This window comes from Cygnus atratus, chromosome 2 (genome assembly GCF_013377495.2).
Source record: "Cygnus atratus isolate AKBS03 ecotype Queensland, Australia chromosome 2, CAtr_DNAZoo_HiC_assembly, whole genome shotgun sequence".
Lineage (NCBI taxonomy): Eukaryota > Metazoa > Chordata > Aves > Anseriformes > Anatidae > Cygnus > Cygnus atratus.
In genome coordinates, this window is record NC_066363.1 from 147328859 (window position 1) to 147617216 (window position 288358).

At 41.8% G+C, this 288358-nt stretch overlaps 3 protein-coding genes across 4 annotated transcripts; 1 reads left to right on the plus strand and 2 right to left on the minus strand.

Annotated features, from left to right (window-relative positions):
* Positions 1-2155: 2155 nt before the first annotated feature.
* On the minus strand, positions 2156-36854 carry MRPL13 (mitochondrial ribosomal protein L13). Its single transcript, XM_035556249.2, has 7 exons — positions 36721-36854; positions 34328-34451; positions 30430-30523; positions 29139-29199; positions 19998-20084; positions 19552-19673; positions 2156-2450 (listed from the first exon to the last, which is right to left on the minus strand). Exons 1-7 carry the CDS (start codon positions 36745-36747, stop codon positions 2426-2428), a joined length of 540 nt encoding a protein of 179 aa, XP_035412142.1. The 5' UTR covers positions 36748-36854; the 3' UTR covers positions 2156-2425.
* Positions 36813-67925, plus strand: MTBP (MDM2 binding protein). 2 transcript variants are annotated; one of them, XM_035556248.2, is made up of 22 exons: positions 36813-36989; positions 38355-38435; positions 39386-39459; positions 39553-39698; positions 40180-40238; positions 41136-41280; positions 42718-42832; positions 43382-43516; positions 44271-44365; positions 45149-45221; positions 46075-46192; positions 48579-48752; positions 49902-50015; positions 51356-51520; positions 52161-52254; positions 53479-53634; positions 56195-56290; positions 60708-60974; positions 62293-62539; positions 63473-63586; positions 66212-66277; positions 67552-67925. In XM_035556248.2, exons 1-22 carry the CDS (start codon positions 36920-36922, stop codon positions 67585-67587), a joined length of 2640 nt encoding a protein of 879 aa, XP_035412141.1. In that variant the 5' UTR covers positions 36813-36919; the 3' UTR covers positions 67588-67925. The 2 variants fall into 2 exon arrangements, with proteins under 2 accessions (XP_035412141.1, XP_050564869.1); XM_050708912.1 differs by lacking the exon at positions 36813-36989 and adding an exon at positions 37434-37719.
* Positions 67926-75252: 7327 nt separating this feature from the next.
* On the minus strand, positions 75253-187929 carry SNTB1 (syntrophin beta 1). Its single transcript, XM_035556246.1, has 7 exons — positions 187404-187929; positions 128894-129110; positions 113052-113259; positions 86162-86301; positions 78310-78506; positions 76688-76878; positions 75253-75345 (listed from the first exon to the last, which is right to left on the minus strand). Exons 1-7 carry the CDS (start codon positions 187927-187929, stop codon positions 75253-75255), a joined length of 1572 nt encoding a protein of 523 aa, XP_035412139.1.
* Between the last annotated feature and the right edge of the window lie 100429 nt (positions 187930-288358).

Genomic DNA, 288358 nt, shown 5'->3' on the forward strand with positions numbered 1-288358 from the left:
ATTCTATCCTGCTTCTTTTTTTTCCCCATTAGTTCGCTCACCAGTATCTCCTGTCACTTTCTTGTACAAGGTGAAGTATGAGATAACTTGGTGATGACCCCACTGTACAGAATATTGCGGCATCGAGGAAGTGGGTATAGCTACAGGTACACATGTGCATTTAGCAGAGGCTGTCCTGGCACCCAAGTACAAAACTGTCATTGCATTATACACAGCAGTCAGAGTACGTTGCATGGTTTTGATAAGCTCAAACTCTGTCTGGGTACAAATGTAAATATTTGTGTATGGATATAAAACAATCTAGTTCCTTTCTTCTGAGTTTAATACCACGAAGCAGGTGTTCCTTCCACTGCACTCCCCGCATCCACCCCCTGTCACCTGGGCTGGGAATTGGGGCACCTCCCGCCCAGGGATGCCCGCTCCACGGACACACACCCGACCAGGGCAGGCACAACCAACCTCTATCCCTGCCTACGGGCGGTACATGCAGTGAATTAAGCAAATGAAGGGGTTGCTTGGGAGTTACCAGAACCCTCCCTGTAGCATTGGGCCTGTGTTAACTTGTTGCATATGTATTGGTAATAAAATGTAACTGTTCAGTGGGTACTACCAAGATATAAAAATATTATTCAGGATTTGTATATTTGCCAAAAAAAGTAAGAGGCACACATATGGGCAAGATTTTCTCCAGAATTCAGTCACTGTATAATCAGAAGCGTCTCATATTTTTCCAGACAGGCGAAGAAAAGTAAGTTGCTGACTGTGAAGTTTGTAACGCACAGATAGTTGATGCCACCCGGATCTTAACTACAAAATATGTACTATGTCCTTACACAAAAAAAAGTGTTTATTTTAATCTTTTACTTTTAAAAATGCTTTTAGTATTTAACTGAGTTTGGTTACTGAACTGGAAATCAAGTAGGGCAAGTTCACTGGGTAGAAGTATTTCCCAGGATAAGCCCATTCGAATGCTAAAGAAATGCCTATATGAAAAATAGATCATAAATAAAGCAGTAGTTTTCTTTCTATACAATGCTTGCACAAAACGGATATAGTAAACACAAATTTTCCTCACCAAACATTGTAAAATTTGGAAGATAACATATCAGCATCTTCTACTACAGAAGTAGTAGAAAAATAAGTGATTCATTTATTTACACAATGACTTTGGTGCAAGAGTTACCTGCAGAAAAGCAGCCATGATCTTCTGGTCACATCTGGAAGAGAGAAACTTGTTCTCGTGTAGCAGACAGTGTCACCTGTGAAATTCATGCTGGTCTTGCTGCGCTGCAGTACTCCAGCAACATGTTCTGCTGGTACTGAAACGTCAATCTTCCGACATCTGAGAAACTCCTGACATTGTAAAGTGCTGCAACTGCTTTCCCTAGAGCAAACAGGTCTCCTGGAAGCACAAACTGATTTCCCGTTGGCTTTATTTCCAGCGCTGTAAGCACACCGTATGGCACACCTTATCAAGAGATGGCCAGAGCTTCTGGATGAGAAATTATGGTCAGTGACCAATACCTGTTTTTGATCGTAAGGAAGAGGCTAAGCTATAGGCATGTTGTGCAGAAAAACTCTTTCTAAAACACTGCTCAAGACTGAAAAACTCCTACAGAACCTAAAAAATGACCACAAATCACACCACCCCCTCATTCCAAGATGCATATTTAAATATATTTCTTACATCTAACAGGACTACAATGTGCACGCACACATATTCGGATATGTGCACTGCTTTCTTTGAAGACTAGTAGTTTTGTTGTTGTGTTTTTTTTTTTCCATGTAGTTTGGCTCCAGAAGAAGTTTGATTATGCTCACCACCACCACAATATTTTCAGTGGGCATATTTACCTAAAAAGATATGGAAACTGCAGGCCTGCACAGATGCACATTCAGCAAAATCTCACCTTTAATTTCATACTACGTGTACACTCCAGGATCTAGAAAAAGCGTTCAGAAAAACTGTGCAAGATCGCTTCTACAGCAATAATAGGTTAAACAGGTCAAGCCACTGGTTTTCAATCCGTAATTATTCACTATCCTTACTGGGCAAAAATCAAGTTTTGCAACTTCTAGAGTGAGTAACCTCATTTCAAGAAACAAGGTGGTGTTTCCCCTGAGATACAAATACTAAAAAAAAAAAAAAGAGCAATTCTTTAACAACAGTAATAAAACCCATTTAATTAACAAATAACAGATCATACAACACAAAGTACAGGTGCTATTAATAGTGTAATATCCATTCTTAGCTGTTTCAAATACAATCATCTTTATAAGCTTTCATAATAAATTTTGCTAGTACCTGCCAAAAATATTCTGTGTAGAAGGGATAACTGGGATGCACAGATGCGTCTTCTTCCATGTTAGAAGATTTCTTTTTCAAGGAGGAGACACATTCCTGATAGCAACTGTTCTCCTTTTATTACTTTCTTCGAAAATCTTTAGGTCTGGAAAAAAAAAGTGCTTTGTTAAGAAAATATACGGAAACTACAGTGGCTTTGTTTTAGAGATGCAGTAATAGCCATATCTATTTTTACCTCCTTATTCTTGTGCTCGAAGTTTTAGTGCTACTGAGTATTTTCTGGATTACATCAAGAAAGACTGAACAGATCAAGAAGTGAGACCTCTGTGAATGTACAGATGACATGGCCAAGGTCAAGGAGTTTCTTACAACCCACTGCTACTTCCCTATGCAAAGCAAAGGGCGTCGTGGGCTGAATGCAGTCTCAAAATAACTTTAAACACTTAATAATAATTTGTCTCCACTTGTATATATATATATAATATATACATATATTATATATATTATATATACTGTATGTATATTATATTATACACACACACACACACATATATGTATATATATATAGTATATATAATCTGTGCACAAGGTTTCAAGTTTTAAGGTAACAGCCCAACCACAACACTAGCAGAATAATTAAAATTGATGACAAAGAAAAATCTACTTTGGATCTTAAAGGTTCTGCAAGCCCTTCTTGAATGAGAAATGTGGAAAACATTTGAGCAACGGACTGCTGCTTGTAATCCTCTGCAATTTCCTCTCCAAGTGTGTGTCCCTCACTCTGCCTGCCATACATCCACTGGCCGTAGAAACCACGTTGTGCCTACAAGGCATAGGATCAGGCCAGATTATGATTTTTGTAAGAATATTGAGTTTTAGGGCAGGCTGGGAGTCCCTACCCCTCACAGATCCTGGAGAAAAGCTGGGGCTCTGCCCTAACTCAGTAGCTTCCAACAGAGACCTGTGCAGGCTGATGGCCTCTGACGTGCCCTGGATGCACACCGCGGGTGCACAGCATCAACGAGCTGCTTGTCGCAGCACACACACAGCCTGCAGCGATACAATCAGCTGTAATATGGCAGCTGTGTGCTCTTGGCTCTTCGAATCGCTCCTCTCGGATACAAATTAAAAAAGGCAGATGTGAGCAGAGCCTCGCTAGAGCTACATGAGATGCAATAGCAAGTTTTGTAGACATGTAATGGGATACTGCATTGGTGGCTTTTCTGTGAAGTTGAATGAAAACTAAGTCTGGGCTACAGGAGAAACTGCCATCCGCATCAGTGAACCAAACTAACTTTACACTGGTGATAAATTTTATTACTAATTCTGTTGATCAATGCAAATTAAAACCAGATAGCAATGGAATTTGGGAGCTTCTTTTGGAGACAGAATTTAGACTGCTGCTGAGAAGCCATACAAAAATCTCCTAATACTTAATGAGTCATTAAAATCCTGTGCTGCAGATCTAGCATTTTTCAAACAATAGAATGATAGAATATCCCGAGTTGGAGGGGACCCACAGGGATCATCGAATCCAGCTCCTGGCTCCACACAGGGCTACCTATGAAATCAGACCCTGTGTCTGAGAGCACTGTCAAATCACTTCTTGAACTCCGGCAGGCTGGGTGCTGTGACCACTGCCCTGGGGAGCCTGTCCCAGTGCCCAACCACCCTCTGGGGGCAGAACCTTTCCCTAACCCCCAGCCTGACCCTCCCCTGTCCCAGCTCCATGCCGTTCCCTTGGGTCCTGTCGCTGTCCCCAGAGAGCAGAGCTCAGTGCCTGCCCTTCCGCTCAGGCCGCCATGAGGCCTCCCCTCAGCCTCCTGCATTCTAATACCCTCTGCTGCTCCTCATAAGGCATTCCCTCTGGTCCTTTCACCATGTTTGGTGACCTCCTTTGGAGACATTCTGATTTTTTTTTATCCTTTTTATCTTGTGGAGCCCCAAACTACACATGCTACAATACAAAACTACACATTCACAGCCTGCAACAATGCTGAGCATAGCGGAACAAGCACTCCTGTCAGCTGGCTAGCAATGCCGTGTTTAACGCACCCCATAGAATCATTCAGACTGCAAAAGACCTTTAAGATCATCAAGTCCAACCACCACCTAGCACTACAAGTCCACCACCAAACCATGTCCCTAAGTGCCACATCCACACGTCTCTCAGATACCTCCACGGACGGCAACTCCACAACCTCCCCGGGCAGCCCGCTGCAATCCTTGGCCACCCTCTGCATGAAGAAATTCTTCCCAATATCCAACCAAAACCCCTCCTGCTGCAACTTGGGGCTGTTGTCTCATGTCCTATCATTCGTCTTTTCTTTGAGAGAAGATACCAACACTCTCCTTGCTACAACCTTCCTTCAGGTAGCCATAGGATGAGGTCTGCCCTCAGCCTGCTTTTCTCCAGATGAAACAACCCCAGTTCCCTCAGCCACTCCTCATATATCTTGTTTTCTGGTCCTTCACCAGCTTTGCTGCTCTCCTCTGAACGCATTCAGCAGCTCAATGTCTTTCTTGTAGTGAGGGCCCCAAACTGAAGGCAGCGTTCAAGGTGAGGTCCCACCAGAGCCAAGCACAGAGGGACAATCCCGTCCCTAGCCCTGCTGGCTGCGCTGTTTCTGGTGCAGGCCAGGATGCCACTGGAATTCACACCGGAATTCAGTTTGTGCTATTTCACGTGCATCACAGGAAATCTGCTGATCATATGAATTTTAAAGAGAAAAAATAGAACGACTTTGCAATATGGAAACCACCTTGTCTTTAAAGAATCACAGAACTCCAGTATTTCCTAGAATCCTGGATGTCAGTCCACAAAAACACTCCGCCTTTTGTTAATCCCTGCATGCCAGAATATACATTTCACTACATAACACACAAGTTAGCGGTGTATTAGGAGAGTGGGAATTTGAAAAATTCTCAGCAGTGACTTAAAAGTTTTATCACTGCATCCATCCTAGACAGGTGAACAAATACTGAAGGATTTTAGAGATCCTGCATGGTAAAGACATCGTTGTCTTGCAGCTTATATTTATTACTCTGTTTTAGAGTCCTCCTATTTGTAATTTTTCTTTGACTGGCACATCTAAAACTTTAATCTGGAGTTACACTGGAGTGCTGCTGAGCTAGGGATCTCACAGTACTTTTTTTCTGGGGTGAAAATCCTTTTTATTTTTTCTTGCTTGCAATCTGTATTTCAACCCTAATGCTTGCCTTAAAGTTAAATGCATAAAACACTGGCCTCAGTTTGCAGCCTTACGAAGTTAATGAAGCTTAAAGGCTGAATCCTCTACACTGAAACACTTGTGTGAACAAATATAAGAGTTTTTAAACCCTTTTCTAATGTCACAGTAGGCTTTTATGCCGACTGGTACTTGACATTTGGAGGCCACAATCTCTGTTTTTAAAGAGTCCTTGGCACTAGGAAAGCTATGCCTTGAAAAACACTGTGTTTGCTCAAGTGTTATAAATACTGTCAGAGGAAGAATATGAACCCACAAAAACCTTGTCCACTCAGAGAGAATTATGAACCACTCGTGAAAAACAACGGGTAACTGCTCATTGATAAAGTGCATAAATCTATGCAAGCGTTGCTCTTGGATGGCCATGCTCTCTCTCATGCTTCCTCAGCAAAGCACTGAAGTCATGCATCTGGGACAAAGGAAATGGCGTCTCCTTGAAGAGATGGCTCGGAAATTCACCCATACTCGAGCTTTCACTTTTTTCTTGGAAAAAATTGCTTGCTGTACATTGACAGCAGACTCCAAAGAAAGGGGGATAACAGGAGGCACCGTGTGTGAAGTAGCATCTCTGAAATCAATGCTGAAAGACAAAGTATTATGGGTTCACCGAAAATATGCAACACTAGGCTGTGCAGTGGATGCCTGCCAGTGAAACATCAGAAAAAATTGTCTCACTAACATCTTATACTGCACATAAACATCCAGACAGTCCAAAAAACTCTAGGCAAAATAGCAACTAATGTCCAATAATGCCATGCATCTCAGTGCTCCTCTCTCCACAAATACTTTGCAGTTTAGAAAATGAAAACCTGTCCCCAAGGTCTGATTACAGATTTTAAATATCTTACACTATCCAATCATTTTTCCATTCTCACAGCTAACAGAAGAGGCATACAGTTGATGTAAAACTCTGACTATCCACTCACTGAGCCTTATAAAATAGGTAAACCTGCCTACTTGTGTAATTCAGAGGCTCAAATTTTGCTACAGAAAACAGAAGGTTCCCAGGGGTCCCCACTGTAACAGATAGCACTTGATTCTTCCCCAAACTCTTCAGAGTTGAGGTAAGCCACATAAACCTTGTCTTTTCATATGCATGTCAGCCCTACGCTCTTGAACACTGAAGAAATCAAATATACCAAGAAAGGTTTCCCATTTATAAGGAAACTCTTTTGTTCGGTAACCCAGTTCAAGTAGTAAGTCAAGCTAAACCCTAGATCACAGGCTAAGGTTTTCATGGGAGGTGCCTGGCCTGGTTCAGTCTATTCTATAATCTGATTTCTCTTACACACATATACCATACATCTTTGTAAACCAACAGCCTACAAAGCTTCTCAACCCTAATAAGTCAATTTTTAGAGTCTTACATTCACCTTTATTTTGACAAAGACTTGCTATTCTTATTTTTTACGCAATGATAGCTGTTAATGATAATAGCTTCAGCAAGTGTTAATCCACTCTACAATATACAGAGACACAGTGCAACATCAAGAGTCAGTGTCCAGGAATTAAAAAAAAAATCTGAAAATAAGTCCATTATTTACCAAAACAAGCCAAATGTCTCCTTAAAACATCAAAATCACAGCTACATGCACCTACAATTTGTGTCTTTTCAGCCTCCACCATAGCTCTTGCATCAGAGAAGCTCTATCACTGATAGCAGTATGCAGCTGTTGTATATGCTACATAAATCACCTAAGTTAAAAAAAAAAAAAAAGGCACAACGCCATGTCACATTTCTTTAATTCATCCACTAGACTGTGGTCTTATAACACTGCAAGTTCATGATTCTGTAGGAAGCAGACTAAAACGTAGTGCAGTATTCACTCAAAAAAGAGGTTATTATTAAGAGGTATGGAAGAGAAGACAACTGATGGTGGATTAACAGGGTAGTATAGTATTGCTTTCAAAATGGAAAGTCGTAAAATAAAGGAAAAATCCTTTAAAATATTACATCATTCTCTCAAAAAGAACTTGAGATTACAAAATGGAAGTTCTCAACTTCCTGATCTGCCTGCTTATAACTTATTCAAGGTATCTACAGATTCTGAATAAAATATTAATAGGAAAATGGCAGGAAGTCAATTACACCCCAGCTAGAAACTATTTTCACTATGCCAGTTAGCTGTCTCCAAGAGAAGGATATCAAATCTGGTTTTTCTTTTTCTGAATTAAATGGAATCCATGGGCTAACTGTGAACTGTGCATAAAGGATAACAAGTCCTTGCGTGAGCAAATTGTTAAAGGTTGGATCTACAACACTCAGGACAGAATGTTCAAAGTCGGTGGAATTAAGAAAAAATATTTAACCTTACATTATTTAAGAATTTAATTACTTTAAACTTTCAGAAATAGTGCGCTATACAAAAGGGATTTCAAAGACACCTCATACATCAAGGTTACTTTTAGTGATAAAAACCAACAATAGCGCAATTAGAAAAATCTCACAAACACAAAACTGAGTTACTCTCTCTCAAAAGATGAATTGGAAGAGGTAATTCAGGTGTGCAAATGCTTCAGATACCATTCGCCTATACATAGCTTTAATCTGGTCTGCCCTAATACAGTAAGAATCGCTTTTCAGACAAAAACCTAACAGTGTGTGAAATCTGCCTGGACACCGAAGAGAGAATTCCCGATGGCAAGCTTTAGCCTAAGGAGGTAAGCCACTTCAAGTCACCTTTAAAGTACGTGAAGTGAGGCAGGGCTTCCCCAAAGTTCTTTAAGTAAAGATCCATTTATTTTTCCCAAAGGGTACCCTAAGAACTCCCATGAACCCCAGCGCAGGCCTGTTCATGGGCTGCACAAAACAAAGTTAGCGTTATCAAGGCCAGTTCCCTGGTGCTCTTTATACCATTTAGGTATAAAGAGCATTCTTCATTTTAGGAAGGCAAAAGTAATAGATGATACTCAACAGTCTTTTTGCCCAAAGAAATGCCCACGAAGCTATAAGCCCAGTCTCTTACTATGGCAAGCTAACCAGCAGTACAAAGAAACCTGTTTGTTGCAACTCTGATGAGACACCCCCCCCCCCCCCGCAACAACAACCAAAAATTCAATATTCTTCAATAAGACGTGGTATTTTTCTTGTCAAAAGGGACAAAACAAAGACCCTTTCCAAAAGTTAGATGTGTTCAACTTCCAACTCCCGTAGCGAACATTTATTTCCATCGAGCCCGAGCAGACTGGTCACACAGTTCCATCTTTATTAAATCCTTGTCAGCACATTCCAGGAAAGAGGTTTCCCTTTGCCTAGCAATGTTTTGAGGAGCTAAAACATCCCCAGGAAAAAAAATAAAGGGGGGGGGGGGTACTGCTCTGTTTGTGAAAGCCAGATCTAAGTACTCACCGGTCTGTGTTATAGTGGAACTGTCTCAATTTCAAAAATACACAGGCAGCCAATTTCATAGTCCCATACCTAGCTGAAAACTTTGTAAGACAGTCCTCACAGCAGACAGATGAAAAATAGCATTACTCACCTTAGAGAAATAAGGTTAAGACTCTACTGTAATACAAGACGTTACCTGCTTTATATGTAAACTAATTATTTTGCAATCCTTTACAGTATTTTGATTTTCAGAAAATCTTTTTAAAAATATTTAATCTCCATTTTTAATCATTTAGAATATTTCTTCAAAACTATGTATTTCAACCCAAATTATTATGTTTCTTTGAGCTTTTTAAATGCATTAATAACAATTTATAATAGATGTTGCTTGTCCTTTTGGGAGAGGAAGTAGTTACGTGTTTTTTCAACCACATGCTGATGATAAAATACCTTCTGACAACGTAACATGATTTTCTTTCAATCTCAAAAAAAAAAAAAGGATGATCGCCTCTCCGTAAACAATCTCAATTCCAAAATAGTTTTATGTTGTATTTCAAAAAAAATTTACAAAGTCAAATTTCACAGAGTCTTTACAGTCATTCATGCAATTGCAAGCATGTATTTGTGATTCCTAATTAGTATTTTCAAGGCAGCCTCTGCTAAGGAATAAGGTTGTCAATACTGCAGGAGTGACCTGCCAATAACTGCTCTTGACTCAGCAACAACGCACACCTGGTTGGGAAGCTTTGAAGATCTCAAATTGCATTTTTCTCTTCACCTGCAGGCGATTATCTCAACACTGGGGAATGTGACCCAGAGAGACGGTGCTCCCTGCGCTTTCTGCAATCTCACCGACAATGACTGTTCAGAAAGGACTGAACCTTGCTTCAACCCTGTAAAAGGTCAGTGCCTCACAGCTTCCTAATGCTGCACGCTAATCAACTGCCACTAAGATGAAAGCAGTGGTACGAGAGCAGAGGTTGAAAAGGTTAGTTGTATGTTCGAATTTTGGTAAGACTTCATTGCTTCTGTGGATGAGAAAAAGCACTCCAGATGTACTGAAAAACAACATAAAAACTAATAACCATCCTGTACTAAAGGCACCTCCATCTCTGCCATTTACAGTCTAGGCAATGCTAAGTAACTTGAAAAATCTCATGTCTGGTAGGATTCCCCATTTAAACCGGTTATCTATCAGAAAATAAAGAATCAGTTGTAACTCAAAGTTATCAAAATGTGTTAAGATTAACTGTTGCCAGAGGATTTTAGGTCTCTGGCTTCTATGATAGGTTTTTCCACTGGCTTGTTTCCTCTCTCTCTCTCTCTCTCTCTTTTTTTTTTTTTTTTTGTCGTTACTAAAATCTGTCTGCTTCCTGCAAAAAAGTGGAAAGCTCCCCAGCCAGCTAAGCGAGCTACCCTTCAGGATGGCTGCAGTTTTACAGCAGCTCTGCACGATTTCCCTATGCAGATTACAAGAATTATCAGAATAGGGATAAAATCTCTCCAAACCTGTGAGTTTTACAGTTTTTCAGGCAAACAAATGTAATTTACTTAGTGTTGAAGTACTTCAAAATTTGTTAGGTAGTTAACCAAAAATGGCTCATGCACACAGGGTCTCTGAGTTTATAAGCAGCAGGTTTTCTAACAGCTAGGAAGACCAATTAGTGAAAAGATCTGGTGGGTAGATCATGCCACTTAGTGTCTAGTCTTCAGCCAGCCTTTGATCCACTCACTCTGAGACAGCAGACACACCAGGCCTGTCAAGTCCTCCATATTTAGGGAAATCAGTCACAGGAACGTGGCATTAGTGCTAGCTGATGACAAACAGCTGCCCACCCAAGAGAATTTCTGCCTTACCTCTCGTGACCCTTAATAATGACAATACTGTATAGGTGTTTCTTTAGCCTCCTCTGGTGCTAAAAGGCTATAATCGATTTGGTTTTGAATAAAACTGTTGTTTCACAGTAAAAACAGAAGAAAATTGGTGGCCTATCTTTTAAATATCTTAAGTTTTTTTTTTTTTTTTTTTAATAGAAAACCTTAAAGGACAGACCTCAACACAGAGCCAAAATTTACTCGAAAACGAGAGGAATATGTAGTTTGCAGGTACACTTAGCAAGTTGTGCCAAAGTAAATAGCTATAAGGTAAGTGCACAACTGCTAAAGGGAATTTCTGCACACATTTCATCTGTTTGACTAATCACACGAGTAAATCAAACCCCACGGATTAGATGTGGCTATCATTCTCTCTCAAAATAAATTATGTAGTTACACTCAAACATCAACTGAGTGTGCAGCTGGGGGGGAATGGAATTGTTTGCCTGCTCAAGATGTACCCACTAGCCTGGAGTTGCTCTATGCCTCTGGTAAAATAATCAGAGAAACTACCAATGGTATTTGAAATATCATTAAATTCCCAATACGCACTTTGACCTATTCTAAACCGTGAACTTCATGCTCTGTTTGGGGTCAGAATAACCTTTTCCATATTGGCTTAGTCCTCACACAGACTATGAGCTGAGTTAATAAGCATTTTTACAAATATACAATCTTGGAGATCTGGTAATCAGCTACAGTAACAGAGGCTGCACTTGATAACAGAGTAAGTAAAGGTGGCTTTTTTGGTACTGTTACGTCAACTATAGCGACTAACCCCTCCGTGCATATACAAAATTTAAGATAAATCCTTCGTGCTCCTCAACTTCAGCTCAGTGTTTTTCTACGTAGAACTTGCATTTGTTTTGATTTTTAAGAAGTATACGTAAATCGAGTTATTTGACCCAGTGCTAATATGTATTTAGGTAATCTTAGCGAGATTAGGAACGGTTTAATTAAAATTTAAAATAAACTGGTTACAATCCCAGTTTCCCTAAAAACCAATTAAGCAAAACTGAACTAAGCTACCTAAATGCCACTGATCCCAGATTTTGACCTGGATTATAAGAATTCTGTTTGCAAGATGATATAAATTAAATCCATGCAATGTACACGTAAACTTCATCTTAGCAAGATGATGCTTTTTGCGAGTGAAAGTGTTTTCTTTAAAAATATATTCTGCTTAAAACTGTAGGGCTGTAGAAGGAACAGCACTGTACACTTGGCTTTGTCCAGAGAATTACGTTATTCTTCAAATAAACAGAGAAGTGGGTAAAGGAACGATGAAATGCTTTCCAGACTTTCTGTCACCACCAGAAGTGAAAAAAGCAAATACATTTAGACATCTATAAAAGAGTAATTAAAAAAATTCTAATTCCATTTTCATCTGGGCAAGTAGTTCAACAGTATCATATACAACTGTTCTCATACTGCTTGTCAAATTTCCATTAATTTAGTTTCTACTTTTTTTCATATATGAGATCAACAGATTTTAGGGGGAAGGGGAAAGTAGCTTTAGAACTTTATTTTTGAAAGCCTCTTCAGACAGCTGAAGTGAAACTTCAGTTACCCGTTTATTAAATCTCTTACCTTCAGCTCTACTTTTAGCCATGATGTAAGCTGCCCTCAAGTAAAGGGTAAGAGAATCAGTAGCATCAGCTATTTTATCCATGTTAGAGAAAAGCCAGTAATTAATTTTAACAGGCTGAACACTCTAAATATGGATTTGTCAGATTTGTAGGATGATTAAGCTACTGACCCTTCTCAATCAGTATCCAGTTGCCATCTGCAGTTAAAACCTAATGTAGAGGGGAGCAATTTTCTTCCCAGTTTTCTAAGTGTGTGGCTTTTTGTCCACGGGAATTTAGATCCTGCTCTGGTAGCCTGAAATATGAGATGTGGTTACCTTCAGCCTTCTGCTAAGCAACAAAAAATTGTGGGATATTTTTATGCCCTTACTATAAAAAAAATAAAGTTACCAGTGATAATTCTCAAATTTTAATGGGGTTTAATGATTTACAGCTAGTTACTGGAATTCCTACCGAGAACCAAAAAAGCCACAGAAAATGCACTTCCAGAGGGATACCTCACAGAGTACATTGGAACAGGACTGGGCTATATTGGCAGGATAGCTTTTTCCTCATCTATCCAGTTTCTGTTTTTAGGAAAAACTAAGCCTGGCTCAAGTCTTTCACAGAAGTTTGTGTTGGCCATCCCAGCTCTGATCACTGAAACTTGCCAACCCTGCTCTTTGAGAGATGAGCACTCAAGCCGAAGGGGCAGTACTTGTTCCTGTTACACAAACACCCAAGGTGAGAAGAAAAGCACTAGCACGCGAGGCACTGCACACACCAACTGCAGGCACAGCAGTTTGGATGAACTATGAAAATGGCTGGAAGAACACGTTTATAAGCCTGAGAGGGTCCTTACTAAAGCAGCTCAAGACCTCACCATCTTTGGTGGAGGTCTTCACTGAGCTTCTTCAGACACTTGGAGTAACAACCCCCCCATTTTTTTCATATACCATACCTTATATTTATTTCACTGTAGAAAAAAAATATTTTACAGACTTGGTATTAAATGCAAGTTACAATGTTTGTGACATAGCACACCACTGGAGATACTCCAAATATCATTTGTGTATCTAAAATAATGCAAGGTGTCTTGTGGTCTTGGCTTCCTGCAAAGTTATCTGAGGAAATTGACAAAGAACTCCACAAATTAAAACTGCAAGCACCATATAACCTTCATAACATCATTTCAGCCACATAGCTACGATATCTCTGGCTTCCTCTTCAGATCTTACTACCCAAATTATTTCTTGGGTGTAATGACTACGAATAGGAACTTACACCAGAAACTGTGCAACTGGGCAAGGTAACTATTGTTGCAGTTACCTTGTAAGACAGCAAACAGAAGGGGCAACCGTGGCTGAGAAGATCTCTTAATGTGAGAGCCTTTCTGCCTACCAATGCCTACAGATCTACTCGCTAGGAACATCAGCAGTAGACTTCAGTTGCCCAGGGTTGGCAAGGCTGGCTTTGAGGAAGACAAAGCCAGGGAAGAACTGCAGATGGAAGTTATGACCACCATATCATTGGCACAGAACGTGTAATAGGGTTCTCAGAGACATCTGCCATTCCTAGGTGTCCCAATAGGCTTGTGTTTCATCATCTACAAACATTTCTTCCCCAGAACATGACATTTTTCTGCTTTCAAAGCCACGGAGTGCTGCTAGTGAATGAACAAGAACCTGTGTGCCATGCCACACTGATCAGCATATGGGTGACATTCAGTGTCAAAACTGGGACTGTGCCCAGCCCACACTGCTCTGATGAAACGAATTTATGGCTTCACATCAGGCTCTGCAACCCCCTGCCTAGAAGCAGGCTGTACAGAAGGGGGCCAGGAATCAGGCAAGTTACTCAAAAATAAACATTAAGAAGGTGTTTGGTTTTCTTAAACCAAGTTTCAGAGTTTACAATACCTCAAGTTTTAAAAATGTCAAAAGCCTTCAAGGACTTCTTTTCCAGAAAGACAAGTGAGAGGCTGTCTGGCCCGGAGCGAGGTCCACGGAGAGCTCCTATAAAGCCTGGCAGTAGAACAGGCACTCAGTATGCACACCAGCAACAGCCTGAGAGCTCTCCTCGAAGTCAGAATGCTCCGCTTCCTTAAGGGAAACTCTTAGGAGTGTATCCATCTAGCTAGAACAACACAGAGGTCTTCTATATATTTGGTAACATTTTTGTCCAAGTGATTTTAAAAGACTTCTTCAAAAATAAATTTCCTGCCTTTAGAAGTTTACTGTCTGAAAACTTATCTATACAGTCGGGTAAACAACTTTTAGATGGCATTTAACGGGAAAATTTACACATAAATCTGATGTATTCCTGCCTTTACAAGACAGGTATGAAACGTAACTGTTTGTTTAGTCATACACGATTGGTGAATTTTGTGATGATTTCTGTTTAAAGCTCATTAAAAACTATCTGATCTGAAACCTCAAACACCCTTGCAATAATGGTTCATTCACGGTAAGAACCTGCAAAAAAAATAATAAATCAGACTCAGTCAAAGGAACCGGTTTTTGATCTTTCTCCCCTTTAAATCTGTCTGGAAAGACACAGTTTCACTTCCCTGTATCTACAAGGTTTTTCACCACTGTTATTTCAGACCTCTCTCCATCAAAGATCTAAGACAGCAGCTCTGCACAATTTGGGAAGCCAATTGGTTCAGGTTAAGGCTAAAAGGAAAGAATGCTCAAATAAAATCCCTCTCACTGGAAACATTCAGAAATTTAATTCCCTGTTTTCATGGAGCAGAAGCCAGCCTGTTGTCCCATCATGAACTGTGTGGTGGTTGAAGGAGGGGCGATGGGAAGGCTGTCCACTCTGAAAAACGCAAACTGTTGGCTACGTTTCCACACTGGACCCGTGCTTTCCTTAAAAGCCATTTCTCCATTTTAGTGCTGAACTTGGATATTGTATATTTGTCTACAGTGTCAGTCTCCAATTACAGAAAAATACCTTTAAAAACCATCTGTAGCAAGACATTTTAATAAAAATGCAGGTAGAAAGTCCAATGAAACCATGAGCAATACTGAGCATGTTCTCTTCCCATTCAGAACGAAAATTATTTACATTTCACTTCAGATTAAATACAAAAAGGCTCCTTTCTTCCTAACACTAGCAACTTCTTCCTACGCACTGAATTTGTATTTGTTTCCTATTATCTGTCTTCCCACTTTTATATTCAGTAAGGTATATTTTGGGGGAATAAATTTTAACATAAAACCTTAAACATTTATTTTCTTGTCATAATTGTACTTTCCTTTATATTCTTAAATACTTTTCATCTAGCTATGGTTTTAATTTGATCTCTTCCACTAAAGGATACAACTATTTTTAAAAGGATAATACCAACTAAATCTTTTTCTTCTAGGAAAAAAAAAAAGGCGTGACACAAAGAATCTCCCTCTCCTTATTTTTAATCACTCTCCTAGGGATTTCATTCTCTTGAACCTCTGCCCTTTGTCAAACAGTGGCTGGATCAGAACTTCATGAAGGATAGGAAGAAAAATCACATAAGGCAGGGAGACTTATTAAAACCATCTGAAAAAAAAGTACAGTTTTTATGAATCCTTGATATTCTGGTTAATCTCAGGTACTGCTCTTACTGATTGGAAGCTACCAGTGAGCTCTGCAGAAGCTCATGACCGAAGCACACAGCAGTAAACGTAAAGCCCCTACGTATCCCAAATGCAGTTCAAGTACAGGACACAGAGAACAAGAGAAGGCTATTTATTCATCTTTGTGCTGTGTGCTCACACCCACACTTCTAAGACTCTGTTAGAGAGTAACAAATGAAAAGCTGAATAGGCCTAACACTCCTGGTAACCCATACTTCGGGTTTTTTAACCACAGATTATTAAAATATTAATCTACCATCTATGTATACTTTCATAAAAGATAGAGAACCATATAACAATTTGCATCAGAAGGGACCACAAGTCCCCCACTCAAAGCAAGGCTAACTTCAGCATTGTAGCAGGTTGCTCAGAACTTGACTGTGCTCAGAACTTGACTGTGAATCTCAAGGCTGGAGATTCCCCGTTCTCTCTGGGCAGCCTGTCAGCTAGGAAAGAATAAAATCACTCAGAACCTGAAGAGAAAGTCAGTTGTGCAGTCTAAGATACAGGTGTGTTACTGCAACATTTGGATTTCAAGGCCTGTCAGTGTTTGAGAACAGCTGTTTAAAAGAAAACAAAAACAAAAAAACCCAAACCAATGTTCCCTTTTAAAACCCTTCTGAAACAATTTTGACGTTGTTTCTCAGTACATCACAAACTGTAGAGTACCCCATTTATACAATCTTATTCAATCTCTTCTCTTTCATTTGTTGTACAAAGCTGCCTACAGTATTTTGTCTGTTTTTTGACTCATTTTAAATGCACTCTCTTTGCTATATGCCTCTAAAAAAGCTGACACCATTAAAAACATGTAAATACTTCTATCTTTGTTGCTTCTACAGGCTTTGAAAGGAATAATGGCACACTACTTCTTCCATGGGCTCCCACTGGGAAAGTTCAGAGCAGAGTTCCTTACAGCTGGATATTTATACAGCCTTCCTTGTAGTGCCTTCAGTGTAAAGCTGTCTATTGTAAGATACTCCAGCTGGCACTTTAACGAGAGAACAGTGACTGCTACAATTCACAGTAAGTCCCCCTTTACAGACTTCTGCGTTTTACTTACCAAATCAGAAAGTTATTTCACCAAATTTGCTCAATTCTCTTGTTTCACAACGAGAGTCGGATCCCCACAGCACTGTCAGTGCTGCAGAATTACCATGATACTTCTGCTTCCTCAGTCAGGAAGAAAAACATTATTGTTTTTCTCATTAGCTCAGATTGGAAACTCTGCCCAATATCAAAGTGAGCTGAAAGTTAAATTTGAGCTCATCTGTTTGACAGTAGTATCCGACATCTATTATGGTCTGGTTGCAGGCCAGGACAAGAAGCCAGAATTGCAGCAGGGGCAACACTGATGCACCCTGAAGCTAGCGGAGAGATGGGAGATAACCACTTTCATTCTTCATCTCCTTGCTTGGACTTAGGAGTTCCTTAGAGCAGAAGAGAAGGTACGAGGAGCACAAAAGCCACACAGAGCGAAGGAACAGCAGCAGGGTTAGGTACGTCCTCTTGCCTTCAAAACAGGCCCTAGCTAGTGCAGCTGGCTGAAGGGGAACCTAGTGCTCTCCGACATATTCTTGTTCCAGAGCTCTCTATTCCCGCCCTAGGTCCACCTATTCCCTGGTTCTTCTCCCCACGAACGCCCACTGAAGTCTCCCACTCATCCCACAGAAGCAGCACTACAATCGCAGTCGAAAGCCGCCAAACCTGCGGCAGTTGCAGGGCTTCTGTGGCACCAGCACTCCCCAACCTAACTGGCATGGAGAAAAAGACTGTCTACAGACAGCAATTCCCCAAAACTGATCAGGATGAGACCGCAAAGCAAAGAAAATGGGGGAGAGGGAAGCCTTCTCAATGCTGACGTGAAATTATTAGGAGACTTAGTTTGACAGCAATTACTAAACTAGAAGGCACCAGGTTCTCGGCTGCGTACAGCTATAAATCAGGGTGGCCCAGCGCTGAGAAGATGAACTCATGCAGATTACAGCAGTGTGTGGGAACAAAGAAAAGCATTTCCAATGCTCTGGTAGTGTGTTTTCTCTGATGGAAGGGACACTCCCAATTAGCTAGTTCAATTTAAGTGCCAAATTCTTATTCACTGCTAAGTTATCATGTAATAATCTGTGTCAGCGTAAGTACAAAAGACTGTTACATGAGAGTAAAATACACCACACTGCATGAGCAGCTCATCAGCTTCGCTCTAATGCAGTGCAGAATTCTGCTCATTTGAGCAGAGCTGGAATTTCTTCACGGTGGATCCAGTGAGATCTCACAGGAACCATGAGACAGATCTCTGTGTTTTCAACTGCATCTAGTCATTGTGATTAAAAAAAACCAAAAAACAACACAGCAATGTGCATGCTGACATAATTGGAAAGAAAGTCAAGATCAGTCTACCTATGTCCACCCAGAAGAGGGCTTAAAGCATGACTGGACTTCGCTCCATTGCAGCAGAGGCTGCAATACTGAGGTGCCTCAGACTGAACCGATGCACAGGCTTTATTTTAGCATCTTCCAGAACTAATAGCCTAATTACAATGTGTTTTTTTTTTTGTTTATTTTAATTACATTTTTGAAAGTATTACCCACATTTGCAATAACACAGGAGAAGCACCACAAGATGTAACTAATTTCCAAAATCATCTTCAGCTGTCAATGTCCTTCCTCTATTTTAAAAGACCTAAACCAACCCACGTTAAGCAAACACTGTCACAAATGAATGCCTAGAGACATGCAGACCACACTTATTTTAGGTGTCTTCCATACAACAGGCACCAGGTGTTTAAACTTGCCTTACTAAAAATCTTATCAAATTCTACATGCTGAAAACAAGCCAAAGAGCACAAGTCGGTCCTGCTTGTTTGGAAGACAACTCTAGTCCACTTGCTTCATTCCCACTCTCTGGCTTTGACATTTCAAGGAAGCCCAGGATTAGGGCTCTCAAACTGACCACAAGAAAAAAAAAATCACACTAGTACTAAGCAGAAAATGTCCCAGCTACAATGCATTATTTTCACTAGTAGGTTGACTCAATGCTGCGCGTGATGGTATAAAAAAAAATAAACAAACACAAACACTCGATATGCCACACATCTACTGTGGAACTGATTTTGTGCACTGAAAAGAAATTATTTATCAAAATAAACATGTGGTATGATCCCTGCCAAGGACCCATTCTCCAAGGTCTAGTTTAGCAGAATTCTTCCCTTCTTCTAGAGAAAATCTGAAGATTCTTTTATACTTTATTTATTTATTTATTAATTAAAATGAATCATTCTCTCACAGAACTGCACAGTGTTTCCTTTGGCTACGACTACCAGTTGACAACTCAAGTAGGATAACTGAGTGAGCATTTACTCAACTATATTTTCATGAAGATCAGAAAAGCTTTACTTAAAATGATCTTTTTATATTTTAAAAAAGGCAAGAAATATGAAAAAATTGGCACCGCCCCCCGATATGAACATTCTTTGCTTGAATTATCTCCTCCCACCTAAAAAAGTGACATGAAGAAAAAAAATAAATTCCTTTTTTTGTTACTCAGTGTAAGAGCCAACACAGTATTTACTCAGTCCAAGTATCCATTTTAAAAATCTAAGATACTTACGGAGTCCAAACCCTTGGAAAGGCAGCAATTTCTTCGGGTGTATATTCATCTAACCTCCTGGGGACTGCACGTGGCTGAGGAATCTCTTGCAGAAGATTCTTCTCTATATCTTCTGGGATAACCTGTGGTGAGCGAGAACAGTCTTAGCTACATGATTGTTTAGAAAACACCTCGCTCCTTCCCAAATCCAGACCAAAATTTATCGACCCTACTGCATTCTTCACGTTACACGAAGCCTAAACACACAAGACTATCTCATGCATGTCTTAGATCTCACAATTTTGTGAAATAAAGAGCACCAACATATAAAAGTATACTTCGATACATAACTAAAAAGTGGCTTGATTTTTCTTAATTTACCTTATGAATGAAGTTTTGCTGTTGATAATGATCCCTCTTTATCTTCAAAGGAAAAAGGAATGAAAATGTAACTGTGGACTACTTACATCTTCTGGGAACAGGTGCAACCTCTGCATCATAGTTCTTCTCTGAAGGTTTTTTGGAAGCATTCTATAAACAGCTAATTTGACGATCTGAGGAAAGATAACATGGTAACAAAAAAATCAGACCACCTACAAACAATGTGAAAAAGGCAAGTTGTGTTTCCCTCTGCCCATTCTACCAGTCTCTCAACCTCTTTTCAGTCAACTTCTTCCATACTGAAGAACTCTGACCACATTAAGAAAGCATTACAGGCTTACTGTTCTGGACGAAGGAACACTTACTCTCAGTTGTATAAACACTTACTCTAACAGTCATATTGAAAATTCCTGCTTAGAAATTAGAACTATATTTTGCATTGTGGATGACCGCACATAATCGTGCAACTCGAAAAGAATTAAGAGGCTTGAATTAACTCCTTAACTTAGTATTGGATTATACATTTATATAAAAATCTGTCCTGGTTCTGTCTGGGATTGAGTTAATTTTCTTCCTAGTAGCTGGTATGGTGCTGTGTTTTGGATTTAGGATGAGAACAATGCTGGTAACACACCGCTGTTTCAGTTGTTGCAGAGCAGCGCTCACCCAGAGCCAAGGACTCCCCCAGCTCCTCATGCTACCCTGCCAGCGAGGGGCTGGGGGTGCCCCAGGAGCTGGAGGGGACACAGCCAGGACAGCTGGCCCCAAGTGACCACAGGGACATCCCACACCACGGGGCGTCGTGTTCAGCAGTGACAGCTGGGGGGACTGGCTGGGGTGGGGGTGCCAAAGTCTGGCTGCGCATCGGTCAGCGGGTGGTGAGCAACTGCATTGTGCATCACTTGCTTTGTACACTGCTTTATCATAATGATTATTTTCCCTTCTTTTTCTGTCCTATTAAATTGTCTTTATCTCAACCCACAAGCTTTACCCGCCCCCCCCCCCGCCCCGATTCTCTCCTCTATCCCACTGTGGGGAAGGAGAGATGGAGCAAGCAGCTCTGTGGTGCTTAGCCACCTGACGGGCTAAACCACAACACCATTGTTGAAAAAAAAGAATTAGGCTCTAACAAATTTACCAAGTGGCCTCAGCATTTAGTTTACACACTGTAATTTGCTGTGTTAGACGTTTCTGTAAGAGATGATATAACAAGATGCAGCATCATGATCGCACTGTACATACGCATAATTTATTCCCTTGCTATTAGTTCCAGATGAACAAACCCACTTTTGAGCATCAGGAAAGAACAGAATTTGTGCATCTATGCTAGATGATGCTTGTAGAAAAGTAACATAATTTTTTACAGTTTCTCTTGGACTCTAATATAGATGGCTGTAATTTAAACACAAAACACAGTGCTTAGGACTTCAGCCAGAAGGGGAATATTTTTGTATGTAAAACAAGGCACGCAAAGGTAGGAGACAGAAGGGGCTTTAGGAAGGGTAGCAAGTCATTTGGGAGTAGACCAATATGCAATTTTTCAAGCAGAAGTAAACCCACTCTGCCTGTTTTGGATTCCAAAATTAGCGAACACTCAGTTTGGCCCCAATATTTTTTTCATTTTGCTATTTGTAGGTTACAGAACTTAAGAGACAATAATGTTGTCTCAAGATCCTCATAAACATATACTATACGCCTTGAGAAACTCTGAAGTCTCAACATCATGAAGATTTTTGGATGTTACACAGCCAGTACCACAGATCTGTAGACAAGCAGAATGAACTGAGATAACAGAAGCAATACATCAGGTCACGCAGGGTAATCTATAGCGTTGATACCTTCTCTAATAAAAACTAATAGCAACTATTAAGAAATGAAAGATGAAAGCTGATGTTTTAAGGATAGAAACCATTCATGTTTTCACAGCAAACCACGGTTTGTTTAGGTCAGCACATCACGTGCTCAGACAAAGGCAAGATAGAAAATAAACCTTCACTGCATACTGAAATATCAGGTGAGACACAGTAACACTGCGAGAATACATGTGGATATTAACAACAGCTCATTTTGAACAGCCCTCTTGCCACAGTAATTCTCATTTTGTACACTTATTTGGCCAAAAAGAACACACAAAAAATAGAAAGCAAAATTCAAAATATATTAGATCTCAAACAATGGGTGCGGAAGCTTCATAACAAGTTGCCTAACCATAGTGATTTTTTTCTTTATCTAAAAATTACTTGAGATTGTGACAGAACCAGTGTTAGTTCATTAAATAACTATCTCCACGTATCTGCAAGTCATATATCGCATGTTTGACCCTGTGCATGATTTCACTCCAGTAAAGAGACCTTAAAATACTTCACTGAACGTTGTTAAATATTTAACTTCTTCTAGCAAACAACGTTTGTGCCAGATTTTTCATCTTTCTCTGCAGCACGCGGCACAGACACCTGCTGGAACAAGTCACTGAACTAGATGAGCTGCTGGTCTATTCTGGTTGTAGACACTCCTGCCTGATGAATCTCATCCGACTGCTTTTCTGTTAAGAAACATTGTAAAGAGAACAATCCAGTTGTAGAAAGGTGCCTATTAAAAAGTCACTCTGGAAAAGAATAACTGATTTATATTTTTAAGTTAAACAACAAAGAAGTATTTTTTCTTCGTGTACTGTTGCTGCAGAACTGACAACCTCAGGGGACAGCAGACTAACATGGAAGTATTTTCACTTTTTTTTCCACTGCTAGGCAGATGATACCAGCTTGCCTGATACACAGCAGGGAACTAGACTTCACTGGCATAGTCTCTCCCACTTCCCAACTTACATTTATCTGAGCTGAATTATTGTCAGAGGAAACAAACTTACAACTTATTAACTACACATTTTGAAGAGCTTTTTTTTTTTAAATTGCATCTTTTATGGTAGTCTTTAGTATCTGAGCGACTTGAAAATATTGCCATTTGTATGTTACATCAACGAAAAAAACAAGAGAGGGACAATGTGGTGGTTTTACCTAGCTGGGCAGCCAAGCTCCAGCAGAACCGCTCTCTCACTCCCCCTCCTCAAAGGAAAAGGGGGAGAAAATATGATGGAAAGGGTTCAGGGTTGAGATAAGGACAGGGAGAGCACTCAACAATTATCATCACAGGCAAAACAGACTCAGCATAAGGAGATTAAATAAATTTATTACCTATTATTAACAGCCTAGAGCACTGAGAAACTAAAAGCAAACTAAAAACGCCTTCCCCCATCCACTCTCTTCCACCTCCTCCCCAGAGCACCGCAGGGGAACGGGAATGGGGGCTGCGGTCAGTCCCTGACGCTTCGTCTCCGCTGCTCCCTCACGGTCCCTCTCTGCCTCTGCTCCACGTGAGGTCCCTCCCACGGGATGCCGTCCTTCCCGAACGGATCCTGCGGGGGTTTTATACATCCCACCCTCAAAAACCAGTTGATTTCAGTGTGATTTCAAATTGGCAAAGAGGCCTATTCACAGTTCTCACTACAACCTTGATGTTAGTTTAAAACTAATGCGTAAAGTTTTGCAGTTTGTTCAGTTCTTTATGGATTCCTGCTCCCTTCTCTCCCCACTCCTTTATCTTCAGTACTTGTAACCTGCAATACAGCATGTCTTCCTAAATATTCACTCCTACAGGCCACAACGCATTCTCCATCAGGTAAAGGCATCCACCAGTTGGCAGATATCTTTATCCACCATCCAGCAGATGTGTAACTCCTTAACAAACACCAGAGCTTTAAGATTTGGGGGTTTTTCAAGTACTGGAATGCTGTCTGCCCTAACTTATTTTGAATTACAAAATTTCTACTGGTTTTGTACTTCAAATTGTCTTGTTGAATATCACAATACCTTTTTTTCCCCCAAGTTGAATAATTTATATCCACAGCACAGACATGCTTTTAATCACACACCACAATGCCACGTAATATTTAGTTTCCAATCTAAAGGGTAATATAGTAGGAAAAGAATGTGGTGTCACCTCTGGTAAAGCTCTTGTACTTTCAGCCCCTTCTTTACTATGCTCTTTAACATTATATGATTATGAACAAAACAAAGAACACATTTATCTGAAACACTGAATGAGGCTCCAACGTTCAATTTCTGTGCTAGGCTTTAGCTCCCAAGCAAACTGCAGACTATACTTGGTGGAGACCAACTTCTGGGAAAGGTTCTTTGCCAGATAAAACATACTTTAAAGAATGAAATCAATAGAGCTAGATTGCTCCTGGTCCTAAGAAGTACAAAATAATTGGCCAAAGTACCAGAATAAAATCTGCCCTAACACCTGAAGTACAGTAACCACCAGAAAGCATCTCTAGAACATGGAAAGGACACAGCCACTCCAGAGAATGATACAGCGTGACTAACGACAGGCCCTACCGAAAAAAACACTAGAACAATCTCAGGTTTGAAGTTCTCCAGAGATGCAGCTTGACACTGTATCTTCCTCCTACCACTTCTTTGTCTTCTGTTCTGTACACGATATTGTTCTTTTTCACTACATGTATTATAAAAGGATAAGGAGAACTTCACCTATCCACTTTTACAGAGTTACACGAGTAGTATGGCAAAAGTCATCGCCCTCAATACTGCCACAGGAATAATTCGGTCATAGGTGAATTGAACTTCCACTGCATGTCATTCTGTCTTCCACTTTCAGCACCTACAAACACAGAAGTTTCATTTGTTCTTTAAATTAATATCTATACCTTACAAATTCATGTAAGAAATGGATTAAGATAATTTTTTTTTTTAAACAAGGAAGTATTTATATTTGAAGCCAAAGGCCCACCCAGCTGTAAGTCTCACTGAGATATTTTAAGATACCAGGTTCCATAACAACAGCTCACCTCTGTGCCATATTAACTTCAAAGTCTGGATTAGTAAGCACACAGAAGTTTGCTCTACTTAATTAAAAATAAACATATCCCATAGTAGGAGAAGAAAATGCACTACACAGTGTTCCAGTAACAGGTTTTATGTATGTACGTACCATTGTATCAATGATGTTTTACTTTCCTCTGTGGAAAGAAAACAGGCTTTCAAACAGCAGCAGCAAGATTTAAACATATTTTCTGTCCAAGTTTTTCTTCAGAAGATCATTATTATGCAGATACAACGGCAAGTCTATACATGTAAGCGGTTGCTAAAGAGCACTCAAGAGGAGAATGGGAATGTTTTAAGCCCCTTCAGACCAGGGCCAGCAGCTGAACAAACCCGAACCCTGACACCCCCGGAAGCTTCCTCACAGCGTGCGTCTGCAGAGCGACCCTGCCTGGCTTCATAATCTGCCTTAGCAGGTGCCGCTCCTCCTGAATAATTATTGCTCATTATTTCTTTGTCAGAGGCAACACAACCTCTGAATGCTGCCAAAGTCAGTCCTCTCACCACGTATTTGGTATTAGCCAAACACGATTTTTCTTTTTTGAGGGAGTTTCTGGCGCAACCAAATAAGAAAAAAAAACCCACAAAAACTAAAGCCAATTTTTGATTATTTTTAAAACTTGAAAAAGAATAAAAATTGGTTGGAAATTTTATCCTGACTGGACTATTAACTGGTTCTGCATATTACATCTGTCAACATATTCTGCAGGCATTTTAATTAAAAGTCACATGATTTTTCCACAAAGCTTTTTCCAAGTATTTTGTTTCTTCTCATATCTGTGACAGTTAAAGTGCAGGTGCATCTCTTATCTTCCCATACAACCATTTTGGAGCCTGATTTTGAAAATTTTGGGTCTTGTACCCATCAGCATTTTCAAAACTTCTGCAAGTTCTATTAAAAGCAACAATGAAAACACAGAACTTCTATGTATTCTATACACCCATGCCTCAAATAAAACAGTTTTGCTGTTTCCTTTATTTTTGAGACTCCTCCTTGGAAGAGGAACACTAAACCTTTCAGACAAGACTTTTCTCAGCAACCTACAATGGAAATGAATGCTGTACCTACCATGTATCCTAAAGGAGTAGCTGTACCATAGAGATATTAGCATTGTATTAACTTGACGAACAGAGGGACTGTTTTGTACAGCAACAAGCTGCTCTGCTGCACTTAGAGAACACGTTTAATACCTTAGTCTACGGGTCGTCTGAGAATTCACACTGTATCTAAGAAAGAGAAGGAAAATGCTGCAACTTGAAGCTATTTTTTCTTCATTAAACACTTCCTAGAGCAGCCTGGCCAAGTCTAAGAGAGGAGAGCTCTTCTCTGGTATTCTCCAGAAGAGCAGACAACTGAAACCAATGGAAATTTTATATTATTCACAGACATCCCCCTCCCCACACCTCCTAAAGGGACTCAAAGGTGTGAAAGGCAAAAATGTGCTAGAATATTTGCTTTTGATATCTTTTTGGCAAGAATCGTAACTTCTACCTTTCCATAAAAACAGAAGTTTCCAAATTGCAGAAAAAATTGGCACAATCCACACGGAACGGTAAGTCCTGCATGGAACATCAACTACACAGACCTCTTTTTGTATGCACTGTCCCATATTAGCATAAAAGATGCTTAGAAGTAGAAAAATTAGTAACATCTTGTCAAACGTGAGCACAAAATTACGTATCTGCGACTAGACACTGAAAATATACTTTTTTTTTTTTTTTTTAAATTCTTTTCAACTTAAAAGTCAAGTAATTGGAGAAGTCTGCCCAGAGAGGCTGTCCTTGGAGGCTTTCAAGACCAGTCTGGGTAAGGTCCCACCAGCCTTACCTGACCTAAGAGGTGATAGTGCAGCAGGTTGGACTAGGGACTCTCCAGAGGTTCCTCTCCTGAGGAACCGCTCCTGAGGTTCCTCCTATCCTGAATCACCCTATGATCATATTTCAAAAACCAACATGTACGCACACATTCAAAATTCCGTACAAATCCTTCTCAAGCACTGACTACCATGTATCAGTATGAGCTCACAGGAGATAATAGGACCAAGGGCAGAAAAAAAGTACTTGCCTCCAAGAAGAAAACAATGCTCTAAAGAACGAAGACCGATTCTAGAAACAGATGCATTCAACTTCCTACAACCTATATAGTCCTGCTGGCCTCTCAGCAATTGGATCTAACACAATTAAAAAAAAAGTATCTTTTTTTTTAATTCAAAAAAGTGAAACAATGTAGTTTATATAAGTCTCCATGGTATTTTGAGGAGCCAAATGATGCTTCAGCTAGACATTGGCCTTCTGCATGGTAATCATTTTTCAGTACTGACTTATACAGATAGGTCTTTAAAAGGGAGTGCAGTGATAGGACAAGGAGTAATGGCTTTAATCTAAGAGGGGAGATTTAGATCAGATATAAGGCAGAAATTCCTCACTCTGAGGGCGGTGAGGCACTGGCACAGGCTGCCCAGAGAAGCTGTGGATGCCCCATCCCTGGAGGTGTTCAAGGCCAGGCTGGATGGGGCTTTGGGCAGCCTCGTCTGGTGGGAGGTGTCCCTGCCCATGGCAGGGGAGTGGAACTGGGTGGGCTTTAAGGTCTTTTCCTTCTATTTCCAAACTATTCCGTGATTCTAAAAATAAAACATGTTAATAAATCACCATCCTAATTTCCATCTTTATCATATCCCAGTAGATTTCACACCAAACCAGTAAACAAATGTTTCTAGCCATAAAAACCTTTGCTATTCAAAAACTGTGACCACTGCACATATAGAACATATCCTGCCAAATTACCACCCACTACTTTATGAGAGGGACATCCAAGCACTTCAACAGAATTAAAGAGTTAATTGCTGAGAGCTATACAGAATTGCCTTTTTTCTAAAAAAAAAAAAAAAAAAAAGTTTCTCTTGCTAAATTAGACCAAGTCTTGAGCCACATCACCATTTGCCGAATCTCTGTCCAACATGTTTTAGTTATTGGCAATGCATTTAATCCTCCTCTGTTTGCACAGAAATTCATCTAGGAGTCTGGCAAGGAAAGAGGTATTTCAGAACGAATGCCAGTAGGTAATTTATAGAACATCTAATTCTCAGGCCCTAACAAACAAGTTGTGTTACACTGCCTCCCAGTGCATAGCTTCTGTCTGAAGCTCAAATGAAAAAAGTTGAAGAATTATTTCAGACGTGGAACTACCCAAAGGAATTACAACTGTGTTAGAGCCATTTCTTAAAAGCATTTAAGCTCTTTGTAAAAATTCTAGGTAGAAAGTATTATTGAACTGTGGGATTTAATTATTTCACCATTTCATTTTAAATAAAGAAAACAACATACGCAAAAGTAGATAAATTCTTACGGCAGAGTTTTTTTTTTTGAGTACTTGTACAATTGTCTTGTATGGAAGTCTTGGGATAAATGAGGATTACTGAATCATGGATAAAAAACATCAGCGACAAAACCTAATAATTTTGCAGCAAGTTTCACTAGGAAAAGGAAGAAGTATTTTAATATTTTACATACAAGGTGACTCAAGGCAAACTACTTGAAGTAAGAAAAAAACAAAAACCAACCACCACCACACATAGCTTAGTCTCAGTGGGCCTCACATCACATTTTGAAACACAATAATTAGAGAATTCAGTCCTGAAATATTGAGCATTCAAAGCCCTAGTAAAAGCAGCAATTTCCTAACCCTAAGTCAACATCCCAAACTGTTCAAATCTGCCACAATTTTTTAAATTAGTAACAAACACACAGCAGAATTAATAATGGTCCAATACAAACTAAAGAGGCTGAAGTTCAATGTAGTCATCACTTCAAACTCTCTCACAGACCACGAATACACAGCAATGCAGACAAAATCTCAGTGAATAAATAAATCGTTTAACAAAACCTACAGTTGAATTCTAATGGGACACAGAGGCAGGTGTACTTTCTAACACTTTTTAAGATTACCCTTATTCTCGCTGGCTCTTAATCTGCTAGGGTTGTTAAACTGAAGCACTGCTTAGCTAAGTCTAACCTGAGTCACTTTGACAATGACAAAGGTCAGACCTTTGAAACTAAAAGTAAGTGAATCGGTCAAAAATGAGCAAAGCAAATGAATCCGATTTGCTCATTTGGACAGCACGGATGAAACACAAAAATTCACAACCTACAATCTGACCCTCAAAACACGCTGTGTACAAGAACAATGTCAACAAGCCAAGCTCTGTTAGTAAAATGTTCACAATCGTGTTTCACACAGTTAAGTGTAACCCATTCTGCTTAGGGGAACAAATTAAATGAAAACACATCTACTTTACAAATGAAAAAGACAAAACACAAAACACTTACAGCAGTTGGATCTTTCAAATGGAGCTGAGTTGCTGTCACCTGTTTGAAACCACCAGGATACCTAGAGAAACAGAAGAAACATACAAGCTTAGTGCTATATGCTCAAGCATGATGTTAACACAAATATCACAGTACCTTAGCATCACAGAATCATCTGGGTTGGAAGATCAAGATCTTCAAGATCAATACTTCAAGATCATCAAGTCCACCATCAACCTGACCTACTTAGTGATATGGTGTAGTTGCACTAATTTACGTTTAAGTATATACTTTAAATGGTGCAAGAAATCAAACAGATGTCAGGCAAAACAGATTCCTTTTGATTTAATTACATTATTGGGAATCAGCCTGACTGAAATGAAAATAAGCCCAACATCATTAGAACTGTCCACTTAGGGAGCTGTACAGATTTAAGTATATCTTTAATTGCACAATTGCTTTCACTTTCTTATTGAAAAATGTAAAGAAGTCATTAAGAGCAGGAGAGAAAAAAAACCTTAATTTCCATTAACTCTGACAAGAACTTCTCAGCAAAAAACGGAACTTCAAAGGAACTTCAGGACTGAAACATCAATACTAGCAAAATTAGCTTTCTCAACTTGATTTAATAATCTCCCAACTGGATACATTTTAACACTTAGGGAATAATTATCTAGTGTTGCCACAGCATAAAATAGGAGCGACTGTTTTTATTTGACTGAACTGATCCGTGCTATAATTGTTTATTGTACTTCCATCTGTAAAGAAGCTGTATCTGCCAGAATAATATACTATACACTTATACTATACACCATTGTATACATCAGTACATCTCAATTTTTCCAGTTATTTTGGAGAAATTTAAATCTGATATCCAACACGAAGCACATTTTCTTTTTTCTTTGACTCAAGAACGTATCAATCTTGGTATCAGCTGGTAAGTAGGATAATGTAATTGAAGTTGGAATCTGTATAAGTCTTAAATGTGCAGTGCCAATAGGAAAGTCTTCTACTGCTTAGTAGATACAGTAGTCATGATCTCTGCGTTAATCTCCAAGCAAAATAATCTGGTCTCTCCAATCTGGTAATTTACTCCATTGTCATGGCTAAAACGGACTAAATCTGATTATTTCCCTAACAACATACACTTCAAAAAAAAGTCTTGCATAGTTTTAAATGTTGTAGCAGATGCAAGCACAAAACAAAACAGCTAAACTGCAATTCCCTTATGAACCAACATGCTAAAAAGACTGCAACTCTTAAGAAAGTGACATTAAATTTACCACCAGCTCATCATTATAAAGTGACTTACCCGGTATGTGAAGAGTATACTTTTTGCTCCCATTTGTTACCAGAAAAAGCAATATGTCTTGTATTTATTATGACAACGTGATCTCCGCAGTCACCTACAAGGTAGAAAGCAGTAGAAAATATTAAGAGAACCCCAGGAATAACCAATCAAAATAGCAGCTACAAAGAGTGTATATATATTCACCTAAGATCCAGTTGCCTGGCCTGGAAGCAAGTATTTTATTTTAGTCAACACAACACATGCTGCATATGAACCTGTTTTAAATAGCCAGGAAAAAAGGTAAGCTCTAAACAACAATCCTAAATGTTTTAGTTTTCTTATAAAACACTACCAATGTTTACCAGAGGACTGAAAATTTTGGTAAATAAAATAATTTTACCAAAGAATTACAGCCTAGGGCTCAATGTATCTATGATGCAAAGAGATTTCAAATAAAAATCAACTCTGTTGGGAAAAAAAAAAACAAAACATTCTCATCAGTCAAGCAAAAGTGAATGTTACAGCTGACATGTATTTATTGGTTCCTGTAGTAACAGCAACTTCCATATCAACTGTTTTTGTTTGTTTGTTTGTTTTTAATTCCAAAGCCTTACGTTCTGTCAGCAACACCTTGCCAGGAATAGTTACTTTACTAACCTTATTTACTAGTAAAGTACTATTACAACCCTTACTATCTAAAAAATATGATGAAAACATGAAAAAATGGAGTTTCTCATTTTAGAAGTAATTGTGATCAGCTGTACAAGCTATAACCACCCACTAAATCAACTGAAAAATGATTGGACCAAAGTTCACCTTCTTATGCATCACGATATTAGAACAAAAGCATTTGAATACTCCTTTGATTACAGCTTTCCTTAGTAGGTAACAAAGCAGCTACACTAAGAAGGAACTGAATAGAACATGCATTTTTCACTAGAGCATATAATAAATAAGATGTGAAACTTCGATTGGTCAAAGTTTTCTACCATTTTTTAATCTTCTCTTCCTCTACAGCTCTATTTTCAACTACAGCTGAAGTGCAAACACAGTTTCAATATCTTCTCTGATATTTGTCATCTTTCACCACTGACAGATCTATTCTAAAAACACTGTGTCTAAATGCATTTGCCAGGAAGCTGACATTGGATTTTGTGCCTTTTTTTGTTGCTGTTGTTGTTATTGCTGTTTTTGTTTTGTTTTGTTTTTAAATTGGGAAGAGAAAAGAATAAGTTCATCTATGGAAATTTTTGCCCAAAGTTCTCCACTTGAATAAATACTGAATTAACAATTCCCCACGCTGACAAATCCATTGCAAACAACATGAAGCCAAGTAAAAACTAACCTTTCCAAATAATGACTAACCTGTTCTTTTAAAGTAGATCCAATTTATGAATAGAATTCAGAATTTCGAATGAATACATTAGTCTCCACTTGTCTTTTAACAGTGTTGCTCCCATCACATCAGGGACACTCACTCTCAATAGGAAGAAAGGAAAAATACTTAGCAGCTGCACAAACACAGTTCAATTGCATCCTACTTTTGAAAAAGATTATGCCAGAGAACTCTTCTTTCAGGTTATTGTCATGATGTAATATCCAAAATTACTCTTTTATAGTTTTCTCCAGAAATGCGCAAAGCCAAGGCCATAGTATTCTATCACACTATAGCACATGCTACTTGTTACATACAACGTAAATGTTACACCTCTTCAGATGAAGCTAACCTGCTCAGTGATTCCATTCTGCATCACTGAATGTTTGTAACTTTTCAGCAATTCCTATCTCACAATAAAAACGCGGGCTTCAGATGGGTGCATTTTTCTTCCTACATTTCAATTATGGACTCAATGATGTTTGAAGGTAGGCACCATCAACTGTTAGCGCACAAGACTGACAACCTACTTGCCAAGTCTTTCATTACAAGACAAGTTTGAGGTGCTGCTTCGAGCCATTTGAAGCTAACACTGTAAGCAAGAGTAATACCTGCCTGATCTGGCTTGTGGGGCGCTTCCATCTAGCCTAGTCTTCTCCTCTGAGGATGCAGAGAACAGCTGCTCGAGTGGAAAATCCTGCCCAAATAACACAAGTGGTTTGCCTACATTTGCTCATGATTCAATACAAAGAATCAGATTACACAATTTTTGAAAAACCTAGCCTGCTATTTTTGGTTCCTTACTGTGAAGCTGTTTGCAAAGATAGGATGCGAGGGAAAGAGAATAGAGGGGAGGGAAGGTGCAGAAGAAAGCAAAAAAATCCAGATTCAAACCTTGCTAACAAGACTTGTATCACCTTTTAATATGGTCTGATAGCACCCAAAAAGTCTAATGCTTTAAGAAAGACTATCCCTAAAACAGAAAATAAATGTACGTAAAATCAAATGTATTCCTTTTCCCTACCCACAGCTTAATTTCAGCTCCAGATATTTTCAAAACAATAAATAAATAATGATGTTATGGAAAGGTGTCTGTCAACCCAGAAAACCAAAATGCCTCACAATCTTATTCTGCCTAAGGAACTATTATCTCACAGATGCTAAAATATTTCTTGTTATTTTAGGAAAAAAGAAAGACATGCTGAGCACACCAACCATAAATTTATTCATACTTTGCTTTCTTAAAGAGTATCAAATGTCTCCCACTGGTAGTAATCTGTCAATCTCAGGTGTAATGCATTTGGTACAGATTTATAGAATACTTTAGACTGAATGAAGTTATCCTTGAAATGGCTTTCCAGGATTTTATTACTTCATGAACATAAAACCATCAAAGATCTTTCCCATAGGACAGCCAAAAGAACTTCCCCTCCATCTGCTTCATTTTTTTTTTTAGATATCCTTAGACTCCAGTGACATCTTGTGGATAAGGCACGTTTTGCAATAGCAGAACTTGGGTATTTTAAATATCTTCCGAAAACTACAAATACTACCTTTTATTATGACAATCAGATCAAGTATAATTTTAGTCTTTACATTAGATATGTATGAGTAACACTTAATGCTTCTTTATGCTCCAGTAAAGTCTCTTGAATAGGGATCATATTTTTATTGCCTACAAAATGCTCATCACAGTGAGACAAGCACTATGGTATTAGCAATCATGAGCAAGATCACAGATATCTTTAGTGCTGAATCTTCTAAACTGTAGATAAGCAAGGTATTTTTTTCATTTGATCAAGAAAATATCTTTCATCAATAATTGTGTCTCCTATTTCAAAATCAGACAGGTTCTAGTCCCATCGTCACAAAGTGGCTGAGGTCAGAAGCCATCTGGTCCAACCGCTGCTCCAGCAGGGACACCTACAGCCAGCTGCCCAAGACCATGTCCAGATGGATTTTGAGTATCTCCAAGGAGGGAGACCCCAAAACCTTTCTGGGCAACCTGTGCCAGTGCTCTGTCACCTGCGCAGCAGAAAGGTGCTTCCCGATGTTCAGAGGGAGCCTCCTTTGTGCCAGTTTGTGCCTCCTGCCTCATGCAGACAGGACTTCTTTGCACATTGCCCAGAATGAAGAACTCCTCCAAGACGCTGTGGTGCTGTACAACTACTGAAGAGTAGCATTCAGAAAAATCTAATCAAGAATCATACCAGTGTTTCATTACATGCACTGTGAATTAAATTTTTGTTTAAAATCAGTACCAAAAAAACCACATTTCAAACTTAAAAAAAAAAAAAAGAAACAACTAAACCCCAATATAATTCTGCTACCAAAAATGAATAATGAATTAATAACAAGCTTTATATGGATTGGTAAAGACAATGACCTAAGACTGTGTGGAGTAATATAAAGGCAAAACACAGGAAGGGAAATCAAACCTTTTATAATTTACAAACAACTGAAAAATGCAACTTTGTAAAAAGCCCTGTTTTTTAAAAATGAAATCAACAGAAAAAAAATGCTTCCATGTACTGCAATACTCACTTAGTGCATGATAAATAGGTTTATGTTTGCCTTCAAGTCTGATTACAGTTGCAGCTGCGATTTTTCCTGGTGGTTGCATCTTCGCATCTAAGAGATACCAAGCTCTGGCAAAAGTAGCCCATTGCTAAAGAGAAAGAGAAGTGATACTTAATACAGGAAACGAACGCACTACCATAAATGAATCTAGCTGCTCTAATTTGATCGATGCGTTTTTTACATTTCAAGCACCATAAGAAATACTAATATTCAAAAACACCCCCCACCAAGTAAGCATTAAATGAATAGAAAACAGTTCTAGACATTGTATCATAGAATCATCAGGGTTGTAAAAGACCTCCAAGATCATCTGGTCCAACTATCCCCCTACGACCAATGTCACACACTAAACCATGTCCCTAAGCACCACATCCAGCCTTGCCTTAAGCAACCCCAGGGATGGTGACGCTACCACTTCCCTGGGCAACCCGTCCCAATGCCTGACTGCTCTTTCTGAGAAGAAATGTCTCCTCGTTTCCAACCTGAACCTCCCCTGGTGCAACTTGAGGCCATTACCTCTAGTCCTATAATTGTAGCATTGCATAGGGTTGTTGTAACCAAAGTGCAGGACCCAGCACTTAGCCATGCTGAACCTCATCCCATTGGCCTCTGCCCAACGACCCATCCTGTCCAGGTCCCTCTGCAGGGCCTTCCTACCCTCCGGCAGGTCAACACTTCCCCCCAGCTTGGTGTCACCTGCAGACTTACTGAGGGTGCACTCAATCTCCTCATCCAAATCATTAATAAAAATATTAAAGAGGATGGCCCCCAACACTGACCCCGGGGGAACGCCACTGGTGACCAGTTGCCAGCTGGATTTCACTCCGTTTACCACCACTCTCTGGGCCCAGCCATCCGGCCAGTTTTTAACCCAGCAAAGCATGTACTTGTCCAAGCCATGGGCTGCCAGCTTCTCTAGGAGAATACTACGGGAGACTGTGTCAAAGACCTTGCTGAAGTCTCTGTAGACTACGTCAACAGCCCTCCCACATCCACCAGGCGGGTCACCCGGTCATAGAAGGAGATGAGGTTGGTCAGGCGGGACTTGCCTTTCAGGAATCCATGCTGACTGAGCCTGATCCCCAATTTGTCCCGCATACATTGCATGATTGCACTCAAGGTGACCTGTTCCATCACCTTTCCTGGCACCGAGGTCAGGCTGACAAGCCTGTCGTTCCCCGGGCTCTCCTTACAACCCTTCTTATAGATGGGTGTCACATTAGCACATCTCCAGTCATACGGAACCTCTCTGAATGACCATGACCGATGATAGATGATGGAAAGCGGCCCAGCAATCACATCCGCCAGCTCCCTCAGCACCCTCGGGTGGATCCCATCTGGCCCTATGGACTTGTGACAGTCCAGGTGGAGCAGCAGGTCTCTAACTGCTTCCACGTGAACTGGGGGGAATCAGCGGGGAAGATCTGCTCTCCATCTCAGACTTCCAGGTCGGGAGGCTGAATACCCTGAGGGTAAGTGCTCTGGCTAGTAAAGACAGATGCAAAGAAGGCATTGAGAACCTCAGCCTTTTCCTTATCCTCAGTAGTCATGTTCCCCCCTGCGTTCAGTAAAGGATGGAGATTCTCCTTGGCCCTCCTCTTGCCATTAATATATTTATAAAAGCATTTTTTGTTACCCTTGACGATAGTGGCCAGGTTGAGCTTGTGCTAGGCTTTGGACTTCCTGATTTTTTTCTCTGCATATGCTGGCAACTGCCTTGTACTCTCCCTGAGTCACCTGCCCCTTCTTCCACCAGACATAAACTCTTTTTTTTTCTCCCAGACACTCAGTAAAAGTTCCCTGTTCAGCTATGCCGGTCTTCTTCCCCACCGGATCATCATACGGGGACAGACTGTTCCTGAGTCTTTAAGACCTCCTGTGCTGCACTTGCTTCTTGAAGTGGTTCAATTGAATGGTGTGGGACTGAAGGGACCTTAAAGCCCACCCAATTCCAACCCCACTGCCATGGGCAGGGACACCTCCCATCCGACCAGGCTGCCCAAAGCCCCATCCAGCCTGGTCTTGAACACCTCCAGGGATGGGGCACCCACAGCGTCTCTGGGCTGCCTGAGAAACACCTAAATACGCTTCTGTGCCTACTAACAACCCTAGCCGCCTTCAGCGGGCAGCCTTTTCCCTCTCAGCCCCCTTTCCTTCCCCAGCAGTCCCAGAGTGGGCACTGCCTGTTCCTTCCAGCATCAACCACGACGAGGGGCCGGCCGCGGGGCAGCAGAGCAGTGCCCGGCCATGGCACCCACTCACCCTCACAAAATGGCGGCCGCCAGCAGCCCGCCGTGACACGGAGGACAGCGGCCACCGCGGTGTCCCCTCGCCTGAAGGGCCAGCCCCCCACTCACCTGGGCAGCCTTGGTGTAACTGGCCATGGCCGCTGCGGCTCAAGGGGAAGGGAAGCCGGAGCCCATCGGCGGCGGCCGCCCCGGGAAGCGGAAACATCGCCCTGCGAGGGGTGGTGCAGGGGCGGGCAGCGCGGGCTGCTCGGAGCCTTGATGGTGGTGGCGGCTCCGTCTCCCTCTCCCCGCCCGTCCTCGGCCGGCCATGGACCGCTACGTGCTGCTCCTCAGCTGGGGGGAGCGCAGGGCTGAGGGCGGTGCGGAGCCCGGAGCAGGTATCGATGCGTCGTGGGGGCGATGCTGAACAGGGGCTGCCGCTGAGGAGGGGGGGACGCGGGGCAAGGCACGAAGCGGGAGCCGCCGCCGTGAGGGCTGGAGACCGGGAATTACCCGCGGTGTGGCTTTCCTAGGGCACGTAGGTGGACTGTGTCTCCTAGAGATATGATCCTTGAGTTCTTGTGCTTTCACCCGGTTAATCGATGCCCCTGCCTCAAACGCCTCTGGGGTTGTTCTCGAAGACTTTTTCTTTATGCTTTTTGGTCTGGGGTCTGTGCGCAGGTGGGTTTTCAGGATTATTACCTTGATGAAAATCTTTTTCTTTCAGAACAGAAGACTTTAATGAATTAAACCTTCAGAAACTTAGATTATTTGAGTTTTGTTACAACGCTGATGTTAGCTAACTAGAAGATTTCAGAGATATCACAGGAGGGTTGAGGCTGGCGGTGCCCTCTGGGGTCCATCTGGTCCCACCCCAGCTCAAGCAGGGACACCCAGAGCAGGGTGCCCAGGTCCATGTCCAGGTGGCTTTTGAAGATCTCCAAGGAGGAGACTCCACAGCCTCTCTGGGCAACCTGTGTCAGTGCTTGGCCACCTGCACAGCACAGAAGTGCTTCCTGATGTTCAGAGGAACCTCTGGTGTTCCAGTTTGTGCCCATTGCCTCTTGTCCTGGCACCGGGCACCACTGAAAAGAGCCGGACTCTGTCCTCTTTGCACCCTCCCTTCAGGTACTGATATATGGTGATAAGATCTTCCCATAGCCTTTTCTTCTCTAGGTTGAATGGTCCCAGCTGTCTCAGCCTTTCCTTGTAGAAGAGGTGCTCTAGTCCCCTGATCATCTTTGTACCCCTTCACTGGGTTTTTCCCAGTATGTCCAGGTCTCTATTCTACTGGGGAGCGCTGATCTGGTCACAGCAGTCCTGGTGCAACCTCACCAATGCCAATCACCTCCCTTGACCTGCTGATGATACTTGCCTAGCGCAACCAAGAATACCGTTAGCGTTCTTAGCTGCAAGGGCACGCTGCTGGCTCATGGTCAACACAGTGTCCACCAAGACCCTCAGGTTCTTTTCTGCCCCCAGCATGTACAGATGTCCGGGGTTGTTCCTCCCTGGGTGTAGGACTTCGCACTTCTTGCTGAACCTCATGAGGTGCTTGTCAGCCCATTTCTCTAGCCTGTAAATCTATATACCCAGTAGTTTAACTAGAACTTTATAAAATAATCTTTTTAAACTCCTGTAAATCTGTACTTGACACCTTTTTTAAAACTAAACTTTTAATGTTAAACTGAACTTTAAACTGCATTTGTAATAAGCAAGACTTCCGAAAGTCAGCAAATTTAAGAAAAACTTTTTTTTTCTAGCTGTGACTGCTGCAAATGTTTATAAACTTCTGAAAGAAAACTGTAATTCATCTATAAATGCAGATGCAAGGACTTTTCCAGGTAAGTATAGTAATATATTCCAAATGTTATCAAGGAATTAGCATAGGCAAATTTATTGTCTACATGAAACAAATCAGAAACGTGAGGAAATCCAGTTTCTCCTGCTCTTGCTGCTACCGTTTCTATGGAGAACTGATTTTACTTCAGTAGCTCAGTTGTTAGCAGATGATTAAATATACTGGGCACTGGAAATGAAAGACAAGTGTTTTGAAAGGCTGACAAATTTCAATCTATTTTAAGAGCGACTGAGAGCAGAAAAGGGCTTGTTTCTCATGTCAGTGGGAAGCTTGATATTTTCATGCCTACGATTTTTGTTACTCCTGTTATCTCTTCTAATTTTTTCAGTGGAAGCAGTATATATCTGTTGACTAGCAATTCAGAACCATAAACCATGAGTATTTATTAAATCATTTAATCATCTTAAAATAGATTTCTGAAGATATGCTTTAGTACTTTTAGTTTAGCTTCTTTAATAATACTGATGCTTTTGTAGTTCTTTACTTGGTTTGTATATCTGGCTGTTAAAGCTGACCTCATTGTCACAACTATCATCTAATTATTCTTCATGTGAACCAACATAAGCTGTCAAAATCCATTTAGGTGTGAATGTTAAGCTGTTTTCAACTTTTGTAATTTTTATTGCATAGAAATGTAGAGAGAGCATCTCATTTTACGAACTGCATTAATGACATTTATGAAAGTCATTAAGAGGTCAAAAACTTTGTTACTTATTAATAATGGAAAGATCATTAATAGTTAGACACTTAGTCACATACCTACACTTCAGTATGTTTAGGTCTTCAATATAATGCCAAAGGAAAGTAGAGCTTAGGCCACTGTGGCACCTTAAATTACTTATGTAGAGTCTTTCAACGTAAATGCTCATTATAGTAGGAAGAATAGATTGTAGTGGATTGATTATTTTAAATCCTTGTTGTGTCTCTTTTCAGCATGTTCACTGGCTGGCATTCCAGGCATAAGGAAATGGTATTTTGCAAGTCATGTTATATGTGGTTATTATCAGGTAAGAAATATTTTTTTCATAATATAAGTTCCACAATTCTCTGCCTAGTGCATGTTAAAACTGTAGTGTTCCAAATTCTTCTTGCTTTATTAGTTCTGCAGTTCTGACTGGGAGGAAATAAATTCCGACACACAGAATAATGAAGACTCTCTCCAAACAAGTATTGATGAATGTCTGGGAGCCATACAGAATTTTGAGGAAGAAGACAATAACAGTAGGGAGTCACTGTCTATGACTGAGTATGCATATTGTTATCTTTATTGGAAGTATAGTGAGCTGACATTTAACAGTAATAACCCAAGGGAATCAAGAAAATTCAACAAGTGCAAGTTATTACCAAACATATAGTCAACTATGAACAATCCCCTCCTACTATGGAAGATATTTCTTTGTTTAACATAGCTGTAATTGTTTTTTTTTTTTTTAGCTACAGATGGTTTTTATAGAATAACAGAACAATTATTCTAACATCTGACAGTTTTCTCTTGCTAAGAGAAAGCAGGCTATCTGAAATCCTGCTTCAAGTTTTACTGCAGATTGTTTTGATTTTACTTCTGCCTCAGTAAAAGGGGAGATAAGTATAGCTCATTGCCTAGGTATTAAGTCTGTGCTGAATTTTAAATATGTTATTTACATCATTTAGCATTCATTGCTTGTAACTTTTTCTTTCTAAATGACTGTTTATATTTAGTTTCCAACCATGTTGCTCTTCATTTTCAGCATTTATGATGAAGCTGCAGAAAGCCTGCATCAGTTAGCTGACAAACTGCCTGCCCCAGGTAACCTTTTAAAAGAGCAATCTAATTTGGAATTTATCTTGTTAGCTATTTGTCTAAAAATTCAGCTGGTAAAGTCATAGTCAAATGAAACAAACAAACAAAAAACAACATGGGATATTTGTTTGACTTAACTTGTTTGCAGGTCTTACAAGCAGTTCAAGGAACCTGAGCACGATTGGCCTTACAGATCAGCTTAGGGAGTAGTTTGCTAATTCTTTTTTTTTGGAAGACTGTGTTTCAGCAGTGATTCAGGTAGTTATTTATATAATACTTTTTTCCATATGAAATGGCACTAAAGTAGTAATAGACAGTAAGCAAAATTCAACATGCAACCATCATAAGCTTTTATCTAAAGAAATAAAATAAAATTGAAAGTGTTGATGTTAAAGCTGATTGTTAGCAGGTGGGAGCCAAGAAGTTGTGAAGGAACATGGATGAGAAACATTGGATTCATATTTTGTAAACTGGAGATAGGTATCACCTTTTGTGTTTGGGTTAAATAATGTTGCAGTAGTTGAGTTAGAATAGCAAAGAAACTGAATGTGGAAAGAATGAGAAGTAAGCTATTTAGAAGTGTTGAAAGGAGGTAAACATAGCACAACTGTACTGGAGACAGGGATGCAGGACTCTAATCAGTACAGTTTTCAGTAAGAAAGGAAAGAAGGAACTGCTGCGAGTGAGTGAATGGCAAAATATTGAATTTTATTTTGTGTTAATTCAAGAGGAACAAACAGTTGAGCTAAAAATGTGTGAAAAGTGTTTTAAATCTTGCCAGAAGTATTTGGTCTTTAAACCCATTTCATTTCAGTCAATGATAATCAGTACTTTTCTATCTTTAACTGACTGAATCACTTACTGAATAACAGTACTTTGAGTCATATATAACTGTTTTTACAGGAAGAGCAATGGTTGATGTAATACTACAGGCAGTAGAACGAGATGCACCCAAGTTAAAAGACTGCTTACCTGCTATTGGTGCCCTGAAACACCTGAAAGAATGGCACTCAGCGCAAATCACCATTGCAGCAAATGACTCTAGAGGGTATGCTGTTCATTTTAGGTCTACAAACAAGGTCACTCGTTTTGTGTTTGGATATTTTAAAAGAAAACACTCAAATGTATTTAGTACTTCACATATATTCTTTGCAAATACATAGATTTGTTTTCTGTTATTGTTTGAGGAGAGGAACTGCTCACGCTGATTTATCATAAACGCATGGCCTAACAGCAGAGTCAGGCAAAAATCCCAAGCCTTCTGAAGTACCTGTTCTGATGAGAGCAGAAAATAAAATAAGTCTTTCACTTTCATTTAAATCACTAATATCTTCAGTGTGTGTGCTCTGTTTCGAAGCTTTGATGTACTGTGCTATGCATGAACTTGCATTGGTTGTAGTTTTCCAGTTTTTGTAAAAACAAATGTATAAATCCGCTGGTCTGACTTTAAATTGGTAACCTTCATTATTACATTTAATGGAGGAAGAAAAAAAAAGGTGCCTGGCATGTCTCTTCTTGAAAAATGATATATAAATGCTCAATTACTTCCCGTATGCTTCTGAAGAGCTTTAACCCCGAAACTATTCAACTTGAAATTAAGTCAAATAAAAGTTAATCTCTTACTGTCCTCTCCTGATTGATAGAAGTAGGCCATGATGTGTCTGATGTAAACCATGGTTGTTTTTTCTTTCTCCTGTGCAGTAAAGCATTGTGTGGGTGTTTAATAACTTGGCAAGGCCTCTTCCACCTTTTTTTCTTCCACCCAAAAGATTCAAGTCTGCTTCACAGATTACGTGGTTGAGTTTAATCTTAAATTAACAAAACTGATTTAATGAAGCAATTGAATGCTTGGTCCTTGGTAAGAATCAGTAGTATACCTCCCATATAGTACTTCCTAATGTGTATGGAGGAAGATAAACTGAATTCAGTGACTTCCATAAGTGCTTCATCTCAGTGCTCACAGATGTCTTCCTGTGCAGCCAGGTTTTGACTGAACATTTTTTTCTGCTGCCTTTTATATAAAATGAGGCTATTTGAGCATTCAGTTTCTCTAATGAAAATTTTTACTTTCTTTTCCTGTTACGTTGCTGGTGCTGATTTCTCTCACAAAAGATACAGCTAAGGGGACTCATGAATGCTGGTTATTTTCTCTCCTTCCTCCCCTCCCTCCCCCTCTCGGCATTTCAGTAATAATTATGCTGCAGGTACCTCTTTACTTACAAGGCTAATTTAAAGCCATCTAGATGGACCAGTGATGGCTACCTAACTCTGCTTCAGCTTCTGGCAGCCAGCCTTACTCTGCCATGCCTACAGCTTGTCATTGCAAGAGGTTTTTGTTGTCTGGCAAACTTCTTAGCTGCCGCATTCATGGAGGATATGAACAATTCAGTTACAGAGTCTGAACCAGGATTCAATCAAATTACACTGCATGATAATATGTAATACTAAATTCAGAAAGATTAATTCCTTTTTATTTCTCCAATAGCTGGCAAAAGATTGCAGACTACCTATCGGCAGACTTTGTATCTACAGATAATGTCATGAATATTATTGATTTCAAAGAACTCTGGAGGGGAAAGATTCAGATATGGGAAAGAAAGGTAAAATAGCTTTTTTTTAAGCATCTGTGTACATCCTTTAAAGCATGTGTAGTACACCGCATTTTATGTGTTAATCTAAATTTGGTTTCAAAAACTTAATTCAAATAGATAATGTTTTTTAATATTTGGTGCAATGTATCTGAGTAGTGGGAGGAAAAATGTGCTTTTTTGCTTGATAAAAGGAGAAACGATATCAAGGCATCTAAATGTGAACTTCAGACATTCAGGCATTCTCCTCTGAAATATTTGCCTTAGAACTTCTTGTTCAAAATTAGATTTTATTTTTTATTTTTTGTTTCTACCACAAATAATTATCATATAGCTCTGTAAGTCATTGTTGCAAGAACATATCTAGTGTTTCTGCAAAGAGATAAAGGCTTGTGATTTTGAAAGACATTGTTTACACTTTTAGTGTTAAGGTTTTGGATATAGTAGTTGGTTACCTAAATCATTTTTTTTACCTAATTTTGCAGTTATGGTGGAAAGAAATCTAATAATAATTGTTTAATAATATATGTAACTGGCTACATTTCATCATCTCTTTTTCAGTTTGCATCAGAAGTCAGGTTTCCAGAATTTTGTATGAAGAGCACTTCAGTAAAACCATTCAGCACTTCACATTTAAATTCTTGCTTTGCTCTTGAAAAAGAGCAACAGTATAGGAATACTGATGCTTTGCCAGAGGTATGTCTTATTCTTGATGTTTCTTTGAGCCACCAGCATTCATCTGATTTACCTTCCTGAGAAAATTAGTAACTGAAAATTAAACATGAAAGTAAGGATTGCATAAGGTTGAGGAATACTTCTTTTGCTCATGAGTGCTCATGAAACGGGTCCTTCAGGATTTCATCTGTTTGCTCTTAAGTATGTGATACCAAAATTACTTTAAAGTAGAAATTTAAACTTTGTTCAATCTTAATGCTTAAAATATGCGATTAATATTTGAATTCTGTATTTATTTAACCTTTTGAATTTTGTTTTAGAAGTACGTGTTTTTTGAAAATTACTGTTACTTTTTATGTTTTCCCCTGGAAGTAGATATGCAATGGGAATTCTGTTGATGAAAACAAAGATCATTGTTTATGGAAACTGACATCAGTTAACAAACTATTATTTTCACTGTTAAAATATGTACATTTGGGATTGCATTTAACTGGTCCTGCTAGATTTTGTTTTTCTTTGAATTTGGGTAAAAGTAACAACCTGTATGAAGGACAGGATTGGCATTCTAAGAAGCAAGTCATATTAAACAGAATTAAATACCTTCCCTGTTTTTATATAATTATTTAACATGGTGAACTATTTCTCTCTTTTTATTCCCTTATGGTTTTTTCAGATGTACCTGTAAGGCAAATGTCTCCAGCAAAACATATGAGGAAGTTCTACTGAGATCATGTCATGTATACTGTTACAGATTCTGTATTTGATCTCTTTTCAGGTTTTTCATTACTATGGTCCTGCGTTAGAATTTTTACAGATGGTTGTCCTCTCTGATCTACCATCCTTTTTTGTATCAGATCTGGAATTTGAGCTGTATCCTTTTTTTAAGGTTCTAACCTGGTAATGGTTTATAGCAAAAAAAGAATACGATCAGTATCTAACTATGTAAGCAACATGTGAGGAGTAGCAAGGACTCATTCCATACCAGCCTGCTGAAATAGACGTATATTGTGTATTCACAAGTGGATTTTTTTTATGTTGAAATTTAAATTACACAAACAATAACCAGCTTTTGTTTTTATATTATTGCACGTATTTTTCTACTGATGGATACGCTTTTTGTGGGGAAAGAATAGAGAAATATTTACTGGTGTGTAAATTTAGAAAATCTTAAGCCTTACTCATCAATGTAAATAGTATGCTTCACAGTATAGCAACATTTTTCCATGAATTGTGTTTTTATTGTGTAGGTGCAGAATCTGAGGCAAGGTATGGCAGAGGAATTTTGTTTTGAGTTGTCTATGTTGCAGGGATTTCAAACTGTACTCATATTGGTTTAAATCTATGCACTTCGGGTACTAGAGTTGATGTTATAATAGCAGCTTAGGTTGTATGACCCTGCCGATATTTTGGATATATAGTTATTTGTTAACGTCTGCTTATATGAGAGGTGTCACTAGTATATTTCATCATGTTTTTCAAGCATTTCCAAGCGTACTGCTTTGTCTGGAAGGGTGAGCTTAATATATTTTGTGGTTCTGAGTATTAAATATTAGACTTTAACAGTCCTTACTTTAAATAAGATGGTAACATGGTTTATAAAATACAAATGCATGCAGTGAAGGTAAGCTTCCTTCCTTAACCTATTCTATTCAGGAGCCTGTCAAGAAAGAATATCAAGAAGACATCCGCACTGCTTTTAGATCAGATTTCTTCTCTATCTGGGAAGGTAAGGTTTTGTTTTATGTAAGTTTAGCAGAAAAACAAAGACCTATAAATTACTCATTAAAAAAATACCAAAATAATATATTAATACCTCATCTCTGAATGGACTCTTTCAATATTCTAAAAGCAAATGGCTTTTAAAAGTGCATGCTGTACAGGTCCTGACAATTTGTAAGTCCATTGAATGGTTTCTCTTTACCTCATCTAAGTTTCAGTCTTCTAAAATATTTTGTTACTTTTAATCATATTATGACAGATATTTCCATATTGTAATAATTCAACTACTTTTTAGCAAAAGACACTTCTGTATGAAGCTTATAAAATGTATCTCACCAGTCTGAAATTTAAGATTTCTCATTTTGTATGTATGTGTTCTGTATTCCGCATTTCCACTCTGATTTTCTATAAGAACTCTTGAAATATTTGCAAGCCTACCTTTTTTTCCATATATTACAGTATTATTCATAGCTACAGTATTAGTTTTAAAATGTTTTTCCTGAATGCTTATAACAATGTAATGAAAAATTTGTAAGGTTTATAAAATCTGTACTAATCAAAACAGCTTGCAATGTGAAAATACTGATACAAATGTAATAAATAATGTTTTTATGTATGAAATAGGAGATTCAGCAGTTAATTATCTCTCAATTGGAGCAAAAACAAGCACGGTTTTTACAGCTTACGTGTCAGATGATATTCCATCTTGTTGATTGATGTGAATAAAAAAAGTGTTGAATAAACATGTTTGTCTTATAATTGAAGTACAATTGACGTAGTGCCAAATTAGTGGCTCAAAAATGAAATATCAAGTAGGCTTCGGTCATATTGCTTGTCTTATAGTTGCTCCTGTTATTTAGGTGGGAGCTTTATTTGCATTGCCGTGTAATGTAAGCAGTATAGTGATCCCATCCCCTGCCCAGCTGAGTACAAAGAAATGGAAGGAATATATGGCTAGGAAACCTAAGATCATTACTGGTGAGTAAGACAAAGATGGCTACAAGTATATTTTATGTTTATGTGTTTAATATGTATATATTCTATAAATTTGAGTTTCCCTTTTTTCTCCAGTGAAATTAAGTCAGTGGTTGTAATCTTGGCACAAAATATTTTGGTGAATGTGTGTTGGCCTATGCAGTCCACTTGCAGAGGAAAATTGAAAATAACATCATGGTGAGCTGTAGGGAAGCAATGCATTTCCTTTAAACCATCTCTGTGTCTTATCCATCAGCTAAGATCCTGCTTCCACACGCTTTTCTGAGGTGATTGTACAACCTGTGGGCACAGATGGTGCTTCTGCAGGTGCAAATCTAATGTGCTTCACTTAAGTACTTCCCATTTCAGTTCCAGAGGTTCTTAAGCGCACCTGCATTTAATTTCATTCTCTTCCAGGGAAAATACAGAACATCAGGAAATGCTGGATGTTTCCGTTCACCTGAGACCCAATGTGTTTAACATAGTGATTTGAGAATCTTGAGTCTGCTTCTTCCTCAGCAGGGTGTAATGAGGGTAGCCAACTCCTATCACACAGCATGCTAGCGGTTAGAATTTTCATTCAGGAAGTGAGAGAACAGAATCACTGCAGATCAAGGTTGGATGGAGTTTCTTAATCATCCAGTATTTTAGGCGAGAGTATACCGCATACTGCCATGCAAGTGGAGACACTGTACAAGTAGTGACTTAGGTTCATCAGGCTAAAAAGAAGCTTGGTGATAGCCTAGTGCTTGAAGTACATATCTAAGATGGGATAAGTTGTAGCATTCTGCCTTCTTATGTTTTTTTTTGGCCTTCTTAATACATAATTCACATCTTCCAAGCAGCTGTGACCTCTTCTATTGGCAACCAAAGGTAGCATTTGCAACAAATAGATGTGGATGGCTGGCAAAGGCTGATGTTCTTGGAGGTTTGGGGATAGGAAACAGATTAAGAGGAATTAGGGAGAGCTGAATAATAAGGCAAGGAGTTAAATTCCATGGACTGGGTGCTGGTAGTTTATAGATCGAACTAATCTCTGTATGTTAAGCTTCTTGAGCAAAACTTTAAGTAGGAGAAAAAACATGGACATTTAAACATCCGTTCAGTAAGTTGAAAACTCTTTTCTAGTGGCTGCCACTAATCTGACTATATTAAGGATTTGTGAACAGTAATCGTTCCCATCTGTGGGAGGTGTAATTCTTCGTGTTTGTAGTTCTCAGATACCCATTAAGATTAAAATGAGGAATAAAAAACTTTCCCATGAGGAATCAGCTTTTCAGATGCCAAGACAAACTGGAAAGGGAAATATTTAAATGACTAAGGGAGTGAAGAACAGTACTATAGTGAAGTTCGGTTTTTGTTTTTCTTCTTTTCTTCCCTTGATTTATATATTCTGGTAGAGGGACTTCTCTCTTCCATTCCCTCTCCAGCATACATAGTGGAAAGTTTTCTGTTTGTTACTAACAGAAATATATAATAATAATAATAAACTTCAACCTCTTCTTGAGTTATTTGTTGAGATAGTACTGCAGATATTTTAGGAAATTGTTTTGAACTTTAAAACTTAGTACATCACGAAGTATTCATTCTCTCAATCCCTACATTACTAATGTGCCATATTTTTTTTCATCAAAAGATCACAAAAACATCCTTTTAATGTTGTCAAGCCCTACATTAATTTATTTTAAAAAACAATTAGTGTATGCCTGTGTTTAAAAATAAAATGTATGTATTTCTCATCCAGTCTATGCACAAATGTAAAGCAGGGGGTGAAACTTACAAATGAATAACGTTCTTCGGAAGAAGGCGTACATTATGTCCTTTCTTCTATAGATGTATGCTCTTCCAGAGAGCACTTACCGTTTCAGTCTGCATATACAGAAATGCACATTTTTACATACCCTGCTCTATCATTGCATACATGGCACACTGTTTGCCCAACACCACATTGTTTTGTAGTAGAAATACATCTTTGCAGGGGGAGTTGCCTCTTACTAAGCTCTGTTAAAAGCCTTATTTTGGTTGATGGTTACAGTCGCCAGATGTAGCCTGGAGTAGGAAGCTGGCCTATGTTGCATTTGAAGAATTCCATGCAGGTAATGCGCTAAAAGCCAGCAGCGTAGTCTAACTCATCTCTGCTTCAGTAGCTTGTTTAATTTGCATTCTGTCCGTTGTGTTTGTTTTTTTTTTTTTAAGGTAAATATCATCTATGCGTAGTGTATCTTCTAAAAAGCTTAGAGAGATTTAGTTAGTGAGATTTCTCACAAAAGAGTGAAAGAATTTTGATGAGGTATTATGGCTTGTTTTATACTGGAACACACATAAGAAGACATCTTACGTCCTGGTTGTGTTTCTTTTTCTTTTAATTTAATTTCAATTCTTTTTTAAGTTCCAGAAATTGAACTGAAAGGAGAATCTTGCCGATATTATTTCTTGCTACAAGGCAATGGCTCAGGGGGATGTAAAGCAACCTTGATTCATTCTGCTATCCAAATCAATGGTATGGCCACTCTTGCTGCAGTAAATGGAAAGCTAAAGACAAACACAGAAGAAACAGAGCCAAGTAGGTATTTATTTATTTATTTAAGAGAGCCTGAAGACAGGCAAATGCTACTAAAATATATATGTTCCCTTTATTCATTCCAATCTGTCTTAAAAGGAAGAAAACATTACATTTTGATGAATATACCTGTATTCTTTCAGAAATATTTTTTTCAAATTGATTCAAAAAAAATAGTAAGATCCATTTATTCACGGAACTTACTATTACTGTATTTTGTAAATCAACTGCTTAAAGTTGTAGTCAGTCATTTCTCATAACTGTCAGTGGTTGCGGCAGTGTAAATGTTTATTATACAGGGAAGTCAAGGTAATATGAATGCCAATCAAATATACAAAACCTTTAAGTTTAAAAAGTATATGTTGTTGGTGTAAAGACTGACCAGCCCATGCCTAAAATCTAATCGATTATCTATTGACAAGCCTATTGCATTGATTTAAAATAAAAACCACAAGGCAGGCAGACAAACTGAGTTTCATGAGCGTGTCTTCAGATAATTGGCAAATATTACCACAGAGTGGTTAGGATATGAGCTAGCAGATGATAAGAAGCTCCACTAGATAAGAGCAAGTATAACAGGACAGCTACTCTAAGATAACTGTTCACATGACTATATGTGTAAGAAAGCTCTGCAAAGTCCTGTGTTTGCTCTCAATAACTGACAAAGAAAAGAACACAATAACCTGTATCCTCTTATTTCCTTATTATTGAAATAAATCTGTATGGGATATGACTGACTGCTTACTATTTGTCCTAATTAAAATCTCATCAGTAGCATGTCAGAAGACTGAAAGTCCTTGGCTATATGTTGGGAGAAAACTTTTCTTTCCTAATATCAAGCTGATGATCTTTTTAACATGACTGACATTTTAAAGGAAGGTAACTGCATTATTATTACATTGGTTTTGTACAGAAATTAGAAACTAATGGTCCGTTATATATTCCAAGTTATCTTCTTAGTGTCTTAATGGAATTTCCTACTTTTTCTTTAAAATGTGAGGTATTTGAAAATCCAGTTATTTCTCTGGATTATGAAATGTGTATAGCTGGTGTGTTTGTGTCCTCCTGCAAACTATTTTAAGAGGTAATGACCTGGTGTCTCCAAAGTCTTATGAGACACTCTTAATAATAGATTTCTCCTAATTTGCACAGGCTTTCCTATTGCTGAATTTATTGAGTCTCTGCCACATTTTTGTGGAAAGCAGATTGTACAGAGGGAAAAGAAACTGTCTTGTTTCCAAGCATCTGCCTTGAAGGAGTATCTAAGTAAGTAATGAAGAGCGCACCCTAAGTTCTCATACAAGTATTAAGAAACTCTCTTTAAAACTGAATGTGATAGCTCACCTTAAAAAACCAAGGTGAGCTGGGCAGTTTGTGAAGAAAAAAAATGAAGCTTTAAAGAAGAAATTTTTTTTCAGCATATCCATGATTGTGTGTCAGATAATGACTTCTAAATATTGGGGAAAAGAGAAAGCTGAACTTTATTTTAATTTAGTGGGTCGTTGTTACACAAATACTCCAAAAGTTTGAGCATAGTTTCAGAATAATTCTGTGGTTTTCTATGCTTTTTTTTATGCTTTCTCTTCCACAAAAAAAAAAAAAAAAAACAACAACAACAAAAAACTTACTGCTGGATGTGCCTTGTTACAAAAATGATTATTATGGGTTTTGTTGTTGTTGATTTATTCTTTCTTGCAAAAGTCTTGCCTAACAGAGGGGAAGAATGCATTGGGGATTTGTTATTATTGTGAATGACGGGTCGTGATAAACCCGACCAAAAGGTCATCTTCTGTAGATTTTCATGACTCTGCAGAGAAGTAATTTAAATGTCCTGACTTTTTCCATCTAAGTCCGTTGCTCAGAGACTAAATTAAAACAAAAAAATCTTCTGAGAGATTTTCTAGATAGTTTATCTTCATAACATGCCATTTTCAACAAAGCGTGTTATCATCAACAAAACACCAGCTTAAGGAAAATAAGATTTCTGCTCATTGTCTGCCTCCCACCATGTCCCTCCCCCTCAGTCATTCTAGGTTTCCTTTATACTTTAACCCTGAACTTGGGGCTGCCTTAGAGCTTGTGTTTTAGTTTGTAATGGGTGGGTCACCCGTTTCCACTAGGATGAAGACAGAATAGCAGCAGCTGGCATTTGCTAGTAATCCTAAATCATATCAGAATGACGTGACTCTTAATATTCTGACCAAAGAGCCTGGAAAAAGCAATCAGTTACATAGAAGCCACATTCCTGCAATGGCAGTACAAATAGCTATAGGGTGGGTGTGAGCCTCCTGTAGGAAGCTCTGCAGACTGGAGCTTTTCGTATTTAAGATCAGCAAGTCCAGATGTTAATCTCTGGAGGATTCAGAACTGGGTACTGAGAAATACGCATATACAGAAGTTAAGACCTTAAAAAGGTGATTCACGTGTAGTTTCAGCAATTCTACTTGTCTATGGAATAAACCATCTGCACCTTGCTAAAGGAAACGATGTTGTTAATGTCAAGTAAACTTTTTTTCATTTGTTTATTTGTTTTAAGCAGGCTCCAGTTACTCTTTGTTACTGAGCAGATGCAGTAGCTTTCCTTTTCTTCTTTTTTCTTTTTATAGAGAGAAAGGAATTGACCAAGCAACCTCCAGTTATTTCAGCTGGTGAGCTCAAAAACTTGTTAGAACTTTCAAGAAAATGTTTTTTGGACCTGTGCAACACTAGTCTTCCTAAACCTGTTCGACAGAAGGTTGCCAATAAAACTAAGTCATGTACTGTGACTTCTGGTACGTATCATTCTTTAGAAAGATCTCTGTGTTTTCAAACCTGCTTTCATTTTTTTTTTTTTTTACCAGAAGAATGAAAGTCTTTTAACAGAAGGGGGGGGGGGAAAGGGAATGAAAACTAAAATCACTTTCTAGGCTTTTTTTGCAAATCGAGCTTACCCTTGTGTTAACTATTTCCTTTCTTTTTCTTGACTAAAAAAAAAAATATTCAGAAAATACTTCTGACCACAGCACGAAACAGACTCTCTTTATGCCATTATTATTTATTCCTGCTACGGGTTATCCACCTTCTGTTGCAGGTGTATAAAGCTTAAGAAAATATGTTTTCTTTCTTTCTTGACTCTCCTGTATTTCAAGGAAAATGGTGGTATTCTCTCTTTTTTGTGTTCTCTTTTCTGTATGTCTAGTTCCTCTTTGTCTCATTTTTGTTGAGTTAGATCCTGTGAAGTTCATGTGCATATTTGTAGGATCACAGTTGGCAACAAGGCTGCTGGGCAGAAAAAAACAGTCTTGAGAGCCACAAATCTAGTATTTCTGTGGTTGATAGTATAAATTACCTTGCATTTGGAGACAAATTGCATCCTGATTCTTATGAGTAAACGGTAATGGTTTTGCTTTCATGGTGGGTGTTTTCTTGCAGAATCTGATTTAATGGAGTTGGATCCTTTGGACTGGCCAGAAAGACATGTTCTTCAGAATTTGGAAAACTTCGAAAAAATCAAGCAGAAAATGAGGTAATAATTAAATACTAGAGACTTCCTCTGTAGTGTCTGTTGAATATCACTCTAAATGAGCTGTGTCTGTTGATGGCCATTTTGTAAACTGTTTTCAAATATATTGAGAATCTTTCAGAGGAAACTTTGCTTAAGGATAAAACTAAGTTTCTTTACACTGTCAGTTTCCAAGTTTGTTTTGGAGTAATTTCTTGGTATTTGTAGTAGTATTGTTTTTTATTTTCATTGACAAAACACAGCTGAAAGTGAGTTACAAGTAGCTTAGTTCCAAAGCTGAATTATCAAAATGATACCTGTAGGTTTCAGCCATACAAGAAAAACATACAAAGGCTTTTTTTTCTCCCAACAAACACAGCAGCATAAATCATAAAGATTGTAAAGCAGTTTTTGTCAGCATGTACGACGTGGTTGTAATCTCCTCATATTTCCTAAATAGTCAAGAGTAATATCAGGTCTCATATAAGTTTAAAGTAGAAGATCGTGTTGTGAAATTTATATTTAGTTTTGTTTTTTCCTTGGCTCTGTAAGTGAAACCTGTAGACTTTTGTGTCACTTAATGCAGCATAATGAGCTTTAGAGTCAGGTATCCAACTGCATTTTTTCAGTCATTTCCACCCCATTCCTGTCTTTTAAACAGATGTCCATTGCCTTCATTGGAGTTCTGTATATCACAAATGCTGACATTAAATCTGTGATTTCTCATAGTTTTTATTGTTGTTGTTATTAAATTTTGGCTTTTGTTTCTCAAACAAGTAAGTTTCTTCCTTCTCACTAACTTATCTTGAACATGTGGTTTAGCAGTAGAAAAGAGAGAACTTTCCTATACTTTGCTGAGGACGTGGAGAGTTGTATGCAGTAGTGGCTTTATGATTCCTTTGGTGCATATTGTAATATCTTTTTTATGGGAACTCATTTTTTATCTTAAAATCCATAAATGGAAAAGGGGGATGAATAATGTGCTTCCCATGTTGTACTTCATAACTAAGTTATAAAACCTTAAAGAAATTACCTTTTTTTTCAGAGAATTTCCATCAAATATATCTTATTGTGAAGGTTTGTGCAAATGTTCTCAAGAAACAACCTTGTTTATTTTACTTTAGGAATAAGCTATGTTTAATTGCTTCAGACTGGCAGTGTTTTTCTTTTTTAAAAAAGGACAAACTAACTGGGAAAAAAAATATTTTCTTAGATTAGTATTTACTTTTTTTTTTTCTCTTCCCCCAGGGCTTCTGTGTTTGCACATTCATCTGAACAACTGCTGGGACATAAAGATAGCCAGCGGGAGTCACTGACATTGCTCGACGCTAAAGAATTACTGAAATACTTCACACCAGAAGGGCTGCCAGTTGGTGATCTTCAGCCACTACAGATTCCCAAACGGTATGATATCAGCATATTAAAACCAGTGAAGACCATATTCAGAAGTGATGTAAGATAATGTGAGTAATGACCAGATGATAGAATCAAAGTTTGAGTTTGTAACTTGCAACATCTTGCATCGCGTGCCTGCCGGTGCAATCAACTGCTACAGTTAGTCTTGCTATTTATTTGAGTCTGAAGAGGCCAGAGATGATGGTGTTGGTTGTATGCATTTAAATAAAAAAAAAATAAATGCCTGATGTGCAAAAGTGTGGCAATGGACTTTGCCGTGGCTATGCTACAAACTACTGCCACCACACATAACCTGTTTCCAAAAAAGTATTTCTAGCACAGCAGGACCTCAGTTTCATTGGTGTGATTTCCTTCATTTAGTGAGAAGGAGATTAAGTAGGAAGAATATTAATTAAAATTTTAAAAGGACAATAGCTAAACCTATTTAACCATGTGTGTCTCTTGTCATGCTGGCCCAGCATTCCTAGCAATATTCTTAAGTGCTGAGGTGCTTCTTAAAGGAAGCTTTTCTACTCTGTCTGCTTTGTGAGCATTCATTCTTAGTGTGTCTGCTGGTATTACTGCATTGACCGTGACCTTTCCAGCTGTGAGATTGTTATTAGTTAAAGGAATAATTTTCAGAGTTTGAACATCTGTTAGAGTAAGGCCAACCCACACAACAGTCAGTTGGTGTCTGTAGAGTCAGAGCCTATATTGTTCATAGTGTGTGTCAAAAACTGCTAGATAAGCAAGAAGATGTTTGCAGTCACTGGAGTTATTTGTTGACCTTCTTAACGTTAAATAGTAGAATGTCTAATGGAATTATTGTACAGCCCCTGATTCTTTTATAAAATGCATTATATGTAATAAATTAAGAGGGCTAGGGAGAAGGGCAAGTCCTGTAGGACTTAGGAGACTTCTGTTAAAGTACTTACTGAAGTTTTGAAACTAACTAAAAGATGTTCTGAGCAGATAACTCAAGTAAGGTAGAAAATATGCAGTGAAGGTTGAGTCTCCTACAGAGCTGTTAGTTAATGAGTGCAAATGAGTTAGGATTTTGTCTATAATATTAAGTATTTTCATTCCATTTAGCTGTGTGGGAAAGAAGTTAATAATTTGTTCACTACAAAAATGCTTTTTAAGCCTTGATTTTTCAAAAACCCTCAGAGAAGATTTACTGTGTAGAATATTTTGATTATTTTGAATGACTTGCTTTGAGCCATAGCTAAGTGAAGTCTGAATTTGAGAGGCTTGGACCCAATTTGCTTGGATTTCTGTCAGTTATTAGAAGAAAGGATGATTAGAAAAACTTTGCTTTGAAGTCTTTTACTGCAACACAAATCGCTCGCTTAATAGTTCAAGAGATCTTGGAGATCTGAGGGAAGTAAAAAGCCAAAATCAAGATATTAGATAAAAAATAAACTACGTTTTTACATGAAGGCTATAGGGTCTGCCAGTGACTTATACTCTGTGTATGTATTTTTCTCGGTTCAAAAAACCAACCAACCAACAACAAAAAAAACAGAAAACCTATGAAAATCCATAACAAGATTGTTGGCTGGAAGATAGTGGACAGTTCCCTTTGACATACCACGTTGCCATTACTGTTGTGTCCAGCAGAACTCTACTTCTAGCTGCCGAGCCTCCTAGCAGTCTCTCTGGCTAGATTCTCTGGAGTAACCAGCAGCTTTACAATAGTAGATGTTTGAGCACAGTGTCTCAAACAGACCCAAAGATCTTACTGACAAACACAAGGTTTTTTGTTTTTTTTTTTTGGAGAGAGAGAGACTGTTGAATTAAAGTTTACATTTGTTTTCCATATCTGAGCTTAAAATACAGGTTGGAGTTCTGGCTGATAGTCTTTTTAAATAGTCGTCTTTTTAGATTCACCAACCTGTGTTTCATGGATGTTTTTCCCAGATAACTTTTCCAGTGGTAATTGTGCAGAGACAATCTATGAGAATGACAAAACCTGAATCAATATATAGGTTCCAGATACTGCTGCATCTTTTGTCTTCATTTCTTCCCTAATTCAGAGTTAATTGGGATGTGACTTTTCAGCATGTGCTAGGATCTGGTAGTGAGTTCTCTCCATTTTGTTACAGCTTGTTCCATTGAAATACTTTCAAACATTCATATGAAGCATGGGAAAGGTGACTGTTAGGAGAGACAACAGCTTGAAGCTCAAATGAAGGAATTTGCTGATTATAGCACTGGATTGAGAAATGGGAGTTACTGGTTCCTCTGTTTGTTCAGGTGCCCTGTTGTGAAATGTGATAGTTGCCTGGTTTTATTGATAAATTATTTGGAGCAGGGACCTCTAAACTGGTTGAAACATCAAAGAGGTTCTGTAATAATAATAGCTCAGTAGATAATAGTTAGTTGAGCAGAAATTCTTACTTCGATAAAGATTTAATTTCCCAACGATGCTCTGTCTCAGGGCCTTCATGAGCTACAGGACATGCTGTTTTGGTCTTCCTATGTGAAGGCATTTGTTTTTGACCTCTGTAAAGAATACTTTATCCTGACTGCAACTATTTAAAATAAATCTATACTTCTTTCCTTTCAGTGAAAATGCATTCCTTTTGACGCCAGAGCTTACTCCTCGGAAACTTAGAGGCTTGTCTTTTGAAAAAGCAGCTGGGTGCCATTATCATGGACTTGAGTAAGTTTTCTCACGTCTTTTTCCCAAAACTATTTTTCAGCTTTCTGTCAAGGTATAAGTAAAAACATTTCAAGCAATGCGAATATCAATTATGGAAAACTTTGGTTCGCTGGTTTAATTGCAACACTCTACCTTGATATTAATGTAGAGAGGTGATTTTTTTTTTTTTCCCTAAGTTGTACTGCTGTATATTATCAATGCCTCTGAAAACCTGAGTTCAGAATTGGAAATGGCAAGAGGATTCATTAGTACGTATCAAGTCACTGGAGTGGTACATGAGGAAAACTACATGTTGTTTCTACTTCAGTATTAAATTGTAGATCCTCTCAGACTAATAGTCATGAGGTATATGAGACTTACTGTAGAGCTACCTATATGTACAGGTAACCTGAACACAATACCAGTGTGCAAGTGTCACCCGTAAGAATCAGCAAAAGGATCAATACGGTTAGGACTGTATTAAGTCCTAGACAATCAGCATTAGTTATTTACTCAAGCTTCAGGTGGACATACGTCATAAGATGTAGCTGTGTAAAAAATTGTTTAGAAAACTGTACATATCCTTATTGAGCAGAAGAGAAAAAGGAGACACAAACATGACAGAAAATATTTCACTGTAACTCTTCTGTGGACAGACTCTTAGTCGTAACACAATACTAAATGTCCCTTCCAACCCAGACCATTCTATGATTCTGTGATAGTGTATCCACTAAGAAATGCGTTGGGTACAAAGTGTATGCAGTCTGGTCTTCGTGCAAATCTCTGCCTTCTTCTAAAACCGCATTTTGAAATTATTAGCATGTGGCTAATGATACTACTGGTATTTTTTCCTGTCATCTTCACACACAGTTGAGTTAAGCCTATGTTAAATATGTGGTAATTTCAGCCATGTTCTCTGGAGAAATGAAGCAGTCGTTCTCTGTTCAGCTATCTGTTTCTTCTCTTTTTCTAAGTGGTAACTCATGAGCCTTTTAGCCTTCCTAAATTAAATTTAACAAAAAACACAAGGAGGCAACTGGGTAGATAGGAGAAATTCATCCTCCCAGCTGTAGGAGAAAAAGCATTTGGCCGTTGGCTTGGAATATGGTAGCTTGATGACCTGTCTGACCTCAGCAGGGAGTGCGTGTGAGAATTCAAATTAGGCACAGGGCAGCTTGTACTACCTCTGGTCATAGCAAAAAAGTGACAGGTAGAGACTGCAATGAGAGCTGGATGTGGTGGAAAGGTGGGAGACCCTGGCATATTAAGGTGTGATGAGGGGTATGTGCTAGAAATAAGGGAGGGAAGCAGTAGAATGAGGTGGTGGAAACTTGTGTAAAAGGGAAGAATCTTGAGTTGTATGACTGGAATATATATCCTTGTAGGAGTATCAGAGGGAGCACATAGTCTTTTGGAAGCAGTTGCTTTTCAGACCATGCAGCTGTGATTTGTTTCCATCTGCATAGTTGCTGTATTTATACGTGGAAGTAGAGTTTTGTCAACAAAACCAGGAGTAGCAGTTATTTAATAAAATTTCTGGTGTAATGAACCTGTGCCAAACACTCAGATCCTGTGCTGCAAAGAGAAAGTAATTGCAGGTAAAGAAGAGTGTAAAATGGGAATTTAACTACTAAAGATAAAAACATTTTTATCCTTGTAGGGGATGTGATTACTCAAGGGACTGAGAATATAAATAAGGAAAATTAAATACCTTGAAATTTGTAAGTTAACAGAACTTACTCTTATCAGATAATGAATTTATTTCCAGTGGAAAGTCTTAATCAGCTGTAGAAATGGATTCAGTGGTATGTTATTAGAAAAGTGAATTTCTGAATATGAAAACACTGGGGGGAAAAAAAAAGAGGAGAAATCAGATCTAGTAATTTAATGAAACCCTCTGTGAGGAGATAAAAGTAAAGAATGTGTCTACGGTTTCCAAGAATAGAAAACAGGTAAGTAGTTTGTAGGGTGGGTTGAGAGAGAGATCGCTTTTCTCAGAATGCTTGTTTGAGTAATGGATGATAATGTTTTTTTCTGCAGTAGAGAGGTAATGTAAGTTACTACTTAAAATGAAATTTTGGGCTCTTGCAAGGAATCCTGGAAATCATTTATACAAGAAAAAAGTTAAGATGCATTTTCTATTGTAATTTCATGAGTATGTTTCACTGAATTAGCGCTGTTCTTTTGTTCTCTTTCAAATTCAAATGTGAAATTATATAAAACTGTGGGTTTGCTTTTTAAAAAATGTTGCAGTTATGGATCTGTTTACAGTTCCACCAGTCTTAATACAGTTTCTGCTTTTCACTTGATTGATTAAACCACTTACTCTTCCTAATCAATAGAAAGCTGAAAAGCTGGGGTAGCTTGTGCTTGTTCAGTGATGCTTTTGTAGTTAGCACTTTAAAAATGTGTATCTCTCATAGTGGTGCTTATCTTGGACAAAGCTAAATGTGCATTTCCAAAGAGTGCAGTTAGCAAAGAATCTGTACTAAATAGCACTTAAAACACTTGCTGTGCCCAATTTTCCTCATACTTACACTCACTTAGTGAAATCTCACAGCAATCTAGTTTTTGGCAGAACCTGGCTCTTCCTAAAATTATGTCAGTGTCACTCCATTTTGGGATTCATGAAGTACTTAAATCCTGCAAATTACATATGTTTTACTTTAGGATGTTTTCTTCAGCCATTTCCTATACAATTCTCTTATGATATATGCACTAAAGAAATCATGTTGTTGTGGTTTTTGTTTGTTTTGAATAGGAAAGTTGCATTTTTCCTCTTACAGAGGATAGAATAAACGAGGAGAAATGATCTAAGTTTCAATATTTGTTTCAAGTATCTTGGACGTCACTGCGAAAAACTGAGGCATATTGAATGATCATGCAATTATGTCAGAGTGTATCATTTTATATAAATTACGCTGTTTTTATCTGGGTCTCAAAGTGTCGATGAATGCTTGCAAGGCCTGAGGTCTGGAAGATACTATATCCATTATGGTGTGCTGGGTTCTTCACAGATTCGGTTTTAGATCTTTCCTCTTCAGTGTTTTATTGGAGTGTCACACTGTTTAGTATATTAATAGAGGTAACATCTGTTAAGTACAGACTGAATATGAAAGGCAGTAAAATCTGAATTAAAGAGGTTGGTAATCCAGATGTAACACAAGGCTGATTATAAGGAGGAAAAAAATCCATTGTCAGCATCCTAATCCATCATTTACTGTTCAAGGAAAAAAAAGCTGTTGATGTTCATGGAAATCTTACTTGTAAGAGCATAGGGTAAATCACAGAGAATTGTAGAATATCCGGAGTTGGAAGGGACCTACAAGGATCATTGAGTTCAACTCCTGGCTCCACACAGGACCACCCAAAAATCAGACTGTGTGTCTGAGAGTGGTGTCCAAATGCTTCTTGAACTCCGGCAGGCTCACTGCCATGACCACTGCCCTGGGGAGCCTGTCCCAGTGCCTGACCACCTCTGGGTGCAGAACCTTTCCCTAACACCCAGCCTGACCCTCCCCTGTCCCAGCTCCATGCCGTTCCCTCGGGTCCTGTCGCTGTCCCCAGAGAGCAGAGCTCAGTGCCTGCCCCTCCGCTCCCCTCGTGAGGGAGCTGCAGGCCGCCATGAGGCCTCCCCTCAGCCTGCTCTGCTTGGGGCTGAGCAAACCAAGGGACCTCAGCTGCTCCTCATACATCTTGCCCTCTAGGCCCCTCACCATTTTTGTTGCCTTGCTTTGGACTTTCTCTAATAGTTTTGTGTCCTTGCTATATTGTGGCATAATAATTACTATTGCCCTTTGAGTCCAACCTTTCAACCAGTTGTTCACCCATCATATTATGTACTTATCTAGCTGCATGCTGGACATTTTGTTCAGAAGGATAATGTGAGAAACAGTATCAAAAACTTTGCTGAAATCCAAAAGGATTAATTACATCTACTAGCTTCCCTTGGTCAACTAAATGGATAACCTTGTCATAAAGGAAATTAAGTTCATTAAACAGGACTTTCCACTCATGAACCCCTGTTGGCTGTGACCAATGACTGCATTGTCTTTCAGGTGTTGTTCAATAACTCCCAGAATAATCTTCTCTGTAATTTTTTCAGGCACTGAAGTGAGACTGACAGGCCTATTATTACTAGGGTCTTCTTTCTTGCCCTTCTTGAAAATTGGAACATTTGCCAGCTTCCAGTCAAGGAAAAGACTTACAAATAGTTAGTACAAAATTTAAATTATATGTCACAGTTCGACTTAACATACACCTGATGGATTTAGCTATATTTAATTTGTGGGGCTGTTTTAAGGTATCTTTCAGAACAATATATCAAACAAAGAACTGCTGGAGATTATATTATAGTCAAAAGTAAATTTTTCTTTTTTTTCTTTGGACTGTAATAAAGCAGAGATTCTCACAGATTTCTCTCAAATTTCAATTTTAGATACTGTCTAGATAACAGAAAAGCCCTAGAGAGAGATGTGGGGTATGCTGAACTTCAAACTCGTCTTATTCGCTATGAAACTCAGACGACTTGCACCAAAGAGTGCTGCCCTGTGCCGGTTGTCTTGAGCCCTCTCCCATCTCCTGCAGTCTTGTCAGAGCCTGGAAGCGTCCCCGATGGAGAGTCTTTACAAAGTGAATTCAGAACAGAGGCATCAAGGCTCAAACGCAGATCAAAAGACTTGGAGTGCTTTTATCCCAAGAAGAGGTAATGTACTGAATAAAATAAATCTTTGGTGTGAAATATGCGTTTCACATGAAACTACTGAAATCTTTTCTTTCATCTTCAAATGCTTTTAGTGAGGCTATCTAGACAAATGTTTTAGTTGTTTAATCCCCTTCTGTTAGTTCAGTTTTTCTCAAGTGTGTCCTCTCATTGACAGCATTAGATTAATTAAAACCATGCAGCACAGGCACCTATTATTTAAGAGATTTGTGAGTCCATCTTGCAAAGTCTAAAGTGCTTCTGTAAAGGTGACAGCCTCGTTTAGGACTGAAATAACTAAAGGTTTAGAAAGTCAAGCACTGTACAAACAGAATGATTGAATTCCCAATCCAAAGGACTTTTAGTATAAGATGACCCACAAAAATCTAAACTTGTTGACAGCCTTGTTTATTAAAATATTTTCTGAAAATCTGCTTTTTAAGACTTCCATTTGTACCTTGACCTCACTCTGAAAATGCAAAGGCTTTGCATCAATTAAAAAACAAAACAAAACAAAAACCAACAAAGCTGCCATTTAATGCGATTTCTGAATTCACTTTATACCTTTATACTGTAATGCTTCACTTTCCCTTCACTCCAGTTTAATATCCCCTTGCAATCTGGTCACAGGTGTGCTACCTACATTTTTAACAGAGGTATGGTTTTGGGAATTTCTGCATCTTTTACAACTTACTGAGTAGTTAGATGTGATTATGCTTAGCGTGTCATATAATTGGTGTTTCAGAATTACTAGCACTCTTACTCTTGGAAGGATCAAACATTACGCTGTTCCAGTGGCACTGTAATGCCCAATTTCCAGTAGATCAATTGTGACGTTCCTGTAAGGCCAAAAGAAATTCGGCAGCTTCAAGATATTTCATTTTATCCTGAGACTGAAGGCCAGAAACTCAGCTCTTCTACCTGTCTAGACAAAGTGTCTGTATGCAAAACTAGTCCTCCTTGCAAAGAGTTTCTCTTCTTAATTATCTTGGTTATTCAGTTTGTTTCTAGTTTTATTTTTTTTAATTGGAGATGCAGTGGGTCTCTAAGTATCAGAAACCAAATCAGTAAGTGTTCTTCTAATATACAACTTTTTTTTTTGTAGTAGTAGAATGCTATATGCTGTTTTGAGATGCTTTTTGCAGTAGAGTGATGGTTGGACCAGATGATCTCGAAGGTCTTTTCCAACCTTTATGATTCTATGTATAGTATGCTAGGCACTTATGCAGCAGCCTCTATAGCAGAAAAAATGCTACCAGGAGAATCAGTACAAAATCTAAAAGTTTTTCTCTTTTTTTTTTTTTTTTCCCCCCCTCTCTAGACTAACCAAATCTGAGAGTACAGACTCTCTCCTCTCCCAGGCAAGCGGAGGTAGTGGAAGTCACAATACAGTGGTTGTAACAAGGAAACGCTCTGAAAGATCAGTTTCTTTAACTTCAGTGCAATTGAAACAGTCTGGTCAGCCCCCCAAAGTAGCCACTAAGGTTGGCTCAGCAAGTCACAGAAGTGCAACAGAATCTGAGACTTCAAAGCCAGTAAAGGAATCAAGATCTCAGAAACATACAAGGGTAAAGGTTTATTTTATTTGTTTGGGGCGGGGGGGGGGGAAGTTGCCTAATTTCTTTCTTTGTATATTGATGTTTTTATTATTATAAGAATATCTTTTAACTCAAATGTGGACTGTGTCTTCATCTCCGTTATTACTAAATTTCATTCTATTAACTTCTTGTAAGTGAATCCTGAAGGCAGTGAGGAGACTGCTCCAAAAGCAGTGAGTGAAAAAGTCTGTAAGGATTATTATTATGTCACGTCCAGGGAATTAAGGCTGAAAGAAATAACAAATAGGAATAAAAAAATGTGGTAATAGATATCAGTGAATAGGAGTTATTAAATTCAGTAAATGAATATAAAACCTAAAGCCACCAGAGAAGAGAAATCTGTGCTGGAAAGATGAAAGCCATTGTGGAAGAATGGACTATTCTGGGGATAAAGAAATGTTCCAGTAGTTTTACAAGTCCATTAACAGAGATAACATTTAAATACATTTATGTAATAATGCTAAATTAATAGCAGTATATATTAGGAATGTCACTTTTAAAACACAGTACAGAAAACTGTTTCTGTCTTGGTATAATATTAAGTTAATCCCTGAGTACTAGAGAGGACAATGCTTGAATGTAGTTGTTCTAGTGTCAGTGGCATGTCAGGATGACCTTAGTAAGCATAAACTGCAACTCATTCAGACCTACAGCAGAGTTTAAGTGTCTCTGATACAAAGAATGTCAAAGTAAATTCTCTAATCTGACTGTAGTATCTGGATTTTATTTTTGTATGCATGTGTCAAACAGGAAAATATCTGTATAAAGCAAAGTAATACATATTTGTGTCTCGATCTTTGTTGGGAAGAGATAAAGAAAAGAAGTGTGACTTATTTTTCCTTGGACAGTTTTTCATGCCAGTAATGGGGTTGAAGCTTTGAGTGTGTTTCTGTTGTTTCCCAGATGCTGAAGGAGGTGGTAGCCAAGACTCTTCAAAAACATGGAATTCCGGAGGATCACAAGTGCTTTGAATCATGCAGCCAACGTCTATTTGAGATATCGAAGTTTTACTTAAAGGTAACTAGAAGGCATGCTTTTACAGTTCTTTGTTCTTAATTGAATTAATTTATTCCTGAACGTAACTTGAGATTGGGTGTATTTAGACCTGATGGTGCTAATGTTTCCTAGTGGCATGTTACTAGTATGTGTAGAATGTGGAGAAACCTGTGGTCTTGTCAAATGCAGAAGCTAGTTTTACAGTATATTTTGGTGTTTTACTGTTTGTTTTCAAACCTTATAAAGCACTCATCTTTTATGTGTGTTAGATAACATGTAAAAGCAATGCTCAGGTAGGTAAGGTTGTGTTTACACTATATAGCTTTTCTTACTGCTGTAGATAGCTTAGGGCCATAGATTTCTGTTTATATTCTACTGAAAAAAAAAAGTTCATGACATCAGGTTCTCCTAATTCATCTTCCTTCAGCAGGACTAGTGTATGAGATCATCCGTGGGCCATTGTAAGCTATAGCTGTTTTCAAGGTTTTAAATAAGTTCCTTTTCACAGAATCTGGAGTGATACACGTGATAAGCAGAATTGCTCTCAACTGTGTGGGAGCTTGGCAAATCCTGGGGACACTAGATGAGGTGCCAGAGGGGAAAAAAAGAAAAGGAAGTTGTAGGACAGAAGAGTAACCAGTAAGGCAACTGCTTTCTTACAGAAATTATAATTGTTTTATGGCCAGCACATCTCACTTTCTTGGTTACCCTTGCTTTGCAAGTCCCTTGGGAACGAGCATCAGATGAATGCAAATTAACTTCTGTACATATAGCTGGATGGAACTGTAGTGTAGGCTGGTTTACATTCACCTGTGCGTGTTACGTTTTTGAAGCACAGATGTGGTCATGTCAGTGTCCTGCGTTGTCCTACATCTTGTTTTGTATTTTGTACTGGCTTTGTCTCTGCTTGTAACAGGATAATTTTGTCTCCAAACTGATGATCAACTTAGTTTTGTCGTAAATACCTGCTGTTATAATGAGCTATGTAAATGTAGCTTTATGTATTGGTTGTTACGTATATCTCCCAAACTGTGGTTGCAGCTATTGGAAACAAATTCTTTGCTCATGTAAAACTGTAGAATATGATCACATTTCTTTTGTGAGAATGGAGGCTGTGTATGTTGGTCAGTTGGTTACTGATTACAAATGAAGAAAGGTTTCAGTAAAAAGCTTTATGCTGAGTAATCTTTGTCCTTCACCATGACAGCTCAGCTTCTCCCTTGTTCTAGGGCTATTGGGTAAATAGCTCGTGGTACCTGAAATTCCAGTGCCGTGACGTGTTCACAGAAATCCTTGTAAATGCATTGCAAATCCATCTAACCATCTAACACGTGCTGACTTGGCAGCACCATGCGGAATTGCATCAAGCTAATTTTTAGGAGGTAATGAGGAACATCTCTTTCCACAATACATAGGGGACTTCGTAAGTTAATGCTTGAGCCGATGTTACTTAGCCTGAGCACAAAATGAGTACAATTAGAGTATTTGGGGTTAACAAGCTATTTTTCACAAGTTGAGCTGCTGTTCCTGTTCATTTGCGTGCATTTAGCCTACCATCATTTGTGAACTACCTCAGTTTAGCTTGAGCTTCAGGGAAGATGATTTAAGCTAAATGAAGTTGCTCTGCAATCGAAGAGGGCTACAAGCTGACACAGACCATTACAACATCTTGCTGATGAGCAGCAGCTTCTTAAATAATTAGAGGACAGTTGTTCACTCGTTCTGTAAGCACTCCCAAGATCTGCCCAAAATAGGCCCTGAAGGAAGATCTCATCCAAAGTCAGAGCCTGTGTGTAGGGATGAGGAAGCAAATTCAGATGGGTTAATGGTTCCATTGCAAATAAAGAGTAAAAGAAGACGAGACAGTGATCCTTTTCTTCAGAATGCTGCTCTAGAGAGAGCTGTGGTGGGATTTTGTACACTTGAACTGTACTCTCGCCCCAGGTCTGTAGGGCTTTTCTCCGCTGCATGGTTCAGAAGCGTGATATCATATATACCGTTTTCCTTTGGAGACGAGTAGTTCATGTTCTTAGTTTTTCTTTCTCTTCAGACAGTGTTGTTATACGCTTGCATTAAGAACAATCTAGCTCTTGGGTTAGGCTGGGAAAATTAGGCTGGGAAAACAACAACAACAACAAAACAACAGCAAAGCAGACAAACCATTCTAGGTTTTTCCTGGCCTGCATTTATTCTTTTTCTCCAGTTCCTATTTTCTATTCTTTGCCAGAACTCTGTATTGTGGTCTAAACAGAGAGTTAATTTCCATGTTTGTGGAAGATTTCAATCAAGACTGTAAGAACTTCTGGTGTTTAAAAAACCAAAACAAACACACACACACAAAAAAAAAGAAAAGAAAAGAAAACCCCTGCATTTCTGGAAGTTTGAAAGTAAGGAAAAGTCTGGCTTAGTCACACTTGAGTACTAGGCTCGGACTGCTGTAGGAAAAGTTACGGCCCCTGGAGTGAATTTACTTATTTTTTTTTAGAAAAAGTGAATTCAAATAATCATTTTTTCTGTAGTTCTGAAAAGAAATCATAAAAGGATTAAGTTCCCCAAGATAACTAGGGCTCTTATCATCCCCTTATCATCCACCTATAATGAGGATATGAGTATACTAATCTCTGTGGCTTTGTGCTTCATATTTAGGATCTTAAAACTTCTAGAGGACTTCTTGGTGAAATGAAGAAAACAGCAAATAACAATGCTAAACAGGTAAGACCATTTGTTTGATTTGTGTATATTTTACTATTCACTAGCCTAGGCTAAGTCCAACTGCCGCTGCTTGGCTGTAGGATGGTTTAGTCCACAGATTTAGGAGATGAAGAGAAGCATTCCTGAGGCTGTGGGTCATTTCACATTCTGATCTCTCAAAAACTCTCTCAAGCAAAATTTCCAGTTCCAGATGGTTTGGCAGTTCTAACTAGAATATGTTCTATCTATTATGTCACAGTGATAAACGTAGATGAAGGAAATTTTTCCACATGACTCAAAAAAAATCATGAAATTTTTCTTCCTTGGAGAGAAGTCCAAATCGTTAGGAATTCTTCTTTCTTTGTGTTTGAGGAAATAACATTCGTCTTCAAAGTTTAGGTACCAATAGAGGGATCTATCAAAGGAAATAAATTTTGTTTAAGAAAAAAACCAGTAATTTTAAGCTTAGAAATAACTGTAAACAGAATGACATCAAATGAGCTTACTTGTGTGTAAAGGTATGCTTCTGTGAACAGTAGCACAGAACAAACAACAGGAGTAAGCACTCCTGTCCTCCAGAAAGTAAGTAAATATTTGATTTAAATTCTGGATATCACGATCTTGCATTTTTACAGGGCAGTCTTCAAAACTATAAATTAAACGTAAGGATTTGAACAGAGCTAGTTAAATAGTCTCCCCTCAAAACTCTTAAGTAAAACTGCTAGATCCCTACAGAATTTTTTCCTGCCAGGGCAGTATTGTGTTCTGTACTTGTTTCCCTTGTGAACTGGTTCCTACAGATCGTAAGGTTTCAAAACCTACATGGGTTGTGCTGGTTGATCCCGGAGCAGGATATTGTGCTGATGCACTGTTTCTCACTGCAGTCTTTGTCTGGGGAGACCAGTCGGTAGTTTTATATATGCACATTAATACCTCTTTGTCAACAGCAGTAAAATGGGGCATCTTGTAAATTGGCCACCTCTCCCTGTAATAAAGAATATTCTGAAACTACCTCATAAAAAACTGTACATTGTGGGGTAGCTCAATTCAGGGGATCTAAAAATGCCTTTTTCTAAAGACAAGCGTTCTGTTCAATTAAATACAGTTCTTGGGTGGTAACAGTCCATCTTCTCAGTTTATTAAAAACTTTCTCCTTTGAATGGATTACCTTTTAAATCTTGTTTAGTAACAACAGGTCTTCAGGTCAAGAAAGGATTGATATTATGTCTCAGATGCTCTTAAGTTGCTCTCAATAATAAGAGTTATGCGAATAATTTTCTCATTTATCTTCCCAGGTGATTGAATGGGTTTTGGAAAAATCTGGCAAGTAGATTAACTGCTATTCACACCTTCCTAGAAACTGTGGAGAGAGCACTTCTGATGGCAAGAAAAACATTATACTGGATAACACGTACATACACGTACGCAAGCATCAGAAGAACTTTGGTCAGTGTAATTATACAGACTTCCTTTTCAAGCACAGTAGCATGCTTTGAAACTTTTTATACTGAAAGTTTTAATTTTTTAAAAATTTCAATTGAAAAAGGTTTTATTTTATTTGCATATTTATTATCTTTCATTGTTAGAAGGAATACAGCTTGGTCTTTATAAAGCTTTGTATCTTTTTCAATGAGTGTATTTTTAATGTGAATTAAAAAAAAAATTGCCAGATCTGATTTTAGTAACGGGACTACTTTGTTTTACTTTTTTGCACAAAGACCTCTATTTATTACTACTTGCTGTTGTATAAGCCGAATACAACTGCTTACAGCGTGGACCTTTGACATTTTATATTGTAGCTGACAACAGTTCCTATTCTGCTACTGGAAACAAATATAATGAGTCACAATTCTCTCTGGCTTGTAATAGGAAAAAAATCGACATCTTTTCAAACTTGATGAAAGGTCCCATGAAATGATATTTTAAGGGGAGAGCTACAGCTTGAATTTCTGTGTAATCTTCCTAACAATCCTTAGACCTCTGTTGTGAATTGTTTCTGAGGTTTTTTCATGGAGGGGGAAGACAAAATCAAGATGCTAGTAGTAATGATGACTGAGAAGGCTGTGAAACAGTGGGCAAACTATGATGAAATGTAATACAAGAACTTCTACCTGAGTTGCAAGCACATGAAACTACTCAATAAGCCTCAGCTTGCCTAAGTTTTGGGCATGTATCAGGTTTGCACTAGTAATTATTCCGTTTAGTATTGTGTTGAGTTGAGGAGTTCCTACCAAAACAAATACATTTTATAGATTTCAGTGTAAGGATTTCCTATTTCTCATAGAGACTAACATGATTTCACTTGACAGATGCAGTGTTACTGTTTGCTATATTCTCCTAGAAGGAAAATGGATTAAGCAATACTAATATATGTGAAATTTAATATTATGAGAAAATATGATTGAACTAAACCATATGTAGATTAGAGTTAATACTGTAAAATCTACCTGTTCTCTGAAGAGTCTTTAGAATTTTGTGACTTTATCTTTGCTAAATTCTATTTTGTGTACAGCCAAGCCCTAAGGAGCTGTTTTTTGTTGTTGTTTGCTTTGGGGGGTGTGTGCGCACTCGTGTGCATGTCTAACAGGATCTTGCATTCTACTCTTCTTTTCCTTTGCTCCAATGTGTATTGTTCTCCTGAACTCTACATGAACTTTTATATATATATGGGTGTGCATTTGTTTGAACTGTACTCTCTCTGCTTTACTGTGACCGTAAACTGTAGCAAGTAGAATGATAGAATATCCCAAGTTGGAAGGGATTTACAGGGATCATCAAATCCAGCTCCTGGCTCCACACAGGGCTACCTAAGAAATCAGACCATGTGTCTGAGCGTGTTGTCCAAATTCTTCTTGAACTCTGGCAGGCTCGGTGCCGTGACCACTGCCCTGAGGAGCCTGTCCCAGTGCCCGACCACCTCTGGGTGCAGAACCTTTCCCTAACCCCCAGCCTGACCCTCCCCTGTCCCAGCTCCATGCCGTTCCCTCGGGTCCTGTCGCTGTCCCCAGAGAGCAGAGCTCAGCGCCTGCCCCTCCGCTCCCCTCGTGAGGGAGCTGCAGGCCGCCATGAGGCCTCCCTCATCAATGCACATCTTTGCTCTGGACAGGCACAACCGCTTTGGAGAGCGCCTGCAACACATCCATAGCATCCAGGTCAATAACTTCAAAGGTTTTTACTAATTTCATGAAATAGAAACACTATGAAAGTAGATGTTTAAATAATTATATAATGGGTATATGCACAAAATTGCTCCAATGTATTAACCAATGTTTATGGTTCCCTTCTCTCTGCATTCAAGACAAGCTGTTTTTCCATGTAATTGTGTAAGTATTCTTACAGTCACTTTAAAATACATGAACACATACACTTGTTGTGTTAAATATAAAATACTTTGCCCATACAACAAGAAACTTAGGAATAAGATGTCGCTTTCTTAACATCCAGTATTGAATGAAGTCTTTACTTCCCAAGAGAGAAGTCTTAAGTTCTAATCTCATATATTCAGCCTGAGTGCTGATACTACTGTTGTGCGGATATTAATGCAAGCTACTGAAATTTGCATTTTCTGCATGATGTTTTTGTTTTGTATAGTTGTAATCTGCTACAGCAGATTGAAAAAAAATATATAGTTAATAAATTCTCTGTTCACGCATAAGTTGACAAGCAAAAGTATAAAAACTACATTTCATAAAATATGAGGCTTACTGTCATGAGCAGAGAAAATGCCTTTCATGGAAGTAATTCATAATCTTTAGCTGGCTTTTGTGATGAAAAACTGTCTGCATGTATCTGTAGAAGGGCTTCTATTTAAAAAAAAAATCTTAAAAATCAATCAAACAACAACAAAAAAACACCTCATTCTTCCCTTACCTTTCTGTGGTGTACATAGTGAGCCCTGGATTTAAATACGATCTCCCTTCATGAGCAAGTAGAAGCCAATGGTTATTGTTTTAATTAATTCTGTAGACTCAAAGGCTGGCCTAAAATAATCAGCAGGAAAGCAGTTAGGGAAACATAAGCAGTTTGATGTGTCATTTGTTTGCATGATTCCCAATACTGAGCTAATACAGTGCTGCCCACATCTCATTTGCACTTCATTATTATGTTGTTGTTGTTTTATTTTTTTTATGGTAAATGACAGCTAGTTTATAATCATGGCTTAATAACTTACTGCACCCCATCTGAGCTGTGATAACTCCCTGTGCATGCTCTTAACCTGGCAAAAAGCATGCAAAATAATTTGACCTGGCTTACAGTAACAGCATTAAAGCAAAATATTTTGCACCTGTCATAGTTTTAAAACCCCACAATTAAGGGCACCCACAGCCCAGCTACCATGCAGTAACTTTTGTGATGCAGAACGTAATGCCACTCTGTGCCTCTGAACTTCAAATGTTTTGTTTCTGGACGATGAACCCCACTCTAGTCTGCCCTGTGCGTATTTACTGTAGAAGCTTTGGGCGCTTGCTTTCCTGGTTTTGCACCTCAGGATGTGTCACGCTCATCAGCGTACATTGGGGTCTACCCCTGTGCTTACACAAGGCTGGGGTAAGACAACACTGATACGGTCATGATTACCTGGTGAGGTGATTACTTACAGTATTGCAGCAATTGTATTATGAATATCACTTAAATTGGTTAGAAATCCTTTTCTTAATTAACAAACTCGCCAGTTCTTCCTAAGGAGTCATTTTGTAATGCCACTAATTATTTACACAAGCACAAGAATTCTAAGGAAGGAAACAAGCTGAATCCTATGTGGACAATGGAGCTCATATATTCACGAGTTTTTTTTTTCCTTATGGTTTTAAATTAAACTTTGCCCTGGTTAATCTAGGGGTTGCCTTGTATCAAGCAAGCTAATTGTTTCTTGAAATTTTGCTAGTTCATTATTAAGGTCTCCTGTTACAAATCATGATGTCAGCACTGAATTCAAAGTGTCCATTTTAGATACGATTTCCAATTACTTTGTAGATTTTTTTTTTTGTTTCCTTCTGGTAGAATAGTCCCAGTAACAGCCAGTTAGAAACCTGCCTCTTTGACTTCTACGAAAAAGATGAACTTACAAAGCTCTAAATACTCTAACAATCTCGAGGCTTGGGGTGAAAACAAAGCAGTGCCAGTTAACTTCTAAACATGGCCAAGGGGACACTGAGAAGTTTCTTGGTAGATGGAAATCTGATCAAGCTCTACTTGAAATCAGCTGCGCTTCACGATGAGAAGGGTGGGATGGAGTGCGCTCCCAGGGCCTGGGGGAAGAAGGAGTACTTACCTTTCACAAAAAGGGGAAACGCCTTTCTTTATGGGGCAAAGAAAGCCTTCAGTGACATTCGTGGTAGTGGTTCACTTGGGAGGGCCTAAGGAGTTGTGTTCTGATTTATTAAACACTTTAAGAGAAATGCTAGTTCTACTGAAAAAGCAGGACTCTTAGGAAACACCAGTATGCTTCCCTGAACACAGGCAGATCAGATTTATTTTATTTTTTTATTTTTTAACAAACACCTTATATCACATCTTTCCAGTAACATACATGTTCCGATATGTATCCAAGTCTTTCTAACGGTGAAGCTTCTACGCAGACCTCCTGATCAGAATGTCCAATCTACAATCAGTGTCTTGTGAAGAGTGAAACTCTACAACTACCCCTTTTTAGGATTTCCACGAGGCTGGTCTGCCACACCCCTGTAACACTGACAGAAGAGACTTACAACCCCACAGTTAGCTATTTGGGCCACGAGGTTAAGAATTAAAGTAGAGGGGAAACAAGCGTTCTTGTTTTCCTTAACTGTTCATAAGAACTAACCAAGACACGTGTTGGCCCCACTCCTTGAACGCAGAGGCTTGAGCAGAAGTATTTTATAACTGCTGGAACCGCCCAGTTAAGTATAAGCAACAGAGAAAGCATCGTAACTTCAGCAGGTGAGTCTGAACAGCCTTGGCCAGAACACCCCTTTGGCCTCTCAGTAAACACCAGCAGCAAAAAAAAAATGCTATTTAATATGCTTTCAGACTGTCATAGGAATAATGTTTATTTAATAGAAAGCACCAACGTGCCATTGACAGTACGTTAATACTTTATTATTATTATTTTTAAAAGTCATTCTGTCGATATGATGAATGGCTCTTTCAAGTAACTGAACTCCTACAGAATGACTGAGGTGTAGAACATGGCGTTCCCCAGCCCCAAACCAAAGGACAGCCTGCTAAACACCTCGTCTGGGTACAAAGTAAGCTCACCTCACAAAAATCCAATAAATGACTTTATTAAATATATTCTTTTCCTCTAAAATATAAATATTCACTATACTCTTATAAATGTGGAGTAGGTCCATATTTCATTTGTCTATCCCATCCAAATATGAATCAGTCCAAAATCTGAAAATGAAGAAGTAGCATCTGTAATTATCATTATTTTTTCTATAAATATATATAATATGAACTTTCTTTGCAAACTGTTTAGTTATTCACTTATACTTCATATAGTACTGAGCACCTTAGATTACATATTGTGTAATTTACTTGTTGGTACTAATATAGGAATTTGTACTATTTACAATGCACATACAGGTTAAGTATAACATTCCAGTGATCTGTAAGTGTTAAAAGAATAAGGAAATAGTGCAGTACAGTTACATATGTATTTAACCTACCCCACAATATGCAAGTTCTCACTTTAACCTCGGGAACTTTTATAGGAGCCTGGGTCCAAACTTTTAAGTTACACTTTGGAACAGCAATAAACCACTTTGCACACAGCGTCCTCGACCACTTTTTAAAAACTTCACGCGTTTTTACTTGACAATGTGATCCGAGTTCATGTTTGGAGCCCTCGTCCCCCAGCGTACCGACTGCTCTCAGCCTCTCAGAAGACGTTATGTCCTAGAAGCTTCCAAGCCAAAGGAGACCTAAATAACTGCTACAGAAAGACACGTGAATGGCAGTGGGAGCAAAGCAAGAAATGTACATTTGGAAATTATCGGTAAATTATGTAACATAGCTCCTGACTTGTGATCTTACACAAGGATTAAGGTTCAAGTGCAAGTACCATGACAGTAAAAACAACGTTCACAGACAGGCAGATCACCTTACAGACTTCTCACTGGAGAGAGGCGCTGGCAGTGGGGCTGGTGTCCCAAATGTCAGCTTAGCTAATGGGCTAAAATAATTGTTTTCAGTATTTCAGTCTATCTTAATTTTAAATTAGTTTTGATGATTAGGATACCTATGGAAACCACCACAAGCTAATTCCTACACTGAAAAAACAGCATGACTTAATCTTAACTCTCAAGACTTAGTTTAAAAGCAACATAGAACCAAACTCTGTTTTTAATTTTCTTCTTTACTAGCCCAGCGATGTTACATCGAAACGTACTGGCTTTCTGAAGAATAAAACAGATGTTGTAGCACAAAAAGTGAATTTTTACAAGCTTTTCATTTATGATTTCCTATACAGTTCCTGTCCTTCAAAGTGGGAATTTAGGGCAAAACTCTGAAAGCAAACAACCCTACCTAAAGCAGTTCAATTTAAAATTTAAGAGCAATATAAATGCAACCCCTGTTCTGTTTCTTTCTATTCCCACCCAGCGACACTGAGCCAATCCAGTAGTGCCAGGTGCAAGTTGTATCATCCCGCAATGAAGAGCAGCTTGCCTGCCCTGCTGCCCACAACCTAACTGTGAACAGGGCTCGAGCTTAGCTGTGACTGTTTTAACTTGGAGCAGTAAGTTGTGGTACAGAACAGGAAACCATAAGGCATGTGTACAGAGGTGACCTTCCTAAGCAAGTTTTACCAGCAAGGAATAAATCTGGACTTGCACCCAATGTACTTAATATTAACCTAGGCTAAAGATGACAACTCCTTTCTTCACTAGTTCTTAACGTAGCTGATTTAGCAGCAGAAAAGAAGTCTAAGCTCCAAGTCACTCTCGCAGGAGCAGTTCCACATTAAGGCTTTTCTGACGTGTTCCTGTCCCCCGGTGCACCTCCTCAGCAGTGAGGAGCTGCTCTTGATCAAATCAAGAAAAAAAAAAGAAGTCTTCCTCCTTGCCCAAATTTGCGAAATGAAAACCATACAACCAGACTCGGTAGAGCTGAGGGGGTAATAAATTTGGGGTAGGAGGACAGGAAGCTCTTGGTACGGCTCAGCCTGACTTTCTGTTGGAAAACTCTCAAGTGGAAGCATGCTGACAGAAGCTTAGGTCACATTTTAAAATGGCTCCAGCTCTCTTCTACCTGAAGCTCAAGGTCATTTGAACATACATTTGTGTATTCAGTCAGAGGAGGCTCCTACCTATGCCTCGGTGCCAGCCAGCACCCAGTGCACCCCCCAGCTAGTGCTGCACTGCATCCATCACGAGGAATGCACACAAGATGGCCCTGCTATTTAATCCGAAAGTGCCCCTCAGCCCGGACCTTGCAGCTGGCATTCCTTGCAGCTCGGTGTTGCTTCAGAGCACCCCCACTCAAAGACGCGTAGGTGCTCGCTCTGCTAGGTATTCGAGCAGCACAGTCTGGTGGCTCCCCATGAGAAATCTGTCAGTGCTGCACGGGTTAGAACAGAAAAACCACTTGACTTCTAGGCGGTGGGACCATCTTACAGAACTTGTACTCAAACAACCTTGAGCTTGCATCATAACCAACGCCCAATCCTTTCTGCTTAGCCCTTTACTGATTCTATATAAACAAGTACATTGAAATAGGCACAACTTATGAATCTGAACAATTACACGCATGGTACTACACTCGGTCACTGTCTGAGACGGGATCTGAAAATCCCACTATTTACAATGAAATCCACTGTTTTCCTTGTCATGCCACCTCTTCAGCTGATCAAAATCAAAACCTGGCCTTGAAAGGCTGCCAGAAATGACTGAGGCGTGGTGCCGAACCCCAGTCTGGTGCAGGCTGTTATCCGTTGCAGGTCGCTAATGTTGATGTACTTCTGATTAGCAGGATTGCTCCATTTTTCTTTGAAGAACCAGATGTGTGTACCCCGTTTATGCCACCAAACCAAGTCTTGTGATCTTAGCCGACAGGAAGGAATGGATGATGAACACGACTGGTTTTGGACAGGAATGAAGGTCCAGTTGCTGAAATTACAGGAGGAAATCAAGTTGAGAATAATTAGATTAGATTACAGCTCAAATAAGGAGTCATTTATGGAGTGTTTACTAGATTAACTGCTGCCTGGTATTTTCAACAGACTTCTATTAATAGGTACCCTGTATTACAACACATTGTTATTTCTTTGCATGCAGCTGCACATATTTAGGTCACTAAAAGTGAGTAAGAAGCATCTTGAAAGCAGATGAGATCCTTGTGCCCCTGGGCTTATAGACATATATAGCCTGGGAGAGCAGCATAAAACTGACTAGGAGGCTGCAAGCCCTTTTCCAAGATTTTCAACCCCTCCCTCTTTTCAGCCTGTTTCTGACCAGGGCTGGTGGTGTGACTGCTGTGTCCAATAACTTGTCCTTGCACTTATTCCCTATGTACCTGCTCTCGGTCACTGCTGAAGCCACAACACTGCTCCTCGAGTTGCATGGTTGCTTCTCTCTTCATGCAGCTGGCAGTGAAACTGAACTGAGATTTTTTTTCCATGGTCACAGCTCAGATCACCTCACCATGTGCTTGCTAAGCATGACAGCATGACAACTCTGTCAGTGTGGACAACAGGTTGAGCACTAAGTTCACACCAGAACAAAACAGACTGGTCTTTCCACCAGTCACACATCAACTTTATTGAGAGCTAGTAACAAATTTTATTGAGAGCTAGTAACAAATTCCTCTCTGAAGTACGTTTACAGCCTGACAATGAAGGCTTCACAGAGTATGTCATCAAAGGTGGTATCAAGAATTAAGCACACAATATACTCAGGAACTGCTGAAAAGCTTGACAGGAAAGATTACGTTTGCATAGTTTATGGTATCTACACTGTTTGTAGGAACAAGTACCTTATTTTTAGGCCTTGTGACAGCTAACTTTAAGGCTTAAGCAGACAGTTTGCTCTACATCTGTAGTCTTCAATTTTTTTCAGCAACTAAGTGTTCAAAAGTGTCTAGAACTGTTGTCATATCAGATAAAGTGCACGTTGGAATTATTAGCAATGTCTCATTCTTATGTTCTTCTACCTACAATCATTTTAAAATTGTAAAGAAAACCTACAAACATTCTAACATCTGGCTACACAGAGAGTTTTTCTTAAACAGAAGAAATCTTTCACCTTTCCTTGCATGCTTTTACCTTTTTACCTCTTTTTTTAAGATTATTTCTTTCTAAAGCCAGATCGTGCTGCACTGAGAAGCATGGCATCTATATCCTGGTACTGGAACCACACTGGCCAGCTGCTATCAGTGCTTTTCCACTCCCACAGCCTTAAGGAGCACCACAGAGATGGTAATGTGCACCCCTCTGCTAAATGCAGTACTTACAATTTCTCCATCTTTTCCTCCAAAGTCTAAATAGAGCATCCTTATCCCATCATCTGAGGACATTTTCAGTTTTTCGTAGGGGTATTGTGCAATTGTCTTAGAGAAGGCACCGTCTTGTGGTTCGGTTGTAAGAGAGAATCCGTGTTCATAATGGATGGTCAAACGGCACTCCTGGCTTTTATATGTGCAAGCTAAACATGGAAACAAAATGCAGACTGTAACGTTCTTAAAAGCAACAAATTCCATTTGGCTGCAGATTTTACACTCGATCTCAGCAACGCCTTGTGGAAACCAACCTTTCCTACAATTGGTTAATCGTGCTCTAATGGTAAACCTGATTTGGAAAAACAACCCAAGTCACTCTGCTGTGCAAGGCCCAAGCACCATTTGTTAGTTAGGGTCTATATACAGGGACTAAGCTTCTGCTTGGTGGTAACAGCACTGATGTCAGTCCTTCTGCTTATTCGCTGCATTCTTCATACTGTCGTGTACATCTACGTGCTGCCACTAAAGCAATCTAATGAAGTTTAAGATGACCCGGGCTGGCATCTCCCCCTTCCAAACCTCAGCAAAGTCACAGCTCCTCTTCTTATGTGTGACAGAGCCAAAATCAATAAATGTGTCGCACAATGCGTGGCAAAATTAGAAGCTGTAAAGGGGATCCCTGAAGAATTTTGACAAAGATGAAGACGCTCTGGAGTCCTCATTACTGTCACAGTAATTGAAAAAGGGCCCAGATAATTGTATCTAACGGCAACTGCAGCAAAAAGTCTGCATCTTTCCCTCAGCTCTGAAACATATCACGATCCAAATTAAAAAACACAGTTTAAGTGTTTGCATCCCAAATTCTCTCTTTCCCCCATCTTCCTGTGAACTTTGATATCCAAGGCTTTTTAACAGTTTCCCAGAAAGCTGAGGTATTCCATGCACACACCACAGCACCTTTCCTCCAGCAGAGCTGAGCAGGCTGGGACTGTCACACACCTGAGCTGAGGGAATAGAAATGGGCCGTGTGTTACCTGATCTCCTCCGAGGGGCTCCCATCTACAGCCTGACATCCCTCACTGCCTGCCTGCTGCACAAGGCACAGCACCAGCTGCCTCTGTCTTCCACACCAAGGAGGAGGCAGTGATGGAGAGCGGCCTCAAATAATGAATTTACTCTGCTTCAGTTCTGATTCCTGTTCAAAATAAAATTCCTAAGAACCTTTTAGGGAGATGCATGTCAAGAGCAACACAACTGCCTGTTCCTAGCACACAGCAAGTGAATTGTTGTCCCTTGTTCACTCTTTGTGGCCTTCTGGACAAACCTCTGACATCTACTTCTCTATGACACACAGCCCACCGTGGCTGGCAACACACTTGTGTCTGAACAGTGTCAGGAAAACAGGATGAGAAGTCAGAATGACAGTGACTGTGTCCTTGTTTTATTGTACTGGCCATGGGTACCATACCAGCTAGGGCTGGGGAGGAAAGCAAGATTATATTTTAAACACATAAACCACTAAGTATGTACTTTTTTTAAAATGAATCAACTGTAGCAGAAAGGGCTTGAACTGACAGCCATCAGTCTGTAAAACAGAGTAAAAAGCGTGAAGAAGCAACGCTGCATCTGCTACTCACACGTTGTGATTTCTGTGATGAGCTCTGCAGAATTATGACAGCCCTGCACTATGCTCCGTGTCCACAGTGAGAGGTCTCTGCTCGTCTCCGTCCTGAACAGGTGGGTTTCGATCCCTTGCCTTGTACCGGTACGGGTTGCAAAAGACAAATCCATCCCAGACTGCGGTGAGCCTTTTCCTGGGCCAGAGTGGACCAACCTGGAATTGGATTTGAATATACGTTAGTGGTTACAGCACAGACAAAGCTGGAGGCTGGTGGCTGAATGCTGGTTTTCTGTACGACTGTGGAAGGACATTTAGTGCTGGCCATAACGTCCACTGTGAATTAAGGACCCCCTTTATCCGTACTAGCAGAAGAACAAGCAGCAGCGCAAGTGCCTCTGGGCTGTTGTACCCTGATGCCATGACAGGCAACTCGGTCCCATGATGGGAAATGCCACCAAGCAGGGCAGCACACAGTGCTGTTCCCTTTAGCACTGTGGCTGTGCCTCCCCATCAGATGGGAGAGCCCTGAACTGCTTCCACAGAGGCCACAGGACCATCACTGCTGAGCACTGCACCAAAATCCCTACCCAACTAAAACTCAGCGTTGCACATTCCTAAATGTATGTGGCTGGGAGCATCAGAACTCACATCTCCTCTGTATTTAAGCCTAAAGTGACTGCCAGTGACACTCAGAGAATGAAGGTCCATGGCAGTACAACAAATTGCACAAAAAAACCCTGTGGATGAGGATCTGAGGGAACTCACCTACTGTTGTGTGCTGCTGGGGTTTGGTCGACAGATGGAAACGCTCGCTCAGACAACGCAGCTGAATCCAGCTTTCACTGTCAAGCTGCATTTGCCATAAAGCTCAAACATCTGCAGACAAACTCTACAATAAATGCTGCTGGATAAAGTACCAATTCCCATAAAGTCTGAAGTTCTGTAAAATACGGAGATGCCAAGTGCTGTCTTGTGTATACTTTTCCCATAAGGTACCTGTAAAATGCAAAATGCTGCAGCTATTTGTAATCCTGAAATGCTCTCGCATTTTGCTGCAATTAAAATTTCTTTGCCTGGCATGAACAGTTGTTCTCCCGAGACTAGGAAAAGTTTGTTCACGTTGGCCAACATTAATTGCAGGATTTTTTTTTTGAGAGAGAAAATCAACACTTCATAATATTTCATTCCTATTAAAGACAGTCCTCTCCTTTTTTTCTCCTGCAGAAGTGTGGGACAGTGAACACAGCATCACCTGGGGTTGTGACACTGATTCAGCTGGGAAGAATAAAACAGAGGAGCTTGTCACAATGTGCAGGCCAGGCACTAGCCCTCAGAGGGAATCACAAAGTGAAACCAGGAAAATTCTTCTGAAAATCTTATTTCTGTCTTGTGTCTCCTGTTTGCCTTTCTGTAGGCAAACAATACGCTTTGTATGAGACTATAAAATACATATGTATCATGGTAGTAAGAACACACGCTGAAGCATGAAAACTTAGACTTTACCTATGATCTACTAAATACTAATTTGCCCTCAAATTATTGCTTAGCACTTGGAAGGTTAGCTGAGATCACAGAAGTAGATGTTTTAACAGGAAAAAAAAAAGGCAAAAAGGAAAGAAAATAAAGAAAAAAGAACATCATCTTTACAGTTACTGAAACACTAGCCATAAGGAATCTGATCTTCCCAAATTCCCTGGGGGTTCATGCTGGGATATGCTTTGTGCTGAACAGACGTACCCCTCTTTCATAGCCCGCTGTAAGGTTTGCTGGGTTTGCTCATGCTCAGGTTTCTGGTAGCTTTCTGTGAATTTTGAGCATCCTCCTTGATCTCACGTCACCAGGAGGGCCAGGAGTCCAGGTGCAGAGAGCCCGTGCGGACTTGCCCCTGTGTCTGGGCAGGAAAACCTCTCACACAGCAGCACCACCATCTCCCTGCCTGCCTTTTGGTCTCTGTAAGGGCCGCAGAAACTCCCCGCTTCACTTTGATACACCAGCACTCCTAACTGCACTCCGGGCAGATTTTGTAGTAAGGGAGGTCAGCAGCAAACAAACAGCCCCACAATTTTTGTTCATGGGCTGTGGTGTGACGAGGTGCAAACTCGGGGGGGAGCTGCATCTCAGTTATTAAGGCAGGAGACCAGGAACTGAACGGCCAGTCGTCTGGGTGCGGGCAGGGCAGCTGCTCTCCTGCTGCCTTCTGCTGCTGGAGGGAAAGCAGTCTGAAAAATCACATCAAGTTTGATATTAAAGATAAAGCTCCTTTATACAGCGTTCAACAGCTGCGCTAAAAATTATGCTCTAATGCTTATGATACTGAATATGTGACAGATGGTTCAAAGGTTTTATTCCCTTTCAAAAAAAACAGCAAAACACACACAAAAAAACACCCAGGTCTTCATGAATCATCCACTGCACTGGCTTTTCAGGTTTTTCATCATATGAATAAAATGGAGATGCATTTTACAAATTAAAGTGTGTTGGACACATCCAACATGAGCCTTTTTCTTGCCTGCCTTCTCATTCCCGTTATCCCCCCATTATCAAAAATTCAGTCTCACCATTTAAAAATCCTTTTCTATCATACAACTCCAGATCATGCTTCGGAAGATCGTGCAGCTAAACACAAACTAGAGAAATAGGCAGGGGAACATTTGACAGCATTTATGTATCAGCACTGATGTATTTGGGTACAAGTCCAAGGATTCCCAAGCTTTGATAAATTCAGACTAGTTTCACTTACAGAAAAAATACTTTATCCCGAAGAACACAAAAACACCTCAAAAGGCAAAAATATAATCTTGCAAACTCCACAGGTGGCTCTGGAGAAGGCAGAGGAGGTTGTACCCTGCACCCAAGAGCCACCAAGGCACCCCGAGCTGCTCTGGGAGCACCCAGCACAGCCCTGCTGCCGCTGCGCCCCTGCCTGAGGTGTCCCCGAGAGCTCTGCCCAGAGCCGCAAGAGGGCAGGAGAAGGTTGGTCTGTGCTGCGTGTAGGGAAACGCGACTTTTCACATGCTCCAGGGAGCCAGGAAGACCCTGCTCATCTCTAATTTCCCCCTTGTGTGTCTATGCTGTGGGGAGCCTTACGGCATTGTTCTCTGCAGGTGCGCGACAGCGAGACGCGTGTGGTACAGCGTGACGTGCGGGTGCCAGGTGAGGCTCTCCGGGAGCTGCTTCTCACTGTAGTGCTTTGAAAAGAGTTTCAAACACCGCAACGCAGCAAAATCTAATGGTCTCTTCAGTGAAGACCAGCACTGACATTCAAAGCAGGTGTTCAGCTGCTCACTGGAGATTTATCTCAGAGGAGGCCGTGATACAAGTGCATCAACAGTCATGCAGCTCTGCCCAGCAGAAGGCCACTACAATCTGACCTTTCTTATGTTGAAACCACTTCTTAACCCTTGACTTAACATTTGAAACCTGCTCTGGAGCAGCTGTACTCTTTGGAAACCTACGTGCAGGCCCTCATTCATCCAAGATCTGCCTTCAAGGGTGACACAGCCACCCAGGATGACAAGCGGAGACCTTGCACAGCCTGCATGCTGCCTCATGGTCCTTCCCCGGCGTGCTCGGGCACCCTTATACTTTCTGCCTGCCTCTCTGCCCACTTGCATAGACGATTAATCAGTGCCCAAAGACGATTAATCACTGCCCAAATTCCTTTCCCAACTTCCCACATGGAGCCCTTACCGCTACCTCGCAGCACACCATGGCAGGACAGCTGGCAAGGCTTCAAGCAGCTCTTCTCAGGGGTGCTCTGCTGCATGTTTAGAAAGTCACACTACAGAAATTGGTGAATGTTTGTAACAATGTAGTGTTCATGAAAAAAAAAATGGATTTATCTAGATAAGCAGCCCTGCGCTTGCAATCACAAAATGTTTGCAATTCGTATCAGCATCCCGTATCAAAGTGCTTTAGTACTTTCTGGTCACAGAGCTCAGCTTTGCCCCAAAGCTACTTAGAGATACCTGATCTTAATCAGGGTGCAACATGTGGCTTTTTTTTTTTTCCCCATATCTGCTCTGATAGATAATGCAACTTGATTGCAAACATTTAAGATGAAATTGCTCAAGCCCCTTTCCCATGCCATAGGGAGGCACTGTTATTCCTATTTCGGGCATAAGGAAACACTGAAACAGGGATTATGACAAAAAGGTCCTTGGAGTCAGGGCTACGAGCCAGTTGCTGTGCCTCCCAGTGCAAAGCCTTAAAGGAACAACCTAAATCTCCTGATCTCAGGTTTATTTGAGCTGTTACTTATGTTCCACACAAACCTGGGAAAGACTGCCTAGAAAATATTTTTAGATCTTAACAGCATCCATAGTTTGAAGGCAAACTTATCAACAAACAGAAAGGGTGTGTTGAAATTCTGCTTTTAAAATACTGTCAGAAGATCATAATCCTTCTACCACTTCCCAGTTTTCTCTGCTCATTATGTCCTGGGTAGATTAAGCATGACTCTGTGCAGTATCTGGCACTGAAGTTTTCCAGTTTCAGCAGCTTTTCAAATATGCATTAGCTAAGCAAAAACGTTTTCTCAAGGACTCGTAAAAATCTGAAAGACGGGAGCAGCCAAGATTACAACATGTGGTCTGCAAACTTTCCAGGTGAAAAGCTCTCAATTGCACTGATCAATGCGCAGAGGGATTAAAAAAATGTCATGAGGAGGGTAATCACTGGCTGAGCATGAACACAGCAGTCGATAACAACAGCAAGCCATGTTTATTTGGCTGCTGTAACCACTCTGTGTGACAGAACATAAAATCAGAATCCTGTAGGGTTTTAGTCAAAAACAGACACAACAGTAGGTGTACTGATTTAGGAAATTTGTCAATTCATGCAAACTGTTAACCTTGGGGATTCAACAATTCATGTATTTATCGGGTCCTGCATCTGGGAAGGGGCAATCCCAAGCACAGATATGGGCTGGGCAGAGAATGGATTGAGAGCAGCCCTGAGGAGAAGGGCCTGGGGGTGTTGGTTGATGAGAACCTCAACATGAGGAAGCAATATGTATTTGCAGGCCAGAAAGCCAACCCTATCCTGGGCTGCATCAAAAGAAGTGTGGCCAGCAGGGCGAGGGAGGCCCCTCCAGTGAGACCCCATGTGGAGAGTCCTGTGTTTAGCTCTGGGGCCCCCAGCACAAGAAGGACATGGACCTGTTGGACTGAGTCCAGAGGAGGGCCACAAAGATGATCAAGGGGCTGGAGCACCTCTCCTACGAAGACAGGCTGAGGGAGTTGGGGTTGTTCAGCCTGGAGAAGAGAAGGCTCCAGGGAGACCTTACAGCGGCCTGCCAGTACCTAAAGGGGGCCTGCAGGAAGGGTGGGGAGGGACTCTGTCAGGAGTGTAAGGATAGGACGAGGGTAATGGTTTCAAACTAAAAGAGGGTAGGTTTAGATTAGATATTAGGAAGAAATTCTTTACTCTGAGGATGGTGAGGCACTGGCACAGGCTGTCCAGAGAAGCTGTGGATGCCCCAACCCTGGCAGTGTTCAAATGTTCATGAAGACGTGTGGGCAGGAAGGGGAAGGGTGCACTGGCTGGCAACCCAAAGCCAAACTGGGGCTGATGAGGAGAATAAACCATCTGAGCAAGACACAGGTGATTCCCAATGAAGCGGCAGAGCTGTAGGACAGGCATGCATGGGCTGCTCATGGGCAGCGCTCACTAAAGGGAAATCCTGAAGGAACATGAGCTTTGTGCAGCCCCCTGAGTGTGTGGAGGGCCGGGGGCCATGGACATCCAGCCCTCATTTCCTGAAGGTGAGCAACACCCAGCTCCTGCCAGGAGGATGATCCACCACAGTAAAGTGACTTCGTTAAATTGGTTAAAATGTAGAGATTAGTAATTGCCTCACACCTGAGACAAGCTAAAGGATGTGCTCAGGCCATTATCAGCAGCCAACAGGGCCCAGCCAACAGGAGGGTCTGGATGTCAGGTCGTGGCTACCTCAGTGTCCCTGAGCTGTGCTTACCACAGGCAGGATCTCCAGTCACTTTAACGAATAGGACTGAGGTCCACTGACACCCCGAAACGGAGGGGAGGAGTTGCATCACCTTCTGCTGCGGGTTTTCCACGAAAGGTAGCAAAGTTTGTTTTGGGGCGGAAGGAATGTGGTCAGATAACCGACACTCTATAAAACAGGGTGGGGAACTCATAAAGGAACAGGCCCAGCTGAACAACCTCACGCTCTGCGCAGCCCACAGCAGGCACCACCACGTGCTGGCAGTAACCATGGACCACCTCCTTGGGAATTCCCAGTGTTTCTTCCGCTTGTGCAAGATGCATTATCCAAATGGTGAGTCTCCAGCAGCTCGAACAAAGAGCAGATGAGGCAGAGAGGTTGGGGGTAGGTTCTGCAAAAGCTTGGTGTGCAGGTGAGGCGCTGGATTGGGTTCTCTAGAAAAAGCGCACAGTCCTCATCACTGGGGACTTCTATTTATAAGTCTGTTTACAAACTCTGTCAGCTCCTTCCACCTTGCACTGATGCTGTCCAGAACTCCCTCCCTGCTCGGTCAAACACACCGATGAGCTTTCCTTAAGGCAGGATGTTGCAATAGGAGGAGCGATAAATCCCTGACGACACTGGCACACTCACACAGGGGCACAATTACCATGAGGTAACACCACACCACGTGCCATTTATCTTGGGGCAGCAACACATCAAGGTCTAGTGACACGCCCAGACACAATCTCCTGCCCCAACACCTTACCTAGTTTTCATTGTCAGCTGGAATTGACAAATTTTGCTGAAATTCTCAGCTTGCACTGCCACCACACACAGCAGGCTGCAACTGCAGAGCATGGGACCCTCACCTCATTTTATGGTGACACATCTCTTTTCACAGTAATGCAGGGTAAATCAGAACCCGTCTTCCCGAAGTCTTGAAAGCTCCATCATGGGTAGGTTGACTGGGACAAAGCAACCATTAGCATAGTTTGCTATTTTTTTATTTAATATAATGATTTAGCAGCAAAGTCTCAGCTCATTTGGGGAGAGAATGAAGAGACTGAGAACAAAAATTAACTAATGAGAGTGCAGTAAGAGACCCACTGCTTTTGGCCATGTACTACCAGCCATTCTGAAAGAGAACACATTGAAAATAGTACAATAGAGGCCTGTAGTAAGGCCAAAACAATGAAGCAGCAGCTCTTTCTCAAGCCCTTTGACCATACTGGCAGAGAAATGTGATTAAGATTCACATCAAGAAGCACAGACAGTTTCCACTGTATAAAGACAACCATGGGAAAGCTCTCTCTGAATTAGAGTTGATGGATACCTCTGAAATAATGCAGATGGTTATTTCCAACCTAGATTCACGAATGTGTCTTCCAAGCTCACATTTTAAGCTAAAAACACCAGGATTTCACTTCCTAGAGCAGGAACACAAGCCATACTGAAATTAAGCGTCTCTGTCATCTGTGCAAGACCCCAGAAGCCCCAAACCACCGGCACAGTACTCCCACACCAGCACATTCAAACCAGGGCAACAATTTCCCATTTTTCATCCTGGAGAAGTAGCTGGAAATACGAATGCATCTGCCGAGTCCTCAGGTCTGCGTGCTGAGATAGAGATCTCAGGAGATCAAACTTGACTTTTTCAGCACTCCTGGATCTGGGCCAAACTACTGCATTCGTAATCCTTTCTGGTGTGATTCTGGCAATTAGCCTTGGCCAAAACTTGAAATGGAGAAGTGAAGAGGAACTGTTAAGCTGAGCACATCGGCCCATTTAGGAAGAATCTGTTTCTCAAACTGCGGCATTTCAAATGTGATCTATAGCCTTGCACCAGCTACACCTGATCTTGGCTGATTCAGCCATTCCCAATGTTCTTGAAGTGGCTGAAATAAAAAATCACAGGTACCTGGTGGCTAGGAGGGGGTACGTATGCAGAGGGCTGAACCAAGCTTCCTTCATCCGCGGCATGCTCTCATATATTAAGAGGTCTTTCTCTGTCAAGACCACTAATACTGGCTTCCAGTGCTTCTCGTTGTCTCCTGGCACCTGAAAAGGAGGAAATTTTTGGTGAAACAAGAGGCAAAGCCATGGTGCAAAGCCTGACAATACGAACATCTTGAGTCCTGGGCAAGATAAGGAACAAAAGAGTTTTCCTTCTCTGTTTTTTTGACATCTCCCACATGAACTTATAACCAGATGCAGCAGAAATGGAGCCAGGCACAATGAAATCTGCTGCTCTCATTAGCACTGCTGTTTCCAACCCTCCTAGCAGCCTTCACTCACTATAAGCTACTCCATAAATGCAGTAGTGGAAGAACACAGAGACAGAGCTGGCTGTTATTTGGCTGTGGTATGCATGAAAGGACCTTAGATGTATTTTTGCAATGTGCACCATTCACGTGTAGCTGTCACGTTAACCTGAGCGCTGGACACTGCTGCTGTTGTTTCTAGGTTCAAAACTAAAAAAGCTGCAACATCATCACTATTAAAGAATGTCAGCTAGCAAAAAATACTGGTTTGGGAGCAGATGGGTTTGCTTCTTTCCTCTGTAGTTCACATTGTCATTGCTTCTCTCTCCTTCATACCTTGCTTCTCAACAATTTAATGAGTGTCAGTTTATAAAGAGATCCAACCTAAACACAGGGTTGATTTGAAGCATTGACTCAGAGATGGATCTATGTCTACATTTCAGACCCATCTGTAGAAGATATCTAACAACCGGGACATCAAAGCCCCTCGCTGGCTGCAGAATCCAGATGTAGAATTATATTTTGCAGTTTGGGCATGCAGCTGTCCACATGGCCACACAATTACTGTTACGAGGACTAAGTATGGTCCCTAGTTTTCACTTATTCTAATCTGGCAGCATTTAGGTGTCTTAAAATAGATGGGAATATGAAAGGGTCTTGGCTTTCACAGACACATTCTCCTTTTTTATTTTGGTTCACATAAAGGAAAAGACAACATGTTACGCAGAAACAACCTCACAGCCACACTTTCAAACTCAAACACCTTGGTATTAAAAGAGGACTGAACAAATTCTGAGATTCACCAGACAATCTGATTGTCTACATGATTCTTTCATTAAAACCTTCTCCAGAAAAGAGAAGCAGCTGTCTACATATGCTTTATGCTTGATGCCAATGAATTTGCCATAGATGTTTGTCACTGGGCATGGCACTGGGTAGAGAAACATATGGAAGGGGTAAGTCAAAGATTGGCCAGGCTGGGAATGGCACACCACGAATGGTAGTTCAGATCCATAAATTCAAGGTGCTTTAAATGATGAATTCAGGCTGAAAAGCATCTTTGAAACACCCATATTTTATATGAAGACAGGGCCCAATAAATTTCTGAACTTTTAGGGGATTTCAAGCCAGTTGTAGGAAAGCTTCATACAAGAATACCAGTGCCCAAAGCAGATCTCTTAAGCCTAAGCCAAAGATTCTTGGCTTATATCATTTTCTTCTCAGAAAGAGCAGTCAGGCACTGGGACGGGTTGCCCAGGGAGGTGGTGGAGTCACCGTCCCTGGGGGTGTTCAAGGGAAGGTTGGACGTGGTGCTTGGGGACATGGTTTAGTGGGTGACATTGGTGGCAGGGTGACGGTTGGACCAGATGATCTTGGAGGGCTTTTCCAACCTTAATTATTCTGTGATTATGTGATTTTTAAAAGATATTTTTCCTTCCAAATTAAGCTTTTACAATAATCATATACCTGTTTACAGCGTTAACTTTCTCACTGGTTGTTCATGTCTATATACTAACCAACCTAATCTCATAAAGGTTCATCTTTTTAATTTCTTGAGGAGCCTTAATCCTTATTCACAATTTTCTTATGGTGACAGTTTCTTGAAATGCAACCTTTCATTTTCAAATGGGCCTGAGTAGAGCAGACACATAATTAATGTACTTATTAATACACTCCAGCAAGAATGTAACACCCGAAGTTCTCACAGCCCAGGTACCACAGAAACACTCACAGAAACAGAAAGCATTGTTAGCTACTTAACACCGCAGCTATTAGCTACGGTTAACACCCTGACTTCTAGCACAGAAAAATAGAAATAAATGTTACAGTTAATGTTAACATGCAATTTTTGAGCATCTGCCTGTGTTCCTTAAATAGAAAGATTTTAGTACACACTTTTACGATTTCAAGAAGTGAAAATGGAAAATGAATATGAAGTCTATTATGGGATGAAAAAGCAGGATCTTCAGACGCATAATCCACGGGAGGAAGCAGACGCTACACAGGGCTGTTACTTCTTTTTTATTTACTTATTTATTCCATGACCACAAACAATCCAAAGACTATGGGAAGCTGCTTACAGCTTTTCCACAGAACCATCCTTCCTGTGCGGTATTTTCAATCACAAGCTTTGTTATTAGGTGGCTGCTCAGCCAACTGTGAATCCAGAAATTCTGAGAAACGCAGCTCCCAGTAAACCAACCACAAGAAAGGGAATAAAACTCATTTTGCCTGTTGTTCACACACCTATTTGCAGGACAGCTGTAAACGTCAGGAGCCAGAATTTCCAGAAATGAGTGGATGCTGTGGTCACAACCTGCAGAGCAAAGCCTGCAGCTTGGCCCCTGCCCTTCCCAATAGCATGGTGACTGTGGAGAAGACATGGCTTTGTATTAAGGCATTAAAGGCTTCTTCTCAGCTCTGCCCGAAGTGACCTTATCCTTGTAGGATGCATCCCCTATTTGTAAGGTGTACACTGGGAAGGGGTATGGAGGAGAGAGGAGAATGATGTTTGCCCATGTCCTGCTAGGAAGCCTGACCCTACGCCTGCCCAGCAGGAAGGGCCCTGCGACACACACACTTTTAATCACATTTTTTAAACCTTGCTGAGCCTCTAGCTGCCTCACTGGTAAGGAATGCTGGTGTAAGCAACACCGCTGCTATTTCGAACCTGAAGAAGGATTTCTGTGCCTGAAAGCGTGTCTGTTTTTTCCAGCTCCAACAGCTGATCTAATAAAAGGTATTGCCTTTCCCTAAAAACCTTGAATTGCACCACACTTCGCTGATTTCAGTGGGGTTTGGATCAGGCTTTAACAGCTGATACCGTGCTGTTCGACAGGCAGTCGGCGCTTCTGTAAGGTGTCAAAGAGAACATTTTGTCCTGCAGATGGTAACAGGGGATTTTACAAGGGAAGAACGGAGTCTGCAAATATGTTAGCTTGCAGGGCACATTCAGAACAAATCAGCGTGGGAAATTAATCCCGATCAAGCACCAGGGTCACACCAGGCATGAGTAAAATATTAAATTACAAAACAACGGCAAAGAGCATACTGCTTATTGGCAGCTAAGCGAAGGATTTGTTCAAATTTTAAAGGGTTTAAAATCTGACATATCATAAAGCCAACATGAAATACTTCTCTAAGAGTACATTTAAGTGTCATTGGAGACATGTTTTAGAGGCACTGTTTTAGCTGATAGCCAGGGCAGGCTTCTTAGCCAGAACTTGGCAGAAATCTGGCACTTGCAGTACAGTTTCTTCACTCCAGTTCCCACTTGCACACGTACAGTTCAAAGTACATTTATCCATGTTGCAGACCAATAAAGTGGCCATCCACTCTGAAAAAAATAGCAAACTCTAACCTTTTTCAAAGTCAGAATGTTAGATCCAATCTTGATGAACTAGGGGAAAGAAAATTCAGTAGTCTTCAAACCTCCCACCACAATACAATGCTTCAGTGCATTTTTTGTTGTTTTCTTTTTTTTTCTTTCCTAGAGAAACTTTGCCAGAACAAATTATTGAAGTACAAACCTGAAAAGGGAGAACATATTCTAACAAAAAAAAAACAACAAGTATTCACCAACAAGTGAAACATCCGTTCTGCTACTCAGAAACCCAGCAGACCTCTTTGCTATTCATATACTGCCCCTGAGAAGTGGAAACCCCACTTTTCACATATGCACCTTCCTGTTTTGTCTTTCCAGAGTTAGAAAATATTTAACAGGGATGAAACCTAATATTTCTGCGTGCAACAACATGGCTAGACCTGAGGTCAGGCCAGAGCAGACCTGCACTCATGTCTACCTCTGCCACAGGCTTCCAGCGGTCAGTTTAAGTGCTCAGTGCTTCTCCATCAGGGTGGCAAATGCTGGTAACGCACACAATGATCACAGGCGTGGATGTGAAGGCAGACAAGAAGTTACATGTCAAACAATATTTCAAAGAGGAGCCAGCTTGCATTTCCTGCAGGAGATAGGAACCTCTGGGCCCTCTAATAGGTACACAGCTTCCAAATCTTTAATAGTTTTCACATATAATTAGTTGCCATAACGGCAACAGGCAACCCAGTGGAGATACAGCCTTTTGGAAACAGTTTGGCCCTTTGCTCTTTCATCTACCAGGTCTCCTTTTTGTAAGGGTTTGCTTTGAATTTCAGTTATTCATCTACTTCAGGCTGTCAGGAATGGATGAAAGAATACTTTTAATCTATGAGGCTCACAGGTAATTAAATTAGAGGACTCGGTCTATTCTGGAAAGCTGTTTTATATTTTCATTAACTCAAAAGGGACATTTCAATTACATTCCCTGTTTAGTAAACAAATTATATATTGCCAGCAGACTCTACAGCAGAAGGTATTCAAAACGTGGTCTTTCAGAGGTAAGGTAGCAAGTTCACGTTCACAGTAAGTGATTTAATCCCCCTTTCCTTCACCTGCTGCCCCAAATCCAGAAGTTACAATACCCCTTCACACAGTGCACAGGAGGAACAATCCAGAAAAAAATTTCTGAACGTTTTTTCATGCTGTTTTCCCCTTTCCCCTCACTTAAAATCTCTCCGTGCTGCCAAGAGACAGCTTTGACACAGGCTGGGATATGTTCTGCTATGTTTTTCTTGCCTTTTCATTGTCTTTCGATGAAGGACTATGTCCATGTTCAGAATAAATTTGATTCATTTACAGAAACCTACTTGTCAGTTCTTGAAAATAACATCTGGGACTGAAAAGTATTTTTTCCAAGATGAACAGCAGCACTGCAGAAATACATCACGCAAACACCAGCATATGCAACAACGCTCACATTTCTGCAAGCTCATTTGACGGGAGGCAATTTTCAATGCAAGGGTGGGTGTAAGTGACAGCCATAGGTAGGGGACATCGACACCTCCCACGCCACACACACAGACAAGATGTGTTTTGCTGCTAAACTTTGTAGTTTTAAGCAGGAAATGATATGCGCATTGTTAAGAGAAAAAAAAAAAGACGAAAAGCTGATAAGAAATGCGTCTGGTTTTGTTCTTTTCTGTCTCTGACCTCAGTGACAACTCAGAGGTGGCTTGTGCCATTTTTGGATTTGAAGCACAGGCAGTGCACAAAAAAGAATCCCTCAAAAGGTCCAATATTGCTTTCTGGGAGCACTGAGCAGTGAAGGAGCGACGTGCACGCTTGGCCCTGGTGCTGCTGCATGTGTAGCAGCCACAGTGGGGACCATGCAGACTGGGGGGCACCGACAGCTACACTTCCAGGCTCTGATGAACATGAACAGGACACCTGTTCTTGAGACAGATCTGTTCAAGTCTCAACCCTTCTAGATAACCTTTAAAATGACAAGGCACAAGCCAGATTTAGTCAACAGTAACACAGTCAACCACAACAGCACAGCAGTATGTTCAACCAGATGTCCCAACTCTGGGCTAATATTCCACAGAGCTCTGCCTCATATCCACATAGCAATAACTGTCCGCAGAAGCACCTCAGTCCTCTCTGTTCTCACTAACACAGCAATGGTAGGTGAGTTCCTCAGACAACTCCTACAGCTAAATAATGTCCCGTGTGAGTTTTGTAGCAGAGGTTTGCTCTAGAGCTCAGTGAAGTCAGCTGCAGTTTTTCTAATGAACAAGCCTGGAGAGCTGCACATCTCCTAGAGCTGCAGGGAAGACGGAGCCAAATCCTCCTCAGAGGCTCACAGTGACAGGATGGGATGCATCACCCACAAGCTGAAACAAGGGAAATTCTGGTTTGATACTAGGCAAAACCTTTTCGCCGTGTGATGGCGGTCAAACACTGGAACACGCTGTGAAATGTCCACCCTTGGACAGGACTGGACAAGGCCCTGAGCAAGGTGGTTTAGTTGGCTCTGCTTGGAGCAGGGGGATTGAACCACACAAACTCCTTTCCAACCTGTATTACTCCATGGGTCTATGAAACACTGCAAAAATGAAGGTGGAAACCCAAACTTGGGTCAGAAAGTCATGATTTAGATTTCCAGAGTTGAAGGCTATGCAATGATTCTGCACACGTGCAGCTTTTCGTGCACGCATTGCATGAACATCGAGTGAACATGAACGCAGTAGTTATATAAAATGGTCATTGCAGCCTAAAGGCTTGCAGGATTTGTAGTTAGCTTGTACCTGAAATCATTTACAGCTGTATAAAATATGTATCCTTGATTCTTCTGATTTGGTAGAGTTTAACACTCTGTATTTCCTTTGCAGTAGATTCCTTGCAGAAGACACAAAATGTAAGACAGTGAGAAACCCAGCATCACATGAACTTTATTCACTGTACAACATACCTTAAATAAAGCATGTGAAATGGTTAAAATCCTGATACGCTCTTTTTCTTCTCCTTATCCATGAGTCCACAGAAAGTGGCTATCTAAATGCTCAGAAATTAAACTATTGGAATCAGAAAGATTTAAAAAAAAAAAAAAAAAAGGTAATTCAAGCCTTTTAGAAATCTCTGCCATGACCCAGGATCATTTTGCTATGCATGAAGCTGAGATTTGAAGGTCCATAAGAACTCCTTTGCAATAAGATAGAAGACTCTAACTTTCTGATAACATCAAGAATACACCCAGGGAAGGGCAAACAGGCAGAGAGCACAGAGGTGGTAAATGCACCATCATTTGTTCAAGACACTGATTGCTTTTCATCTCAGCCAAGGAGAAAGAAACTGCACTGCATTTTAAAAAGTATTCTTATACTTTCTGAATAAAATACGTTTTGTCCTGTAGCAACTTCTTCAGACCACAAGACTGCTGTCTGAAATTAAGTAGTGACAATTTACTAGGGATATGACAGCAAGGCTTCGCAAACAGCAAAGGTCTATGCCTGAAAAGACAGTGATGAACTAAACGACTTCTGAAGAAAAGTCTACACTTTACTACTTATCTTCCCCATTTTATTGCTTCTCAGAAATTGGCTGGGGAGAGTGGGGAAGGGAAGAGGACATTCCATCACCCAAGGGCTGGGGCAAGGGAGACCTGTCCAACCTGTAACATGCAAGGACAGAGAAAAACAGCAAGGCAGGCAGGTGGGAAGGTCAGAACAGGCCCAGCTAGCACTGGGAACTGAGGCTGATCAAGAGATAGAGGACAGGCTAGCTACAGTTCTACTGACCTTCAGAGCCAGTCTGACAGGGAACAAACCTGTTCTGGAAGAGGTCACATACTGAGTCCTGTTTATAAAGGACGTAGGAGAAGGGAGAAAAAGGGAAGACATCACTAACCCTGGGCTTTTCTAATCAGTTATACCAACTGAACAAGTGAATAGAAAGTCTGAAGAGTGGATGTGAGCACTAAGCTGCTATATTAAAGCAAACCCCTGTGCAATAGGCAGTAACAAGTACTTACATCCCTGGCCAGCTAGCACCTGTGTTTCACCCAGCAAAAAAGGATAAAAAGTGAAAAAATATCCTGGATATAAAAAGTGAAGATAAATGTGAAGATGCTACTAGTAGACACCTCTGCATCTGGTGTGTGTTCATGCCTCTTGAGTACACATGACTTAAATTTGGGATGTCTGGACTCTTCAGACTGCAACAGAGGGTGTCTGAAAATTTGCTTTCTGAAACACTCTTCACAAAAGTATCATTGAGAGGTTGGTGATACCAGCTGCCTGCAGTTTCATAAATATTTAAATAAAAATTATAGATTAATATGTGGGATAGACTGTACCTCTAAGACACAGATCAAGTCTGGGACATATGAGCAGCTGTGTTGTCTCGAAAGTAATCACTGGACCTCACAGCACAACAATCCTAGTACTGGGGAAAAACACTACTTCCCTTCCTCCAGTAAGCCCTAGGAAACCCAAGGAAGGGACCACGGCATGGTCCTGTATCTTCCTCTTCAGTCCATGGAGCCATTGTGCACAGCAGGGTCAGCCACAGGGGAAAGGGATCGTACTGGTGAATGGCTTTCTATTACAGGCAAGAAAAAAGATGGGGAGATTTGGAGGCTCTACCACACCTCCTGTGTAACTGCTCGAGAATGGATGCTGTTATTCAGTGGTGAAGAAAAGCAGTTTCCTCCACATGTGCTCCAAGATATCAAGAGCAACCTCTGTTCTCTGCTATGCTACGCAGGTTGCTATACCCTGGAGCTTTGCTGTGGGGAGGTTTTTCCGTTCAAGTCAAGGTGAAGTGTTTTATGAAGTAGTTCATCCTCATCAGTGGGCTATAATGGTAATTGTACAGGAGCAGAATCAATGTGAAGACATCACAGTTTCGAGTCACTGTCTCTCGAGATCGTTAATTTACAATTGAGTCTGCCTTCAGCTGATCAAGTGGGTGCTAGATTAGGATAATGTAGTAATAACACCCATTACCTCAAAAGATATATACATTTTACCTTTCAATTCCATAAAAGAGCACGGATTTCTAATGAGCAACTCAAGAACACTTGTCAACAGCGCTGAATCAGCTGTGACTGCTGGAGGTGGAGTTTCGATTTGAAAGCAGCTTGCAATTTTTAATGATGGCTCAAACATGTAAAATGCCATTTTAAATGATTGCAGCGTCTGTTTGGTGAAGGACAGGTAATCATCAACGTCTACGTTAAAACTATAGTGACTGAAATCTGTTCCAGAAGATGTTCTCTGCCTTCCTCTATCACATTGTCTTTCCTAACGCTCAGGCTCAGAAATCATGGCCCTTTGTGACCGATACCTTTTCAAGACTGACAGCTTTGCTACTTCACCCAAGGGTCATTACAAATCAGAAGCGCTGGAAGAAAAAATAGTAGGACAGCAAGACAGAGAGAACAAGATGTTTCTTTGTCATTGCTACGATATTGTCTCAAGGACAGTCCCGAATACTGTGTCATTTGAGTCTATTGTGTCATTGATCAATATTCAGTGATACTGATGGACTGCATTGCAATTATTGACCTCAAGCACATGAGTGAATTCGCTACATGCCTGGCACAAAAATGTATTCTCTTAGAAAAAAAAAAACCTCAAAATCTATGCTGTGTTTCATCAACCGAAATTTTGAACATGCTGAGAAACATTTGGAAGCTTTATTTTAAAAGCAAAAATAAATAGGATCCTTTGTAATTTTATTTATGCTGAGAGGCCCCAAGTTTCTGAAAAATATGGTGAAAATTACTCACAATTTGGAATCCAAACCTAGTTATTTAAATGCCTATGTAAAGATCTATGAACACAAAGTTGATATATTTGCATTTTTTATTAATTACTTATTTACGTGGTTATCATTTTCAAAGCGATTCAATTATTTGAGTCCATATCCCCCTTTTTTTTTTATGGACAGAAACAGAAAGTCTGTATTTCTGCCAGCACAATCAGACCGCCACAAACTATCTATGATCCTCATGGAATATAGGATCATTACAGTTACACCATTTAATATCCAATTTAATATCCATTTAATATCCAATCTGATTTCTTTCATTCGCTAACCATGACAGAGCTGAATTTTAGCTACTCTACAGTAGGGTTTAACTGGTTTCACCATTAGGAACTTGTTGCTCATGCTGGAGCTCGTGCCGTTGTGATCCTGGGGATATTGTGTGTGCCGGTGTCACTATGTGCTTGCACGACTAACAGAAAACTCTCATTTGTTTTTCAGCAAAACGTCTTTTTAAGATGGTCATTGCTCTAACCCAAAGTAATTTCAGGGGAGTGGTGGCCACAGAGGAAATGGCTAAGTGGTAAGAATGCAGGAGAGAAATTTCAGAGCTAGAGGATAACTGCAGTTTGTCACTGGGTCCTGTGATTTACTCAATAGTTGTCATCACCGTGTGTCTGGTACATGAAGAAACACGCACACGTCCCTAATGCTGCAAAAATAAATGACAAGACAGCTTTAAACCAGTATTACCGACTTTAGTCAGCCAACGCTCCCATAGGGATATTAAATGTGTCTTGAAAGTCAGCCTGAGATTTGCTTGGTATTTAAATACATTTTCAATTTTTTTTTTTTAATTTTTGCTGATCCATCAAGCCTTTTTGTTTTGCTGACATTCCATACTTTCAAGCTTTGCACTGTGGCCAGGAACCAACAATAAAAAATGAGAGCTCAGCTTTCATAAAATCTATTTCAAATGATGGTCGTAGAAGACATAACCCTAAAGCAAGAGGATTCAAACTATGAGGCCCAGAGCCATGGTCAGGATGCGAGTTGCCCCTTCCCATTCAAACGGCAAGCCCTCCAGCAGGACGTTTTGGGAGCTGGCTGGGCACACAGTTGGACTGAAGCAATACCATAAGCACCTGATGCCCCTTTTTGTTTGTTTTTTTTTTTGACCAAGGGCATCACTTTTCCAGACCTGACGCTGTGTATATTACAAGACCTGACAAGATCACAGCCCAGAGGTTTATGGCAACAACTTGCTTAATTAATCTACTATCTACGACAAAAATGTAGCAAATATTGAAGGGCATGTGTTAATAGGAGCTATGAATATTCAGCAGAGCCATATAAGCAAGACGGACATAAAGAACCTTCTACTTGGCAATTATCAATGCTGAGCTTTAAATTAGCCACACAGGACAAATGGATTTAGTGCTGTGCCATGTTATTTCATCGAGATTACTAAAAGATACACAATTAGGGCCATCAATCTGCAGACCCAAATCCTACAAATATCAGCAAATTACATGCTATAAGCTATGCAATTTTGAAAGCTAATGCTCTTTATCTGCTTTTAATTCTCAGTGTTTCATATTTTTTCTATAACTGTAGCATTTAATTACTCATTGGACAATTCTACGGAGAACTGAACATTTCTCTAGAAGAAATACTTTGGAGGAACAAAATTAATATCCAAAGCTAGTATAAACCGATAGTATGCTACAGGTTATCTCCCTGGGGCCAACATGTGGAACGAAGGATTTAAGAATTACTCCTGAAATAGATAATTTAATAAAATAAAGAACTTCCTGGTAACTGCATTAGCCTTTTTTATCTCTTTACAAACACGTCACATATCTGAAGAGAAATGCTTTTTGGCATGAGAGATATACGATCTCATGATCCAACTGATTTCATCAATGGAAGAATCTTTCCTGCTGCAGGCTAATAAATCACCCCAGCTGGCAAGTGCCAGCCATTTACAGTAAGAGCTGGTTGAGGGGAACACAAACAGCGTAGACCTAGGATTACTTTTGCAGCTACAACAAAATGAAGAGCCCAAGAGTACAAACAGGTATGAATATTATCAATGTCACTACCCCTGATTTTACCCTCAGCGTTAGAAATGTATTTGCACTGAAGTCACTGAGAAATTTTGTAAAATTACTAATTCCATTTATATTCCTACTAAGAAGATATATATTTGTCTTTTAATTGAGATCTCTTTTTTAGTTTGTGTTGGTCTAAACATATTCTTACATATATTGGTAGAAAAAGTAATTCCGTTGAATAACACCAGTATAAAAGTGTGCAAAAGAAAATTGGAACCTACGTACTCCAGTGACATTCTCATATGCTAATATTCACATAACCCTTTTTAGAAATACAGCAAATAGGATTGGATATCATACCAGCGGTTTCATACCAAAATTTCTGGATTTATAACTGCCATGCCTTCATTGGCTTATATCCTTAGCCATATGGAAAATAGTCAGGCACAATTCACTATTTGTCAGAAAACAATCTATTAATTAACACCATTCTGTGAGAATGAGCTGAAAATCATGTTCTTGGCTTGCCAAAAAGCTTTCATTTCTGCTTCATGTTTGTGTTCAGAACTAAACATAGCTGCAGATATGCTGCTTGACATAACTGACCAAGAGAAAAAAGAACAACTGCTGCTGAGATTTTTCAGAAACAGCAGCCAAGGAGATTTTCTAAAGATAGGTGGGGGGGGTCAGGAGGGCTTCACCTTTGCATCTCGTAAAAATTCTTTACTGACAGATCTTTGATTAAACCAGGCAGAAATAGACTAAGTCCCAATTAAGACATTCATATTTGTGGCAGGGCTTGAAAGGGAGAGTGAGGGGGGAGAGTGAGTCGCAGCATTTTCTAGGCTTAACCTTAAAAATATAGGACCTGACTTCAATTATTTTACATCCGTTCAATTCTACTGACGTCAATGGATTTACTCCTAAGTTATGCCAGATGGAAATCAGGCTAGCTATTACCACAGCTTCATGCATATAACCAGCACCTCTTTAAAAGTAGTGTTTATTCAAAAGTATAACATGCCTCCTCAGATAACCCAGATAAAATCAGAAGGGGTGGTCAGTGACGGGGAGTTTAAGGGGAGAGCAGCAGATTGATAAAAAGGAAAGGAGAAGAGATCAGGAGTAAACTCCCTCTGCTGTTATCTGCACGTGCACATAACCTTCATTGCTGCTGAACCCTGGGCCCTGAGCTGATAACCCTGGCGCTGACACATGACAGCATGGTGGCTATTGGCTTCTCTAGTAGAGAAGCAGTCTGTGATCTACGTTACCTCTGGGACTGGCATTCTTGTATTTCATTGTCTTGTAGCAGAGCAACCTGCAATGCTTCTGCTGCCACAACTTCATCACCGAACCCCTCTGCAGGCCCCTGCAGGCCCACAGGTGCGCACCAGTTACCAGTTAGTGGTCGGCTCCTCCTAACTGTTTTTCAGAACCGTTCATTTGCTTGGATGCGATCCTATAACCACAGCCCATTCCTTCTGCTCGTGCTTGCAACTATCCAAGCAGCTGTTTAAAATTATTTGAAGTGGGTGGAGACTGAAGTTTTACTCGACGGTGTCCAGGCCAATGGAAACTGATGATGCACACGACCTTTGATGAGCGCAAACAAGCCCTGTAGCCAATCTGAAGTGAAAGAACACAGAGAAGCTCGAATTCCTTTCTTTGAAGTCTCCTTGCAGCTGCAAAGAATCCATCTTCTAAGGTTATGAAAGGTTCGGAGGCGGCTGGTCTTATCCTTTCCAACAGGGGATTTTTCAACACCTTCCAGACCACTCAAGGACTGGTACACCTGCATGTGCCCAGCAGTTTCAGCTGCTCCCACTGTCACCTTCCCGAAGGATCCCATTAGCTCAGCTTCATCTCACAACTGCCCACACTTTCTTCCGAAGCTGTCCCTCTATTCCCTACCCCAATCTGCATACAGGTTTGGCTAGTCCCTAGGCCCTCTCACATTAATGTGCTTACCAACTACAACAATTTCCACCAAATTTTTTGGCAATGGCCACAAAACGGATCACGGGAAGTTCCGCACCAACATGCGAAAGAACTTCACGGTGAGGGTGACGGAGCACTGGGACAGGCTGCCCAGGGAGGTTGTGGGGTCTCCTTCTCTGGAGATATTCAAGGCCCGTCTGGACGCCTACCTGGGCAGCCTGCTCTAGGGAACCTGCTTTGGCAGGGGGGCTGGACCCGATGATCTCTCGAGGTCCCTTCCAACCCCTGCAATTCTGTGATTCTGTGAAAATCATTGCTGCTGTCTTTTTTACTCCAGCCTCCGGCAATGTCCAAGTGAGAACCCAACAGCTTGTCAGCTCATCCTCAATAACCAACCCTCCCAACAGGGACAGAAGCAGGGAGCCTGCAGACACAATGTCACACGGAAGGCTCTTGGCCCACCTCGTGCAGCTGTGCAGTCCCTCTCCACGCCGCTCCTCTCTGCAGTACCTCTGCCACCAACAGCTTCTGCCACCTCTGCCAATTCCCTCGGCCTTATTAAGATGTGACTGCAGTTTAGGGCATGCAAATTTAAACCTCCATTTGGAAATTTCACGTGGGAGAATGTAAATATATATTCTTTAACCCAATGATTACAGGATCCAAGCATAAATCCAAACATGATAAAGCATTTTTAAGGGGAATGAACACGTGTGCATTTAAACCTAAAGTTTTAATGTGTTTCCTTCCTAAAAGGCCCTGCAGAATGCCTTGCACATGGGATGACAGGAGATAAGGCCAGAGAGAACACCAGAAAACACTTCTCATATTGATGTACAAGCTTCTCATTCCATAAACAAATGGGAAAGCTTCTATTTCCATAGCAGGCTTTTCCTCAAATTGAACTTTTTAGAGATGCTTCCATAAACATCCCTGACATTTCTAGCATAAAGCAGCTATATGCATATTATGCATGGGCAGCCCACTATGGCCGATGTCTGCAACTATTTTCAGTACAAGATCGGTGCGTGAACATTTGCACGCAGCAGCATCTGCTCAGCAGAAAGGTATAAATAAAAAAAAGCCCCAACAATAACACGATGTGTACACACGGAGTTTCAGCAGTCCTCGTGGCGGCTGGCAGTTGTTAGCGTCTAGTGATTAAAACCCAGGTGTTTCCTTCCAGTAGGGCTACTGTTACTGTACGAGAACCTGAACTTCAGGGAATCCAAATAACATCAGAGGAAATGTTTGTTAAGTCCATTTGTCTTCAGCAGCAACATCACTGCACTGGGAGCAGCTGCTCTGAATACACACATATGCTTTCTTTTCAATGTACACACAAAAAAACAGCCTCTGCCTCAAGAGTGCCTCCTCGTACCCTGAATTTATTAAACAGGCACACTGCACAAGCAGACAAATCCTTTCAAAGGAGAGGGGGAAACCCTGTACTTAAAAAATATTCCGAGGTGTCTAACCAGATCTCTGAGATGATTCTCGGCAGTCTCGGAACTGAAGCTTGGAAAAACGGGTGTGCTTTTGCTGAAGTTGCTGGAGTTAAAGCATCCTATTTCCCCACTGATGAGATGACTCACTCCTTAGCAGCATGCCATTTAAGTCCTGTCATTTTTCACCAACTTCTTCTGACTCTTCTCACCCTCATCTCCCACAAGTTTAATTGCTATTGCTTGTTATACCTGCGACACTACTGCTGCCACCTGTCTTAACTGAAATCAAACTAAGCTGTGCGTTAATACAGCCAATAACACAGCCGGGTGAGAAGAGGAAAATACCTAACATCACTGTTACAGCAGAAAAAGCCACGATTCCATGTGATATTTCAGCAAGAGAAACTGTAAAATGGACTGCGGATTTTTCCATGAATCCCATTTTGTGGCTATTTCTCAAATTCGAGTACGACCTCTCTGATAAAACTGCATTACTTTTGTGAGCTGTGTTGCTGCCAAAAAAAATCCAACATCATTCCACCAGGTTCTGCCATGGGGTCAGGGGTGTTACACCAGCATCTAATTTCTCTACACCTATGGTATATCTGACAGGGAACGATCCCACTGCATCACGCTGAGTGAGAGGCCACTCACCTCCCTCATGCTTACTCTTTCCAGGACTCGCTAATGCTGCCATGTTGACTCCTGGCAGGGTGCTCTACAAGGAACCATGCACGACGGGGAATTCCTCCTACATTTAGAGAACTTTATACTTCCAGAAGATCCTGTTTTGGATTCTCTTACCTACTGCCCCCCCTTTTCAGGTTGCCCTGTTACCTGTCAGGCTGTTTTTTCTGTCTTGCATCCAAAGGCTAACGTGAAGACCAAAGATTGCACATCTATGTACTTTGGGTTTTTCCATTCTATGTCATTTGACTTTCTGTTTTAAGCAGTAACGTTCCTTCAGTTTAATTGACCAATTTTCATTGCACAAAGAGGGATCCATAAAACTGTGTGTGACCTCTGGAAATCATGTTTATTCTGTTTCTCTGTCCCCTCCAGCTGGTTGTTTAGGACTTACATTAAAACTGAAAATGTTGCTTTCTTATGTAGCCATTGTGCAATTCTTCCTTCCCTTCCTAATCCTTAAAGGCAAACTGCCAGGAGAGAAGGATATTGTGCACGTTGGGCTTTTTGTCCATCTCTCCATTGGGCTGATTAGCAAAGTACTGTCTCTCCCTAGATTTACAACTGTAAAATGAGATCAAAATCTGGCCGTTCGAGGGAAGTGTTACTTTTGTAAGTGATCAGAAACAGCTGCTTTCGAAACCAGTGATGCTGTCTGCTTCTGGGAATCCAGCAATTGGTCTTAGGAGCTTTCACTTGTGGGGACAGAAGAACTTTGCTGAAGTATTGCTAAATGAGGTACCATGCAGTTATTAATCAAAAAGTTATAGCACTGAGCTCAAATTCCTTGAAATGCCATGATAATCATTACACGGTAATCTCTGACAAGGTTAAATCTAGTGCTTTTCAATGGCTGTTCCCCCAAGTAGATTCCCTTTTGGTAGTAAAATCATTATCTTGCTGCTTAAACATTCAGGCTTTCCTCTCTATTTCACAGTTCATAAAGCACCTTTATGATGTTGAGATTTTTTTTTTTTTTGAACAGACAGAAGATGGTTTGTTTTTCCTGCTTTGATTAAATCCTGTATCCCACAAGCAGTGAACCTGTGATACGATACTGCTCTACTGTTTTTAATTGTCTGCTCCTATTAAGATGCCAGCACTGTACGTCTTTTCCGATTTTGCTACGTGCTTGGCATTGGCACTGTCAGGCCTGAGGTTAATATGTACACCGCACAACTCATTAGCTGTGCATTACTATCAGAGCCAAAAATCAACATGATTGATCCAACAATATGTTTGGGCTTGGGACTGAGACTCAAACGAGGTCTTACCGAAAGCAAAGGTCAGCAACTTGGCACAAATTTTGCTGCGCACAGAGAAAAGCTTTTCTTTCAAACTATTCATCAGGGAAGGTACAAATGACAACTAATATGGGTCTCATTAAAAATGAGAAGAGGAAACCCCTTGGAGAGGGCAAAGAGGCTCCCTCACTACCCATTTGATTATTTTTTTCTATCCTTTGCTAAAGCTTTTATTTATGTTGCAGTAAAGACAATGTGGAGGTTAAAGGTAGCTGTGGGCTTGGGGGTTTAGGAGACTACTTAGCCTAATTATCTTGACGTGCACTATCAATCACTGCCCAGTTAAACAGAGAGCATAATTCTGCAGCTGGTGATAAACCTTCAGAATTGAAAGATCTGGGGGAAGGGAATGAAATGATTTATTTTTTTTTATCAGCAGTATGATTTCTTTTAGTTAAAACTCCAGTGTCAAAACATTTCCTGTATTAAAATAACTAAAATAAAACAGACACTAGCAGAAGAGTGGGAGAGAAGAGGAATGATAGAAGAAACCTCTTCAACCATGGATTTGTTTCAAGTACAGTTCTTAGGAGGATTTCACTCGTAACTCAAGCATTCTTGCCACAGTCAGACCCCGCAATCAATACTTCCAAATACGCTTTTTTACATGCGGTATCGTCATGTTCCTTTCTTCCTCAGCAACCAAGAGTGTTGAAAATGCTATTGATACAACAATTAAGCTGTAAGAGAAATACTTCCCTGCAGTTCCCGGAGTCACTGTGTTGCAATATAATTGTCTAATGGCACATTTTTGTAAGGGCTGTCACGGTATTATGGGTATAATTTTATTTTTACAGAATACAATAATAAGGTAAGAGGCTGGCGTTAATAGCCTTAGGAGCCTTTTTCATAAACAGAGGGTGAGGATTGAAATTGGACTGGATTTGTGGAGTCTGCATTGAGTAAATGTCTTGCCACACTGAAAATTATAATGCATGTAGCTTTTCCCTCACCACTGTTTTTTTTTTAACTCCCCTATTCTTCTAAAGGTCAATCCCTCTTTCCAACAGAGAGCACAGCTTCTTCTCAAGGTATTTTTAGAAAATCTGTTTATTTTTCCTTGTTAGCAGTTGTTTGGCAAAACAGGATACAAGGCATATTGCTTCTGCTTTTACCAGCAGCTCTGCTCTGCTGTTCTGCAACATCCCTCAAACATTAACTAGCTAATCTGTCCTAAAAGCACTTGTGGGGGGAGACAGCACACCTTTGATTGGAAGCTGAATTGGAAGATTAGGATGGGGCAACACTACAGAATAACACAATGAAAAAAATGTTTTCCTCCAAATGAGGGCGTTTTTACTAGGATCAGCTCTCCATTTGCCAGCTTTCTCAATGAGCATTAGCTGAGGGTTTTGGTGGGGCTGCAGAGCAGAGGGAATAGTTCATTTTTTTTATGGCCTATTCTGCTGCTTTCCGATCTATTTATTCATGCCATTAATCAAAAAAAAAAGCTGAAATGGGAGTATTGTTGTGTTAGAAAAAAACTGATGACTGGGGTGAGAGGAATTCATATTGGCCAGAGCCTGAAGGTCAAAGCACCCCTAATGGACCTCTCCGTTTCCCCGGAGGTGATTTTTAACTTTAGGAGACAAAACAGCAACTGAGAATATGTGTTTGACAGCAGATACTGCTCATGGGGAGGCAGAAGAGCTTTCCTTAGCCCTGCAGCTCTGTTTCTGGTGTTTTGCAGTTGGGCCCCAGGAAAACTCATCCCCTCCAGTGCCATGGGAGGTGGCTGCGGGGCTGTCCCCACCTACCTCTGTACAACATCACCCGGACAAACAACAAGAGCAATACGAGCTGAAAAATGTTAACTGTCAAATGACGTGCCTCAGAGTTTCCAGTGAAAATCTGGGATTTTCCAAGATGGAGATCCCTTTTCTTTCAAGCTTCTTCACTGTGTATCCCTAGAGCTGTGTAAGCACAGGAGCTCCCCTTTTCTGCCCATCCACTGCTGACTCCCTGCTTGCACCAGAAGTCCACCAGTGGTCCAAATGAAAAAAATCAACACAGATGTCAGGCCTCTTTAGTCCCATTCAAAGCCAGCTTGCTCTAGCTCAGCCCCTGAGCACATGTACCTGCAGGAGGACGGGGCAGAAAACCAGTGGGGCAGGAGGAGACCAGTCGTGTAGGCTCTTAAGTGGCTAAAATCATTGGGAATTGCACCCTCTGCTCCCCACTGGCAAGGCTGCATATGTGTTCAGGAGATGTCTCTGCTTCCCTACGGATTGTGGTTTATTTGTTGCATTTAAATCACATTTGAGAACGAAGGAGCATCACTGTCCCCAATTCTTTCACTGTCTTTCTTGCAATATTTACTGACAGAGGCTAAGAGAAAAAAGGAGGCCTTTCACCTGCTTTTAGAGGAAAGGGATCAAAGCTTTTCCTCTTATCATACCTGCATCTCTCCGGCTTTTTTCCAACTGAACTTGAATGCATATACATTCAAACATGGGCTTTCAAAGCTGTGAAGCCCCGTAAGGTGAGCTGACCTGGCACCTGCCCGAGGGGAGGTGGATCCTCTTCGATATGCACCTGCAGCTGCCAAGGCAAAAGGTGGAGAGCACAACACTCTAAAAATTAAGCAAAATCTTGTAAGAAGTTCCTTTGTCTTGTGAAATCCTGCCCAGCCCAGCCCACAGCAGTTCAAGGCTGGGTTACATACAACAAGGGATTAAGCTCCCGTGCCATGGCTGCCTGTGCTCAGGACCATGCTGGGATGTGCTCCCACTGCCCTCTCCTGATGGGGAACCCAAAGAAACAGCTCCTATACCCTGGGAAGCAGCAAACTCGCCCATTTCCTTTTGGCATCCTCTTCTCCTCCTGGTTCAAGCCCTGCCCTGGGTCTGTCAGTGGGACATCCACCCCAGAACCATGGACCACTACATGGATTTCCACCAGTGCTTTGTGTCCCCTCCAGCCCATGCTGGAGCAGGTTTTACACCTCTGGGCTTGCCATTTCTCCTGATGTAGGAAGGAAGAAGTTAAATAAATAAAATGTCACGGCAGAATATCATTGAAAAGACTTTCTCACCCTTCCTGGGGTTTATATGAATAGCAATAGCAATATTTCATTTAAAAAAAAAATCAGAACAATCAACATTAAGATGGTTAGATCAAAACTTGGGAGGGAAAACAGGCAAAGTGTAATTGCTTCCGCTGGAAATCTGTCCAGAACTAATGCAACCCTTGTGGAAAGGGCGAGGGGTCATGGAGGGCCCAATTTTACACTTCATCTCAAATTCTGCAAGAATAATTTTACATCTGAAGGCTAACACGGGCACAACAGCATTCACTCACTGTGTAACTGTGCTCCGTAATTATCTGATTAAAGGTTTGGGGTTTTTTTGCACTATAAAAAACAAACTGTGCTGCAGAAATAGAGGCTAACTTTCAAGCTCAGATCTTTCACTCACGTATCTTCCATTTACTATCATCATTTTTCACTATTTATCAGCCCAATCTTCACACTTATTCTTCTTTCCAATCCCCTTGTACTGAGCACTTGTGCCTGACTTAGATTTATCCTTTGCTCAGCTCTCGTTGGCATGTGAAGAAATAGCGTATGCGTTACAGATAAAGACTGGCAAAGTCCTAACAGTGTGGTGAATTAAATGGCTGTTTTTAGCCAGAATTTTTCTTAATATATCCATTTATTGAAGGCACCTAAAGCAACAAGAGAACAATGTTACTGCTGATGAATTGGCCTGTGGAGGAACCTCACCGAATCTGGGAGAGGAAATTACTCTTCATGCTACTTCAGGTTTACGTCTTTCCTTAGTACAGGCTGATCGTTATCCCAGATAATGAAGACTGTTAATGCAATTAAGTGCTCTGTTGTGGTGTTTCACAAAGCAAACAAATAAATTCTAGAGCTAATAAGCTACAAGGTTAAGTGACACAGGGCAAAAGCAGGACTCTTCATTTGTATCTAAGTGCTCCACAGCAAGCAATTAGCCAGAATACGATTTCGAATTTAGGCCACATAGTAGATTTTCTGATTTGAGGTATGTGTAATCTCCAAAAGGCCAGGTCAATATTAAGATTATGACCACCTGCATGGTATTAATTTGACAAATCAGCTCCTTCTTTAGCCATTCAAAACAGGAGGCCAGGACCAAACTGCCTTGCTTTTCCTGGGCATTATAGATGGGTAGCACTTCCAAACATGTGTAGATAATTACTAAAGAAAAGAGGGAATCAAAGTAGAAAAAGAAAGCTGTAGAGACTAGAAATGGCAAAGGAGACCACACTACATGAATACAACTTCCTTGGGGGAAAAAAAAAAAAAGCATTGGAATAACAGTTTTCTTAGCGAACACGAATGTTCCTAGCAGGTTATTTATCTGGTTAAAGTATACACTGATTTGCAAGGGGTTAAGACTCAGTACAACTCAAAGTTCACTGCCGTTTCAGACTAAATGTGCACAGTTATTTTCTCTAGTCAGAACGAAGACCTGGGGATCAACACAACCCAGATTTTATTCCTGAACAAGCTGCTGGTTCCGTTTGTGCAGTCAGCCAGCCCAGCCAAAGAGCTGCAGGCTGCCCGAAGCGGCAGCCCCATCTCCCAGCCCCTATAGCTCTGCCACATGCCCTTGCACTGGAATTTGAATTTGTCAAAAAACCCGTAGTGAGCTGGTTCAGGGACCTAAACCTGCAGAAAGCTAATGTTCCACCCCAAAAAGTAATGAGTTTTCTGCCAGCGTAACTTTCTGATCTGGCTCATTACAGGGTCAGGTGAGCGCTGCCACCGCTGTGATGGAAGAGCTGGGGGAGCCAAGGGGGTCGGCAGCAGCCCCAAGCCATGGCTGTTCAAGAGGCCACGTCACAGCATCAAAGGCACTGCAGCCCCGGACATGGCCATGCCAGGGTTTTTTAAATGTTGTCTAGCAGCTGCTGTGCTTTTTATACCGTGTCGCAGGAAGGTGGTTAAAATCAGATCTGCGTGCTGTTAAAGAAAGTCAAAATATTTGAACTACTTGACAGGCCGGTGGCTTTCTCGTGCAAAGACATTTTAAGGTCACTGTTAAAAGGCTGTTCTAGAAATTCAGAAATTATATAAAATTTTAAAACTGAAGCTTCGCTTCTGTTCTTTGAAAACTCATAGGTCTGTGATGAGAATAACAATGTGGCTCTGTTGCTGTCTACTTGTTTTGCTAACCAATGAGCATAGGTGCAAAGGAAATGGGAAAAGAGAAACGTTTTCATTTCATCCTGGAAAAACACCCTCAAATACACTCTCATGTCATTTGCCTAAATCTTGTTTGGACAGCTTGAGTGTCTCACAATCTTACCGCTATCGCTCCCCCCGCAGAATTAGGCAGAGAGCAGGAATATAAATACAACGCTGCAATACACAGCTCGATACCGAAGATCACTCTGCGATGACACGTCCCACACTTCAGCTCTAAAACAATGATACGGTTATCTAAGGTCTGAGGAGACTGTACAGCCTGTAACGTATGAACACACTTCTCGTTTCAGAGATAGTGTCACGAGCTGAAAAACAACTCTAATTCACCATGCTGTGTGGCTGTTTCCCCTCCAACATCAGGTATTTTCTCCACTCTGATCTACCCATCAGATTTCTGGGAGCCTGTACACATTTGCTCTGAGCACACGGAGCTACGTTAACACGAGCAAAATGCTGGAGTCAGAGAAAAAAAAAAAAACAGAAAGGAATTTTTCTGCCGCTTCAAATATTACCATTATAAAAGACAACTTGCAGCTACCCCTATTTTCAAGTTTCTCAAAGGAACCTTGAGACTATTTTAACAACCCCATTGTCTGCTAAGACATTTGACATTCAGGAAGAATGTTCTCCAGCCGCAGGAGTGCTTTTTCTTTTCGCCAAGTCTACATTTAAAGCATCCCTGGCACAGTAAGAACAGTGAGAGACACAGAACTGGGGGGTTTGTTTCTGTTCTTGGTGTGTTTCTTTTTTTTTTTTTTTTGGGGGGGGGGTATATTATTTATTTATTTATTTTATTTTTTTTATTTTTTTAATGACCTAGCTACAGCACTGGCACCTCACTCCAGCTTCAGCGCTTGTATGGCCGATTGCTGAATAGGAAAAAACACCCTTTGCAAAAACACTTTTGCCAGAACAACCTTGCTGTGTTTGCATTAAAGAAGCAAAAATGGACATAAAGCTTTTGTCATTAGTATCTCGGTCTACTGGAACTGACATTACAAATTGAGAAACTAACATTTCCTTGATATTTTGACTCTCCAGTGTAAGAGCAGAGTTTGCACCTCATGAAGGAGCTCAACAGCAGGTGGATAAGTACGACGAGAAAAGCAATGATGCTTGTTTCGCCCCCCTATAATCCACAGGATGTGCAGAGCTATAAAAAACTGGGGAAAAAAGAGGTGGAAAAGACATTTCTAAAAGGATCGAAAGGATTGTTGGAAAGAAGAGGGACAATTAACATGCACATGGAAAGGGATTACATTACTTTTTTGTATCTGGTCACTGGAAGTGTCTTTACTGGGAACCTTAAAAAAAAAAAATGCCTGGAAAGATTAAAACCCACATGCAGCTGTTCCCTCCTGTATATTAGTTAATCCCAAAGGTCTTGCTGAAGTTCCAAAGAAATACAAGAAATAAAAGGTTGCGGAGAGCACATGCACTTCATTATAAACTGGCACTTGACATTTCTGTTAGTCGCAGGCAAGTTTTAGGATGCTGGTAACTAACATAACTCCCTAATCCTTGGCTGGCTTCAGAAACCCTTCCCATGAGGTCAAGGATAGGACAAGGTTAGCGTCTTAATAAAACAGGGAATTTGGCAGCTCTAATGATTCCTTCTGGCTGTTTTTCTCCTTCCCTACGATAAAGCCACAGTGAAGGTTTGCTTTCTTACCGTGATCTATGGCTTTTTGCTTTACCTGCTGACGGACTCATTGTGTGCACCCTGGGGAAAAGCTAGGGAGCTCTGAAGGTGGACCTGCAGGGCGGAGGTTTCATGCTGAAGACCACAAATTTAGGGCAGTCTTCACAGGGAAGTTCACTGAAGGTAGAAGAAGCCTGTTAGCATGCAATCGCATAGTACCTTAGATAACCTACTATTTATTTTAATGTTACCCACCTGAGGGAGGCTCAGCTAATGAATCTATTTTTGTAGTAATGTAAAGGTTGAAGTTCAGAGCTAAGTTTAGAGCAGAGACATATAAAAAATGTCAAACCAGGAAACAGTTTAATGAAAGCAGAGACTAATCACGGCAAATTACGGTGAAATTTCTATGGGATTGCATTTTGCATTCCCCAAACAGCCAAAGGAATTCATCTCCGTCAGCGTCACTCCATCTTGCTGCGAATTCACTGTACGGATAAGCTATGTAAGTAACATAATGCGATGCCATAAAAGCTGCCTTAAAAGTTACAGCCTAAGATGTTTTCCAAAGTGGAGTTCAGATTTCTTCCCACCGCAGTCCGTGGAAAAATGGCAAGATATGCCACAAAATATCATACAAAAATAATTAATGATGGCATTAGGAGGAATACAAGGCACATGTGGCTACTAATATTGAGGTCCCTTTCCCCCAGGGTTTTGCTTTCTAAGCTCCAGCATTTAGAAACCAACCAGGAGTGCATGTAGTAGGAAAGTTCACCCCGGGAGAAGAAAGCTGGTATTCCTGGTCTGCTTCCAACAGTCCCTGGAGAATTTAATCTCTCCCCCCTGGCTAACCCAGGTTTTGCACGGGGAGTGTCTAGGAAATGCCCTGTGGTCAGCACCTAGCCTGGCTGACTCCAACACCTCCTCTGAAACAGTATCTATAGCGTTTGCACCCTCCTCTCCCACCCTGCAGGTTATCTGTCTTAAATCCAGCATTTCCAGCCCGCAGTCCAGTAACAAAATAAAAGCAATTTAACTTAGCTTTTTACCATATGTAGTGATTTTCCCTGCTTTTTAACTGGTCTCCCAAATAAGAAGAAGCTGGGAACTTTTGACCTCACTGCGTTACTATTGCAAAGCTCTGGATGGTTAGTATGGTTAAAAAAACATGTTGACATTTGGTTACAATGCTGCTAGAAATCTCCCAAGGCTAATTCTTGATGACAGCCATTGTAAATACTCTGGAATGCGCACAGAACCACAACTTGGTCCTATTAAAGGCAACAGGAGTTTCACCACTAATTCAGCAGGATCTTGAACTGGCCCATGCTCAATAACATGAACTATGACTGCAGTCTGCAAGGCAAAAAGAAGAGGGGAAAGATGTGTGTGAATGAGATACTGTGTAGTAACTGCCACAAAGAAGACAGGTTAAGGGTACATCCCTCCTTGCATGAAGAAACGTCACTTGCAGCATTATAAGAATAGAAATCTTGCAAAGTTTTAAAACATTGGGTTGCATTTCTACAAATGTTTTCAGCCAAAAGACTTTTCGTCCCAAATAATCGATTCAACATTAACTGGAGGCATCACCGACCCACCAGTGAAAGAGGTGGCACACAGCAGATGTTTCATGCCCTGTGCCGTGCACAACACTTGCTTCCATTTCCAGTCCAAGGATCCTATTTGTGGCCCCGCTTCTAAGCTTCCACAGCTCCCTGATCCCACAAGCAAGCGCTGTCGATCACACTTCATAATAGGGAGAGAAAATTCACAAACAAGAAGCATGCTGTGCATCCGCTTAAATGATCTGTTGATCACTTGATGATGACTAGTTTATTAAGTATAAAGTATATCTGATCTGCTACACAGCAGTTACTGTTTCAGAAAAGAGGATTTGGAAACAGAAAAGGACTGGTACATTCAACTTTTCATAACTTTATACAAAGGATACAACACGAAAGCAAGTTTAAACATCCCATGGCTGTCTAGTTTAATACTATGAAAATTTCCTTATGGGGTCTTCTGTGTTTTAACAAAGAGCTGAGATTATACCCCAGATTTCATACTCCCTACAACACTAAGCCACAGTGTTGTGCTGTTTTCCACACAGCAAGCTTGTCTGGAGGGACAAGAAAATGTATAAAATCTGTCTGCAAAGTTCTGCAATCTTTGCCTTGTTACATGTAGTGTGGATTGACTCACATTTGCCTAAAAACAAATGGTGTGTCCTTTTAAAGGATACTAGATGGTAGCTGTGCCTGTGGCTGCTGTATTTCCACCTACAAAATCCCAGATAGTGCTAATGGGTACCATCACAGCTTTCTGCTCCTGTGTTAGAAGCATAGGTTACAAGGACAGTTTGTAGCACAGTGACTCTTCTTGCATGCAACCCAGCTGGAGAGGCTGAGATGCTCTGAACGGCCACCCAAGTAACATCTGGATGAGAGGCATATCTGGGCACAATACGAATGCTGTTACAGGAGCCAATCCACATGTATCAGTTGGTACAGTGCCAAAGACAATTCCTGATTTAAAAGTACTGATTTAAAACCAGACGATCTCATCCTGATACCATCCCTGAGCATTCACGGGTCTGCGTTCTACAGGTCACTAAATGCCACGCTACTCTCAAACTGGACACCAGCTCTCCTCTGTGGGCAAAAAATATTTTGAGACTCAAAATGTGCAAGACATGGGGACAGAGCTGCAATCTCTAGCTCTGCCTTCCAGATCAGCCACTTCGTGCTCCAGACCATGGCTAACTCTTGCAGCCAGGCAAGCAGGGGTGGACCACGGACCAAGTATCTGGCTACTTCCCAGGCCAGGAGCAGGAAGGAGACTGAGGCAGACTGTGTCGTATGCAGGAGATGTAATGGCAGCAGGGGAGCTTGAGGCTGGTGTCAGTTTTTGTGACTCAAGTCCCACACTTGAACTTGACAGGTCATGAGACTTTTGGTCACCCGGGAAAGCCTTTGCTATTTGGTATACTGAAGTGAAGACTCAGGGGACCTTCCAGTTACATTGAAAAAAAAAGAAATTTGACACATTAGGAAAATAAAGGTCTTCAAGGAAAGCTAAATAATAAAAAATAATAATAATAATAATAAAAAAAAAAAACAGAATCTCAGACAGCAAGAAAGAGAAAGCTTAGAAATAAAAACAAAATGTTTCCGTTACCTTTTCTGCAAGCCAGCCTAGATGCCTAATCTCTCGACTTCCAGCAATCCCTGTTTTACCCAGCTGGTCTCTGACCTCTGCAATCACCCTGGGGATGAGATCATTGACACTGGAGTGGATGGCATTGAACCAGGCCTGGGCTGTAGCTGAATCCTTACTCCTGAGAACCACGGTGTGCTTGGCATCAGGTGAATGAACTTCAATAAGTCTAGAAAAATGGGGGGGGAAAAACATTACGTTCACTCATGTACCGTTAGGTGACTGAAATTACCTCACTTACTGTTAGCTATCAGTTACAAAGAAGGATGCTAATATCAAGGCCTGGCACTAAAAACTTACCTTTACAGCACCCAAATCTAGTGAGATCCACCTAACTGGAGCCAGGTCTGAACTGTACATTACTGATCTTTGAGAAGGGGCTGATCCAACCCCACATCTAACATGTCAATAGGAGTTTCAAATATAAAGGCAAGAGGAGCATCCACCCATAACCTTACAAGATAACAAGTTTTCCCCAGGGGCTGCCCCTTCCTGCTCAGCATGCCCCCAGACTTTGCTTTTACCCTGGCAGGGCAACCACCAAGGACCACAAGGAAGATGACTGCAGAGAAGCTGGGGATAAGCTGCTACTTTCTTTAGCTGTGTGTCACAGCACGCGCAGCGTTTCTCAGTATGCTTACTTCATACATACAGAGCTAAGTGAAGAAAAAAAACCCTAACCCTAAATGAAGGAATTTTCTTAGGACTGCCCTGTGGTTTTGGTGACACCACTAAGCAGAACCAGAAGCCCGGTGTAACTGGCCTTCCCCAGGAGCAACAGATTTCCCGAATGCTCCATTTAGGTCCTGCTAACAGTGGTGGCAAGAAAGTGCTAACCCCAACTGTGTGATTACTGCTGACAAGCATCTTTTACGGTTTTCCAAACTCCTGTAGGGAGAAATGTTTTTCCCCAAAAACACATTTACTCGACCATCTTGTAGGTTTTCACCCCACAACTGTGTTTTCAAAAGCTAATCTGAACACAGCTTCCAGAAAAACGAATCCTGTCCATCATGGTCATGGGAACTGTGCCAACACCTCTACTAACAACAACAAGAATGCTTTGAGAGACAGCTGCTGCTATTTCAGCGCTGCTCTCAGCGAGGTTATTAGTTATTAGTGGGGCTTTGTGTGCTCTTTATAGCTTTGTGGATCACTGTTACTTGAACATTTACTAAATAACTAAATAACAGCCTGGTTTATCATTATGTAGTGATTATAAAGCCCAGCTCTGGTCAATGCCCATCACTCAACTCCACATCACATTGGTGTTTTTTCATTGTAAATGTACAGTGGCTTCCCCTGAATGTTACCCACACGAATTCAACCTCAGATTCGAGCCTCAGTCTCTACTTCTGTCTCGTGTACTGCTGCCTGATCTCCAAGACACCTAATGACTCCTTTCTGTATCAGAAAAGTAATTAGTTCAGTGGGTTTTATTCAGGTTGAGGTTCAAGACAGTACCGTAATCCAAATATTTGTTATGCAATTACAAAATCCTGCAATTTGGAGCTTAACTAACAATTAAGAGTTTTTAATTAATTGATTAAAAGAGAGCAGAATCCAGAACAGAAGGCGACTCAATCTGTGTAGCTCTCTGGGGCTAAAAGGATGAGGGCTGCTGGTCTCCTGTTTGTCCATTTTGGAAAGGGGAGGTCTCCAAGCAGACACTGCTCTAAAGATAGAAAAGGTCACGATTTTCCAAACTGAGCAACTGAACTGTTGAGGGTTCTAAATCACTGCTTACATAGTTCAAAAAGTGGGCTGATTTTTCAGAAAGCGCTGAGCCAACACAACAGTGCACTTTGCTCAGTAAAGTCATCGGAACTCAGCACTTTCTGAAAATAAAGGCTCTCATGTAGCCGCTCCAGCAGGCACTGAGGAGTCAACTTCAGGTACCGAAAGGAAAATGCCTTGTTAGATGATGCAGATATGGTGAATAAGAAAATTATGTTTGCAGATTAGCACTTTCCTAATCAAATTCTCTCTCTCTCTCTTTTTTATTCTTTTAAACTGCACAAAAAAGCTGTCTCCCTGACAGCTATGATTTAGCCACTTGTGTCAGATGGTTGTTGAGATGTTAGCCACCACACCCTGCTTTTTCTGCTCACCAGAAACACCAGTGTCCCAGTGGACCCTAGGAACTTGGGTTTGAGCTTGCTCTTGCATGCAGCTCAGCAATGGTAACAAACTGCACAGACCTGCACATTGTGGTAATCAGTGAAACGTTGCTTCCTACTCACAGAGAACTTTTTGGCACAAGATCTCAAAACATTTTACAAATGCCGGTGACAGCGTCCCCATTTCACCACGGGAAAAGCACCCAGAAAAGCATCCAGATGAGGTAGGGAAGCAGCCAGGAACAGTACTAGGTATTTCCTGCACTCTGCCTCTCGTTTTAACGCTTCTTTTAAAAAGAAAAAAAATACCTGGTATGTATTGTGGCAGTCCTGGAAAATGTTAGTGCGCTGTATGGATTTTGTGAAACAATGCTTTTTACAAAGTTTGTGGTTCCTGTAAGAGAATTCCCACCTCTAAGTCACCGCCTATCACGCTGGAAACAGAGTGCCGAACAAGTACTATAAAGACAGAAGAATGTGCTTCTTTTGCAGCTGCAAAAGAATAGCAAGCTTGTGCCATTTCTTTTTAGGTTAGATTTTTAAACCTTTGCTTTTTTAACCTTTGGTTTAAAAATAAAATTATTGAAAGCTGTAAGAGCTTCCAAAGGGCAACCTGCTTCCCTACAATTTGGAATACACTAAATTGTTACAGAAAGTGGATACAAACAGGTATTTTGCTACTTGGGCTTTCATCAAAGCGTATTTCCCTTAATACTGGCTATTTACGTATTTCTGTGATAGTTCTGTCCCCTAAAATAATGAACATTTAGTCAGCTCTTCACTGCTTTAGTTGATTCAAAATGATGAAGTGCTATTTCAATTTGAAATCTCATACTGTATTGTAATCTATATACATCGTGTTGATATCAATTTATATATTCTAACATAGATAAACACACATATACAGCATCATACTTGCAAGAATACTTGAGCTATCGTCTGCCAGTGAATTCACGTGGGGTTATTTTGGGCACTGCTTGCCAGTGATCAAAGTTTGATGCTGATACACTACCAGATGCAGACAAACTACCTTGTTGCCTTAACAGAGTGACAGGAAGAAGGGACAATACGTGCTGCACTTACCCAAAGTGACTTCAGATGGGAATAAACGCTGCACTGACAGCACTGAAACTCAGTTTTTTTTATCCTCCACAGTGGTCCATCCCCAAAAATATGTCTGCAAGTGTCATTTGTGTGCAGGCTGCTAGATAGGCAGTAAGGATGAAAGTCTAAACCCTCAACTGCCTGAACTCTGCTACTACTTGCTATGAGATCTAAACTACCTTAAAGAAGCCGCCCTTACAGATTTCCCCTAAAAATCCAGAACTCCCACCTCTGCAGCCACTTGATGGAGATCCTAACAGAAACTCCTCTTACCTTCTTTCTTCCTGGAAACCCACTGCTTCCTACTGCAATCACACGCTGAAGGCACTACGTCCCTGTAAACTCTTCTATTTTCTGCCTTTCAGTCTATGCTGCTTTGCTTCACCAGTCCATTTGGACGCTGCTTTTTGTTTAACAGCTGACTGATGGCATTTCCATATTTTTTCAAAAGCAAAAAAATACCGTTGACCTTAGTAAACTCCAACTCTAAAGTACTTAAATGTTTCCAAGCAGTCCAGCCATTGTAGCTTTGATTTGTTCCTTGGCTAAACTGACCACCGCTTACTGACTTCTGTTTATCTGCAGTTCAGTGATAAAGTTCCCTTAATTCCCCACTGAATTGAAATATTTAGGGCAATGCCACAGCTGTGTTTATTCTCACACTCCACCACAGTTATGTAAATACTGCATATGGAGCTGTTTCTGATAAAGCCCATACCAACCCAAAGGAATTATATGTTAGCTCTAGATGGCTGCCAAGATGCGCGGCATCTCTCCAGCTTGGCAATGCATATGAATGATATCACATTTTCTCAGAGATCATTTGGCAAACCTCGTAATAAAAGCAATTTTCTCTCTCCTTCTCAAAGAGTTTCTCTGAGCGGAGGAGTATTTCCAGCATCCCATTTTCCACCCGCAGAACATGGGGGTGACACAAAACCCAGTCCCTCCAAACGCCGTAACCTTGCAAGTAGGAGGCCAAACCTCTCTCTCCCTCACTGCATCCAGAGCTTTTACTTTACTGTGGATGAGAAGAAGTTGAAAGCAAATGTTTGATAGCCCATATTCATTCCACATTTGATAAGGCCTCTGTGTAGGAGCGTTCATTATCTAAGAAATACCTTTTATCAAATCTCTTGAAAGCACTTCTCCCACCACCATTGGCTCAGGACCAACCCAGGCACTGCTTTACACTTTGTGCCTTTTCCTGGGTCAGATTATGTATTCGGTGACTGATTAAAGTGTGGAGTAAATCCCTTGAAGTTAATGATAAGCTGGAGCCAGAGTTATTCAAGTCCATCACGCTACTTTGATTTTGTACCAGCATAGTCAGGAACAAAACACTCTGCCATGGACTTTGCAAACTTAAAAAGGGATTGAGGGCAAAACTGCTCACGCCATTTCCCCTTCATTGTCTACACATGAAATGGTAGCACGTAATTATGTTCATTTCTGAGTGTATAAATATGGGAGGCTTTCCAGCATAACAGGGGATTTAGTGAACACAATCAGAAAAGATATTTAAATACGTGTAATTTTTTATAAAATAAAAAAAACAAACTGTTAAGGTTTTTGTGTAATGCTACATGCAGCATCAAGAGATGAACCAGGAATAAAGCATGTAAAAATAAAGCAGTGGAAATATTGGGCTCAGTGTCCAAGGAAAATATTCCACGGAGATAACATTAGGCAGTGCAATGAATTCCCCAGCCTACGCTGAAGAAACCTGTGTGTTTGATGCACCTAAATGTAGGTGAAAGCAGTTTTACAAAGCAAGCACTGTTTGGCAATGCGGCAGAAGTTTTCTGCGTGACAGTGTCTAGGTCCCCTCGCTGTCACGATGGTACTCACTGTCTCAAGAGTTAGTTGCTGACTTTCACCTTAGCGCAGTCACTGTAAGTGCAGTTACTCATTTCTTGGGAGCTGGATTAGACTGAGGTCCACGCAGAGGGTGTGTATATCACTAACGAGCTGTCACAGTTGATTTCATTTCTATCTGTTGCCAGCTGGGCTTTAATAAAAGGGCTATCGATGGAGTTGTGTAGCATGCAAGTGAGGAAAGGACCTGCTGACATCACTGCGTGCCGATGCCGACCGATAGGCAGAGCACATCATGGGCTGCCTTCTCTACACAGAACAAGTCATTTAATATCTTTTTAAATATATATGGACATTAAGAAGCAGACTTCTTTCCCTGCATTGCACGAAAGACCTCTTATCTTTTTCCTTCTTCTAGTTTTCTTGTTACAGCTGTACAGGTAATGCAGAAACACCCAGTCCAGCCCTCTTCACAGTGGATTCTACACCAAACAATGGCAAAAGTGCTGTTTCAAGGAGCAGCGGGGTCAGTTATTTGGAAAAAATAAATAAATAAAATTAATAATTTTAACAAAATAAAAGGGAATTAATAAAATAAAAAGGAATTATTTCAGAGGGTCAGTAGGAGTTTGATTTAACCTCAGAAAGATGTTGCTTACAATTTCGAGATCAGAAGATGCTGTGATTGGTGTGGTAAATACACTGACCGCAGATCACTGAAGCATCTCTTTGACAGAAAAAGGGAAAAAATTGCTAGAAAAAAATTGTCTCAGTCACAAACACTGCACCTCTAGTAAAGCCACAGCCAACCTCAAAGCTTGCTGCTTCTGCAGTTTGAGCTGAATCTGGTCAGAGTAAAGAGCAATGACCGTAGCTGATAATAGCGGTAAATGACCTGCAGGTTGGAACAGTTCAGAGGTGAAGGCAGACGGTCTCACTTTGCTGCCTAAGTAAGATATCAGGGACTTGGAGAAGAATTAGATGTCTTTTGAGAAAGAACAACACCGTAGTAGGACCCAGGGAAAGGAGTGGGACACGATCCACAAGGACGGATGAAAACTGCTACAGAGAGGGGAGGAATGAGCAGGGCTGCTGATGGATCTGCTCTGCCTTGCTGATGAACTAGCACGGGAGAAAGTCTCGCTGGAAGAGACAAAGAGCAGGTGCACCCCAATCTAGCAGCCTGTGCCTGAGTGTTTCATTAATTTATACGCCCACTTCTCGGCTTGTATGAAAGAAACCTCAGGAATCACTGATTAGTTGCCAAGTGAAACAAAACAGTAGCCAGTCTGTTCAATAGCCATGATGACAAAACCCCAAATTCTCTCCTGAGAGCTGGGGAGAGAGCAACATCTGGGAGCCAGCATCCCCGTAATGCTGCCGGTCCTCTTCCGTGAGGGCAGGCGTGTGTCACCTCCTGGCACTCTCCCTATGGCAGCAGTTTGTGAACTCATCTTCCCATTTAACGGACTCAGAGGTCAGTGGAGAATCTTTGTGTAAGAGATGAGAAAAAGCAACAACTTCAGTGTAACTCTCTCTGATTCCTGCTACAGGCAAAAAGGATTTTCAACAAGCAGAAACGTGTGTTAAAGCAGGAATTGACAATAGGGTATTAAAATAGCTATGTCTGTGCATACAACTTAAGCACTAAATCCCAGCCTCAGCACCTACTGACGCTGAGCTGGAGCACCTAAGGCAGCAGCCCATCATCGGAGACTCCCGGTGTGGCTGTAATTTGCAATTTGCTGAGATACAAATGACTGCAGAAGGTGTGGGAGAGAGCAGTTGTGAATACACAAGCTGAAAATCCTGCTCGTTGGCTAACAGCACAAGACCTGAGCTGTAAGACTGAAATGCAGTTTGAAGACCCTCTGATAAGGGGTCTGGGAAAGCCCAGCACAGAGCACAGGGTATCGGCCAGGCAGGAAAAGGGGGCTCGAGGTTTCTACCTGGCTACAAGCAGTACCACAAAGATGTCCTCGTGGGGACAAGGAGCATCGCAGGAAATTGAAACCCTTGTATATCAACTTCCTTTGTTTAGCAGATCTTGGGGTGTTAAAATTGCTCTCCAACATTATTTAGGGGCAGCTTGGATGTCAGCACTTACACACCTTACATACAGACACACACAAAACACGATTAACTGTTTGCCTTCCGCTGTCCTGCCCTACAGCACTCACAAAGCCCCTCCTTTACCTTTAATTTGTGACATATTTCATTTGTGATTTGATTTTTCCCTTTTTTCCAACAGTGTTCACTAAGTCTACTGCAGTTTTCACTTTCTGGTTCATTGCTTCACCTTGCTAGTTAGCTACTTTCTCTATCACCTTTCCTAAATTTGTTCTCCTCCCATCCCACTATGTATTTCTCAAGGCAGTTTGTTCTCATTGTTCCTGCTCCCCCGAATCATTTCAGTGACTTTCCTCTTATTTCTGTTCCTCAGCTCAATTCTCTGCAGTGGAAGCTGGTTGGAAAAACTCTTTGACTTCTTCAAAATTACCCTATCTGAAACAGTGACAGGAAAAAAAAAAAAAAAAGTAACATAAAACCCAACAGCATTGCTTTTTTTTTTTTGCCTTTTTTTTTTTTTACTAACTTCTTACCTAAGCATTTTCATGGTAAAGAAATACTTTGGTTAAAAGTCTATTAATCAAAATCCGTCTGAAAGTCTTCTACCAGCTTCAGTTACTGCCACCTCCATACCACACACACCCTTTCCTGCCACCCACTCACCATGACACATTTTATTCCTGTCTTCAGGTCACATTTGGTCCCTTTCACAAAGACAGACACGCTAAGTTTATCATGCACTTACAGATATTTTTTTCAGTAACATGTGCAAGAGTCTCTCACCCATTCTATTTGTGCTAGAGATGACACCAGGATCTTGTCTGTCCAACAGAGAAGGATGGGGAGGGGAGAAAGCCCCATGTCGTTATGTCAGGGGAAAAAACATGAGTTGTTTTTTCATGAAAACAAGACATGACTAATCCCAGACCCTAAAGATTCATCAGGACCTGTAAAGACTGAAAGTCACTCACAACATACTCTAACTACTGAGTTCTTCACTGGCACCTCAAACACACCGTAGGAAAATTCATTGTGTGCCTAAATCCTGGCACGTACCCCCAGTAATTTAGTCCCTAGGACATCAGAAGGCTATTTTAACTATTTTAACAGAACAAAAATTCAACACACTTTGCAGGAAAACAACCCAAAACTGCAGTAACTAAAAGTAAACAAACCTCTGAAGTTCAAGCTGATCTGTCAATTTGTTTGTGTAAATGAATACCCTTGAGGTTGCACTGCAGAAAATGGTCTTTGTCTTTCATTAGGTTTTTTTTGGACAAAAAAATTAGCTGGTGATTGAACTCAAAAGAGACTGAAACACACAGCTCTATGGGAGGAACAGAAGGAACACCTACAGAGGTGTTTGATCTCATTGCCCTACCAGGAAGGCTAAGGAGAAACTGAGGCTGAAATATAAGTTTGTATGAATTATAGCAAAACAAACAACCTGTTTGACTGGTGTAGATTTTCACAAATGATGGAAAATAACTGTTTGTATTAATGAAAAATAAAAAAAAAAAAATACCCTTTCTGCCTAGAGGCTTCAGAGCTCCAGCTCAGATAGAAAACTGTCCCTTAGCAAGACAGACAATCACAGCTTCCAAAATATACCAGCAATTGCAGAACTGCCCAAAGAACAATGTAGATGATTGCAGGACCATCAGACAGCCCAGCCTGAACCAATTATTAACTCTAGCAGTTAATGACTTGCCACAAAATTCTGTGAGAGGAGAAGAACTACACACCTGGGCCTCTCATCCGACATCCCTAGCCCTGAACGCATTAACCTAGGTACCAAGGAGGGTCCCACAGATGTGCAGCTCTTAGAGAGGACGTTTTAGTGCATCAAGGAGAAGGAGTCCTTCCTTCCTCACTACCCAGCCACTCATCTGTCCCACCGCTGCACTCTTATCACCCCTCTGCCCACACCTCAACTTCTTCCCTCTCCTATCCTCACAGTATAAAATGGGATGTTGTAAATGTGTCTTCATTAAATCACCTAACTTCTCCCCATTTGAAAAGAGGGAACACTGAGTAAATCTCATGTACCTCCCACTTATTCATCCCTTCCAGTAAACAGCAGATATGGGGGACAGATCGGCAGTATTACAAGCAAACAAGAACACAACAAGAAGCATGCAGCTTTACACGAAAGGAGGATCTGGATCCGTAAGAGTAAAATAGTTTGGAGGTAAGGTTAAAAAAACAGGTTCGCCTTGATCTGAAATTCCCTACCCTTTGTGGGCAACAATGTAAAGGGCTTCGCAGTGACAGATTATCCTTCTGTAACACACCGTGCACACTGTGATTGCATAGTACAGCAGCGTGGCTTAAGCTTGAGGAGAGAGTCGACCAGAATTTCACCCTGATTATAGTCATTTTTTGTTCTTCTCTGGATTTGAATTAGATCCTTTCAAGTTGCTTTACTTTAATGTTGGATTGTTGATTTCTTCCCTAGCTTAACATTAATCTAAACAGTTGATAAACACAGCCCACCAAGGAAAAAATAAAACCGTAACAAAAATTCTTGATATAAATCACGACTTGGACTCTTGCAGGCTCAATGACTTCTTCAAAGGACTTATTGATATTCAAATAGCAAAACATGTCTGTACCAATAATGATAATTAAGTGCTACATGCCTTTCATCCAACGATCTCAAGCTGTAGCTCTCAACAACACTGCGAATTGAGTATGCTCTCTCAATTTCACAGAGTTTTTGTCTGAAGTCAGAGAGCAGCTCAGTAAGAGCATAAGGAGCTACGCCCAAATTCCTTGCAGGGTGGGAGTGGATTTTTGTACCAGTAATGTGCCCATTATAGTATCTGTACCTTTGCTCTCTCCCCCACACATATTAAAGTCGTTTCACTCTCCTTTGCCCACCTAGAACACATGGTAACAGCAAGAGAAAACGGAGCCAAGTTTCCTAAACTAGAGGCCAATCCTGTTAAATATGTACTATCCATTAGGAAGGGAAGATTTCCACTTCTGCAGGAAGCCCTGCAGAACCTCTGGTGTCTGCCCAGGGCTGAAGCAGCTCCCGCAAGCTGCAGTGTTGTTGGCATGGTCATGAAAATTATAGGATCATTAGGGTTGGAAGAGACCTCCAAGATCACCTGGTCCAGCCACCCCCCTACCACCAATGTCACCCACTGAACCATGTCCCTAAGCACCACGTCCAACCTCTCCTTGAACACCCCCAGGGACGGTGACTTCACCACCTCCCTGGGCAACCCGTCCCAATGCCTGACTGCTCTTTCTGAGAAGAAATGTCTCCTCATTTCCAACCTGAACCTCCCCTGGCTCAACTTGAGGCCATTCGCTCTAGTCCTATCGCTAGCTATCTGCGAGAAGAGGCCGAAGTGGTTCAACACCTCCTTAGTCCTGGGTCCAGGGCTCAGCACCTCACCCTTCTGCCAGTAACCAGCAGTCCCGTGTAGCATTAGCTGTCCCTCGCTGAATCCAGTGCTACTTTAAGAGGGGGAGACAGAAAATAAAGTAAAATAAATGGGAACTGTGCTCCAGAAGAGCAGCAGTAACTCACTCTCTGTACCGCGCTCACTCTTCCCGGTCACTCTGACTTGGGGCATCGACTCCCTCGTTAGCAGGAAACCATCACAGGCTACAAAGCTGCATACCTCCATCACACTGCTCTTCAAGTAGAAGCCAGCCTTTATTTTGCACACCGGTGGTTGCACGTGCCTGGCAACACCAAAGCGTGGTCATGTTTCCCAGGCAGGAGGCAGGCAGGGCGGAGGCACGAGCCACCCCGTGTCCCAACTCTTCTGCACTGCCTCCCCGTCCCACGTGGCTGCCTGCAAATCATACAGGCACAGTCTTGAAGAGCTGCTGGAATTAAAAAGCTCAAGGTCTTTTAGTTCCTTCCTGTAACCCTGCCGAAGTACAATAGCTGTGCTTTAGATCAGTGGTGAAACTGAGTGCTGGAAGCGTGGCGGGTCCCAAACTATTCACACTCATCTTCTGCAGTTTTACCGAACAGGCACGGAATTTCTGCTTGTATTCCAGACACCACGAGTATAAATAACCATTCAGCCTTACAGCTAAAAATGCATTGGAAAAACATTCAAGAAATCCATTTTTAGACACTTCTGTCCTATACTAGTGCCACAGCTCCCTGACTTCTACTTCGAAATGCTTGGGTTTTTATTCCATTTTTGCATTCTTCTGCTTATGTTTGTAAGCAGCATTCGTGATTCAGGTTTTTTGGTGCAAGGACTGGTTTTTACTATGTCATATTAAATCTGGTTGAAACTAAGTTTTTATTTTTTAAAAAAATCACCTTTTGTTTTCATTCCTTACTGCAACAAAAGTAAATACGCCCAAATTCACCAGAATTTAAGATTTTGAAATTTCGTTTCGGAATCCCACATGGATACTTCTGTTCATGTTTACATAACTCCTCCATAAATATCACACCCAGTACAATTCAAAAGATCAAGTCTCACCGACTCTGACGCTGTACACTACTGACAAGTTATGAAATAATGTAAGAAAAAGTTTTTTAAAAGAATGTGTGCAAAAGAAACCAATTTGGGGAGCGCCATTTTTGCAAGGAATCTTGCAAACACTTCAGTGAATCAGTACTTCCCAATGCAAAAAAAAAAAAAGTTTTAATTGAAGCAATGAAGCAAATTAAGTCTACAGCTGCATTTACAGTAACCAGGTCTCAGTCTGTCTCACACCTCCCAGTCATCCTGGGAAGCTCTGGTAATTCCCAGAAGAAGCTCAGTGCCCAGGATGAATGGATTCCAGCCCAATCTACCACCTTTAAATGTACCTGCTGAATTTTATCTTCTGATTATAATTCTCCGGCCAACCTTTAATGGGCAGCAGATAAGAATACTTCCTCATCTGTTTCTCTGAGTGTCCTCGGTGCCATTCTGCTGGATGAAGTCTGTGAACTGCACCTGTGCTTGCTTGAGTGCTGCCACACACCGCAGGGTGCACCTGGCAGCCCGTGTCGTGCTGCTGCGGGATCGTCCTGTGCTCAGTTCTCCTAGCTTCAAAACCAGACTGACCTTCTCCCATCAAAGGGCCAAATCCTGCCAGTGGGTAAGACAATGAAAAATTCAATCCTAAGACTGGATCCCTGCTGAAGTTCTCTTTTGGGATCACACTGCTTTGGACTCCAGACACTGGAAAAATGTGCTGTGTGCATGCTAAGTGTTGGCAGGATCAGGCCCCCACTTCCTGGGTTTGGCTGAATGAAGCGCGAGCAGGATTTTAGGGTGATTTCAAAAGCATAAGGAAAAACCTTTTCAGTCAGTGCAGCACAGCCTCCCTTCCTACAGTGAACGTCACGTCTCCTATATTCATGGCAGTACTTTTGTACCAGGTCCCAAGCACAAATCGCACAAATTTCATCTCAGAGACTTATCTCCTGTTGTTTCCTCCTATTCCTTACCGTCATCGCCAGAAATTGCTGAAAGGCGTTGTGTGCTGCAGTAACATTTACAGCTTATTGGCGTTAGCAGCTCTGACCATTCCTGTATGTCCCTTCACTGGGGGGACACTCCCCTGCGAGTCCTGACATTAGCCATTAGTGCTGCCACCAAGGACGCTTATCGGTGGAAACGTGGGCAAACAACAGATATAAGGAGTGATTATTTTAACCTAGTTTGTTCCAGCCTAAAATATAACCACAGTTCCTGTGGCTAGATGAGAATGACACAGATGCAACTAAAATGTTCTGCATCTTTTCTCCTGTTGCCGTGTTTGTACTGTTAAAAATATTTTCCTACACGCTTAGGCTTGGCATTGGTTTGTACTACACGGTACTTTCTCCTTGGTATCTTACAGCATTTTTAATCAGGTAACAGGGAAAACAATCCCTTATCTCACTGAGTCTGAGCTCACAGGCAGGTTAGGTAAAGGAGACATCTGAGAACTGATGACTTTAAAGGCAGCAAATTTCGCTCCTGCTCCGAAATAACAAGCTCACCAAACTCTTAGAGGGTAACACAAACTTAGGACTCTCTTAACTGGGTCCAATCTAGGTGAAGAAATACTATGCAAGATTACCAGATCTAGTGGGAAAACCAGACATTTAACTTTCTCCCTGCCTGTTAAACCCACATTTCTCCCCAGCTTTCTAAGACTGGAGATGATTCAGTGTCAAACAGGTATTTCCTTCCGGGTCATTTAAAATAGGTGTCTTCTTATGCTGAAAGTTAAACCAGCTAAGCCTGGTCCCGAAATGCTGCTGTGCCATGATTTCAGCTGTAACCTGTTCTGGAGAAACATCTGCACTGGAAAACTCATGCTTTCTACGTCCATGCTTGGTGTTAGCCACCACTGAAAATGAGTTCAGATGGAGCCCAGAGAAGCCCTTTCATGGCCAGCACATGCTTTGGCAGCCTGCCAGTGGTGGTCTTCTAAAACCATTCAGCAAAGTGACACCATCTGTTGTTATAAGATCTGTGTGTGTCAGGTCACTGGGTTATAAAACAGAAGTGTCATAAGCATGTAAGGACATGGTTTGGTCTTTGCTGGGAACAAAGATCCAATTATTTTGGGGGGAATCGGATTACTATCTTGGGATATATTTCAGTGGGAAAGGTTCACTGCGTTACAAAAGCATTTCCACCGGGAAATATCAGTTCCAGTATTTAGAATAGTTCAAAACCCTGCTATCAGTAAAGACTTGAATCAATGGGATACTGCTACTGTTTCACCGCAGCTAGGGTGATGGTGAAGTGCTGCTTGCTTGGATGGAAAAACCAGCTTAGACTGTACCCTGTGTTGGACTACAGTAAAAATCAGAAGTCACTCTTTCCACAGGAAATGACAGCAACACAAAATGAAAACCATGATAATAAGCAATATGACTCTCCCACGCGTTACTTCCTAGTTACACCTAAGAATGTACACATTTGTAGCACGCTTCAAAAGAGCTAGCCCCATCGCAGAATTACCATCAGCAGTGAGAGTCTGCCCCTCTGAATCAGTCCTCCTGTCCTTTAAATGGAATCGAGGGCCAGGAGAGTGGTAAAAGCTGAGAACTACAATACGATCAAAAAAAAAACCAGAAGAAAAAGATGCTAAAAGAATTATGTCAATACGTGTAAAAGCACTGTAACATTGCGCTGATTCAAATGATATGGCCTGCCTGTCATTATTTTTTTTCAGATGCACTCCATGGAACGGAGAACCACAAACTCTCAGGCTAGTGATACAGCTGTCAAACCCTGACATCTGAAACTATATGTGAAAAAAGCTGCACCTATCAACAAGCATCTTGGTACAAAATTGAGAAAGACTGCTAGTGGTAATTGCTGTTTCAAAATTGCACTTCTGTAGTGGTCAGTAACCACTTGGTGAGATGAAGAGTAGAAGCAAAGTAAACCAGTACTAAATAATAAAGCTGGGGGTAGCACAGGGAGAAGCAAAAACCCTAAGAAGGTTTGAAAATATAAAAAAGAAAGGAAGGAAATTACACAGATACTGGTAAAGTTTCTGGATTGAAGTACAAGAGAATGCAGGGGATACCATCCCCCCAAACCCCTTCTGCCCTCCCCTCTTCTCATTATTCTTGTCTGCAAAAGAAAATGTAATTTGTGCTCGGGCCTAAAGGTAAGGGCTGAGAATCAAAGGCATTCCACACAGCTTCTTGATAAGCCAGTGCACTGGAGAAAAACAAAAAGGCCATTATTTGGATGGAAGAATCAGTCTGTTACTGACTTGACTGGTCCCTTTTCTACTAGCAGCTGTTAGAGCAGGGATCAGACAGAGCAGTGTGCTGGTGTGGTGCAGCTGTTCCACATATGTTATAAATAAGGGCTGGTAAGCTCATCCTATTTTTAACATTATGAAAAAAAAAAAAAGAACGTCACAGAAATTCCCCATTAATGTCCTCTAAGTGGAACTTTTCTCCTATTCTTGACTTTAATATCCAGAACTGAATGGACAAAACAGGCCATTCTTAAAATAATATTTATTTAAAAAAAAAAAAGAAAATGCAATTTAGGGGAATTACATGAGGCCAGCCTGGAACATGTAGACAATTAGTGCGTACAGTTCCCTTTCCTCCAAATGAAGACATTCAGTCAGGACACGAACAAAATCCTGAGCTTCTATTTCTAACAGAAATGTTGAATTTCCACTCTGAAGAGTTCATACAATCATTGAACCACTAAAGTTGTAAAAGACCTCCAAGACCGTCTGGTCCAACCATCCCCCTACCACCAATGTCACCCACTGAACCATGTCCCTAAGCACCACGTCCAACCTCTCCTTGAACACCCCCAGGGACGGTGACTCCACCACCTCCCTGGGCAACCCGTCCCAATGCCTGACTGCTCTTTCTGAGAAGAAATGTCTCCTCATTTCCAACCTGACCCTCCCCTGGCGCAACTTGAGGCCATTCCCTCTAGTCCTATCGCTAGTTACCTGTGAGAAGAGGCCGATCCCCAGCTCCCCACACCTTCCTTTCAGGTCGTCTAGCACAACCCAAAAGCTGGTGTATCTCTACCCAGAGCTGGGCACTCAACCCAGCGCCACGTGGCTCAGGCACAAGGACATGCCCTTCCCAAAGCAGTGCTCACTTGCCCCTTGCTAGCACCCCGTGTGTGGCTAGAGCCCATCACCAGCTCCTGCTCACTCACCCCACAAATGAAGAGGCCAACAACTACTCAACACAAAGACCCAGCCCCAGGCAAAACCCCTGCTCACCTGTTTTCAGGGTCTGAGACCATCATGTTGCGTGTCACGTAGCACATTTTGAGTGGTATTGTTTTCCTGTCTCGGTGGATGGAGAGCGAAAGCTGCGACAGCGGGTCAGCAGACGCACACCCCAACCGGGGGGACTCTGGGGGAGGCGTCTCCCACCCGATCTCCGAAACAGGGGAGCCTTTCTTCACATAGGGCGTTGCTTCTCTCATGTATTTCACTATAAAAAAAAATAAGGAAAAAAGAAAAAGAAAAGCAACAAGTAAGTGGACATTCAGTGGATCCATCTGCTGTGAGCTCTTTGAGCTGGCACCAACCCTCAGCACTGTTTGTTGTTTCTGCGTGTAGCATCACAGCATCGGAAGCTGTGCAAATACAGAAGGTCAAGATTTGATTGCAGCCCATCTCAGTATGGTACAATGAGCAAAACGGAAAAAACCAGAATAGTAGAAATAAGAACATAAGGATACGTGGAGTTTAAGGCCAGGAGAGCCATCTGACCTCTGCTCAAAAGGCTGTAAACCCCCACGGAGCAATTCTCATGTACAGAAGCTGTGGGCTGGATGAGCTACAGGGAAGTTGTTTTAGAAAGACACTCAATGAAGTGACAGTGAATCTATTATTCCCTTATCTAAACTGCTCCAGCGATACTCCCAGTGCTATGAACTCGCATCTCACTTCTGGTTCACGCTTGTCAGCATCCTGCCACTGATCTCAGCAGCTGCTTCTGCTTGCTGGGAATCAGCTTCAGCTGATCTACTTGTACATACATCTGTGGAGTAAACACAAACCAATTCACCTATTAGCCTTCTCTTGAGGAGATAAAATTGAGTTCAAGCCTTTTGTGATACTCGAGGGATCAGATTAGATCTGCTCTCAGCTTCTTTTAAAACTTTTTTTCAGTATGGATCGGAAAAGTGAATGTAGTATTCCCAGACAAGCTTACTTGTGCTGTATATAAGAATTAATACCTCTTTTATATTCAATATTCCTCTTTTTACGCAAGCTAACATTGTACGTTTTTTCCTAATTTTGATTTGTTTGGGGACTCCTGACCACTTTTGCTACATACTCACTCCAAAGCCCTTCTCAGTACTGCCACACTCCTGTCCCCTTTCTCAGCGGTGACCCACGCACCTGAGCACACCCCAGCTCTCTCCTTCACAGCCTGGCAGAGCTCAGCCAAGACAAGAGCTCGCATCCGAGCGCCTTGTTTAAATGCATGCAGCTAACTTACACAGACATGGCTGCCAAACCGACTGCTGTCACTTCATTATCCTCACAGCTCAAGGAGCGATGGGATGAGCTCAAAGGGCAGGAGCACCAGGAACTTATTTGGGGACCTGATTAAAATGCCTCAAGACAGGATTTCAAGGATCTAGTGCAGATCGTCATGCCAGCTTGGTTGAAGAGTGAACGATTTAATAACAAAAAGATGGGTGAATTACACAAGGGCACTGTGGTGAAGGAAGCTGAATTAGGGAAAGCAGACTAAATCGTTTGGAGTTCAAAGTGAAAGCAACGGAAATATTCAGAGTGGAGAACGAGACCGGTGTTTCTGTCAAAACCACAGGTAAGGTGGGTGTTTTCAGCAACACTGTTTTTAGGGCACTTCCTAACAGCTTTACCAAGACAGATGCCTGGACAAAACTAGAGTGCAGGTCCTGGGAGCATCCTTCTTCTAAATCACTTCGGGGTACGCTTTGCCACGGTGCACTCCGTCCTTCCTCTAAAGTCTGTTACCTTCAATGATACAGACCTCTGTGTTTAGCTATTTTATCAGATATTCCTCTCTGACAAGGATTGTTTGTGATTTATCAGAAATGCTGTCCTACCTGGTTTGATTTCTTTGTCCCATACTATCCTGGTTTGAATTTCCTTTCTTTAATGCTCATAGAAGTGTTGTCATAAGATTCCATGGGCCTTCCAGAAACTTATTAAGGCAAAAGGGGTTGAGACCGATTTTTTTTTTTATCTTTTTCTAGATACCTAATTGGATTCCACTATTGAAAAATCTGTGCCACCCAACTCTCAAGACCAGCGCTTACCCTTGGGCACTCCATAAATCATCTGATTTTCAAAGGTGTTGAAAATGGGCAGTTTTTGTCAGTGTTGTGCCAGTTTGGTTCTTTACAGTTGACATCTCACTTTCAGACGTACCCATAGCCTTTGGAAATAAGAGAGACTGAACGCATACGGATGTGGTGAAACTATGCTTGTTTCCTCTGAAGTAATATCATCTTGTCATTAACTTAGATGGGAGGACAGCTCAAGCTCTAAAATGTTCTGCCAATAAAATCTTTTTTCCTTTAAAATTAAGGATTATGAGTTAACCTGTTGAAAAAAGATATCCAGTATGCTTTTGAACTGTGTTACAGTGTTTTGCTAGCAAATCTGATGCTATAAAAAGGTCCAGGTCCCAATAGTGTAGCTATTTGACACGTGCTACTCTCATTTTCCTTCATCTGCAGCTACATGCATTAGACCTGAGCATCTTTTAATTAAGCACGGGAGAGAGGGGCAGGGGAAGAAAGGAAACCAAAGAGAAGAATTTGGCTCTAAACCTAAGCTATAAGCAGGAACAAATAATGTGAATTTAATTCTCAAGATGCAGGGACAGAAAAGAGTTGTCCCTTCCCTCTGCCAAGAAGCTAAGTTTCCATGAGATGTACCGGTGAGTTCACGGCAGGCAGCTGAGCTATTTCAGAAACTCCTGCGAAAGGGGAAGCATGAGCAGGAGGAGAGAGCAGAAACATAATCCTCTTTCCACAAACTGAGTCCCAAACACAGCAAAAGACAAGTAAATTACCTGGAGGAAAAGTATCCCACAAAGACTCCAGCCATGTCCAGACTCTGAACTCCCTGACATTTGGTTTCTACTGACTTTCAACACGAGACGGACACTGGGCCCTAAACTTACATGATTAAAGAGCCACTAAAGTATTGGTAAAGTATTTTGGTATATATACATACATATATATATATATATGTATATGTATATATATATAAATTTATTGGTAAAATGTTGAAGACCATCTTGCTACAAAACTCTACAGGAGAATTAAAAAGTGAATTGAATATATGTTTTCTGTCTAAAAAAGTGGATTTTAGTATATTTCTACTAATTACTTCCTAATTCCCACCAAATACAAGCATAGCTCTCCAGATTCATTGCTGAATTCCCCAGTTTTACAAAACAGACCCTAAGGCTCTTACATATTCAAATGTGTTTCATCTTTTAAAAGCCCCCTGAATGGTTACATGTAAATGTCCAAATGGAACGTGGAAATGGAACAGGTGGTGGAACTTGACCCAGTTATAATTTTTTTTTGTATTATTTGCATTTCAGAGCCATTCCTTTCCATTCGGCCCCGCAAATGCCCATAATTATATGTCCACAACTAAAGTCCATTTCATGAATTTACCTCAAATAAGGCACACGCTGTTCAGATGATTCACTTGTTTTATCAGCAAGTATTTCCTATTTACCTCAAACTCTGGATGCAAATACTGCAGAACATTGTGTTTTATGCCAGTGCACCAGAAACCCTCCTATAAATAAAAATGTATGGTGAGCCCATGTCTCCATTCTGCAGTCTGTCCGCTAACGGGTTCCTAACCCACTTAGCAGAAAACATGTCAATACAGCACAAATGTTGATACCAGCATATTCCTGCTCCACCCTGAACTGTCTGGGAATCTTGAACGCAGCAGTCCCTTCCATCCTCAAGTTTTAAAACTAGAAAAAAATATAATACAGACTATTGGACATTAAAGTAACGATGTTGATAAGCTTCACTTTTCAGACCATTACACTCAAGCACTACATTTCTCTTTGGATACAGCAGCATAAATCCAGGTACTGACTGAAAGAGAAAGCACCTACAGAGAATACCAATTTTATACCTTTTAAAACTGCCAGCGAAGCTACCTAATAGATTAAAAGCCCCAAATGTTAGATAAAATGAAATAAGGCATGTGATTGAACAATAATTCTGAATGATGTGTAACTACACTTTAGGCATGTACACACATATCTAGAGGATAGGTATATATGTATAATATAGCCACAATTATCTAATATGTACTTTTATAAGGATCTCTAAGACCACCAGAACACACTCTCCAAGCACAGAAACAAACTTGAAGGGACTGAAAAAAAAATCTAATGCTTTCGTTATTGTAACTCAATTTACTGATATGCTGTAAATCCAGTAAAGACTTGTCTAAATTCATCCATTTGATGCTATCCCTCAACCTCAGAGATCCTTATATTCAGTACTAATTAATGATCCGTGCCCTTTTGGTACACCACAAATTAGAAAGTGCGGTCAAGCAATTAAAATTCCCATCTCCAGAGCAGCCCTCCCCACGAGGAGAAGCCAAACGGAAGTGGCAGTGAAATGAATTAATCCACTGATACGCATTGAAATACTTCACATTGATTTTTTTTGATCTGCAAGACAGGCAATGCAGCTTCCAAAAACCCACTTCATTTACATGCAGTTCCACCAAGTCCCAAGTCGCCACAATTAATCCTTTGTTACACTTCACAGATGACTTTTTTTTGTTGTTTTTTAAGAGAAAGAAGCAAGCTTTTAATGAGAGAAATACTACAGACGGACGTGGTCAGGTTCTCGGCCAAACAGTTCTGAGGAACTGGGACTCTCCTGACACATTCAAACTGTTTCCTAGGAAGAAAAAAAAAGACTGCTGAAGAGGAACAAGTGCTCCAGAGCAAAGCTCTTTCATTACTATAGGAATGAGGACAGGAAGAGTAGGTTTACAATATGAAAGTAAAAGGAACAACATGCCTGAATCTGCCCAAAGAAGAATAATCCAGGACCTCTCCTTTGCAGGGAAAAGCACGGCCTTCTCTTCATGCATTTGTTCTCTCTTAAGTAAGTAGAGTAAGTAGAAAACATCATCCAGAAGCCTTGTAAAGCTAATTTCAAAGGCTGTGCCCACGTTACAGATACCTACACCCCAAACACATAGGGTGTCTGAAGTTCCCATAAATCCATACTCACCTGGTCTGGTTTCTGCCTGGGTGAAGGCCAGCGCAGAGAAGTGCAGCTAGGCAAGTCCTCCACCATACTTAAGCCATATTAAGATTGCGTTAAGGGATCAGCCCCTGGAGTCACTCTAGCCCATGGAATTGAACGTGATTAGATCAGTTGCTTATATCAGCTTATTCAGCAGGAAGGGGCTGTTTGACTCGCTCTCTATAGGTACCTTAAAGGAGTCTGTAGCGAGGTAGGGGTTGGTCTATTCTCCCACGTGCCTGGTGACAGGACGAGGGGGAATGGACTAAAGTTGCTCCAGGGGAGGTTTAGGTTGGATATTAGGAGGAACTTCTTTACTGAAAGGGTTGTTAGGCATTGGAATGGGCTGCCCAGGGAAGTGGCTGAGTCACCATTCCTGGAGGTCTTTAAAAGATGTTTAGATGTAGAGCTTGGTGGTACGGTTTAGTGGAGGACTTGTTAGTGTTAGGTCAGAGGTTGGACTCGGTGGTCTTGGAGGTCTCTTCCAACCTAGACGATTCTGTGATTCTGTGACTCCTGTGCTGAAGGGAGTGCGCCAGAACATCTGTAAGTGTATTGTGGGCAGCGTGGCATGGAAAAACTTTCCTTACAGAAATGATTCTTGGTTAGTTTGAGAAGAGTTGCTAATGCAGAAGTCCAGGAGGCCCATCCTGCGGGTACACAGTTCCAGCATGGAAAGGAGGAGACAAACGAAGACAAACACCTCTGATGTTCTGGGTAGCACCACTGCAGGTCTGAGTTAACAAATCAGAGCCATCCAATAGCTGCTGAACTGATACTGTAAAAAGAAAAAAAGTGGGCAGAAGCAAAACCTACAAGAAAACACTGCAGGTATTTGGGCTTCAGAAGGGCAGACCGCCTGAGCAAGTCAATCAATCCTTCAGCACCACGATGCCATTTTGCTCGATGAAACGTTAAAACACAGGGCTTGCGGTGCAGCAGGCTTGGTAAGGCACAACACCATATCCCCAAATAGTTTCACAGCCAGTTGTAATTGAAAGGAAAAAAGGTGCCAAAAAATTATAAGCTATGGCAACATAAATGCAGAGTACTTTATACTGCTGTCAATTGAATTGAGATTCATAGAGCTGCAGAAAAAGCCACTGTATTAAAATCAATTCAGTATCGTGATAACCAAATTTACCTGCTGGCTTTCATGCTAAAGAACTCATTTCCAGGCATGCAAAGTGCACTCACTACAGTGGAGGCACATGTATAAAAACGAGATAAGAATCTGTCCAGCTTCTGGTGCCGGAATCAAAACTAAGACCTAAATAACTAAAGAAAAGAGCTTATGAAGATATATGACCCTTTCAACAGCTTTAACGTGGGCATAAACTCAAAACCAGTCAACAATACTGTTTGTGAGTGCTTCCACTCAATTTCCTACAGAAACATCTGTTACTCCATTCAGACAAGCAATATCCAGTAACATCACTGCCTTTCCCCACGCTGGAAGGGATGGGAAGTAGCAAACCTCTTGATCTGCCGAGAGCATTAGATCTTCACCTCAGGGAGATGACACAAATTAGTTAAAATAACACCTTGAGAGAAGAGAAATCCCCTTCATATTTTGGCCATTTCTCACCCTGTAGTGAGACAAAATGTACCATTTTCTCCTGGTTTTAAATTAATTCAGCTGAATTCAGCAGATGTTGCTTCATTCCTTACAGAGACAGGCTTGGATCAGGATTCAGGAGACAGACACACCTTTAGATAAAGTTCACCAGAAGGGAAAGCATTAGCAATGGGTGCCAAAAGGCTGCTGGTAAGCAACCAGGCTTCAGGTTCAAACTTTCAGTGGGCTTCATATGGGCTGGTTGAAAATGATCAGCAATTGCATTTTACAAACTCTAATCTTTCACTGTGCTCCTTTAAATTATCAGCTACTCATACAGAAAAGGTAGAGTAATGTTAAGCAGTGGGGGTAAGCATCATCACACTCTAGTACCCCAAAAAATGAAGGTAGTTCTTGTTCAAAGCACCTTGCAATCAGCAATTTTGTGTGATTAAGAGAACTTTGTCAATGTGGTAAGGAGACCTTCAGTCCAGAGGACTGAGGTGTCAGTGTGTCCAGTCCCCCACCAAACTGCGTATTACACAAGTGAGCTAAGGTTAAGCTTGTGCTGATATAAATAGAAAAGCCAGTGCTAACCTTATTTCCTCTGAAAAGTACTAGCATTAAGTGATAAACAGAACGTGTATTTCCTTTCTATATCACCACAGAGGAAAAAAGAATCAAACAGCGTGGACAAGGTTCTGCCAGCACCCATGGGAGGGGGAGGAACCAGGATGCTCTCAGGAATTTTTGAAGATTTGTGAAACCTCATGGTTTTCACAAACTGAACGGGGCACAGGGACCAGCCACCCTGCAGTATCCATAGCAGATCCCAAAAAGCTGTATCTTGCCACCAAAGTTGTCACAGAAGCAGAGAAGCTGCAGAAGCGAACTCAGCAGCAAATCTTGGCTGGGCAGCCCCTTGGGATGCCTTCTCCTTCCCACCTGCACCAGGGACCTTCATTTTCCTCCATGATTTCCCAGCACTTGTGGAGCTGGAGACTGCATTCCCAGGCCGTCCCATGCTTCTTTGTCAGAGTTGAGTCTTCAAAGAGTTATTTCTCCTCTGCTTCCTTTTCTAGGACCTAGGACGTGGGCTGATTCAGCCACTGAACTGCTTGTGAGTTAAATTACCAAGTTCAATTAATGAAGTCCATCTTCCAGGCCAATAGCACACACACTCAAGGAATGCCAAGTTTCAATGCCACGGTGAGATTTTCATGTTCCTGTTCAAAACAGCTTAATGGAAACTGAGCAAACATTGCGTTTTGTCATAGTGAATCACAATGAAACCAACGATGGGATCATTGCCTTGATTCGCAGCTCTAAATAGAAGACTCTGCTAGCACTTGAGTTGATGATGTGATATAAAGCAGCCACAGGTTGTCAGTAATCTGGTACAGGAAACTTCAGACTGACAAATTAACAGTGAACTACAGACAGACTCTACAGCTGATGTTGCTCAACACTTTCCATTATAATTTCCACTGCTCATACCTACCACACTGAATTTGTTTAGGTTTTTCTCCTGATCCTTCAACAGATGATGTGTCTCATAAGTTTCAAAGTTCCTGTTTCAATAAACTGGATGTTTGATTCTGTTTTAGGAAATGTCACTAAGGATAAATGCACGAATTCTAGTGACAAGGGTCCACAGGCTATTCATGTCTTCCAAAATGTTATACTACTTCCCCCAAATAAACGCAGAGATATCTACCCCCTCATGATCTGAAAAACAAATTTTAGCTGGTAAATATTCTGTAACCCCCAGCAGTACAATGTTTGGTTAAAAAAAAGATGTCTACAACTTGATCTAGAAGGAGACATCTGGATCTAGGTGATCTTTAAGGTCCCTTCCAACCCAAACCATTCTTTTATTCTATGATGGTATGAGATAATGGTGCTATCTTGAAGAAATCTTACTCAGTGGAGATCAGGAAGCAGTTACACTGTACAAGTATCCTTTATCTGATACATGAAAAAATAAAAAAGGCCGCCGTCAAAACCCGCAAGCAGCAGCTAAATAACTTACCACATTTTTATGTAAAATGTGACATAGCTCATTTGCCACACTGTTATGTGACATTATGAACTCTACAGTTAGAGCTATGCAAATCTTTCATAATGGAGGAGGAAAACATCTGAAACAGGCAATTTGGGAGCTGAACGTGGAAATTAGCAGTCACATTTTGAGAAAAATCATTGCAGGACCTGTGAGTCACTCACTGAAAATCAGACTGGAGCTTCCGATTATCTCCAAGGCAGAATGCTTCATGATTTCAAAAGAAAATTTGAGGTTTTAGTCACATGATACTAGGACTAGGCTGTCATAATCCTTGTCACTCTACTCAAAGTACTACATAAAAATGTGGCTTCATGTAAAGCAGGGAAAGGCACATGTGTTTCTCCAGTCTACCGTTGCGACAGTCAGATTCTTAAGGACAGTCTTGGCTCTAATATTGATATAAGTGAGACCAGCATTTTAAAATCTTTTATCTAAATCTCAGGAATCAGTCGACTCAGAATTTCTCATGTGCCACTCATGCTTGCTGCTTACCCTCCCTGTTAGTATTTATAGATCCTTCTCCAATCACCCACACACTCGGATGGAATTCAAGGTGTCTGGCATTGCCAGTGTGCTGTAATTTTTCTATTTACATGAGTAATCTCAAGTGTCAGAACAAATATTTCAACCACTAGTGATTATGTGAAAAATACATACGGATATTACAGTTTTAGAGCATGCTGTTATTTCAGCAGTCACACAAATCATTAAGTAGTACAAGATAGACTGAAAATGGCACTCACTGAGGGAAATTATTATGCTGTGTATGATTATACCTGCTTTACAGATGGCTAGGCTGACAGAGGCAAGTTAAAATGCCTTCCTCAAAGTCATGCAGTAAGTCAGTGACAGAGTTCTTCGCAGTCAATTTAATTTCCACCCCTTTGTGACTTTTCATTTTTAAACATCCCAAAGCGATCACAGTCCTAGTAAAAACAGGATCCACAATGCCTGTAATCTTCTCACTATGGGAAGACCTTAAAAAGCTACCAAGATCCCTGGGATTTATTTTGTGGAACAGAGCTGCAAGCACTTTCAAAATTTCCAAGTTTATTTTTTTCATTTGTCAACAGACAATACCAAAAACTTCCAAAATTAACAAATTCAGGAGTCATTCACCTAAGAACTCGTCCTATCTTCACTGGCTGGGATATCCATCGAAAGACATCAGACCACCAGACAAGTTCTTATTTTGGGGAATCCTTTTGTTTGCAAGCATTTCAACTGGGCAGACCAATGGCCATACCCAGAATACACAAGTGCCAGAGTTATAAATATGTATATCTGTATGTATATATGAATATAAATACACATGGACAACTCTAATGTGAACACTACTGAAGTTCAGTGACCTGGACTGCACTGAGTGCTCAAGCGGCTGCCTACCTCCTTCTCCCTTTCTCCTTTAAATTGGGAATAACAAATTTTGTTAAGTTTGGGGAAGCAGCCAGTCAGTGCTACACCGTCAGCCCAGAGGAATCACTCCTCTGCATCAAACACTGCCATATCCAGGCTGCTGCGCCACAGCAGCTCAACAGGACAAGCACAACGGCTCCTTTAATGAGAAACAAGAAAATCTGTACAATAGTTTTGAGACTTCTATATAACTAAGGAAAAAAAAAAGGAAACATAAATCCAAGGAGGCGCCTAAATCAATTGTGGGGAACTGGGATCAGTTTTTTTTAATCAGAGGTGAGGATAAGGTAGCAGCTACATTTTCATTTGTTTCAGTGTAGGATAATGATAGCTCAACGCCCTCTTTGCCTGGTTCTGAAGTCTAAGTAGTCTCAAACTGCCTCTCCTTCACCTGAAGACATTTGCAGGATGACCCAGCAGGTGAGTGGCAGACCTGGAGTGTCCCCACACCTACCTCCTTGCTGCTCTACAGACTTGGACAAAACCAATAGCAAGAAACCTGCAGCAGACAGACTGCTTGTTGAGGCACCTGAAGGAAGACGAGACCGTACATCACACACTTGTACTTCAAGGAGGGAAGGAGGCAGGACTGTACATCCAGCAAGGGCATTGAAAAGATCCAGGAAAGAGCAGGACAATAAAAAATTAGACTATGCATTCACACTTGATTGCTTGGGCTACCATTTGAATAGACCTCTTTCCTCCCAGGGACTATTGTTTTCCCTAGAACAGACCACCAGTAAAGCCTTAACAACATGCTATAATTACAGAATAAACCCACAGTAATTAGCATCGGCTGAAGGGTATTCAGAAAACACTCAGAGTTTTGAAGACAGGAAATTCTCAGAAGTGCAGCAACCAAAGAGACCACGACTAAAACCCAACGGTGCTGCCACAGGACCATGGTGTCACGTGCTGTTCAGCGCAGCTCAAAGTCTCTTACCGAAGTTATAGCTCTCCAATTCTCATCCCTGAGGAGCTGCAGCTACTGTATCTCAAAAAAATGTCAATGATCCCTGGTGGCACATGATCCTCTTGAAACTCCAGTGCACAACTGAATTTAGGGGTGAAAAGCTAGACTTCGTTGATTTGGCGGGTTTATTATTTTTAAATAGTATCACTTAAAACTGTTCAGCAAAATAGCTCTCAGAAATGATTTAGGGAACACAGCAAGCACGCAAAACAGTGAAAATCCTAATAAAAATCCTAAAGATCACAATACAGAAACTGGATTTTTTTTTTTCTGTGAAATGGTTTTGTGGGTGCTCTGAAAAATATGTTCTTACTGAAATTCTTCTTCTTCTCCACAAACAAAATAGCTCCTTGAATTGACATTTTGATTTAAAATGTCCCTTTAAGATCAAACTCGTTTTCAAATAAATATTGCATGGAGTGTCCCCTGGCATCCATTTTGTTAGATGGAAAATTCATACAGTTATGATTCCATTAGGTTTCTTGCAGTGGACTGGGCATTTAATCAATGAGAGCAAAGAGCATCTAAATAGGGTTAGGCTTCCAATTCCTTTCAGTGAGAAGTTAAATCCCCATTAGCTTTGAGCCATAAGCCCCCGTGGTTTTAGCATGCGGCTTAAAAGATAACTCAGCGAGGGGTCACGGCTCTTTAGTACAGAAAGCCTATTTCACAGATGGCCCTGCAATAATAATGTAAACATAATCCTGTTTCACTGGACACTTTATCCTTCCAGAAAACAGGCAATGTTTTCTGGCCCAGAAAAAAGAAAAAAAGAAAGGAAGAAAACCAACACACGTTCATCTTCAATTTAAGGGCGAAGTAATTCCCTGCTTCATTCAGGCCCTGTTGCAGAGAATTACCACAACTTGCCTGGTACCACGGTGATGCTGGGACCTGCGTGGTCCCCCCACCTCTCCATCGGACAAGGCAAACACAGGTTGCTCACCAGCTGCTGACCAGCAAGTGTCAAGTTGACTTGGTACATCAGAACACATTTCCTCGCTACCCCAAATGTCAATTCGGACTGTTCCAGGTTAGGTCAAAGCCAGGTTAAAATAGTGCAACCTATTGTGTTTCGGAGTCTGCAAACTGCCTGCCAAGTACTTCTGGGTCAACTTTGGTGTAGGAGGCTGATATCAGAGGCTGGAAAAGAAACTGGCAATTCCCAGCTGAGCTGCAAAGGGCTATAATGAAATGCAACTCCATTGCAAATCATCACAGAGAAAAATGTTTGTTTAATCGGTGAGAAGAATGTTAATTTGTTTGTATCTAAAATGTATTTGCTATTTGTACTGCTGGAGCACTTACCAGGATTAGTGAAGAACCAGGGCATGACAGCCTCAGATGCTGTGCAAACACAGAACAAAGAGATGGTCCCCTCCCAAGGAATTTAAAACTCAAGTACAAGATAAGAGACAATAGGGACATGACAAGGAAATAAGCAAGCAGGAAAGCCTCCCTTAAAAAATCATGCTTGGATCTCCCACTGTTGTTACAGTTGCATTGTATTCCCCTGTAACACAGACAGCTGTAGCAGGTGCTGTTTGCAAAAAACACAGGAAAAACAAGGGGAAGAAAAGGAAATATGAGGAGGGTGATACAGTTGCTAGGATGCACTTGTAATTACTAGTGGCAAGAAATTTCTCTGTGTTGGTATCACTAGCGTTTCCCATGCAGAGACTCCATCAAGACACAAACTTTCAGCACCATCTCCGGGATAAGAGGTTTTTGCACTGGAGTCTGCTTGAATTCTGGTGATACTTGCGCTGGTTTGCCTGGAGCAAGGGCAGCTCAAGCAAATGAGAGCAACAAGCCAGACAGGGATGCACACCAGGGTCTGCACGGACAGAACTGGACTCGAGGCACATTTAATGCAAGGAAGAGTCCTCCATACATGTGCAGATTAACTGAAGCTGTGCTGAAACTCTGAGGCTTGGCCTCACACGTTAAGGCCGCTCCCCACAAAAGGGAAAAAAAAAAAAAAAAAAAAAAAAAAGCTTCCTGTAAGTGCTGCAAGTCCTGAGAATAATTCCATTGCAAAAGTAAACAAGCTTGGCAAAGACAGAATGAAAGCAAAGGATGGTGTATGTGCATGCTCACCATTAGCATAACTGCTTTTCTTTATGCACCAGTGCAGGAGCACCCTTCAAAAGGGGAGCTGAAAGAATAGCTTTCCCACCCAGATCTTCTATGCTTTTACAAAGGCTTGGGAATACACAACAAGGAAAAATAGCTGCTTGAGGCTTCTTTGCTTTATTTAGTTCAAGGGCGGTCTCTCTTGCTTCTTGCAGACAGCACAATCAGATGCTATCAGTTCTTTAATTATTATATTTTTTTACTTCAGCACAGATGGGCACAGCAATATATATACATAAACTATTCAAGAACAGAATTTCTGCCTCAAACAGCTTCTGATCCCAGGACAACTTAAAATTTCTGCCGAAGTCTGTGAGTTCACCCTCAATGGGAATTAGATCAGGTTAAATTGTTAAAGCTGAAGAATTGAAAAGGCAGCAGGGAAAGAATGGGAAGTGAGAGAAAAATTAACACTGACAAGTTACTGCCTGAACAGCTGCTGAACCCCAGTTTACCAAGACATATCTCAAATGGAACCAGTAGGAAAAGGTTTTCCTATCAGTCATACAGGACCCGAGCTCAGTGCAGATCATAAACACCAGCCTGTCTGTGTCCCCAAAGTCAGGGGTGACTCTTTTCTCATCTTGCACACCAAAGGCCATCAGAATATTATCAACGTATCTCTCAAGAGATCACTCATATAAGTAAGCTGACCTTTGGGCTTATTGCCATAGTAGGTTTGTGCTCCAGTTTTTAAAGGACAACTTTGAAACTCTAGATTTCAGCAAATGTCAGAAACTGATAAACAATTCAATATTTATACCATGCTTATCTGCAGCATTTTAAAGACCACTTCTGCAGTTGCTCCCCTTGCAGAGGCCGTAAGAGACTGAAGTAAAGTTGGTGGCAGACTGAGAGTAACGTAAAACTTTTTAGTAACCTGAAGACCAATTTGTCAGGATGATTATTGCATTTATGAAAAGAAGACTGGGAGGTGGAAGAGGATTTTAAGCTTGCTGATGTTGGTGGTATGCCTGTGATATTTACACCTCTTCTACCATAGGAAGTGCCAGAAACTTATTTGTTTTGTGAGTAAATTATGGTCCACTAGTTACCAGAAGTTAGGGGCTGAGAATACTGTACTGCTGTACATACTCTTTGTTTGACCAAGTGTTACTCTGAAACTGTTTTATTAAATGAACAATAGATTAGAGAGTGTACAATCCTATTAACTTGAAAGAAGTATGTGCCAGTAAATGCAGTGCTTCTAGGTCACTTCAGTTTCCTCAAGACTCTTTTACACACAACTTATATTGCACTGCCTTGCTTCAGCCAACCAAATGGACAAATCATAGTCTCCTTCGGAGAAAGGACTGGAAGACTCATGGGATATGGGATTCCTCCGTGTTCAGAGCACCATCTCTGCACCTCAGTTTTAACTTACATCTACTAGATCTGACGCACGCTCTATGGCTTACAAGTTTGTGCCTTGCAGGCACTGATATTATTGACCAATGACCAGAAAAACTTCTTCAACTTAAGCGTTAAAGATGAAATTTAGTAGCAACAGACCAAATACATACACACACGACAATGTAATTGTATAGAGACCTGTGCAAATATATACCCATATCACAGAATCACAGAATTGCAGGGGTTGGAAGGGACCTCAAGAGATCATCAGGTCCAGCCCCCCTGTCAAAGTAGGTTCCCTAGAGCAGGCTGCTCAGGTAGGCGTCCAGACGGGCCTTGAATATCTCCAGAGAAGGAGACCCCACAACCTCCCTGGGCAGCCTGTCCCAGTGCTCCGTCACCCTCACCGTGAAGAAGTTCTTTCGCATGTTCGTGAGGAACTTCCTGTGCTCCATTTTGTGGCCATTGCCCCTTGTCCTGTCCCCACAAACAAAAAAACAAATCCTTTTCTCACCTATTCCTCTCCGCATCTCACCTTCCCTTTTACTCTTTCCTTCTACAGCAGCAGTCTCTAAACTTTGCTGCAAAGTAGAGGAAGGAGGGAAAAGAGAAGTCATGGAGACAACCACTGCTGCTGGGCCAAGCTTTCCTCGCTCATTGCTCCCTTGGTCCCTGCATAAGACCCCGGCACCTGTCCCACCTTAGAAGCACCTTGCACTGGGGCTGAATTTTACCACTTGCATAGCTATGCCCTGTCCCCAGGAGAAAGCACAACAGCAAAGCCAGAAGCATCCTATGAGCCATGTGTTGAGCTATGGTGAGTGACGCCAACACGCTCATGCCAGAAATTCTAACAATCTACCATTACACAGAAATACTGCCTCCCTGACAAAATCTCTTTACAGCATTCAGAGCATTCGCTACACGTCGGTATTTGCAGATCACTTCACAGCCCTTCAGCACCCACCATGGTGAGATCAAGTTGCGGCAGCAGGTCTGCACCACTCAGCCATCCTGCCATGCAGAGGGAAGCCTCTGATAAAACGGTGACATGGTGCCCATGCCAGACCACGGTACGGCCCACCACCATGCCTCTGTCATGTACAAAGAACTAGGAGAAAGTAGAAAACAAAATATATTTAACAATATATGGTAAAGTTAAGTGTTGTGGATTTAATGGAAAAAGAAAGCATTATCAGATGAAGGACACAGTATCCTAAAAAAAATAAAAAAATGGAACAGAACGGTTACTGGGGCTATTACTGAGACGTTACCTAACAGGATGAACAAACTCATTACAGTCTGGCTGCATGCTTGATATTCTCCACTTTCTTACAGCCTACAGTGCACTTCCAGAGTGTTAGCTGCAATGGTGAATGCTAGCTATATACAATACAGGCAGTAATTAAATGGTTATAAAAACGCGAAGCCGGAATGCTGACAAGCTCCACGAACGGCATTATCAGCAGTGACGGTCTGGGAGTCAATCTGCTACACTCCTCTAACGCTTTAAATAATGTTTGCCAGGATCCCCCAGTCAACGTTTTCTCCCCCCTCTTTTTGCATCGTGCCGCAGTAATCGCACAGGCGCCTGCTGTGCTCAAAAGATGGAAAGCTCAAGAGGTTCTTCAGGAGGAAAAAAAAATAACAACAAGGAAACTCATGTAATTAAACAAGGTTTCACCTTCCAGCAAGACTAACCCACATGGCCACCCATGGCTCCTCTCCCCGCTATGCATCCCCCTAAACCCCTGTGGTGGCTTACTATTTCCTTCTTGTGATCGCAACTATTCATTTTTAAAAATACACACCAGAACTGTGTGACTACCCTTTAGGCTCAAAGATGAGCAGCTATATTTACCTAGAAGTTTGTGACCTGGGTTTTCTTGGTAGATGAGCTCCTCCCGAATGACATGGCTGGGGGGGAAATGGGCTGGGCTACCACCACCTTGGACTCACCTCTACTCTTCTGACTAGAAAACATTTCCTAAGTCTCCTAAAATGTCCTTGTAGCACCAGGGTCTCTTTTTCCCCCAGAGAAAGGCCAGGAAGGCAGGCCCAAGGAGTCGGGGCCTGGACCGTGCCTCTCTGCTGTCCCCATTCCCCTCACACCTGTGCTGGTGCCCTGGGCACCATTTTGCCTGCAGGCCATGCAAACACCCAACAGTTGGTGCTTACAGGAACAAGGTCTTAAAACTGCAGCTTTTGCTGGTCAGAAAATGCATCTTTCATTGTTCTGCAAGCAGAACAGATAACCAAATAATAAAAACAATCCCTTTACTGTTATCTTCCTTCCTCATCTCAATTGCTTCTCCCCTTCCTGGCTCATCACTGCGCTCACTGTCGCCTACGTAGGAGGCAGTTTTACAGCATGTGACAAACCGATGTGCAGGCAAAGATGTTTTGCTCTTTCTGGTGTAAAGAAAATCTCAGAGACTTTGGGCTGCCTGCCACTTGCTCCCAGCACAGGGCAGAGAGCTCACTCAGGGGCCCCCCAGGCCACAGAGATGCACCAGTGGGTCCCCTCCTGCCCGCCAGGCCCCACGGCCCCTCTAGAACAAACCACCACTGTAATTACAGCTGAACAAACTGAACCATCTGAACCCATATTGTGATGAAGAGCACACTCCTTTCAAGTGGGAGATCCCATTTAGATGCACGACTGCTTTTCTTTAAACTTAATAGCTGTTCCTCATGTGGGAGGACATGGTGTTTGCACCCACACGCCCAGTGTTCCAGGTGCCCTCATGCCTTCTTAATCAGCATGCTGGACATGGACAGCAAAAAGCCCAGACTATTTACACAGAAATAGCACGTTCATTAATGCTGCCTATTGCAGTCATTTATCAGATACAGAAATATCAGATCAGAAATACAAACATTGATTTTTTTCCTATTTATTTTCCTACAGTGCATTGTTTACTACTCTACGGTTCTTCAGCAGCCTCAAACAAGCATTTGATTTAAATGATTTTTTCGTACTGGCCTCTGCCTGTGACACCCTGACTATATTCCTTTTTAAGTGCACCCCTTTGTGCTTTTGCTCTGCTTCTGCTGCAAAACCTACAAGGCTTCATACCTGATAATAGCTAAGGAGGGGAAGAGCAGAGATTAACTCTGTTTTATTACTTTCTGATTTGTTTCCTCTGATCAACCAATTAAGTAGGTCAAGGCTGAGTAATTCCACAGGACTAAGTCCATGTAATTGCTCACTCATTTTCTTTCACTATTACTCTCACCTTTCATCCCTATTTTATTCCGATCAACAGTTACACACACTTGTCACATCTCATCTTTCAATTCTGATCTCTTCAAGCAAGGCTCTGTCTCTTCTGGCTTGTTTCTGCATTGCCCAGCACTGCAGTGATATGAACCTCATGTTTGCTGGGATGAAGAAAACGTGTCTTTTTTTGGGTTACATTAAACCTAGACGTGACCCATACTAGCACTACAGTAGTCCAATCAACCCCTGCCAAAAACTGGAGAGACGGGAGGAAGGAAAACACACCTCAAGGCTCACACAATATTTCCACCTCCTTGGAAACAGAGACTGGGAGTCCTGATTCAGTTGCAGTGCACTGGACAACAAACTCAGCAGAGTCTCTGAAGACAATCCTCATACCAAGCTTTTCCTCCAGCATAACAAATACGGTATGATCTGGCCTCTAACACAGGTAATATGAAGACTGACACTTATTCCCAGCCAGTTTCCTTCATGCCCCTCCCTGAGCATTTCTATGGGATACTACCTGTATCCCTGGTAGCTGAGTAAAATAAAAATATACAAGAACAAGCAGGAGCTACAATAGTATGACATTAAATTTCAATTTCTGCATCATAAAGTCAACTGACAGATGGCCCATCACAAAATTTAGACTGTAAATTTTAGATTAGCCAATCTTCCTGTGATAAATATCAGAGGATAACGTTTGCTCCTGGTGAATGGGTCCAAGTCCCACTACGGTCAATGAACCTGATAAAACAGAACAAATTCCTGCCTAAGTCTTATGAAAGTAAATTTGGAGGAAGCAGTGGGAGAGGTGAATGACAGCTGGAGGAGTTTTGTGAGATTTTTATGGGTTTGACTCAATGAGGAAAAAACAAATATTTGAATTCTTTACAATATTAATGACAAAAACTATTTCTCTTAGAAAAGAATGGTAGGCACACAGAGGTTCCTAATATTTTGCAGCAGAAAAGGTTTAGATGGCTTCTTCTCAATGTGTTAAAGAAAAATTCCACTAGAAAATTCTGCCAGCATATTCCTGCATGTGTATTTCTACTCATCATCAAAATTAACAGATATATCCATAATATTTAAAGATCAGGCAGTTTATAAACCTGAAATCTCAACCCTATAAAGCATGTTATTCTGCTTTTACCCTGAGAATAACCAGATCAAAAAATTGAAAAGTCTATATAAAAATAGCTCTTTCTTGTAAATGCACATCCTTTTAGGAATAAGCTATTTCTAACTGTAGGTTCTTGAAGATGAGAAACACAACCTCTATGCTACACTGTGTGCTCCAACACACACAGCAAAGCAAACATTAAATTAAGAAAGCTACAGAACCATGGCACACTATGAGATAGTGCAGACAAGATTTCATTCCCTATCTTGAAAAGTGAGACCTTTATCTCCATCTGAAAAGTTATTGTCCGTTTATGAGATTAGAAATGAAGCATATCCTATACAGGGTATGCTGATATGTGCAACATTTTATCGCTGTGGAAAGTTAGAAATTTCCAGGTTTTAGGAAATGCCTGGAGTTCTTCCCTTCCCATAACCTAGCATGCTAACTATTTTGTTTCTTTCTAGTAACTGAATGAAGTGAAGCAGAAAACTGCCGCAGTGCTAAGGCATATACTTTAATTCTCATTTTCCATGTGTGTTAACTGCTATAGACAGCTCAAAGAAGTATATATGTATTACTCCCAATACTTTGTCAAGGAATCTTTATCCAATATTCAAAGTAATACCAACTCTGTGCTTACAATTCAGATAGAGCTGTAGACTTTTAGGAACATTTTGGGATTCATTCCTAACCTGCACTTGTATTTTCCATGAAAACATACAGATTGAAAAAAATAAAAAATAAAACATGCTATGTAGTTTTAAAACAATGCCACCAGGTTTAAACCAGAAAAAGTGTTGTAACTTGTTTTTACTAAAAAGAAAGATGCACAAACCTATACGGTCACTTGAAGTATGATTTACAGTAAAGGAGGAAGTCATGACAAACTGCATGAAGTGAAGTCACAGCATAACACAAAGGCTTTTTTTAAGCTCAGCATCAATGTCTTTTAACCCTTGCCTCACTGGATAGTGCTTCTACTTCATTGACTACATCAGGGTAAATCTTGTGAGATGGTGGGAATCACAGCTTGGAAATCAAAGTCACTCCGCTTCAGCCAGCTAGTAAGAACAAATTCATATACCATGTACAAACAAGCACTAACCTCTGCTCAGTTTTATATCTGCCAGCTGATTTAATTTTAAGAGTTAAAGGCAAGACAGTTTGATATGCCATTTGTGACAGTGACAGCAAAAGGGAAATTGTAACTGTAGCTGGAGACAAGTCTTATGAACTGACACAACTGAAACACTGAATCATGTGAGGCAACTCAGGTATTGCTCTAAAATCATTACTGAAATTGAGTCATGCCTTGGATACTCAGCACACTGAAAAGTCTTAGTTGTACAACACAAAATCCTGTCAAAGTTAAAAAAAGTCTAACTAAGACACAAGGTGCTGCTGACAATGATTTCCAAGCCTGGGGTAAGAACTGAAGGAGAAGCTGTAGTATTTCTTATAATATACTCTCTTGGGAGAATAGTTGCCAGTAGGAGGATTGAATAAATCCCCTAAAACCACCTACTTTTGCAAGAAGTTGTGAGTTTTGTCTCACAAGCAGAAACCAGGTGAGATGCTATAGCAGTGATAACAAAGAAGCTGGAAACCTTCATATCCTGGCAAAGTGCACCCTGGCAGCAACAACTGCCTGGTCCCCATTCCGTCAGGTAGCAGCTACGCATGTGGCTACACTGTGTGATGCTGAACTCACCATGGTCTTCTCTCCTCTTTCATTTCTGGACTATCCTGTTCATAAACACTAGGTCTGCTGACGTGGCAGAGGGCAGATACAGGACAGCCACTGGGCACCCTGCTCCTTGTCAAAGAGAGCAAGAAAAAGCACCAAGAAAAAGCAGTCATTGCACAGCAAGAAAGGTCTGGGGCAGGAAATTTCTCTTTATTTCAGCTGGTATTGTGTGCTAGGAGGGTTTGTGCAGTCACACTGTATCAGCCCCCTCCTAATAACGGAGATTGCTGATCAACTTTTATCAATGTTGACAGACTGGCAAATAAACTCTCCAACGCACCAGGGTAGACAGACCTGTTAAAGGATATAACATAAGGCAAGCCCTCCTTAGGCACCAGAAGCTCTACAGAAGGGAAATGGTATGAAATACTTTCTCCCCTGTGCAGAGTCTTTGGTAAGGAGGTGTAAAAGCTCAGCAAAACTTTTGCTGCACTAGGACATTATGAATGTTGCTCTTGCCTCTGGTCTCTCTGATGTTTACAAGGCATGAGTTCCCACTGCAGTCTTATAATATTTCTGGTTGATTAATTAGATTAAGAAGTCAATCAAGCACAAAACAAGATTCTCTGGAAACTAGTCTCCATTAATTCTGAGGCTGTCAGACTTCGTTTTTCTTACAAATAACCAGGAAGCCCAATTACAAGAATAGTAAAACAAAACAAAACAAAACAACAAAAACCCAGAACATTGGATTCCTCAAAGAATTAGTGGAGAGAGCCCAAGCCACAGATTAGAGTTTGAGTAGGAACCTGCCCCCTCGCAATGGAAAGTGACTGCCTTGTGTAAAGCATGTGGCGGTTTTCAGCCTGTGTCAAGTCCTTGCCAGAAGTACTCAAAAACAAAGAGTCATCCCTACTTAGCAGTGCTGCAGACTGGGCCAGATGGAGCCCTTGATGGAAGCTGAGAAGATAACTGAGACCCGAAGAGCTGTAAAACCCCTTCGGCCTACAAATGCCCTCCAGTTCAGAGGCATAGCTATAGCAGGGTGACAAACAGCCAGTCCAGCAGCTGGCCCTACCATAGCACAGGATTAAAGTCACCACCATCATCAATCGCCACGTTTAACCAAGCATGGTGACATGGTTTTTTTTAAGGCCAAATAGACAAGAAAGCCTTCTTGCAGAACAGAAACCAGGCACTGGCTGAGTTCCTGAGACTTCAGGAGATGATTTAATTGTCTCCGTTGCTTTGGCACAGTTAGCCTTTGGTAGACACATGCTGTTGCTATTCCCCCAGAGACCATGTTGGCAAAATCAAATGGATAAAAATGAGAAGTCCAGGAGGAGTGTAGGGGGAGAAGGAGGCCTTTAATGTGATCTAACACAACTTAAAATCTAAAGTGAAGAGAACAGCCAACAATGTAGCATAAAGGGAAAGATCCACTCAGTTTAAATGACTAGCTTAGAAACTGGCAATCTCCATAGTTCACAGGGATAAACTGACCTCTCAGGAGGGTAATTCATCCAGCAGTTTTTGTAAAGTGGGAAGAAATCTGCTTTTGGAGCTGCCAGTTTTTCTCTTTTTCTCTGTTAACAACAGGGAAGTCGCTATCTTGTCTCAGCTAGCTGTCAAGCACTTAGCTAAAGTTCAGAGGGATGAACTGCACCCAGAAGACCGAGCGACCTGAGCAACCTGCATTTGATTTTGCATCAAATCCAGTATTTAAAATCCAAGGTCATATCAGTCAATTACAATTTGTAAAGGCTGAAGTAGTGCTGCACAGACTTGGGAGACAGGAAAGTAAGAGTAAATTAAATGCTGAAGTTTCCATAGGTGTGTTTTGTTGGTGTTTTTTTATTTTTTTGTTACATTACCATACCCAAATCTATGCAAATGCGTTATTCTTTTGAGTGCAAAGCATAATCTGAGATGGCAAGGCAGTTCATTATGTTTTGCAAATCCCAGTTAGTGGATCTTAAAAAAAGAAAACTGAACCCTCCCTCATTTTCCCATCCCTCCCTAAACCTATTCCAAATCAAAGATGCGGATTATGCTGTTTCCAGCGTGGAGTTTGTATAGGCAGAGACAGGACAAAGACACCCAAGGTTTCAACTGAGCAAGTTTTTTTTCTTTGATGGTACATCTTGCACAAATGATGAAGGATGGATGATAAAAAAAAACAGACAGACTTACTCTTATTTCTCTCAGCAGGTGTGAAATTGAATAACCTGTTAATGTAACTACCTGTGTGAGGCAAAACTAAACAGAGAGATAAATTTTAAAGATTATAAGCATCAAAGTATAAACTACATATTTTCCTTTTTCATACAGAATTACATAATGCTATATCTCTATCACCAAGCAAATATACTACACCACTCAACAGGTGTCTAGGAACCACCATGACACACACATCCGGTAGAGCAAGGCCTTCCCTTCCTTGGAAATCTCTCCTGGAAGCCTGAGTGTTTTCAAATATTCTGCTTTTTGTATTCACAAATCAAAGATCACAAGGGAGGTACCAACAACGCACTGTTTACCCATGATAATCTGAGAGCTGAACAGGCAGAACCCAACTGCTATGGTCCAGGGGTGGGTGCTGGACTTGGTGAGTCTCACTGCCTTCACTCCACAGCTTTGCTCAGTGATACTTCCTAACAAAATTACCAAGAAATAAAACTAAAGACTGGGCTGTCAAAACACAGTGTAGTCAAACACAGTTCTGCAAAATTTACCAAGTTAGTTTATTGTTTGCCACCAATTTATTTAATATATTAATTTAGTTTATTGCAAAGAGGTTCACTGTCGAAACCAAAGAACTTATGCATTTGGACTAAACAGTGAGGATTCTCCTCAGCAAAGACTTAAAACCACAATCTAACTATAAAATAATAATGATAAAAAGTTAACAGGAATTAGATAGTATAGCCTGCGTTTTAATTGGCATTTTCTTCTGTTTAAAAGCATAAAGAGACTTTACTTCTACAACTAAAACCTGAACTGTACTCAAACCCTCCTCTATCACCGAATCAGCTATCACCTTATTCTATTTCTTAATGGTAAAATGACAATAATTAGTTTTAACTGGACAGGAGAAACTAAATGGTTGCATTCCCTATTCAAAAATACTTCAGCTTTATAAATTAATTTTCTCTACTTCAAGCACTAGTCTGGAACAAAATTAATCCAGAATTTACTCTAAATTGGTACTCAAGCATAATGACTTGTACCCACAAACCAAAGTCAACTCACTTTCCCTCTGAAAAATTGAAGTGTCCACATGGGAGGCTTGTTCCAAACAGCTACATTAGACAACTGGCACCTATGCCCAAGGCTTTCATCACATTAATTGCCCAGGCTTGCATTGCAGAAACGTTTTCCAGTCCCACATGCACAATTTCAAGGCTCAAGTTAGAAGTTAAAGCTATGAGTTAAGGTCGTTCAGGAGTTGTTTTTGTGGGCAGGTCACATTCATCTTGATTGTCAACCAATAGTTACTGTAAGGTTCTTCAATTTTCAATGCTAAAATGTGTATGTAGAAAGGGAGGGCACAGAACTTCACTTTTCAGAAGTCAGAGCTACAGATGGGTGTCCAATAAACAAAAAAAAAATTAAGTTACAGGAAGAATATATAGGAAATTTATGTTTAATCAAACCAAATAAATAATAAATAAAATAAATCAAACCAAAATAATTTCCAAGATTATCCAGCCCTATACCCCACAACATGCCTAAGCTGACCACAGCATACTTTAGTTTGCACAGAAAACCTTTTTTATTTCCTGGCATTAAAAAGAGGACGCTGATGTCTCCATCACAATTTCAGTCAAGGATGGGTAAAAATAATGGTTAGAAATGTAAAGCTCCAAGGAATTTTTTAGTAGCTGCACGGGAGAGACTCAGGGGCCAAAAGTTGTTCTAACAATGAAGCAAATCCACTCTGTGCTCAGACAGCCCTTCTATTGAGACGGTCTCTTGGTTACAACAGAAACAAGATCACAGTTAATCTCCAACAGAGAGCTACATGCCTTGGCTAAATCAAAACATATACCCCTTCCCGGCGCTGTCCAAAAGCCCTGCTGACAACAGCAGAGCTGACAAAGTGTTAGCTATGAGGACGCGGTGGGGCTGCTGAGGTTGAACCCAATTTACTTCATCATCTCCATTTTGTTTAGCCTTGCTGCTCACGGATGCAATGTGATTTTATAGAGATAACGTTTATTTTCACAGCAGCTATTAGCAGCTGGTTATGGGCAGTCTGTGCCTTGCTCCTGGGTTCCCTCCCACCTTGTTCTAACTCCTACAGCCACCCAGACTTACACAGCAAATTACTGCGGTCATTCGACCTATCTTTGTTTATTGGTTTGTCATTTGGCTACTGATCTGTCAGCAGATGACCAAATTTTGCCCACTCCTCAGTTTTAGGGGTGTAAGAGAGCAGGAAAATTAGTCCCAGAGTTAGCAGAGAAGACAAACACTTTTTCCAAGTGGAAGAAAGTAGGTGTTACTTTTGCAAGAGGTATTAGAAGCTATAGCTTCAATATAACCTGACTTTGGCTCCTTTCTTAAATACTCTGGATTAAGAAAATCATCCTGAATCTACGCAAAGGCAATACATGAACCTCATGTAGATGGACACAAAATCAGTAATCCCAGAAACAGTCACAAAATATCCATATATGTTTTTAATATGAAGCACCTTGTAGTAGCCTGAGCTAAAAGAAGAACTCAGCTGAGCTTTCACTAGCAAACAAGTCTGCAGGGAAACACTGCCGGTTTATGCAGAAATCCTCAGGCATGCATTTGTAAACTACTTCTTTACAAGATTAGAGACTTCAAATATCCTTTGATACAGGCTTTGCTAGCACATACAATAGGCAGGCTGCTGCCAGGCATGGGTTTGCTTACAAAAATCAGAGACCTTAAGAAAGTTCTGGACATACAGAATACAGTTTAAAAAAAAAAAACACTTCAATTACCAAGAAAAAAATAAAAATAAAACCAGCAAATACAAGTTCCTTTAGGAAGATAGTAAGTCTCTTTCCCCATCTGTACACTATTTGCACTATTACATAGTTAACGAAAGATTTCCAAAAGCAAAACTTTGCCTTTTACCAATTTCTGCCATGACCATCTTCTTCATGTCTCACACCTATTCAGAACTGTCTTCTCTGACTGGTAGTAAGATGCTTGGCTTTTTATAAAAATAAGGATAAATTCATCCAAAGAATCTACATTTACCTTCCTTATCCTGGACTCATTTAGACAGCCTTCAGAAGATCTTAATTAATCATTGAGCAAAGTGTCACAAGACCGTAGGTTGGAAGGGACCTCCAGAGGTTGTCTGGTCCAGCCCCCTGCTCAGAGTAGAGCCAACTTCAAAGTTGGAGCCAGCTGCTCAAGACCTTGTCCGGACAAGTTTTGAATTCCTCCAGGGATGGCAATTACACAGACTCTCCGGGCAATTTGTCCCATTGCTTGACCCCACATTCTGAAGATTTTCTGCCTTATATTTAATTGGAATTTTCCTTGTTCCAACTTGCAAAATTAAAAAAATATATATATCAACTATAGGCAATTTGATGCCTTAAGACCTGCAGGTGTTTGCAAACCCCAACTCCTCAGCACAGAAAGTAGAACTGGGAAAAGAAAAAGGATTGGAGTGAGGTCTGTCTGCACCACCTGGTAAGGAAAGCCAGGAACCACATGCACGTGGTCATTCCCACTTTTCCCATAGCCAATTTGGATATTTCATCTTTTGACCATTGCTCCAACTTGGGATTCCCAGCTAGGGTCAGTGCTGTGAGGAGCGTGGGCTTTGTTTGTGTTTGTACCAAATCCTACCACTAATCCACACTTCAGGGAATTTTCAAGTTTCACACGCTGTGGATTTTGAAGATTAAAGACTCAAAACATGTTGCCTGGATACCATTGGTTAGATAAGATTTACCAAAGAAAAGATTATGCAAAGAACTAACAGACGCAATGGAAATACTTTTGCATTGTTTGTGTCATTACATTTGTCCCTGATGTTTCTCCTTTCATGTGCAGAACTATTTCTTTTTTTAAAAAGCCAAATTTAACAGGAAAGCAAACTCTGTTCAACAGCACAACAGATAAAAAAAGTGTTTCAGTTGGTCTGAACATTTTCAAAAGTTTTCTTGAATTATTCAGGCTGCAAGCCAAGTGTTTCCTGGATATCAGAAGGTCTACAGATTGCTGGTAATTTCTAATGTAATGCTGACCCAAGTAAAAGATGCAAATGTATTTTTATCTCAAGACGAGGTCAGTTGACAATTCTACTTCCTCAAAAAGTTAAAAGACTTTGTCTTCAATGCAATAAAGACAAAAAGAAGAAAGACAACATTGAAAGCTATTTCACAAAGCAAGAAGACATTAGATATCTAAAGTATAGGTACCAGTTTGTATAAATCAGATGTAGAAAGTTTGTTCTTTTCCTCATTTCCACCAGGAGGGTTTAATACAAGTTTTGTATCATACATTTAGGTTGTACATGACAGGGTTTTTTTGTTTGTTTGTTTCTTCTTTCACTTGTCTCTGCTACAGATAACAGCCAGACTAGCCAGTCATTATTAGAATAAACTTTAAACAGATCAGCCAGCTGAGTCATACTGCCGAAGCAAATATGACAACTACACTCATTTATCAAACAAAAAATCAAAACCAAAAGCCTTCTGTCCAGTACTTACTCAGTTCAGTCTGATCAGGTTATTCTGGCAGCTCAGTGGTGGCCACAGCCTCCATTTCATAACGACATAAGGATGTTGTAATTTAATGAATAACTGATGAATAAACAGACATACTGAACGTCTTCCTTAAAACACGTGCAGATGAGACATGAAAGTTTTCCAGAAAACTTCCAAGTTTTTGATATAAAGCAAATGTGAATGGCAAAACATCCTTTAGGATGGAAAACATGTCAAACGTTGGCTTTTGGTGGTCTAGATCTTGGGATCTCTTGGATCGTTCTTCATGATATCAAACTTCATTACAATAATCTTGACGAATTTTCCCTCATCTCAAGGCAGATGGACAAAGTGGATTACAAGGAGGTCATCTGAATAATTCACAAGACAAGACTGTGGGAGAACAGAAACCATGGATTTGGGACTTGCTGTTTTAATCCTTAGAAAAAATCACCTTGGGATCTTAGATTGTTGAGTTACCCACAGTACAAAAAGGTTATGGTAGACCTACAGCAACTGTTATGCGATATGACAAAAGTGCTGGATTTTATCAGCACTAAATTGCCAGAAACAATCTATTTAAGAAAAACTTCTCTCTGAATCTACATCTCATTATCATGAACAGAAAAGCAAGAAGGAGGGAGTAACAAGCATGCCTAAGTAATACAGGCAAAACGCAACCTCCATGCAGGACACGACTCCTGGATTTCTTTGTCCCTCAGTCACATTAAGGACTCCATTTTGTCATCCACTAGGACCCAGAAATCTGCAGGGCACAGCTGTGATTTTGAAAATCTATGGCCACCACAGACACTTTGACTGCCTGATTATTGTTCATCATACCCATCTGGCTTCGTATTGTCGACAAAATGATGCTTGTATTGCAGCCTGCAGGAACTGATTTTGACAGATAGCTTGATACTCTCTTGCTACTACTGCCTCATAGAAAAACCCTTAGGACTATACATGAAACAGTGACAGAAGTCCCCAGAATCCAAGGCAGTTTAATTTGCAGCCAAGGCGTGAGGAGAATCACCTGCTACTTGAGAGAGGAAGACCATGCATAAGAAATGAATAAAACATAAAATACACAGCAGGTAATCAAATGACTAAAGCAGTTTTGAAGGGCTTTATTATTATTATTATTATTATTGGCAGGTGGTACTAAAGTAGTCTATCTGTTCATAAACTTGTGTCTCTCAGCTGGAAACACAACATGCAGTTCTTGGGCCGCAAGGCGGAATTAAACTACATTTTAAATTCTATACCCAGGTAGAAAACTTCCTACTGAACTTTATGGGCAAAAGAAAAAAAAAATAAAAAATTATCTTATTAATTTTTATGTCTCTGGTTCTCTCTCAATAAAGAATTCTAAAAAGCCTGTGATCTGTCAATCCATTGCAGATCTAAGTATGATCACAGGTTCATGCCGAAGTTACCCAGTAACTAATGGGGCTGCTCTGTTTTTTCATATGAAACCACTGATCAACGCAGCAGAAAGTGCGTGGCCACTCACGTTTTGGGAGAGCAGAACATAATGTTACCAGGGATCCTACCTTTTTGTACATGAAAGGCCCTGGCAGAAAAACCCAGCAAGCCTGTAATTTTTTTTTAAACACTTGAAAGACTTTAAATGCTAGAGGGTGTACTTTCAAAATCCTTACATAACCTGTTACGCTTCGACAACAGGGATTTTCTGTGCTCTGAATAACCCAGCAAGAAGTCTGTGAGCGGGGAGCTGGTGCAGGCAGCAAACAGGCTGCAAGCAGAGCTGGAAGAGGAACCCCACATCTGGCTGCCTCCTGGGTTATAAAAGATAGGAAAAAAAGCTGTATGCCTGCAACCAGCAGGAAAAGGGCACCATAATCAAATATTCAATGTGGTCTGATCAAAAAGAAGAAGAAAAAAAAAGTCCTCTTGCTACTTTCCATCTGACACTGCCCCCTGAGCTGCCTCAGTGCCAGTGCAGCGTATTTGAACGTAACTTTAATTAAATTCTCCTTACACTAAGACTTGTTTTTTTGGTACTGTCCTGCACCCCTCCTGTGCTCAGCAGGATGATATTTTTGCATTAGCTGTCCCATCTTTAATAAGTACTTGCTGTTTCCCACTAATTTAGCCAGCACTCTGGCAAGCCTTCACTACGACTCAGCATGTATGGAGTGGCCATTCCTAAAAGCTGGTTCAAAGCTCATTTCCCTCCAGACGTACAGAGTAGGTAAAATCCCTCAGGGAGGAAAGAGAAAACCAAAACACATCCCCACATACCTTGAGACAATCAGAAAAGTTTCATAAATGCGCAGCTCCTGCAATGGAGGTATTAATCCACGGAGAATTACAAGGAAACCAAACGAGCTGTTCATTTTGTGAAGGTCACTGAACAACCATCAGATAACAAGATTCAGTCATTACTGACACAGACTGAATTTCAAACACCACCGGAAGGCTTTATTTTGTATTCTTAATTTTACGACCAAACCTTCAAACGCTCTCAAGGTTGCTGGTGCTCCAAGAAGTGAGCAGGGGAGACATTTCGGGTTAGGGCACGGGAGGTCTGCAGTGCATTAAAGGAAAAGTCTAAAGACGGTACCATAATAACGTACCATTTCTTGGGGGTAAAAGTTTTCACCTTCTGGGACTGTCAAATTAGCAGTTTGTCAGCGTAGGTACCCAAGGACCTTTTAGTCCAAGTCTTCCACTGACCCAGACTCTGCATTCACCCTTGCAAGTCTCCTGGAAAAGAGGTCGGGGCAATGAACCCTCCTCCCAACACCCACAATTCTTTTTTGAGGGACCCTCCCAAAACAGCCATGGTTACCAGCACTGTAAGATTACACTGAAATAAAAACAAATTGAGTTTTGAGTAGAAGCGAGGTTAGATGGATTAAAGTGGAGAGAAATCGAAGTGCAATAGAGCTGCGAGTATTTTCCTTTTTCAGTGCTCAAGAGTGCATTTGAAGAGTGTATTTACCTGCTGCAATTGCATAAAGTTCTGGGAGCAGGGATTTGAGAGCTTACTTACAAGTTTCTCTCTTCAGCATTTTTACAAGAAAAAGGTCCGCTTTCAGGAGAGGCAATTTTCAAACTATTGCTATGTAATCACTAAAAAGGGAAAAGGAGAAAAACCCCCAGGGATAATTCCACCACCACCAGCATTTGGTCTGCCCAGTAAAGGACCCACGTGCCTTGAACAGAAAAGGAAGCACCTGGTTCTTCTGCCAAGTCCCAGACACTGCAAGGGGAGAGGTGCTGCAGTCTGCTGCTTCAAGGGTAAAGCCATAAAATGAGGGTTAAAAAAATATAAATTGTTATGGAGCTAACACAACGTTAGGACATGCTGCTTCACACATGCGCACACACTGTGTTCCTTCTTCCTCTCCCTCCCTTGATCTTGTTTATTTAGACTACGGATGCTTTGAGGAAGGGACACTCCTCCTGCCTGTATTGGGATGCCAGCACCCCAACCTCCGCTGTTTTTTCAGGCACGTACCTTAATACAAACAGGTCAAGGCGCTCTAACAAACAGGGAGAGAAGCCAGGCAGCAGTAAGCTGGTGACTCTCTCCACAGGGCTAACTCATTAACTAAGGGATGTCATTAAACAACAAAACCAAACCACTACACGGCAGTGAGAGTTTAGAAATAAATAACACAGTTTGTTTAATAACCAGCAGATTACAAGATTCGACTGCCTGAGAGGACAGGGAGAGATCACCACAGGTGCTGGTGCAACTAAGGAAGCTGGACTGAAAAATGACATGTATTTTCTCTTCCAAAACTCCAGCTACCCCCACTCCGCGACTGCCTTACCTGTATATTATAAGGCTGCAAAGCAAATTGGCGCTGCTGGCAAGCATGGATGCTCAGGCACCTTTCAGATTTCATCTTCCTTGTTCCAGGCCTGACGGCACTACCACCTTCCCAGTCACTTCCTAACAGATCCTTAAAGCCCCTCTCCACAGGGGTAGATAATTTTAATTTATATAAAAGCTACTCTGTGATGTTTATCGTGATTTAAGTCCACAGACAGAAAGCCTTGATTTCAATGTTCATCATGGTTGTATCCTATTTGCATTTCTTTTTCTTTCAAGTTATTTCTTAAAGAAAGTTATCTGACAGTGAGAATTGCATTATCAAAATGCATTGACATGCAACTACTTACTGTGACATTACATTTGGCACGTTTCTGGTTGTAAGAAGATAAACATAGGATAAATAGCCTCATTTCTAATTTTTTAAATTCATGGCTTGTGGTATTCTTTGCTTGGATGGGAATGAGGACCCAATTACAAATGGAAAAGCAGGGTTTTATATAGTGCAGCCACCCTAAACGTAACAAGCTCTCAGCATCTGATTAATGTACGGCTTTTAAGCCAGCAACAACCTCCACTGCAGAAGTTGAGTTTCCTTAAAACTTCTGCAAAAAGCATACAATGCCATTTTTGGTAAAGCCTATTTTAATTCTGCATTTTCAAAAAAAAAAAAAAAGTTAATTTAAAATAATTAAAAAATAAAAATTAAATTACACAAAGAGCAGCTTCAAGCAACCAGCCTCAGCACACACCTCACCTCTACAGCGGTGACCCTGCTCCTCCTTTTAACTCCTGGCCGTGCAGCTCTCTCTCATCCCTCCAGTTAGATCAAGCAATTACATTCAAAACTGAACCATGAAGCAAACCACCTTAAAGTCACTGAACTCTGGGCTACAACGGAAATCAATCAGACAGCTAAAGCAACCAGCAGCCCTCACCACCTGGGACACTGCTGGCAAAATGCTGCCCATACCTCGTGGAGGGAACACAGAGAAAAAAACTGAGAAAAACTTGCTCCAGGTCTCTGTTCCCATCACAAGCTGCCGAGGGGTGGCTGTGGCCATCACGGTGAAGAGTGGACACAGAGCAAAGCTTCAGGGAAAAATCTGCATCTTCTCAGCTTGCCGCAGCTGACTGAAAGCCCTGGAAGCTGCTGGAGATGCAACCACTTCTCCAGGTGCTGGAGCACTGAAAGCCATGCCGTGCTTCCAAGAAGTGCTGTCTGCTGAAGGATTTCACTTTACCTCGTTTTAGATCATTGCAACTTCATCCTTATCTCCCGTGAAATTCAGACACAGAGGGTGAAATTGTGCCCTGTCATCCACTGAATTCAAAAGCAAGTTTTTTCCCAGTGTGATTTAGATGTAGTGACCTAACATAGCTGACGGACAAATGCGCTGCCACATCAACAGGGTATGGGGCTGTGTCAAGATTTAAGGATTTGGTAAGAGACAGAAGGGCTGAGTGGGGCAGTCACCGACAGAAGTAAATCAAAGAGGCACAGAAGACTACTAAAACCCTCCCCGTGTGTCTTACGCCACGGCCACTGAAGTTATTCCACGGTTGAAGTGAAAAAAAAATGTATTCTTTCTCATGCTTCTATTAAACTGAGCCGTCAGTAGTTCTTCACAGCACAAATTCACTCAGGCACGCTTTGACACTTAATCCCCCCCGCTGCTTTCTCTCCGCCGAAGCCTCTGATGTTGTAGCTCTTTGTGGAGATGTTATCTGCCTCGCAGCCTGATGCTGGACAAAAAGTCTTTTAAGGTTATTTCAACCCAATCTGGACGGCTATCAAGATAGTCCCACAAGGGATTAGTGATGAGATTAACATGAGCTGTGACAATTCAGCGAAGAAACCTACGTTTGATAGTGGAAAGGGCTCCGAGAACATCAGCTCAGCACTCATGGACTGTGAAAGAGAGAAATACATTGATAGTATGCTCACATCTCCAAAACTGCGTTCACTGCTGGTCACCCTATCCGAAGAAGGATTTGGAAAAACAAGAAAAGGCACTGAGAAACATAAAAGGGATTCCTGTGTGTACCAGCTCCCAGACGTAGCAGGAGATTAAATATAGTACGTTAAAAAATGTTTGATGATAGGTACAGAAATGATTTGATGATAGGACAGAAAACAATGAGCAGTCATTATTTCTCCTACCAGAGAACTAATGAGCACGCTGTGAAATTATCAGCTAGTAGGCTTAAAAAAAAAAAGACATCTTTTTCCACATAATACATTTGCTTGCCACGTGATGTCACAGACACAGTTTGGGGTATTCCTGGGCTTAAGAAGGGCTGCAAACAAACCCATGGCAGTTGGTCCATGGTGGGGACGAAACGCAGTGGCAGACTACCTGGACGAGGGAGACACAAAGGGAAGGAGCACCTTGTAACCTCATGCATATTTTAATACTTTTCTCCCTAAATTTCAGCTTAGTGGACAGTATAAGTCCCGTTCCCCAGGGATGCTCACCAGCTGCTGCCTCCGCTGAAGGACATGATGCCAAGAGCAGACAAAGCAGGAGGAGGTCTCCCTTCCCACAAGGACCTATGCTTTGGTGGGGGCCTGACCCAGAACCATGTTCTGGATTCACACCGGGTGAGGTCCTTCTCCTCACCCCACCTCCATCCTCCAGCTCCACACGGCACAGCAGCAGAGACAGCCTGGCACACAGCACTCAAGTCCTCCCGAGCCAAGCAGGAGAAAGAAGAGTTAAAGGCAGAAGGGCATGGTGAGAGGAGCCACTCAGGAAGTCAAGGCTGGAAAAAGAGTGCAGACTTGTTGTGATAACTTGGGGAAACAGGATGTCGCAAGGAGGCCGATGCCCACGCTGTTCCCACACCCCGATGTGATACTGTCCAGACTCCCGCACCCCCCTGAGGTTCGCCTTTATTTTTAACGAGTGCAAAAAAAATCCCTACAGCAACACTATGCTGACAAATATAAGTGACTCAGCTGGAGATAAGACTGCCTGAGTAAGCCTCAAGACTAATTTTCCCTCCGGCTCTCCCTTTCTCAGAGGTAATCTCATACCTTCACCGTAACGAGATCAAGACAAAATACGTCTCTGGTCTGTCTGCTGGACTGAGTCTATAAAGCACTTTGAATCTCTCAGCAGCATCAAAAACTATTGGAAGGCAGTATATTTTTCTCTTGGTCTACCTTGCTACTTCAATTTCTGAAAAAGTATTGACAAAATGAATCAAACCAGCCCCACAATTAGTAGTCTTTTTGCCACCATAAAGATGATTGAAACATCCATACCCTTAGTAGCCTCATAGACAGATGGGCTACTTCCCCCAAAAAGCTGTTCTTTGAGTAAATACAGGAAGTTTACAGAGGCCCAGCTACTCAAAACTTACTTCAATGTAAGAGCCACACAACTAAGAAGGAGTATCACAAGGTCTTTCCATTAGAAGTTCAGAGCACTAAACCTGCTGGGGAATTTCAGTGTCATGTTCCCAAAAGCACATCAGAAGGCCACAAGAGAAAAAAACTACCAAATCCTAATCACCAGTGAAGTCAGATAGGACTCAGGTTTTTGTTCCCAATTAAAATGTTTGTCTACCAACCATCCAAATAAAAACAACAACAACAAAAAAAACTTTAAAAATGTATATACATAAATCCAAATCTGTACGTTGCTTATGTTTGCAGGTATGCAGCAAGAATAAAGTTGCCCAAATGTTTATTTATTTTTCTGAAGTTTCATCCAAAGAATCCTGAAGAAAATAATCCTTTCTACTTTATCACATTAAAAAGGCTTTGAATTAAGTTCCAACGCCTGACTGAGATTCAAGAAAACACATATACACTGTTTGATTTTTGAAGTCCTACAGTCTTAGTGGATTCAGAGGAATGTAATTGAAAAAAATTCACTCTTACAGCAAACAAAGTACATTAGTACTCATCACTTTAAAGATCCAATTGAACTGAATCATAATATTTGCTCCCTTGCAATTTAAGAAGGAATCAATTATTAAACATCTAGTGGATGCAAGGCTTCACTGGAATAACTTCTGCAGACCTCATTTTTTGATTGTATTTTCCACCAGAGAACACCAATGTGCTTTACTGTCATCAAAATCAACAACTTTGAAAGTGACTGCTGATTTTGAAAGGGGCCAAATTTACACTCCTTAGCTTCAAAGGTGTTAAACGGTACACAGAAATGCACAAACATCTGTATGCATGACTTTGGCCTTCAATTAATACTGCCCTTGTAACATGCTGCTTTGACAGAGATATTCTCCCAAATTTTCTTCAGTAACTGAGATACTGGGGGGAAAATGAGCAGAAAATACCACTGCTCTGTGAGGAATATGAGGACAGCTTTCTTAGCTAGCTTGTAGCAGACCCAATACTGAAAGGATGTATTCCCTTGTACAGGCACAGATTTAGTGCACAGATTTAGTGCAAAGCAAATACAGAACAGAAATGGCAAGAAAAGTCATGACTTAAAAGTGTGGGGCTAAAATAGCAAGTGTTTTAAGCACCTCAACTTCTGACCATTTAAAAAAACATCAGCAAAACAAACAAACAAAATATCCTATCTCCAAGGCATCTGCACAAGCTACTTGCCCAGGCTCCAGAGGCTGCCTGATCACGCCTGCATGCTGAAGCAGCAATGAGGGCTTGCTGTGATGAGGACGCTGCACTAGGCGTCATGTCAGAGAGGGAACCAGAAAAAAAACACGAATGATGGTGACCCAGAAGATATGAAAGCAGAGAGAAAAGGAAAACTGAGAATCAGCGGGCTCCTCTTGCATATGGATGAAGACTCACTTCAGAGAACGTTTCGCAGATGCAGACAGACCAAATGAAGAAAACGCTAGGCTAGTCTGATTGCACACCCTTACCGCCAAACTCTCCAGGCATCGACCTCATACATTTTGCAAAGAACATGCTCCAGTTCCTTTTTTTTCTACAGTGCTTCCTGTTCACCCTCACTGTACTTCAGCTTGTGAAGCCAAAACCTCTGATAGAGCACCAGATTAAGAGAGCACACGTTAGAAAAGCATTCTTTATTCCTGCATTCGAACAAAGCTGACATTTCACATACATTCATAATACAGATCAGCTAAAAGGGTTTACAGGGCAGATATCTCCCCCCAGGCTATCTGTACCCTTAATGGTTTCTGTACTAAATCTATAAACCAGAACAGGATGAATTGCAGGTATTTAAACAGCAAAACTAATTAACTAAACATAACTACTTCCTTTGAAGCTTTAGTAGATGGCAACAATTTCCATTTATCTGTTTTTATGTGTGAATTGGAAACAATAGTGAAACTCAGCATTATTCTGTCATGGAAATTATGAATTGTATTTTCAAGCAGAAATGATCAGAAATCCTGAGAAGAAATGAAGGTCTCTAGCTTCACCATTTTGCTCTGCCAGGTCTCCTGGATCAGATGGCAGATGACTCCTCATCTCTAATTTCTATTGGTTTTGGAGAGGATTTTTACCTTCTCAGAGATGTTTCTCTGCATAAAGAGCACATTTACCACCTCTCCCACTGCACCTTCAGGGAGAGATGTCTAGGTTTATCAGCAGTAATGTATTTTAATACTTACAAAGGTTTCAATATTGGGTACATTTATTAGCATATCTGCTAAACTTGATCTCCACTGAATTGAAGGACTGAAATTGCTATTGCACAAGAAATCATACTTTTTAAGGTCCGTGCTGTTCCTTCAGGACCATTAGTGGAGTAAAGAGGGCTTACACTTTTGCAAATATAATTCAGGACAGACTAATGCTTAAATTCCTTTCCAGATTCAGCTTGCTTAATTTCAAGGTAAATTAAAAAAGCATTCTGAGTCTCAAACTCATATTTTACATCTCTTGCTGCCTTCATTTTTACAAAAAAAAAAAAAAAAAAAAAAGCTAAATCCTCCCTACTCCTCTGTCCTGTGCCAAATTGCCAAATTGGTAAGCTCCAAGGTTTTGAACTTCCAATGGCTTTATCCTTTCTGCGGAGTTCAGAAATGTGTAGCTGAGAACTGGGTTTGTCCCCACCACTAGAACTCACTGAGGACTTTCTGTAAATAATGCTCATAGTTCACAGGTCAAGAAAGGCTTTGCCAGAGAGCTGCTCCTGCTCCTGCAAAGTGCACAGGCTCCAAGTCAGCCCAACTGGCTTTTCAAGGTACAATTTCAGCTCATGTACAAAAGAAAAAGGAAAAGAACAAAATATTCTTACGGGTGCATAAAGCACAATTACACAGCCAGGTCCTCTACCTTCACCCTGTACCACGCTCTCCATCGCAGTGGCACCAGCACCATCCCACCGCATCTCTGAACAAAAAGAAGGTGAGGAGAGAGAGAAAAACACGGTAATTTTATTTTATCAAGTGTTAATATAAGGTGTGACACCATTCATCTGCTCCACATCCACAAGTCCCTGAAGGTTTCCTGACTGCCTCCACTTTCTCACAGGCACCCAGGCTAACACCATCTAGGGATATTTAAAAGGCAACCTGAAGGCCAGCAACTCATGCAGCTGTGGTGATCTCCAGGCCTTCAGATCTTGACGGTGTGCTGCATCTTCACAGAAAACCTCAGAAAAAGGCCCAGTTCCTCGCTGAGGCCCTCTCTGAAAAGTGCTGATGCACTTCAGTCCTCTCATGGATGGGAAACTTTTGTGCTTGTAACTCACAAACCATGAAAACCCAGCACGTAAAGGGGCATGTGAGGTGTCCCAGTCTGTTGTCCACACCACAAGCTGCTGGTGGGCAGCCACCTGAGCTACTGTCAGTGAGGGTTTTCCACGGTCTCCCCGCTGTAGTGCTTTACAGTCACTTCTGTTCATTTAAATAACAAAAAAAAAAAAAAAAAGAGTCACTGTTTCAGACACAGCGGTTCTTATTTCTTATACTTTCCCAGAAGTTAGAAGTTTCAGATTAATTGTTGCTATGCTAAAATATACCAATTACGGGGAAGGAAAGGAAAGGAAAGGAAAGGAAAGGAAAGGAAAGGAAAGGAAAGGAAAGGAAAGGAAAGGAAAGGAAAGGAAAGGAAAGGAAAGGAAAGGAAAGGAAAGGAAAGGAAAGGAAAGGAAAGGAAAGGAAAGGAAAGGAAAGGAAAGGAAAGGAAAGGAAAGGAAAGGAAAGGAAAGGAAAGGAAAGGAAAGGAAAGGAAAGGAAAGGAAAGGAAAGGAAAGGAAAGGAAAGGAAAGGAAAGGAAAGGAAAGGAAAGGAAAGGAAAGGAAAGGAAAGGAAAGGAAAGGAAAGGAAAGGAAAGGAAAGGAAAGGAAAGGAAAGGAAAGGAAAGGAAAGGAAAGGAAAGGAAAGGAAAGGAAAGGAAAGATGTATTAATAAGTAAAGAATGCTGCTGCCCACAAAAAGCAATGGGTTGGTGACTTAGCACAGGCCACACTTTGACACTGCAGGCTGAAACCTGTCAGCCTGCAGCTGTAATTTTTCTAGCAATATTCCAGATTTGAGAAGTGCCAGATCACCCTCTCAGACCTACCTAGCTGTGCTTTTGCCACTATACTGGGGGAGAATAGGTAAAAGGGATCACATGAACCGGACCAAGCTTTGTTAACCCAGCCAGGTGCCATTCACTCACTGCCCACAAACCGATGCGGGAGAGGAACAGGGGCAGGAACCAGCAAAGGGATCAGAAGAGAAGCTCAGATCGGGAACCTTTTTCATCCTGTTGATGAAATATCATGAAAACACACTCCTTGCTTTCAGCTGAACGAACCAACTGCCCGCTTGACTGCAAAAGTGCTGGTGTTCGTGGCAGGGGCTGGTCAGGCTGCAAGGCCGGCTGCAGGCCGCAGAGCAACAGTCTCAAATCATTGCTGGTTTAACTCTCCAGAACAGACCCCATTCAAACACCTGGTAGTCTGAGAAGCACCGCACGATTAATTCATATGTTGGAAGAGAACAAAATGCTGGTAGAGGTACAAAGAACCAGCCCACGTAGGCTGAGGTCACTGAGAGATGAAGGGAGAAGGAATAAGCACCAGAACTGATAAGCAACCGGATAAAAATTTTAAATTGGGTACTAATAGGACAGGGACCAGATACATAAGGGTTTAGTATACTAAAAAAACTTAGATAAAAAAAGAAATTGAAGCATTTGGAAAGGTTGCAGAGCTCAGAAAGCTAGTCAAACATCTATCACCCTGTGAAACAGGGAGGAAAGTCAATGTAATTAAATGGCCTCAAGGCAGAGTAAATATGGAGCGGCCGGGTTTGTCACACAACAAGTTATCTAGATCTGAGACCCATGTCAGCCCTACAAAAATCACAGGGGTCCCACATTTACCACTGCACAGTATGGACCAAATTTAGCATGCTCAAGAACATAGTGAACTTGAAGCTTCTAAGAAGCTTCACTTACACGCACGGCTAGCGAGACCATGAACTAAGGGATTATTTGTACATATACCCATTCATGAATAAAATGTATTTATTTCCTAAGCAAGTTGTACACAAATAAAGCTGCTGCACTTCAGACTCCCTTCTCCCTTAATCCAAACCAGCATTTCAACACGCACAAACAACTCTGGAGTCTCAGCTGAGCCTGTGCTTTGCTCCTGGGCACCACAAGACCGGGCTGTCCCTTTTCTTGCCCATCCAAGGTAGTTGGGGGTGTCCAATTTTCTGGAGTTTCCAATTTTTTCTCCTCACTTCAACTGTAAGATTTGCTAGCCTCCTGCTAGCAAAGCAACCCAACCTTTGTTCAGGACAGGCACTTTTGAGTTTTGCAGAATTTCCCACTCCCACACACAATCCAGGAGACAGCCTGTATGAAAGATTTACATCAATTCTTTATGCAGCAACACGCAGTTATATAAAAGCCAGGATATGCAGAATACAAAGCAGATAAGAAGCACACTTTAACTTGTAGGTGACACAATTAACATTGGAAATTCAAGATTGTCACGTAAAAGTCTAGCACCTTCCAAAAAAAAAAAAAAAAGGTTTCTATCAACAGTGACACAACTTGCAGTACTAAGAGAGATCCTGGCCCAGCTCCATCACTGAGTGTTTGAAGTTGGTATTGCTGGGGCCAGATTTCATCCACTGCATATTGACAATAACAGGGCAAGTCCCAGCACGATGAGTGAAGTTTCACAACGGCTTTACACAAATCTTGATCACAAGCTGTCCCCAAAAAGGGACCTAAAGTGACTCAAGCTTCCCCTGGCCTTGCTGCCATGCAGGTAGCCAACCAGGGGACCTGGCCAGAGAAAAGCAGTTGTCAAAGCTGGGGTGTGGAGGCAGGAATGTACTGCCGAGGCCAGGAGGAAGGCAGGAAAGTCCTGCTCAGCCCAGGCTGCGGTTTCACAACGAGTTGGCTTCAGCGACAAAACCATCTCACCGGGTTCCTCCTCCAACCACTTCTGCCTCATGCTGGAGTCCACTGCTCCCTTTTGCCAGCTTTTGAGTCTGCTCTGTAAACACCAACTCTGAAAAAAAAGCAAGCTTCAGAGGTGACATCTTTTTTGGAGCGTTCCTTTAGTCCATGTCGCTTTAAAAAAAATCTGCTCCTGGCATGGCACTGTGTGCAGTGAAATCAGGGCAGCCATAAAGAGGTGCACTGCAACACAGGGATGGGCTTTTCTTACGCAAGCTTTCTGGCCAAGGCCAACATATAATGCAATTACACACTAGTATTCTCAGACAGCACATATGCTTCTTTATACTACTTGCAGCAAAGATATGTAGCACTTTCTGCTCTGGGGACTGTACCCTGCTCTGCACAAATTCTGTGTTTCTCTCCAAATCCCAGGTCTGGAGAACCATGTCACTGAGTAGGAACTGAGAAATAAAGAACTGTCCTCAGGTTACAATGAAAAAGCTTCAAAACCATAAGGGGGGATTTATCTCACATGACATTAATCACCCAAAAGGTATAGCTGGAAGCTGATCCAGTCTCTGTGTAGCTGATGAAGAGGGAGAGTGGCATCTCCTGAGGACCGCTCATCCTATTTCCATCTCTGCTGCCCAACCTGAGAGTTGAGATGCTCAGCCTAGCCTGAATGCTAACATAATCCTCCTTAAAGACCTGAACACCCTTGAGAAAGGAGAAAAGAAAAGCAAAATCACACATACCTTTCTCTGTCTATTGCTTTCCAATGGTGAGAATTAGAAATTAAGATTTTAGGGGTGGCAGAGGTCACTACACAATCAGTAACAAAGCACAGCATAAAGCCAGCAAAATGAAGCATTCAAAGATGCAAGCAACTGTTTTATTTAAAAACAAAAAATAAAAAAGAGGGAAAATAGGAATGATTTCTTCTTTCAACCAAAAGCCCAAACCATTTTGATGATATTCCATTAAGAACAAAGACCGCATCCTACAGATTATCCCTCGAAACAAAGTTAAATGTCTTTTTACAGCTTGACGGGAGCCTAGATTAAAATTTCATTTTGCATGGTCCCTAGTTCTGTACCCTTATTAAAACACAATCCCTGATAGTGTGTCTAACAATTAATTACTCAAAAACATCAAAAATTTAAGAGGTAAATGGCTCTTTTCTGCACTGAGTCCTAAAACAATGACACCCCCTTCACAGTTCCGTAAAAAAATAAAGTTGTCAATATGATAGGTGTTTATAGCAAATTTAAGTCTACCTAGAAAGCCAGGTCTGGCTGCAGGATGTGCAGTGGGAACCCTGGGGAGCCCAGCAAGGTCTGAGACTGCCAAGGAAGCAGATTTCTCTGGCAGTTTTGGTATGAGGATGGCATCAGCAGGGAATTTCCCTCCTGCCCCGTGAGATACAACAGATATTGGTGGGTGACGACAGCATCACAGCAACAACCCAGCGTCACACTGCGAATGCTCAGCCTTCCCCACCCTGAAAAGAAGAGCATGCTGAGGCTTCACACACCAAGGTGTCATGAGCGTGATTCCCCTCTGTTGGCACCTCTACAGCATGAAAGTCAAAAACCATGAGCCAGAAGCTAAGGTGACAGCTAACCAGGCCTGAAAAGACATGTCTCACCTGGCTTTATTTGCTGAAGCCCAGCCCACAAGCACAGAGCAAAGGATTGGTCTCTAACAAGTGAGCAAAGAGAACAAGAAGAATGGACTTTGCACAAAGTTTCTTAAATGCTCAGTCTGTAATCAGTGTTACTGGACATTAACTGATCTGCCTATCCTGGCAGCCAACTGCTGGGCTCACCTCTCACAGCCGATTACCATCACCCTTGCTGCAAATAAAAGAAGAGAGAACATTGGGAGGGGATGTACACATCTCCTGTAGGCTCCAGCTGCGGGTCTGCCTATGCCCCCAGCCCCTCTCCATGTCATTAACAGGGGTGGAAGGGCCTGCAGCACAACTAGCAAACACAGAAATCATACAAGGCTACCTACACAGTGGGTAGGGTGTGAAAAGCACTCGCCCTGGTGATGGAAACACTCTGTGCTTAGCTACAGACAGCTTAACCTCAGCAGCTCACGAGGTGCCAGCTGAGCAGTGAGGACAGGCAGTGCCAGGGATGGCTCTGGTGGGGCAGAGCTGTTCAGCAGTGCTCTGAACAGCGACCGCTTCTGGATGTCTTCTCCTCTTCTCGTAAGGAATTCAGACAAAAGAAGGACAAGCCATGCCAACAACACCGACAAAGCCCCCAAACATCTCATTTCTCTGTCGCTGAGGATGGGAGGCGCTGCAAACTGCACCACGCTTGGTAAAAATTGTGAGCTGTGAATGGGAGAGGAAAAACAGCAAAGGGAGGCTCCTTGTGCAGTCCTGTGACACAGCTGAAACACCCCGCGGCCGATGTTAAACCCGGGCTAATAAAGCCCAACTGTTTAGCTGCCTGGCCGGTGGCTGGTTTTAGCAGCGACACAGAGCAGGCACTTGTCTCGCGCTCACTGACGGACAAGCCACAAACAGCCGGTGGCTCTGGGTCAGATCCCCTTTTGCCCGTTCCCTTGGAAAGAAGAGGGGTGTTTGTGCTCAGGACACAAAGCCCAGTCTGTTGCAGACTTGGATGTGGGCCTCCCCGCCTGGCTCCGACCGCTGGCTGTGCACAGGCTGGAGCCTAAGGGGGAAAAGGGGGAAAACACCACGGGAGCTGTCCCCAAAGACCTCTCTCTGGGGAGAGACTCCTCAAACGCAATCATTTTTAAACGTTGTGCTTCGAGAGCACTTATATGAAGTGCTCGTGAAAATCTCCAAATGTGTAAATTGCAGTTTAATTTGTATATTTGACATTGCTACTCTTTAAAAAGACCTTAACCAGGCTTACGTTTTTTCCAGTGGAAAAAGCTACGAATGGCACTTCTCCCTTTGGCAATCGCTACCATTTGCTTGCTTGCTTTGGTGCGGCTTAGGTTGGGAGGGGGGAAATAATAAAAATGTTAACACACCTTCTCACCTTTAGCTTGGACAGGCTCAACAGCAGGGAGCTATTTAACATATTTACATAGCTGTATCAGCACTCATATGCCTACAGAAGAGGAAAAACAAAATCACGGGTCCTCTTCTTGCCTAGTCTTACCCAAACCTAGCTTCAGTGAAATCAGTTCAGACATTTGGTCTTTGCAGAGGTCCCCTGAATCCAAGTGGTTACAGGATCAGGGCGTAGAGAGGAGAGCAAACTTCAGCTGTGGTGCACATGCCATAGGAAGGGGTCACGGCGTTCTGGCTGTCCTCACCCCCAGCCACCCCACACCAGTCTGGGAAGAAGAATATTTGCATATATACTTCATATCCAACCTTAATTTAAAGGGTGAAGAGGCAGCAGTCTCCTTTGCTGCCGTGACTCACACGAGCCTACAGCAGGGCTATTCAGAGCCGGCATCTCCGCGCCTCTAGTCCGAGCTGAACCCCACAGAGCTGATGCCTGGGGGCACTGCAGTTCAAGAGCCTTTTGAATCAGACCCACATGACCTTTTCGCTGCCATTTATAAAGGAAATAAGTGTTCAAAAAGCACGGTGTTATCATCGCAGAGCTGTGTCTCGCTGGACTTTTCTGAATCTGTTCTTATATTTAACTGGGCGTTCTTCATGTAATACAGTAAAAGCTTTCTTTGCTACGCTCCTCCAAAGCTGTGATTACAGGTTTAAAATTAGGAGTTACTTTCAAATCACTGTATTTTCTAACAATGCCTACATTTAAAAAAGTAAAAAAAAAAAAAAAAAAAAATCCAAGGTAATTGGGTTCCCTTCCAGGCCTGGAAACCACACAGCTCCTGAGCTAAGCCACACTCCCCCAAGAGCACAGAAACAAAAATACAGCATGGTTGCAGTTCATGGAGTGTCCGCCACGATCCCACTTCTGTCACCTTTCAATCACTCTTAAACTGCATTTGCAACTTTGCACATCCTCAGAGACAAAGCAAACCACCAGGCCCGCCTGCCAGCCAGAAGGCCAGCAGCAGCTGATGGAGCCTGCCTGGACCCAGGGAAGTGGTTCAGTCACCATCCCTGGAGGTCTTTAAACGACGTTTAGATGTAGAGCTTGGTGATATGGTTTAGTGGAGGACTTGTTAGTGTTAGGTCAGAGGTTGGACTCGGTGATCTTGGAGGTCTCTTCCAACCTAGACAATTCTGTGATTCTGTGATTCTCTGACCCAGCCTCCAGCCCCAGCAGGAGTCTGCCAGTGTTCAGGGGGAATCAAGGCAGCAAGCGAACATTTTATTTATGCAATTACTTATCCAGCTACAACTGCGGATTTTCCTGCATGACCGGGCTGATAAGCATCAGACTTTTACAAACGTTGCCTTGCATCCTAAATGATGCGGTCGGAAGCCAGAAAGGAGGTGAATGATGTGCAGAAAAATGTTGTGAGGTCAGGGAGAAGATGCACAGAAGCTCTGGGCTTGGTGTGCTCTGCAAACCTAGAATATCTCCAAGGACTGCCACTGTCCTGCATTATATACGCTGCAATGGCACTAAGAGGGCTCAGCAGCAAGCTGGAATTTCTTCTGGAGAAGCATCTACACAGTGACGGTGCTACAGAGAAGGAAGGTAGGCATTTACAGTCATTCTGTTCAACGGGACAAAGCCACGTTTCTGCTAGATGCAGCTTCTTGGAGAAAAATGTAACTCCCTACAAACCTACTTTCACAGGAAACTACATTTGTTGTCTCCAAAACCAAGGGTTGCTTCCTGCTCCCCATTAAATATTTTCAAAGCGTATCTGCTGTTACAGAACTTACAGAAGCCATGCTAGAAGGAAGGAAGGGAGGAAGGGAGGAAGGGAGGAAGGAAGGAAGGAAGGAAGGAGGGAAGGAAGGGAGGGAGGGAGGGAGGAAACATCCTTTGGAAAGCTGTTGATACACTATCTCCTGTCACCCTGTATTTTTTTAAAAGAAACCTTAGTTTTTGCAAATTGTGGAGGTTTGAAGAAGTAGCATTTCAATGCTTTTCTAATTTGTGACAAGGATCCAAAGCTCTGGCCCAGATTTGGCTGTGCTGAATTACTCAACCTTAGTGAGCAGCACTAAATTAAGAAATTGCAATTGTTTAATCAATTATTATTGCATAAAATGACTGTGCTCAGAGACTGAACTGCTGCTGGGTCAACTTTACAAAGCTTTTTATTCATCAGGTATTAGGGATCAGGAAGGATAGGAAGGAGGAGGTGAACAGGTTGCTGAGGGGCAGCGTGGAGCGAGGTTTGCTAAGCCCAGGAAGGCAGCACATTCGCACCGGGTCTCTCTCATCTGAACCACTTGCTAGCAGCTCTTTTTAGCTATGTAGGAAGACAACAAAGTGAATCAACACCCAGTAGGGACCAAAGACTTACCCATGTTGTTTTTAAGATGAATTAATGCAATAGGTATGAGAGACAGGATAAAACTGCATCAGGACTTTTTTCCCATCAGTGACTTATATTAATATTGCCTGCTAAAATTAAATATATATATATATATATACAAGGCTGATAACTTACTCCCACTGAAATCAATGGGAAAATTCAGGCCAACTTGAACAGAAGGCAGCTTTTACTCTCTCACCTTTCCCTCCCCTGTCCCGGCACACTCCGGCAGACGGCAGGGTGTCCCTGGCAGCCTGGCCATCGCCTGTTCAGCCGCAGAGAGCCGGACCCAGACATGGGGCTGGGTGGGGAACACAGTCCCAAATAAAAATAAAATTGCAGGTGCAGCCTTCCATGAAGTGCTCCAGCTTCAGGCAAATATATCAACCCTGAGATTCCTTCAGTACGGCTATAATCAAGACCCTGTTTTTATTTTCATAGAACAATTAACTTAATCTGCATAGCACTGACAACAAACAAATTGTGTCTTGCATACAAGCAAATGCATGTGCAACATGCAAGCAATTTCAGAGCGTACACTATATGTGTGTATCCACTTATAACTTGTGCCGGTGCAATACAGGTGACGGACAACTCGTAGCTGTGCCTGCATCAAGGCTAGCTGAGCTCTGGAATTAAGCAGCAACATTTAAATATCTTCTTTAACCAGCATCACACAAACAAACAGAAACAAAGAGAAAATGAAGAAACAAAATAATGCATCTCAGATTCCCCCACGTAAATCATTCTTCACCCTTTTGGGTTTTATGAATGCTTCTTGATTCATTTATACACACACAGCTCTATGTCAGTCTTCAACAGAGTGAAGTGGTGCACCTGCAGGCAACGTCTAATTTAATTTACAGCTACATTGAGGAGGTATTATAAAAGTTACACCTAGAAGAGCTATTTTAGGCAAGTTTTAGAGACTTGAGAAGTTTCTTCTTCATTTCCCTCTGTATTCAAGGTTTTTACTGTAAGCTTCACAGAAATAAAGCAGCATACCCCCGTAACCATGAGTAATTGAAAAGATCAAACATAAGTGGATTATAGGAATTCATGTAGTCCATCACTTGTGACTTCTCCACTAGAAGTGTATCTGTCTTGGCTCATACAAATACATGTCCTTATCCACTTCATACCATGTGTGTATTGATCGAAAAGCAAGAGAACAAAGTGATTTAGGAGAACAGCATGTCTGAAGTCTCCAAAGAACAGAATAAATACATGCACTTATATAAATGAACAACATATTTTAACGAGATGAGAAAAAAATAATGCTTTGAGTTGGTCAAAACTTTTTAGCTACGAAATTTCCTGTTGATCAACGTGAAATGATTGCAGAGATTCTGCAAGTGGAGAATGTACATTGGTGACTGCCTGCTACTCCACACAGAAACTTTTAGTTGGAAAAGTTTTTAATTGCAAGTTCAAATCAACCTTTTGAAAGCAAACTGCTTTCTTTTGAAATATAAAATGTCGTTTCAAGTTAAAACATCATAAAGATTCCTGCAGAAACTAGTGTGTTTTCTTTCCAGGACAACCCTCCCTTTCCTCTCTCAAAAACCAAAAGGTATTTGTTCCTCAATACTATTTTAAGAGTGTGAGCCTTGAAACCCTTCTAAGGTCTTAATACTATTTATGCACATAGACGGAAAGCTCTGGCAGCACTTGAATGAAAAGTCAGGTATTTAATACCAACATTTCAAGGTATGCCCGGCAGAAAACTTCAATAGATATAAAATAAAATCAACACAGAGTAGCAGTCCTTACACACGCAAACCCCAGAATCAATTTAAGTTTATTTTTATTGGGTGAAATTTACAGTATGCCCGAGCTCAGTATTTATTTCCTCAAGGCTTCACAGACAAAGTGCTCCTCTTTTGCTAGTCTATCCCACATGTTTATTAAAATACATACAACACAGTGAAAGGCAAGCATAAAACTGACAGAGGATCATTTTCAGTTTCAGGGATATTTTATAAGCTATCTCTCAGAACTTCAATTTATGGCTTTCCTTAATGGAGCCTTTCAGGGCTGATTTTAATGCATTAAGTGGAAATTCCTCTAGTTTGTTACTGCAATGTTTTCTTTACGACCTGCCCTCATATATCATGTAGGTCTGGTTTATTTATGCAGACAGCTGCTCATTCAATGGATTGGGAACTTCTGAAAACTAGCTGTTTTCACTTGCATTCTTCCTGAATTAAAACGCTGTTTTCTTTTATTGCTGTTTTGGCTGGACACTCCTCCAGTGTTCCACAAACATAAAAAAGACTGAAGTTGCTCTGAGCTTTTTTTTATAACCTTTTTTAAGGCAGGAATACAGATTTCCTCCCTGGAGCTAGACAAGAGCCCTCTGTCTGTAAGCATCTTGGTACCAGCCTGCAACCTGACAGCTACCACTACAAAGAAGAGGCCTCCAAAAGCCATGAGAGCAGCAGAGGCTTTGAACAGATCAGCTGCAGCATCTCGCACCTTGAGGTTTGTCTGCAGGTTTATGTGCTGCTCATGTCTCTCCCTGCCAGCATGCTCAGGACTTCCTCAGCTGTTTGTAGACTTTGAGCTACGTGAGTACTTTGACAGGCTATTTACCTGAGCGGTATCTAATTTCTAGATGGGTTTAATTTAGGCAAAGCTTAGTAATAACACCTGGAGCTCTTCACAAAGAACTTGCTGTCATCACTTGATTCTTTCCAGCCTGAAGCTCACTCCCTTTCCCTTGCACTAAGTATAGCTTCCTGACTTCATCCAACAGAGCTCACAACCAGCCATATCCCCTGCTCTGGAAGAGGTTTTCCAGTGGTGCGATACAAAGGGCCTGCTAATGCAGTGCTGAATCAGTACAGCCCACAAAGCCGACCTTGCAGAGGCCCCGTGGGTAGCAGGGGCACTGGATCAGCCCTTCCAGACATGCCAAAGGTGGGCGCAACCACACTGGCCTCAATCCATGTGGTCCTCAACCACATACAATCACAAAATCATAGAATATCCCAAGTTGGAAGGGACCCACAAGGATCATTGACTCCAACTCCTGGCCCCACACAGGAACACCCGAAAAACAGGCCCTGTATCTGAGATCACTGTCCAAACACTTCTTGAACTCTGGCAGGCTCGGTGCCGTGACCACTGCCCTGGGGAGCCTGTCCCAGTGCCTGACCACCTCTGGGTGCAGAACCTTTCCCTAACACCCAGCCTGACCCTCCCCTGTCCCAGCTCCATGCCGTTCCCTCGGGTCCTGTCGCTGTCCCCAGAGAGCAGAGCTCAGCGCCTGCCCCTCCGCTCCCCTCGTGAGGGAGCCGCAGGCCGCCACAAGGCCTCCCCTCGGCCTGCTCTGCTCTGGGCTGAACAAACCAAGAAACTTCAGTGCCTCCTCACACATCTTGCCCTCTAGACCATTCACTGTCTTTGTAGCCTTCCTTTGGACACTCTCTAATAGTTTTATGTCCTTTTTATACTGTGGAGCCCCAAACTGCACAGATTACTCAAGGTAAGGCTGCACCAGCACAGAGCAGAGCAGGACAATCCCTTCCCTTGACTGACTAGCAATGCTGTGCCTGATGCACCCCAGGGTACGGTTGGCCCTCCTGGCTGCCAAGGCACACTGCTGGCTCATATTCAACTTGCTGTGACCCAAACCCCCCAGATCCCCTTCCACAGGGCTGCACTCCAGCCTCTCATCTGTAGATATATCCAGGGCTGCCCCGCGCCAGGTGCAGTATCCACCACTTCCTCTTGACATTGGAAGGTCGAGGCCAAAACGAGGCATGCCTATTGATGGGGCTGTTTATTACAGAGGTGTGTATATAAATACATCTTACAGTGTGTGTGCATAGGTACATACTTAGATTACACATAATCCTACAAGAATCTTGCTGGTTCTCTGGAGATACCTTTCCACCCCAGCCACCCTTCCCTGATCGAAATCATGTACCAGCAGAGTCTGTCACTGCATGAGACAGGGCAAATAGGTCAAAAGGGGCAGAGAATCACCAAGGATAATGTGTTCTTTAGCAAACAGTGGCGATTTAGAAACCTTTATTTATTTATTTATTTATTTTAACGTCCAGAGCATCCCCAATAAACTGTAAAGGCATTCATGAAAATAAATAAATAAATAAATAAGCAGCAAGCACCGAAGGCAAATCCTGCTCATCTCATTCCTGGAAAATACTCCTGAACGTCCAATAATTAAATCCCTCCTTTGGCTTCAAGTCTGTGAGAGAAGGCTCCTGCTGGCTCCTGCCCGGCAAGAGTAAGACCAACGGGAAGCTGCCCGCTGGGAGGGCAGTCACGTCATCCACTGCCTTCCTGCCAGCCCCACCGCGGGCTCAGCACTCCTGCCAGGCAGTTTTGCAGTGACTAAAGCCTGAACTCCAGGATAAACAGATAAACTCTCACTGTCTGAGTTTAAACTATTAGCTTACACGCGATCTCATAAGCCCCACGCTGCACAACACTAAACCTCTCCAGCACCTTCACCTTCATGCAGCTGTCTCATGGTTCCCTTGCAGAATCAGAGCCAATGACAGTCAAAACACAAGTGTTAATACAGTAAGTCATCCTGGAAATGGCTATTATTGAAATAACTATCATCTGACAAGAGTGGAGATACGTTATTTCCATGGTATATCTTTCATTACTCCCTGAAAACTACTCGATTATGTCAAAAGTCAAAATCTTTATTACACCATCAGAATATGCCTATGGCAAATGGAACGTAAAGCATAACTCATGGCCATATTTCCCTGAAAGGGCACATGAGGCTGACAAATAGTCACATGAGGTCATATTATCTGTTGGAGCAAATCAGCTAAGTTGCGCCTCCTTTGCCAGAAGGGTATTTATATCCTGATACTGTTTTTTGTTTTTTGTTTTTTGTTTTTTATGTTAGGATATATCCGTAACTTTCAGATACTGGGGAAAAGGATCCTGGTTCTCAGATATTTACACCATAGTGTGAATTTACACTAATTCACGCTGTTAAAGTGAACAGAAGCTATCCACAGACTTCACTCACCTTCATGATGCCTGGAGCAGACTCAGTGCTCCAACACATCTGAAGATTTCAACTGAAACATCCCTGAGAACAGTGAGGAAATAAACATAGCTGAATTTATACGATGACTTTTAGAGCTGCGCCAACAAGCATGACTTCCAGCAGTTCAGCAAAAAGCTGCATAACATTTTTAGAAGGAGCGTGCCATATGTTAATCACTTCTAATCAGAGACAGTTTCTCCACGTCTACCGTTCTGGCTCATTTCCTTACAATTAAGAACTCCATTTTCCCCAATTGCTACAATACAGATGTGCTACTTTGGCAGTGACCTACTGTGTCGTGCCCTTAGCATACGCGCAGTGAGAGCCATAACCAGTTCAGTAGTTCATATTCTAGACAGACAAAATTAAAGCCAGACCATAACAGAAGTGTACAGTAGCAGCAGTCAGAAATCCACGTCTGCCAAACAGTTATTCAGAAATTATGTCCCTTAATTTAATTTGCATGATGGAACAAACCTAACCCAAGAGCAAGGCAGTATCTAGCAGTGAAGCAATCGGAAGGACAATTCACAGTTGGTTAAACTTTTTGTAAGCAAGTTTGTTAACTTACGTTCTGGGGAAAAGTACATTTTGATAGCTGAGTGGATAGTGCACAGACCAACTTTGTTTTTTCCCTCTGCAAGCAGAGCTAGCTAACAAACTTTTGCATCCTAGTTTGTTACCCAGTGGTGCTGTACTCCCAGAATTTGCAGGATGCTGGATGCCATAATTTCAGTGAACCCTCTTTCTTCTAATAATGCAAGGCACAGAGGGCAAGGAATGTATTAACTAACTTTTAAAGCATGCAGACCAAGCCTCACAGAGCAGTTTTCTCGGTCCTGCAAAATAGCAACTGACAGCAGCCTACTTAAGAGCATGAAGCAGGCTCATAACCCTCCTTCCAACATGTAGCACATGTTACATGTTGCACTGATTTCTAGAGCCCCTGTAGTTTCTCACAAACTTCTCTAGCTCAAATTAAGCATGCATCGTCCCAAACATGTCTAACCCACTCCTTGCAGCGATGTTTCTCGAGGCATGTACCGAACACTGCCACTCCCTGATGTTCCTTCCCATCAGTACAACAAGTTTTGTGTCTGTAACAAAACAGACTATCTTTTCCTAATATTTCAAGCTGTTTCCCAATCTGCCACAACGCTGTCTTTCTCTCCCTGGTTGCCATTAAGTACAGATGTGCTGGCAAAGACCCTTAGCCCTGACAGCTTACACTGACAGCAGGATTTCTTTCTGCTCGCCATAGTTTAAAGTTTGCAGAGGTGACATAACTGAGCAAAACGAGCAAAGCTCACTTCACACCAGCTACAACTGCTGTGGTGAGACCAACGCAGGGGGTCGAGAGGCAGTTAGGGAGATGAATCTTGCTCACCTCCACCGACCATATCAAGGCCAGCAAAACTGTTCTGTAGGCTACTCACTAAACCCTTTTGCAGCCTGTAATATGACAACGGAGTTAAAAGACTTCCCGTGTTCCCATGAATCGCAGCTACCATCCCTTCTTAACCAACTATTTTTCTGAGGTGCCTGAAGAATTATTTCAGACTTGAAAAGCCAGAGTCTCCTGTGCGTTACCGGGACACAGTTGTTCCCATCGTATTTTGTTCATTTACGTATGCTACTGCTCTCTTGAACTGCTGCTTCCTCCAATTTCCCTTCTACTGAAGTAGCTGTACCAATTCTAACAAGTAGCCATGGCAACATAATCTTGCAGAATAAAGTACAAAATAATCCTATGATCAGAAATCTAAATTAGAAAAATGGGATGGAAATAACATGTTCTTAAACCCTGGAAGTTAAGTGACCACGGGAACAGATTACAAATCGATACAGTAAATTCTCCAACACTTAGGAACTCTGATGCACACAAATGAATGCTATACTTCAAGTCAAATTTACAGATAAGTTACTACCGGGAGAAGCTCCACACCATGTGTTACGAAGACAGTGAAATTAAGAAAGTTACAAACAAACAAACAAACAAAAAAACCCTTCCAACCCTACCAAACCTGTATCTGAAACTATCAGCCTGTTGGGATCAGCACCTGTCATCGTGCTGCAAAGCATGCTACGTAAAATTTCACAGCAAAGTTGCCTCGATTGGGCTGTCCCAAAGCCAAACTCTGGTTTGAATTACGGGGATGCCCTGCCAGCTCCCTTGCGATGGACATGCAGGGAGTGCTTCCCATCCAAACCCAGCAGGACAGGGTTGGGGACAGCACCGTTCATGATCCCATATCATCATCCACATTCCTGGGAGGGTGAGACTGCCCTTGAGTGAAAAATTCTGCCCTGGCAAAATTAAAGTACAAATACTATTTCATTAACTACAGTGAAAGCTTTCACTTTTTTAATTTCATTCTGTCTGATGGTTTAAAGATTCTTCACAGAGTTATACCAAGTTTTCAGTTCAATTTTCCACAAAGGAATTAACGCTAGGATTTTAGAAAATGGCTTCTTTTCTAGTGATGCTTAACAGGTACGTAGACTCTGTATGTGCAATCGAATCCCAATCCCCTCGATATATTTAATCTTCTAAGCACCCTTAAGGAGACAACACTAAGCCGTTAAGGAAGACTGATTTCCAAGCTGGGGGGTGAGGGGAGAACCCTGCACTCGGTCCAAATAAATCCCCTACTGCCTTATTTTCTTTACAGTAACCGAGAAAGAGGACTTGAACCAGATTTACTGCAAAGAGGATGTACTGATTCTTATCAGTGAAAGGTGATACAGACTGTCTGGACTGCTAAATTAGCCTGTAATCTAATCTAATCAATGAAAGACACATCGAGTGTTCCCACTCAAGCTTCCCCATCAGCTGCAGGCAGCTGAGACAATCCAAACTGAGATTCACAGGGACTGCTCAGCTCTGGTATGGTTGGGAACAAGATTACCTTCTCCTTTACCTTTCAATTTCACTTTGAAGCAGATGCGTGCCAAGGGCAGCTACATGGTCTATGAAATATGACACAGCCCCGAAGTACAAAACATTTCCCTACCTGCGTATCTGCTGGAACAATAAAAACAAACAAACAAACAAACAGAGTGTTTTCTCCATACATTTACTGGAACTGTAAGCAGTAGCTATGCATACAATTTGCAATCACTGAGATTTACAGCCCTGATTGTAGAAAGCAGTTGCATGAGGTAGGCACTTACCAAGTGTCCCGTGTCTCATTTTCCCTCTATACTTGCAAGAGACACATTTCCTTGGTTAAATAATGTATTTTAACCCCCCCAAATCTCTCGTTGTCAGTACTTTACTGAAAAAAAGTACTGACAGGCGGGCAGAATCGCTTTGTTTCATCAACAAAAAAATTCACAGGGGTAGGAAGTACAGAATTGTTACAACTCTTACGGAAATATTGCTTGGAGAATAACACGTGTTACTGCAGTACAGAGCGCACCATGCGTTTTCTTAGACTGCTTTAAAGCTGTGGATTACGTCCAAGAGGCCCGCAGAAGATAACTATATTTGTCCATATGCTAAAATTCATTATGCCAGTGGCTGCAGCTCTGTGGGCAATTTCTGCAAACCCAGGGAAACTGCAAGAGCCTCATCTCGCGGGAGCTGTAGCCACTGCCTTGCAATTGTGTTAGTTTAATTGAGAATTGCTCAAACCCATGAAGAACTCTAGCAATGCCAAGAAGATGCTCTTCTCCTGCTGCATACCTGACACCACCATCATCAGAAGCTTGTCTGCACACTTTTAGCAAGTCAGAAAGTGACACCAGCTAAAAAAAATCCCGAATCCAGATAGCAAAAAACACACTTTTTTTCCCCTCTGCATCTAAATACAACATCGTGTGCGGGGAGGTCCTGTCTGACTTGAGCACAGGCTACTTTGATTTTTAATTTCTTCACAGAACGCATGAAGAATATGAGTAAAATACAACTTCCTCAGTTACCAAGCATGCCAAGGGACTGCTCTCATCCAGGATGCTTTCAGAAAAGCAAACATCTTTTCTGTCCTGAGAGTCACTTGAATGTAATGTGCTTCACATGGAACACGAGGGGCTGCTTGATTCTCCAAAATGCTTATTTAAGAAGACCCAATTTAACAGAATAGCAGAGAAATTATACGTACAAACAGGAGCTGTTGTGATAATTTCAGCTGCCTTCCATCCCTGCAAACAATATCCAGCATACAAGGAGGCTGTCTTGTCTCTCACGTACAAAAATTCTTTGCTCTTTTGAATGCTGGTGAGAAGTTAAATCCTGTCTGTACTGAACACCCAAAATCACAGCTGGGGCTACAAGCTGGACACTGGCGCTTGCCCTGCCCCTGCTCACCAGCCACTTTGCTCCCCTGCAGCCGTGCCCAGGCTGTGATGGGTAGCCAGCAGACAATTAAACCCTGGAGGCAGAAGAGGTCCACCCCTACAGATGAGGAGAGAGCAGTATTTCTTAGAGTGTAACTGCATCGTCATCGCCACCTCCTGAACCTTCTGCCTCCCAACTCCTCCTCTGGCGGTGCTGCCTGCTGCCCCATTTCCCTTCCACTTACCAAATGTCACCTGCTTGCAAGGCACCTTGGCCAGTCAGACCTGTAAGAAGGAACTGATTTATATGACTTTAGCTCAGTAGCTGGAGTGTACACGAGGGCTGTGACAGACCCATGTCCTTCGGGGGTGGAAAGTGAGAGGACAGAACAACCCGGGATGGCCGGTAACTGCTAGAGCAGGACCTCTCCCACGGAGCTCTGCAGCTGGGCCACCCTGTACCAGCACAGCTACTGCACCCATGCCACCCCTAACCCTTCAGCAAATAACTTCCCTTTCCACCACCTCAGAGACGGCAATCAAGGAGGCAAAAGGGGCAAGCGTTAAAATCACACACTGCCCTGTTTGCAGACCGTCCTGTGCCCATCCCCAACCAGTGCCAGCCCTGCCTCCCACGCAGGGGCACTGGCAAGGGATTTTCTGCTCCCTTTCTCCCCGCACAGGAATGCAGGAGAGATGGCAGTTTAGTGCTGAGCTGGTGAATGCCTCGTTTCACTGAGCAAGCAGTTTTAGGAAGGACGCCGTATAACAGGGCTCCAGTGCTCTGACGTGGGGTGTGCTGAGCCACGCTGACCGCATCTTCGCTGCTGACAACCTCCAGCAAACGCACAACCCTAGGGCCCTTCCCAGGAGCGCACAAGGTCTTGAGCAATGCCGGGAGCCCTCTGTCTCCCCGTCGTACCCTTAAATCTGCCTCTCGTGCTTAGCACCTTGCCGTGCCTCTTCAATTGCTTTGAACCAAATTCGGCCTTTTGGCTCTTCAAGGCACAGGGAAGTCTTAGAAACTCCCTAAAAATGCACGTGTTACATTTTGGCACTGAAAATGAGCACTGGCAATGCCCTGCTAACTGGAGGAGTATCTCAGGGAGGAACTGTGCATGTGCGTTCCCCGGCCCCAGCACACAGAGCTTTTTGTAATGCAGAACTCTCCAAGAAGTCAGGAAACAGCAAATTCCTATTGTCTGGAAGGCAAGGAAAACCAAGGCTCTCCCTCTGATACTTTTAAAGAGAGAGAAAAAATAACTTTTGGATATTCCTTCCTTTAGTAATAAAAAGACCATCTTAGACTGTGCTACGGAAGAAAGAGCTCCGAAGTGAGAAACTGAATCTCAGAGAGTTGTTTCCAACTGCCTGCTTACACAAGGCACTCGTGCAGAGAGGTTCCTGCACCTCCTGGGGCAACGCTGGGGATAGTCCTGAGTTTGGATCCTCCGCTAAAACAGCAAGAGAAAGCCAGGACGAAATACTGATTTCAGTGCCTGAATATTTTAACGACACACAGGGATGACTAGTGAAGTAGGCTCTCGATTTACAAATTACAAATTCCATTGCAGAAACAACCACTGAAACACATCAGCCTACACCTCCACGGAGCAAAGAAATGCAAGTAAACAGCTGCAGTGGCCAAAGGAGTGGAGAGAAGGAGGGTGTGGTGAGTCCCTGCTGAAACAGCTTCATCTTCGCCCCTTCTGGGAACAAACCTGAGGTTTTTTAACAGGCTCGTGCAGCAGCAGGGCCGTTCAGGTGCTGTCACTGCAGGCACTACACGGAGGGAGCACCCTGCAAGCATGATATGCATTGCATTCCTCGTTAGATCACACCACAGGTCAGCTGCTGTCTGGCCTGCACCCCAGGGAGCCCTTGTGCTGTGTAAACAAACCAGTGGCAGAATTTAGACGTAACAGCTCCATTCAGACCCCATCGAGGAATTCACATTAAGGCTTCACGGCTATCTCTGTGCGCAATTTAGCAAGCAGGGAAATGACAGAGTTTGGTCATACAAGCACGGGGCACACAGAGGGGGGATGCAGCGGCCCTCAGCTTGTTATATCCTCACCGGGCAGGGATTCTTCCCCAGGTTTTCACTGCAATGTGGACGACACCGAATAGTTTCTCAGTAGATGCTGCTGCAGATGAAATTTTCTCGCCTGCCCTCCTTCACTGCACAGAACCAATTCTCAAGCCTTTCCTGTAACTTTCTGCCAGAGGTGGTTGTTTGCAGCTGATGCTCAGGTGCATGCCCTAACCGGGAGCAGTGCTTCCCTCCACTCCTCCAAATAAAAAAAAACATGTGAAACAATGTGTGGTACCTAAAGGGCATGGGGATGCCGAGGCAGGAGCACCCAGGGTCTGGAGGAAGGCGATGGCACAAGGGACGGTGCAGCAGCACGCTGCAAATGCCGCTGACCTGCAGTTAAATGAACTTGTGGGCAAATATGTGATCACTTTATCAAACATGTGCCAAGGACACTGCTGAAGCTGCTCATTTTCTCAGGTCCAGCAACTACATGAATCCCGGTGAGAAGACAAGGATAAGAACATCTGTGAACACCTCTCCCCTCATGAGCTGGGTGTCCTGGGGAGCTCTGTCCTGCTTCTGCTCAGCCCCTCGCCAACACCTGTCCCTTTTTGGGGTCACCATCCCTGCACTCCTCCCTCTCATACCCCACCGTGCACTCCTCACTCCGGACTCGGTTCCCAAAGCGGCTTTGAAGCTGTTTGTAAGAACAAAACCACCTCGGTCCCCCTTGAGAAACGAAACGAAAGCCTGCGCTTTGCGGGGCCGGTTCACGTGTCAGCGGGGCGCTGCCGGCCCCATCCGAGCCTGCTGTCCCCAGCCCTGCAGCCGGCAGCAGGGCGGTGGCAGGGGGCGAGGAGCAGAGCGGGCTCAGGAGAAGCCCCCCAACCCCTTGCCTTTGGGGCCGGGGGTCTCCCTCCCCCCTTCAACCTCCCCCTCACCCTTCTTGGGCTGAAAAGAAGTGAAAACAGGCCAAGTGTGCATTTGGGGTGGGAAGCAGGATGCGGACAGGCTCAGAGATGCCACGACGTGATGGGGCCCCCGCAGTGGGCTCGGAATCTGATGGGGTCCGGGGCTCCTCTGCCTGATCCTCGGATGAGGAGAGGAAGCAGGCCAAAAACCTGCCGTCGGGGGGGGGGGCCCTGCGAGGCTCGGGGGGAGATGGAAGCAGGCTGGAGGCAGACTGGACGTGCGGGGAGCGCGGAGCTGTCCCCCAAGTCCCTCCGCCACCTCTAGGGCGGCCGAGCCGAGCCGAGCCGACCCTTGGCGTGCCGGGGGACCCCGTGCAAGCCCCCCCTGTCCCCTACCTTCCAGCAGCACCTCCTTGCCGGCCCTCTTGAGCGCCTGCACCGCCTCGTCGTGGGTGGCGTCCCGCAGGTCGGTGCCGTTGACGGCCAGGATCGCGTCGCCCACGTAGAGAGCCTGGGTCTGGTCGGCCGCCAGCCCCTTGAAGATCTTGCTGATGAGGATGGGCATCTTGTTCTCCTTGCCCCCCTTGATGCTGATGCCCAGCCCGCCCAGCTCCTGCTTCAGCACCTTCACGCACCTCTTCTTGTTGGACACGGCCTCGGGCACCTGCTCGGGGGGGTCGGTGAAAGCGGTGCGCACCGCCGCCGGCCCCCCGCCGCCCCCTTCGGCCCCTCGGCACGCCGCCCCATCGCCTCCCAAGCCGTTGGGGGCCGCTCCGTCGGGCCGCTCCTCGCCGCTCAGCACCAGCGCCTCGCCGCCCAAGTTGGCCAGCACTTTGTGCCAGCGCTCCCGCACCAAAACTTCCAGCCAGCCGCTGCGCTGCGCCCGGCCGCCCCCGCCGCCGCCCGCCGCCGCTACCGCCATCTTAGGAGCATGCTGGAAGCGCCGAGTGAAGGCAAACCCCCCCCCACCACCACCTCCTTCCCTCCCGCTCACCCCCCGGCACGGCACGGCTCGGCACGGCACGGGAGCCACCGGACTTCAGCAGGGGGCGGTGAGAGCCCGGGGTGGGGCGAGGAGCCGCGGCCGCCCCCCCGGGGCCGCGACGGGGCGGGCGCACCTGGCGGCACCGCCCGCAGCTGGGGAGAGGGGGAGAGGCTAAAGGGGGGGCTGTGGGGGTCGCGGGGGGTCCCCTCTTCCCGTGGAGGGGTGGTGGACACGCGTGGAAGGTTCCGTGCTCCGAGCCCGGTTGCTCGCTGCAGCCGTCTGAAGGCGGGGGGGTGGCGGGGTCCCACCCGCGGGTCGGCTCGGTGCTGCTGCTGCTGAGGGAAAAGGAGCCCCGGTGGAGGCTGTGGGATCTGCCTCCAGGCTCGTGGCTCGGTGTAGGGTGGCGTTTGGGGCCGTGGGGACACGCTGGGAGCAGTGGTGGCGGCCCCACGCAGCGTGCCTTCTGCGCTCCGTGGCGGTGAGGGGAAGGAGGGCGATGGGAGGGATGGGGATAAGGGGCTGCTGGCAGAGGGACTGTGGCTAAAACGCAAGTTTTTCTCAGGCACTTTGCGTAAATAAATGGATTAAAGCAAGTAGGTGGCTCAGAGGCAGTCAGTTTTAGTTGTAGAATCGAAGTTATTTCACTGCTTTGTAAGATGAAGACAGTAAATGATTTTCATAGAACCTTTTGCATGTGTTGAAACTCTTTTCTTTGCCCCTTGATTACCAAGTTTTAAGACCCTTGCAGTCCATGTGTCCCCCCTCTTTTTTTTTTCTTTTTTTTTTTTTTTGCCTTTCCCATGCTCGCTTTCCTCCTAGGATGCAATTGTGTGCCCAATGAGGGGCTTGGATCCCCAACCCAGGTATGAGAGAGGACCAGACCATCACACCGGCAGTTTGGAGGTGCCACCAACCAGTTTGGGGGTGCTGCCGTGGCACGGTGGGACACTACAGCTACCAAGACCACCTCGGTTTCCCCTCCATACAGCCTGGCTCCAACTCCTCCATCAGCTGGACTGAAAACTGCAGCAATTCAGGAACACTCAGCACATGCAGGAGCAACACTTCGGGGGGCTAAGGCTACAAAAAATGCTTTCCCTTCCCTCCAAAAGACAGCAGAAGGAGGCCTCACTCAACCCTCCTCCGTCTGCAGCCTCACCCAGGCTGCCCAGGCGCCTCCTCCCCAGAGGAATGCAAACCTGCGCCCAAGGAGAGCGCTAACCCACCGGGATGGGTTATTCGAGGATAACGGGTGGGTGGGGAGAGAGCAGACAGAAGAGAGGTGTCTTCATTTCTCCTGTTAATTAATGCGAGGTGAAAAACTATAATTAAGTTTTCAGGGCCGTGGATCTAGAGTGAAAAGAAGCATGTCCCGCTGAACCTGAACAGGGCACCTCAGCCCTAGAAAGGACTCAGCTGTAGCACTCCCTTTTCTCCAGCATTTCTTGCTGCCTAATTTAGGTTACAATACCCTGTTTCTTATTTTGTCCAAGTGACCAGGCTGAGTTATCAAATCAGGCATTTCTGTTTCCCGAGGGATCAGCTCTTGCCAATTTTTTCATGTATTTTCTTCATGAATTACTAAAGAATCAGTGCTGCTGCTAATGGAAATGTGTCCCTTAGTATTTTTTAAGTAATTTAAGAAAATCTACGAAAAAAAAAAAAAAGGAGACTCAGATGTTTTCTGTCCTGTTATAAAAGATAATAGAGGAAGGAAAGAAAATGTTTAGTGCCTCACCATTCTATTTCAGCACACCACGTGCTTTCCCCTGGTTTGTGAGGGTGCCTGGTTGTCCTGTGGGGTTCCTGTGCATCCACAACTGCACCGCCTGTGGCTGAGAGCTGTGCTTGTTCCAGCTGTTTTCCTTTCCCATTCCAGCAGAGGTAAATAATATAAATTATTTATTATCCCAGGGCCAGCATCCAATATATGGGTCCCTGGTATGAAAGAGGCTTTATGGCAGCGTTCACTGCCTCCTCCTTCCCCCCCTGCCCATCTTGGAGCTGTAAGAAAACAGACGTGCCATTTGAATCTTGGAAATAAAAGTGAAAAGGAGATGGTGTAAGGGATGCTACGGTACAGGCCCAAGGCAAACAGTCTCCCAGGTTGTCTCCGAGCCTGGGGACAGCAAGGCTGATACCTGATGTATTTCTTCCCTGTGCTGAGAAGTGCAGGCTTCCAATTGTCTTTGCGTGCCCAAGACTTTGTGTACCCCAAGAGCACTTTTTGGCTGTAAATTTGGGTGGGGAGTGGAGGGGGAGGAGGAGAAAAGATGCCTTGAGACTTCTCTGCTGGCACCCCAGCCAACAGTAGTGTCCTCAGCCGTCTCAGGTCTGTAAATCACTCCTGCAAAAGTAGCTCCTGAAATACAGGTTTATGCAGCAGGAAGAGGAACAGAGGATAAAAGCGAGTATTTAGTCAGGTGTGCAGCTGTTTAATGCTAACGTTTGCAAGAGAGAAACCTGTTAGTGCAAGGTCAGCTGCTGATCCCTAGTGGTTTTCAGCATGTGACCGAGTGCAAACTCTTAATTTTGTCTTCTGAGAGTGACATTTCTGACATGACCTGTGACTACCCACCCTGCAGGCACAGTGTGCGGTGTGGTTGTGACTATTTGTAGGATGCACGGCGTGGGGAGCGGAGCACTTGGCACTTCGGGCTGTCCTCCTTCCTCCCTAGAAAGGCTTCCAGTTGGACGTGGCTTAGCAAAATCTCTGTAGATAACTTGCCCCTTTGAAAGGGACTGCTGTGAAAAGCAGACATTTTCAAACAAGTCAAACAATCTTCTTTTACCGTTTGTATTTTAGCAGCAAGTAAAAGCCTGAACTAGATTAGGGCCCCTTTCACTCCTGCTGTATAAACAATTTGCTGGGCGAGATAATGCTAATAGCTGCAGTTGAATGGGGCTTTGCTCTGCAGGCAACTGTGGGCTCAGTTAAAGCCAATGGGCTACGTGGGAGAAGCAGCTCAGTGAACTGGAAGAAGTGGGGTGGTTGGAAAACACAGAAGCTCTGAAAATACAGAAACCCCTGGGACAAAGAGCACTGAGGTCAGTGCAGGCCCGAAAAGCAGTAATGAGGGCTGAAGGGCTCCGTGTGTAGGGAAGGGAAGGGGCTCGTGGTTCGTGCATGCACGTGGGAAGAAAAAAATCCAGGAAAAGCAATGCTGATGTGGTTGTGACTATGGCACTAAGGAGGTTCTTCAGACTCGGCTTTGACTAGAGGGACACGCTGCAGGCTGAACGATCTTGGTGGTTTTTCCTCCTGTTTTCAGGCAAAGAGGTCAGAATTCACATTTTATGTAAATAAACTGGCCTCCTGACAGCAAAAACATCGCAAGGCCACGTATACAGGCTCGCCACTCAGACAGCAGGGCAGGGAACGCAGCTCCCACCCCACTTCCAGGCAGAGAAGATAAGGACAGGGGAGAGCCTGCCTATAGCTGTGGCTTTATGGCTGTCTGTGCTAGTCTGTAGCAGAGGTAGTTTTACAAGGATTTTGGGGAAACACTCAAACTCATCAGATGTTGCTGTTCTTCCCTTTTACATTGCCAGTGTAGCAGTAATTGTTCAATCTGAAAATTGTTTCATCTGAAATGCCTTTAAATCAGAAACAGGGTTGTGGTCTTTAAGCACATTTCAGATGACGGCGGTTGGACGAAGTCAGGTCCGGCTAATGACGTTCCCATCTTGTTACCCTGACACCGAGCAGCCCAGCAGACGGATCTGGACGGGAAGGAAGGCCAGCGTCGGAAGTCCAGTGCTGGAAACCCGACAAGTAATGAGAGCTGGAAGGGAGTCCAGTTCCTCCGGTGATCCCAAACATTGCAGCAGCCAAGTTTAAGGAAGTCTTTCTGAGGAACGTGCCTAAACTAACCCTATATGTTCCTCCACGGCAGCACCTCCTGTGCGTACTAGGATGCAGCAGGGCACTCCAGCCCTGGTCCAGATGTCCCCATCGCACAAAGGAGGCACCTCTCACTTGACTGGTGTCATGCCTTGCAAAAGTCATAGCTAGTGGGGGCTGGCAACCCCTTGCCTAGCCCCTTCTGATCAATCCACCCCTTCCTCAGCATTGAGGGAGCCTGTTGGCTTTAAAGCCAGCAGCCAGCAATCATTTCTCACTGACGCTGGCGGGGTAATGAAGACGTTTAGAATGCCTGAAGATCTCCATAATCTGGAGGTTGCATTATGGCTTATTTTCAAAACTATGAAAGCATTGTTTCCCTTTTCCTAGTCTGAAGCTCTGCAGGTTTTTATGCACATCACAGTGTTTAAAAATAAAATGAGTGCTTCGCTGTTTGCCAGCAAGTGCTTTATGGAGTCAGTGTTTCAAAGCAGGAACCTACTTGTGCGTACATGAAAGAAGTATGTGTGTGAAATCTGCATGTGCACCTACCTGAGTCACATGTTAGCGAGGCGAACTGAGAAAATGTTCCCACAGCTGGGGAGTGATGGGCCAGGCTGTAACCGAGCACGTTTCCATTCGGCATATACAGCCCTGGCACAAGGGAGCACAGAAGCGGGTGCCAGGAAGCATTCAGGTTCCTTGTGCGCACAGATCTGGGGCTAGCTCTTGCTCCTGTGAAAATGACTTTAAAAGGGGCAGTATCAAGCCCAGAAACGTAAAAATGTTTGCCTTGGCTTCGAGCAATTTTGTGAAAGAACTAAAACCAACAAACTCTAAAAATAAAGGTTCGTAACTACAGTGTTGACACTACAGCAAAGGAAAGGTTTTCCTTTCTTCGTGTCCTGCACTTGCTGTGCAGATCTCCATCCACGTGTTAGTTTCTTAACACTTTTTGCTCCAAGTTCCTTTCATTCTGTCACTTTGCAGTTTCTTAATTTAGTTGTTACATCGTGCATTCCAATCTCCCCCTACTCCTAAAGCTGAGCCCGAGATGTTTTAAATGCCAAGATCAGAGGTTTGCATTGCAGTTAGTTCATGAACATGTAATAAAAAAATGAGGAAAAGAGGTGATGGAGCTCCAGATTTCATCCAACACGTCTCGGCTACGTTTTGGTTTTCATCAGAAACAGGTTAATCTGGTTGGGTGTCAAAGCGAACAAAGCATTTTTACCACCTTGTTCTTTCCTGTCCTTAACCTATTTTTTGAATGTGACTGGGGTTTGACACGCTGGGTGTTACATCCACGCAGCTCTGACCCCACAGCCCAAAGGCTTCATGCTCATGCTGTACACCAGTCAAACCCTGTGCACTGCTGCGAGGCTCACTCGGAGGCTCGCTGCCTTTCACCCCACTCATGCCATGCCCCCTGCGAAGCACACTGTCCATGAAGTCTCCAGGCTCATCCTGTCCTGGGATCTCCTGTGGGATTTGCTGCTCAACTGTCCCCAAACGTTTGCGCCTGCAGCCTTCTGCCCTTTGTGCAAATGAACTCAGCTAGAAAAGCTAGTTTGCCCCTGCCATAGACTTGGGCTCTGACATTACCCTTGTACATGTGAACTAAGGCCATCTCCCCCCTTTCTGTGCCACCTCAGGGCCATAAATCAGCCTGCTAGAGTGGTAGGAAACAGATGGTCTGCTAGGGCAGAAGGCAAATGAAGAGAAGGGTTTGTAATTTGAAAACAGGCAGTTTTCCGAGAGTGGCCTGGAAAGATGACATTTAGCTCAGGCTATGTCCTCAGCACAAATTTGTCCCCCAGGAGCAAACCCAGGCCCAAGAAAAGGAAGCAGCATGGTCCTGCTGGTCACTGGAAGCCTTCTGGAACTTCTTCAAGACCTTAGCAAGACTCTCCTACCTATCTTTGTGGGAGCAACAGCTTGATACTCCAGAACCCAAATGGGGTGGATGTCCCAAATGTCTTCAGAAGAACCTTGTTCCCTCTTCTCCATTACAGGAAGGGCAAAGAGGTCAGGCAGCCCCTTTGACCTCTGCACCACAGCAATGAGCACAGGCCTCATCCAGGAACAGGACCTTGCTCTCTGCCATCACAGGGCAGAACCACGTCGGAGGGGAAAGTTGTGGCTTTCCCATCACGCGCCTTGTACTGCACAGCTACTCGTGAACAAGCAGAAGGCATGTTCAGCTGAGGAATGGGATAGTACAGCGGTATCACTGGAGCGCTGGGAATAACGCTGTCCACCTTCAGGCCTTGTAAAATGCTGTTGTATTGCTTACACGTGTATGCAGCACTGCCATATTTTTTTGTCTCACTTTCGACCTCTGAAAAGGTTCAGTTCCTCCTCTTGCTTCAGGTGGTGTCTGTGCTCATTCTCTTCCCAAAGCATTGTAAATCAGGTGTAAGTCCAGGGAGGGCAATGGAAAGACTCTTCTCAAAGAAAAGAGAATTACCGTCACTATGTTTTTGTTTCTTGGATGTTTCTTGTGTGCTTCTGAAATAAGACACAGAGCTACAGTGCCTACAGTTAGCAGAGGCAGGAACTATCCCATTCAGGGGGAATTATGGCAATGAGCTTATTTGCCAGATCAATTTATAAGACAAGCCTGGGACGGAAACATTGAACATGTCTTTTATTGTAGTGTGATCAGTCTGAGTTATCTTTTCATCGGCAAGAATCATCTGAAAGAAATCTAGGGCGAGACCCAAGCAAGCCTGGCAAGGTGTTTGAGTCAGGGTAGGAGCAGATCCTTTAGACACAACAGATCTGTTCACCGCTAAGATTTTAGCATGGACCTGTCCTAACCTATCCTATCTCTTAAATCAGAGATTTGTATTGGAAGTAAAAATGAAATCACATTTACAAATCAGCGACCAAGTTGTTTAAATGCCATTTTGAAAAACTGTGAAGGTATTTGACAGTGAAATCTAAGTGACATTGGTTGCGTGACATTAAAACATGTTTTTTTAATCCCACCTGTTGCATGATGGGTCCTAGGAGAGATGTTTTAGTACTTTTCCCATCTGCCTGGAAGATTCTTCAGGGAAATTCCCTAATTAGAAAGGTGTTGCTAGGGGTTTTCGTGGGTGGTAGTTTTGCTGTTTTGTTGTTGTTTTTTTTTTTTTAATATCTGTGTTCCCTTGTGTATGAGCCCTTGCCTGCAGGTTCTGAAAGCCACTGTCCAACTGTGTGGCCATGGACAAATCACTTTTTGTCCTGGTTCCCTATCCATTAATGGACACAATAACACTGACTTTCTTTATAAAGTACTTTGACTTTCTTTAATGGAAGCTATCAAATGAGCTAGACAGTGACATTTTACAATATTCAGAGTGGAATTAAAAGGTGGGAAAGTCACAGAGGATGCAGGAACCTTGAGATGCAACCTCTTCCTACCACCCTGCACTGCCAAACCACATCCCTGTTAACCTTTCCACAGTGGTGGACACTCTTGGTTATAGGATAAGGGAACAGACTGTCTACCTGTTCTGTCCTGTCCTATCCTACCCTACCCTGTCCTATTGATCTGACCCTATCCTCTCCTGTGCTACCTATCCTGAGTACCCCCAGCTGCCACTGGCACTGCATCTGCATCTACGTCTTCCTCCTCTTAGATCTGAAGCTCTTGATGTTAAAAGCTTCCAGTTCTGTGTTTGCTCTGTGTTGTGAATCCAGGCCCTGGTACATGAGTAATAAATGTAGCATACTAACCAGATACATGTACATTTACATATGCATATATATGTACTTTATATACTTAATTCCCTCCTTCACTGGATAGAATAATATTTAACATGGAGCATATTGAATCATTTTTGGGCAGGATGGAATAGACTGAGTCCTTTTTAAAATTAGAGGCATGGTAAAGCCAAAATTTTTTGCATCACTCTTAAAGTTCAGTCTTTTGGTAGGTGATATTAGTTGGACTGTGCTGCAATGCACTGTTAATGGAAAACATTGTTCTGAGGTTGTTCTTTCAGAATTGGGTATTTATACAGTATGATTCAGAATTTGGTTTTAAAAATGAGAGTAGTATTCGAAACTGCACAGTGTTTTTAACTGGTGGGGTAGTCAGTGCAGTTTTTAGCCAAGAACACTTCCTCTGGGAATCTGATTCCACCACATGCAATGAGACAAAACACTTGAGGGAGAAGGGGGGAATTTAGCAGAATATGCTCCTTCATGCTAATGCAAATACAGAATAACTTTCTTTACTAGATTTGAACTGAGACAAACAACCATGAGCCTCTCAAATCCCACATCAAGAACACACAGGAGGGTAGCCCTGGACAGATTCCCAGTTGCCTACAGCAGTGTTTCTCTTTTTTTTTTCTGGGTGGCAATCCATTATTAAAACATAAACAATAAAAGCACAATTGCTGTGCATTTACTATAAGAGTAAAAATGCACTCATGATAGCAGCGATAAGCCTGCATAATTGGAGTGCATGTTTGGCTAGAGAATACAAAATTCTTAGATAGTGGTGTTTGAACCTACTGGAATTAGGTGTTGCTGCGTTTTGATCCAGGCTCTTTAATGTTGTTTTCAGGCTGAGATAGAAGAAAAGTAGGGGAGTGGGACCAGCAGAGCTGGGAGCAGCCTGGCAGAACAACTCAAGCCCCGTGGGGGTGCCCACATGCTGGTACCACTGGTCCTGGTGGTGGAGAGGGAATCCTGGAAAGGGTCTTGCATGGGGACATGCACCACATGCTGCTGAATGAATAGCTTTCCCCTGCCCTACATGAGGGAGCAGCTACAGCTCCCAAAAACAGCATTGCATGTTGGCAGGATTTTTTTTTAATCATTTTTTCCACGCAGAATTTGTGTTCAAATTTATAGGTCTTGATGGAGATAACTAGAGAGATCTAAGGCTTCAGATCTTGTACATCTGCACAACAAATGTGCAACATCTGTTGTCTCTTGGATGTTAGTTGTTTCTTTAAAAGAAAATCCCTCATTTAGTGGGGTCTTGGCATAGGGTACTGCTCGTGTGGGAAATTAAGTCCCTTGAACAGAAAATTTGGTCCCTATCCACATGGCAATGGGAGTCCCTATTACAAGGGTCCTTTCCCAGTGTCTTCTGCTGGACCAGGTGCGACTCCTGAACCAAATTGCCACCCTGCTCAGTTCCTGGGTCCTACATGACCACTCCGGCACCTGCATGAACAATTGCTACAGATCATTTTAAACTATAAACAGAACACCTCCTAGCTATCTTAGCTATGCACAAAAGGCTGTCCTACACGACTGTTTTTGTATCTGCAGGAACAGTTTCTACTGACTATTTAGGAGTATCACATCACTGTACAGGTTGGTCAATGCTTTAGCAGTGACTGCCTATGGGAGTCCCTGGCACAGCCAGGTTCTCCATCCTAGGTGCTAGCACAAACAGCGCCTAAAACAGTCGAGACACAGCAGGAGCCCCCTGCGGGAATCTCTGGGATTTCCCCAAACTTCCGTAGAGAGAGCTCTTGCAGAGGTTAGGTCAAGGCTTAGCTGTGAAGGTGGCTTGGGAGCTCAGGCAACCACCTCGTCTTCATAGAATCACAGAATCATTAAGGTTGGGAAAGACCTTCAAGATCACCTGGTCCAACCATCCCCCTACCATGAATGTCACACACTAGACCATGTCCCTAAGCACCACATCCAACCTTTCCTTGAACACCCCCAGGGACGGTGACACCACCACCTCCCTGGGCAACCCGTCCCAATGCCTGACTGCTCTTTCTGAGAAGAAGTCTTCTCATTTCCAACCTGAACCTCCCCTGGCACAACTTTGTGCAATCCCTTGTGTCACTCTGCAGAGACCAGCAGGGAGCTCTGGGACCGCACAGGGAACTAATGCCAAAGTGTACTGGGTTTGCATTCATACATAGCCCTGACATCCAGCTGCACCACAGCTATAACCACAGGACAGCCATGAGCTTCTGTATCTTAAATTCCATAGCTCTTGCTACACAAGGCTTCTAGCCCCATTGCAGGTGGCCTGTAAGTCCTGGCGTGGTAAACTGTCTCAGAATCATAACTGAGGCCCTGGGATCAGAGCCAAAGACCCTGAAAGCAAGGCACCACCTTCGTGCTGTCTTTTAGATCAGTTTTAGTCGCAAACAGGAGACATGATTTTCCATCTGCATCATTTTCCTGCAAGAGCTCCTTGGGGATCATTCTTCAGACAACCATTCAGTGTGTGCAGAGCATGGGTTAGGGAGGGGAGGCAGGCTCTGAATGCGTCTGCTAATCTCACTTTCCTTCAGCATGATGAGCCCTGCCTTGTTGTGCCTATTTCCATTTGCTTAGCTGCCCTTGCAGCAATACCAGGCAGACAAGATGGCACAAAGTCCTCCCTAGGAGGGTTCAAGCGTTGCCTGTTACAGGCATTAGATACTAACATGTACGTGCCAGATTTGTTGAGACTCATCAGTTGAGAAACACACAGGACTCATGCTTCTCTTCTAATCTGCTTGGAATTAGTCTCAGAAGGTTTTCCAGAATAGAAGAAGTAAGTTCAAGGTTCATATCCATTTTCCTGAAATAATACTTTAGCTTCCTAGTAAGCTTTGAAGGGAACACCACTATCCAGTAGATGGGTCTAGCAGAAGGGAATCTAGGATCATAAATAAAGCAAATTCCCTTTCTGTGCTTTTCTAGCCCATTCATCATTTTCTCCCATACATCTTTGCAGACAGCAGTTTTCCCTGTGTTACCCATTATCACATTATCACTAAAATTGCCAAAGGGATGAGATACAGACTGGATGACAAGGGGGTGGAAAATTAGCTTGTTAGTGGTCCATGGCCTGGAGTAACTGGCAGCTAGTGGTATATCTCAGGGATTGATATTGGGGCCAATACTGCTTAATGTCTTTATTAATGATGAAGATGATGGGATTGGGTGCACTCTCAGTAAGTCTGTGGGCAAGCAGTTGACATCCTGGTGGGCAGGACCGCTCTTCAGAGAGACCAGGATAGGCAGGAGATGTGAGCTGGCAGGTACTTAGGAAATTCAGCAAATGGTCATACAAATTCTTGCAATTGGACCAGAAGAGGCACTGCACCAGCAGCAACAATAATGGGCCATATTACAAACACTACCCCCCCCAAAAAAAAAAAAAAAAAGTAGCTAGTAGGAGGGAAGTTATTGTCCTCTTGTTCTCCCTTTGTTTAGCATCTGTAGGACTGCATCTGGAGCAGTGTGACAAGTTTTGGGCTTCCCACTGCAAGAAAGACATTAATGAACCACCACGAGTCTCCTGATGGGTCTCTGAGATGGTCAGGGGCTGGAGCACATGTTGTAGGAGGAGAGCCTGAGAGATCTGGTCTTCTTCGACTCGGAAGAGGGTTAGGGTGATCTTAGTGCTGCTTACAGCTGGATAATAAGAGGGGGTGCAAAAGAAATAGCCAGGTTCCTCTCGGGGCTGAACAGGGAGGCAATGGACACAAATTGGGACATGGGAAATTGATACAAGGATATAAGGATTCCTTGATACCTGGAAAAAAAAGTATATCCCAAGGGCAGTCGTGTTAAAAAAGGGGCACAGAGAAGTTGTAAATCTTCATCCATGTAGATTTTGCAGTCTCAACTGGACACAGCCCTGAGCAACCTGCTCTACCTCTGGCCCTTATCTGGGTAGGAGGGTGGACTACAGACCTCCAGGGGTGCCCTCCTCTGTGGCTCTGTGATAGCGTGCCTCTGGGAAGGTAGGATCAGAAAGGATCTGTGCTGTCCTAGCCACAGCAGGTCACAGCAGAGACACACTCCACTGCCCGTATCAATTGTGCCTTCCCTATTTTTAGCAAATACCAGAAAATGAGTAAGAGATAGATGCAACCATATAGATTGTTCATCAACACTGTTTAGTGGCCTGGATCTAATCCACCTCCCACTGAAGCCCATTGTAAGCTTCCTGTCCGTATAATGGGATTTGATGTAGGTCCCATGAAAACAGGAGGATTTTAAAAAGCTGCAGCATTAGAGGTGGGAGTCACAGCAGCTCAGTTCAGAATTATCTGCCCGCCCTCCCCCTGCTCTGTATCACATACACACACACTCACCCTCACACATGCGCAACATCCTTTGTGGTAGCTGCCATTCTGGACTGTAAATCCTACCGTGTTCAGATTAATTAAAAGAGAGATGCATGTTTACTGTCAATAAGAGCATGATGCTCTGTTCATTATAGATAAAACTGCTTTAAATCTGCAAGGACGCTGCAGGAAAACAGGAAGGTTGAGGCTATAAAAGAAATGAAGTGATCAAAGAATATTGGTTTCAGCAACTTGTGTTGTTTCATGATACTCATAATTCAGGACACACTGTAGCTAGTCAAGTGTGATTAACTTCTTCTGGGATCTGACATCTTATTCTCTTTTGTAGCAAGAACTGGAGTACACAGTGTTCACAGGAGAAAACTGATCAATGGAAGCATGCCATTACCTGAAAGAATATGGTCTTTTGATTCTCCTCTGTAACCGAACAAGTGTCTTTTGTCCCCCAAGGAGAGCAGTGACATAAAAGGCTTTGCATGGAATAATATACAGAAGGAATAAGCGTTATATAGCATACTAGGCAGGGAAATTACAGTTTGGGAGGGGGTTCGTTCATGCCCAAATCCTTGCTGGAAGCTCAGCAGGGAGGAAGGGAAGAGCAGCGAGTACAAACAATCAGACATTTGTTAGGTGATACAGGACCTACAGGAACACGAGAGGCTGCACGTTCATTCAAACAGCACAGTAAAATAAACAGTGTGACAGTGGAAGATGAATGGTAAGTTAATTCCATGAGCATTTACAATATTTCAATGGCAGTATTTCCTGAACAATGGTCCCTATTGATGCTCCAAGTGCTTGCACATTGTGCCTGCTCCTTGCTGAACAGACCTGACACTATTTGAGCAGCTGTATTCTCTAATTGGAGAAGGGAGGTTTCCAAAACTGATGAAAGACAGCATCTCATCCATGCCGAAACTATTTGGAACCTAACTCATTTTGGTGCCTCATTTGTTGCTGTCTTTTTTTTTTTTTTTTTTCTAATTAGGATCTCTGGGAAGATTTGGTATCTTAAGTGGCTGAGTAACTAGAGGTCAAAGTTTAATAATTTCAAATCTAATACTTCTCCAGCATTTTATCACAAGTTAGTGCTTATTAGAATAACAAAATAAACAGTAGTTTTGTATGCATTAGAAGGAGTTTGGTATTGTGAGTAGGCCATTTAGATATATATCTCCTCTGCCATTATAAAATTTGTCTCCGCTAAGAGGATTTGCTGGTATGTCTCCATGGTTTAACACTACTTGCAGACTTCCTCTGGTGCATACAAGGTCCCTGCATACTTCCTTATTCTAGGAAAGCACTTAGCTGTGATAAAATACTTGGGAATTAAGGGGCTAAAAAATAAAAGAAAATAAAAAATAGCTTATTATTCCTGTAATTAAAGGACTTTCTATATATAGCTATGCTGTTTAGTGGTATGAATTCTTCATACTCTCAAACAACATACTTATGCCAGCAAAACCTGTGATTTAAACAAGAGAAACCTCTGTCCTGGACTCTGGGCCAAGTTTAACACCATCTGTCTGCCTGAAAGACCACTTTTTGCACCATTTGGCTACAATAATAAATTTACATTAATGCTGCAGAACCTACACATTTGCTTTTAGCTGTCTGTACACAAAGCTGCCTGATTTTCTCAACATCTTGTGCTAAGAACTGGCCCCCCTCCCTGGCCACAGGGACAGAAGGCTGCTGGAAACAGGCCCAGGTGCTTGGTCCTCTGTACTATTGAGCCAGCTGCATCTGGATAAAGCCTAGGTCACGTCTAGTTTGGGATCTAAAAACTGCCAACCAAAGCTCCAACCTCTTCCCTCATCCCTTCCTTTCAATGCAGCCCAGCTCTCCTTGGTTTTGAAACCGTTTGCCTCCAATTTCTCAGGTCCCCAGAGGCTTACACAAACTCCCTGGTATTCAGTCCCATCTGCAGGAGCTGCGCTAGTGGCTTAACCCTTGAGGGACACAGAAGGAATAGGCATGAAAACTTAGGTTTTCTTAACTACAGAAACATCGTTTTCGAATTACTTCAAAGCAGTAGAACACCCTCACACCATCCCTTCCACCTGGTCATATGCATTTCTCTTCTCTCAACATTTTTCCTGCCTCATCATGATGGTCCATAGCTTGCTCAAAACAAAGCTTTGCCTTTTAATAGTTTCAAATTAAAAAATGGTTGATTTAGATGAGATATAAGAAAGAAATTCTGTACTCTGAGGGTGGCGAGGCACTGAAAAAGGTTGCCCAGAGAAGCTGTGGATGCCCCATCACTGGAAGTGTTCAAGGCCAGGCTGGATGGGGCTTTGGGCAACCTGATCTAGTGGGAGGTGTCCCTGCCCATGGCAGGGGGTTGGAACTGGGTGGTCTTTAAGGTCCCTTCATCCAATGATTCTATGATTCCTTGAGCAGTGTCTGCATATCTCCTCTGGAAAAGCACTGTAGCAATAATAGAGTGTGGGCCAAGGCTCCAGGAGAGATTTCATGTTACCACAGATGAAAACCTGAAAATTAAGAGGAATAACTGTCATTTTCCACCTGCCCTATGACTTTATCTTCATCTTTAATCAGTAATATTGTTATACAGCTTTATATTTTCAACACAATGGATGGCGGGTTCTCACAACAACCACAGGGATTAGTTACAGAGATATTATCATCTCTGGACTAGGTGGAAAGAAATGATCTTGCAGTGAGAGGATAGCTCTACAACTCAAAAAGATATTGCTTTGATTCAGAGAGGGCTGAGACTGTGGACTGGTAATTTAATTTCCACACTTCAATTTCTCCATCTTATTGAACCAGGAACCCCGATACCTCTCTGCTGTGGCAGGGCATCCTGATGAGAACGAGCAGAGTGCAAGGCTTTAGCAGCAGGAAGCACGAGCACCGAATAAAATGAAAATCCGAGATGTGAAGAGAAATGGCAGGTGCAGAAAGCCCGAGCAGCGCGGAGGTCTGTGCAGCGAGCCATCTGCGGAGGCTGGGTCGGAAAGCCGGAGCTGCCAGCTGCCGCCCCCATTGCGAGCAGCTCCTGGCTGAAACCACAGGCTCCGGGCAGCCACCGGAGAATAAAAGTATGGTTTATTTCCCCCTCGTTTTTTTATTTCTGCAACATGGCTGTTATTACAGATTGTGCCCTACCTAGCAGCACAGCCCTCGGCCGCGTGGCTTGTGACATTTCCCAGTTGGGGATGCCATGGTTAGCGACATGCCTTTTAGTGAAGTGAAAGAAATATCGCTGGTTGACCTTTTGGTTGAGACATCTGTCCCAGACTGCTGCATATGCTAGTCAAAAGACAGTCACATGCTTCTTTTCCCTTTTCTCATACTTTGATGGGCCAGAAAATCCTGCAGCCTCGGAGCGATTAAAAGCATTGAGTTAAACACTTTGATGGGGTTGTTTCTTGAGTTATTAAACCAGAACCAGGAAAGGCCCTAACCTTCCCAAGGAGTCAAAGAGAGGGGAAAGAGACTGACACAGGTGTTAGTGGTGTCCCCCAAGCAGATGTCCCAAGGGATTACTGAGGCCAGGCCCTGTGCCTCCAAAGGCTCCCCTCATGATGACAGGCCTGAAGCTTTTTTGCGACTTGTTCTCTGGCTTCAGTGTTGACTCTGGTCAAGACCAACCACATCCTCAGATCCTGCAGGCAACAGCCTGTTCTGCTGCTTGCAACAGATGAAACTTTTGGATGAAACTTCCCTTTTTCCTTTTTTTTTTTTTTTTTTTTTTTCTGACTGCCATTTCAGGTCAGAAGTCGCTATGGTTCAGCCGCACTCCCTTCTCTATCTTAAAAAAAGATGAAGCCATTTGCCATGTGTATCTTCTGTCATGAATCAAGGGGGTTGAATGTTGGCTTGGCTATTTTGCCAATATAGTTTTGTACAGAATTTGCTACAGTTTGGGCTCTGACAGCCCTCAGCTGCTTGGGTGCCTTTGTTGGAGATGGGCTCGATTTTGGTTCAGAAACCCCAGCCAGCACCGAGCTGAACTCATGAATGGCAGGTATGTCAGCACCAGCCTGATTTCACGTCTGAGTTGTCTGTACAGGGATCCAAATCCAATCACTGGCTTTTTGGTGGACTCCAGGCAGGCTTTTGGAGTACACCTTCAGCTGGGTTTAGGAGACTGCAGGGGCCTGCTCTGGCTTGGGCAGTACTCTTTCCACAGCTGGCTGTGAAATGGGACTTTTCTATGTGGAGAAAGACCACAGCCCGAGGTGACAGCCAGGAGCTGTTTAATCACAGCTCTAGGTCACACTGGTGACAAAACCAATCCTGTTTTGACTAAAAAGAGGTTCATTTTCCCAATTAGGAAAGGAATCAGTGTCATGTATCTCAGGTGACTAAAGGCAGAGCTTGAATACCCAAAATAAATGGTCAGTCTGCAAGCAACTCCTGGGCTCAAATGTGCTCAGACAAATCTGATTACACGATGTATTTAAATAGCCTTTGGTAAACAACAAACATAAACACTGCTGCCTTTTACAGAAAAGTGCCTAAATTTCCTTGCTATTTTTCACCATGAGATGTTCACCAGAAGGTATTCTTCCTTCATTTCCAGGTTATTTTCTTTAAGAAAAATATATGCTCTGTGTGGTCACTTCAAATATACCTCTGACCAGAGATCATTCGAATGATCTTTTAATGCTTCTAAATGATATTATGAAGAAGTAATATGACAGCTAAGGAAGATCACACCGGAAATAAATTCATTTTTCTCCCAAAGACTGACGCACAGCTGAGGCTGGTTTTTAAAGGGTTTGCTCTGAACTTGTCTGAACTGTTTTTTCAGACTGAAGAGTAGAACAACAGTAATAGGAATGAAGTGACATTAATAATGTAACATCAGCTCTTTTCTTCTTTCTTCTTCACCTCGATATGCGAAGCCTGATAGTTGCTGAAATATATTCAGTTCTGAAGGACAAAATGGGGAGCTGGAAGAACACCAAGGATGCCAAGTGGCTGAATTAGGAATATTGACAGTGGCTGTGAATTTCTTAAACTGTTTCACACCTCAGAGTTTTCCATTTCAAAGTGAAGACAAATTATTCACTGCATCACAGGCATTTCAATAGATCATTTCATTGATGAGAAGATATGCAACTAACTCATGCTAAAGCACTCATTAGCCATACAACTATAGCTCCTTAATTATGGGGATGGAACATGTCAATCGACTGTAGGAGTTAATCATTAAAAACTGCTTGGCATTAATTCCTCCCTCAGGAATTTGGGAGCTCAGGCTTGCAGGGTGAAAACCTGCACTCTTTACCCAGGCAAAACCCTGGGTGAGGACAATATGGACTTTTCCAGATGGGTTGCAGTAGAAGTGAATGGGAGTTTTGCCCGAGTTAAGAAATGAATGCATTTTGGCTTGGTTCAAACCTTTCACTTCTCCTTACCTCTGTACTAAGCCCATCAGTCAGACCTGGCTGCTGCAGTTTTGGAGTGTGGCCATCCAAACTGAACAGAATGGCTGCTTGCTGCCCAACTGCTTGAGTATTAAATACGTGTGAATTCAGTATCAATTCGAGGTTTTGTTTCTGAAATGGCTAAGCATTGTGCCAGTCAGTATTGAGGAGTTTTCCCTTTGCCACATGCTCCACACACTTTCTTTCACATCTGAGGCTCTGTTCTCCTAACAGTCCTGCCCAACAGTTCTGTCAAAATGTGAGCTGATTTTGTGGCACAGGCAAATATTTATAAAGAACAGGACTGGGAACTGAGACAATTTGTTCCATTTACCTAAACTAGTTTTTGAATCTTAAATTACCAAGAATAAAAGAAGCTCATGCAATTAAAGAAAAACAAAAACCAGGGTAGAAGTAAATTAGAACAGCAACAATTATCCTACAATAGTAAGAAAAAGACCATAAAAAACCTGTAAGCTTGGATTTGATTTTATTTTTTTCATTAGCATTACTCACCGGTGCTTTGTTCACTGCTGGCATTATTTGCATTAGTATTCTGTACTGAAATCAGATTTTGTGTTTTTTTTTTTTCTTTTTTTTTCTTGATTCCATCTGAGCAGAACAGAATATTCCAGTAACAAAGTTTGGGATAAGTGATATCCCAATGTACAGACATTGTCCTTATATGAAGGAGGTAACAGTTTTATTTAAAAAGGGATGGAAGGCCAAAGACAAGATGAGAATCGAAGTCTTACTGTACCTGAGAAGTCAGCATTGCAAGGTGATGACTGAACAGGCTCTGGCCCAAAAGAGCCCAGCACGTGCAAGTCTGTCGCCACTCGAGGAGCTCTGACATCAGTCGGGTTGGTTCTCTGCTGAGAGCCAAGCAGACCTGGAGCACATTTTGTGGTGGAGCAGAGCAAGGCAGGGAACTGGACCTGTTGGCTGAGTCACTGCATTACCTCTACTTTTGGCATTTTAGGACTTTATTTTCATGTTTCCTTTCACACAAAATTAGCACCATGACTGTCCTGAGCAGCCTGTTGGGCTGGAGATACAGCATCGCATCCAGATGGGGCTGAGCCCTCTTCTCCTCCTCTGCCATTGCACATACTTGGTATTTTGCATGTTGGACTTGCTCAGGAGGTCAGGGCAACTTAACCTGAGTTTCTGCAGGCACCGATTCTCAGTTTTAGATGATAAAGTGATTGCCTAATTTGACATGTCTTTGGCTCAGAGCTGTAAGGGTTGCATTAATGCACAAGTGAACATTCACCTTCAGCCTTATGCTTCCTTCATTTGGCCTGGTAATGTCTTCAGGAGCCCCCTCCATCTCCTTCAGGGATGCTGGCTGGTTGTTTCTCCACACCAGGGACTTGTTACAGCTCCAGCAACCAGATATGGGGTTCCCAAAGGTGAAGCAAGCCAAGACAGAAACCCAAACAAGGAGCTGAGGCAGGGCTGGAGCTGGGGCAGAGCATGGGATCTAAAGGGTGGTTGGAGCAGCAGCACTGAGCTGACCCACCAAGTCTGGAGGAGAGGACAGTAATGAAAGCAGAGTTAGAGACAACAGCAGCTCTGGCTCAAAGAGAGGGACAAATCCTGAACAGGCACTTTGCTGCAGTCAGGATTGTGCTTAGCAAGCTTGTGGGTATCCTGACCTGGCCTGAACACAGTCTCCTTGGTGGCCTTGGTGACGACACAACTGCCACCAGCCAAAAGGGTGGTGGAAGGCGCTGGTGTGGCTGCTCCCAAATTCAACCACTGTGATGAAACTACCAGAATTAATGGTAGGTTGGTTTCTTTTTTATTTATTTGGTTGGTTGGTTTGGTTTCATAACTTCAGCAGGTCTGGAGTCAGATTATTATTTTCTGGCTCCTTCATGAAAGCATGACGTGAGGACACAAAGTAGTATTGCTGCCGGATAAAGCTAGTGTGGCTGCTCATTCCTTTCTCACTCATCCAGAACAGGGCCATCATTATCTAGTTTAAAGCAAACACAGCAGACACTGGTATTATCACATCAGTGAATGGTTCGGTTATTATTGTTTGTATTGCAGGAGTGCCTGGAGGCCCAAACGGTGTCGAAACACCTATTTGCTATGCATAGGACAAAATTTTGGGAGACTGTCCCCACCTGGAACAGCTGCTTCTGCACACACAAAGTGTCAGTAAGAAGAAAGTGACTGATCACACTGCCCTGGACCAGAGAAAATGCAGTTTACCAAAAGTTGCAACTAGGAAAGTACTTGATGGAACTGTAAGGACAGACTCATTGCTCAAGCAAGGTGGAGACACAGCGGATCTGATCAGCTGATGTTTGGCTTTTGCACCTAGAAAGAAATAATGGTGCTTGCCTTGAACAACATGTGCTAAACATGGTGATATGTGTCAATTCTACTCGCTAGGAGGCAGCCTGATCATGGGAGGCTTAAGGATTTTTGTGCATGTCTTTGCTAATGATCCCCTTAATTACTTGCTATAAATCATCTGGAATGAAAACATCACCATACTCATTTAAAGAAGAAAGGTTTTGTAATGCTTTCTCTCTGTGCGATATGCATGGATTTAGGGCTCTGTGGATTAAATTTGGCAGTTTCAGGCATGCAAGGTTACTAATCCACACTTTGTCTACAAAAAAATAGAAGGAAGAAGTAAGGCAGACTCATGCCCTGGGGATGGCTGAGGCATTCCACACATGCCTGTCTTCTGTAACTCCTGTCACGGAAGAAAACATTGACATCAGTGTTGTAATAGTCACAGGCAAACCAAAAGGACACACTTGCAGCAAAGCTTAGGTGGCTTCATTAAGTAATTCTCTGTTTTCACCTCACGGTTATTTTTTTGACATTTCTGTTCTTCCAGTTTCCTGATGTTTTAAAGTATGTATTTGTCACATTTAATTCTATTTTCCTGTAATAGCTTCATCCGCAGAGACTTCTCTTGGAGAACAGCCCAGAGATTTTTCTGTTTCTTCTTACACTTTTATTTTCCATGCATCTGCTATTACATCATTTATATGGGTTATATCCACATAATTTTAGTTTTTATGTCAGACTTATAATGCCACAGTCGGGCTGTCAAAGTGGCTAAGTCCTGAGGATTTTATTTAGGCAGAATTTGCACTGAATTGTCTGTGATTGCTTCAGTAAGTTGAATGTTGTAATATTTCTGGTAGGTATGACAAAATAATATAGTTATGAGAATAGGACATTAGTAAAAAGACCAGTAAAGTGAATTACATTGTGCAGTGTTCACAAGGTCAATGATGAACTGGGAGACAGCAAGGAATCTTGACTTTGTCTTCAGTTTAAAATCCTTGACCACAATTTTTTGTTTCATACTTAAACCATTTATTTTTAAATTTTGTTTACTACTAAATGGAATATATACTGTAATTACTGAATTTAATAAATGCTGTAATTCTTTTCCTATATCTCATTGATAGATCCTGGAATCTTGTATCACATATTTAACTGGTTTAAGCTTCCTGTTCATAGTTTCTTTTTAAAGATTACTGGATGCCTCCCACCTGTACTTCTGTCTTTCTGTCCACCCCCTGCACCCCATTCATTACCTGTGGTTTGTGTAGCCCTAAATCCCACCTGGAACTCTGTCCTTGAGATTTGGTACATTTGTGTAGCAAAGCACAAGAAGAGGCAGGAAGATCACCCTAGACCCACAGAACCCTGCATTTGCTGTTGCATACTTGCAGATCCTGCCATTGAGTAGGAGCTGCTCAAAGGCGAGATCCTGCAGTGCCTGAAGGTAACAATTCACCCACCAGGGCTGGGAGCCCTTTTTCTTAAATAGTGAATTGTTTCTTAAAAATGTTTGTTGTTTTTTTTTTTTCTCTGCCCTCCTCCGTCTTTCTCCTCCTCCTCCTTCCCCTTTCTGAATCTCTTTCTCAGTGGGAATTATTTGTTTTGCTTAATTCAGCAAGTTGAGAGCAGATTAAGGTTACTTATACCCCTGCACCCCAGAAGTAATTAATTGGAATAAAGGCAATTACAGATTTCATTTTTTTCTTGCTCAGTGTCTTCCTATCCCCCCAATTTCATGTGTGATTAATTTAACAAATATTTCAATTTCTTTCTCAGCTCCGCCCCACCCTCAGCTTAACTGGAGCTATTAGTAGCAAAGTGTGGAGCCAGAGGAAGAGTTACATTGGCATTGCTGCCAGACTACGTACACTACAGAATCACAGAATCACAGAATCACAGGCTGATTGAGGCTGGCAGGGCCCTCTGGTGTCCATCTGGTCCTACCCCTGCTCAAGCAGGGACACCCAGAGCAGGGTGCCCAGGACCCTGGTGGGTTTTGAAGACCTCCAAGGATGCAGACTCAACAGCCTTGTGTTGTGGCCAGCCCATGCTCCATCACCTGCACAGCACAGAAGTGATTCTCTACCTTTTTTCCAAAGTCACAATTTCTAAGATAAGTAACACGTCTACCACTGAACTTCTCCCTGTGTCTCATTGCTGCAGCCTGAGTTAGTTATTGAGCATGGTCCTAGCAGGTGCCTGAGAAGATGGGTTGTTTGTAGAAGGTAATGAGAGCAGTTGCAAATTACAGGGGATTAGAAAAGGCTTATGAACTCTGCTGGGCAAGTGTGTCACACAAATAGTGTTTGGTGGATGAAGAAATGATCTTAACTACTCTGCATTAATTGGTTTCTTTTTCATTTCCCTACACAAGTAAGTGCTAACAACAACATTAAAAGAGCCTGGCTGTATCACAGGTCTCAGGGACTAGCAAGTCTGAGGGACTTTAAGATTTAGGGTCAAGTGCAGCCCATGTCTACACACCAGGTGATCCCACAGGTCCTCAAAATATCAATGATGTGAAACAGTTGGATTTCATCCTAACATATCTCAGCGTTGCTTGTTTCCAGAGGATATGTGCTGTCAAATAGCTTCTGGGAGGTACTCCTCCTAAAGAGAGATGAGATGAGGAGGGCTCCAAATTAGATTTGTCCACCAGTATCAATGTCCCATTAAACCCATATTCCACAGTAAGCAAAAAAAAAGCAAAAAACAACAAAAAAATGGGAGCTACTGGTGTGGTGCAGTTCTAGTGGCTCCTTGGACAAAGAAGAGGAGCAGAAAAAGACAAAAGGGAATAACACAAGAAGACAGAAGTGGGCTTGCTGGTACACCTTTTCCAGTCTTCTTTGGAGAGGAATTGCAATGTGATAGACAAGGTTCAAAAGGAAAAGAAGACTGTTGCCTGCAGTGTCATTGCTCTTGGGACATAAGCGCGTGATCCCCTGCAGCTACATGCCACTTCCCTGCTGGGCAGGGGACTAGTTGCAGAACAGGGCTAAGTGCTGCAGAGAGCTTGTCTGTCTGGCACTGCAATTAGTTGTGTAATTTGTGGCTGTTTGCAAAGGCACACTCTATGCACTGCTCTCTGCGCGTTCATTTGCTAATGGGGATCATCGGGCAGGGTTATTTCCCATTACGTGTCATCTTGGCTATCTCTCTGACTCATATTTCTTCCGCTCTGTCTGCAGCCACTCTGTAACACCACAACACCAAGGACAGTCGTTTGCTTTGGTACAGCAGGAGCCCACTCCAGCCAGCAGCTCTTCAGTTATCAGTCTGAAGAGCTTCAAATGGATTGTAATCAAGCCTTCAGAGTCCAGGGGCCTCATTTCCCAGCCAGTTAGGCTGTTCTGACACTCATTCGGATGGTCATTTTCAGAGGGACACGTCTGATCATTTGAGTTACTTCCATTTTACGCCAGTATGTAAAATCCTCCATCAGTAGGTGAATGAGTTAAAGAAGCACATGATTAAATCCATGCCATTCCTCTCCATATATGAAAGTGAGGCTTTAACTTAAAATGGTGACCCTTTAAAATACATTGCTGGCTTGGCCTCTAAGATTTTTGGTTGTGATTTTTTGTTTTCTTTCCAGTGTAAAGCAAAATAGGGTCTAGGCTACATTAAGCTGGGATAGACTTCAGACCCTATCAGGTTCTTGAGTTCAGGTGCTGCTCCATGTTTACATACAGAAAATCTCATTCTATGCTTCTTAAAGGTTTGTGCTTATGATTCCCACTACATTTACTGGTGATAAAGTATAATATAAATAGCCTATACACTTTTATTTAGTTGCTTCCATTTAGCTAGGCTAAATTTCCCCGTGGCATGTTGCTTTATTTGGCCATGATATTTCCTGAGAGGCCCATCCCTTGTGCTTTCCCAGCAGTTATACTTTCTTAGTTCTAACAGGAAAGGAAAGAGGTGAAATCTCCTCCATGTAAAGCAGGCCATAAAGAGAAATAATTTGACTATTCGTTTCAGTTTTCCTGGAAAAGAACAGGAAAGAGTAACAAGTTCTCCTTTAGCTGCAAGTGGTTTGTTGCCTTTCTTGCTCTTAGAGCACAACATGCATAAGAGCACGAATCCTAGAGCACCATATAACCTGGAGGAGAACATGATGCCAGTGGGTGCTTATGTTTTGGCACCCAGTTAATAGCCAGGGAAACCGAGGCAGAGCTAGGGCAAAAAGAAATCTGGCACCCAAATTTCCTGACTCCTTCTTCATTCTCTATCACTAGCTTATGTTAGTGTTTTCAGTGTGAAAAAGGAATTTATTTTCCATTTGAGGTACTTCATGCAGCAGAGGATAAACATATTAAGGAGGAAAAATTAAAGGACATTTAAGGATGCAGACTTATTTTAAGTAGTACTCACACAAAAAAAAAAAAAACAAATCTTTTTTCTTATTTTTGAATTTTTCATATCTTTGAGCACGTTACTATAATGTCTGCAAAACCAAGTTTTTAAATTAGTGGGCACAGGCTCCTTGAAAGTCTTCTACTCCTAAATTTTAGGAAGAAAAGCGTCCTGCAGTATCCCTGCTGAGTGTGATGTTTGTCTGCTGCATAGCTGAGAAGAGATTAGTGCTGACAGCGCAGAAGTGGCAGCACATGGGTACCTGCTCCAGATGCTCTTCCTTCGTCATTCAGCCCCCCAAGCCGCATGCACAGTGTCATTTTCATTTGAGTGGCCCTAAAACAGAGAACAACTGACATAACCAGCTGGATAACTGCAGCAAAGACGTTGGTGAGAAGTTAAATTTGCAAAGATGAAGTTTTGGTCTCAGACTTGTGTCTTTCAAACAGGCTGAGCTGTGATTCCTCCTGTGGAAGTGAGCTGTGGAGTGGCTCCTTGGGCTGGGTGGATTTATGGCCAGGAGCCTCCTGAAGGTGCTCAGGGAGGGCAGGCTCTGAGTGCTTGGACACACTGGGCTAATTTTTGCTTGCTGTAAATCAATGGGCTGGCATTGCTGCAGCTATAGGGAAGGATCTTTGAATCCTGATTTTATTTCCTTTGCTGACAGCACCCAGCACTCCGATTTTTCTGACTGGATTTCTCTGGCTGCCTCAGTGAATGCCTATGCTATAGCCGAACAAGTGGGTTTACAGTGAACGGGTGCTGCTTCCCTGCCTCTGAGATCACCGAGCTTCGAGTGGCCAATTGCCCCAAGCGCTATAGTTTTCATCTGGATCGCTTGTCCCTGCAAGAGGTTTAATTTATTGGAATTAATTTCATCCAGCTGCTGGAATACATCAAAGTGCAGTGAGAGGGAATTGAGCAACCTTGGCCCCCACAGTGCCGTCAGGAGGGGGCTGCCATCTGTCTCCCTGACGAGCTGCATTAAGTTTTTTTCACCCAAGAAATCTGCAGGGTTTTTTTTCGGTCTCAGGCACTGTTACTTGAAGATGCTCTCTTTAGGCAGCTGGTGGCCACTGACAGTGGGCCCTGGGGTGATCACTGCTGGTAAAAATACAGTGAAGTGGCAGCTCTGATTTAAAGCTCACCTCCACAGTAATGTGGAAAGAAAGCTGCTGGAGCTGATGGCGGGTAGCAGGTGGCAAGCTGGGATCATGTGGATGCTTTAAAGGCTTCACACACACTCTGCTGGGGTCAGGTCTCTGCTGAACCTTATACAGTCATTTTCTCCAGGGCAAGGTGGGATATAACATTACCAGATGGGAAAAAGACAGTCCCCACCCATACTGCAGGAATGAAGGCCACTCTGTGAGACACAAGCCACCAGAGAATCTCCTTTCCAGTGGTACCTTCACCCCTTTGTCTCAGCGTTTGAGTATTTGTTGACAATTTTGTCTCAAACTGTCAGCTTTGAGGGTGGGAGTCAGGTACAGCACTTCACTGTAGGAGCACAGGTGACTGCTTGGCTGCACCACAATGAAAGAGAAATGTATTTCTACTTTTACAGCTGCTTGCAGCGATAGGACTTTAACTGGTGCAATGTAATGGATGGACAGTCCTATAAGCTTTACATATTTTGGGGGAAGAGGGAAAGAATTGTCACTCATGTCTTTGTGTAGAGCTCAGCACACTGAGCCCTGAAATACTGGGGACATCTAGATGCCACTGCAATGCAAGTAATAACTAACAGAAACGTGACGTCCTTCTAAGAGTAATAGTAATGAGATAGAAGGAAAAATGACTACTTCAATGATATGATAACATCACTTCATGAATTACAAGCATTATAACCCAATGGACAGGTAGTCAGTTGTAAAACAGAGTCATCAGGAATCAAAGTGCTTGTTCTAGGATGTTTTACAGCGGGGTCCAATTGCCTAATGTGTGCTGTGCTCCAGCCAGCTGGAGGAAGAGGTCCAGCACATCCTCAGGCAGCAACAGTGCTTCTCCCCTTTCCTTTCTGAGATGCAAGTCCCTTTCTGTGTGTTTTAGGTCTGGTATGGTTTAGATCAAGATAAAAAAGTTAGGAGCATTATGTATTTGGTTTTCCCTTCAAGCTGCCATCAAGAGCTTAGCAAGGGGAGGGACCCTGTGTGCTTCTGGGTCTGGTCCACTCCAGCTGCCAGCTTTCATTTTAGGTAGTCCGCTGCTTAGTGAATCAAACCCTTTCTTGGGATTTTTCTCTCTGTCATCCCTTTTTGGGATTGTTTTGGATACCCACTTCCTTAATGAGAAGAATACTCTGTCCAATTTCCAGCTTAAATTTATTCATGGTCAGACAGTTCATAAGCATTTGCTCTTCTGCCAACATATTCTTCTAATTTAATAGCTCTTTCCCTCCACTGGTGATTAACCTCCTGATGTATTTATACAGAGCAATCATATAATCTCTCTATCTCCATTTGGCCAAGCTTTTCTAGGTCCCCTGGTACTGCAGTCACCAAATGTGTGAAGCAGATCCAGGTTCTGTGGGGAAAGATGCTGCCCAGCTGTGACATGGGAGGGAGGACGCAGCTCACATACCCATCTACTGAGTCTCCACTCAAAAATGTGCACAACTACGGGGTTCTGGGTTGAAGAAAATTCATGTTTAAAATTTAAAATTCATGTTTATCCAATGCCAATGACTAGAAAGCAACTTCCACCTACTGCAGGAACCAGGGCTTTTGCAAAGCTCTCCCAAAGAGGGTAGATGTCCTCCTAGATGTTCCCTTCGTGGAAATTTCATTTCCTTCGTATCTGCAGGTTTGTGTTTGTCATGCAGAGCCTGTCTGAAGAAAGATATTCTTTGAGCCATCCTGCCTTCCTGAGTCCATGCTCACCATGCCAAGACTTATTAAATGGGTATTTCTTGGATGATGGCTTTTCCTGGATTGTGTGGTTGGCTGGTGTGCACAGATAAGGTAATCACCGCTGCCATTGCAAGAGAAAACAAAACTGCTGTAAAGCAGGAAGACTGGAAATCTACTTTCTATTCTTGCTCATTTCTGTTAGTACAGCAGCTGATTCACTTTCTGCTGACTGCCTTTGGGAGACAGCTCGGTGCTGGAGCCTCTTGCTCCAAATCTCTCAGAGTTATGGACTGCCCATCTGATTTGGCCCAAATGCTGGCACCAGACTAAAATCTGGCCAAAAAATGAGCAACGATAATACCCAGCTGAGCAGGTTTTGCACAAGTAAATCCATCCACCTTTCCTTTTTCATTATCCCTTCCCTACATGTAATCCATTATTTTTCAGCAATGAAGCTGGTTGTTTGCTAGCTGAGGACAGGGGTTTGCAGAGGAAAGTCAGCTAAGCATGACAAGGTGTTGCTACCTACCAGAGTGTGCACTGGGGAGTGTGCAGGATGGATCCCACTGTCCTGAAACACAGGAACAGAAGTTGCTGGTACCGTGGGGTCTTCAGGTTCCCAATTGCACAGATGGGAAAGGGATGAGCACTGCGGGACAGTGAAGCAATAGGAAAGTGCCTCTATTCTAAACTTTTCTCTCTCGTTAAGGGTGCAGCACCCAACAAATCAGCACAGTATGGTCACGTTGTTTGTCTCTGTTGCTGTGCTGACTGAGTCACACCATCACTCGGTTTTCTTCCCAAAAGCTCCCATATACAGTCTTTCTGTGCCGCACCCATGAGGCATGACTTTTTCTGGCTAAGATTAGCTGTTGCTTTCCTACAACAAATGCTGTGCAGACTCATCTAAGAAAACAAATGCTGAAAACTGTGTGACCCTGACAAGTTTGCAGTTGTAGCTGTCTCTGTCTTCAAACCATTCCCTTTCTGTCTCTCTCTTGCACAAGCAGCACCTGAGAAAATATTGGGATAGTTGGTCAGCAGCCTTGATACCAATGTCCAGTGATTCTGGCCAAGAGGGAGATTATTTCCATGCGGTATTTATGGCATTATACTAGGGATGTATCCATTGCACACTGCAGGTGATGCAGTTTGGGATGCTCTGTAAGGGAGTGAGGCATGGCAATGAGCACACCAAGGCACTGTGCAGTCAAAATACAGGCTATGTCCTCCTGTGAACAGGTGCTCTTACATCAGTCTGAATTCTGCTGTGAAATATTTTGCTTGGCTCTTAGTGGGGCTTTACCCAGGACCAGTTCAATCTTCAGTGAAGGATGTACTACCAAGAGGGACAGAGTGACAATGGGGGACAGTGGGGGTCAGCTCCTGATGGAGGGTTTGGATGCAGGAAGAGCAAGGAAGGACAGGAGAGTGCTTTTCCCAGTGGGCACCAGAAACATCTCCAGCTCTGCAAGACCCAGCAGAGAGACCTCCTGCACAGCCTCTTTTTCCCTTCACAGTCTGCGAATCAGCTCTGTTGTCATAATAAATACTGGGATTCTCTCAAAGATAGTAATGACAGCATATTTTTATGCTTATGTCTAGGAGAAGTCAACTATTGCTACCTGGCTGCAAAGCCTTAAGACAGCCTTGAGTGTCCCAGCACAGCTAGGAGCAGGGTTTAACATGGTCTATTCTTTAAGAAAGTGTGGGACTCCTAGGAAAGGAGAAAAAAAATGATGTATTGTTGCAGTGAACATGACATGGCTTTTCTGTTTCATTTCTGTGAGCCAAATCAGCCAAATATCAGCATTTGCACGACCACATTGTCCCAAGAGCAGCAGAACTAATGGAGAATCATTCTCTGAGTGCTTGTGTTTTGAAGCTGTGGGAATGGCCCAGTTTCTGAAAGCAGCTAAGGTCACAGCACAGTCATCTAAGTGAGGGGATTAACGAGGTCTCTCCCCTCTCTCTGATTGCTCAGTATTTCTCCAGAACTTGCCAGGAGCTTAATAATGTTGAGACCTTTCCCCCTCTATCAAATTTGGCTGCTGTGAGCCAAAAGACTCAAAAATTATTTGGGAGGAGATGAGAGTTAAACAAACACAAAACAATGACACAATTCAGCTGGAAATTGGGCCAAAAAAGCACTGAGGTATAATAGGGAAACAAGCCAGCTCGGCAATGATGTTCATGATCATGGTTGGTCCAACACAGAAAAACACAGGTGTGATCTTTTGCAGACAAATTGCCCCAACAAGGGAGAAAATACTTGAAAAATCTGTGCCTAAGTGTAAAAACTGTGCTTGTCATGGATCGCGTTTCCTGAACCTCTTTCCCTCACTGTGTCAATTCACCTTCCCAAGTAGGTGCCTGCTTCTCTGTTCAGGGCAGGATCTCCCCAGGGCAGGAGCTGTCCCTTGCCGTGTGCTTGTACAACAGCCCCGATAATGAGAACTCCTTCTTGGTTCAAGCTGTTAAGCATTCCCACAATGCCACTATTATATACTAAATGATGAAAACAGGAGCAAAGAACCTATTGAGAGATGAAACATGTTTACCTATAGTGTTAGGACAAGGGAGAATGGTTTTAAATTAAAAGAGGGGAGATTTGTATTAAATGTTAGGAGGAAATTCTTCACTCTAAGGGTGGTGAGGCCCTGGCACAGGCTGCCCAGAGAAGCTGTGGATGCCCCATCCCTGGAGGTGTTCAAGACCAGGCTGGATGGGGCTTTGGGCAGCCTGGCCTGGTGGGAGGTGTCCCTGCCCATGGCAGGGGGGTTGGAACTGGGTGGTCTTTAAGGTCCCTTCCAACCCAAGCCATTCTATTATTCCAAGATTACCTGGATAAATGGTGTTTGACTGCACTCCTAAGCACTTTTTGGAAATGAACTAAAATTTTAATTGCTTGACAAGATCTGTGTTGTGCCCATCACTAACACCTAAACACCTGGTGCAGAGCTCACTTCCAAAGCCTGTGTTGCTACCTCAGCCACTCTGAGGATATCATCTATTACAATAGACAGTCTTGGGTCTAATCTATGATCGTGATGGATAAGCAAAGGAAAATGTGATCTGAAATAAGTTTATTTTAAAATACATTGTTTCCTGCTGGGCTTTATTAGTCTTTGCATGCTGTATAGGATCAGAGAAGTTAGCATGACGTCTCCTTGCTTGTGAAGACTATTTCTCCAATTTTGCTTCACCTTTATAATCCAAGGTGACAAATGGTCCCACTACTCCTTGTAGAAAATATCTTTCTGTGCAGTCATCTGCCTCCCCTTTCATTTATTCTACTCTAAATTTTCCTTTTTTTTTTTTTTTTTTTTTGAGCATGACATCTCAGATGTATCTTCTGTGGGCTCCTGCCACTATTGGAAATTCAGTCATGCAAAAGGGATAAGGATTTAATGTATACATATATTTGTTGGGGGGTGTGGTGTGGGAATATACACAGCATGGCACAAAGCCAGATTCGTTGGACTGAAGTCCATAAGACCTACATGAAGGGCAGGGACTGCTTCTCCCACAGTGAACTTCGTGTCCCTGATCAAAGCAATAGGAGCTCCAACTGAATTAGGAGTTTTCATGCAGCTATAATATTACCTGTTTTTAAATAGCTGCAACTTTGCAAATCTTTTTCACATGAGAAGATGCAATTTTGCTGTACGTATTTCCCTTCCCTTCCCTTCCCTTCCCTTCCCTTCCCTTCCCTTCCCTTCCCTTCCCTTCCCTTCCCTTCCCTTCCCTTCCCTTCCCTTCCCTTCCCTTCCCTTCCCTTCCCTTCCCTTCCCTTCCCTTCCCTTCCCTTCCCTTCCCTTCCCTTCCCTTCCCTTCCCTTCCCTTCCCTTCCCTTCCCTTCCCTTCCCTTCCCTTCCCTTCCCTTCCCTTCCCTTCCCTTCCCTTCCCTTCCCTTCCCTTCCCTTCCCTTCCCTTCCCTTCCCTTCCCTTCCCCACTGGTCCTTTTTAAAACATTCCCTAAGCTTGAACACAAAAGCTGATATTTCCAATGCTCCTTTGCTCTTCCCAGTGAATGCACACCTTGCCCAACTCAGCAATGTCTTCATGGGCAACTCTCAGGCTCATCAGATCCTTGGTGAAGTCTGGCAGAGGCTGCCTGTAACCTGCGAGCACCTGCTGGGCCTTCACACAGCCCACGCTGGCATCTCACACCAGCCCCTCTGGAGATACTGTCTTCATCTTCGTCATCTCAACCTGGAGCACATTGAGCAGGACCAGTTGAAGACATGGCGGGCCTCACTGGGGAGCAGGGGCTGGTGATGAAGTATTGGTTTGTTATTTCATCTTCCTCTCCTGAGAGCAGCCCTGCACTGGGTTGTCCCCAACACACTGGATAGACAGCATGACCCATTGATAATTCATATCAAGTAGAGGTATAATTTGCATCTGGATATCCAAATATAGATTAGTTCTTCCCCGTAGTTTAAGACTTCTGCTTTCATGATGAACTATGCTGTTTTACACTGTTGCTTTACTAATGGGAGAGTGAATTTTGCTTTTCCAAACACATAGCTCATTCTCAATGTATGCAACTACAGCTATATGTCATTCTGTTTTATATGGAAAATGGTCCCAGAGGACATATACACACAGTTTGCTACAGAATTTTAATGCTTGCAAGTTGATGTCAAAACTTTCTTTGCAGTTTCCATCCAAAAAGCATGAGCCCTCAGAAGGAGAAGGGAGCAGAAAACTCCTCTAAGCCTCCTGCAGTGGCTCTCAGCACTGGGCATATCCATCCCGGGGTATGTCACACACAAAAAGGGCCATGGCGTGCAGATGTGAGCCTCTGTTTTCAGAGGAAACTCTACATTTTCTCGTTATCCTTTTGTCTGGGTCACTGAATGCTGTTTACCCACCAGTACTGTGGGCAAAGTTACATTTCTTGCATTTCTCAGAGATAAAAGGAGGCCACCTAAAGATTTGCATATGTTTTTTGGGATCTGTGGTTCACGTGTTCTCACTATGGGCTGAAGCCTTCAGCAGGTCTGCGAGGGCAGGGTATGGATCAGGTGGGCCTCCAGGAAGACATGGAGGTGCTCTCTGCCCATATGGACCTCCCTGCACCATGCTCCATGCCAGAACAGAGCTGCTTTGTCTTCTCTTTCCTGGCTGTTATTATAACTGCTGATTTCACACCTTATATGTTTAAAATGTTCGTTACACAGGCTTGTCTTCAGAAGTGAATTTCTCTTGGTGCAACATATTCCAGTGAGTTGTCTGATCATCACGACGAGACCGTAATTGGCACATTTCTGCTTCAGGTGGGGCAATTAAGAAAATTTGGTGTTGAGTGCAGACACTGTTTTGACAGAGAGGAGTAGCTAAGACTGTGCAAGTCTGGAGAGCAAAAAAAAAAAAAAAAAAGAAAAAGAAAAAGACAGTGTTGTTAAATTATATAACTTCTGAAGATGGAAAAGAAGTCTTTTGTTTGCCTAGTTGTTGCTCTAGCCTTAAAGTCAATAGAGTTGAAGCACAGTAATGGAAAAGCTCGTGTTGAAAATACCTTGTCTCATTCAATTCTCCTGCCTTGTCTTTCCAACTTTTACTGAATAAAAATGTTCTTCACTTCTGGACAGATTATCAAATTTAAAGTGTATTAGCAAGCACCAGCTGTGTGCTGTAATTATTTGGCTGAATCTTTTGACGTTAGAGGAGAAAATCTGAGTTAATGGCTCAGATGCTCTCCTGCTTGGTTCCCTAATATCCCCCACCTTGCACCTGGTACATCTGCATGGAGCGGGGATAAAGCAGCAGGAGGGCAGAAGGGGACTGCAAGGGACATACAGCACAGAGGGACAGATGCTGCAAGAGGTTTGTAGCAAAATATGAACCATTCTCCCTTAATGTGTCCAAGTAAAGCAGGAAGGATTCAGATGTATTTTTTTCCAGATGGCCCTAATGTCGCAGTAGTCAGCCCGGGATAACCCCCTAAAGAGGGTTATCTAAAGTCTTAGGAGATGCCCAAGGGGAGCAATGGGTTTGCCAAGTGCTGTAGGGTAGGACCAGTAGGTAAAGCATAGGTGCTGAGGCTTTACGACTGCACTTTGTGACTTTCTGGTGTTTTGCTTGGGACTGGCCTGAGCATCCCACTGTGCACAGGGCTTGAAGATGTCTGCAGAGCCAGTTACATCCCAACCCCCCCGAGGGGCTGGAGGATCTGGTGGGGGCATGGTTTAACTTCTCCTGAAAGGAATCTTGTTCACATGCACCAAAACCGCTCTGTGAACTGAGCCAACATACAGTAAATAGGTGGGATCGGAGAATTTGCTTTAAAACTGTATGAATGCCCTGAACCAAAATCCTAACGTAATTTTAGGAAAAAGACAGTGTAAAGGGAGAGGTATGGGCTGTCTGGAGGAAATTCCTTATTCATCTCCAATAACTTGAATGCTTCACAGATTTTAACAGAATTTGCACAATAATTTAGACAATCTGTTTATCCCCTCATAAATACAAAGGCAGACATTAATTGATGAAGAGCAATGCAAGGATACCTCTGGACTGTTCGTATTTTGAGGTGCACTATCTGACTGGCAGATGCCAAATGGGTAAACCCAGCTTGGCAGAATCAAGCCATTCTTTTATGATAGCATATTCTGAATTCTGGTTTTAGTTGCCAGCCTGGGCCCATCCTTTAGTGGCACTTGCTTTTCATCTTCAAGATTTTTTTTTTCCCTAATCATGGGGCATGGAAACTTACCTTAGAAATGAACGCTGAACCTCTGGGGAAGATCTCTGTTCTACCAGTGGGGTCTTCATAGAATCATTGAATGGTTTGTGTTGGAAGGGACCTTAAAGGCCATAAGGTTCCAGCCCCCCTGCCATGGGCAGGGACACCTCCCACCAGACCAGGTTGCCCAAAGCCCCATCCAGCCTGGCCTTGAGCACCTCCAGGGATGGGGCATCCACAGCTTCTCTGGGAAGCCCGTGCCAGAACCTCACCACCTTCTGAGTGAAGAATTTCCTCCTAACATCTAATCTAAATCTCCTCTTTTAATTTAAAACCATTCCCCCTTGTCCTATCATTATCAGCCTGAGCAAAGGGGCAGGAAACTACAGAATAGGATGAGACTGGAGATAGAATTGCAGCAGTTGGCAGCCTTTGCTTGTATATGTTACAGAGATACCAGAGCAATGTTTGCTGGTATTGAAAAAGCCAAAAGGTTTTGACATAGCAGCTCCTGACCTTTGAAAGCCTTTAGGAGCAGGCGACCTGCTTAGGGTACAACATGTACACATGCAGTGCTTTAAATAATAACTTCCTTTTTTGTGCTGGTCCACCTCTGCCTTATTCCTATTTCAGCAATAGCTCCTCTGGTGCTCTAAAAGGCAAGAAAATATTGAAAACCATATTGAGTACTATGTGGATCAAGTTATTACATGTGAAACCTTGCGCAAGCACTACTTGCAGTCAGTTATTCCTGGCAACTATATTACTACAGTTAATAATGTAAACAGTGGGCAAAATAGAAATCTGATATGAAAATTATTTGTTCTGCTATAACATTTGGAAAAGGGCCTGTTAAGTTGGAAAAGTTAAGTTAAGTTTGGAAAAGACTGTTAAATTGGGAATGCTGGTAAAACTTACCGTCATACATCCATTTTGAATACATGTTGTAAATATCCACTGGTTAGTTAAAAGAATGGAGCTTTACATCACAAGAGAGAGGGAATCTGGAAACTCCAAGGTAAGTTACATATGAAGAAAGCAAAAGAAGTCTTATAAATGTCCCATGGATATCAAATTGATAAAGACCAAATAGAAAACACATAATCTGAGCTTCTTGTTCCACATGCACTGCATCGTTAGTAATGATTGTGCAAAAAAAAAGATGTAAAATATATTTCTCCAGCAAATACAGAATTCTTCTTTATAAGCCTTCTGCATCAAACACATGTACAAACACATTTCTGAATAGGCTGTGAAACTGGAAATAAGAACCCTTCTTGCACTGGCATTAAAATCAGACCCGCTAGTCCATATTCACATTCTTTAATTCAGGAGGACTCTGGAATTTTGTCCCAGACATTACAGTGTAGGTACATATCCACACTTGCTGTATCTGGGGATAAAAAATAGCTCATATCCAGAAGGCATATTTTCTGATAGTATTAACTACATGCCAGAATAGCACTGTAAAGTAAACACTGGTCAACCTAATTTAAAAATGTCAATTAGTTATTAGGAAATAAAGTGATTCCTAGAGGGGTTTATTTCATTAGGAACATCTTAAGTGCATGGAATTGAAGTTTTTATTTATTTATTTATTTATTTATTTTCTGCACAGTTGTCATGAGCCACAGGCATAATGAAAATCAGGAAGGGTTCATAGGAAAATGTCTTTTAAAGCAGGGACACAATTAAAGGCTTTCTTGTTGTTTTTTGTTTTGTTTTTGTTTGTTTGTTTTTCAATTTGCAATATAATAAATTGGGAGAGAAAATGAACCTTATGTCTAGCACAAGGTGCTGAATGGTAGGATGCCTATATTTATTCCTGGGTCTGGCATCCTCTCTTGTGCTTCTGGGCTAATAATTGCTTTACTTTGCTTTTGTATGAGATGGCAATAATAAATAAATATATATATATATATGAATACCCCAAAGAAGCAGTAATTTCACAAGGTTTAAATCTGCTTTTAGAACATGTTCTGAAGTACTCTGAAAAATATTGCAATGAGATTCTGCTGTGTTTCCAAGAAAGTACTACAAGAGTCATAGTTTAAAAAACTGTACCTGTACTTTAATCTGCGAAGTGATTCAGCCCTTGTGAAAGATCAGCATTTCAGCTACAAATCACTGGTCTGTTTCTAAGAGACTTTAGATACATTTTACTATATAGCAGCATGTAAATTTTACGGCATTTTGAAATTACCTTTGAGATATTAGAGGAATGAAGGTGGCACCAGGTTTTTTAAGGGTCTAAAGTAATCCGCTGAGATTACAGAGCATTAAATCTGATATCTAGCCACAAATTGGTGGAGGTATAACATAAATGACCAGAATTACTAGACATACATAAAAGTTATAAAATGAGTAAGAGTCCAATTGGATTTTTGTAAAAGAAAATTGTATATCTCCTATTTACTAGATTTCTCTGAAGAACTCACCAGGTATGAGATTGGTACTGTTAAACTGGTTTCCCAAAGAGCTTTTGACTAGGTCTTTTACTAAAGACTTTTAGAGAAACTAAGTCATCCCAGGACAAAATGAAACACCATTTCATGGATTATTAATATCTGGTTAAATTGTAGTGTGGGAATTCCTGATCACTTTTACAAGGCAGTAGATTGCCAGTGGTCACCCCCAGGGAAATGTGCTGAGTCTGCTGACAGGCACATCCCTTACATGATCCACAACAAAAGGAGTGAGGGTGCAAGGTGGCAAAGCTTAAAGAAAATATGAAATGCTTAAGGATAATTGAAAAGTCTTTGAAGTCGTGAAATCCTTCTAATTTCTTGATAGAGAGTGTTTTGGTAGTAAAATTGCACATGAAATTCATGTCAGTAAATGCAAAATGATACATGTAGGTGGGGAAAAAAAAGAAAGAAACAACCCCTAGATGAAATGCACAGTGATGAACTTTGTTTCACCTGTCTTGGATCATGGTATGCAAAATGTTGCCTTAAGTTCAGCAGAGATCAAAAAAAAAAAAAAAAAAAAAAGGAAAAGAAATTTAGAAATGATTAGCAAAGCAACAGAAGAGCAAAAAAGAATATGTCATTATGTCACTGTGTAGATCCAGTGTATGACTGTTTCTTGACCAATACATCCAGTAGGTACTATATTAAAAAAAAAAAAAAGGAAAAGAATCATAGTTGGATTGGAAAAGTAAGACAGAAAGGTGGTGAAGGATGATTAGAAAGGTGAAATGTCACAGAATCCTGAAGGCTGGAAGTCACCTCCAAAGATCATCTAGTCCAACCTCCTGCTCAAATCAACTATCTGCAAAATGGGGATATTGAAGCATTCCCTAACTGATCCTCATCCCACAGGGAAAAGTCTTCCTTGCTGTGGACTTTCACCTGCCATTCCTGAAGGCAGGGCTTACCAATGAAGTCTGAGGCAAAAAAAGCATCGAGTGCCTTGGCCTTTTGTGTTCTTTGCCACTGAATGTTCTTGCTCCATTTGGTAGTGGGCCCATGCCTTCACCAGTCTTCCTTTCACAGCCCATTTACCTTGTTGTCCTTCACGTCCCTCACCCAGGGACATGGGTTCAAGTCCAGGAAGGCTTTGGCTTTCCTAACCTCATCACTGTATGCTCAGAGAGTGTCTCATGTTCCTTCTGAGTTACCTAGCCTTCCTTCCACCTCTTGTACACTTATTTTTTGTTAGAGTTTTGTCAGGAGCTATTTGTTTGTCTGCGCAGGTATCCTACCTGTCTTGCTTGACTCATGGGCCATTCTGGAGCTTGGAGGAAGCAATGCTTTAAAATCAACCAGTTCTCCTGAACCCCTCTTCTCTCCAGGACCATATCCTGTGGAATTCCTCCTTGCACTTTCCTGAATGGAACAAAGTCTGCTCTCTTAAAGTCCAGGTCATGATCCTGCCATATAACTTGTTCCTTGTCTTGAGATCTTGAAGTTCTGCACCTTGTGGTCACTGCAGCCAAGTCTGCTTCTAACCTTCACCTCCCCACCAGTTCTTCCCTGTTTTATCTGCCAGGGAGTGCTTCTGTACATCAGTTCCTCAATCACCTCTGCCAGGAATTTATCCTTAGTGCACTCTGGAAACCTCATGGATTGGCTGTATCCTGAACTTCTGTGTTGCCCTTCCAGCACGTAGATATTGGGCTGGTTCAGACCTATAAAGACCAGGACCTGCAATGTAAGGCTTCTTCCAGCTGTCGGAAGAAGACCTCCATCTACTACTTTGTCTTGGTCAGGTGGTCTGTAGCAGACACTCAGTGCAATGTCACCCACAATGGCCTGCCCTCTAATCCTGACCCATAAGCTCTCAGTTGGCTCATCCTCTATAGTCCAAAAAGCTAAATAGGTTGCTGCTATTCAGTTTGGAAGAAATTACAAAGGGAAAAGTAGGAATATAACAGATTCTTTATAGTTTGGATGATGAAAAGAAGACGAATGGACAAAGGAGCTTCACTGTTCACTGTTTCTCACAGTACAAGAACTAGAAGATAATCTGCAGCTTAAAAATACCAAGAGAAATATACCTTCACCCATTGCATGGCCGAATTATGAGCTACTTTGCCACATGACTTTCTATAGATCAGGCATATGTATAATCTGAAGAAGGGAAAAAAACAAATTTAGGGAGGATTAAACACTGTTACTAAACACTAGTCTTTAGTTACTAAAAATACTGGTTACTAAAAATAATGCTTTAGGAACCACCCTCCTGAACGTTGGAAGCTGTAAGACAGAGCAGGCAGTATTTATATTTGCCGTGTTTTCTAATGTGCTTTCATATTCTGCTCACTGCTGGCCGCTGCACTAGGTGGACCTGTTGTGTGACTAAGGGGGGGCTCTCCCCAGTATTTATTTATATCCTTATGCTGAACAAAGCTCATTTTAATGTAGTACATCTATTGCTGTCTTTGGATTGTATATTTTTTGCAGGCAAGGTAGCAACTTGTTAACAAAAGGTGAGATAACTGAAAAATGGTGTTTATACTGTGGAGATATATACATCTTCATTTAAGGAGACTGTGGGCTACAATACCCACATGCAAATATTCTGAATACAACCTTAGGGGTTCCTCGTTTGGATGTTTCAGACCATTACCTCTAACTGGGAGCTAGCCACTGAAACCAAGTCACAGTTTCTGTCTTCTTTTCCCTGCATCCCTGGTGCTATTAAAAGACTTGTCTAGAAAACATTTAAGTACAAAGACAAAATTGGCCTGAATTAAATTAGAAGAAAAAGAAAAAGAAAAGAAAAAAGAAAAGAAAAAGGAAAAGGAAAAGGAAAAGGAAAAGGAAAAGGAAAAGGAAAGAGAAAGAGAAAGAGAAAGAGAAAGAGAAAGAGAAAGAGAAAGAGAAAGAGAAAGAGAAAGAAAGAGAAAGAGAAAGAGAAAAAAGAAGAAGAAAGAAGAAAGAAGAAGAAAAAGAAAGAAAGAGAAAGAGAAAGAGAAAGAGAAAGAGAAAGAGAAAGAGAAAGAGAAAGAGAAAGAGAAAGAAAGAAAAAGAAAGAAAAAGAAAAAGAAAAAGAAAAAGAAAAAGAAAAAGAAAAAGAAAAAGAAAGAAAAAGAAAAAGAAAAAGAAAAAGAAAAAGAAAAAAAAGAAAAAGAAAAAAAAAGAAAAAGAAAAAGAAAAAGAAAAAGAAAAAGAAAAAGAAAAAGAAAAAGAAAAAGAAAAAGAAAAAGAAAAAGAAAAAGAAAAAGAAAAAGAAGAAGCTACAGTAGTGTTATGGCAGTTGTTTTTAGAAGCTATTTGTTCATAATGCCATTCTGGAGACAGCCAGGGAGGGACTACCTTGAAGCTCTGTATTGCACAATACTTTCCATATGATGTATATGACTCTGGAATGGGAAGGACTCATAAATCTTTAGCAAATTGAATCCTGCACAAGATTCACAGGATGTTTGAAAGAAACATGGAATGAGACTAGCTTATAAACCTGACCTTAATAACCAACAGTGAATCTTAAAGGAGACAGAAAGTGTCTAGGGGTAATAAAATAGGCAGAAGTGCTTGCAAACTTATTCTAAATACCAATTGATTCCACCTCTTCTAATAGCTCTCAGAATCCGTCAAGCACGGACCAGGCAAATCTCTATAACACATTTATTCCAGGAAGCTTCTGAACCTTAATCAAAGAAGTAGGAGCTGAAGAGAAAATTGGAAAAAAAATACTGGAAGAAAATTCAGAATTAAAATCATGGCCCCCAAAAGCGACCCATTACATTTCCTGATCAGTACTGCTAAGTGCCATATAATTTGTACCATGTCCTTTCTACAAAAAGCTAATAAAGGAGAGCTAGAAGTGGCTGTGGAGAGAAGCCTGCCTACATGGGAATGACCCCCTGCCAAATATCAGAGGATATTGGGAGCGGCACAATTTAGCATGCACATCCCCTTTGACATTTTCACTGAACAAGATGCTACTTCTGATTTGTTTTGCTTTTGTTTGTTTGTTTCTTTTTAATGCATGTTTCCTCTGTTTTGTTACAGAAGCCATGTACAGCCATTGGGTAGGGACATGTCTTTCTGTGAGTGACTTTCTGGTGTAATGCCAAGGTGGACATGTTAGAGATGTTCATGACATTTCTAGAGCTTTCATAACATGCAGCTCCACTTGGTTGTAATGAACCCATGCTTTATCTGATGCCTCTCTAGCTTTATACTGCTTCAAGCATTACTTCTGTAATGGAAGCCAGAAAGGATTTTGTGCAGATACTGAGGACAGTCATAGACTGAGCATGACTTTATTAGGATAAAAAGATCTCTGACTCCAAAAGCCCTTTCTGCTGATAAGCAGATACTGCAAAGCACCTTGAGACGAAACAGATAGCAATCATAAATGAAGTGTCATGAAGTCTTTCCCCCCTTAATAGAATATCACTTTTATTTGAACACCAATAATTAGCCCCCCTCTCTTAGACTGTCAAGGTGGCTTCATCACTGACTTTGAGTGTGCAATGAGGTGATGAGGTAGCATCCTAGACCCAGTGACACCAATTACGTGTTAAAGACCTAAAGATCAAGGGGTGTGTCTCTTCTCTTGTCTCTCTTCATAACCAGTGAGGAAAAAAGGCACTTTGAAAATTAGAGATACACCTGTTTTAAAGGTAGTCTCAAGCTAACCAGACCAACAGCCCCCAGCAGCACCTGCTTCTCCTGAAAGTACCCCAGGTGACACTCAGAAATATCCCCTACGTAGGAGACAATGGCTGGGAGAGGTGAGAGCCTCAGCTTGGCTGTCCCTCTACCACACTGGGGACAAGCGGGCATATCTGGGGAGCCCTCAGCCTGTCTGGTGTAGGGCTCTCAGACAGGTTGGGTGAGTGGCCACAGGAACAGACTTATGTCTTTCCCCTCATGGTTGGGGGAATCTCTAATCTAAATTGGCTGTTTATATTTTAAATGGCCAAATCCCACTGTAGCAATATAGACGATCTACTTCAGTGCATAAGCGTATATTTTACATTTATTTCATTGGAACTTTATCAAGTGTTTAGAGTCAAATGCTGTCTTAAATTCTTTGCTGACTAGAGGTAAGTTCAGACATGATTTCCTAAATTTGAACCACAGTGCAAAGAAGGAACCACAACTTTCTATAATTCTCTCTCTCTCTTTCTCTCAGAATTTGTCTTCATAAACAGTTTTGAGTGTGTCTGAAGGAATTTTATAGAAACAGGAACCTGAGCCTGAAGAAAATGGTGTATTAAAATGGCATCACCATAAGCTTTTGTTATCCCACTTCCCTCCACAATGTGTCTCCAGATTTATATTACAATCATTGATAAACAAAGCAAAAATGTGCATTTTTTTTAGAACTACTTGAAATGCAGCAGTGCTACAGAAAGCGGTTGGCAAATGCACTGTACTAATAGTCTGGCAACAGCATTACCTCTGCAAGCTTTGAACAAACTATTAACTGGGAATCATTTTCAACCAGGCTTAAATGAGCCCCCAGTTGTTTTGAGTTAACCAGGTGTTTGTCCTTGCACCTAGAAGCGAACCCAAGCAAAAAAATGTTTGGAATTAGTCAATATGCGAAACACATGATGAGAAAAACTCCAGGTGACCACACTGGTAGTGCAGCTTTGTACAAACATTTATTTTTCCCCAGGAATGATGCGTATTAAGTGAAGCTGGCTGTTCCACTCGCTTTCTTGTTTTGCCCTTTAAGACTCTATTGTTCATCTGTTCTGCAAACACTGCAAGGATCTGTTTTGGTCTGCACTTGTAAGAGTCGCTGTAAGTCTCCCTTCACCTTTCTCATAACTGTTGTGACAACAAGAGAAATTTTACGTAATGATCAAGGTTGTGCCATCGCTTTGGTTTGCTAAAGGGGTGTTGCTGAGGCTCAGGAGGGCATGTGGACTCAATAGTGTGCGTGTGATTGGTGTTTTATGTTGGGTGATTGCATTATGACTATCCTTTAAAATATTTAATGGTTTATTGAAGTTAAGGTAAGAAAAAAAATAATTCAGTAGGGGAATTTGAAATACAAAATATGAAAAAAGGCTTTGGCATTAAGTTTCTCTCCAGCATTGAGAAAGCTATAGTAGGAAAATTGCTTCAGTTGGTTATTTTTCAAGTTTGATCCAGTTTCCTTTCAGAACAAAGCAAGACAAACACACACTAATGAGAAGAAATGACAGAGGTGAAAATGCCTCTTGTGCTGATTTTCACTTGTTCTTGTGCGCCACTTGTTTCACGTTCTTGTGCATCAAGCACGGCATGGCTAGCCAGTTAAAGGCAATGGTTGTCCCATTGTACTCTGCGCTGGTGCAGCCTCATCTCGAGCACTGTGTGCAGTTTTGTGTTCCACAATATAGGAAGGACATAAAACCATTAGAGAGTGTCCAAAGCAGGGATACAAGGATGGTGAAGGGTCTAGAGGGCAAGATGTATGAAGCAGCTGAGGTCCCTTGGTTTGTTCAGCCCAGAGCAGAGCAGGCATCTTACTGTGGAAAAGTGTGGACTCAGCTCTTGGTGTGAAAATCCACTTGGAGAAATGGAAAGCTTTTACCAGCATTGCACTATTTAAGGTATTTCTCCTATCTGGCCTCTCTAGGGTCTGTAGCACAATTCAAGTTCACTGTCTCTATATTAAGTGAAGGTGGAACTGCATTTTTCTAGGCTACTGATGCCCTCTGGGTGTTGTGCTCTGCAAACTCAGGCAGGAGTCCTCGCAGCCTGCTTCGTGAAGGACTTCCCCAAGGAGCCCCAGGAGATGGTGAGGGAAGGACCAGTCAGGGTTACAGCTTGCTTCTTCCAGTCATTTTTCATCTAGTGACCACATGTCAGCACACCCAGCCAAGGAAACACGCTGAGGGGCCTGGCTGTGATATTCTGTCTCATGTCTCAAACATTTCTGCTTGTTTTCCTGCCAGTGGATAGTGTTACTGCAAAACTTCATGTTGAAATCAATCCTGTTTATATACCACGTTTTATCTCCAACCTGGTGTTGCTTTTGCTTGCTACTTTACATAACAAGCTGAGACAGGTTCCTCCCACGTTGGAGCATTCGGAAAATGGGTCCCATCTAATTGCATCTCTTCACTCTAAACTGGGATTACTGAAAACTACTTCTTTCTCTTTCAGAGAGGCTTATTGTCCTGCTATTGCTCAAATCGTACTCCTCTGGCTCTGTGGAGTCACAAGGAGGGTTGACTCATTCGTGGCAGACCGGGCTGTTTCCTTGCTGAATATGTGACAACATAGACCCCTCCGTGGTTGCATGTAAGAGCTAACGTGGAATTACAGTTATTCACAAGTCCTACTTCAAATGTCACAGACTCCGTGTTCTGGAGAGTGAAGTTCTAGGGCCCTCTTGTGGAAAGAAAGTAGCAGTCCTGCATGTTGTGAAATGCCTATGCTGCAGTGAATCTGGGCTGTTGTCGGTCAAAGCGCATGGTACATGTTGTGTGACACCCCTTGTATTGGAGCTCAGATCTGTTTCTTATTTGTAAACACAGAATTGAGAAAGTGGACTATTTATAAGGTCAGTATAAAACCCAGTCCTGTATATGGCTGTTCGTGATCTTCCAGAGTGTATTTTCCATAGCCATAGCGGTGGCTGTTAATTCCTGCTCCATTCAGCCAGTCTCAGTGGTGGTGACACTTCATCCATGTGTCTACGCCATGGTCATGCCATGACCTGGGGGCCTACCATGCCTGCTTCTCTCCTCCAGCTGGTGACTGTGGTTCCTCATGCCCCAACTCAACCACACTCCCACTGAGGAGGAGTGCAGATCTGCAGCCGTACCCCCTTGCAATGTGCCCTCACCTCTTGCCTCCTAGCCCATAATGATCCTGGCATAGCTTCCTGGAGGCTTCAGGTGGCATTCACTTCTCGGTGCCTGCTTCAAGGCCGCATCTTAGCCTGAAGTGTTATCTGGATGTTTGGAGGAGCTGTGAGCTGACTGCAAGCAGTGAAGGATGCCAGGGCCTACAGGCAGGCACCTGCTCTGTGTCAGATCTGGAGACAGGAGAAATCATGTTTTAACTGCCAAGTACACCTAAACTGTCAGTGAGAGGAGCAGCTTCTGTTTTTTGCTCAGGGTAGGCAATAGCAGGCATTGAACATTGGAAGTTTGCACCAAACCCCACTGAGGGAGGGGGTTGATGGAGTGGTGATGTGCAAAGCATGACTGCAATTCAGAAATCTTTGCCCCAAACCTTGCATAGTTCACCAGCACAAAACATGTCATGATGTGTGTCAAGCACATCCCAGGCATGTTTGGGTATTTAACTGTGTCTCTCTTAATCACATCCAGAAGGTCTGGGCCTTTTCTATAGACCAAGACCCATGAAATACTCTTCTTTGAGCAAGGATGATGCCTCAGTACTCTGTCTGAGAGCCATGTGGTGCAAAAACAAAGAAAGAATACACCAACAGTCAAACCCTCTAAAGATCAATTAAAGAGAAAGCTCATTTTCATTATTATGTCATTTTTATTACTATATTGATAGATGCTTGACTATTTTAACCTTCTGATCTCATTCCACATCTATCTCTGTTGTGACTACCTCCTCTCTTCAGGCATCCCATCTCTTTAGCTGCAGCAAATAATCTCCTAAATTACAACCCAATTGCACTCTTTCTCTAATACATACAACTTTCTGAAAAAAAATTATCTCAAATATTACGGTTAATAATATATAAATCAATTGATGAAAGTCTTGAAAATATTTGTTTTATTGCAAATTCTAAGAATTCTAACTATACTGTGTGTGCTGCTGACATGGAGCCTGCACTGCACAATCTTGAATAAGAGACTAAAAGTTAGAGAAAACTCTCCATCACCTCCAGCAACAAAGAAATACAGATCACAAGACATGGAGCTAGTATAGGACCTCAGTAAACACCTAGCAATATTACATGAAAACCTCTTGCACACCTGGCTGGAACTCTACATATGCCTCGTTCATAGTATTACCGCAAACCGAATAAAAAATAAAAATATAAAAAAAAAAAGAGAGAGAGAGAATATTTAGTTTCTTACATGATTTGCTAAACATGAGATCTTGGATTCTAGGAAAAGCACCATGACTCAGAGACTAGTGTTATGTGAATTAGCAGCAAATCCTTGAAAAGAGGATCAGGCAGCCTGTTGTTCTGCCCCAGGGGCAAACATTTATATTATTGCAAAATCCCAAATCCTTATAGCTTTGGTACAGCTTTACATTTATTTTGTGAAGTGTGTAGGTATCAGAAGAAGCAGCTCAATTCACCTTAATTCACTTGTCTCCGTCCAGCACAAAAGATCCTTAGAAAAATAAATTCCATTTGATTTCCATAGCATGCTTTGATCAAAATACTATGTGAAGTCTAATGACTTAAACTGGTGCAGAAATTTTACTTACAGAACTAACATAACATTTTATTTCTTTATGCAACAGCACTTCACTGTGCCTGCCTTATATCTGACAGGCGGTGGTTTTATTCTACCTTACACCCTGCTGGAATGGTCCCTGGTTTTCCAGGCCGTGGAGAGTTATTCCCTTTGTGTGCCCTTTTCAGCCATCCCAAGTGTTTAGAGTTGCATACCAAATCTGTGGTCGTAATGGAGAACCTGAGCACGGAGCTGTTCCACAAGTATATTTTTAGGCCCAGTTCAGCAAAGGTCTGAAAATGTGTCTAAATCACAGTCTGACAAGGCAGCACCATCCCGAGATACCTTAGCTATCTTGGAGCATGCTAACGCCATGCTGGAAGCAGTACAGCCATGGTGCTGCAATGGTTTCCTGGGGATGTGTCTATGCCTTGGTAGAGTGTTTTTGGAAATTTGGCACGTTCCCTGAATACTCCCACTAATGTGTTTGGATCAGGTCTAGGTAGCTCTATATGGCATTGTAGGTATGATTTTTGTGGCTGTATTCCCCATCCTATTCCCTATAACTACACACTGTATTATTGAGGCTGACCTGAGATATTAGTCTGATTTTTCAGTGTTGTGGCTCAAAACATATTAGTGGGAAATGTGGTGCTGAAAACAGGGACGATAGGGAACAAACCTGTACCATTCAAATCCGTTGGGTTTTCACCATTGATTTCCACTGCGGAAAAATCAGGAATTCTAGCAGCTGTCACTTCCATATCACTGTAAGATAGTGGTAGGTAGCTGCAGGCAATGTTATTTGGAAGAACAAATTGGATCAGACAGGGGTTAGATCAATATCTGAAGGATGATTATCTTGGTCAGCACAGTATTTTTCCGTAGCCTAATCCAATCTAAACAATCTCTAAATATATCACAGACTGTGAAATTTCAATCCCTGTCCTGTCAGCCTGTTCATGTGAAGACGGATGATATGCCTGATGAAGTCAAAGGGCCTGATCCTGCTACTGCTGAAGTAACTAATAAATCTCCCATTAACTTCAGAGAAGCCCTGAAGGAGCCACTCAGTCAAATTGCTCAGTTAAACAGAGGTAGGAGGTCCTTTCCAGGCGTAATGAGTTCACAGCAGTTACATGTGCACAGGCCTTCTCCCTGAAGGAAAGGATCACCTCTGTAGGCTTTTGGAAATGAAAAACAAGTCAGAAAGAAATGGAGATGGTGTTCAGAATGGGAGGCTGTTATTTTAGGCAGCCCTTGACCAGAACAGGCAGCACAGGGACTCCATGAAAGCCACTTATTGTAATTATTTATTGTGGGGGCCAGGTGCTCTCAGATGCCTGCACATGTGCACGTGTGCTCCACTTCAACCCCCCGTCTAGGGCCAGGCATGCTGGCCAGCAAAATCTTCAGCTGGGATGACATAAGTTAAAAAAAAAAAATGAGAAAAATGGAGAAAAGAGGTCTGCCTGGGATTCAGCTGGTTGTGTTTTGTAGTTTCTTTTTTCCAGACAAAGTGGCCATCAAGAGTGTTTTGGAGACAGTCAGAGAACCAGGCAGCCCCTGCAGCAGGACAGCAGCCTAAGGAGGGTGCAGACTGGGGAGATGTCTTGGGACTGTGTCCCCGGGGGTTCCTGGAGAGATCCACCTAGAGGAAACTTTGCAGACCAACTGAAAAAGAGGTAACGTATCTACAGACTCATTACAGATCAAAGGCCATATACAATTAATTGCTGTTGCAGTAATGAACTTCTACATGGACTTATAATTAATTGCTTAAATCTTGATTTAACTGCTGAGTGATATTTAGAACTTGAGCTACAATTAATTTTGGATGTCTGTAAGACTGTAGCAGACATTTTGTTCTTTTTATTTATTTATTTATTTGTTTGTTTCTCCCTTCTGAAATATTAAAAAATATTGTCAAATTGTGAAAAATTCCAAAAAAATAAAGTTGAGTGATTGGTAGGCACTGGATCTGAATAGTACCACGAAAAATCCATTAGCATTGGCCTTTTGGGGTGTACACTCCAGTTACAAAGTAATGGATTTTGAAAACAATCATGTCAACAGGGATGCCTCAGTGGATGAAGGTTTTGTTTCTGTGTTTGAAATCTCATACAGTTCAGTGCTATTTCCACTGCATTGCAACCAAAACTGCAAGAATGTTTCTTCATGGAGACCCAAAATAGGCATAGAGAGAATAAAAGCTGGAGCATGCATCTGAGAGTATTTTTAAATGCTGTTTGCATTTAAGTCTTTTGTTTGTTTGCATTTCTTTTTATTTATTACATAAAAAGAATTGTTTGAATGCAGAACAGAAGGTTCCCCTATTTAAAGTCACCCTTTCTGAGTTATTTCCATGGCATTTCAGCATATGGTCCTGACAGAGCAGAACTGCATTTGCTGCCCAAATGAGAATAAGAACTTACATAGCACGTGTGGTCTGGATCTGGAGTGAAGACCCCGATGACAGAAACTTCTCTGAATCCTCTGATAGACACTGAATCCACCAGAAACTGTCCCATCTCAGACTTTTTATCAGGTCTTACACTAGTTTTCATTATATTCTTATAGAGCATTTTCCTTGAAAAAGGAAAATGAAAAAATAACTTTTCCTTGCTGGCAGCGTGGTTGTAATTCTAGCTGAAAATGGGTAGGTCTCTTTTTGATTGTATTCATGGCAAAAAGCAAAGATTAATAAAATGATGAAGGTTACTGGCTTCTCCTCTGTACTCATTTTCTTCTTGTTATTCCTTCATTATTTATTTTGTGGCACTGCTGCTGACAGTCCTGTTCACAAAATCCAGCTCTGCCTTCCCTTTCAATCAATCTGTTATGAATTGTGTATGTTGGCCAGGTGAGTTAGAAATGGTGAAAAGTAAGCTCAGCAAGACTAGGATGCTTCTTACTGAAGAGGAATAACTCTAAGTCACAAGTTCCAAGAGAGCTCAGGGCTGTAGCCAGTCTGTCTGTTGTCACTCGGTGTGGAGGTGAAGCCGATGTCTGCTGAGGGACCCTGAGCACTGCCAACCTGAGTAGCTCACATCCATGATATTAAAAACAGAGATTGCTTAATGGCTCTGGAAGGAGCCAGGCTGGCTATCAGAACCAGTTATCACCGTGAAATAATTTTTTTTTCTGGACATACAGTTATTTTTTCTGGGTTTTGTGTGGGTTCATTTGAGTCACTGTGTCCGTCTGAAGCACAGCAGTCGGGGTTTTTCTTCTGTGATAAAACCAATCTTGACATTATCATGGATAGCATAAAGTTAGCTCTATTCACCTGATGTAGGTAAGGATATTAAGAGTCATTTGAAGCTGAACTTTTGACCAAACAATGTATGTTTATATTAATTTTAGAATAAGACACTGAAAAATGCCCAAATGCTCCTCAGTATTTTTTAGGCACAGCAATAACAATTCATCTTCCATAGCTATAGCATTTGTAAGTAAAGCATACCAGATAAGTTGACTAACTCATCAGTTAAAATAGGAATAAATGCACTTGAAGAAAAATACAGGGCAATAACTGCATCATTCCTTTGTAATTTACAACACAGTGATTACTCAGGCCGAGTCCTGCATTAGCGAGTTCAGTAGAAACTTTGCCCTTGAAAAAAAAAGAAAAAAATCTGCTTGGACTACCCTAAAATTCTAAGATAAGGCTAATGTGGTGCAGAAAATTATTTTTATTCCTCGTAGCAATAGCTGAAGCATTTTTCCAGTTTCAGATAGAAATACTTGCAGGGTGAGCCAACTCTTGCGCTCTCCAAAGAGCACTGGAATTATTTAGAGACCTTTCTTTCCAATCCTCTTTCACTTTTAACATCCATTGGCAAAAGTATCTAAATGGACACAGAAACCAAATAATGTGCCAGAGTGTCAAGAGCTCAGTAGCACCTATGCTAGGTTCAGCTTGCTCCTCAGGAAAAGTGGATCCATCCACTGATTACATGGTGGGGGCAAAATATAAAGAGCATCTTGAGGTTAGTAGTAGAGGGTGCTCATGATGGTCCCATGACTTCTAGGCACAACCAGTTTGCTCTGCTGCTAGTTGGGAGGCTGAGGCAGTGCTGCTCGGTGGAAAAGGGGTTGCTGCGTCAGCTGATGCTCACACGTCCTGCCCTGGGCAAGATCAGCATCCTAGTTTGAAATGAACTGGTTTTATTTGGAATATTAAAACTCACTTTTAAGAAGGAATTTTGATTTGTGCTGTTGTTTAAGAATGGACCCCATGCACTGACTGATGAATTGACTATTTAACTACACTTTGTGTTAATTTTACTTTGGTTTTACAAAGAGATTAAGTCAAATGGTCCATATCTGCCACGTGTTGGATTATGCTACATGCAAGCTGTTATTTTTACAATGACAATTAGGTGATGTCATGTCTACTCTTTTCCTTTGGGCATTCTTCCCCACATCTGGTATTTTGGGAAGAACTTAACATTTAGTAAACTAACAACATCTAACATCTAATTCTTCTTGTAGAAATTAAGGCTCTGATCCTGTCAAGACTTATTCATGTGCTTGCTTTCACACAAAATGGGTTGTCCCAGTGAACTTGAATAGCGAATGAAGTTATACTTATGCAAAAGTGCTAGAAAGATTCATGCCTAAATAATGAAAGTGAACATTGGCAGTACATAATTATCTGTCAGTTTCAGCTATAAACACAGCAGAATCCAACTCCAAAATAAATACAGGAAATGGAATGAAGTGGAGGTGAAATCTCTGAGTATTTTTAGTTTGCCTCGTTCACAACAGCTTTGTATTTTTTAGTAAGAACCAAACTGATAATTTAAATTGCTTGCTGTCTGTGCTGTATATGAACTTTGGAACATTATTTGGTTTCTGTGTCCATTTAGACACTTTTGCCAATGGATGTTAAAAGTGAAAGAGGATTGGAAAGAAAGGTCTCTAAATAATTCCAGTGTGCTTTGGAGAGCCCAATTTATGTTAACAGTCATTCATTACTTTAAAAAAAATAAATAACAGACATGATTCTCACCAAACACAGTCCACTGCCTTCAAAATGAGTCCAATATTGTGAGTCTTGATATACTTTGCCACTTACGCATCTTTAGTCCTCAGGTTTTAAATCAATTCAGGTTTTACTTAGAGTTGGCTGAAATACAGAATTTCCAGTTGGCAGACAATAATAATTGTTTCTCAAAAATATCTAATGAACTGGCATGTTGAAAACAAAAATTGCTCACAGAGGCTCCACGGTGTGATAGAAAATGGCACTGATGTTTCTTTCACTGCAGATAGGAGAGGAGCATCTGTCCGATGCATGAACTCTGAAGGTCTCCAGGAGGACTGTCCCACCACGTGCCCTGGCCTTTGTACGACATTCCTCCTAAATTCCTTGTGATTTGAGGGCTAGTGTGGTAGGCTCGGAAATTTCCCAGGTTGAGCAGTTGATTGTGTTTCATGGAAAAGACCTGGAGGGCTTGTGCAGTTACTTCAAGCTTCAGCATCCTTGTTGTATGGTTGGGAATGCGGGTGCCCATGTGGCTGGAGTCAGGCAGCCAGCACGGCACTGTCAAATCTCTCATCTGAGAGGCACCACTTGAGTGATCTGCACAGGTCCCCAAGGTTACCAACGTCAAACAGGGCTAGGACTTGGCTCTGGAGGACTGTGAGGAGCCAGGGTCTCTCCAACTTCTTGTAGAAGCATTGAGTCCTCATCATTACTTTCTGAAGCCAGGCAAGTTTCTGTTGGAGAGATGCCTTTGGTGTACCAAGAGCTCAAGAAACTTGAGATGTTTCAGTTAAAAGATTTCCATTCAAAATCTAGGTCTTTCAGTGAATTTCATCAAAACCTTTCTGACCTGTTCTAGCTAGCACATGTGATTCAAGGCTAGCCTGGACTTCAGAAGATATATTCTCGAAAAAAAAAAAGACAAAACAAAACAAAAACATGATTATTATTATTTTAAATTATATTAAATGCACGTGAATAAAGTGTTGAGGATTTTTGTTTGTTCGTCTTTTGGTGTTTAGTAGAATCTGGGGAGAGGGAGCCAAATGCTTCCTGTTTAAGAAGAACATCAATGAGGGCCAAGAATATCTAAACAATAAACAAAACACATCCTTGATGGTTAATGTAAATGGCTTGAAGACAACTTTTCTAGAATATATGTGGTAGTTTATTAACCTTTTAGACATTGAAGATATTTAAAGATATTTGGTATTTCAGTTACTCGCAAGTTTCTGAGACAGTAGCAAGGAGCTGGAATGCTTTTAAAATGTCCTTTACAAACAGCAGCCCTTCGTATGTGCCTCTCTAAAACATTTTAATTTCTCATTTTCAAAAAGACCTCTGGGAGCAAGACGGAGTTGCAATTACCAACAAAATGCTGCCAGAACTTCCCTTAGCCCGTTCATTAGCCCATCATTCTGCCTCAGAGCAAACAATGATGGTTCCTGGGACACCAGCAGACAACCTTTATGATGCCACAGCTACCATTTCTAGATGTACAGGTGGCAGCTGAAAAAATTCTGTGGAATATGGGTGAAGGAGAAAGGATATCATCTCTAAAGCACCACCACATCCCTGCTCCATGGTGCGGCTCAGCACTGGTGCTCTCCTCAAGATCTAAGCCCTAGTTTCCCAAAGAGTTTGAAATCTTCATAAATGGTCTTTAACGGCTGGTAATGTAATGTAAATCTGTATCTTGTGCAAAAAGATTGAGTTTGGGTGCAGACTTGTGGCATGTCTCTCCAGCAGTCCTGTGTGAAGAGAATAACAAAAAGCAGGGGAGGTTTTTGTCTGCTGCACTGATTTTGTAGAAATAGCACAGCTCACTTCAGAATGCTACTGTACTAACAGTTTATGAAACCTGGATTTTCCCTTGGGTCCCCATCCTATTCTGTGCAATACTCTCAGATTCAACACCTTTTCCCATTTTGCTTACAGGTGCAGAACAACCTTCATTTCTCCTTACCCTGGCAAGGACTGGAGTTTGACAGCATACTGATGAAAAAAGACATTATGTGAATGACAGAAAAGACATACAGTAGCAAGGGAGATCCTAGTACATACTGATATATACAGAGAGATAACACAGAACGCCTTCATTTAATTTTCTCTTCTGCAAAAGAGATGGAATGAGATGAGTAAAGGAGGTTTTCATTTCAAGATACATGCTAATTGCCTCTCTGCCTCTCAGGAAAACATCACATGAAGAAAATGCAGCCTTCCCTGAAGAACAGAGAAGACTGCAAAATGCTGTTCTGAATTCATGAGCTTCATGGTTTGAAGTTTTAAATTTTCATGTCTTGAAGTTTTGAATTTTTACTTTCATTTCCTTACCAAGTTGTAAAAAGGAAGATGATTTCATTACTTTTGAGTTATTCTGGGGACTTTGGAAGTACCAGTATCAGTCACTAGTATTAGGAAAACTGGTACAAACCCCTGTATCAGGAGAGGAAAAATCCAATCATGGACAGATTTGTCTTTCCCTTTTGTGTGAAAATGACAGTACTCCCTAACACAACCCAAACAGTGAAGAACGATACTCATTCAATTTTGTTTCAACATTATATTCTGCTTTACTTTATATAATATATGGAAAAATTCAGAATGTATTTTCTTTCTTCCCAAAAAGATTCTGAAGGGAATTTCTTATTCTTCTAACCTTAATAAAACATTGGTATGTGTAAAATGTTTTGTGGCTACACGTTCCTTCAAGCTTCCACTTCAAGGTGAAATGTTTTCCACAAAATGCACACCCCAAGATTTCACAGATACCACAATTCTGAAATTCTAAGATATACACATTGGAAATGTAAGGATATCACTCCTGTGCTTTCATTCTGAACTGTTTCTGATTCTATTGAAGGATTCTGGGTGGATTACAGGTATCTTTTTTCATGTTGACTGGATCCTTCCAGCTACGTCTACCATTTATTGAACTATTATTGAAATCCACATGGAATGTTACATGAGGCAGCAATCCTGCAGCTAGGATTGTAGGCAATCATGTAAGTAAAGATTGTATCATGATACTTCAGCACAGGGAGGCCAATTTAATAAGAGTAAGAGCAATCTGAAGTCTGGCACTTTCTTTGTTTAGGACTTGCCTTTACAAATGTCTAATGAATTAATCTGATCTGATAATTGCATGTCTTTTTTGTACTAGAGGGAATAGTCAGAGGATACATTTCTAGAATAATTGAAGTATAATACCTTTAGCAAAGGAAAAAAGAGCTCAAATTCTAGTTCATCACTTTTCTTAAAGTATTTCTTCAGCTCAACATTTGGCCTTCATATCTACTGGTATGGAAAGTAGGATTCGATAGGCTGGATGGTTTTATTTGGCAGAGGAAGAAGTTTGTTGTTTACATTTGCTTAGCTGGTAAAATAGCATGCTCAGGTGCTTCCTAGTAACTTAAACACCTACCCGTAATACTTTTAAAATAAAATTAAAAATATGAAATGCACTTATAAAAAAAAAAAAAAAAGCCTTTTGCTGTATTTGGCATAAGCTAAAGCTACCTGAAAGCTACTGTTCATCCTGAATACAAAAAATATCTGTATTAGATAAATATCTTCAGTCTTATGATTTCTGGCACTCTGGCTTTGACCTGTGCAAACATCTTATATTGGGCCAAGATGGTATCTTGGTGGCTGAAAGGAGTGCTTGGAGCATTGCAGATCTTTCTGAGGCAAGGCTATCTGAGCAGATACTGAAACTTACTGATAATTCCACAGCGTTGAAAAAAAATATGGAAATTATCTATTTATGCTGTCTTTGTCTGGGGTTTCTAAGCACAACTTGTCTTTGAATTTCTGAACCACGGTTAACACTAACTGTGGTGGTTTTACCCAGCTGGGCAGCCGAGCTCCACAACTGCTCTTTCACTCCCCCTCCTCAAGGAGAAAGGGGGATAAAATATGATGAAAAGGAGTCAAGGGTTGAGGTAAGGTCAGGGAGATCACTCAACAATTGTCATCATGGGCAAAACGGACTCATCACAGGGAGATTAATAACATTTATTACCTATTACAGACAAGATAGAGCAAATTGAAACAACAAACAAACAAAAAGGCTAAAAACACCTTCCCCCCATCCACCCTCTTCCACCTCCTTCCCCCAAGCAGTGCAGGGGAACGGGGAACGGGGGAATGGGGGCTGCGGTCAGTTTATAGCACTTTGTCTCTGCCGCTCCTTCATGGTCACTCTGCCCCTGCCAAACTGATCCTGCGGGGGCTGCCCACAGGCAGCAGCTCTTCAACAACTGCTCCCACATGGCTCCGTACCACGGGGTCCATCCCCCAGGAGCAAACTGCTCCAGCGCGGGTCCCCCACGGGCAGCAGCTCCCCCCAGACCCCCTGCTCCTGCATGGGCTCCTCTCCACGGGCTGCAGCTCCGGCCCGGGGCCTGCTCCTGCGGGGGCTCTCCATGGGCTGCAGCCTCCTCCAGGCCACATCCACCTGCTCCACCGGGGGCTCCTCCACGGGCTGCAGCGTGGAGATCTGCTCCGTGTGGGACCCATGGGCTGCAGGGGGACAGCCTGCTCCACCAGGGGCCTCTCCACAGGCCGCAGGGGAACTGCTGCTGCGTGCCTGGAGCACCTCCTGCCCTCCTGCTGCACTCACCTTGGGGGCTGCAGGGCTGCTTCTCTCTCCTCACTCTCCCAGCTGTTGTTGCACAGTATTTTTTTATTCTCTTTCTTAAATCTGCTCTCCCAGAGGAGCAAACAACATCGCTTATTTGCTCAGCTCTGGGCAGCAGCAGGTCCCTTTAGAGCCATCTGAAACTGGCCCTTATCTAATACGGGGCAGCTTCTTGATTCTTCTCACAGAGGCCACCCCTGCAGTCCCCTGCTACCAAAACCTTGCCATGTACATCCAATATTCTAACCAGTACAGATTAATTCCACTTTTCCTCTTGGGTATTTGATAAGAAGAAGGAAAAGGGTTGATGCATTTTTCAGGCTCGGGTTTGGGCTCACACCAAACCAGTCAACCCACATAGCTTCTGAGACCACAGCTGCTACATGATGGGCCGGCTCAGGGCACAGATGAAGCTGATGTCTGATCCTCCCTAATCACCCATAACTTACATGGGCCTAATTTGTCAAAATACTCTCCAGTTATCTGAGAAATCTCTGATTTGTTCTTTCTGTAATATACCATCATATTGGTTGCAGTGGTTGAGCTGTCTGGCAAGAACCAGATGTTCTAGCAAAGCCAAAAAGATAATCAGTGTTTCTTAACATCTTCCATTCCTGGTTTTCCCTTTTTACAGAGAGTGGCAAGAGCATTTCCATGATCTTCCTCTGACTATCTAATACATTTATTAAATATTTCCTTTTTACTTCTTACATTACTTGCTAATTGCATCTCCCTCTGTGTTGATTTTCGTGTCAGATTTGTACTCTTTTGCTTAGTTTTAATTCTTACCCTTAGCTATTTGAGCTATGCTTTGCTGTCTTTGCTAGTTCTTCTTTATATTTCAGGTTATTGAAGGCCTCTCATTTAGCTGTATAGCTCTTTTGTTTCTTTTGTTTTCTCTGCTTTTCTTTTTTTCTTTGCCTCGGGATGCTTTATTCTAAATCTTCTAATGTTTTAATTTTTAATTTTAATGAAACTGCCAGCTTGCTTGATCCCTTTCCTTTAGATATATTTCTACAGGAGGATAACTGCCAGCTCCCTGAATTTATTGTGCTTAGCTTTCTTGAAGGCTTTTATTCTGTACTTCTTTTTAAATGAAGAAAGCCCCAAACCCTTCCTAGTCACTCGAAGCCCCTGCCTGCCACTTTCATGATTTTGAATGCTGTTTCACTGCTGGTGAAAAGCAGATCCAGAAAAGCCTGTCTTCCAGATGCTTCTTCTAAAATTTACCCACAACACCTGCTGGGAAGCCTAGGAGAGATTCCTTAACCCCAGCAGAGATGTACGTGAGTAAATGAATGCAAGCACAGGCCTGAGATCACTGTCTGATTTTCTTTATGCACAATGTTAAATAGCAATCTGCAATTTGTAGTAAGTAGTAGCAAATAGTGGTATTTTATTTTATTTTGAACAGTGTCATTCATCTCATCCTAAGTAAATAACTGAACCAATGACAGATGCCCTAAAAGTGCCCAGTTCTCACCACTGAGTACGAGGAGAGCCTTGGGTTGGTAGGTCAGACATAGACTTCAACACCACAGATCACCCAGATCCCAGCTTCTGCCACTTAGGAGAAGATACTTGGGAAAAGTGTCCAGTTAACACCTAACCTTGTGCTTTACATGTCTCTGCTAGCTGTAGAGAAAGAAAAACTTCAACTATTCAGTACAAGGTTTGGTGGACAATACTTTTTTTTTTTTTTTTTTTTTTCTTACTCCCCTTTATCCTTGCCAGGAACTTCACAGAAGTCCACTTAGCTCTCTATGTGTTAGTCCAGTGGTTGCAATCCATTTCTCATTGGCAAGATGCTGGTCACAGAGGTCTCCCTAATGTTTTTAGTCCTGTTGCAGTATAAAATGACAGAGCTAACAGAGCATGGTAGGTACCTGCAGATATTGCCTTCTCAGCTTGCTGTCCATTGGCCAGAGAAAGTTAAAACCTTACCAGATAAGTTGCAACATACTACTTTGATTTCTTCATTTACATTTGATTCATTTCAAAGCCAGCTTAACATACTGGACTGCCTTGTATTTAACATGGTCTTTGAGCTTACACAAGCCACGTTCAAGGGAAGTGAGAGCCAAAAGCCATTACAGCATTGATCCCAGGGCAGTTGTCAGTGTTGGAACACGTCCCGGCTGGATGTAATTTCTTCTTAGCACAAAGACTCACATCTCAGGAACACAACCAAATGCTGTCCGACTGTAAGACAACTGACTTTTCTGCTTACAAAGTAATTAATACTATTTAAGTCACAGAAAAGAAAGCAAAGGAACAACATAAGTTTCCAGTTTGGGAGTATGCACCTTTCTTTCACTACCTATCTCAAGGGAAGTGAATCCATTAGAAGTATGGTTCCAGATGCCAAAAGCAATTAAAAAAAACAAAAAACAAAAAACAAAAAACAGACTTTATGGTCTAGCCAAATTGTGGTTAGAGTTTTTTCTCTGTGGAACACACTCACCCATTAGTTTTAAGACTGGACATTCTCCAAACTGTGTGGCTGCTTTGCAACAAGGGGTAAGATACCAGTGAGTAGATGCCTTACATATCACTATTTCTTCTAATACATACAGTTGAATGAATGTTGGGATTTCAGAAGCCTGATGCTTCCTGAAGGAAAGCTAAAGGAATAATATAAACCTGTTGAAAGTGAACACAAGAATTCTAAATACAGCAAAGCAATTTAGATCATGTAAATCAATATGGCTCAATGGTTTGGATCATGTCTACGCATTGTGGTCTTCTTGGATTTTCATTTTGCAGTAGAAAATTGCTGTGGTCAGATGTTTTCAACATAATTAAATTTATAGCAAATCATTTAATTTCAATATGGACTGTCAGGAAAAGATGGTTCTTTTGGAGAACAGAGGGAAGGAAGCATATTAACGACTTGCACTCTTCATATAAATCTTCTCAAAGCACCCTATTCTTCAGAGGCATTTGCATAGAAAAATCAGTAAACAAGCTAGAAGAACAGTGTGCTTCCGAAGCAAAAATAATCCTTTAAGAAAACCATCCATGAAATTAAACTCTTATATTAAAAGACCCTACTGAAAAGCATAAGACTTGTAGTTACTTTGAAAATAGATTTTGTTGTTGTTGTTAATACTGACCCAGAAGAAGCAATTTGTATTTTATACTTCAAAGGAATACAGTGAATAGAATTTTAGGCCTTTCTGCTGAGAAGCGTAGCAATTTTAGGGCAAACTTCTTTTAAGATATTCTTTGTTAGGGAAGACCCAAATTATATTAAGCTTATATTTAAAAGCCTGAGATACCTTGCTCAGGATATTTTTCTGCAATATTCTTTGACTTCTGCTTGCTGTCTTTGTATTGCATGAGAAAATGGCCTCTCAGGTAATTCAAAGATATTCAGTCACATTCAAATATCTTAAGCAAAACCTTTTTTTATTAGATGAAGGTTTTGCTCTGAAAATTGGTCACTGCAATGCAGCGAGTATTGTTATAACTTTCTTCTCATACTCCTATGCTTTTATAGTCTTACATGCTGATCTCAACATGTGCTGATGGCCGCTACAATAGAAAAAACACTAGACGAAATAGGTCTTGATCTGACTGGTGTGGATTTCTGCACAAGAGACATGCTGGTCCTGCTGAGGTCGGTGCTATAATTCCCACACTGAGCAGGTGAGCCCCCAGGTAATCTGGGGTTGCTTTCTTGGTTCTTTGTGCATTCAGGATATGACAAAGAGCTGAATGCTACTGGCACCACAAGCAAGCAGCAGTGTAACATGCTGTCCACCATCCTTGGACAAGGGAAGGATTGTCTTCTCCTCTTCCACTTGAAAGAAAATTCAGATGCATCTCCTTTCCTTGAAAAATCACCTCTGATCTCACAGATTGGCGTAAACCCCACAGATGCCACTAAGCATCACTGGTGTGAGTCTGCTGCTGGCCTCTCCTAATCACAGAACCGTCTGGCTTGTCCCACCATCCCCTGTCCTCACTGTGGTGCTTGGTTAGCAGCTCCACAACATTTCCACGTTGCAGATACTTGACAGCTATGCCTCTAGCTCCAGTGGAGGCTAGCCCAAAAGCCTCTCTTGCACACCCCATCCCTTCTGTTGCCATTAAAATGACTTTAACTCAAAGGGTATGAATTAAATTTGGATTCTCAGACTCAGCCTTGAACAGCCAGACTGTAGTTGGTTTAAGGAAGACCTTTTATATTACTTTCCTGTATCTCCGGGGTTATTATTATTATTACTATTATTATTATTATTATTATTTAGCTCCACAGTTATTGAAAATTTTGAAGAAAAAGTCATAACCATCATTACACATATTAAAATATTACACATATTACATATTATTACAAATAATATGCAAGATATCCTGCACAGAGCTGTGCAAATAATTTTGTATATTAGTCAAAGGCTTGATTGCTCCTTAGGAACTGTTACAGCCTGTGAAATAATGGCTGCATATTTTAGAATCTTTTATTCATGTGATAGTCTAGGAAGCATTTTTATGTAAATCCACTCCACAGAGTTATTTTACTGGCAATATAGGCTAAAAAAAATACATTAAAATTAAATTGAACTTAATTATTTTAAGCATAAAAATAGGCAGTGGGCTTTAAGATCCAGAGGGAGCTTTAGAGACCCCAAGTGGATCCTGTCAACGCACTGAGGTTTGTTGAAGTTACAGGACCACAAGAAACTCCCTATATGGCTGGTCTGCAGGTGCTTTGACCAGTATTTTACTTCCATCTTCCAGGTGGCTGAACCACAAGGCTTTTATGAAAATGGAAAGTCTTAAACATATAATTAGAACAAGGCTTTCTAAAGAAACTAATCATTTAGGTTAAACCATTCAGGACAGATTTGCTCAGTAAGGTTTCAGGTGCTGCAGGTTTTGAGCTCCCCTCTTGTGGAAGCTCCCTTGCAATGCAAATATCCAGCTTTATGGCAGGCAGAAAGGACAGACAAACCCAGAAACAATTAGGATCACTGTCCTTTTCTGAAAAGCTTTGCTGGAAGTTGTGATCCCAAATGGTGGGTAGCAGTAGTCCATAATGCTGTGGCAAGCAGCACTTGCTATGATATCCATTAGCGTGCAACATGGGCTGTAGGCAATGCGTAGGGCTCTGGAAGCATGGAATGCTTTCCATGCATTGGAATGTATTGACCCAGATGTGCTTAAAATATTGTGTTTTTTTGTTTCAGTCCTGCAAATTCTATGCATGTGCTTAGTTTTAAGCATACAAATAATTCTACTGATGTCAATATACAAAGTGTGAGTTTAAAAACTGTAAAACTGGTATCAGTCTTTTTTGGTTTTAGCTCTCCATTACAGAGCAGATCATAAGACCCAATTGCCACTGGGTCATTTTTTCCTACACTTATTCTTATTTTGTTAGTTGGAACAGTGAGACTGCAGGATGGAAAGTTGAACATCTCTGTACTACAGGCTTGAGCTGGATGATTTATGAGCAATGTGTGGGGTAAGATTTTAGAGAAATATAAATTATACCTGTTCATCATGTTGACTTCTTTCAATGTTTCCCACATGTTACTATGACAACATTCATGGGATATATATTTTAATTTCTGTTGAGCAGAGGAAGTGTGTCAAGACTGCACATTTCACTTGATTTTATGGCCGAGTGCTGTGTCTAATGTAGGTTGTAAATCTTCTTGGAAAAACATATAAGAGGGTTTTCATCACTGTGGCTCTCTTGGCAATTCTACAATTCTTAATAAACATTAATTTAAAATTTAAAAGAACTTTTATGCCCCTTGTATTGTGGAGACTTCTAAAGTGGGGGCAACAAATGCTGTTCAGAAGAGCAGAAGCTACATGATAACAATTGCTGGATGTGTTACACAGTTAAACACATTGTTAAAATCCTTACATCAATAAATATTGGAAAGAAAACCTTGGCCAATATTTAATTTCCTGTTTTATTTATAATGTGCACAGGGTAGACTTACAACTTTTTTTTTTTTTTTTGGTGGAAAAAATGGCTTGAAAAGTTCTTTGTGGTTCTGTAAACACGTTTTCACTGGAATCTGAAAGGTTTTCATGAAAGCAAGATTTTTCTTTAAAAAACAGATGGAAAAGCTAGATGGAACTTTCTGAGCTGGGTTAGATGCCCTCAGTTTCTGCACTCGAAGCTGTGGTTCTACATGGCAATTACTTTACATATGTGTCTGAAACCAATGCTGAGAAAAGTGACAGCAAATTGTGCTGATAAGTTGTTGAATGGAATTATTCAGCAAGGCAGGAACCATTAATCACAAGGCACATTCATCCTGTGGTACTTCAGCATGTAGTTAAATGAGTTTCCATTTATTTATTTAATTTTCAGTGTAATTTTTTTAATCAGAGTGGGAACATTAATTGCAAAGATCAACCCCACCAAAAGTAAAATCTCTTCCAAATCACGGAGTTAGGACTAAAACATAATTACTCATAAAGACTGACGAGTTTTAGTCATTTCCTGTCATTTCCCACCAAATTAAATTTTTGCCTTAGAAAACTGCTGTACAAAACCACTGGTGCCGTCTCATGTAAAGTGAGTGGAGTACCTTCTATAAAGGCTTTCACTCTCACTTCTTTTCCTGTTCTAACACACCTATCTTCATAAAGGAAGGGAGATAATCCACATCCCATTACTCTTCTTCTTTCAAGCTATTTTTTTGACATCACTCTCATCTCATCCTTGTAGCTGCTATAGCTTTTGTACTTGGACACTTGTTACGTCAGTGGAATATCAGCTTGTTTAGTATAAATGCCTGCAGCTGTTTATTTATATTCACATATGCTATTGACATATGCTATATTCACATATGTTATCTTGGTATGGTATATATGTCTAAATATTTAGTCTCTGTTGCCTGCAGATCTCACTGCACTGCACCTCTGGGCATACCATTCCAGCTTGGTTTTGTTCTCCTGTAACTTCATTGCTTCTTGTAAAGTTGCAGCATTTTTTAAAAATTCTACAGGGGAATTTACACTGGAGAAACACCTGACAGATGCAGTTAGCAGAGGGTTTCTTGACTCTCCCTCCTACCCTCCCAATAGTCCTCACCTGACCTTCCTCCAGTGGGAAGTAACATGGCCTGAAGATTAGCAGCTATTTCATCACTCTGAGGGCCACCTCTCAGTTACCAGTGACCTCCCACATGCTGCCCACCACTGCTTTGAGAATGGCTGCTATAAGCAGGATAACAAATTGGGAGTCCAGCTAACTCACTGCTCAGCTTCGGCAGAGCTTTTATAAAAGGCTGTGCCTTCATTGTTATTCCTGAAAGTGCTGCTAAGCTTTTGTCTTGGAATCTGTGATCTCCGGTCTGTTAGCAAAGTCCCTTCCCAGAGCCCACCAGGATAAAAGCACAGACCTGTGGCCCTCTTTGCTCAAGAAGCTGGTTGCTGGCCTGTTTTCTTCATCCTCTGCAGCAATAACATGGCAGTCCCTGAGATTTTAACTTTTTCCTCATTTGAAAAGTCATACAAACTCCTTCTTGCAGAAGTGACTTGTTTCATTTGGCAACACCAGACAAACTGACAGAGCAGGAGGAAAATAAGCTTTGCCCAGAGCTTCACAATTTCACAAGATACATGCTGCTTTCCCATGTGATTTTCAGACTTTACAGATATCATATTTCTGGCCATGCCAGCCTCACTTAAAGGGCCAGAATATGTAGAGCCCTTTCATCTGGCAGACCTAGACCAAAATTCTGAGAGTATGCCAAAGCTCAAAGGGCAAATTTATGTGGGGAAACTTGAATCTATTCTGCTAATCCAGTCTGTAGAGAACTTTTATAGACATCAGCTGGAAAACAAACAGAACTTTGACAAGATCAAGTTTTGCCACCTGAGGGGAAACTCTGATGGTACGTCTGTATATGTTCTATTGGAGATGTTACAAAAACAACAATGCTTTTACATGTGTTAAATGGCGTAGTAAGAAAGTGAAGTGCAATGAATAAACACATTGATGTGTATTTTTCTTCGAAGAATATGCTGGAAATTATGAAGGGGCGTAGTACACAATACATTTCTGTTTGTTCAAAGGGATTATGGTAACACATGATAATATAGCTAAGCATTTCTCAGATGGACTTAGTGCCTATCACACAGCTTAGTTTGGCAGAGGAAGAGGAGCAGGGAGAAGTAAAGTTCAGCCTGTTTGTTGTAATGTCTGTGGTGAAAATTTCCAAAGCATGTAAGGGATTTAGGTACGTCAGTCCACTGTAAGTCTGTTGTTAAAAATGCCCCGTCCCTCATTTATCACAGGAATACAAAGGTAGGCTTAGAAATGTTAATTACTGATGCTTCAAAAGGTTTATGTTCCTTTACAGCAATGTGGTAGGAAAACAATGGCTCAGTTTTAGCAGAGATAATTGCTTTGATGAGGAGCCAGGTATTAATGTAGACCTTTGGCAGATATCTTAAATTAGCTGTCATACTGAGCACTATAGCTACACCAAGGTAAATATATATTGACCTTTCCTGATTCTGCATCCTCAGCAGCCCTAAGTGTCTCTGCTACTTGGATAGGAAGCCAGCTGGAAAAGCAAGGCACAAAACTCTCAGACATAAAGCAAGGATTCTTCTTCAGATCATGCTTTAGCTCAAAGAAAATGAATAAGCACAACATCCATTTGATCATGACACTGGAGAAGGGCAGAAAGGTAGGAAAATGAGAAGGATCTGATTCTAGGATCAAGAGCAAATGAATTAGGCATCTTCTCTACACAATGCTAAAAGATGATCTTATCGGGACAGTTCCTCACCTTTGTAAACAGTGTACAAATAACAGTGGGAGATGATAGGTAGGTACTGCAAAAAGTCTGAAGGAGAATAGACAATAATGTAATGAAATACCCCATCACAACCCTCCTGCTGCTGACTTATGATTAGGGATGCAGTTTCAACTTTAAAAAATTTAAATGTGCAGATACCACCTAAGTTAAAATGAGTATTTTAGATCTTCATACTTTGGTTGAAGATAGACCACAGTGCTACTATGAGCATGAGATTCATGTGTACAAAGAGACATCTTGGTTCCAGTCACTGCTTCTTGGAAAGTTTTATGAATTTCACATTAAAAACAGAATAGAAACTACTAAATAAAAATTCTAAAGTGCTTCAGGAAAGCTCAAGACCAAGCTTATCTCAGTGCCCTCATTACTGGTCTCACAGATTTGTATTCACCTGCAAAAGAAGTGGAAAGTACTCTATCTTTGTCATCTTCTTTATCATTTTGTAAATCAGGCTGTTCTAGAGGTTCTAATAGTGCTCAGAGATCCTAATATCTTATGAACATCTTTCATTCCCTAAGGGACAGTGGGAGTAAGTCACTATGTGGTCATTAATACCAGTGCCTCCTTTCAAGAAAACCCAACTGTTCAGTTCTCCTTCCAGTACCTAAAGGGGGCCTAGGGACTCTTTATGAGTGGATGTAGTGAGAGGACAAGGAGTAATGGCTTTAAACTAAAAGAAGGGAGATTTAGATTAGATATAAGGAAAAAATTCTTGACTATGAGGGTGGTGAGGCACTGGCACGGGCTTCCCAGAGAAGCTGTGGATGCCCCATCCCTGGATGTGTTCAAGGCCAGGCTGGATGGGGCTTTGGGCAACCTGGTCTGGTGGGAGGTGTCCCTGCCCATGGCAGGGGTTTGGAACTGGGTGGTCTTTAAGGACCCTTCCAACCCAAATCATTCTGTGATTCTGTGATTCTATGATTCTATGATTCTATGATCTAAAATGGTACTTGCACAGCAGGCTGCAAAACAGCACATGAAACAGCTACACCAAACCTGACAATATCTTCTTTCTAATAGCACCTTCATGTCACTTTAAAATCCAGTATTGTCAGATACTTCAGTGGCAGCTGAAGAACTACTCTCCCCTAGTTCAGTACCAAAATTGGCATCAGTAGCATTCTGTGGTTCTGTGGTTCTCTGATTCTACGAAAACTGTTAAAATACACAGAGATTGGACTCATAATGAGACTTAAGTGCATGCTATTGAATTATTTCATGCTCAGGTCTTCCTTTTTGTTGAGAAACTCTAGATGGCAGGATAGAGATTTTGAGTGTTTCTACTAAACTTAGTTAAGACTGCTCAGCTTATATTAAATATCATGTCTGATGGTGCTGGTACTGCCAATGAGAAGTCATTAATCAGCAGTTTGTCAGGTGATAGAGTACTTTAGTCCATCTATATGTTATAATTCCTAAACTATGCTGAGATACCATTGTGATAGATACTTCAGAAACTTCTGTGAAAGATTTATTTCATGTTATTATTTATATTTAATATATAAATATATTATTATTAATATATTATATAATATAATAATAATATAAATATATTAATATTTATATTATTATTTATTTCATATTTCATTCAACTTTCAGAAAGTAATTTATTCTTCTGCCATATGCACACCAGAATTTTTTTTGATGTTGTGTATTAAAATTGCCCAAATAACAGAAAAAAATGTATTACCACAAGTCAACATTTCTTTTCAAAGGTATCCTGTTGCTTATCCAAAATAGCAAAGCAGAAATGTAACTGTAAATGTCAACTAGATCAGATATGACACGTATTATTGTCTAGGCAAGTGACTGGGGCAGGCATGATACAGAGAATTGATGGGTCCTGCCTCGGGCAGAGGGGAAATGTTGACACACCTGGATAGTCACATATTATCAAGGAGTCAAACCTGCAGTTTCATGCTTTGGTAGAAAGTGGCATTTCTCATCTGAAAAATATTTGATTCATCAAAGACTAGGACCTAGGCTAGAGGTAGGTTACACCTGAGATTTAGTATATGCTTCTTCCTACTCAAAATCCTCTGAAAAGACAGCATACTGGGTGTTTAAGAATATTTGCTGACTTTGGTATTGACAAAAGAAAACGTACGAAAGTCAGCAATAATATTGTCAAGTACCAACACTCTTGAAGTTCAGTCCCACTAAATAGCCACATCTCTCTCCCTCATGGCTATCAGTATTGCAGATATAATTGTATTTTGTTATGCAGTTAAAATATGATTATCAGCAGTTTATCCAGGCTTTGGTTTAATTTGCTGCAGAGAAGGAGACACATAAATTGGCTTTCTGCAGAATCAGGTGTGACCTGCAGGACTTATGTACTCAGGTGAAGTGCCATGAAATGTAGGTGATCTGTCCAGTAACATTTATATCCGGGTACAATGCCAGAGCAAAATAATAACAAACAAACAACAACAAAACAAAACAAAAACATAAGCCAACCAAAACCGCACACAGACACACACAAAAAAAAACAACACTAACGAACATCTTCAAGAAACTTCCAGATGGTTCTCTACAGGCAGCTTGGGCCCAGCTTGATTTATTTGCTTTGGCTAACCATGGGTATAGCATTCAACTGAACTAAAAAAACAGTGAAAAGCCTGGAGCACTGGGGACCACAGTACAGAAATGAATACGACTCTGCAATATGATTCCCAGTTCGTGCTTTCTGTGTACTATACTCTCGGTCCTTCCATGACTTGGACATCACAGATCCCTTTACATATAACATGGAGTTAATAGTACGTGTAGACATAGTACATAGTACTTACAGAAACACATCAAATACATAAATTCCTTCTTCTTTCTATTCCTGGTGGTGTACTGACTATTGTCTGGTATTGTTTCTGTGTAGCAAATTCAAGGTGGTGACCATTTCTCTTTTTCTTTTATTGCATTTGTTATCCTATACTTCCTCACATCATTTTATTTATATATTGTCAAGGGGACCCAGAAGGGGACCCAGAAGCTCCTGCTCCAAGGTGCTGCTAAGTTAAAAGAAATAACTTTTTACTTTTTTTTAGATCTTGATATATTTTGCCTGAAATTCCAGGTCACCTTTGGAACAGTAGCTAAGGAAGTGTGAACTCACATCTGGGCTGTTACATGAATGGGATTGTACAGCTGTGAAATAGCCCATTGGTGCTGACACTGGAGAGGCATTACAGAGAGCCGGTGAATGACACCTTCTTTCCCCCAGCTGCCATTGCTGAGCATGATGCCCCATGGTGTGGGATGTCCCTTTGGTCATTTGGGGCCAGCTGTCCTGGCTGTGTCCCCTCCAGCTCCTGGGGCACCCCCAGCCCCTCGCTGGCAGGGCAGCACGAGGAGCTGGGAAGTCCTCGGCTCTGGGTGAGCGCTGCCCTACAACAACTGAAACATCTGTGTGTTATCAGCATTATTCTTATCCTAAATCCAAAGCACAGCATCATATGAGCCTCTACAAAGAAAATTAAATGTATTCCAGCCAAAACCATGATAAACATCTATCAGAAAACCTGTCAAAATCTTGGGTAATGCTTGCCTAGAATAGGATTTGAGCAGTATTCCTTCGTGGTTTCTGTTGTTCTTAATCCTTTGTATCCACTAAGCCAAGAGAAACTATTAGGAATGAAGTACAGCCTGAAAGCCTGGACAGTAGATTCCACTGGGATGAGGTAGAGTTAAAGCAGCTGGTCCAGGAAGACTTCAGTGATAAGACTGTAGATGCATGATTGACCGTGCCCTTTATCAGTTCAGAATTACATCAGCTTAGGAGGGATTTTTGCTGCTCCTATGTGGAAAGCGCTAGACCTTAGGAAATATTTGCCCACTAACTGTTATCCCTGCTAAGTGATAGTCTTGAAAGTGAATTTTGAAGGGACGTTGTCTTTCTATGTGGTATGATAAGCCTGTTTTTTTTTTTTCTTTTTTTCCATGAAATACAATTTCACAACCCAGAGGTCCAAGCCTGCTTCTTTGGGTTCAACCAGGCCCCAGGAATCACCTCAGTTAGAACAAACGACCATGCAAAATTGCTGAAGGGACCACTTCAGAAATGTATATTCAGTGTGACCAGTAAAGTATTTCATGCTACTTCTCATTGCAATACTATATTCCTTAGAGTGGTTTCAGTTACATATAGTGAGTCAGGGCTTGTCTATGGGGAGAACGAAGCTGGCTTCAGACTTCTGAATTTTACAAGAACAGGGGGCTGGGCCTCAGTAACTCCAGCCAGGGGGAGGGTAAGTGTCTGATAGCTATTGCTGTTCCTGCTGCTGTTATGTGGGTGACAGAAATGATGGCACTGCCTCTAGAGTACCACCTGCCCTTTCTGCCTGCAAAAATAGCCTCTATCCTTTGCAGCCCATTTCTCACTTGGTGATAGCAGCAAGCCTGGCTTCCTAGGGCTGCTCTTGTCTGCCCAAGCCTAATGACTGATGACTCCATCTGTGTCTAGGATGGGTGCTGATAAAAAAGTCAGGGGGAAATCAAATCTCTGAGTTTAAAGATAATTGCACTCTCTGAGAGGACACTGCCAATATGCCTTTGAACAAAGAGGCATGGATTAAAGAGAAATTGATTAAAATACCTGTGCCTTGATAATGCCTAGCTCAATCCACTTAGTGCAGTACACAGTGTGCTAAGTCACGCTGTACTGTATTGCAAACTGATCAGTGTACAAACCTGAAGGAAAACATGAAGTCGCAGTCACACACACATCTCCACACAAAAAGTGTTATGAGAACATTACTGTTCATACGTGGTCAGGACTGTGCTTGCCTGACAATTGAGCTCTATCTCATCTGGATGAGATCTGATGGGGTAAGTACAAACTTTGAGGAAATGTTTTTTCTTGCTGCTGTTTCCATCCCATGCAATATCAAATATCCATCCTGACCACTGAAGGCAACAGGAGATCTAGTATTAAGGCTTTTTCATGCTTGATTCTGAAATAACTAGCAACAAATCCTTAGAACTTGAGTTTTCAATTTATGTTCCCGGAGAGGTCTGCAGAAAGGCTTTGACTGTTCAAAGTCATGCATTCTGAAAAATGCAGTCCAGTATAGCATCTTAATTTAACTTACATAAATACTATCACATAGACTACTTAATGTTTAAAAATATCCTGTCACACATAAACTATTGAAAAACAAGCTTGTTCCATTCATGGGCCTGTTAAGAATTACGAGCCAATATGGCCAATGCATTCATTCACTCTGAGGTTTTGCTACCATAATCCATCATTATCAGGCCCAGAAGTGGAAAACTAGCATGACATTTAATGGCATATAGAGACATAAAATCTGGAAACTGCTTCAACTTCTTACAAGCCAAGTAGAATAAAACATTAATCAAGAAGGTCATAAAGTGCAAATGATAAATGGTAATGCAAGAAAGCAAACCACATGCGTCACTACTACTTCCTTCATTCTTCTACTCCTCTGACAAAGAAAAACCTCTCCAATCACTGCAGTTAGCATAACTGCTATCGGGACTGTTACAACTTCACAGGTCTAAAAAGACTGAAGTCCTAGCAAGAGAGGTGTGAGGTGAGCAGTATCTGGGACCTTCAATTTTCTTTGTTAATGGGTAAATAACAGCAAGAGCCATTCTCTTACACTATATATAAAAGACACTCTCAATGCTTGATATTAGGATTCCTCATGGTAGGTTTAAGCCTGTTCCAAAGCCTGAACTCAGTGTAGAACCACAGTATACAAATGTGTGCTTGAGGCAAGTTGTGCTGCAGGAGAAAAACCCCCTTCCACCACAGGTACAAATACAGCCTTACCTGCAGCGTGGATGGGGCAGAAGATGGCATGTTTGCTGCAGTATACTATTCAATATCCTGCAGCCTCTCCTGGAAGTCCTGGAAAGGCAAAGTGTTCCCCTGCTCCTAGGACCACAGAGAATGGAAGTCAGCCTGAGTCAAAATTCCCTTTTATAATATGTATTTCAGCCATTTCACATACTAGCTGCTTCCTGGTATCCTAATGCTATAAACTGGATTTTAGTCTCATTGAGAGGCTGGAATTCAGCCTGTAACAGTTGTACTGTGAGTTTTAGTACATCCATGCATCCCACTATAATTAGACAGGTCAGAGGGTATTTTTGGGGGAGCAAAATCTTGCATTTACAAGCTCCTTCTGAACTCCTGCATCAACGTATTTTTGTGCTCTGAGAATTTACTTGTCTACAACGAAACATTTAGAAATCATATTAACTCAGTTCTGATGAATGGCATGAATAACACTCCATTAAGTTTATCATGGTTTTGCCTAATCATTGGCTTTTGGGAATGCTTTTTGAGGCAAAGGAATGGTATTGCCTGGCAACGTAATTAAGTATTAAAATGAACCTAAACCTCAAAGAAAGATGGTGTAGTTCTTTTTCGTTTGTATCTGTTCCTACCACTGCATTTCACATTCTTGTGTTTCTTGAGTGACAGCAAAGGTCATGATTTATCACAGCTCAATTTGGCTAGCTAACTGTAGCATCATAATGAGAAGAGAGGATTCCCAGGCTACCTTCCTAGTGGAGATAAGATGGTATCTGGAGATGTTGCAGTAATTGCCATACACAGTTGTACAACTTTTCACTGTTGCTCCTTGGTTGTCTCCAGACCCAACATTAATATAAGACAACTTAGACAGGACAAGGAGCCAGGGGTTCTTCTAAAGGACCTATATATGGTCCTTAGGGCAATCTGTTACAAAAAATAAAATAAAATAAAATAAAATAAAATAAAATAAAATAAAAAGCTATTTGTTCATTGTGCAATGGCAATTCTTCTGGTTCTGTTTCCCTTATATTCATCAATGAGGAGCTGCAGAAAATTTATTTTATTTTATTTTATTTTAATTTTTTTTGTGTGTGTCAGCATAACAGCAGGAAACAAAGTATCTAGTGAAAACTGGGTAAGGCATAACAGCCCTATCTCTGTATCAGATATGTGATCTAGCTTCTGTGTCACTGAGAACTTATCTAGGAAATTCCTTATGAGGAATAAAAATATACTATAAAAATGAAATACATTGGCTGTTCTCCTAAAAGAGCAAAAGCCAGGGACTTCACACTCAGGCAATCTGAAACTATTTAGGGAACAACCTAGATAACACTTCAGATATCACCTTGGAATTACTACTATAGAAAACATTGCAACAGATTTCCTACTCATTTTCTGCATCACATGAAACTGCTAAGGTTTCTACTGGTAAGATGAGGACCAACACCTTGCTGAATAATATGGCATAATAATTTTTTTTCTGAATAAAAGTGGAAAATAACTTACCTCTAAGCAACAGCAATATGATGTGCCTGGTAATTTAAGAAGTTACATATCCCTAAATGGATTTCAAAGCTAAAGCGGTGAAATGAATTTAGAGGAAAACAAAAACAAACAAACAAACAAAAAACTTAATGCTTAAAAGCCACTTGAAAAGAAAGGCCTAGAAAAAAGTGCAGTTTAATTCTCTATTTTATTACTGGGCACTGAAGCTATGGTCCTAAAACTTGTTTTCCTTTACTTTGTAGCTAGTCTTGTTTTCCCCTTGATATCAATGATTTAGTTCTTTTACATTCATTTGAAAGAATACAATATAGAATCAGGAAAACTCTTATCTAATGTACAGCTATATTGCAGATAATTTTAACTTCATGTGTTAAGTGTATAGAAGACTGAAGAGCAAATTTACAGTTTGTCCAGGAGATGTCTCTCTCTTCCTAAAATATGCCAAAGTATTTCAGGGGATCTCTGCTGCATTACAGCTGTTGGCTCCCTCACTCTGCAGTTATGACCTCGCAAGAAAGCAATACGCAGTCTGACTACTACGTATGTTGTATTCTGTTGTGGCATTTGGCTTTCGTTTCCAGTGCAAACGCCTCATTTTTAGGTCAATGTTTTTAAAAACCATGGGAGCTGAACAAATATTTGTGCTGCGGCCTTATTTTTTCTCATGCACTTCAAACTTAAGTGGTAGGCTAGCTTGCTTGATCTCTTAACCAAATAATCTATTGTGCAGTTCTGTCACCACAACCAAAGAAACAGTGATATCAATGGATTTTATGGATAGATACGGCTCGTGGGAGCCTGAATATGTGCTATTTTTGTTAACAACATAAAGAATATGTTATTAATGTAGTGCAAACAACAAAGAGTTTGGATATAAATCACAAAAAAATTTAATTCAGAGTGGGGTATTTTGAAGTATTTTCAGTTTTACTGCACAGAATATGCAGACTAGCATATAGTCATGTGTCACTGTCAATAATTTTCAGTTTTAATAATCATAGAGTCACAGAATGGTTTGGGTTGGAAGGGACCTTTAACAATCATCTTGTTCCAATCTCCCTGACATGGGCAGGGGTGTCTCTCACTAGATCAGTTTGCTCAAAGCCCCATCCAACTTGACCTTGAACATTTCCAGGGATGGAGCATCCACAACTTCTCTGGGCAACCTCAGTGTCTCACCACCCTCATAAAAGAAATCTTCTTTATATACAATTTATATACAAACTTACATACAATCTATTCCCTGCCGATGGCAGGGGGGTTGGAGTTGGTTGATATTTAAGGTCCCTTCCAACCCAATCCATTCTATAATTCTATTCTAAACCTACCCCCTTGGTTTAAAACCATTGCCCCTTATCCTATCACCACACCGCCTAGCAAAAAGTCTTTATCTTTCTTATAAACCCCTTCAAGTACTGAAAGGCTGCAATAAGATCTCCTTCCAGTCTTCTTTCCTCTAGGCAGAACAGCCCCAACTCTGTCAACCCTTTTTCATTGGAGAAGTGTTCCAGCCGTCTAATCATTTTCATCCTCCTCCTCTGAACATGTTCTAAACAGGTCCATGTCTCTTGTTCTGGGTGTCCCAGAGAAGGATGCAAGACTCCAGGTGGGGTCTCACAACAGTGGAGTAGAGGGGGAGAATCATCTCCCTCAACCTGATGGCCTTACTTTTTTGATGCAGACCAGGATACAACCAACTTTCTGGGCTACAAGTTCACATTGCCAACTCATACCCAATGTTTCCACCCATCTGTATCCCCAAGTGCTTCTCTACAGGGCTGCTCTCAATCAATTCAGCACCCAGTCTGTACTGATACTGGGGGTTGCCCTGACCCATGTGCAGAACCTTGCACTTGGCCTTGTTCAACTTCATGACATTCACATGGGCCCACTTGTGAAGCCTGTCCAGGTCCTCTGGATGGCATCTCTTTCCACTAGCATATCAACTGCACCACTCAGCTTGGTGTCATCTGCAAACTTGGTGATGTTGCATTCAGTCCCACTAACTATGTTATTAATGAAGGTTTGAAATAGTATGGGTCCCAGTGTGTACCCCTGTGGGATAGCACTCGTTACTGGTTTCCATTTGGATACCAAGCCATTGACTGTAACTATTTGGATGCGACCATCCAGACAAGTTCTTATGCATTTAATAGTTCATCCATCAAATTCATGTCTTTCCCATTTAGAGGCAAGAATATTGTGGGGGCTGTGTCAAAGGCCTTACAGTAGTGTAGGTAGATGGCAACAGTTGATCTTCGTTTGTCCATTGATGTAGTCACTCTGATGTAGAAGATCACTAGATTAGTCAGGCATGATTCGCCCTTGGTGAAGCCGTGTTGGCTGTGTCTAACCACCTCCCTGTCTGCCATATGCTTCAACATAGCTTACAGGAGGATCTGTTCCATGATGTTACCAGGTACTAAGGTGAGGCTGACTGGTCGGCAGTTCCCAGGAACCTCATAATTATCCTTTTTAAAAACGGGTGTGATATTCCCTTTTCTCCAGTTGTGGGGTACTTTGCATGACTGCCATGATTTTTCAAATATGATGGAGGGTGGCACAATGAAGGAATTTATGCTTTAGGAAAAATGCCTTTTTTTTTTTTTTTTTTTAGCAATACACAGGAGAGTCAAAACACTCGCAATCCTAAGTCCTTTGGAACTACCGCTTTTGATTCTCATCATTCCAGTGACTTTACCCTGTACTTTATGGTGTCAGATCAGCTGATCCAAACTTCTTTTGTGGTGAGAGAAACAGAAATCTCTCTTTTTTTTTTTTTTCCTCTGGACAGAGTCAGCCAACTTCCTAGTTAGTTCAATACTTTTATTAATCAGAATTTATTCATGAGTTTCACTGACTTACTGATGGCACTCATTGTGAAAAACAGGAATTATGACATCCATAACAGTAATTTTAGGTCAATGCTCTCATAGGAGAAATGCTGAAATACAATATGAAATGTTTGCATTTTAAATAAGATCTGGGACTTTCAGATGCTTTAAATTAAAAGCAATTGGGTTTACATGAGCATTTACTGACCTCTGCCATGGCAGACGGAAGTACTGGTCGATGCAGTGGGTCCCAGGTGAATCCGTGTACTTGGAGATTGGTTCCTGGTCGGTCAAGAAACAAGGAGGAAGGAGAGGAGGATGCCTTAGAGGAGTTGCTCTGCTTCTGGAAAGAAACAGGCTGCTGAGCATACATATTTGCCCCCCAAATTCAACGAGAAAAGAAAAGAGGCATTAAGAAGCCCCTAGCAAGAAATAGGGACAAAAAAGCAACGTTGAGCCTTTGTCTGAAAAAACAGCCTATTATAATTGGATTTCATTTGGAGGGATTTGTAGGTTTGATTTAAAGTCTTTGGGGAGAGGAGCAGTCTTATGACAAGCTAGAGTCTCTCTTGGCAATAGTACTTCTGCTCACAAGTGGAGTAGCATCACTTGGGATTTTCACCTGAGCTTCATCTGCTCAAGCCATCAAGAGCATATGCTGTTCACTTGTGTAGATCATCATGAGATAATTCCCCTCAGGGAGTTAAAACTTCATTAAGGAGTTGTGGAAGTATCTGAGTTAAGGTTAAGAGAAAAAAGGATCTGCTTGCGTCTTTCAGAAGTTGGTTTTCAGGGTCTCTGCAAAGTCAGAGGAAAAGACACAGCCTTCCCGTGCATATAAGGACTTCTTTTTAATTTTAACAGAAAAAAAACTACTCATTTGTCCTTAAAACACCAAACAGTAAAGGTACTACATAGTAGTTATGGAGACCTGTTGAATATCACATTTCTTGGACACCCTAAATGAGGGCAGCGTGTCCTGTGTGCCGTGGAAATGTTCCTATTACTCAGCTGGCTGACATGGAAGCTGTTATTGTTGGTGTTTTTGTTTTTGTATTCTGCTTTGCAGCTGCACTCCCCCCAGGAACAAACACGGGTGCTTCTGCTGACTCAATCCTAACCGTAGTCCCCTTAACACATTCGAACCACCTGATTCTTGGAGAGCCTGGAAGTCATTTCCAGCCTAGCGTGTTTCATTTTGAAATATAGTCAGACAACAAGGACAAATGAAGCAGTACATGGTCCTGGAGAAAAGGAATTTTAAAGTGAACTTTAAACAAAAAAAGGAGAAGTAGAACTAGGAGGGGAGGGGAGGAGACTAACTTTGTGATGTCTCTAGGAAGGAAAAAAAGTTCTCTGAAATACTGGAGAGATGTGAGCAGCTGGAAGGACAGGATCAAAAAATTGAATGTGTCAGTGGAGATCAGGGGGTCAAGAGAAAATTTCTGCAAGCTACTACACCTGTCAACAGCCAGCCTGAACCCATCTACCTTTCTATTGGGAGTGCCTTGAAAATTTCGCTTCAGCCTTTTCTAGGAGGGAATGGAATGGAACGGAACGGAACAGAACAGAACAGAATAGAATAGAATAGTTCAGTTGGAGGGGACCTTCAAAGATCACCTAGTCCCACTGCCTGAGCACTTCAGAGCTAACCAAAAGTCAAAGCATATTAATGAGGGCATTATCCAGATGCCTCTTGAACACTGGCAGGTTTGGGGCATCAGCCACTTCTCTCAGAAGCCTGTTCCAGTGCCTGACCACCTTCACAGTACAGAAATTGTTCCTAATGTCCAGTCTGAAGCTCCCCTGGCGCAGCTTTGTGCCATTCCCACGTGTCCTGCCATCACCAGCACCTCCCTCCCCACTGCCCCTCCTCAGGGAGCTGCAGGGAGCAGCGAGGTCACCTCTGAGCCTCCTTTTTTCCATACTGGACAACACGAGTGTCCTCAGCCTCTCCTCACAGGATATGCCCTCCAGCCCTTTTACCAGCTTTGTTGCCCTCCTCTGGATGCTTTCAAGAACCTTAACATCCTTTTTGCATTGTGGAGCCCAAAATGATATACAATATTCAAAGTGAGGCTGCACCAATGCTAAATAGTGTGGGAGAATCACCTCTTTCGACCACTGGCTATGCTGTGTTTAACACATCCCAAAATGAGGCTTGCCCTCTTGTCTGCAGGGCACGCTGCTTGCTCAAGTTGAGCCTGTTGTCAGACAGCATCCCCAGATCCCTTTCTGTGGGTCTGCTCTCCAGCACTTACCTCCCAGTCTGTACCTGTGTCCGGCGTTACTCCATCCCAGGTGCAGAACAAGGCCTTTTCCTTTGTTGAACTTCATGCTGTTGCTGATTGTCCAGTGCTCCAGTCCATCTAGATCCCTCTGCAAGGCCTCTCGTGCCTCCAGGGAGTCAACAACACCTCCCAGTTTAGTGTCATCAGCATAACTCTATTTATGCTCTTCTGATACCACACTCAGGCCACGATCTTGGAACTTGTACCATCACTGCATCATGGAGCCTCTTGGATTTGGTGCCCATGGAGGCACACAGTGTGTATTCTCCTAGCCAGGGTAGCAGGGTCCAGGCCCACTCTCTGATTGAATCCTCCTTTGAACTATTGCCTAAACTTTACAAAATCTTAGGTTTAATTTTTTTGAAATGGGGAAGATTCAGCAGTTGTATATTGTATTAATACAAGTATTAATTACCTTTGTTGTTTGTATGTCTATTCTATTTCATATCTTGGCTGTAAATAGTTTTAAACATGTCCCAAGAAGAAATGCGTTTCAGAGTTGAAGAAAGGAGCCTGCCTAAAAGGTGGCAACATTTTCCTACCTCCATGTCAACTTCTCTGCTTTTACCACTTTCTCTCAGCCCTGTTCAGGCAGAAAGCTCATTTGAGATGGGGATGGACCTACATCCTTAGGTGTACTGTAGCATCTGCATGATGTAGCCCAAGGCAATGTCCTACATAAATGCTCCAAAAAATTCGGATTTACCTACCAGTGCATTTATCGGGGGCAGTATTTTTCTACTCAGGCAGCACTACCTCCACCTAAGCTTCCTTCTCGTGACGTTTGCTATAGATATGCTGGGTCCCAAGGGTGAGCTGGGTGGGGGCAGAGCACGAGGAGGTACCTGGGGTGTTGCTCGCAGCGGCTGCACGCAAGATGAAGTACAGACTGTGACTGCTGCCGCTGCGCGTGCCAGAAGGAGCAGTCGGAGGAACATCTGGAAAGCGGTAGGAACCGAGGAACAAATGGGATCCATTGTAGGACACGGCACACTGACAGCATTCAGATAACTTCCAAAATGGGCATATTTTCAGCTCTGCAGAGCCTGTCTGAGTGTATAGTGTTTTTTTTTCCCTATTCGTTTTTATCTTGTGTAACTAGATTTTTAACTAGTTTTAAATATATCTGTTTACTTAAGCATGACTTCTAAAATAATAATTTATCTGTTTGAAACTTCCTCAAGTACTGAGCCAGTGGATCTAATTTGGCTACATATATTTGCAGACGCTCTCAGTGTTTATTTTACAGAGCTATATGTTTGCAGATCCTATTTTACTGTCTAATAGCACTGGATCTTATCCATCTCTCTCGTCATCTCATTTTTTTCCCCAAGAAATTCACTGTATGATTTCCAAAATCCTAATTTCATCCTGATGTATTCATTGCAAGGCTCCTGCTTGAGGTACAATGGGATAGTGAGTAAAATTTCAGTATATCTCCTGAATGTTTGTATTAATGACTTCTGTAGCTTTCTCCTGCTTTTATACAAGCAAGGATTACAAGCTTTTGCATACTTTTTATGCTGTGTAAAGACTTAGACATACGATCAAATTACCATGGTCTAAACAAGTTAATACAGGTCAGCTGAGAATTAGTACTTATCTGTATACATAGTACAAACTAATGTGAAATTATGTGGCTTAGGTCCTTCTCTTTCCTTAAATGCAAGCTTTAATCAAATTAGTTTGTAGTTGCCAAGCCTGAACATGCACATATAGCTGGTGCCCATTGGTGCCTAGAGAATTCTAAATCCCTGCAAATGGGCAACATATCTGAGCTTCTGGATGGCTGTTAATAAGGTCTCCCCGGAGCCTTCTCCAGGCTGAACAACCCCAATGATCTCAGCCTGTCTTCACAGGAGAGGTGCTCCAGCCCTCTGATCATCCTCATGGCCTTCTCTCCATGGACTTACTCCAACAGGTCCATGTTCTTCTTATGTTGGGGGCCCCAGAGTTGAATGCAGTACTCTGGATGTTCTGATGAAGATGTTGTGGCCAGCAGTAGTGAGGTTTCCTATTTCCTATTTTCCTTAACCAGGCTGGAGTAGGGGAAACCCTTCAGCAGAAAGGGGAATCTTTGGGGCCAAGTGGATTGGGAGTAGATAATTTTCTTAGGGACACAGTGGGGATTGCATGACTTATTCAAGTCAGAAGAGCGCTGAAATCTGATGGAGTGCAGAACATGTGTGAGGAAAGAATTCACCACACAGGGACACACTGGGCAAGAGAGATTGGTTTTCACATCCTTCGTTTAACATCTTTTCTAGAACTTCTGAGTTTTACCAAGTTAATTTTTCCTTATTTTAGTAAAACCTCGTGCAAGGAGCTGGGAATGTTTGAGTCTTTGGTGTCCATCACATACTCTCTTCTCAAGCAATGTATTTTTATACTGTTGGTACTCCTCTATGCTCCTTCCCTAACTTTAATAGCACCACATTGCAAACAAAAAGGACTTTGGGCACAGTACCTTGTCCTGTATTTGGAATAAAGGTAAGAATTGGTGGAATGCCTAATGAGCTTCAAGATGGGTTCCCAAGAGCTGCTCATTTTGCAGTTACCACATGGAGAAGGAATAGCCCTGAAATGCAGAAAGGATACATACTCAGGCATGTCTGACTGATAGTGCTTTCCTGGCCAACACTTCTGAGCCTTCATTTGCAATAAACTGAAGCATGGAGACTGAAGGTGTGGCATGTACCTTTAAAGTGGAGCTGCATGCCCTTGGTCTGAAGAAATAGGAAGTAGAGGACCATGCAAGGACATCTGGCCACCAGAGCCTGAGTGACACTTTGAATTGCACAATAAACAGGATTGTCTGTGTATCAAGCTCATTACGGTACTGTCATTCTCTGTTACAAGTGCCAGAATGATGGTGGCACCACTCTGGCCTGGAGGTGACCATCAGTGATGAGACGATGTCCTGGTGCACAGAGCAGGAGGAAGTCCTTGCCCTACTCCTACCTCTATATCCATGGTACAGTCTGACTCTTGTAAATAGTCATATGATTTCCAGTTGGAGAGCAGTAATGAGATTAAGGTAGAGTCCATATCAGCTCCCTTACCTGCTGTATGCTACAGCATGCCATATGCTACTTCACTGATTTATTATTAGATGTATAATTTTCCCCACACTTACTGATGTCTTTCCTATCAGGTTGTTCCTTATTCCAGTACTCTGATGCCCCCATCAGCTAGCTGAAACAACCAGTTACACCAGTGTAATACTGTTGTAAAGTCAGAGAGTCACACTGTGTGTGTTACATGTAGAATTTCCCTTTTCCTTGTTTCTCTAGTAATACAAAACTGCTATTTCTTCAGAGCAATAGCTAGTTTCTATGATCAGCTGTAAACAATTACTAAGCTGCCTGCCTTGATGATTTATAGCTTAGTTATAAAAGCGTGTACTTTATTCCAGGCTGCTTGCTAAGCCCAGAGGAAGACCCTGAGTTTGTGGTGATGATGCTATTTTATCACCTGCTGCGAACTAATTCTAGGAACCAGTCAGATTTTTTTCCAAGAAAAACGCTTTGCAATGTGAAATCAATAAAGTCAATACCCTCTTCCTTTTTCTCCCCTCTGTGTGTGGGAATAGACCAATGTGAAGAAGTGACTTTTGGGGAAAAGGTGCTTATTTTCAAGATGAAATTTCTAGTTCAAACCAGAGATGGCAGTAACATAAGGACAATAGAACAGACCATGGTCCAGTGTAGATAGCACCCATGGGGAAAATATGAGAATTTGAACTGAGTTCATGTTTTGAAACTGCTGCTAATCTAAATCCAGTATGAGTTTCTTTGTAACCTGCTATTTGGGCAGAGGCTTACTTTTTCATGAAACACTGTGAAAGATCCCGTTTTTATCATGTTGCAGAATGCATCATTTTTTTTTTCATTAAAGTTTTGACTAGTTCTTCAAGGTAGGAAACTTACTTCCTGCAGAGAAGCAATAAGAAAAATCAAGTGACCATTTTCTGCAAGTTTTATTTCAGCTTTATAGTTTGTGTATTTTAAGGGTCAAAAAATTCAGTGGTGAACAAATTGTGGCATGTTAGTAGTTACTCTAAAGTTTCTTTTTAAGCTACATGTATTAATCACCCTGGAGTTTTTGTTTGTTTGTGATAGTCATTTTGTGTGATCATCTGTTATTAATTACCATATTGTTGGTCAACTAGCAGACCCAGTGATTAGTGGTATTGTTATAAAAGTATGTACACTCCCTCAGTATGTGGGTGGTGGTGGCAGTTGTGTTGACAGTGTTCCTGTCATTTTCATGGGACAGAGCTTTAGGTCTTGTTTGGCTGCTTCATTTCTACCAAATCCCAACACTTTTCACTTTCCTTTTTGGACTGTTTGCCATGTTATGCCAATTGATATAGAAATGTATCTTCTAAGGGTACATGGACTTCCCACCTCTTATAACAGATGCACAGGAAGATAAGATATGTATGCTATCTAGAGATACCAAAAAAGACTATCTAGCATTGTCATTTATTGACAGTTTTATTTTTGTATGACTACATTCTAAAATGTAAAATAAAACAATGAGAAATGGGTTTTAAAGTAGGCAATGGCTTCTAAGATTAAAAACAAGCCAGTAATTTTGGTGTCAGATGGTAAATAAAGGTTACGTGAACCTCATTTCAGAAGGAATTCAGCCCACCAGTGTGTTATTTCTGTGGTATTTATGCCAAGTTCATGCACTGTGTTTTCATATGCTTGTTTTTAAAGATTAGAATTAGAGAAATGAGCTACTTTCTTAAAGACACTAGCACTAAAAATGTTTGTTACTCCTTATGCTGGACAGTGTAACACATATACTGAACCACTGAGCTACTGCTGAGAGTTGGCATCACAACAGGCACACAGCTATTAACAGTGAAGCTAGCGCTGCAATTAACAAGTGTAAAGGCAAAAAGATATTTCTGGGAAATCTTTACATTCTGCAGGCTCTGAGGTCTAGGGAGTTTAGGAGAAGCGTAGATTTTTGGACAGGGAGCTTTTAATAGTGCTGTGGAGAAGAATGTGGTGGACCTAATCCTCACATGCAAAGACAGGTTCACAAAAGAAGTATTTTTTACCTGTTTCTTTAGAAGCAAATTCCACAGCAAACTGGTCCTTACTGCATTCTTTTGGCCAAAATACGGCTTTGGGCAACCATGTCCTATCCAATACAGTCAATGAATTTCATCTGTAGCGAACCTGAATAATAATCCATAATGATACTAATGTTTGTAACACCTTTAGTGTCTTCCAGATAAAGCTTCCAATGAATTTCAGGAGTACCATTAATTTTTAAACCTGATGCATTATCCTTTATCTAACAGAAGAATACAGTGATGTAAAACAACAGAAAGTTAATTGGACTTTAGGAAAGAAATTCTATATTGAGCTTTTCACTGAATTGCTATGATGTAGCTGGGTGAAACTGACTTAATAGTACTGTACCTCTTTATTTGGGATGAATATAGGAAGTAGATAAACACCTTCATCAAATATCAATAAAAGCAATAATCACTGCCATCCAAAACTCAGACCAGATTCAGAAGTAGAGTTGAAAGTTCAGTTGCATGCTATGTATATCTTTCTGTGGCTGTCTTAGCAAGCTTAAGGTCAGAGAGTTGATCAGGTGGCAGTTTGCATACGTGAAACATCATAGAAGGAGCAAAAGTAGAAGTTCATAGAGACAGAGAGAAAGAAGGAAACCTGACATTTTTCTCTCTTAAGTAGACGTTTTTTGTAGCCCTGTTGCAAAAGTGCCTCGTAGAGCTTGCCTGTGCAGATGGCCAGGGAAAGCAGCCCTTGTTGTGAATCAGTGGAGCTGCCAGGATGCAAGTGGGCTAACCAGAATGACATTGAGCTGCCGCACAGACATTAACAGAAAAACTGCTTGCTAAACTAAATTGTTGGAATCTTTGTACTGGATAAAACTCACTTGAAAAATTAAATCTCTTGAACAGGATGGAGAGTCACTGGCTAGAGGGGGATAAGTCTCTGCTATGAAGGTCCCTGTGATGGCACCTTCAGCTGAAAAAGGAATCCCTGAACCTCTCCTCTGCTCTACTCAGGATCCTTCTGGGCTGTGCTCCTACCAGACCACTCCATGATAGGCATGATCCAGAACTGTAAATGATCATAAACTACTTACAAATTCTGTCTTAGCTATGCACAAAGTCTTTCCTACATGACCGTTTCTGCACCTACAGGAATAATTTCTATTGACTATTTAGAAATATCCGTATATAGTTTGGTTATTTTTACTGCAGAAACTGCCTAGAGGAGTAGCCAGCATGGCCACATTCTCTATCCTAGACGCTAACACATTGAAGCATGATAATAATGCCTGTCAGATGGTCTAGGCACAGCAGAAGCTGCCTGAGGACATCTCTGGAACTGCCTGACATTCCCACCTGGAGAGCTCCCGCAGGAATTAGGCAAAGGCTTTGATGTGAAGTTGGCTGGGATCTCAAGCAACCACCTCATCTTGGTGCAGTCCCTTGTGTCACCTCTGTAGAGACCAGCTGAGAGCCCTGGGACCACGCTAATGCCTAAGTGCACTGGGTGTGCCCCCAGGCACAGCTCTGACACTCAGCTGCGCTGCAGCTATAACTATAGAGCAAAGTGAATTTCATCCTTATCTCAAAAATTGAATTCCACAGCTCTTGCCACAAAAGGCAAAAAGAAAAAAAAAAAAAAAAAACCAAAAAATCAGATTTGTAAGGGCAGATGATTTACTTCTGTAAGTATAAGAGGTTGGCCGTATATATTGTATAGATTCAAAGTTGGGAATGAACATACTTCCTCTTGGCAGCTGTGTGGCCATTTGAAAAATGTTTCCTGTGTTGAATGTTCACAGGATAATATGGTTCTTATTCTCTGAAGTGCACTGAAAATAAGAAATACTCTACCAAGTAAGGTGTTTTGCACTTACAGTCCTGATTCTTGCTTGCATTAAGGCTCTGTAATGTCAGTCCAGACATACACTGTGCAGTTGAAGCAGGTGCTCAATTCACTGAAGGTATTCTTATGTCAGGGTGAAGATCTGTGAGCTTAAGGCAGATTCAGTCACTAGCGGAAACCCAAACTATCTCCGTGTCATCAGAGTTCTTGTTTTCCCTTGATCAGAGGGTAGGACATGCTCCCATTCTGGGCAGGAGAAGACAGCTTGCCAGTGTGTCCTCACATATGCACGCTGTGTAGAAAGCAGTAAAAGTAAATGGAACAGCTGGTGCATTAAATTCCTGCCTTCTAAATCACTTCACCGTGGTGATAACAGCTCTGTCAATATCCTCTTTTACTTGCCGGCCACATAGTCATTTTTGTTTGAGTATTCACAGGTCCCTTTATATCACAAGATGACTCTAGCTGAAAGCAGCACTGTCCTTGTATTTCAAGTGAAAAGGGGCATTTCTATTTTTATTTTAGGATTATGCTTCCGTTCTTAATATGGAATATGTGTGGTAATGGAAGTGTTAAAGGGGACATTTGCATCTCTGAAGTGATACTGGATAGAGGAAGGAATTGTTATCACATGCCAAAGGTTTGTGCCTTACCCTTAGTTCAGGTCATGCAGAACTTGGTTAGTATTTTGGGTACAGTGTTGGTTTTGTTTTTCTTTTCTTTTTTTTTTTCTTCTTTTTCTTTTTCTAACTTTGTACAATGTACATCTGTCTAGACTATTGCTGCAAAAAGCATAGATTTGACGTCTCTTTCTATCCTCTGCTATTTCTGTCACACAAAGCAAAATTTTGTCTTTTTTTCTCAAGTTTTTATTGGCTTAATCTCCCTCACCTATCTCTAATCTAGTACTGAGAATGTGAGCTATCTCTAATAAGCCCAGTTGGACTCATGTTGTGGCACTGCCACTGGTCTATCTGTCTCCATCTAATACCATGCCTCCCATTTAACTCGTTAGAAACTCCCTGGGGAGCAGTTCTTTGTTGTTCTGTGTCAGCAGCTAATACATGCAAACCACGGGATACCACTGAAGATCCTAGGTTCTTTATATATATATATATATATATTAATACAAATTAATGAAATATGAATTAGTAAAAGCTGTGCCACGTAGAGGGATGGGGGAGTGGGAGGAACTGTAGTCATGCCCTGGAATAATCTCTATATTAGCCTAGAAGGTGCTGATGAACAGAGAAATAGTACTGAGGATCCACTGTACAAAGTGTGTTCGTTGTGCTGGGGAGTTGTTTCCAGCTAGCTCTTGCTTGGTCCCCAGGCTGGATGCTCATTATCTGCCAGTGCACAACTTCTGGTTTAGTTTCATCTACGGGGAACACAGTGTGTGCTCTCTGTGACTGCTCTGCGATGTGAATCAAAACAAGCAAATGGGGGTTACGAGGATGTTCTCTTCAGGGTTGTCCTTCTGAGCCAAACTAAAGTGCTAATGTAGGCACACCCTCATTGTTTTCATATCTTCAGTATAATTTGTCATTATGATATCAAATGAGCAAAATGTAAGAATATTACTCCAAAGTAGTATTTTTATTTATTACTTTTTTTCTGATTGAGATCTGAGTTATAATTTATGTTTATTGCCCTAGAGGGATTTTTCAGAAGAGACTTTTCAGAAGAGATTTGTTTCTATATATGTGTTTGCACAAACAGGGGTAGGCTTATGGAGCCCAGTGGATGGAGGATTACGAAAAATCTTGTAGGGTTACACCAGGGCCAGAGGTTCAGTTTAAACTTCCAGTAGAAAATGCTAAAGTGTGCCATCCAAGAGCACCTGGACACTGCTTTCAGCTTTACAGCTTTCAAAGATTTACCTCATCTTTTCTCCTTGAATCACAGGGCATTTTGCAACAACTGGTACTGCAATATCTTCTTCTTCTTTTATAATTTCACCATACTTCTGACTTAGCTGAATTCTGCCACTTCTGAAGGACAGTGAAGCTGCAGAGAACAAAGGAAAAAACGTGATATCTATGAATGTGTCATCAAGAGTTTTTACATATTACTAATTTCATCTTTTGACTTATGATGACATATAAATGATAATTATTCATGCTTCCATTTAATTTTGACCTTTTTGACAGTTTTTTGACAAATTTCATATTATATCTGTATATTTTTAAACATGACTTAACATGCCACACTGAAAACTTTTAAAATTCACTCTCTTTCAGTAGTTTGCTCTCATTTCTTTTCTTCCTTTTTTTTTTTTTTCAAAAGTGATTTTATTTCTTTCCTCTGCTAAGAAGGTTTAACAAGATTGGCAAAGTAACATAAGCCTTAAATATCTGCTTTGTGCATTCCTTCTGCTAGTTAAAACATTGATTTCCATTTCTTCTTACAGATTCTAATTGCACAGAAGGGTGTGGGGATACACATGTGCATGTGTGTGTATGTAATATCTTGCTTCCTCTTTTCAAAGCATTGTCCAAACACCAGCTAATTGATTTGACATGCTAAAAGAGAAACTCAGAGCGACCAAGTCATTCTGGTATGAAAGATATTTCCAGTCATCTCCGTTCAATAATCGCAACCACAACTTCAAAGATGATACAGATGCAAATTGAAATGTGTGATTTTGTTCTATCTGGATTTGATTTCTTTCCCCTTTTGCTCTGAAATAATCATCCTCCCCTTCCTGCTGGGATCAATGATGGTTGGAACTGGCACGTACAATGAAGCTATACAAGTCCAGAGAGATTGAATTTTACTCCAGGGATATAACTCCCGTTGCCTCTTCCCCTCCTTCAATGGAATTGCCCCTAATTTTATGCATATTCTGTGAGTTTTATCCAAAATGTGGGTCTGAATAACATCTTCTAGGAGGAGGAGGGGGGATCACAATCCTTATCTTCTAATAGGCCCCATTCTGAGATCATCCTTCTCTTATCTCTTTCCAAATTCTATTCTTCCATATGGTAGTACAATAAATTGTTGTTGACTAGTGAATACCCTTGCAAACGATAAATCACACCATGCATCCTGAAATTCCTAAGCATTTTCCACCAGTGAAAGATAGTGAGCATCAAGTTCATACAGATGGAATTTTTTTAGTACCTTAACTAGTCCAAACATTTTGCTGACTATGTGAAGTCCACCAAAAACTTTGAAATTACTACTGATTTTATGTGAAAGACTCTCAGATGCTATTGAAAAAATCCAGAAGACCTATGTGATTCCGTGTCCTCATAGCTGGGCATAGTATTCTGTATCATGCTAGTGAGTTTCAGCAATACTTTCTTCTGAGCTTGTGGAACAAAAACTCATGACAGTTCCTCATCATCTGCACAGAAGATAATGACTCAGGGCCAGCTGTAAGCACCATCTTGTCTACTTGTCTTGCCGATTAGAAGGACATATGGCTGCCTGAAGTGCCAGCAGCAGCCTGCTGCAAGTATGACCAGGCATGGCAGTATGTGACACTACAGGTCTACCTCAGTGCAGGACATGAGGGTAGAAGCTAATCCTTAGCACGTGGATGCTGGAGGGGGGCATTAAGAGCACAATATGAGGGAAGTGGGAAGAGTGTAGTCTTTGAGAGGATTTGGAGCTTAACAAGTAGTGAAGATATAACCAAAATAGGCAAGAAAGGAGTTTGTGAAAGTGCTCACAATTTCTGGTGTTCCTCCAAATCTCACACATTAGAAAACACAAGCTTCCCAGGAGCAGATTTCCTGGTATTTTCTTCTTCCAGCTAGGTCAAAGTCAGAAATGTCATTAAAATGTCACTTCTTTTTTGCATTTTGTCTGGAACTCAGACCTAACAACATGGCAAATATTAGCATTTCAGGTAGAAACTTTAAATCCATTTGCATCCCTGTAAGTGAAGGTGCTAGGACTCCACAGGAAGAGACAGCACAGTTGTGGCTGGCTGGAGCAGCCCAGATGACTTGGCTGGTTGAACAAGGCTATAAGAAGAAACACTGAAGTCATACTCATGTTTTCCCAGTAAGATATCTTTGCGTCATTATATTCAAGTGGCCACAAACAGACAAGGCATAAGAGCAGAAAAGTCATGAAGTCAGTACTTCCCTGATTCTGTCATTTTTCCATAGATGAGTGTTATTTTTTAATGCTTCAGTATTTCAGTCATATGAAAGTTCTCAGCAGGAAACAGCTGAGAAACCTCCTGAAGTTCCTTAAACACAGTATAGTCTTTGTTTCTATAGCTACTAATTCCCAAAAAAAAGGAAAAGTGAGGAAGATGAAGGAAGATGAAAGGAAGATGGAAGGAAGATGGAAGGGAAGGGAAGAGAAGGGAAGGGAAGGGAAGGGAAGGGAAGGGAAGGGAAGGGAAGGGAAGGGAAGGGAAGGGAAGGGAAGGGAAGGGAAGGGAAGGGGAGGGGAGGGGAGGGGAGGGGAGGGGAGGGGAGGGGAGGGGAGGGGAGGGGAGGGAAGGGAAGGGAAGGGAAGGGAAGGGAAGGGAAGGGAAGGGAAGGGAAGGGAAGGGAAGGGAAGGGAAGGGAAGGGAAGGGAAGGGAAGGGAAGGGAAGGGAAGGGAAGGGAAGGGAAGGGAAGGGGAGGGGAGGGGAGGGGAGGGGAGGGGAGGGGAGGGAGGGGAGGGAGGGAGGGGAGGGGAGGGGAGGGGAGGGGAGGGGAGGGGAGGGGAGGGGAGGGAAGGGGAGGGAAGGGAAGGGAAGGGAAGGGAAGGGAAGGGAAGGGAAGGGAAGGGAAGGGAAGGGAAGGGAAGGGAAGGGAAGGGAAGGGAAGGGAAGGGAAGGGAAGGGAAGGGAAGGGAAGGGAAGGGAAGGGAAGGGAAGGGAAGGGAAGGGAAGGGAAGGGAAGGGAAGGGAAGGGAAGGGAAGGGAAGGGAAGGGAAGGGAAGGGAAGGGAAGGGGAGGGAAGGGGAGGGGAGGGAAGGGGAGGGGAGGGGAGAGAAGGGGAGGGGAGGGGAGGGAAGGGGAGGGGAGGGAGGGGAAGGGAGGGGAAGGGAGGGGAAGGGAGGGGAAGGGAGGGGAAGGGAGGGGAAGGGAGGGGAAGGGGAAGGGAGGCGAGGCGAGGTGAGGCTAAAATATATATTATTTATCTCAAAGAAAATATGCCTTGCCTTTCCTTTTTCATGCAATCTTTCAACTGAGTTTTTATTCAAAAAACATGGCTAGCCATATGTCTCCTTTACACAAAAGAAGACCTAGTTAGCTGTCAAATTTTTACTTAACAGTCCTTTTCTTTGTTAAGAAAAGAAGAGGACTTCATTAATTTTGCTGTTAGGGAAAATATGAAACAAAAACCATAGCAGAGGAAGCAAAATATTATAAATGGAAAGAAAAAACTTCCTCTTCTCAACTGTTTCACTGATTTGCAACAGATAAATTTCCCGCAAAGTATGCTTGCAAATTTCCCCTCAAGATCCAAGCATAGTTGTGGGGCACATTTCGCAAACAACAGCTCGCTGCCAGGTTTTAGCTTCACCCCACCATTATAAGTCCCAGCAATGGGGGTGTCAGATGCCCTGGCCTCATCATTATGTGGCACAGCAGCAGTAGCTCAGCATCTGCCATTCAGTTTGGATCAGGAGCACAGGTGTGAAAGGCAGCTCCTGCTTGCCCTGACACATCAAGCTCTACTTGGTGGTCTCAGGGTGCAAGATGATGGAGGATGCACCCAGAGTGCTTTAGCTGTTACAGGCAGCCTGGAGCAAGTCAAAAAGAAAATCCATGAAATATATTCAGCATCAATGCCCTCATCATCATTTCTATGAACACCCTCTGTCCCTTCCAAAATTACCTGTCAATCAAAATGCTTTTGCTTCCTGCCTGGAATTGCCCATCACTGGTTATTTCCAGATGAAGAGGAGAATCATTCCTGGAGTTCTTTGAGAGGCAAGGGGAAGCATACACAACATTTATTTTCCACACTTGTAAATGAGCTATAATGTCATAATTTAGTCTGTATTTAAATCTGAAAGGCTAACAACGAGCTGTCCGTTGCTGCTCCGGGGCTGGCTGGAAAGTACACCACAGGGGTACTTGGATACTTGGCAGATTGCTCTTAGTTGTGTCTTTTTTTTTTTTTTTTTTTTTTTAACCTTTCTTAGGTAAAGATTACATTGGAAAGGACTTGCTTTTGTTGTTTCAGCAGGCAGAGCCAACTGGCAGACAGCTTGGTGTTTATATCGCAGTTGTTTCTTCTCCAGGGCACAAATTTTAGCATTGCGCAAAACTGCATTGTTATGTTCAGATCAGGAAAAATGCTTTTCTCTCCATTGCTGAGATAGAAATGACAGCCTATGGGAGCAGAGATCTGTCTCAGGTGTGTGTTGCTGTAGGAAACACTTGGACACTGTAGACATAGTTTAACATTGATGATGGTTTAAGAATGGGAAAAATAAGTAGGGAGAAGAGTCATTATTCCTTTTGTAGTGTGTAAGCAGTATTTTGCAGAGTTTTTGCCGATGTTCCAAAGAAAATGTACAAAATAAAAACTGAAAAATAAAACCTCTAGTGAAAAACATTCTGAATAACTTCAGTCTGTCTATGAAAAAACTAATGTGGGAGACTCAGCCAGTTTCAACTTCTTTACTCCATGAATGGCTCCATGCGATAGGGCTTAAGAAATACCTGTAACTCAGTGCATCGACTGAGTATATGGGCAAACTCCTTCTCTCGGCATTGCTATTCATCCCATCTCTGTCTTATGGATTCCACTCCAGACATTTCCATGGGATAATATTTAGGGCAAGAACCCTGACAGCTGCGCTTCTGTCTTCTCATTGACAGATTCCTATACCACCTTTTCCACTCCTTTGTCTTGGACAACTGAAGATGAGTTAGGTTGTATTGTCAACATCTATTAGGTTCTTTTATCCTCTTCAGGCAAAAGGATTTTGTATGCAGTATTGTGGTCTGGTATGGCAGGACTGTTTTCTTTGGTCTCAATCCCTACTATGGTTTTGTGGCAGCAAATGCATAGGCACAAATTTACATGTTGCAAATAGAATAAAGGTGATGAGGACTGTGGGCATTTATCCCATAACCATGGACCAGCTCCTGTGAAATGTCCAGTTCTGCACAGATAAACTTACTGTAGAGCAAAAAGTCTGGTGTGATGGTATTGCTTATGGTCTAGAATGATAACTCATTTAACCAAGTTAAGTAGCAAGGAAGCAGCTTATGGGGAATGCTGGTGAGGGTTAAGATCTTAAACTTAACGTGATACTATAAAAAAGGCTGTATAGGGAGGGGAATATATGTTAATGTGGTTGTGGTTGCCCATCATGCTGATGCAGTGCTCTGAAATGTTCTTTAGTTGTATTTTTAAGAGTTTCTGGCTTCAGGCCCAGGTGTTCAAACTATTTTTTTTTAATAAGAAAATAATCACAAATTTAAGCTAATTTGAAGCATATAAAACAAAATCTTTCACCCCAGTGATCTCAGTGAGGCCACAATGCAGTGGCTATAAATTGGCACAGGTCCACGAAGCCTCACCCAACTTTGCTGCTGTGTAACAGCAAGCTAAATGATGCTTTCAGTTTGTTAACTGACTAGCGTAGATTGTGTATCCGTCCCGGGAACATGATGTGCAAAAGTCACATCTTGGCTCTGGATGAACAGTGCTTTGTGAATCATTGCTGAATCTCATGTACTCATGAGCCAAGTGGGCCTGGGAAAAGCCAGGTCAGTTTTGCTTATTCCATGTTTCCAAGGTGTTTTTGGAATGTGGAAGTTTCTGCCCTTTTTGGACTCTACAACTCTAAAGCCAGTGCTAAGCTGGGTATTTCCCTGTTCTTCATTAACATTTTCAGTAGTTGTGTGACAAATACATGAGGCAAACAGTAATATCAGAAGAGTTTCTCAACACATTCACTTTTATTATAAAAAAGAAAAAAATGCTAGAGAAGTTACAGACCCCTTTCCTAGACTCCCCACTCCCTGCTCCAATTCTGACCTCATTCTTCCTGTGAGTCCTTCCTTGGAGAGTATCCTAGGCCTGACAGGTTCATTTCTCTTTTTTCTTCCTCCAGGTTGGTCTTCTGGTATGTGGTCTGGATGCTCTCTTTTGTCAATCAGATTTCCTTATTGTATATTATTCTTTCGTTGATCTTTTTGCCAGATATTTACAGAGACGAATTTCCACCACCAGATGGACCCACCCCAGCAAAGCATTGGCCCAGTTACTGAGTTATTCAAGGTGGCCTTGATAGGACTCATGATGATAATCCACAATTAGATATTTCCCTCACTTATATTCCCCCTTGGTTAAATCGAAACGATTGTTATTACTGAGCTCAAGCAATTGCCACACAAAATGGGGTTCACAACACAAGCAAACCAGAACAGTTTTATGCAGAGATGTTGTACTCTACCACATGCTCTTCTTAATTACAAGTGAGAAACAGATATGTCTGTTTTCATGTGCTGAAAAGCAGAGCCTCAGTTTTTTAAACTTAGACATAATTTCAAATCATATGAGCTTAAGTGTAGAGAATATTGAAGTGGAACAGCTAACTTAGGCCCTAGCATAATACAGGGCCATCCTGACTGAATGCTTTTTTTCACTATCAAAAAAAAAAAAAAAAGGAGATTATCTTTCCAGGAAAATGTTGAAAGGTATACCTGTCCCATTATAGTAAAAATTTATAATTTCAAGCAGAATATACTAGTTCAGATTTATTCATACATATGAGGAATTAAAACTAAATTGTTCTTGAAAATAAATGATAAAAAGATGCTTTGGAATATGTTGCATTAAGAGCATATAAGCTGTTACTTTATGATATGATCTTGCTGTCTCCTTTAACTGAACAGCAAAACTCTTACAGACATTGGTGATTGTAACACAGCTGGTAACAAACAAAATGTAATCTTACAGTATTCCACACTTCAATCAGGAATAGCAAAGCTCTCGTGTAATATTCATTCTATCACCTTCCATAATACGTAAAGGTGTGTTTTGGCACAAGGTACCTGTAGCCACTAAATATCTGGCCTTTCACCCAGAGAAGCAATATTTTTGGCCAGATGTGTTATACACTGTTGTCTGTGGCTGAATCATGAGGGTAATTGCTTGAAACTGCTTCTGCCTGTGCTCAAGCACCTTGGAGCTATAAGTCAAGGCTTAATCATATCTAAGGACCCCAACCACTGGGTCATTGGAAGATTCAGTGAAAATATTCCCATTTGCCTCACTAGGTTTTGGATCTTGTCTTGAGTTACCATGGTGAAGTCTCACAGCATATCTTGCATCAGTAACAGGAGAGTGTGCCAGGGGTCAATACCGAGGCACATGCTGTTCACTAGCATCACCAACCTGGACAGTGAGGGCACCTTAGCAAATCTGTGACAGCATTAACAAGGGGGGGGGGGGGGGAGTGACTAAAATGATCCCTTATTTCAGTGACCTCAGTAAAGTTGGTTGCACCAGTAAAAAACCTATGAGGCTCAGTAAAGAAAAATTGTGTATCTAGAGGAAAAACCCCCTGCTTTGGTGTAATCTGGTAAGTGACTGGCTCAGTGATTAAGGTGGTGGATAGGCTGAGCATAAACCACCACTGCACTCTCATCTCAAAGAAGGCAAACTTTGTACTGGGATACACTACAAGGAACTTGGTCTGCAGATCAAGGGAAACTATTTCATCTTTTACTGAGCACTGGTGAGTCTTCATCTGGGATACTGCACCTAGTTTTTGGTGTATTCCCCAGCTGACATGTTCATGAGTGATTTGAAGCAACTGGACAGAGTCCAGCAGATGGTTACTAAGTTGGTAAAGGTCTGTAGCACATTAATTAAGTTAAATGAAAAATGAAACAAGAGGAAGGATTCTAATAAGTCAAAATTAATTAAGAACATCAATATCATTGTAGCAAACATTTGTCTCATGAAGATTCCCAGCATCCTGCTAGATTGAACAACAGCTCTGGAAGTGAAAAGTAGAAACTTGTAAGGTAGATGAAGTAAGATAGTAGAGGCAGAAGGTGAGGTTTCTCCCTGAAGCCAACCTGATATGGCAACCTTCATGCACTTAAAGATACCCATAAACACAAGGATGTCTGTCCTGGCATAGCCTGCTTAGATCTGCACAGTGAAAAGATGGCTGGGTAACATTTTCAAAAATGCCCCCCTAGCCAGATTTGGAAAGAGTATGAGTCAAGTAAAAATGTAAATGATTACCCAGTGAGGTTTCCAAAAGCAGATAAGGATATTCAGCTGTGTTCTTCAGTTCTTAACTGTACCTTTATTGTATTTAAGATCTAAATATCATTTACAACATTGAGCTGGAACTCAGGCCTAGATGCATGAAAGGGTGTAGACTTTGGAGAACCTAGCTCCCAGGCACTTCCTACCCAACTCAAGTCAGAGTCCTAGCTTACAGCTATGCATGTTCAATTGTATGGCAAACCATATGTTTATTGGGCCAGAGAAAGAATGGATGATTGAGCAATGGCTCAGAACCTCATGGCTCTGGGAAATGGTAGCCCCTAGATCAGGGAGCTGTCCTGGTTTCTTGACAGTGGAGGCTGAGGTCAGCTATCAAGAGTATTTTGTATCCTCTGATGCTCTGCAGTTTATTAGAACGCTCTTAACTTATACAGGATTAAGGATTCGCGTTGCACTGTTGAGTCAGATGTAGGCTGCCCGTGAACAGGGTGGCTATTCAGCTCTTAACAGCGTCATGTATTACAGAAGCAAGTATGCTGTACTGGGTGGTGCTAATACCACAGGGACTTTTTTTGCAGAGGAGGTAAAATTACTGTTCCTCTAGCCCTGATGATAAATGTCCACGTATCTTAGCCGAGTGAGCTGACTGCTGGGGTCAAGCAGAAGAAGGGGTGTAGCACCTTCTTATCTCTCCTCGCTTTATGTGAGGCACTGTCTGGCAATGTGTACTCAGAAAACCCAGTGTCTCTGCCTGTGCTGCTAGACATGGAGGAAAAGCTTAGATTATAAAGTCTGACAGAATTTAGCCATGAATTCAGTGCCTAGTTTCCCAGCAGTGTCAAGAATTAAGCAATTCTGGGTGTGTCCAGCAAAAGACAGTTGGGTATCTGGGGAATTTTATTGGGAGAAGCATCTGAAATGTTAGGTAATTCCAGAGCTGGGGAGCTGCTGAGGAAGTGGAGTGGGGGGCTGGAAATCTAAATTTTGTATGGAGTCTTAGATTATAGGACACAGCGATCTTGTGAATTTGCCGCTTGGGAAACTTGAAAAGTCACAGGGAGCTTGTCAGTTCCTCGGAAAGCATTCCTCTGCGATCTTCATATGTGTCTCGCCAAAAGAACATGAACCTGCCCCGAGGAGGGGCCGAGCAATGTAAGGCATGGCTAGGGGTGGTGGGGCTCACCACAGCGTGGGACACGAGGTGGGCAAGATCCCCCATTTTGGAAGCAAGAGGCAAACCAGGAGCAAGACGGACATGGGAGAGGAAGAGTAAGAGCCTTCTTCTCAGCTGAACGCAGCAGTGTTCATCGAGAACAGAGAGGGCACGAAGCTGCAGGCCACCATCCTGTTTTTTAGCAACCAGTCTAGCAACTGAGTCAACTTCAGCAGTTAATTTTTCAGGGGGCAGAACACCTTGTCTTCCTTGCGAGATATGAAGAGATATGAAGAAGGCATGCATAGGGCTCTGACTACACCAGTTTGTGTTCTTTGTAGGTTCTGAGGTCTTTTTTTAAGCCTGTGTTGTAAATACTAAATGATTTGGGCACATGTGTTTGTGTCGTCTTTTTTTTTTTGTTGTTGTTGTTTTGTTTATGAACATTTCCAAAAATCATTTGGGGGAAAAAAAAAAAGAAAAAGAAAAAAAAAGACAAAAAAGACAAAAGCAGTTGAATGAAAATGCTAAATGCTTTTTCTGGCAGCTTTTCTTTGTGCTGAAAAATTCTGCACAAATGATAGTCTCTTGTTATGAAGTGAATAAGTATTCCAGCCAGCATTATACCCAGAGTATTTTCCCCAATTAAACTCATATATTTTTCCTGTCAACTTGCTGTACCTGATTTTGTTGTTTTTTTTTTTTAAAGGAAGTTTGATTAAAGTCCATTTGTTCACCACATATTATTTAAAACTGCCAGCCTAAATAGGTGGTAACTGAGAAATATCACCAAAACAAATTACATCACCTCCTCCGAGTTGCTAGCTGGGCTTTAAAATTCTTCGTTTCTCCAAATAGGATTCAAGGAAAGTGTATGTCAGTCCATGCTCATTGTGAAGCAAGCTCTGCGCTTGATATTCCCCTCCATCCTGTATGGATACCTTTTGTGTAGAAACCTGCATGGAACTAAAAGTTCAGCTTGTTCTAGATCCATTAAAGATGTTTGTCTGGAATGAGCAGAGTTTTCATGGATGGATCAGGAAAAGACAGATGGACTGGGAAGTCTCTCGAATCTTGCAGAAACTAAGCAGAATGGATCATAACAGCTTCTCCAATTGACTCTCAACCTGCAGTTCTCAGAAAGAAAGTATCTCTTTGGACTAAACTGGAATTGCAATGTCAGGGAGACAAAGATGGACTTCAGTGGTCGTTAGTGGAAGACGCCCCACAGTTAGCTCATTCAGAATAAGGAAAAGGTATAAATATAAAAACTTCAAAAGAACATATGATACTTTATGATAAACAGGGATGGTCTGTGTCATTATAGTTGCTTTCTGAGCTTCACAGTAGGAGAAATTATGGTCATAGCTGATAAACAAATTAACAAGGCAATATTTTAACCAAATTAACAAGGCAATATTTTACATATTGTACTTACCTGAATGTAGTTTGGCATTGGATATCCACTGAACTATGTTTTACAGGAAAATACTCTTAGGATAGTATATTCCTCCATATACATAAACATCATCTGTCTGGAATGTTAGAGTATATGGGTAAAGATAGGGTCTATTACATAGGAGGAGAACATATCATTTTTCTTTTACCCTCTTGAATGTAAAATTTCTAACTATTTTTTGTTTGCATTTTTACTCCTGAAGAATGGTTGCAATTAAGCAATAAAAAATTCCATTCTTAGCAATATAATGTAGCACCTATTCAGCAATTAATACAATGAAAAGCAGTCAAAAATAATTAACTGAAAGAGAAAAGAAAAGCAATTATATAAAATAAGCAAATGACGAAACATCAGATGTAACAATTAAAAAATGGCTATTATGCAACAATTTGAGTTATAGGTCTGGCTTTTAGGCTACTCCTCCGTCTCAGTGATGTTCATTTGCCATGAATGTCAAATCCTGCTTGTCTCATGCAGTGTGGCAGCTCTTTCCATTCATTTTTATTTTTATAATTACACAGATGTTTTAGGAAGTGGGTCAGGACTGTCAAACCTAAAGCTAAGTGTAAAAAGCTGCAGAATGATTTTACAATTGCAACTGTCTGCAAGCAGAGGAAATGTCAAAGTAAAGTAACCCTCATTTAGAAAAATACCACTGATGTTCAAAGATGGGATCACTGAATAATACTTGGCAAAGAAGTGGAAAAGGCATTGTTGATCATTTTATGAAATCGTAAGAAACTGTGAAAGCAAATAGACTTCAAAAAGCAAGTAAGAATGGATTGCAAAAGAACTGAAGTTGTGCCATGCTGCAAAGCCATAATAGGCCATGATTTTGTATCCAGGACACGGTTCTAACTTTTCTGTCCCCAGGAAAGACACAGAGGTTGAACAGAAAGGTAGCAAAGACAGGCAGGCATATAAACTGTTTCCCAACCTGGGAGGTTTGAAACAAACAACTAAGCTGAATTCTTAAGCTTAGAAAAGAAATAAGGAAGATGGTTTTCATACAAGTCCCTAAAAATCCTTTATTCTAGGGAGAGATAGACTCAGAATTTACAATATCCTGAGTTGGAAGGGACCCACAGGATCATCAAGTCCAACTCCTGGCTCCGCACAGGACCACCTACTGTTATTGTAGTGCAATAACTTATTCACTCACTTGATATCGAGGACTTCATTGGTTTCTTATTAAAAGCATCAGAGTATTTAATAAGATGGAAAAGAAAGAAATATATTAAAATGGTTAAATAGTTAAATAGAGTTGCAGTCCTCCTCAAAATCTGAGAAAAAGTCTTCCAGGTAAGTGAAAGGAAGACACCACTACAATTTATATGAAAAGCATATAAGCAAAAGGTTATAAAATAAAATAAAATAAATAAATTAAATTAAATTAAATTAAACATTGGGCATGAAAGAAGTGTGGAAGACCTTCCAGAAGTTCAGAGGATTCAATCTAGAACCAGATGTAAAACAGCAAGAGATCAAGCATGCCTTAAAACTGATACTTTGTGTTGGTTTTGGCTGGGATAGAGTTAATTTTCTTTGCAGAGGCTCATATGATGCTGTACTTTGGATTTAGGATGAGAATAATGTTGATAACACACCAGTTTCAGATGTTGCAGAGCAGAAGTCACCCAGAGCCAAGGACTCCCCAGCTCCTCGTGCTGCCCTGCCAGCGAGGGGCTGGGGGTGCCACAGGAGCTGGAGGGGACACAGCCAGGACAGCTGGCCCCGAATGACCAAAGGGACATCCCACACCACGGGGCATCGTGCTCAGCAATGGCAGCTGGGGGAAAGAAGGAGGCAGGATGGCACTGGGAGTGGTGGTGTTTGTCTTCCCAAGGCACCGCTACGTGGTGAGCCCTGCTGTCCTGGGGGTGGCTGGCACCTGCCTGCCGGTGGGACGGGGCGAAGGAATTCCTTGCTGTGCTTTGCTTTGCGTGTGTGTGTGGCTTTTGCTTTACCTGGTAAACTGTCTTTGTCTCATCCCATGAGTCCTTGCACTTTTCCCTCTCTGATTCTCTCCCACATCCCACCTGGGGAGAGTGAGTGAGTGTCCGGGTGGTGCCCAGCTGCCTGCCGGGTTAAACCACAATGGTCCTTTAGATCTACTGGAGCACAAACACATATTGGCAAACTTTAGTGACCAGAAGACATGCTCCATTTGGCTGCTGAAAAGAGGGAAGCCAGCATCAGAGAAAGTGGTGATGATTCAACCGATGTAACTGAACGATCACGTGTAAAAAAAAAAAAAAAAAAAAATCTGCTGGAGAAAACATGTTCAGAAGGTTGACACATGTGGAGAAGATCAACACTGATGACAACATCCAGGTAAAAAAAGCCCTACAAATCTGAGTAAAACCCTCTGTTACCTTCCTTAAGAGATCTAAAAGACAGATTAGGTTTCTATTTGAGGAGCAAGCTGTTTTGAGGAACAAGCTGTTTTGTAGAAGACAGAGATGCTGCAGAAGATATTAAGAAACACTGCAGACACCAAGTCACGGAAGTTGAGGGAAACATTTAAATTTTGTTGTCAGCTTCTGAGGGGGTTCACTTCCTACTGAAACATTTGATGTTTTATTGTGCAATTGAAATCCCCATGCAAATGTTTTAAATGTAGATTTTAATTTCACTGATAAAATTTGTTGTCCTAAGTTGCCTCATATCAGGAGGAATTTCCTTGTCAAGGAAAGATAAGCATTAAAGAAGCACTGTGAACATCCAAACATCCATATCCACTTACTTTTTTTGGAGTGCGCTTGTCACTTTTTTGGAGTGCTCTGAAGTGATGGCTTATCTCCCAAGTACTTGAGGGTCTCTTTGCTTCCTTCTCTGGAACTGACCTTTCAAGGTCCTTGACTGAGATCTCTCCCCCTGCCAGTGTTTAGAGCCCTCTGTCATTTCATCGGCTGAGTAGGATGTCCTCTGCTGAAGGGTTCCCAGGAAGGATGTCTCTAACAGACACATTCCTCATGCTGAGCATCAAACAGGAAAGCTCTTGTGTATGTATAAAAATGTGTTCACAGGCCATAGCATCAGGAGAGGGCACCTAAATTCCATTAATGTTCCTTCTCGGGTCAGAGACCTGACTGATGCACTTGGCTAAAAGGACTCAATCTAAAAGGGTGTTCAACCAGATCTGCATGGTCTTGGGTAGAATTCTGCCTGGCTTCCCACCTGTTCACTCACGTAATCTTCTCCTGTCATGGGGAAAAGAAAACCTGAAGAACTGAAAAATGGGAAGGCCCCACAAAGGTCCAACAGTGCAGCTAGGAGTTTTTGTATCGTGCCACCCTATCCATCTCACACTTATCCATCTGGGTGCAGAGGCAAAGCACCGTGTAGATACACCATAAACCTGCTGAGAGAAGCACCAGACTACCTTACGCAAGATAAATATGAGGATTAAAAGTAGAATTAAGTCTGCTTTCATGCAGTTATTGCCTTCAGGCAGAGCACCCATCAGCAGGAACCTTTGCAGCTCTGCTGCATAGCTGTGGAGCTGATTTTGCAGACATGGTGCACCTCCAGGCACCAGAGCTGCTCCATACAATCACCTACAGCTTCCCTCCCCAGGGTGAAGCATCGCTGACACAGCCTGGGGTGCGTGGGGACACCCCTGCACTGGCACCCCTGTGCTGGCAGAGATGCCAGAGCTGGCATGGCCCATGCCTAGTGCCTTTTCAAGTGCCCTACCTTCAAAGTTATCTGTCACAATTTATTTCTACTCTGTTTGTTTCTATTAACTTTGATGTTGAAGGACTTTTTATCTGAATTGACTTTTTTTTTTTTTTTTTTTTTTTAAGACTTTAACATAAGGAGGGGGCGGGGGGAGTTATAGTGCTATGGTAAACAATGAAAATTCCATTCAAGTCAATGCCAGCTTACACTGCATCTAAATGAGCTCTTCTGCCTGGAATTCAGGACAGAGGTTGTTTGCCTAAACACATGAAAGTTGTATTATTTATCCAAGAAGATTTTGTTTTAATAAATGCAAGATCTGAATTCAGAACAGACCACTCCTATGCTCACTGGCACATGTCTGAATCAAAAATGTATTTCTTTTCAAGCTGGAAACTCTTCTGGTTTGTGTGTGTTCATGTGCCATTGGTAGTATTTGTTGTTGTTGTTGGGTTTTTTTTGTGTTTTTTTTTTTGTAGTCAGAGAATAATATTACTATATAATCTTTTCTGATCTGAGCTTTTTTCTAGTCAGCTCTCCATTTTCATTAGATTCGTTTAGTGTCTGTGTCATCAAGGATCATTAAAAAGACAGTTAATCTATTTGAATTTTGAAATATATATATATTCTGCTTTAACTGCTATTTGTAGCTAATAGCTGCCCTTGTTTGACAAACTTAAAGATGTTTTTAACAGACACTCGTGAGACTGGCTACATATGTTGAGACAGTTGTTTTTTCTCTTTAGTCTTCTTTTGATGGTACTTCTGCTGACCAGCGTAGAGACCTGGGACTGGGAGGGACATCTA

Coding starts and splice junctions, on each gene's coding strand:
- MRPL13 (XM_035556249.2), bottom strand. CDS start 36,747: ATGGCCAGTTACACCAAGGCTGCCCAG. Junction 34,452..36,720: donor GTTACACCAAGGCTGCCCAG/GTGAGTGGGGGG, acceptor CTTTCTCTTTAG/CAATGGGCTACTTTTGCCAG. Junction 29,200..30,429: donor GTATACTCTTCACATACCGG/GTAAGTCACTTT, acceptor CTGTTTCTCTAG/GTATCCTGGTGGTTTCAAAC.
- MTBP (XM_050708912.1), top strand. CDS start 37,611: ATGTTCAGAGGAACCTCTGGTGTTCCAGTTTGTGCCCATTGCCTCTTG. Junction 45,222..46,074: donor TTTCTTCTCTATCTGGGAAG/GTAAGGTTTTGT, acceptor CCTGTTATTTAG/GTGGGAGCTTTATTTGCATT. Junction 51,521..52,160: donor GTCATGTACTGTGACTTCTG/GTACGTATCATT, acceptor GTTTTCTTGCAG/AATCTGATTTAATGGAGTTG.
- SNTB1 (XM_035556246.1), bottom strand. CDS start 187,929: ATGGCGGTAGCGGCGGCGGGCGGCGGCGGGGGCGGCCGGGCGCAGCGC. Junction 113,260..128,893: donor GTCTCAGACCCTGAAAACAG/GTGAGCAGGGGT, acceptor CCATTTTTCTAG/ACTTATTGAAGTTCATTCAC. Junction 86,302..113,051: donor TAGGCTGGCTTGCAGAAAAG/GTAACGGAAACA, acceptor CCTCCTTTTCAG/GTGCCAGGAGACAACGAGAA.